Raw genomic sequence first — 283086 nt, 5'->3', positions numbered from 1 at the left:
GGCGTGTTTTGCCAATGTCAAATGTCAAGTATAATAAAACTATATTTTAATACAATTTACCGAGGCAGGTCACGATTTAGCGTTATGTAAGATGCGTAATTTATCAATACAGCGGTATAGCAACGATAAAGTGCTAATGTCCAATTTCATTGCCTAGTTAATTAATTGTACTTTCAGAATGATGAACCTCGACATCTGGCTTAAAATGGAGTCATTAACAGGTTTTCCTTTGTAGGTACAGTGACTTTGCTTTTGATTACACATGCTCCAAATATCAGAGTATTGAGGGGGATATAGTATGTTCTATTCCGATAATCGTACTTTTGTTTTATTTTGTAAGAGTTTGAATTGTAAAGTGGAACGGAGACTGGCATATATCATTCTTTGATATGTTAAATATCGTTTCGGCAACATCTTTCATATTTTTCTAACCAACAAAAATATGATTGCAAAAATTCATGGACAAACAAAAGAAGATTCAGATTGTTGAATGTCTTTATTATATAAGTACTACAAACAAGCTACACACTTATTCCAAATACAATCGTGTACAGACATAAAGAATTAAAGAAAATGGGATTTATGTGAGCCTAAAGTCCCCTGTTATCTGATGAAGGCCGAAAACAAACACTTGAAAATGAAGATAAATGCGATGTGCTGTTAAAAAGGCTGTCAGTGACGACAGGAGCTCAGAGCAACGGATGTTAATAGACCTAGTTTTTTATTCGATGAAGACTAAAGTTTGTTTCTGACTACAGCATAACAGTTTGATTGCGATTTTACATTGAAACAAACTATGTTTATTTCATATTATAAGCATAAAAAGGATTTTAAATGACAGTTTATTGTTTATTTTTTTAGAAAAAGGTCTCTTAATTGTATGCGAACGCAATGTCATTTCGGAAATGACGTCGGTCAATTAGTGTTCCAGGTCTGGTTCCTATTTTTCAAAATCTTAGGTCCCTTATAACACGATCAAGCGCAGCACTACCCAAATACTTAAATCAGTTACGCTTAAGCATTTATAAGAAGTGGCCTGTTTTCGCTGACGTTAGATTTGGAATTGAGGGCGGTTAGTTTGTAAAAGTAATATATCATGTTAATTTCACTGATAAATCTCCATAAACAACCGAAAAGCATAAAAATTATAATATTTTTTTTTTCAAAAACATGCTTTTGAATGGTGTCCTGTTTCACCGTACAAACCAGATACCACAACTGAATTACTTCCTAATTTTATTAGACATACATTGTGTATAATTAGTTGTTATGCTTGTTTTATTAGTTTGTGTCATATTTAAAAGGCCAGGTCGTTCACCTTATTGAAACAGTTCTGAATGCAATAGGAGTACAATACAGGGTCGACCTAAACTATTGTACTGCAAGGGTCGTCTAAGGTTTCGAACGATTTAAAGTAGTGTTGTGTCTGGTATAATTTGAAACATGCCGGTTTTAATTAGTACACATCTAGTTAACTCCGTTGGCAATGAAATATGTGCACATTGCAATGCTAAACCATTCACATGTTATAAAATCTGCTTAATGAAGTGAATCGCTGTTCTATAAATTTTAGGGGAATTTTATTTTGTTAAGTTTTCGCCAATTTTATGAATCACAAGCCATAAGGCTGTCATTGTTCAAGGTTCAAATATCAAACAAATCCAACAGTGAGGTGATTTTATTAGTCAGTTTAACTTATTAATGAGTTCATTTATATATTTTCAAACTTATAGATTTGTGTAAAATAATACGAAGTTGGAAAGTAAAAGAAAGCGACTATTTAAGAAGAATTAAAAGTTCACGCAGTCTAAAATAACGCAAAGTATAAACGTGTTAGTTAATTTGCATGAGCACGACGCTGGTGGCATTTATTATCAAAATCACCAAAAATCATTTTTTTTACTGAAAAACACCCTTAACTGAACCATTGAGTATGTATTTTTTTAAGTTAATTCTAATATAACAACGACGTTTGAATTATTATCGTGATATCGAATGCCGATTTTATAAAATATTTTGTATTATGATGAGTAATTGACGTTTTTGTCAACTTGAAAATCGTATTAAAATGCCTTAATACTCGTCATGACTTTTTTAATGCTTGTCATGTTTCAGTTATTTTTATGTAGCCCCACACTGTGTTAACGCATGCGGCTCGTGGATAGGAAAGGTCGTAGTTATGTATTTATTTTGTATTGACAAAATTCTGAGAAAAAAAGAATAACAAGAATTTTACCATTGATCGTCGCTGGTCGAAAGGAAGATACTAGTAGTTTGGAGGGCTCTTGTCTTAAAAAATGAAGTTTAAAGAGGGTAAAGTGGAGCCACTTATTAATTATGTAAATGCAAAATTAGCTGTGTGTCAAATGTTTGTAAATAACTCATCAAGTTACATCAAAAACAAGTTATTGTTAGGTTTCTTTTAATGAATCTGAATTCATACAGATAAATTGCACGCGGCGGGAAACTTGATGAAAATGAACAAATATTATAAATCGTATCTGGCACTATTTATATGTAGGCAAAGATGCTTTGAAGTACTGGTCACACGGTGCGTGGCTTTATTCTCCAATTTCCAAGGCATATGGCAATCTACTCTGGTGGTTTTCAAAGTTTGTATCTTCTGTATGAAGAATAATGTTTTGCTACACATATTAACATTATATTATATGATGTTACCGTAATTTATGCGAAATACACCCTGAATGCTATACGGACTCACCTTTTTCACTTGCTTTGTGTTGAACAAGCTTTTAAAGCATATTTCGACACCTTTAGCAACTATTGCATAAGAATACACAATGTTTAATTTCTTTGAATGGTTAACTACTCGGTTGATTTGCAATAATGAAAATATTATATATGTCAATGTGCAGCATTTTGCGTATTTGCGGGCTGTGTACATGCTTACAATGTCGTCTGCTAAATTTGCTGATAGATTCTGGCACGAGCTGCCACGTGCTGCATGCAGTCTGCTGTTTGTCAGATGGAATGTCTAGGACTATTGTCAAATATTGCAACGTTTTTCCCCTTTATCAACGTTGTATGTCTCCACGATGCCTGACTTCATAACCTCGGTTGACACAATAATCAACATTAAAACAAAAACACCCTACATTCATTTCTGTTATAAATCTTGAATATTTTCGCAAAGGCGTTATTTTCATTTTATGACAGCTGGATATAAAATGTGAAACTGAAGCACACATCCACTTAAAGCATTTTTATGTTAATTTCAATTAAGCAAAATACATGTCAAATGTATCGCTTTGATAGTAGAAACCAAGCAACAGAGGGGATGGTGGAGGGAGTATTCTTGTTTTGTTCTGTATATCCTGTTACAACGGAGCATATATTGATGCAAACAGGGATCTATAGGTAGGATAGGGTGCGTTAGTTAACAAAACTTGAGTTCCCTTCAGAAGTGAATGGTTACTATGACTGTAACGTCGAATGTTACAAAATAAATACAGTAGCGTATTATCTTGAACAGCTTGGATAAAACCTTTTTTAAATCAATTCACGTCTTTGGCAGAGAAAAAATGCAAACTGACATGCTGAAACCTTCACTTCTAAATGAAGTTGTCCGTTATATTATACTTTTATTTTGCAGTTTCCGTCATTTTTATGAATCAAATTGCATTTGTCATGGTCAACAAATCAAACAAAAAACGTGATTTTAACAGTCAGTTTTATATCAGTTAATTTATTGCTGTTCAATCTATTAGATGTGTGTGTGCGTGTGTGATGTCAAACATAATGGGAAAGTAAAAGCAACGACTTTTTTTGTGAATTACGTTCACACAGTCTTGATTGACGAAATGTGAGAAAAACCTGCGCGAAAAAGACGTTGTTGTCAGTTACTTTAAAAACCATAACTATTCTTTTCACCTAAAAAAAAATCAACAACTGCACAAGTTATACAGTTTGCTAAACAAAGAGATAATTCATTGCATAAAACATGGTCAACAAAACGTTGATATGAATCATTAGATTAAATCATCAACATCCTTATGTAGTGTACCTATCAGAGTATACCATACAAGTTTAACGCTGAATGACTACTTTAAACAAGGTGTATTTACTGAAATGAGCACACGGTCATATCTATACATTCTATAAACATCAATAATTATTATTCATTGTTAGTTATGCATGATTCATTTCAATTATCATATTACAACGACACGGGAATGGATAAACGCAGGGGGGATGTCTTCATTCTCGCGATATTGAATGCCTTTACTGCTGAATTTGTAAGACTTATTGTATTTTAACGAATTCCTTGCAAGCTTGCACTCTTCAAAGCATCTTCCGTCAACATCATTCTGATTGCTTTTAGGTGTACCTTTCCAATACTTACGACAATATTTCAGAAAGAAATTCTTCGTTTAAGTCCTACTAAACACTTTCTTTTGATAAGCTGGGTAATATTCCGCCAACTTGAACTAAATAGAATGCAACACTTTGATGACAAATCGTAGTAAAATAACTTCGCTGGCAGTAATGGATCTGAAGCCGTTGATTGCGGACCGCTCATACGAATGCTCAATTCCTTATATTGCGGTTACTCATTCATATAAGTTTGTCTTTTAACAGTGTCATTGAATTAAAGAATTAATTTTAAAGCGTAACCATTTGTTAGAAATATATGATATGTTTAAATTGTCTGTATATAAATAGTCGTAGCATTTAGGCCATGAAACTTATGCGTTAATTAATCATTTTGAGAGAAATGAGGAGCAGTATTGTCGGATGTTATATGTTAAAACAATTATTGTATAAACTCTTGGGGTTAAAATATAGAAATAAGACACATATAATGCGGTTTCAATAAAATGAAATTACGAATTATTTTTTTACGAAATTAATGAGGCGGGACTGAAAAACTGAACATTTTGATTTTATTTTGGCCTAACTTCCGTGAATCAGATAATATTACTTGGCGTATTATGTTAACTTGTAAATCGTAATAAAAATTCTCTAATATTTGTCATGTCTTTTATTGCTTGTTTTTATACCGCCACACAGCATGCTTCGGCATGTGGCTTTTGGAGTATAAGGGTCGGAATTACGTACTTGTGTTATTTATATTGACATAATTTCGGTATCAAAGATTTTAAGTATTTTACCATTGTTCCGCGCTGGTCGGATGGAAGAGAGTGCTGATGGCTCTTGTCGTAACAATGAAGATAAAAGATCGCCAAGAGGAGCCAATTTTTGATTATGCATTTCGCACTGAATTGTGAATACATCGTTGACTGTGTCAAATGTTTGTAAACTATACTACTCAAAATTTGATAGGGATCATATTTTTTAATATAAAGTACATACGTATTTCAAGAAAACGATATATCAACACTTAATGTTATCAAATGGCATTGTTTCAGGTTTCAAATGTCATAAGATATCAGTACCAAACCAATTCCGTTCAAGCGTAACGGACTCCTAAACATGATAGGGGTCAAAAGCAGGCGTATATCAGGTTGTCAACAAATTTGGAAAGTCAACAGAATACCTTTGAACTTTTCTTAAACCAATGTTAGTAGCGTGTGTGATGTCCACGAGTGTCAATAACAGCTTGACATCGCCTCCGCATGTTGCTAATAAGCCTGCGGAGCTGTTGCTGAGGGAGTCTGGCCCATTCCTCCTGGAGCGCTGTTCTGAGCTGATGAACCGTTGTTGGCTGGACCGGACGAGCAGAAACAGCTTTCTGAAGCATGTTCCAGGCATGCTCGATCGGGTTCATGTCGGGGGAACGAGCTGGCCAGTCCTTTCTCTCGATGGTAGCATTTTTCAGAAATTGGTTTGTGATGTTTGCTCTGTGTGGGCGCGCATTATTATCCATGAGAATGAAATCAGGACCGATTGCACCTGCATACGGTCGAACATAAACGTCCAGGATCTCGTTACAATAACGAACAGCCGTCAACGTACCGTTTTCAATTACGTGTAAGACTGTTTTCCATGCATGCTGATTCCGGCCCATACCATGACTGAGCCCTTGCCATAACGTCATGTTCGGCGACACAAACAGGAGCAAAACGTTCATTACGTCCCCTCATCACTCTGGAACGTCGATCTGTAAAGTCAATACAAAACTTTGACTCGTCTGTAAAAAGCACTGTGGTCCATTTGTTTAACGTCCATCAAACGTGTTGACGTGCCCAGTCCAAACGCTCCTGGATGTGGTATCGGGTCAATGGGATGCGAATTGCCGGTCGTCGTGCCATCAAGCCAGCACTATGCAAACGATTTCTGATGGTTTGCGTTGAAACTCTTACGTTTGTGGCGTTCTGGAAGTCATTACGTAACGAAGTGGCGTTACGAAAGCGGTTACGTCTGGCTAAAACTGTAATGTAACGATCCTGAACGTCAGATGTAGCCTTTGCAGGACCACCACCATGTCGATGTTGAGCATTTCCATTCGTTTGATAACGATTCCACATCATGCAAACTACACTTTGTGACACATTCAGGTTTTCTGCCACAGTCCTCTGAGACAACCCTGCCTCCAGCATTCCAATGCCAACATGCATTTCATCAGGAGTTAAACGTCTTCTGTTTGGCATTTTGAACACAATGTAGTAGATGATCCGAGTAAAAATCGAATACACGAAGCGAAAAACAAGAAATGACCACATGTTTAAGTTGTTACATGTATGCCAAAAAGCCTTATTTCGTGGGTATGCAGTTTTCCGTGCCGCCCGTGCACGCGCTGGTAGCAATACAATCAAAATCATCGAACATTCTAGAGGCCTACGAAGAGATAAAACTAATGCTTTGAAATTAAATAAGCATGCTTATTTGGTTAAGTTTTTACAAATGACTAATCAAGTGATCCTTATCAAATTTTGAGTAGTATAAGATTACGATTCACAATCATAAACCTAAAATAATACATACATTGGCGAATTGTTTTGTACTATTAACAGAAATTTCATATTTTACGTATTCCCTGTTTCGCCTGCTTTATGTTAAACACGCCATGGAAGCATATTCCGTTGCCTTTAGTAACATAAGAACACAACAGGTATTACCAAGTGAACTACTCTGTTGATTGGCAGTTATAAAGAAGTTATATAAATCAAAATGACGCAAATATGTCATATCTACCGACTGTGTGCATGCTTACAATGTCTTCTGCGTAGTTGGCCGCATAACCCTGGTCAGATATACGACGTGCTGCGTGTCTGCAATTTCTCGTTCGGAATGTCTTGAAATATTGTCAGATATTGTTCCATTATCCCATTAATATCAACACAATATGGCCAAATTATGTGTTACTTCATTAGCGCGGTTGTTTGCGTTTTTTTTAAAAAAAAAAGGTTACGTTCGTTACTGTTACATACTTTGAACATTGCCGCAAAGGTAATATTTTTCATTTCATGACAGCTTGATATCAACTAATTATGAAACTCAATCTCACATCCACTAATTGCATGTTTATTGTTTACTCAAGTTCATAAACGGCATGTCAAAGTATAGCTTCGAGCAAAATAGGAGAGGGGGGAAAACGTTTTAGACATCTTTTGTCAGTCTGTACGATAGCTGATCAAGAGGGGGGGGGGGGGCGGAGGGTGAGCAAATAATATTCTTACGCTTTCCAAGTGGAGATTAAATTCAATGCTTTTATATATGCTGTTGGTTACCTCTGAGCACAGTCGCAGTGGAGCAGAGAGTGGAAATGGTAGTTGAAGAGGATTGACCGTGAAGAAAAGGCCGGAATCACGTAGGGGCAGCAGTTGTGGTCCCTGTCCAATTCCATGTCCGGGCCCAGGTCATCATAGCAGGGCGCCAGGTTACCCTTTCCGCACCACTTCGTACCCGGGAATATCAGCATGATGTTCACGTCGAACTTGCCCCACTTGGAACGGTGTTTGAGGTATTGTGGTGTCGTCGACCGCCTCACTACAGAATGCGTTCGGGGGAAAGTCCCACTCGGAGGCAAGCTATTCACTGTTTCTGAATTTTCATTTTTTTTAACTCAGTGTGGTTTACCTTTTTAATGTTTCACGATTGATTACTTGGAGTACTTCATCGTAAATCTCTATAAATTAACCAGATTTGGCTTCTTAGTTTGAAAAACCCGACATTTCCTTCGAAGGGATTTCATATCTGTAATATCTGCTAGTTCTTTTAATAGCAATATACTGTTAAACGACATATACGCTAGTGATGTATTCTTTGCTGTGATAATTGTTAATGATGCCGCCGAGAAAACATCTCAAAATCGCTAGACTCTGGCGCCATATTAACAAAGTTTGATTCAAAATCCAACATAATATTTGAATCTATTGTAAATTCACACTCCTTAAAAAAATTCCCTAAAATGGCTTAACTAATCCGGCATCCGTCCGTTACCTGCAGGAAAGCCGTTTCAAACTCTATCGAGTAACCGCTGGGCAGAAACGTCTCAAGAACAAGCATCTTTTCGTACGATAAACGGATCTCCCAGCGAACGATAACTACGACATTTGACAAACTGTACGGGTACAGAATGCGTGTACGGGTGCGTATCTACACGTCAACTATGTTCCGGAGCCAGCGTGTGCTACTGAAACCCTTTACAGTAAAAGGTAAAATAGACACACGTGTGTATCACTGCGTTAATTTTTCGAAAGTGAATTAAGTTCACATTTTAAAATCACGTAGAAATGGCTCACTGTCTACGTTTCAGATCATATTTCTTTTTTTTAATACACTTTTTTTTATTTTAGTATTTTTTCAATAAATAATTACATTTCAAGGAAACGTCATAGTGTTGTTTGTTTTTGCTGCATTCACAGTTTTTAAAGCAACACTGAACTAGTCGGGCACGAAGACAAACCTCCCCTCCTCTCAGATATTTAAGCACATAGACAGATAAACTGCATCTCACGTACTAGGCTCAATGTACTATACAGGAGAAATTGAATCAATACAGTTTGCTATAACGGAGTTTTAGTGAAGGAGAAAGAAACTGGAAAAAAAACATAATAAAAATTATCTACATATTACTGAGTTCCAGAGAGTATGCGAATATAATTTTGTTATATCGGCCAATTTGTTCAGTAGGCATATCACCATTGGTCATTTTCATCAAGAATGCTATGACAGATTGCGTACCGTTTGAAGTTTATTTTGGAAGTCGCACTGCACTGTTTGTAAACACTCATAGGCTCATAGAGTCAGAATCGCTCCTGTGTACCTTGATGGAATGGCTCGAGACGTATAAGCAGTGTGCCCCGGATTTGACCCTGGCCTTTTGCCATTACCTTTCCTGATCCGTTGACAGAATCAAAATACAACAAACGATGGAGTGAACTTGATTTACCAATCACTTATTATAACAAAATTTGCCCCATGGACAAATTGCTTCCGGGGACAAAATATATACGACAAAATTACCCACGGGTATACTTATGTCCATAACGATGTTTCGCATTTTTAATTAGCATCATAGGTAATGAAATCCTTTAGCAATTGCACGATTCAAGAGGTCAGTGTCATCCCGCCAAATAGTGAAGACATGCATATAAAGCAATGGAAAGATTAAACCTCACCCTGCAAAGCTACTGTGGATAAATACAACGAAATATATATGGAATACACAACTAAACTGTCATAAGTGCACGTTTTTAACATTCTAATAATTATCTTTATCAATTTGGGATTTTCAATTACTGACAAAGTTGGCATATTTAACAACCTCTTTTCATAACAGCTAAGATGATTGCAATGTCATTTTTGTTATAATATAATGATGTATCCTAAACATAAAATTATCCGTAATTAGTTTGACATATTTTCTAAACTTGAAAATAATCTGGATTTCATGTACCAATTATAACAGAAAAGAATATGTGTCAGGAGGCGCTGGTATGTCCCACAGATCAGTGCTAAATTATACAAATGCAAATTTGCCATTTCATTAAATGATATTTTATATATAGGGGAAACAGTATTGTTGTCCTTAGTTCATGCAATTTATATATTCATGAGCGAGTTAAGTAAGCGTAATGTCATTCAGTATTTATGTCAAAATCAATTCAGGTTCAATTGAGGAAGTTATCAAAATATTATAAAAATCTAAAAATGATTAAAAAAGTGGAAGAAGGTTAAAGAATATTTATTAAAGAACATTAGGAGCAGTATATTATTTCCTTTCAAACCCCGTCGGCAGCAGGATTCTATCCTAGGTCATCTGGGTCAGCAGTCATATAAACATTTACTGCGCCGTTATGACAGCTACATGGCAATGTGTAAATTTTAACACAATTAAATATGCACAACATATTCTTAAATAGAAAGCAATGAACCAGGGTGTCGTATGGGGAGGATTTAAAAAGAGCAATACAATTGTTAAAAAACTTTCAATGGTACAAAATAGATCCTGGGATTCTTGACGAAGTGACTTCCTGAACAAGCCCGAGAGTATCCCTTTAACTAATTTCATTACTATAACCAAATGTATAATACATAACGGTTAATTATTTACCGTATCATTTCTAATGAGTAATCTGCCCGTGTCAACCCTCGTAGAAATACTAATCAATAGTTCTTCATTCAGTATAACGGCACAGTTACAAATGAAATGGAAACTACATGGACTAGAGATAACTGGTATGAGCTGAGCCAAATCAACGGTCTACGCCCAGGTACGCTGATTTCAAATGACTGAAGTTTGCCAACTCATTTGCTTTGACTTCAAACATATCTGTGCGATGTTAAGGCATGCATTTTGAAAACCAGAAAAATTGAATTATTGCATAACATCTGTGTTTTCAATGATAAGCAAAAGGTACGTAATCAGTTTGATTGAAAAAGAAAATTCCGAATTATTTATAGACAGTACCATGTGAAGATGTTTATGTGCATTTGAGTATGAATGAGTGACACAATTGTGATAGCATTAATACACTTTGCATTGAGGATTTTAGTGTTATATTTGCCCCAAAGATATACCAGAATGCATGATAATGGTGATGATTCAGTACCTTCACTTAAATGCTACCAAATATAGTAATTACTGTACAATGCCTATAAATGACTTACATACAATAAGTTGGTTGACCCAGAGGGCACGCGGGATAGGTCACAGAGTACCCAGTCAATGAGAACTTCCGATAATGATGGGGTTTCGACTTTCTTGTGCAATTGATTTTTCATTCATGAATAATAGAAAGAGGCATTGTCAGTGATGGGCTTTTAATGAGGTTGGCACGTACAAAGTTTGAAGGATGTTTCGATATGCACATTCTATAATGGTTAATTTATCATCCATTGTGTCTGTCCTAACCAGTACAATGGTAAAACAACACTTCGCGGTATATTATTAGTGATTTGGAATTTTGAGTTCAACATCGACAACAATGAAGTATAATTTATTTAAAGACTGCTTCATTTATCAAATTACATCACACCAAATTACTATTTAAAATATAACCTATGCTATTTCGCTTGTATTTTAAAGTATGTTGTTGTTATACAATCTGCATGTTAATGTTTTAGTGCTTCTTTTTAAAAGTACTGGACAGTGTTTTGAGAAGGTTTGGAATAATATTCGCATACAGATCATATGGTAAAAACGATTTCACATTCGTATTTTCGTCTTTAACTTCAACGTCAGTCCGATAAGACAAATGCTTCAGCTAGTATTTGGCGTACATGTTATAGTCTATACCAAGCTAACTCGTCATATTTGATCACATTTAAATTTTAAAAATAATACTTCAGCTACTGGTAGTATATTTTGAGAAGTCATTTAAACCGCAATGGTCAGATCATCCGCTGAATGAATGTAGGGGCATCGCCATCATCTGACCTTAGATTTCAACAAGATTAACTTCATCGCCAACCGGGCATTGTCAAAAAATGGAAGTTGTCATCTGAACACAATTCGGACAATTTCAAAAGATAAGCACTTTTAGGATTAGAAAAGTTTTAAAGTATTCTTAACATTTTTTTTCTAGATTCGAGATGTTCTAAGCCAAATGAAGACTATCATGGATCACAAGTTTTCATTTCTTCAACCTGCCGCTATTGTTGCTTCATCGAAGTGTATTAATCTCTCGTGCAGTGTTTGTGTTGTGGTGGGATTTTACTGCTCTTTTCAAAATACATCATGAATACAAATGAGTTGAAATAAAAAGGAAATAATATGATACTTAGTGCATTCACAGTAAAAATGAGTAGTGAAAACCCCTGATTTGTTGTAGTCATAAGTAACTTATTGAAAAGGGTAGATTTTATAATGATAGAATGGGTCACTTTTGCTCTTAACAAGCCTTAGGTGATGAATTTCGTAGCATGTTTGAACGTTAAAATAAAATGATGATACAAATAAATACAGTATACATTCCCTATGAAGACGTTTCCTAAGCAGTATTCGAAAAAAAACTACATGTAATATGTAAAATGCAACTGCTAATTTCGCTGATATTTGTTAACATTTGCAGATATCGACGATAGTTTTTACGTTTGCTGGTTTTAAAAACAGTGGTTGTTAAATTACTGTTTGTTTAAGAGTTGATAAGATTGCTTATATCGCTGAACTGGCCATTTATTGATGATTTTGAAGAGATTTGTTACAGTTACGATTGGTAAATTCGTTGTTGTTCGTTTCAGTTGCCAAATGTTCTATAGTTTAGGAACAGTTAGTGAGTGTGGTGCTATTAGCCAAATATTCGGTCGCCTCAAAATATTTTGACATCGTTCAAATGAGCACTCAATGATCATGAGGTCGCGTTTGAATTAAATTTTGAACGCCCATTGAACAAAATATAATTTCAAAGTGATTTTCACGTAGACCATATCCATTTCAAGTAAAGCTCCAATATGATTACATTGGTTTCATGAACAACAATGACATGACATGTAAAACACACTCACAAAATGGAACATCTGTGAGTTCACATGGGTGGAATAGATTATCACTGCATTAATAAGTAAATCGGCAAGATAGACACGCTCTGCTTAGTGGCCGCGCACGCTCGTTAATAAACGCAGATAATTCATCTATAACTGCCTTTCGTCATAAATTAAAACAAACAACGCGTAATACAGACGCATTGAATAGCAGGACTGTGATTTTCAATCGGTGGAATAGTTAACCCCGCTTAAACATGGATAACGGCAAGCTCTGCAGTGCAGCTGCATTTATTACCCATGCACGCCCGTCAATCAATGCTAATAATTCATCTATTACTCTGTCTTTCGTTATGTTTTAGTACTTACCAATGCCATACCAGTTTTGAAAAGTCACTTTAAACCGAGTGGCTTTGCCAAAATAGGTCTGAATCTATCTAGTATTGTAAATGTCCTTTCTAAAGGTGCAGTTGTATTCGTGTGATAGATGTGCACACATTCATTATAGAAGTACAGTTGTATTGTATCACACACTAAAGAAAGAGGTACAATTGACTTTATTACCTCTAGTGATGCCATGAATCAAAATGCTACGCCATATAAGGGCAAGATAAATAATACATTGCCCTCTTCTCGTTATTATAGCGTATTAAATAAATAATGATTTGTCATCGTCTCTGCATCAAACCGTTGTATATTGGATTAGAAGATTGCACATAAAGGTAACCCAGTGTATTATATTACATCAAATTGTAGTTAAATACTTTTTTTAAAGTTCATTGGCTTATATAAAATGGTGTATCATGTTTTATTGGAACATGCAAGTAATAAAGTTGCATTAAAAGTCAGATATTATATCAACTTGTCTTAAATCCAGTTAAAAAAGCTGATATAAGCGAATATCGTAAGGTGAACTTTGTATGACCGAACGCCTGCTTTCACTGGTAAAATACGTTATAAAATTCTTGCAGTGGGCCAACTCTTCATCTGGATAGCTATTAATTGTAATACAATTGATCGAACTATTTTGTCTAGCCTGTTCACATGTTCATGTTTTGAGTTAATACAGAGAATTAAATGATTTAATTCCATTACTAAATCAATGTGTCAATCATGTCAATTGTTTTCTTTTTAACTACGGTGGTCATGTAAAAAAGATGTTAATATTAATAACGCTTTTAGCGGGATACGGTGTGGTGGCTGCAGTGATTGATTGCCCTTGCTATTGAAGGACGCCACAATTCCCTTCTGTCAGATGGGTGACGTTTGGAGTTCATCTTCATAGTCGTCGTAGTCATGACACAATTTTGACTACAGTGAACAGTATGTTTTTATTTTAACAATGCAAATTCTATAAAAAAAAATACCAAACAAGTTTTACGCGTTCAAGAAAGGTTTATGAAACAGCAACACAGACCGTGCTACTACAGCAATATATTACACCACTGACCGTGCTAATACAGCAATATATTACACCACTGACCGTGCTACTACAGCAATATATTACACCACTGACCGTGCTACTACAGCAATATATTCCAACACACACCGTGCTACTACAGCAATATATTACACCACTGACCGTGCTACTACAGCAATATATTACACCACAGACCGTGCTACTACAGCAATATATTCCACCACAGACCGTGCTACTGCAGCAATATATTACAACACTGACCGTGCTACTATAGCAATAAATTACAACACAGACCGTGCTATTGCAGGAAAAAATGTCAACACTGACCGTGCTAATACAGCAATATATTACACCACAGACCGAGCTAATACAACAATATATTACACCACAGACCGTGCTAATACAGCAATATATTACAACACAGGCCGTGCTAATACAACAATGTATTACACCACAGACCGTGCTAATACAACAATATATAACACCACACACCGTGCTAATGCAGCAATATATTACAATACAGACCGTGCTAATACAACAATATATTACACCACAGACCGTGCTAATACAGCAATATATTACACCACAGACCGTGCTACTACAGCAATATATTACACCACAGACCGTGCTAATACAGCAATATATTACACCACAGACCGTGCTAATACAGCAATATATGTCAACATTGACCGTGCTAAAACAGCAATATATTACAACACAGACCGTGCTAATACAGCAATATATTACAACACAGACCGTGCTACTACAGCAATATGTTACAACACAGACCGTGCTAATAAAACAATATATCACACCACAGACCGTGCTACTACAGCAATATATTACAACACAGACCGTGCTACTACAGCAATATATTACAACACAGACCGTGCTACTACAGCAATATATTACAACACTGACCGTGCTACTACCGCAATATATTACAACACAGACCGTGCTAATAAAACAATATATCACACCACAGACCGTGCTACTACAGCAATATATCACACCACAGACCGTGCTACTACAGCAATATATTACAACACAGACCGTGCTACTACAGCAACATATTACACCACAGACCGTGCTAATACAACAATATATTACACCACAGACCGTGCTACTACAGCAATATATTACAACACTGACCGTGCTACTACAGCAATATATTACACCACTGACCGTGCTACTACAGCAATATATTCCACCACAGACCGTGCTACTACAGCAATATATTACACCACTGACCGTGCTACTATAGCAATAAATTACAACACAGACCGTGCTATTGCAGGAATATATGTCAACACTGACCGTGCTAATACAGCAATATATTACACCACTGACCGTGCTAATACAGCAAGATATTACACCACAGACCGTGCTAATACAGCAATATATTACAACACTGACCGTGCTACTACAGCAATATATTACAACACTGACCGTGTTACTACAGCAATATATTACAACACAGACCGTGCTACTACAGCAATATATGTCAACATTGACCGTGCTAAAACAGCAATATATTACAACACAGACTGTGCTTATACAGCAATTTATTACAACACAGACCGTGCTACTACAGCAATATATTACAACACTGACCGTGCTACTACAGCAATATATTACACCACTGACAGTGCTACTACAGCAATATATTACAACACTGACCGTGCTACTACAGCAATATATTACAACACAGACCGTGCTACTACAGCAATATATTACAACACTGACCGTGCTACTACAGCAATATATTACAACACAGACCGTGCTAATACAGCAATATATTACACCACAGACCGTGCTACTACAGCAATATATTACAACACTGACCGTGCTACTACAGCAATATATTACACCACTGACCGTGCTACTACAGCAATATATTACACCACTGACCGTGCTACTACAGCAATATATTCCACCACAGACTGTGTTACTACAGCAATATATTACACCAATGACCGTGCTACTACAGCAATAAATTACGACACAGACCGTGCTATTGCAGGAATATATGTCAACACTGACCGTGCTAATACAGCAATATATTACACCACAGACCGTGCTAATACAGCAATATATTACAACACTGACCGTGCTACTACAGCAATATATTATAACACTGACCGTGTTACTACAGCAATATATTACAACACAGACCGTGCTACTACAGCAATATATTACACCACAGACCGTGCTACTACAGCAATAGATTACAACACTGACCGTGCTAATACAGCAATATATTACACTGACCGTGCTACTACAGCAATATATTACACCACTGACCGTGCTACTACAGCAATATATTACAACACTGACCGTGCTACTACAGGAATATATTACAACACTGACCGTGCTACTACAGCAATATATTACAACACAGACCGTGCTAATAAAACAATATATCACACCACAGACCGTGCTACTACAGCAATATATCGCACCACAGACCGTGCTACTACAGCAATATATTACAACCCAGACCGTGCTACTACAGCAACATATTACACCACAGACCGTGCTAATACAACAATATATTACACCACAGACCGTGCTAATACAGCAATATATTACACCACAGACCGTGCTACTACAGCAATATATTACACCACAGACCGTGCTAATACAGCAATATATTACACCACAGACCGTGCTAATACAGCAATATGTTACAACACAGACCGTGCTAATAAATCAATATATAACACAGACCGTGCTACTACAGCAATATATTACAACACAGACCGTGCTACTACAGCAACATATTACAACACAGACCGTGCTACTACCGCAATATATTACAACACTGACCGTGCTACTACAGCAATATATTACAACACAGACCGTGCTAATACAGCAATATATTGCACCACAGACCGTGCTACTACAGCAATATATTACAACACTGACCGTGCTACTACAGCAATATATTACACCACTGACCGTGCTACTACAGCAATATATTACAACACTGACCGTGCTACTACAGCAATATATTCCACCACAGACCGTGCTACTACAGCAATATATTACACCACTGACCGTGCTACTACAGCAATATATTACAACACTGACCGTGCTACTACAGCAATATATTACACCACAGACCGTGCTACTACAGCAATATATTACACCACAGACCGTGCTAATACAGCAATATATTACAACACTGACTGTGCTCCTACAGCAATATATTACAACACTGACCGTGTTACTACAGCAATATATTACAACACAGACCGTGCTACTACAGCAATATATTACACCACAGACCGTGCTACTACAGCAATAGATTACAACACTGACCGTGCTACTACAGCAATATATTACACCACTGACCGTGCTAATACAGCAATATATTACAACACAGACCGTGCTACTACAGCAATATATTACACCACTGACCGTGCTACTACAGCAATATATTACACCACTGACCTTGTTACTACAGCAATATAGTACAAGACTGATAAGCGTTTCTTGGCAATTGTCAATAAGAAGATGAATCAAAAATACTGTTTTTGTTGAACGAGTAATAACTTATAACAGTTAACTGATGTCATTTATATTGTTCACGTCGAACTATTGAACTTATGAAGGTGATTCAGAAATCATTATTGTTCAAAATTAATGGAAAATTAAATAATGACAGCTACAAATTACCATCAGCATTTACATTGACAAATTGAAAATCTTTTACGTTCTATTTGCAAACAAACTTGTATTTAAATAATTATAATACATCAAAAGTTAAATTTAATGTTGTCAAAAGGGATAATCTATTAACACGTCTTTTTCATTGATTGCTTTACAGTGATAACAACCGCCATTCTTTCAGATTCACTCAGCACACATGTTAAAAAAGAAATTAAAACTAAAGCGAAAGTGTATTTACACTATGCAGTTACTTAGAACTTTAAAATACGAATACTTTAAAAACTTTACCGGTAATTAAATAATTTAAGTACACAAATACGTTGTATCACAACCAATATAAACTATATTATACAAGTGAATTTGATATTTCTTTTCAAGAACAGAACTATGATTTGCATTTTGTCTCCGATATCTTTAATTGTAGAAAAGGCTTAAATGTTAGGCAAAAAAATACCTGTGTTTCCGGTAAACCGACCGACCCTATTTTTCCTCGCAGACCCTAGTCTGTTTTTAGGCATAAAAGTAAAAAAACAATAGTTAAATATATCGTCGTTATTTTTGTTGTTTGTCTGTCTCTGTTCCCGGAGAATAAACTTTCATTCCTGGTTATGTATTACCGAGACGCTTTGTTTACAGGGAAACAAAATGGAGGAGTTCGGCGATCCCTGTCCGATATCTTCAAACTGGCAAACGCATGTTTATGGTCCAAACACGTGGTTGATCGCAGGAGACGCATTTTGCTGCCTCTATAATGAACATATTTAGGATATTGTTCGCGGTGTTATTTATCCATGTCCAAAATATAACTTATTTTTTACATAAGGCTTTGCGTATATTATGTAGACTTCTTACGATTACGCTTTGCGAATTCATGCAGGCTTAATTGCGAGGTTCACATTAATCGTTACAATAATTAATCCGCGGATATCAATGGTTGTTCATCTCGCCTAATTTATGAGCTGAAATCCAAACCAAAACCTGGGAAAGTTATAACAACACATTGGAATGTGTCGGCTGCAGATAAAACGGTACAATTTGTGACGTCAGAGCAAGATCATAGGCGCGTGGCTATGGTTTGTATTTAAATCGGTCGGTCGGATACCGTATCATACCATTTAAAATCCAGGATTTCGTCTAGGCTGGTAAGAAAATACCATACAATTGAACATATATAATAATCAATAATCGTCGTCTGGGAATATTAAAACAATGACCAAAATGTCTGAATTCACTACGAAAACGAATGAGACTTTGAATGTTACGAGAATAATAATAAATTATAAATAATAAAATAAGATACGTAAAATAAATCCATATCCGCGTTTACTTGTTCTATTATTAACCTAACTCCACATAAGAGAGCTCACAGTTGACAAGAAAATCGGCGATATTCCTCAAGCAAATTAACAAATTTAGTTGATAAATAACTGTTTCGCTAGAACATCATCATGTATTTGTAGAAATTGCAGTGCTGGATTTCTTCTAAAAACCGATCGCGTCTTATAAAGGAGTATTGTATACAAAAAAACACCAAATTTCAGACATTAAACAATGCTGTTTTTTCTGACTTTTTGTAAATTATGGAAAGCTTAGTTAAAATATAATTGATTTGATGCAACAGAATTTTGCATGAAATCGAAACGGTAAAAAAAAATCCCGACCGACCGACCCTATTTTTTCGCCATGTTACCGGAAACACAGGTATTTTTTTATTTGGACTTAGGACCCCAATGAAATGTCTTATGTTCATTGATAAGACAGGGTTAAAATTTACTTATTCTGAATTTATATAAGTTGAAAACGGGGTACTATAAGAAAGTAACTCATTCCAAGCATTACGTTTGTACTTTCAGCTTCAGTCTACTAGACGGATAAATAAAGCAACTGCATATAGTGTCTTGTTTGCCCTAATCGGCCAATTGTTACGATTTAGCAACAGTAGACCAGCTATCCATCACATAATTTTAAATATAGTTTCTTTCATAAGTGCTGGATTAGAATGTGTATATGTACGTCAGAGCACAGCCTGACCGACGCAATCTTAACATGCCTAACCCGACAGCAATGCAAGGACCTACTAGTATGATAAAGGGATCGCCTGACAACAAATGTGGGCTGTAAAGACCAACAAATTTGTTATAGAGCTTTTAAGTTGTATGCACTTAAATTATTTTGAGGTACAAGCACTGCGCAATCCGAACTTTACTATCACTGTGTCTATATTGTGGTGTCTTATAGAGTTGTCCACACAATATCTTTCTAAGAAGAACACTAAAATGTGGATGGCTATGCTTTACCTCATCCCAAGCTTAATGACACATCCAATATACTGCTCAAAGTAAACTGTCCACTAGTATCATATTCCATAACAACCAAGGCTATCGATGCACGCTCTTACGTCCCCTAATTGTGTCTTCATTAAGAAAAAGCAGATTGCCATACTAAAAGAGCGTAAGTACGAACACCAAATCATATACAACTGAAACCGTCATCGCATAAGTTCACGTGCTTGAGTTGTGGTTGTCCGCCTCCGCGCACCGGTCGTCCTTAAGAAAGGAAACCGGATTGACGAGCTCGGCGGGCGTCTGGTTTTCGTACCGCTGGCAGCGGCCCAACCAGGAGCGTTCCATGCACACTTTCGCCTCCGTGAGCTGGAAACACATGCTGCCAAGGATGTTGAAGTAAATCTTGCCGATCATGCTTGCCAATGTGGACACGGAACTCCGAAGACAACCACAGAACCTGTATGCAGAGAATGTCAAATATATACCATTTTCTACCCAGCTTTGAATTCATTCTTGTTTAGAATCTAGTAACTCAGTTCAAAGCAAAGTTCGTTGGGAAAGTGTATTTGCCAACGGACGAACCCAGGACCTCTCCGGCTTGCATACAATTAAATATAAAGAAGTATACAGATTATCTGCCATCTAGTTAACAAGTTTGTTTTCGTCAGTTAGACCGAAAAGAGTTTTTTAATATCACACGACATAGTCACAGTATTACCACGGCATTGCAGATCTTTGCGTGTTTATGTTTAGCCTCATATATAACTGGTACTATAAATCCGTTCAATTTATTGTCATAAGAACCCTTAAGAAAATGATTAAATGAAATAAAATTGTCGTATTCTAGCTATTATATGCCTTGTTTCCTGATACTCATGTTTCACATGTAGTTGTTGTTGTTTTTTTCAAAATGTTAAATCACCATGTCCCTAACATGATTGTGTAGCAGAAACTTTCATCCAACCCATACGATTACCTTTCAATTTCTGATAACCTAGTTCAAGCCCCAGTGGCACGCGAATAACTCATGCGTTTTTAGTTTGCCCTTTCGATAGAAATAATCAATTATCTTTTAATATCAAGATCGAACGCGGCAAACAGGGCGAATCGTTACGAACATTCCAGCACCAGTGTAACGGAAGCACAGAACAAGATTATGAAACATAAAAAAATGAGCTCGTAAACTCTCCGGAGCATTGCATGAATACACGTTAAGGCGAGAACTACTGGTTTTATTCTGAAATTCCGTTATCTTGTTTAACAACCGACTCGGAAACTTCAGTAATGCATTCACTTGAATAAAACAGGAAAGGCCAAACATTTTGGAGATGCACAACAATCGTTTTCCAGTGTTTGCCAAGAAAATTAAGTAATTTAGTAGCTGAAATTTTATGTTTGTTGTTGCCTTTTCTTCTCGTACTAATTATTGTGCAATAAGATATTGTTATTACATGAACTGCATGGGCACTTGATGCGTGTATTTTTTGCGTAGATGCAAAGAAAGAAAAGTAACATGTAGCAAAGGATTCCAAAATGTGTAGCATGATTGTATGCAAACGGATAATTTGACACTTCAATTCATATAATTGCCAATAATTTCCGCCAATGAACATTAAGTTACACATGACAAGCTCAACTCAAGGACTGAACATTTCAGCCCCATGCCAAATAATACCAAGCATATCAATGAATTTATTTGCAAATATTTTTAAAATGTAACCAGTTATAACTACGGCCGTGTTTTTGACTAGGTCAAACGTCAAGTATAATAAAATTATATGTTAATACCATATGTCGAGGCAGGTCACGATTTAGCGTTATGTAAGATGTGTAATTTATCAATACAACGGTATAGCAACGATAAAGCCTGTATGACCAATGTTATTACCTTGTTAATTAATTGTACTTTCAGAGTGATGTAACATCGCACCTCGACATCTGGCGTTAAATCGAGTTATTAACTTCGTATACAACTAATGTTTTTTTTGTAGACTAGAAACGCCGAAATGTTCTCTTTTATCTTTTTTATTTAACAGAACGGGTTTCCCATTAAAGGTACAGTGACCTTGACTTTGATTGCACATGCTCCAAATATCAGATTATTGAGCGGGATGTATGTTCTATTCCGATCATTAGGATCGTACTTTTGTTTAATTTTGTAAGAGTTTGAATGTAAAATGAAACAGAGTCTGCAATATATTATTGTTTGATATGTTAAATATTGTTTGGGAAACATTTTTATAAGAGCCTTATAGTCCCATGTTGTCTTAAATGACAGTTTTTTGTAGTTTTGTTGGTAAAGCGCTCTAAATTGTATGCGAACGCACCGTCATTACGGAAATATCGTCGATCAATTTGTGTCCCAGGTCTGGCCCCTATTTCTCAAAGCATGTTAAGACTCTTATAACAGGATCAAGCGCAGCACTTATACTCAAAAACTTAAGGGAGTTACGCTAAAAGACGTTTGAGAAGTGCCCTGTTCTCGCTGACGTTAGATTTGGAAGTGATAGCGGGCTAGTTGAAACAGCGATATATCAAGTTTGTTTCACTGATAAATCTCTATAAACCGGAAAGCATATAATAAAAGCTTTACCTAAACATGTGTTTGAAGCGTGTGTCCTGTTTCACTGTACAGATACCACAACTAAATTCTCTCAAAATATTTTATTAGACATACATTGTGCATAATTAGTTGTCAAGCGTAGTTTATTGGTTTGTGTCAGATTTAAGAGGCCAGGTCTTTCACCTTATTGAAACAGTTCTGAATGGAAATAGGAGTAGAATACAGGGTCGACCTAAACTATTGTACTGTAAGGGTCGTCCAGGTTTCGAGATATTTCAAGTAGTGTTGTGTCTGGTATAACTTGAAACCTGCTTTTTTAAAATCAGTTCACATCTAGTTAAGTCCTATAGAATAAGTGCACATTGGCATGCTGGATCGAACACACACCATGAAATATATATCTGCTGAATGAAGTAAACCGCTATTTAATAAATCATGGTAGAGTTTTATTTCATACGGCTGTCATTTTCATGATTCAAATTTCAAACAAAACCAACAGTGAAGTGATTTTATTTGTCAGTTTATCTCATTTAATGAGTTAATTTATTTATTTTCAAACTAATCGATGTGTGTAATGTAAAACATAGTGGGAAAGCAAAAGCGAATATTAAAGGAGAATTTAAAGTTCACGCAGTCTTAATTGATGAAAAAGTACAAAAATGTGAAATTAACCTGCACGCAAACGACTGTGGTGGCAGTTGTTTTGAAAACCACCAACAAATTTTCTTTTTTACCTAAGAGACAACCCAATTCAACAAGTTAAAAACAGCAAATATACATAACATCGCACATGTTTAATAAAAAACGTAAACACCAAATCATTACATCGATTTATTACATAATAAAAATATGATATTTTAACCTACTATATTAAAAAATAGAGCTAAATGATGAGTATTTTCTTAAAATAATCTTTACGTACTGAAATCATCTCCGCGTCGTATTTAAACAATTTATAAAACATCAATAATTATTCTTCACCGTTAATTGTGCATTTTTCATTTCACTTCTTATATAACATCGACGCCACAGTAATGTATGAATTATTATCATGATATTGAATGCCTTTATTGCCGACTTCATAAGACATGTTGTATTATAACGAATTCCATGCAAGTTTGCACTCCACAGCTTCCTCTAGAACCATTATGATTGTTTTAAGATGCACTTTACCAATAATTACGGCTATACGTCAGCCAAAAAGAGTGACTTTGGCTTCCTTAGTTGATGGCCTACTCAAGACTTTTATCTTATTAGCTAATTTCGCACACAACCTTGACATAGATAGTATACATCACTTTCATGACGAATCGTAATAAAATAGCTTAACTGCATAACTTGTTATTGCAGTAAATTGGTTCTGAAGCTGTTTGAGTGCGGTTCCGCCTACACTTATTCATATAAGTTTGTCTTTTTACTAATGTCGGTGTCATTTCATTTTACAATCAATTAAAATCTGCAAGGCAGATTTTTTTATATATTTTAAACACTTTCTTTATATAAAGAGCCGTAGCATTAAAGCCATAGACAATATGTCGTTCCTTTCTCATGCTATTTTTTAAAGAAACGGGGAGAGACTACCGGATTTTGTTGTATTTAAATAACTTTATTTGTTAAAAAATTAAAGCCATGCATACATTTATAAAACGGGAAAAATAGCAACAAGAAAATCATATTTTTCACATTATTTAACAGAACTGTAGAAGATTGATCTAAAACTCAATTCTTAAAAACTTTTATTCTAAAAGTATCCTATCCGGAACAAACCAAAATTAGTATTTTTTTTTTGGCAAAATGAAATGGAGCAGTGTCAACTTAATGCGATTGAAACTGAGAAACTAAACATGTTGTGTATGTTCTTGCAATACAACAGTAAATCAGAGGATTTATTTGACGAATTTCTGTTAGTTTGAAAATCGTTTTTAAATGCTGTAAGACTTATCATGTCTTTTTTATTGCTTGTCGGGTTTCGGTCCTTTTCATGCCACCCCATACAGAGCTACGGCATATGGCTTTTGTAAAGGTCGAAATTACATACTAAGTTTTTTATTGACATAATTTAGGGATAACAAAATTACAAGTATTTTACTATTGCTCCGCGATGGTCGGAGGAAGAGAATGTTAAGGGCTATTGTCGTAAAAATGAAGTTAACTCAGAGCTGAGTAGAGCCACTTTTCGATTATGAATTTCGCACTGAATTTAGACTACATAATTATCTGTATCAATTGTTTGTAAATAACTCATAAAGTTACATTAATAATAAGATTGTATATGGTTTCTATTAATGAAACTTAATTCATACAGGTAAATTGAAAGCGGCGGGAAACTGAATATAATTGAACAAATATTAAGATCGCATCTGGCACTATTAAGAAATAGGTGATGCTTTAGTTAAATGAACTGGTCACATGGCGCCTGGCTGTATTCTCCAATTTTCAAGGCATATGGCAATCCACTTTGGCCGTTTTGTCTTCTTATTATTCAGTTTCATGTAAGTTCAATTATGTTTTGGTACACCGCAAACCAACTTTAATGGTTTTCGCTTGCTTTGAGTTGAATAAGCTTGTAAACCATACTCCGGTGCCTTTAGCATCAGTAACTTAAGAACACAGAATGCTTTTCTTTGAATAGTTAACTTCTTGGATGATTGGCAGTTATGAAAATATTACATCAGTCAAAGGACCACATTTTGCGTATCTGCCGACTGTATGCATGCTTACAGTGTCGTCTGCTTAATAAGCTAAGAAAATCTGGCACGAGATGACACGAGCCGCATGCTGTCTGCCGTTTGTCAGGCGTAATGTTTCGGAATATTGTCAGTTATTGCAATATTTTCCAACTTATGTCATCGTTATATGTCTTCACGATGCCTTACTTCATTAGCGCGGTAGGTTCTCAAACACAATCATCATTAAAACAAAAACACCTTACTTTCGTTATAAATCTTGATGGTTTTTTTTTGCAAAGACGTTAATTTTCATTTTTTGACAGCTGGATATAAAATACGAAACTGAATCACACATCCACTTATTGCATTTTTATGTTAATTCAAATTAATCACAATACATCTCAAATATATCGCTGTGATAGTAGAAGCATAGCAACAGAGGAGATGGTGGAGGGGGTATTTTTGTTTTGTTGTATATACCTGTTACATAGTAGCCCAAAAAACTGTGAGCAGGGGACCAAATGTATGATGAGGTGCATAATCTAACAAAAAGGGGAGTTCCCTTCAGAAGCTAACGATGACTGTTTTCTTGAATAGCTTGGATACAACTTATTTTTAAATCAATTCACTTCTTAACGTCTTTGGAAGTGAAATAATTGCTCAAACATTAATTTGCTTACTAAGATTGTCCGTTAATCTATAAATGATATGAACATTTTATTTTGTAGTTCCCATTAACTTTAAAAAACATAACATATGGCTGGTATTGTTCATGGTTCAAAAATCAAACAAAACAAAAGGTTTAGCGATTTTAAAAGCCCGTTATATTTATTAGTCAGTTGATTTATTGCTTTTCAATCTAAAAGGTGTGTATGTGATGTTAAACAAAGTGGGAAAGTAAAACCAACTAATAAAGATTAAGTTTACAAAGTTTGACGAATGAACGTTCGAGATAAACCTGCGCAAAAAAAAGTCACTTGTGACAGTCATTTTTTGAACACCACAAACACATGGGTTTTTACCCTAAAAAAACTCAATAAAGTTAAACAGCTTGCTTCATACAAAGAGATTATTTATTGCATAAAACATGGCCAACAAAGTATTTGAGTCATTAGATTTTTGTATTACATTATCAAAATCCTAATGTAGTTTAACTTAATACAATATACAATACGAGCCCAACGATAAATGGCTACTTTAAACAAGGTGTATTTACTGAAATCAGCTCACGGCCATATCTAAACATTTTATAAAACATCAATAATTATTATTCATTGTTAATTGTGCATTTATAATTTTCAATTCTCATATAACAACGACACAGGAATGGAGAAATGCAGGGGGGAAATGTCTTCATTGTTGTGATATAAAATGCCTTTATTGCCGAATTTATAACACATTTTGTATTTTAACGAATTCCTTGCAAGTTTGCACTCAACATAGCATCTTCCGTCAGAACCATTTTGATTGTTTTTAGGTGTACTGTGCCTTACGACAATAATTCAGCAAGACATCCTTAATTTATGTCCTACTAAACACTTTTTTCTGATGAGCTGGGTTACACTCCGCACACAAACTTGAAATAAATAGAATGCACCACTTTGATGACAAATCGTAGTAAAATGGCTTAACTGGTAGTAAATGGGTCTGAAGCAGTTGAGTGCGGACCGCCCATATGAATGCTTAATTCCCTGTATTGCGTTTACTCATTCATTTAATTCATTTAATTATGTCTTTTAACAATGTCATTTTATTAAAGAATGAAGTTAAAAGCGTAACCATTAGTTAGAAATGTATGATATGTTTAAGTTTTCTGTATATAAATAGTCGTAGGATTTAGGCTATAAAACTTAAGCGTTCATCAATCATTTTGAGAGAAATGAGGAGCAGTATTGCCGGATTTAATATGTTTAAGCAATTATTGTATAAAAACTTAATCAATGTTTGGCTTAAAATATTGAAAAATGACACATATAAAGCTGTTTCAATAAAATAAAATGGATGGTGTTCACGAAATAAATAAGGCGGGACAGAAAAACATTTTGATTTTATTTTGGCCTTACTACTGTGAATCAGACAGTCTAATTTGACGTATTATGTTAACTTTTAAACCGTATTAAAAAGCTCTTATATTTATCATGTATTTTATTGCTTGTATTTATATCGCCACACAACATGCTTCGGCATGTGGCTTTTGGAGTATAAGGGTCGGAATTACGTACTTGTGTTTTTTTTTTATATTGACATACTTTTGGGATCAAAGCATTCAAGTATTTAACCATTGTTCCGCGCAGGTCGGAAGAAGAGAGTGTCGATGGCTCTTATCGTAAACATGTAGATACAACAGCACCAAGTGGAATCACTTTTTGATTATGCATTTCGCACTGAATTGTGAATACATCGTTGACTAAATCAAATGTTTGTAAATAAGTTATATTAATATCAAATTTGTGTATGGTTCTTTTTAATGTTAGTTTCTTGACTAAACGCGGTGGAAAAAATAATATAAAGGAAACAACTTAGAATCTCATCTTGCACTATTAAGGAAGAGGTAGTGTTTAAGTTCATAAACTGGACTGTAGGGACATGGTTTTAAGGCATATGGTAATCGACTCAAACCGAATTCAGCGTTTTTATTCTTATTATTATTCAAGTAAGACATTTAAGATAACAATACACAATGAAAGTAAACATAGACATATATTTGCGTATTTTATTTGTACTGCTGAACAGAAATTTAATACTGTATGGATTCTCTTTTTCGCCTTATTATGATAAACAAGCTATGAAAGCATATTATGTTGCCCATAGTAACATCAGAACACAACAGGTTTTACCAAGTGAGCTACTTGGTTGTTTGGCAGTTATGAAGATATTATATAAGTCAAAAATGCCACAAATATAGCATTTCCACCGACTGCGTGCATGCTTACAATGTCGTCTGCGTAATTAGCCGCATAATTCCAGCCAGGGATACCACGTGTTGCATGATGTCTGCCATTTCTCGTGCTGAATGTCTTGGAATATTGTCTGATATTATTATATTATCCCATCAATAACAACATTATATGTCCTCATTGTGTGTTACTTCATTTGCACGGTTGTTTTGAACAAATATATGTTACTTGCGTTACGCAAGGTGATATATTTCATTTCGTGACAGCTGGATATAAATTATGAAACTTAATCACACATCCAAATTTTGTTGTAACCTCAAATTCAGTGACGGCGTGGCAAATGTATCGCCTCGAGCAACAGAGGAGGGGAGTTTGGATTCAAAGACATCTATAATCAGTCTATACTCTTATTCTACCACCACATGTCGGATGATAGTTAAAGTTTCCTTACATTTAAAAAGATGGAAGTGCAATTTTACAACAATAATTAATATTGAGAAATACCAAATCTAATTGCTGTGTAAGGTCGTGTTGTGCTAGGAATGAGTTTCGTACAACTTGCATCAGCATCATCATCATCATCATCATCATCATCATCATCATCATCATCATCATCATCATCAATCATCATCATCATCATCATCATCATCATCATCATCATCATCATCATCATCATCATCATCATCATCTAAAATCATTCATTATCTAACATCATCATCGATCCATTGTGGTCAATTTGTGTTTCTGACTACCAACACCGATCGCTACCAGAACACAGTGACATAACGTTAAACATTGTTGTTGTTTCTGGTAACAAGACATATGCTGGCACTTTCTGAGTGGATATTGATATGCATGCTTTTATATATATATATGTTCTTGATTACCTCTGATCGCAGTCGCACAGGAGTAAAGAGTGGAAGCGGTAGTTTAAGAGGTTGGACCAGGAGGTAAAAGGCAGGATCACAGTTCAGTTCAGTGTCAGCTTTTCAAGCGACACTGAACTTGTCGGGCGCGAAGACCACCCCTAAGCTGCTACGGGCCAGAATGCAAGTTTTGCAGCTCTTAGACTAGGTTCAGTCTACTCTACGACAGAAATTGAATCAATACAATGTCCTACATAGGAGACGTATTAGTGAAGAAGTGAAAAACTGACATAAAACATAATAAATTAATGTACATATTACTGAGTTGCAAAGGTCAGAGAGTATGTGAATATAGTTTTGTAATATCGGGCCAATTAGTTCAGTTGGCATATCACCATTGGTCATTTTCATCAAGAATGCTATGACATAGTGCGTACCGTAGGAGATAATTTTGAAGTCGTATTGAAATGTTCATAAACACTCATAGAGTCAGATTCGCTCCAAGGTATCTTGATAAATCGGCACGAGACATGTAAGCAGTGTGCCCCGGGTTTGATGCCTAGGCTGACCATTGACTTTTGTGATCCATTGTCAGAACCAAATTAAAACGAACGATGGAACTTGATTTACCAATCACTATTTATAACAGAATCTGCCCCATGTACAAATTGCTTTCGGGGACAAAATATATGCGCATATAAACGAAAATACCCACGGGGATGTTTATGTCCATGGCTATGTTTCGCATCTTCAAAACATGCATCATAGGATATGAAATCATTTTGCCATTAGTCAAGAAATGCATCTGAAGCAATGGAAAGATTAAAACTCAACCCGTAAAGCTTATGTGGATAAATAAGACGAGAAATGAATTTATGAAAAACACATCTTACCTGCCATCAGTGCACGTTTTAAACAGAAAACCTTCCTGCTATCTTTATTTATTTACGATTTTCAATTTCTGACAGAGTAGACATTGTTCGACGTATTAAATAACCTCTTCTCATCAGAGTTAAGAGATAAGATTAATAGAATGTCATTTTCTTATAATATAATGATGCAACCTCAATATTAAATTATCCGTAAATAGTTTGACACATTTTCTACGCTTGAAAATAATCTGCATTCCAATTAAAAGAATATTGAGTGAGTAATGGTAGAGTGGTTTACAGCGTGCTATGTGTCAGGAGGCGCTGGTTTGAATCACAGTTCAGTGTTAAATAATATAAATGCAAATTTACCATTTCATTAAAAGATATTTGATATAGAGGATCAAGAGATAAACACATAAAAGTATGCATAATGTCATTTAGTATGTATGTCAAAGTTTATTCAGCTTCAATTGAGGAAGTGATCAAAACATTATAAAAGACTGAAAATGATGAAATAAGGGGAAGATAGTTAAAGAATATTTATTACAGAAAATTAAGAGCAGTGTATTATTTTCTTTCAAACTTCGTCGGCAGCAGGATCCGAGCCTAGGTCATCTGGGTCAACAGTCATGTAAACATTCACTACGTCGATATGACATCTACGTGGCGTTGTGTAAAAATGAACATAATTAAATATTTTAACATATTCTTAAATAGACAGAAATGAACCAGGGTGTCGTATGGGGCGGATTTAAAATAGTGCAATACAACTGTTAAAACACTTTCAATGATATAAAATTGATCCAGAGGTTCTTGACGAAGTGACTTCCTGAACAAGCCCGAGAGTATCCCTTTAACTTATTTCATTACTTTAACTAAATGTATATTACATAACGATTGATATTTACCGTATCATTTCTAATGATTAAGCTGCCTGTGTCAACCCACGTAGAAATACTAACCAAAAGTTATTTATTCAGTATAACGGAACGTTTACAAATGAAAAGGAAACTAAATGGACAAGAGCTAACTGGTATGAGCTGAGCTCAACGACCGGTCTACGCCCAGGTACGCTGATTGCAAATGACTGAAGTTTGCCAACTCACTTACCTTGACTTCAAACAAAACTGTGCGATGTTAAGGCATGCATTTTGAAAACCACATTATTTCAAAGATTTCATCACACCTGTGTTTACAATGATAAGCAAAAGGTAAGCAATCAGTTTGATAGAAAATACATTTTTTCCGAATTATTTAAATATAGTAGCATGTAAAGTTAGTTTATGTGCATTTGAGTATGAAGTAGTGACATAATTGTAATTGCATTATTACTTTGCGTTTAGAATTTCAGTGTTATATTTGCCCCAAAAGATTTACCAGAATGCATGAAAGTGGTGATGGTTTAGTAGTTATTCTTAAATGCCACGAAAAATATTAATTACTGTACAATGCCTTTAATTGGTTTACAGACAATAAGTTGGTTGACCAAGAGACACGCGGGATTCCGGGCGTGGGTTACATAGTACTCCGTCTATGAGAACGACAGATAATTATAGGGTTTCGACTTTCCTGTGCAATTGATTTTTTCTCATGAATAATAGAAAAAGACATTGTCAGTGATGGGCTTTTAATCAGGTTGTCACGTACAAAGTTTGAATGATGTTTCGATGTGCACTTTCTATAATGGTTAATTTATCATCCCTTGTGTCTGTTTTCCAGACCAGTACAATGGTAAAACAAGACTTCATGGTAAAATATAAGTGATTTTGAAATCATAATTGAATTGAATTTGTCGTTGATTCAGAAATAACAACATCGACAACAATGAAGTATATTTCATTTAAAAACTGCTTCATTTATAAAATTACAACCCACAGCTTACTATTTCAATTGTGACCTTTGCGATTTCGCTTGTATTTTAAAGCTTGTTGTTGATATACAATACTGGACAGTGTTTTGAGAAGGTTTGGAATAATAATCGCATACAGATAATATGGTAAAAACGATCTTACAAGCGTATTTTCGTCTTTAACTTCAACGTCAGTCCGTTGAGACTAAGGGTTCAGCTAGTATTTAGCGTACATGTTACATTTTATTCCAAGTTAACTCGTCATATTTGATCACATTTAAACTGGTATAATAATACTTCAGCTACTAGTAGTATATTTTTCGAAGTCATTTAAACCGCACTGGTCAGTTCATCCGCTGAATGAATGTAGGGGCATCACCATCATCTGACCTTAGATTTCAACAAGATTAACTTGACCGCCAACCGGGCATTGTGAAAAATGGAAGTTGTCATCCGTACACGATTCAGACATTCTCAAACGATAAGCACTTTTAGGATTAAAATAGTTTAAAGCGTTCTTTACATTTTATTCTATATTTGAGATGTGTTAAGCCAAATGAAGACTATCGTGGATCACAAGTTTTCATTTCTTAAACCCTGCTATCGTTGCTTCACCGAAGTGTATTTATTTTTCGTTCAGTGTTTGCGTTGTGGTGGGATTTAACTGCTCTTTTCAAAACAAAAATCTGAATACATTAGAGTTGAAGCAATAAGAAAATAATATGATACTTTGTGCATTGACAGTAAAAAGGTGTAGTGAACCCCCCTGATTTGTTCCATTGTTAACAAAATATTCCATAAATTTTCGACAAGAATGGTTCATAAAAGTGATACAAATTTCTTTCTAAATATTGTAAAAGGTAGAATACGGGATCGTCATATTCAAATATGGACCTGATCAGTAAATTATTTAGGTACGTGCATTAATCATAGATTTTTTTAAAACTGAAATCGACCAAAATATCTTATCCAGGATCTTTGCTCCGTTTATTGGTCGTTTTAAAAGTTGTAGTCTTAAGTTACCTTTTGAGAAGGGTAGATTTTATAATGATAGAATGGGTCACTTTTGCTCTTAACAAGCCTAAGGTGATGAATTTCGGAACATTTGTGAATGTACGAATTAAATAATGATATTAATAAATATAGTGTCCATTCCCTAAGAAGATGTTTTCTAAGCACCTTCCAAAAAGTAGATATATGTAAAATACAATTGCGAAAGTTTTTTACGTTTGCAAGGTTTAATAACAGATGTTGTTAAATTGCTGTTTATATGATAGAGCTGCACATCTATCTATTGTAGAGGTCCCTCTTTATACCTTAAGGTGCAGTAGTATTCATGAGATAGCATTGCACACCTTCATTATAGAGGTACAGTTGTATTGTACCACACACTAAAAAAAGATGTGCATTTGACATTATTACTTCTAGTGACGCTAGGAATCCAAATGTTACGCCATACAAGGCAAGAAAAATAATATATTGCCCTCTTCTCGTAATTACAGCGTATTAAATCCAAAAATATTTTATCCTCGTCTCTGCATCAAACCCTTGTAGGTTGGTTTACAAAATTGCACATAAAAGTTACCCAGTGTATCATTTTACATCGAATTGTAGTTAAATACATTTTTGTAAGTTCATTGGCATATAAAAATGATGTATCATGTTTTATGGGCAGATACGAGTAATTAAGTTGTATTAAAAGTAGAATATTATATTATATTGTCTTTAATCCAGTTGATTTAAAGCTGATATAAACAAATATCGTAAAGTGTACAATGTCTGACCGAACGCCTGCAGTCAAAGTCAATATGCATTATAGCGGCATCTATCAAATACATGTTTGGGGCATGGAAGAAATCGATTTGCATAGATCAATACAATTACATTGAACTGCCTTCAGCGGTCTGTCGGTCTGGGAGGTGAATATGAAGCCTGTTTATTAACGGAAATTGTAAGAAGAGTTGTTTTAAATTCAGTCCCAGTCATTATAAAGAATATGTGAATTGCAAGCTGGTTTTAGTGGTTTAAGGCGTGGACACAAGAAACAAAGAAATGTTCTAAAACTTGTTAGGAATATACACGGATAGGTTATGTTACAGAAAATGGAACTATGTTAGAATATTTTCCTTGCTGGTTTGGAGTCCGACAAGAAAAAAGTATAACCCCCCTTCCTTTTTTCTTTTACATTAACGAACTGCATCAACAACTTTCTAAATGACATGGTTATTGGTAAAGTTTAAAAAGCAAATATTGTAATCCAACCTACTACGGTTTGATGTAGAGACGAGAAATTATTCATGATTTAATACGCTATAATTACGAAAAGAGGGCAATACATGATCTATCTTGGCATTGTATGACGTAACTTTTGGATTCACACCATAACTAAAGGTAATTACGTCGAATTTACCTCTAAATTTAGAGAGGCACATCCTACTCATGAATTCACTTGCGCCTGAATATTTTGTGGAACACCTCTATCTAAGTAATTAGTGAAAATTATTATGATAAACTATTTAATATACATATCTCGTATATATATATTAGTTATGTGTACTACAGTATGCTGAGTGTATTTATTTTAGGAACGAAAGAAGACATTTTATTTATAAATTTTAGTAACGGCTTCCCCAGCCCTAGTTATTTAGGCTATATCGGCTAATAACACAAATGTCTGTACCATGTATTCAATGACAAAATTAAAAAATAGATGTCTTCGCGGAAACAAAGAAAATTCTCTAAATGGTTTACATTTTGAATACTGTAATCCTATAATGCTATAATGTTACCAATTATATTTGCTAATATTTCATTTTATAATTATTTATTTATATGTATAATATTCATTGCAAAGCTCATTTTGTCATATATGTATTAATGAATAAACATGACTTATCTTTCGCAGTGAACCAAATCTTCATCATCTGAGTAACTATTAATTGCAATACAAATTGATCGACTTTATTTGGTAAGCCTTTTCACATGTTTTCATGTTTTGTACACTTGGAGTTACACAGAGAATGTAACTAATTAATTCCAACACACGTATTAATGTGTCAATCATGTCAATTGAAGTAATTGATTTCTTTTTAACCACGGTGCTCATGTGAAAAAGATGCTGTTAATATTGATAACGCTTTCATCGGGGTACGGTTGGTTGGCTGTGGTGATTAATTACCCTCATTCCCTTCTGCTAGATGGGTGACATTTGGAGTAAATCTTCATAGTCGTTGTAGTCATGAAACAAGTTTGACTAAAGTAACAATATGTTTTATTTTAACAATTCAAATTTTATAAAAAAAAACGTACCAAAAAAGTTTTACCCGTTCAAGAAAGGTTTATGAAACAACAGCACTGACCGTGCTACTACAGCAATATATTACAAGATTGATAAGCGATTCTTTGCAATGTTCAATAAGAAGATGAATAACAAAATACTGGTTTTATTGCACGAATAATGATTTTAACATATAACTGAAGTCATTTAAATTGTTCACGCCAAACTATTAAACTTATTAAGGTGATTCAGAAATTATTAATGTTCAAATTTTATGGAAAATTAAATAATGACAACTATAAATTACCATCAGCATTTACATTGACAAATTGAAAATCTAAATGTACTGTTTGCCAACAAACTTGTAATTACATACTTATATTACATCGAAAGTTGAATTTAATGTTGTTAATATGATAAATCTATTAAAAAGTATATTTAAGTTATTGCTTTACAGTGATAACAATTGACATCCTTTCAGATGCGCGCAGCACGCATATTACAAAAGAAATAAATTAATAAAGTTAAAGCGTAAGTGCATTATCACTTTGCAGTGACTTAGAACTATTAGTTATAATAGGGAGCAAATTATGCGAATACTTTAAAAACTTTACCAGTATTTGATTAAATTAAGTTAACAAAAACAAATACGTAGTATCACAGCCAATATAAACTATAATATACATGTGAATTTGATGTTTCTTTCAAAGAACAGAACTATGATTTGCATTTTGTCTTTGATTTCTTGTGTTGTAAAAAAGGCTTAAATGTTAAGATCCGAATTATTTTTTTTATGCTCAGGGAGACATTATTTATAAGATAGGGTCAGAAGTTACTTTTACTGAATGTATAAAAGTTGAAAACGGTCACTTTAATGAATAAAACACATTCCAAGCTCTTTGTTTGTTTGAGAACTTACAGCTTAAGTTATCTGGACGGATAAATCAGGTTACTGCATAGCGTCTTGTTTGCCCTAATCGGTCAATTATTACGATTTAGTAACAGTAGACCAGCTATCCATCACATAATTTAAATTTAGTTTCTTTCATAATAGCTGTATTAGGATTTTTATATGTACATTAAAGCACAGCAGTGACCGACGCAATCTTCACATTCCTAACTCGACAGCAATGCAAGGACCTACCAGTAAAATAAAGGGATCGCCTTACAACAAAGGTGGGCTGTAAAGACCAACTAATGCACTATAGAACTTTTAAGTTGTTTGTATTTAAATTATTTCGAGGAACAAGCCTTGGGCAATCCGAACTTTACTATCATTCTGTACATATTGTGATGTCTTACAGAGTTCTATACACACTTTCTTTCTGAAAAGAATACTTACACTGTGGATGGCTATAGCATACCTCTTCCAAGGCTTTATGACGCATATAATATACTGCTCAAAGTGCTAAGTCCACTAGAAACATATTTCACAACAACCAAGGCATTCGTTGCACGCTCTTACGCCACCAATTGTGTCTTTATCAAAAAAAGGCAGATATCCTTACAAAAAGAGCGTAAGCACGAACACCAAATCATATACAACTAAAACCGTCATCGTGCAAGTTCACGTGCTTGAGCTGTGATTGTCCGCATTAACGCGCACCGGTCGTCCTCCAGGAAGTAGACCTGATTGACGAGCGCGGCGGTCGTCTGGTTCTCGTATCGCTGGCAGCGGCCCCACCAGGAGCGTTCAATGCACACTTCCGATTCCGTGAGCGGGAAACACATGCTGCCAAGGATGTTGAAGTAAATCTTGCCGATCATGTTGGCCATTGTGGACACGGAACTCCGAAGACAACCACGGAACCTGCAACCAGAGAATGTCAAATATATACCTTTTTTCTACCCAGCTTTGAATTATTTCTTGTTTAGAATCTAGTTACGCAATTAGCAAAGTTCGTTTGGAAAATGTCTTTGTCAACGATCAAACACATGACCTCTCCGGTAGGCATACATTGAAATATATAGTATATACAGATTACCTGCCATCTAGTTTGTTTTCGTCAGTAAGACCGAAAAGAGTTTTTAATATCACACGACATAGCCACAGTATTACCACGGCATTGCAGATGTTTGCATGTTTATGTTTAGCCTCATATATAACTGGTACTATAAATTTATCCGTTCAATTTATTGTCATAAAACCCATGAGAAAATGATAAAATGAGTCTAATATTGTCGTCTAGATATTATTGGCCTTGTTTCCTGATACTTATGTTTCTGATAACATGTTTCACATGTTGTTGTGGTTTTTTTCTTCAAAATGTTAAATCACCATATCCTTAACATGATTGCGTAGCAGACGCTTTTATCCAACCCTGAGGATTACCTTTCAATAACTGATAACCTAGTTCAAGCCCCAGTGGCACGCGAATAACTCATTCATTTTTAGTTTGCCCTTCCGATAGAAATAATCAATTATCTTGCAATATCAAGATCGAACGCGGCAAACCGGGTGAATTGTTACGAACATACCAGCACTAGTGTACCGGAATCACACAACAATTATTGAACATAAAAAGGATGAGCTCGATAAATATCCGGAGCATTGCATGAATACACGATAAGGCTAGAGCTACTGGCTTTATTCTTAGATAACACTTAGATTCCTTTATCTTGTTTAACAACTGAATCGGAAACTTCAGTAATTTATTCTCTTGAATAAAACATGAAAGGCCAAACATTTTGCAGATGCACAACCACCGTTTTCCTGTGATTGCCAAAATAATTCAGTAAATAAATAGTGGAAAATTGATGTTTGTTGTTGCCTTTTCTTCTCTTATTAATTATTGTGCAATAAGGTATTGTTATTACATGAACTGCATGGGCACAAGATGAGTGTCTTTTTTGCGTATATGCAAAGAGAGATATGTAACATGTATAGCAAAGGATTACATATGTGTAGCATTATTGTACATAAACAGATACTTTGACACTTCAATGTATACAATTTTCATTAATTTCCGCCAATGAACAATAAGGTACACATAGACAATCTCAACTCAATAACTGAACATTGCCTAATAATACCAAGTATATCAATGGATTTAGTTGCAATTATTTTTAAATGTAACCAGTTACAAGTTGTTGCGTGTTTTTTGTCAAGGTCAAACGTCAAGTACTATGTATTATAAAATTATATTTTAATACAATATGTCGAGTCAGGTCACGATTCAGCGTTATGTAAGATGTGTATTTTATCACTGTAACGATACAGCAACGATAAAGTGCTAATGTCCAATTTCATTGCCTTGTTAATTAATTGTACTTTCAGAATCACGAAACATCGCACCTCGACATCTGGCGTAAAATGGAGTCATTAACTTCTTATAAAACTATTGTTATTTTGTAGACTAGAATCGCCGAAATGTTCTCTTTTATCTTTCTTATTTAGCAGAACGGGTTTCCCACTGCAGGTACAGTGACATTGACTTTGATTGCACATGCTCCAAATATCAGATTATTACGCGGAAAATATGTTCTATTCCGATCATTAGGATCGGGTTTTTTTTGTGTATTTTTTTTAAGAGTTTGAAATGTAAAGTGAAACAGAGACTGGCAGATGTATATATACACAATTGGTTTTCAGAATTCAATAGTTCATCCAGAGTAAAAAAAAAGGTAACGGCTTCAAACTTACACTCGTGTGGTGTGAATATTATACAAATGAAATCCATTAACCGTAAGATAGGATCTGCATCACCTAGATTTACAACTAAAGCAGGTAGACGGCGTAAACCTGATACTATACTTGTTAATTAAGGGCAATGTCAAATATATCACGTTCTTGAAGATGAATGCTATTTTCTTGTAAGAGATTTCCTTATATAGTGGATTGAGGAAACAATAAGTACGTAAATACTTCATACAGAATAAACCAAATGTACCAAAGTATGTTAAACATTTGTGACCACTCTCTCATGACGCTAATATGTTTATATCATTTGTACATATGTATTTTATTAAAGCATGCTCACGCGCCGAAATGTTTTGTCTTTACTCAAGCTTTCTCCGTGAAAACAACTGACAATCCCTAATCATATAATTAGGATTTTGTGCTTGGAATAAACGTTCGCTTTGTTGCTATAGACAAACAATTTGTGTGGTTTCTTATATCTTTTTTTTATACGTGAAATATTGTTTTGGCAACACCTTTCATTTGTTCGCTAACCAACCAAAAAATTAAAACAAAATTATATGGACATCCAAAAGATTATTGAGACACTTCGCAATCGAATTTTAGGCGTTTTATTATATTTATATATGTATCAATGGTAAAAGATCTGATCAGAAATGATTTCATTCTATAAGTACTGCAAACAAGCTTATTCAAATTGCCATCTTGTAAAATATACAGACATACCGAAATAGAGGACAGGGATATGAGCCTAATATTCCCTTTTTGTCTGATGAAGGCTGATTAAAACAATTACAGGAAATTGAAGATGAGTACGATGCGCTGTTACAAAGGCTGTCGGATACGAAAGAAGCCCAGAGCGACCGATGTTCACCTATTTTATTTTATTTTTGTCTGACTGCAGCACATCAGTTTTACTGAACATATTGCGATCTTACACTGAAACAAACCAAGCTTTTTTTGTATAACATGCCTGAAATGGTTTTCAAATGAAAGTTTATTGCAGTTTTTTTAGAAAAACGCACCAAATTGTATGAGAACATAACCTCAATTTGGAAATGACGTCGATCATTTTGTGTCACAGGTTTGGCCCCAATTCATCGAAAATTCTTAAGTCCCTTGGAAACGAGATCGTGCTAGTTTAGAACAGCGATATTTTAAGTTTATTTCACCGATAAATCACTATTAACAACCGTAAAGCATATAATAAAAGCTTTTCATAAACATGTGTTTGAGGCGTGTGTCCTGCTTTAATTTTCAGACCAGATACAACTGAATTCCCTCATAATATTTTATTAGATAAACATTGTGTATAATTATTTGTTAAGCTGTGGTTTGTGTCAGATGTAAGAGGTCAGGTCATTCATCTTATTGAAGCTGTTCTGAATGGAAATAGGAGAACAATACAGGGTCGACCTAAACTATTGTACTGTAAGGGTCGTCTAAGGTTTTGAATGATTTCAGGTATAACTTGAAACCTGCTTTTTGAAATAAGTTTACACCTAGTTAACTCCTTTAAAATAAGTGCCCATTGACATGCTGAATCGAACACACACCATGAAATATAAATCTGCTTAATGAGTGAACCGTTTTCCTATATATTATATAATAATTTATTTTTGTAAAGTTTCCATCAATTTTCTAATTGTATACATTCAAGAGTCAAAAGCAGCGGTGAAGTGATTTTATTAGGCAGTTTAACAAGTGAATGAGTTCAGTAAAAAGTGGTAAGTGAAACAGACTATTTAAGGATGAATTAAAGTTCACGCAGTCTAAATTGATGAATAGGTATTTCAATTAATTAGTAAAATAAATCTGCGAGCAACCGAGCTGGTGGCAGTTATTTTAAAAACCCATAACAAACCTTCTATTTTCCTTAAAAACATCCCAAATTGAACAAGTTAAAAACAGTTCATTGCAGTGCAAATGTTTAATAAAACGTAAACACAAAATCATTACATCTACATAATAATATTATGATATATTAATCCAACTATAACATTGAAAACGAGCTAGATGATAAATTGCTTTTTAAAATATGCTGAACTAACAGAAATGAGCTCCGAGCTTGAACACCTAAGAATTATTACTCACCGCTCATTGTGCATTTTCCATTTGAATTATAATAAAACATCGACGCCGCAGTAATGTTATTAATAGCATCGTGATTTCGATGCCTTTACTGCCGTTTTCGTTAGACATGTTGTATCATAACGAATTATATGCAAGTTTGCACTAAGCAACTCCCTTTACATCCATTCTGATTGTTTTAAGATGTACCCTACCAATTATTACGGCAATACATCAGTGAAAAAGAATGGCTTTGGCTTCCTTAGTCGATGGCCTACTGGATGCTTTTGTCTGATTTGCTAGGGTTCTTTACGCACACAACCTTGACATTAATAGTATACATCACTTTGATGACGAATCGTAATAAAATAGCTTAACTGCATAACTTGAAATTGCAGTAAAATTGGATTAAAGCACTCGTTCATATTCTTTTGTCGTTTTACCAATGTCGGTATCATTTTATTTAACAGACAATAAAAATGCGAAAACTTTTAGCGATAACATGTAGAAATTTTTCATATTTAAAAACTTTCTGTATATAAAGAGCCGTAGCATTTAGGCCATGAACAACAATAAGTCGTTTGTTTTTCAGGCTTTTTTTAAGGAAATGGGGAATGAGTGCCCCATTTGTTTAATTTAATTTAAAAAAATGTTATAAAACTAAAGCCATGTATGCATTTATAAAATGGGAAAAATTCCAATATTAAGACTTTTAACCAAAAATCACTGACCAAAACAAATGATATTATTTTTTTCGGCACAATAAAATGGGCAGTTTCAACTTAATGCAATTGAAACTGAGAAACTAACATTTGTGTTTGTTCTGGTATTACAACAGTGAATTAGACGATTTTTTGGACGAATTTACGTTTACTCAAATCGTATTTAAATGCTGTAATACTTATGATGTATTTTTAATTGCTTGTCGAGTTTCGATTCTTTTCATGTCGACCCACACCGAGCTTCGGTGTGTGGCTTTTGGAGCGAAAATGTCGTAATTACATACTTGTTTTTTATTGACACAATTTTGGGATCAAGGAATTACAAATATTTTACTATTGTTCCTCGCTGGTCGAAAGAAAGTCAGTGTTGTCTTGTCGTAAAAATGTAGTTAAAATTGAGCCAAGCTAGATGAACCACTATTTAACTATGTATTTCGTACTGAACTGAAAATACAAAATAAGCTGTGTGTTAATTGTTTGTAAATAACTCATTAAGTTGCATCAATAACAGGTTCATGTAAGGTTTCTGTTAATGTATCATAATTCATACAGATAGATTGAACGCGGTGGAAAATTGGATATAAATGAACAGATATTAAAAATGCATCTGGTACTATTAAGAAATAGGTGATGCGTTTGTTAAATGAACTGACCACACGGTGCGTGACTCTATTCTCCAATTTGCACGGCATATGGTTATCCACGCTGGCAATTTTGAAAGTTTTTATATTCTTATATTTCAATATTTCACGTTTCAAGTAAGAAGAATAAGGTTTAGGTACACAATTAAACATCATATATGATACTTTCATGTTTTATTTGTCAAACGTAATACAACCGTAATGTTATACAGACTCTCATTTTTCGCTTGCTTTGTGTTGAACAAGCTTTTAAAGCATATTCCGTTGCCTTTACAAACTTAAGAACCCACAATGTTTTTCTTTATATAGTTAACTACTCGGATGATTGGCAGTAATGAAAATATTGAATAAGGCATTGTGCCACATTTTAAATATGTGCAGAGTGTGTGCATGCTTACAAAGTCGTCTCTTAATTGGCTGAGAAATGTTGGCAGTGTGCTGCATGCTGTCTCCAGTTTGTCAAGCGAAAGATCTCGAAATATTGTCAGATAGTGCAACGTTTCCCACTTATGTCATTGTTATATATCTTCACAATGCCTTACATCATTAGAGCGTTTGGTTTTCAAACCTAGTCATCAACATAAAAAGAACAACTATTCACGTTCGTTACTGTTATAAATCTTGATGTTGTTTTTTTTGCAATGACGTTATTTTTCATTTTTTGACAGCTGGATATAAAATACAAAACTGAATCACACATCCACTAATTGCATTTTTATGTTAATTCAAATTAATCACACTACATGTCAAATGTATCACTATGATAGTAGAATTCTAGCAGCAGAGGGGATGGAGGAGGGGGTATTCTTGTTTCGATTTGTATCCCTGTTACGGCGAAGCGCATTTATTGCAAGCAGGGAACCAAAGGTAGGACAGGGTGCATAACCTAACGAAAAGTGTGTGTACTTTCAGAGTCAATGGTTATGATGACTGTTGATATTAAAGTTACAATATAATGCAGTCGCGTATTATCTTGAATAGCTTAGTTAAAACCTAGTTTTATATTATCTTGAATAGCTTACTTAAAACCTAGTTTTAAATCAATCACGTCTTAACGTCTTTTGTAGGGAAAAATGCACATTGACACGCTGAAAATTCGCTCCTTGATGAAGTTGCCCGTTATTCTATATATTATAGGACACTAAATTCCATCAATATAATGAATCACTTCACATACGGCTGTTTTTAATGGTTCAAAAATCAAACAAAACAAACGGTTTAGTGATTTTAATAGTCAGTGTTTAATCAATTGATTTATTACTGTTCAATCTAATAGGAGTGTTTGCGATAAAAATCAAAGTACAAACGACTATTTGATAATTAAATTCACACAGTTTGAAAACGTGAGATTTATCTGCTGGAAAAAAGACGCTGGTGACAGTTGTTATTTTAAAAACAGCTATTTTTTTACCATAAAAAACCTCAACAACTGAACAATTTAAACAGCTTGCTGTACGAAGAGATTATTCATTGCAAAAACATGATCAACAAAACGTAGAAACTGAATCATTAGCGTTCTGTATTACATAATGAAAACCCTAATGTAGTTTAACCCACAATAATTTACAATACGAGACCAACGATGAATGGCTAGTTTAAACACGGTGTATTTACTGCAATCCGCTCCCGGCCATATCTGCACATTTAACAAAACATCCATAATTGTTATTTACTGTTAATTGTGCATGTTTCATTTCAATTTTCATACTACAACGACACAGGAATGGAGAAATGTTTTCATTCTCGCGATATCGAATGCCTTTGTTGCCGACTTTATTACACAATTTGTATTGTAACGAATTACATACAAGTTTGCACTCTACAAAGCACATTCATTGAGAACAATTCTGATTGTTTTAAGGTGTACTCTTCCAAAAATTACGACAATACTTTAGCAAGAAAGTTTTAGTATAGTACCTATTAAACACTTTCTTCTGATGAGCTGGGTAACATTCCGCACACAAACTTGAAATAAATACAACGCACCACTTTGATGACGAATTGTAGTAAAATGGCTTTACATGCAGTAAATGGGTCTGAAGCAGTTGAGTGCGGACCGCCCATACGAATACTCAAATTCGTATGTTGCTGTTACTCATTCATTTAATTTTGTCTATAACAGTGTCATTTTATCAAAGAATGAATTAAAAAGCGTAACCATTAGTTTGAAACGATCGATATTTAAAAAATGTCTCTATATAAATAGTCGTAGCATTTAGGCCATGAAACTTAAGGGTTTATTAATCATTTTGAGAGAAATGCGGAGCAAATGCCGGATTTTATTTATTTAAATACTTATTATATAAAAATTGAAGCCATGTATGGACTTTAAGTATGGGTAAATGACACATATAAAGCTGATACAATAAAATAAAATGGAGGTTTGTTTAATATCGAAATTAATGCGGCAGGGACTGAGAAACTTAAGATTATTACTTGTTTGTCCTTACTACTAAAAATCTGATAATCTTACTTGACGTATGATGTTACCTTAGAAATCGTAATAAAAATGCTTTAATATTTATCATGTCTTTTTTATGCCTGTCGGGCTTTCGTTTTTTATATCGCCCCACACCAAGCCTCGGCATTAGGCCTTTGGAGCGCAAAGGTCCTAATTACGTGCTTGTGTTTTTATTGGCATAATTCTGTGATCAAAGAATTACAAGTATTTTACCATTGTTCCTCGCTTGTCGGCAGGAAGAGAGTGTTGATGGCTCTTGTCGTAAAAATGTAGATAAAAGAGCACCATGTGGAGCCGCTTTTTGATTATTCATTTTGAACTGAATTGAAATACATCGTTGATTGTGTCATATGTTTGTAAATAAATCAAGTTATATTGATATCAACTGTTGTAAGGTTCTTGTTAATAAAACTTCATATATAAAGACACAGAGAAAATTTGATGATTGAACGCGGTGGAAAACTTAATTGAAATTTAGAAATGTTCGACTCGCATCTGGCACTGTAAGAGGTGGTGTTTGGTTTCATGAACTGGTCATACGGTACCTTAAGGCATATAGCAACCCATTCCGTCCGTATTCAACTTTGTATCTCAGTATTCAAGTGAGACGAATAAGGTTATGCCGTAAAATTCTGGCACGATATACCACGTGCTGCATGTTGTCTGCCATTTCTCGTGCTTAATGTATTAGAATATTGTCAGATATTGTTCATTATCCCATTAATATCAACATTATATGTCCTCATTGTGTCTTACTTCATTAGCACGGTTGTTTTTAAAGAGAAATGTTACGTCCGCTACACAAGGTGATATTATTCATTTCGTGACAGATGGATATAAATTACGTAACAACTAATTGCATTTTTGTGTTAAATCAAGTTCAGAAACGGTATGTAAAATGTATCGCTTCGAGCAACAGAGGAGGGTGGTATTCTAACACATGTATAAGTAGTCCATACCCTTATTCTACAACCACGTGTTTAATATTATTTTGGGTTTCCTTACATTTAAAAAGATAAAGACAAAATTTTACAACAATTTTATAAATTCGAGAAATATCAAACATAGTTGCAGTGTAACATCGTGGTCTGCTATGAACGAGTTCCGTACAACTTGCTAAAACTGGCACACTCTTTCATCATCATCATCATCGTCATCATCATCATCGTCATCATCATCATCATCATCATCATCATCATCGTCATCGTCATCGTCCACGTCATCGTCATCATCATCATTATCATCATCAGTGTAGTCAGGACACAAGTGTGACAAAAGTAAACGGTATGTTTTATTATAACAATTCCGAGTTTACAAAACATACCAAAACAAATTTGACCCGTTCAAGAAAAGTCTTTCAAACGAATGACACCACTGTCCATTCTACTTCAGCAATACATAACAAGAATTATGAGCGTTTCTTGGCAATTTTCAACAAGAAGCTGAATCAAAATTACTGTTTAATATTAAACGTATAATAACTTATAACATATAATTGAAGTCATTTCAAATGTTCACATCAAGCTATTTAACGTATCAAGGTTATCCAGAAATGATTTATGTTTGAAATTAGTGGGAATCTAAATTATGACAATTATTACCCTCAACATTAACGTTGATGAATTAAATATCTTAACGTATTTTTTTCAAACAAGAACATCCAATTACATCCTTGTATTACATCGAAAGTTAAATGTCATCTTGTTAAATTGATAAACTTTTATTTCAGTAATTGCTTTACAGTGATAACAATCACCATCCATTCGGATGCGCGCAGCACAGGTGTTACAAACGGAATAGATATAGAACTAAAACGAAAGTACATTAACACTTTGCATTGACTTAAAAGCCATAAGCTATAATAGCGAGCAATTGAGAAAATACTTAAAACTATTTGACCATTCACGTGTATAATTACGTTGTATCACAACCAATGTAAACTAAGTTATACATATGAATTCGATGTTTCTTTCCACGATCAAAAAAACTGAAATTTGGTATTCGAAACTATTCTGAGATGAAGTTTAAAACGTTTAAATATATAAATACGTGTAAACATGTTCCAGGTCTGTACTGTTTTGTTTACCAAAGAAAGGTTCAAATCAGTTTAAATTTTAATGAACAGTTCTATGATTTGCATTCTGTCTTTGACTTCTTTTCATTTAGAGAAGCCTAAAATGTTAAGATCCGAATGCATTTCCTTATGTACTTAATAAAACAGGGTTAACATTTACTTTTTCTGATATTATAAAAGTTGTACACGGGATACTTTAGGAAAAGACACATTGAAAATCCTACGTATGTTTGAGTACTTACACCAAGTCTACCAGACAGATAATTCTAGTAACTGCATAGTGTCTTGTTTGCTCGAGTCGGCCAATTATTACAATATAGCAATATTCTACAAACAATCCATCAGGTAATTTTCCAAAACAATTTTTAAACTTTGGTGCTGATTTAGGATTTTTGTATTTACGTAAAAGCACAGCTTGACCTACGAAATCTTCAAATTCCTAACCCGACAACAATTCAAGTACTTACTAGTATGATTAAGAAATTACCCCACTGTAAATGCCAATCAATAATTATCCAACACGTAATTTGTTTGCACTTACATTATTTTGAGGTACAAGCCTCGGACAAACGAAATATAACTATCACATAGTAAATGTACTGGTGGCTACGATACTTCTACACACTTTACTTCTGAGAAGAACTATTCAAGTGTGGATGGCTATAACAATATGCTGCTCAAAGTGCACAGTCCACTAGTAACATATTCTGCAACAACCAAGGCATTCGTTGAATGCTCTTACGTTCCCCAATTGTGTATTTATTAAGAAAGGCAGATATCTTCACACAAATTACGAACACCAAATCATATACAACTGAAACCGTCATCGTTGAAGTTCACGCGCTTAAGTTGAGGTTGTCCGCATCCGCACGCAGGTCGTCCTCCAGGAAGGAGACTTGATTGACGAGCGCGGCGGTCGTCTGGTTCTCGTATCGCTGGCAGCGACCCCACCAGGAGCGTTCCATGCATACTTCCGATTCCGAGAGCCGGAAACACTTGCTTCCAAGGATGTTGAAGTAAATCTTGCCGATCATACTGGCCATTGTGGACACGGAACTCCGAAGACAACCACGAAACCTGCAAGCAGAAAATGTCAAATATATACCAAGCTTTGAATGCATTCTTGTTTAGAATCTAGTAACGCAGTTCTAAGCAAAGTTCGTTGGGAAAGCGTCTTTACCAACGATCGAGCCCAGGACCTCTCCGAAAGGCATACATTTAAATGTATAGTAGTATACAGATTATATGCCATCTAATAAACAAGTTTGTGATCGTCAGTTAGACCGAAAAGAGTTTGTAATATCACACGACATAGTCACAGTATTACCACGGAATTGCAGATCTTTGCGAGACGTCGTGGTTTATGTTTAGCCATATAAATTATATAGCTGGTACTATAAATCCGTAAAATTTATTGTCATAAAATCCTTAAGAAAATGATTAAATGAGACGGTCTCAAATTGTCGTATTCTAGCTACTATCCGCCTTGTTTCCGATACTCATGTTTCCGATAACTTGTTTCACATGTTGTTGTTTTTTCAAAATGTAGAAAAAACATGTCCCTAATATGATTGCGTAGCAGACGCTTTTACCCAACCCAACGATTACCTTTCAATTACTGATAACCTAGTTCAAGCCCCAGTGGCACGCGAATAACTCATTCGCATTTAGTTTGCCCTTCCGATAGAAATAATCAATTATCTTGTAATATCAATAATAATGTAAATCGAACGCGGCAAACAGGGCGAATCGTTATGAACATTCCAGCACCAGTGTACCGGAAGCACTCAACGTTGATTGTGAAACATAAAAAAGACGAGCTCGTAAACTCTCCGCAGCATCAAATGAATACACGTTAAGGCTAAAGTTACTGGCTTTATTCTTAGATAACTCTTAGATTCCTTTATCTTGCTTTAACATTAACTGACTCGGAATCTTCGGTATTGCGTTCACTTGAATCAAACAGAACAGGTCATGAAATTTGCAGATGCACAATAACCGTTTTCCTGTGTTCGCCAAGATAAATTAGTAAATAATTAACTGAAATTTTGATATTCATTGTTGCCTTGTCTTTTCGTATTTATTATTGTGTAAACACATGATTTGCGTGGGCACTTGATGTGTGTCTTTTTTCACGTTGAGGTGAAATGAGAAGTCACATGTAACAAAGGACTCCAGATTTGTACATGATCATACATCAATGGACAATTTGACACTGCAATTTATACAATTTCCGCCAATAAACATGAAGCTACACATAGACATGCTCAAGTAACGGATTAAACATTTTAGCCCCATTCCTGGGGCCTAAAAAAAATACATTTGGTTCGGGTTACCCGACCCTACCTACGGAATAGGCGCCGACCCTAACGTTTTTATAGTCAGTTTGAAAAAAAAAAATGAAAAACTAAAAAAAAAAAAAAAATCTTTTTTTTTTTCTTTTCAATATGTAGTTTAAAACCTTAATTGCTTATATAGAAGATAACTTTAACACCATTCTCCAATGATGAAAATGACATTCTTATATAAAGCCTAATAAAAAAAAAAAAAAAAAAATAAAAAAAAAAGCCTACCTACCCTACCTATTTTTGAAAAGGATGTAACCCTAACCAAACAATTTTTTTTTTAGGCCTGGTAGTTCCAAGTATATAAATGTAATTATTTGCATTTTGGAAGTATAACCAGGTACAAATTTTTACCATTTTTTGGCAAAGGTCAAACGTCAAATACTATAAAACTATATTGTGTTACAATATGGCAAAGCAGGTCGCGATTCAACGTTGTGTAAGATGTGTAATTTATCACTGCAAGGATAAAGTGCTAATATCCAATTCCATTACTTTGTTAATTAATCATACTTTCAGAATGAGAAAACATCGCACCTCGACATCTGGCGTAAAGTTGATTCATTAACTCCGTATAAAATGATTTTTGTAGACTAGAAACACCGGAATGGTCTCTTTTATCTTTTTTTTTTTGAGCAGAACGACTTTTCCATTTTAGGTACAGTGACTTTGACCTTGATTGCAAATGCTCCAAATATCAGATTATTGAGCGGGAAGTATGTTCTATTCCGATTGTTCGGATCGTATTTCTGTTCTGTTTTATACAGAGTTTGAGATGTGAATAGAAACAGAGACTGGCAGATGTACATGTTCACAATTTGTTTGAATAATTTAATAGTTCATCCAGACCTTAAACATATATACCGGCTTCAAACTAACACTCATATGGTGTTAATATTGTACAAATAAAAAATCCATTAACCGAAAGCTAAGATCTGCATCACATAGATTTACAAATAAAGCAAGTAGACGGTGTAAACCTGATTCTATACCTATTGATAAAAGACAATGTCAAATAAATCACGTTCTTAAAGATGAATGCTAATTTCTTGCTGGAGATTTCCTTATATAGTGGTCCCAATTACCATCGTGGAAAATATACATACACCCCGAATTAAAGGAAGGGGAATTTATATGAGTCAATAGTCCACTGTTGTTTGATGAAGGTTGATGAAAACAATTACTGGAAAATGAAGATAAATACGATGTGCCATTACGATGGCTGTCGGTAACGACAGGAGCACAGAGCGACCGATGTTCACCTATTTTTGTATCTCTGTTTCTGACTGCAGCACAACAGATCTACTGTACATGTTGCGATCTTATACTGAAATAAACTATGTTTCATTTGTATTTATGCCTTAAATGGATTTCAAATGACAGTTAATTGCAGTTTTATTCAGAAAAGCGCGCCAAATTGTATGCGAACGATGATGTTGATAAATTTGTGTCACAGGTCTCGCCTCAATTTCTCGAACCATATTAAGTCCCTTATAAAAGGATCAAGCACACCACTTACAAAAACTTAAGTGAGTTACGCTTAGGAATATTTGAGAAGTTTGGGGTCTGTGCTCGCTGGCGTTAGATTTGGAATTGAGATCAAGCTAGTATATCAAGTTTATTTAACTGATAAATCTCTATAAACAACCGGAAATAATATATAATAAAAGCTTTTCAACAACATGTGCTGAAGCGTGTGTCCTGTTTCATCGTTCAGGCCAGATACCACAACTGAATTCTCTCATAATATATTATTATACATACATTGTGTATAATAAGTTGTTAAGCGTGGTTTATTAGTTTGTATCAGATTTAATAGGTCAGGTCGTTCACCTTATTGAAACAGTTCTGAATGGAAATAGGAGTACAATACATGGTCGACCTGAACTATCGTACTGCAAGGGTCGTGCAATTTTGTAACAGAATATGTTTAAGGTCTGAACCCTTTAGAATAGTATATTATGCTTGATTAATGCAGTTGTATTGACGCATATTGCAGGGGTTTTCAGCGACAACCGGTGCTTGTACTTCAAGAAATCACGAATGCCAGAAGTAAGGTTTTCATTGTAAGACTTCAAAGCTATTAAACATGTGATGTTGCACTCATCTCGGACAGTGGAAATGATGTAAACATATAAATCCGGTTTTACTTAATTCAGTATGGTCAATGACGTAGTTTGATGTGCCCAATTTTGCTCGAAGTTAGGTTTTATGGCTTAGTTCGGTTTACCAGCGTTCGGTCGCTCACGTTAAAGCTAAAGTTAGCAATCTGTTTGTTTTTGTAGCTCTGTTGTATCGCAGATCACACACCGCAAGCGCGGAACCAAATCACAAACGTTGGTAAGTAGGCGCTTACATTAACGAAAAAAGAGAAGTGAGTTTCCTTCAGAGGTCATTGCTTACAGTGAATACCGCGATGAATGATACAAAGACGCAGTAGTGTTGTGTCTGCTATAACCTGAAACCGGTTTTTCTTTAAATCAGTTCACATCTAGTAAACTCCTTTGGAATGAGTGCACATTGACATGCTGAATCGTTCACATGCTATGAAATATAAATATGCTTTATGAAGTGAACCGTTTTTCTATAAATTATAGGAGAGTTTAACTTTGTAAAGCTTTCATCAATTTTATTTAAGGAAAAAATAAATTTCACGCAGTCTATATTGACGAAAACGATTAAAATAAATTAATGAACTCAATCTGCGCGAAAATGACGCTGGTGGCAGTTATTTTGAAAACAACTGACAAATTTAATTTTTCTACTTAAAGACAACCCCAACTGAACAAGTTAAAAACAACAATTATTTATTGCATCGCACATGTTTAAAAAAAGCGAAAACACCAAATCATTACATCGATTTATATCATAGTAAAGTAAAAGTAATGATATATTTAACGTACTATAACTTACAAAACAGGCTAAATCATGAATTTCTTATTAAAATATGCTGTACTAACAATTGAACACCTAACAAAACATTAAGAATTATTACTCACCGTTCATTACAACATGCATTTTTCATTTTAGTTCTAATATAACATCGACGCCGCATTAATGTTTGAATTATTATCGTGACATTGAATGCCCTTATTGTCGCCTTCATAAGAAATGTTATATAATAACGATTTCCATGCAATCTGCACTCCATGCACTAAGCACCTTCCTTTAGAACCATTCTAATTGTTTTAAGATGCACTCCACAAATAATTACGGCAACCCATCAGTTAAAAAGAAGAAGTTTTCGTCCTACTTAACACTTTTTTCTGATAAGCTAGGGTTCTTTTCGCACATAACCTTGACATAAATAGTATACACCACTTTGATGACGAATCGTTATGTATAAAATGGCTTAACTGCATAACTTGTAATTGCCGTAAAATGGGACTGAAGCAGTTGGAGTGCGGTACCGCCTATACTCATTCATATAATTTTGTCTTTTTACCCAGGTCAGTGCCATTTTATTTAACAAAAATTATATTGCGATAACTATAGCATGTATATGATATAATAAGGTAAAAAGGTTTGATATCTAAAAACTTTCTGCATGTTAGCCGTAGCAGTTACGCCATGAACAATGCGTCGTTTGTTGTTCATGCTAGTTTTTAAAGACTTGGGAGAGTGCCATATTTTGTTTAATTTAAATAGCTTTCTTGTATAAAAACTAAAACCATGTATGCACTTAAAAGTGGGGAAATGACCCATATAAAGCTATTTAATTAACAAAAACATAGTTTTTACACTATCAAACAGAAATATTGGTCGCAAAATAATTTCTTGAAAACATTTCTTTCAGAAAATTAACCCTTTTTTTTGGACAGAAAATAATTGTATTAATTTTGTGGAAAATGGAGCAATGTTAAGAAAATAAATGCTTAGATTGGTTTTACATTCATAGTATCTCAATTATTATTCGTAAATAACATAACTGCATTCTTATAGCATGCTTGTAAATTGGTATTATGTAATGTCATACTATGTTAATGTAAAATGCATATTGTTGAATAAATCCAAATTTAAAAAAAAAAAAAAAAAAAAAAAAAGAAAGCAAATGAATGCGGCAGAAACTGAGACACTTAACATGTTTAGTTTGTTCTTGCAGGGAATCAGTAGATCTTATATGACATATTCACGTTAACCTGAAAATCGCCTTTAAATGCTCTAATACTTATCATGTCTTTTTTATTGCTTGTCGAGTGTAGGTTCTTTTCATGTCGCCCCATACCGAGCTACGGCGTGTGGCTTTTGGAGCGAAAATGTCGTAATTACATACTTGTTTTTTATTGACGAAATATTGGGATCAAAGAATTACAAGTATTTTACTATTGTTCCTCGCTGGTCAAAAGGAAGTAAGTGTTGAGGGCTCTTGTCGTAAAAATATTGTTAAAAGTGAGCCAAGAAAAAACACTTTTTATTATGTATTTCGTACTGAACTGAAATTACAAACTTAGCTGCGTGTCAAATGTTTGTAAATAACTCATCAAATTACATCAATAACAAGTTCTTGTAAGATTTCTGTTTATGTATCCTTATCCATACAGATAGATTGAACGCGGTGGAAAATTGGATATAAATGAACAGATATTAAAACCGCATATGGTACTATTGAGAAAAAGGTGATGCTCTTATGAACATGTAGCTTTGTTCTCAAATTTTCAAAAGCGTATGGCAATCCACTTAGGCCGTTTTTACAGTTTTTTATCTTCTTATTATTCAATAAGAGTAATAAGAATTTGATACACAATTATATAGCATATATAAGTTTTGCATGTTTATTGGTATATTGTATTACAACTTTGATGCTCTTTTTTCGCTTGCTTTGTGTTAACAAGCCTGTAAAGCATATTCCGGTGCCTTTAGCAACTGTTACATAAGAAAACACAATGCTTTTTTCTTTGATTAATCAACTACTCGGACAATTGGCAGTAGAGAAAATATTATATAAGTCAGAGTGCCACATTTTGCGTAATGCCGACTGTGTGCATACTTACAGTGTCGTATACTGAGATATTCTGGCACGAGATGCCACGTGCTGCATGTTGTCTGCTGTTTTTCAGGCGGAATGTCTCGGAATATTGTCAGATATTCCCACTTATGTCAACTTTATTTGTCTTCACAATGCCTTACTTCATTAGCGCGGTTGCTTTTCAAACACAATCATCAACGTTAAGACAAAAAAACTTACGTTCGTTACTGTTACAAATCTTAAAAGCTTGCACAAAGGCGTTGTTTTTTTCATTTTTGACAGCTGGATATAAAATACGAAACTGAATCACACATCCACTAATTGCGTTTTTATGTTAATTCCAGTTAAGAAAAATTCATGTCAAATGTATCACTATGATAGTAAAAAACCTAGCAACAGAGGGGGGGGGGGGTCATTCTTGTTTCGTTTTGTATACCTGTTACAACGTAGTGCAAATACTGCAAGCAGGAAACCAAAGACAGGATTAAAGGATGCATAAATTGACAAAAAAGTGAGTTCCCTTAAGAGTCAATGTTTAAGATGACTGTTGCGATTAATGTTCAAAACATAAGCGTATTATCTTGAATAGCTTGAATAAAACTTATTTTTAAATCAATTTATGTCTTAACGTCTTTGGCTGTGAAGTAATTGCACATTGACATGCTGAAACTTTCACATATATATATATATGAGGTTAAGCGTTATTCTATAAATTATAAGAAACTTTTATTCTGTGGTTTCAATCAAAAGTATGAATCACTTTACATACGGATGTTTTTGTTCATGGTTCAAAAATCAAACAAAACAAACGGTTAAGGGATTTTAATATTCAGTATTTAATTCGTTGATTTATTACTTTTCAATCTAATAGGAGTGTATTTGATGTAAAACAAAGTTGGAAAGTAAAAACAACTATTTGGTAATTAAATTCACACAGTCTGAATTGACAAAATGTATGAAAATGTGAGATAAATCTGCGCGAAAAAGACGTTGGCGACAGTTATTTTTAAAACAAACAACTGTTCTTTTTACCCTAAAAAACGTCAACAACTTAACAAGATAAACAGCTTGCTGTACAAAGATATTATTCATTGCATAAAACATAGTCACCAAAACGTAGAAACTCAATCATTAGGGTCACCAAAACGTAGAAACTCAATCATTAGGTTGCTGTATTACATAATCAAAATCCTAAAGAAGTTTATCCTACAAGACATTACAATACGAGTCCAACGATAATTGGTTACTTTAAACAAGGTGTATTTACTGAAATCAGCTCCCGGCCATATCTAAACATTCAATAAAACATCAATAAATATTATTCCTTGTTAATTGTGCATTTATTATTTTGATTTTCACACTTCAACGACACAGGAATGAAAAAAACTCAGATGTAAAGATGTCTTCATTCTCGCGATATCGAATGCCTTCATTGCCGACATTTGTATTGCAACGAATTACATGCAAGTTTGCACTCTACAAGGCACCGTCATTCATAAACATTCTGATTGTTTTAAGGTATACCCTTCCAATACTTACGACACTATTTTAGCAAAAAATTATTCGTTTATGTCCTATTAAACACGTTTTTTTTCTGATGAGCTGGGTAACATTCCGCTCACAAATTGGAAATAAATAGTACTAACCACTTTGATGAATAATCTTAGTATAATGACTTTACTTCGTGTTGCCTTTAGCAACTTATGAACCCACAAAATGTTTTTAATAGTTAACTACTCGGATAATTGACAGTAAGTAAAGTATTATATAAGTCAATGTTCCGCAATTTGCGGATTTGCCGACTGTGTGCATGCTTAGAATGTTATTTGCTTAATTGGCTGAGAAATATATGGCACCAAAACGTAGAAACTGATTCATTAGATTTCTGTTTTACATAATCAAAATCCTAAAGAAGTTTATCCTACAAGACATTACAATACGAGTCCAACGATAATTGGCTACTTTAAACATGGTGTATTTACTGCAATCAGCCCCGGCCATATCTAAACATTCAATAAAACATCAATAAATATTATTCATTGTTAATTGTGCGTTTATAATTTTGATTCTCACACTATAACGACACAGGAATGGAAAAAACGCAGATGTAAGGATGCCTTCATTCTCGCTATATCGAATGCCTTCATTGCCGACATTTGTATTGCAACGAATTACATGCAAATTTGCACTCTACAAAGTACCGTCATTCATAAACATTCTGATTGTTACGTCAATACTTCAGCAGGAATATAACAGTTTAAGGTCTACTAAACGCTTTTTGATGAGTTGGGTAACATTCCGCCAACAAACTTGAAATAAATAGAACGCACCACTTTGATAAAGAATTGTAGTAAAATGGCCTTACTGGCAGTAAATGTGTCTGAAGCAGTTGAGTGCGGACCGCCCATACGAATGCTCAATTCTCTATATTGCGGTAACTCATTTATATAATTTTGTCTCTTAACAGTGTCATTTGATTAAATAATTAATTTAAAAGCGTAACCATAAGTTAGAAACGTTCGATATTATAAAACTTTCTGTATATCAATAGTCGTGGCATTTAGGTCACGAAACTGAAGCGTAAATTAATCATTTTGAGAGAAATGCGGGGCGAATGCCGGATTTTATTTGTTTACACGATTATTTTATAAAAACTTAAACAATGTATGGCCTTAAAATATGACACATATAACGCTGTATCAATAAAATTAAATGGAGGGTTGTTAACGAATTGAATGCGGCGGGACTGAAAAACTAAACATTTGAATGTTCTTATGGCCTTACTACTCAGTCTACTGTGAATCAGATAATCTTACTTGACGTATTATGTTAACCTGAAAATCGTAATAAAAATTCTCTAATATTTATCATTTTCTTTTTATATCGCCCCACACCAAGCCTCGGCGTGTGGCTTTTGGAACGAAAGGGTCGTAATTACGTAATGTTTTTGTATTGACATAATTCTAGATCAAAGATTTACAAGTATACAAGTATTTTACTATTGTGTCGCGCTGGTCTGAAGGAATACAGTGTTGATGGCTCTTGTCGTAAAGATGAAGTTAAAAGTGCGCTCAGTGGAGCCAGTTTTTGATTATGTATTTCGCATTGAGAATACAAAATTAGCTGTGTGTCAAATGTTTGTAAATAACTCGTCAAGTTGCTTCAATAACAAGTTACTGTCAGGTTTTTGTAATTGAAACTTAATTCATACAGATAGATCGAAAGCGGCGGGAATCTTGATAAAAATGAACAAATATTAAAATCGCATCTGGCACTGTTAAGAAAAAGGTTATGCTTTGATTAAATGAACTGGTCACACGGTGCGTGGTTTCATTTTCCAATTTTCCAGGCATATGGTAATCCATTCTGGCCGTTTTGAAAGTTTTATATTCTTATATTTCATTTTCAAGTAAGAAGAATAAAGTTTTAATACAAAAGTAAACATCATATATGATATTTGAAAGTTCTATTTATACAGTGTAATACAACTTTGATGTTGCACTGACTCTCATTGTTCGCTGAACAAGCTTTTAAAGTATATTCCGTTGCCTTTAGCAACTTATGTTTTTTATAGTTAACTACTCGGATAATTGACAGTAATGAAAGTATTATATAAGTCAATGTTCCGCAATTTGCGTATTTGCCGACTGTGTGCATGCTTAGAATGTTAATTCCTTAATTGGCTGAGAAATATCTGGCACGAGATACAACATGCTGCATACTGTCTGCCGTTTGTCAAGCGGAATATTTAGGAATATTGTCAGATATTGCAATATATTCCCACTTATGTCAACGTATATAAATGTCTTCACGATGCCTTACTTCATTAGCACGGTTGTTTTTTAAACACAATCATCAACATTAAAACAAAAAAAACATCTTACGTTCGTTACTGTTACAAATTTTGAAAATTTTCGCAAAGGCATTATTTTTCACTTTTTGACAGCTGGACGTTTTTGGACAGAAATAACTTTTATCAGTGTCATTTTATTAAAAAATGAATGACAAAAGGGTAACAATCAGTAAAAAAACGTTTAATATTTTAATACTTTCGGCCATTCGTAGAATTTAGGCCATGAAATATTATTTGTTAATTAATGATTTTGAAAGAAAATGGGGATCGATTGCCGGATTTTATTTATGCAAACAATTATCGTATAAAAAGCAATGTATGGCCTTGGAACTATGGAAAAATAGCACATATAATGCGGATTCAAGAAAACTAAATGGAGGGTTGTTATCAAAATGAATGTGGCGGCACTGAAAAACTAAACATTTTTGTTTTATTTTTGGCATTAATACAGTAATTCAGAAGATCTTACTTGACGTATTATGTTAACTTGAAAATCGTAATAAAAATGCTCTAATATTTATCATGTCTTTTTTATTGCTTGTCGAGCTTCAATTCGTTTTATATCGCCCCACACCAAGCCTCGGCATGTGGCTTATGGAGCGAAAAGGTCGTAATTACGTACTTGTGTTTTTTATATTGACATAATTCTGGGATCAAAGAATTACAAGTATTCTACCATTGTTCCGCGCTGGTCGACAGGAAGAGAGTGTTGATGGCTCTTGTCGTAAAAATGTAGATAAAAGAACGCCAAGTGGAGCCACTTTTTGATTATTCATTTCGCACTGAATTGTGAATACATCGTTAAATGTGTCAAATGTTTGTAAATAAATTATCAAGTTACATTAACATCAAGTTTTTGTAAGGTCCTTATTATTGAAACTTTATTTATAAAGATACAGAGAAAGTTTGATGATTGAACGCGGTGAGAAACTTTATTTAAATTGGAAAAATATTCGACTCTCATTTGACACTATTAAGGAAGACGTGGTGTTTAATTTAATGTACTGGCCCCGATTTCTCGAAACTTCTTAAGTCCCTTATAACAGGATTAAGCTAAGCTCACTATTTTTGGTTTTCAATTAATTGCATTATGTTAACTTCTATAAAAGATTTTATACTTAATATAGGATTTATCTTCATGATAATCAGAATAAACCAGTTTTCATTTATCAAAATTTAATATAAGTATGTAATTTGGCTTATTGAAATAAGCTACTAAAGCCTGTTAAGCTTAAGAAGTTTCGAGAAATTGGAGCCTGGTCTCCCGGTACTTTAGGGCATATAGCAAACCATTCCAAACGTATTCAGCGTTTATTTCCTTAGTATTCAAGTAAGACAAATAAGGTTATGACCATTAAATTTGATTTGCTGAACAGAAATTTAATATAGAAAGGATTCTCGTTTTTGCCTGCTTCATGTTGAACAAGCCCCTTGCCATTAGTAACATAAGAACACAACATGTTTTTTCGTTGTTTTTTTTGTGTAAAGTGAATTGGCATTAATGAAGATGTTGTATAAATCAAAGTGACGCAAATGTAGCATATCTGCCGACTGTGTGCATGCTTACAATGTCGTCTGCCTAATTATCCGCATAATTCTGGCACGAGATACCAAGTGCTGCATGTTGTCTGCCATTTCCCGTGCGGAATGCCTTGGAATATTGTCAGATATTGTTTCATTATCCAATACATTATATGTCCTCATTGTGTCGTACTTCATTAGAGCGGTTGATTTAAAAAAAAGAATATGTTACGTACGCTACACAAGGTGATATTTTTCATTTCGTGACAGCTGGATATAAATTATGTAACAACTAATTGCATTCTGGTGTTAAACTCCAGTTCAGAAATGGCATGTAAAATGTATCGCTTCCAGCAACAGAGGAGGGGGAGTATTCTTACACATCTATAGTCTGTCAATACCCTTATTCTACTACCACGATTGTAATGTTGAAAAGATAAAGATGAAATTGTACAACAATAATAAAATCGAGAAATATCAACTATTGTTGCAGTGTAACGTCGCATCATCATCATCATCATCATCATCATCATCATCATCATCATCATCATCATCATCATCATCATCAGGTCAAAATGTGTCTGTGACTACCAGCACCGATCGCTACCAAAACACGGTGTCATAAGGCTAAACTTTGATTTGATCATGTTCTGACGAATTCTGAGTAGATATCAATTTTAATGTTTTTATATATATATATGATGTTGGTTACCTCTGATCACAGTCGCAGTGGAGCAGAGAGTGGAAGCGGTAGTTGAAGAGGTTGAACCGGGAGGTAAAGGGCGGGATCACGTAGGGGCAACAGTCGTGGTCCCTGCAGCACATATCCAACTCCATGTCCGGGCCCAGGTCATCATAGCAGCGGGCCAGGTCGCCCTTTCCGCACCACTTTGTACCCGGGAAAATTAGCACGCTGCTCATGTCGAACGTGCCCCGCTTGGAACGTCCTTTAAGTTCTAGAGGCGCCGTCGATCGCTTGGCTATGTTATGCTCACGGGGAAGAGTCCCACTCTGAGATGAGCTATTCACTGTTTCTGAGTTTTCAAAATTGTCTAACTGAGTAAGAAGTGTGTCGTTACCTTTCAAATTTTCACGATCTATTACTTGGAGTATTTCTTCATAAATATCTGTAAAATTCCCAAATTTTGCTTCTTTTTCTGCAGTTGCAGTAGCAATGTTTAAAAACCTGCGACATTGCTGTCGAAGGGATTTCATATCTGTAAGATCTGCTAGTTCTTTTAATTGCCACATACTGTTAAACGTCATATACGCTAATGGTGTGTTCTTTGCTGTGATATTTGTTAAGGATGCCGCGGAGAAGACATCTCCAAAATCGCTGGACTCCGGCGCCATATTTACAAAGTTTGATACAAAATCCAGCATAATGTTTGAATCTGAAGTAAAATCACACTCTTTAAGAATATCTCCCTGAAATACGGCCTGCAAAATCCGGTGTCCGTCCGTCACCTGTCGGAAGGCCATGTCAAACTTTGGCGAGTAACCGCTAGGCAGAAACGTGTCGAGAACAAGCACCTTCTCGTGCGAGATTCGGATCTCCCGTTCCCCATGCACGTTAACTCGGACGCTCACGAAACTGGACGGGTACAGGAGGCGCGTACGGATGTGGATCCACTCGTCGCTTGTGTCCTGGAGCCATCGTGCGCTAATGACACCCGTTCCCAGCAAAAGAGAAAATAAACACACAAACACTTTCACTTGGTTCATTTCTTGAACTTTAATTCATGAAGTTCACATTTTAAAACCACAAAGAAACGCTCACAGTGTGAATCGTTTGAGATTCTATTCCGTTTAAAAGTATAAAGTTTTATTTTAAATTATTTTTTTGCATAAAATAGTAAAATTCCAATGTAACATCACACCTCGCTCACATTCTTTTAAGCGACACTTCACCCGTCAGGCCCGAAGACCAACCGAGCAAGTCTCTCCTCTCCGATACTCGCTCAGATTGGGTTAACCTGCTGGCGGCCAACAGGCAAGTTCAGAAGCTCCAGGCTGTGGCGCGATCTACCATACGGGGAAAAATCGAATCAATGAATTGCCTGAATAATTTGCAAAAAAGAGCTTTCAAACGTGAACTAATGAGAACTATTGAGAACTTGTATTGAATGATATAATGTTCATATAACGTACTGACTCAAACGAGTCACGTAATTTGTGAATCATGTTCAATGCAGCGGTGGGCACTGTCTTATACAACAGTGACAATTTTATCGCAATTTCCACAATTGTGTTTTTTTAGATAATATTTCAAACACTATTTGGAGAATATTGTGATCGATATGGAATTTAATTCGAAACTTTATTGCACATTATTTCTATAGTTGTTTTGTTATTTTTTTTAAATTATCAATAATGTTCACGCCTTGGTTCTTAATTAAGTTTATTCAATTAGCTAATCTTTGAACACACTTTATATCTTTTTCCCATTTACATTTTAAATTGCACTTATGGGCTGCGGCGGGGTATCGAACCTGCAACCCCTGGATTGACAGTCAAAAGAGTTACCACTAGACCACGGATCCGCCACTCATTGTTGTTTGTTTATTTGTGTTTATCAAGGTAAGGTGTGCCCGCGCCCATTGGCTGCATTAATATGTTTTGGCTTGAGCCCGCGGTGACGCTTTCACGACTGAACATTGTGTTAAAATGCCATAAGTGACATGAGATAGAAGTGACAGCAATTCGCAGTCGATCCCAGTCATTGGAAGACTTGAAAAAAACAGAGTGAGACAGAAGACATCCGAGCCGTTGTGGTACCCTAGCTAGCTCTTTGCGAAGAGACCTCTTGTAACTTTAACGTGTTCGGTGTAAAGCACTGATACACGGGGTACAGCTTTCCTGGGTTGAACAAGTAATGAGTACACCATTTTCCCAGTACTACTATTAAAAGCGGCCGAGTGCTATGCAAGGGAACTACTGGTATCATACTTTAACGTCTTTCGGTTTGAACCACTGGGGTTTGAACCCCCGACCTACCGAACCCGAAGCGAACGCTCTACCACTGAGCTATCGGGGCGGTCACTCAATACCTGTAAGAACCTTTAGTTACTAGTACCGCACAGTTCAAAATATCTTCAAGGTATGACTGAATGTACTTCTCTTTTAAAATTAAATTGACACAGACTTGCACGCAGGGTTCAACCTGGGGTTGATCCCCGGACTGGCCGCATACATTTGCTGGCTCGGCAAATAAAACAACCGATATATGTATATATGTGCATACGAACGAAATACCTACTGGGTTAAACACTAGGTTAAACAACATGTTCCCGAATAACGCCATGTTAAGCCCCCGACTTAACTCCAAGTAAGCACCTGACTCAACTCCAAGTAAGCCCCTGACTTAACTCCAAGTAAGCCCCTGACTTATTAAAAAAAACAAATGCTAGATACAGAGTTCCGCCACTGCCCATTTTGAAATGCTTTTTAAACAAAGTATGTGCAATTGATTGTTCTTTAAAATAAGACCGAGATGGATTAAATCTGTTTAAATACAAGCATAAGGGCTGTATTTTCCATATTCCCCTACAAAGACTGTACTAGGGCCGGACTTTACACTATTCTATGGAAGTAAAATCCCGGTCGATTCGGATCCCGAGTGCCGTGAAATAGCAAATTAACAAACGGTGTATTGATAATTTTCACCAACGAAGGATGATCTCATGAAAACATTAACAACTTGACAGTAATAAATATTTACTTTTGAACATTTAAACACTCATTTTAAACTATCACCTTGTTTTAATACTATGTTGAATTGTTCTTCATCAACTTGAACTAATTTTTAATTAGTTCATTGCAGTTGTTTATGTTTAATACAGTGATATGATGATTGATGAATCATTGGATGATCATTTTAATGCATACATGTAATATCTTCCTAGTCCCTTTGTAAAATCACATTTTTCAGTGATATGTAATATTTAGATTATATGATACTATAGAAAATGATAAATATCATTTGAAAATATGAAACCTCTCTGTTCGCCACGCAGTATTGAGCTTTTAAACGAGTACTCTTGATACAAATGCCTGAATGACGCTGAACGAGTTGTACAGTACCAGTATGTCACTTCACACTAACAAAGTGTGCAGACCAGTCATCAAAATTAGACTTTTGGATGAACAAGCTCGAATTCTTATACTATTGCTTGGCATCAAATTTTTTTAACAAGCCCTGCTATATAGAATTCAGACTTTGAACAAGCCCGAAAGACATTTTACCAAGGCAGGGCTTGCGAGCTTGTTCTAATTTTGACCACAGCCAGACTTGCGAAATATTGCATTATTCAGAATGCAGACACTGGTTTAATAAAAATGTTACTAATATGCCTAACACGATTTTGGTAGATAATGAAGGAGTATTCGTTACACAATGCTGAATTAGGGAAGTTACACTCTCATTTTAAGTACCAATTTAATATTATAAACCCGATTTAGTTCTGTGAACTAATTTTGTTGATAGTTGTCTTTCTCAGATGAGCAAACCTTTTGTGATTTTCTTTTAGAATCTAATTGATGACTTATGTTTAGTTTGAACTGACAAGAACGGACAAGTAAAAAAAAACGTTACGTCACAAACTGTTACATTGTAATTGTAATGCACCAGTCAATTTAAACCACGCCCCCCCCCCCCGGTCCGGGGAATAGCGAGGACTTTGACTATCGGTTCTGCCAATCCAAGGTCAAATCCCCACCAAATTCAGCCGCACCCGGGGAAATCCTAGGTTAGGCCCGTTCCCTGCTATTTTCGGCACGAATACAAAACCACCACTTTCACTCGGCACTTTGGGGCCACCTGGAAGCTAAAAACACGGCCCATTCCCCCCCCCCCCCCTTTCCCCGGTATACCCAAGGACCTGTTGGGGCCATGGTTACAATTGACTGGTGCATAAACAGATTGATCATGCCATGTATTGAACTCTTTTACAAACAGGAAATGTTTGGACGAGTTGATGACCATCAGAGGTCAGAGTTCCTAGAGCAAACGAAAGCTCAGCGGGAAGAAAGGGCTCAGGAAAAGATGCGGGAAAAGTCTGCTCTAACAATACAGGTAGGTTATAGATTATATGCAGTATTGTGACTTCATATCCAACTTCAAATTTTAGTTCTGGTCTGTCTTTCTACATTGAGGGAATTGGCCCGGGTCCTGAGAAAGGGGAATTTACTAAAAAGAGGAATTTTGCAAGTTAAAAGAAACAAAACAAAAAACATTTTAATGCAAATTGGTGTAATATACATGTATCGAAACACAATACACAATGAAGTGTCAACAATTAATGAATATTTTTTTATTAACTTTAACTTGCATTCATATTTTAGAATAGATTATGGTGCAAACGTTAAACCAAAGTTTTGGGAAAAAACTATATTTTTTGGCTTGGGGAATGGGGCCTTCTATCAGCTCCAAAATGACAGCCCTGTAGTCATTATGATTTCTAAGAATTTTTTGTGCAGACTTTATTTGTCTAACTACACAAATATTCTTTATGCATATTGTTGGGATCGAACCCACTGCCCCTGGCTCTGCACGGGGACACTCCTGCATCACTATAGCATGGGCACTGCTTACGTCATTTTAAGAATTTTTTTTTTTAAATCATGGTCTCCGTAAATTCGCCAAATTTGAAAAGTTGTCTCCTTTGTGATTTTGTCGCAAATGGCGATCACCAGCAGGAACCCTGATTATATTCAATAACAGGATAGACAAACCTATAATTTTTAATCTTTAGTCAATTTGGTTTATCTCGAGGCTTATCGTACTTAGTGTGTTATTTACAATGAGGGCCAAATGTTACAAACTACACAGATACAGTGTGTGTTTACCACGTGATAAATTGCATCATAAATGCTACCTCACAAGGCAATATTTTGCCTCGAATGAAGACTTTAAACAAAGATAACTTTCCTATTTCTTCACCATTTTAAAGGAAACATAGCACAGCCTACGCCGCTTACAGAGACCCACCTTCGGTCTTTTACCAGAGTTTGATTGAGAGTGTTCTTAAAACACTTCGACAAACCTTTTCTCAATACTGCCGTCTGACGGAGCACTGTCAAAACATTATTTTGGAAAAAGATTTGTCAAAATGTTTGATGAAACTAATCACCTTCTCAAATTCCGGTAATGAAATGAAGGCATGGTTCTTTAAGCGGCTTAGACTGGACTTTGTTTTATTTAAAATGGTGTACTTAAAGAAAAGTTATCTTTGATTTAAGTCTTCATTTTACGCAAAATGTTGCCTTCTGACGTAGCATATTTGACGTTATTTATCACTGGTGGGGAATTGAAACCATGCCCTTTTCCTTACAAACGACACACAACTGTGTCGCTATAAAGATAGCACAGTATAATTTGCCGCTATATATTCAATGCCCAGTTACATTTACTGACAGCCTTCTTTTGATTTATTCTTTACAGTGTGTGTATAGAGGCTACAAGGCTAGAAGGAAGCTAGGGGATGCCATCAGGTAACCAACTTAACATTATATCCAGTACCGTATTTTGATGCACATGCCCTTATACCCCCAAGAGGGGTCTTTACTTGGGCATTTTTACTGATTCAATTATATCATGATTCATAACATTAAAATTTGAGCTTACTTCTTTGTAAAATGTTCAGTTGGTTGCTATTTTGTTATAGTGCACCTACCCAGGCTTCATTTAGTCATAAACCTCTTATGAGAAAAATAGGGCAATAACGGTATTCAGCTTTGTACATTGCACGCTACCACTACAATTTCCTATACATGTCTGTGTGAAAATAAACATTTTATCCAAAATTTAAGATATTTTTAATGCAAATAATGACAATGATACGTATTCTTAATATACAACATCTTAACTCCCTTTTCTACTGATAATAAACTGATCATGTGATTCCAAAAAAAATCTCCCCACTTGAAAAAGAAACTAAAATAAAAACAGCCTTGAAAATCTATGGAAATGACCTCAACTTTGCCAGCAGTAAATGTTTTCATCTCCACCGGTTCAAAGATAACTGTAGCAACTTAGCAAGGATGGCATTAACATTGTTTATTATAATAATTATGACAGTTTTATCTGGACTGCTTTTTCAGAAAAAAAATATTATGTAAACCTTGCTGTCATCATCTGTGTCCTGTAAACACTCTAATTTTGCCCATAACTCAAAAATATTTCAATGAAACTTGGTGCACATGTTGCCAGTGATAATACACACTTGTAAAGCAAGTCCTATAATTCTGAATTAGGAATATTTCAACAACAAAAAACAGATAGGCATTTGGTGTTCACTCACTCTTTTGTTTAGTTCACCGTAAATTTTCATGCACTACATCAACATTTGACATTAACATTGTTTTTATAAATAGAGATTTTTGAACATGATGGGAAAAGTATGACAAATGCAGACGTCATTCTTTTACTAATTTTAATTTAATTTTGATAAGTTTTTTCTCTGGTTATAATTTTTTCACTGACAGTCATTTTATTACAGTAATATATGTCTATAGAAGTATATCTATGTGTTCATGAAAATTATTATTCTCCAGGTTAGAGATTGACCAACTGATGACAAAACCAGAGACTGAAAATGGAGAATACCGTCCAAATTTCAGACCAGGTATTACATGTACATTAATTTGGTTTTTAATATTTAATTGTTCAAGTATTTTGATTAAGTCTGTATCAAAAGACCTCATTAAAATAATGTTTTATGTTCTTGATGGTATCTCAATTAAATGCCATATAGTTGAACACAAGCTGTATTTTTCTACAACATCCGCAAACAAAGTAATGTCAATGGTCAAGTCAGAATTGCAAAGAATTTGATTGTGCATTGCACTCACTATGCTGTAATAACCATAGTTTTAATCAGTGTAAAATTGGAACAAAATATGTACATCTATGTTATATGTATGTTTCAGGCAGTATAGTGTATTATGTGTGTTTCAGGCAGTATAGTTTATTATGTGTGTTTCAAGCAGTATAGTGTACTATAGGTGTTTCAAGCAGTATCTATTGTACTATATGTGTTTTGGGCAGTATAGTTTACTATGTGTGTTTCAGGCAGCATAGTTAACTATTTGTATTTCAGGCAGTAGAGTGTTCTATGTGTGTTTCAGGCAGTAAAGTGTTCTATGTGTTTTTCAGGCAGTAGAGTGTTCTATGTGTGTTTCAGGCAGTAGAGTGTTCTACATGTATGTGTGTTCCAGGCAGGACGTTCTTTGTTCTATGTGTGTTTCAGGCAGTAGAGTGTTCTATATGTGTGTTTCAGGCAGGACGTTTATTGTTCTATGTGTGTTTCAGGCAGTAGAGTGTTCTATATGTGTTTCAGACAGGACGTTTAATGTTCTATGTGTGTTTCAGGCAGTAGAGTGTCCTATGTGTGTTTTAGGCAGTAGAGTGTTCTATTTGTGTTTCAGGCAGGACGTTCATTGTTCTTTGTGTGTTTCAGGCAAGACGTTTAATGTTCTATGTATGTTTCAGGCAGTAGAGTGTTATATGTTTTTCAGACAGGATGTTTAATGGTCTATATGTGTTTCAGGCAGTAGAGTGTTCTATGTGTGTTTCAGGCAGTAGAGTGTTCTATGTGTGTTTCAGACAGAATGTTTAATGTTCTACATGTATGTATGTTTCAGGCAGTAGTGTGTTCTATGTGTGTTTGAGGCAGTAGTGTGTTCTATGTGTGTTTCAGACAGGATGTTTAATGTTCTATGTGTGTTACAAGCATTATAGTGTACTATAGGTTGTATGATTCAGGTAGTATAGTGCTCTAAGCCGTTTCAAGCAGTATAGTTAAGCCTGTTTTAAGGCAATTTAGTGTTTTAAAGCAGTAATGTGTTCTGTGTGTGTTTCAGGCGTGGAAGTGTACAAGCTCCTGCGGGGCTATCTCTTCCTGTCCCCACACCAACCAGAAATTCAGGTCGGTCTTTTCCCATCATGCCAACACTAATTCATGATTGCAAACTGTTTGTTTGGAAGCATGAAAAAAATAAGTGTCGTAGGTTTTTTTTGCCAGCATTATAGTTAGAATGCAAAATCTTAAAAGCCCATTTGCATACCAAGATTTTGTTATAAATGAAGTCCACATCTTATGAAAATAGTTATTTTATATTATATTATAGGAAAAAATAAGAACTGGAAAAAATAAAGATTTACATAGCAAGAAAATAAAGAAATCAAGAAAGAAGAGTTTGACATACAGATTTTGCATACATGTGTTTGTTTTATGTTTTGTATTTTCAAAATGTATAAATAAATTCCTTTTTATTATTTCAGAGTTTTGAGATTGTTTGCAGATATCTTCTTGCCTCTATGGATTCTGATGATATAAAGGTAGGTATTTTTCAAGTTGACTGTTTGCATTGTGGGATACGAACAACTGACCCATTCAGTTAACTCCATTTCATCAGCCGCTATGAAAAGAGAGTAATGAGATTGGTCAGTCGTGGGTATCCAACAATGAATTAATTTTTGATATTGTTAAAAAACACCAAAGTTGAGCAATTATATACTTCCATCTGGATGTATCATTATTATGTCATCACCGAAACTGGCAAGCAAGCAGCTAGGCAGGCAGATGGCTTGTTGCGTCTGGACTTCAGGACAGCTAGCATTGAACTTGACATAGTTTCTGCAATGGAGATCAAGTATATTATGCTAGTGCCTTCGTCCGTTTGACATGCATATGCTGATTTAGAAAAACAACAACTTTGCACAAAAGTTAATGAGAAGTCTACATGTCGAATGCAACACAGACTTTTGTAGGTCAAAGGTCAAGGTTGTGTCTAAGGGTCATTGGTAAAATTTCCTTATAATTTGGATTGTCCATGCTGTTATATGGCCATGCATTTTGGGATTTAAAAAATATCTTGGCACAAATCTTCACCAGGTGAAAAGTCATGGCCATATTCAATATTCCTTGATTTTTGGCCTGTTCAAGCTGTAACCTGGACATGCATAAGGGGGACTTAAAATGAGTTGCCACAAATGTTTAAGATGATGAGTCTGCATGAACACTTTTGATATGGGTAGCCACCCGTAGACATTGTTGATTTTAAAATATACATGTAATTGATGTTTCAGGTCAGTTATGTTTCTGTGTCTCTGCTGAAAGAATTTGTGTTGCCATGGATACAGCAGGTCAAGGACATTTTATGGAGATGTGTGCTGGTCCTCAAACAGCTAAAGGTGTGTATGCTGCTTTATTCAATACTCAGCTTAATTGCTGCAACTACCCCTATTACTATTGATGCATTTTTTGCCAAATTACAAATAACACTCACTATTGTTACTTGCATTCTGAAAATGCAGTTTTGCTGATATAGTAATGTTTAGCATGATTATATTTACATTTCAGCCGGAGAGTTATGTTGATGTGCGCTTGATGATGGTCCACCTACGCATGCTTGTCACATTCTCTCACACCTCCACTTGGAGAATACTCAGGGGCAAAGGTAAGATAACCCAACAATATACCTCAAAAACCACCTCCAGTTAAAGAGTATGGGCATATTAGTTTATTGTCCTGTCCAAAAGTAGGTCACAAGTTCAAATGTTTTAGAACACCTGAAGGTTGGCACTCTAGAGGTTATCTTTCTTGTTAAATTGACTGGAATGTTGAAAAAAAGTCAATGTCAAGTTTGATCATAGTTATGTCTGGTTAAAAAGTAGGTTATTAGGTCAGACTCAGACCTATTATGGGCCATATTGTTCCATAGGCAAAACTTGCCTCTGCTTCAAAATAAAAATGTTTCTTTAATGACTCTTTACATTTGAACAGGAGAGCATCTGACAGCTGGGATGACTCAGCTGTGTCACAACATCATGGGACACCTTAACAACAAGGGGCTGTATCCAGTACTAAAGGTGAGAAATCAGGGCTCTATCCAGTACTTGGGGTGAAAAATCAAGGCTCTATCTGGTACTCAAGTTAAGAAATCAAAGTCCTATCCAGTACTAAAGGTGAGAAATCAAGGCTGAATCAAGTACTCACAGTGAGATATCAAGGCTCTATCCAATACTCACAGTGAGATATCAAGTCTTTGTCTAAAACTCACAGTGAGATATCAAGGCTCCATCCAGTACTCACAGTGAGATATCAAGGGTCTCTCCAGTACTCACAGTGAGATATCAAGGCTCTATCCAGTACTCACAGTGAGATAAAGGCTCTCTCCAGTATTCACTGTGAGATCAAGACTCTATCCAGTACTCGCAGTGAGATATCGAGGCTCTATCCAATACTCACAGTGAGATATCAAGTCTTTGTCTTAAACTCACAGTGAGATATCAAGGCCCTATCCAATACTCAGAGTGAGATATCACGTCTTTGTCTAAAACTCACAGTGAGATATCAAGGCTCCATCCAGTACTCACAGTGAGATATCAAGGGTCTCTCCAGTACTCACAGTGAGATATCAAGCCTCTATCCAGTACTCACAGTGAGATAAAGGCTCTCTCCAGTATTCACTGTGAGATCAAGACTCTATCCAGTACTCGCAGTGAGATATCGAGGCTCTATCCAATACTCACAGTGAGATATCAAGTCTTTGTCTTAAACTCACAGTGAGATATCAAGGCCCTATCCAATACTCAGAGTGAGATATCACGTCTTTGTCTAAAACGCGCAGTGAGATATCAAGGCTCCATCCAGTACTCACAGTGAGATATCAAGGGTCTATCCAGTACTCACTGTGAGATCAAGGCTCTATCCAGTACTCACTGTTAGACTGAGGCTCTATCCAGTACTCACAGTGAGATCAAGGCTCTATCCAGTACTCACAGTGAGATATCAAGGCTCTATCCAGTACTCACAGTGAGATGTCAAGGCTCTATCCAGTACTCACTGTGAGATCAAGGCTCTATCCAGTACTCACTGTGAGATAAAGGCTCTATCCAGTACTCAGTGAGATATCAAGGCTCTATCCAGTACTCACTGTGAGATCAAGGCTCTATCCAGTACTCACAGTGAGATATCAAGGCTCTATCCAGTACTCACAGTGAGATAAAGGCTCTCTCCAGTATTCACTGTGAGATATCAAGACTCTATCCAGTACTCACAGTGAGATAAAGGCTCTCTCCAGTATTCACTGTGAGATATCAAGACTCTATCCAGTACTCGCAGTGAGATATCAAGGCTCTATCTAGTACTCACAGTGAGATATCAAGTCTTTGTCTAAAACTCACAGTGAGAAATCAAGGCTCTATTTAGTACTTACAGTGAGATATCAAGGCTCTATCCAGTACTCACAGTGAGATATCAAGGCTCTATCCAATACTCACAGTGAGAAACAAGGCTCCCTCCAGTTATCACGGAGAGAAATTAAGGCATTATGCAGTACTCACAGTGAGAAATCAAGGCTCAATCTTGTATTTAAGAAAAGAACTTAACACTAAGGCATTCTGATATTATAAGGTATGAATTTCGAAATACATATTTCAAAGATATGATCTTGAGTTCAGGCCTGAAATGCTAGAGACGTTGAGTATTGTTGCAGGGTTTGCTGTTCCGAGGTCTGGCGCGGAGCAAGCCGGCGTTTACAAAGACCTCCCTCACTGCCATCCTCACCATCTCACTCAGGTAAGCATATATATATATAATATTCAGTTCATGAAATGTTTTCTGCACAAGGCATGAATAGAAGCGATACTTTTAAATGATACACTAGATCACAATGCTCAAAGTTGTTCTTCTCTTTTCTGCTCTCCTGAACACATTGGGTAACAAATAATATCTGTAATAAAAAAATAATGGGCAAGTTTTTCCCCAAAATATTCTTTGAAAGGCATAATGTTGGAGTATGTAGATTTTTATAATTTTGTGATAACTAATATAGGTATAGTTTCATTTTTGGAAATTTTTGGGATCCATTCAAGATACTTATTTAAAACCTAGCAAGATATCAAATATCTGTTGCTTTCGGATTAGTTAATTATGGCGTCATAAAATTGCCCAAAACCAAACAATCACTTGATTTTGATAATTACATGGAAGCAATCTCCAGTCAAGAGTTGTTTCTACTGTTGTGTTTCAGGCCTGTGATGGCAGCCAAATTCTCAGACAATCTGCTGTCACTGTTTGTGCTAAACATCCTTGCTGTTCCAGCCATCGTCCATCACATTGCTACTCTTGCTCCAGATGTACGTATCATATGCTCCAAAATTGATGTTTTATGCCTTTTTCTTAAACCGTTAGTTACAGTTTAAGCCATAAAACATTAAATTTGGAATGGAATATTAAAACCTGCGATCTGATCTTTTGTCAGCAGTCTTTCATCATTGGTTTGCAGATATTTACGCAAAAATTTGCTAATTCCAAGACAAAAAAAAAAAAAGTTGGAAAAACGGTAAATCTGCGAGAGTGCAGCTTGAAATCATTGTGTCCAATATTAGAGTATGTTTGCATTGTTTTTATAAAGCATTAATTTTTATATCAGAACAGTTTCCAATAGACAGCAAGTTACCATACAATAAGTAGCTTGTGGATAAATTGCAATGCCATTTCAATATACAGTCGAAACCCGTTAGCTCAATATCCCTTGGCTAAATTTCTTCAATGGCTCAAACTTTTTACTCTTTGTAAGCATTCCCTCTTGGCATGATGTTCGCGAGGCTTGAAGTAATATGGCTGGTCCCTGGGATATCGAACCAATGGGTTTCAATATATATATATTTATGAATCCTACTTATTGCACGGTAAGCTTAACAATATTGTACAAAATAAACTGAGAAGCCCAATTCTAGTGATCAAAATTATAAATAACTTGTGGTTTGAATAATTTTAAAAAGGTCAGGTACTGGATGCAGTAACTATTACAGTTACATAAGTTAATAGACAATGATTTATATGCTAAAATCAGGGATGATTACGTCAAAACTTAATGCTGAAATCAGGATTGAGAGACTATCTTACAGTTATAAAGATATTTATTTTCTGGAAATTGTATTTTAAATAGAAATACCTTGAAATACATATAAATGCCTTAGATAAAAGGGGTCTAAACCCCTTAACCCTTCTTTGGGCCTTTTTAGAATTGGAATTGTTGGTAAGTATGATTTATACTACATGGGTCTAAACGTATATGATGTATATAATTGTCTTCGATTCAGTTCTGAAAGCTGATGACCATCATTGATAACATCGTCTTAATATTTTGTTTCAGTGCCTGACCCTACTGATAACAAACCGAGTATTCAAGAGGTCTCTGGATTTGTTGACCAATGAGCAGAGTACTCGTATTATCTTCAACTCCCTCGAAGGAAACTATGCCTTATGTTTGCTGGGTACTTACTTATAGTTTATTCTAATTTATTTTTTCTCAATTGTACAGAAGGCTTGTTATGAATCAGAGTCTGTTTCCTGGGTAGTAAAGTTATGGTGTCCATTTTAAGGAGCCATGAGAAGGTACCCCTAGGGGGATCAAACCCAGTCCTCTTGGGTGCTAGGCTGACACATATACCACTAGAGCACTCTCACCTTGGTGGGAATCAAACCCGCAACAGCTTGGGTGAAAGTTGGACACCTATACCACTAGACCACTCTTACACTGGGTGGGATCTAACTAACTTAGAATTCAGCCTCATTAGCTGATACATTGTCAACGCAAAATCAAACGCGTTGAGTGCGTATCAAGTGAGTGGCAGTAGGCGGACCTTTAAACACCGGCGAAAGTTGAAATTCTTAATGATTAAGCCTAGTTCTTAATGACTGCCTATCTGCAATTTCATTGGCTGAAAATGTAGGTTGTATTCTAAATTATTCTTCTACTGTTGATAAAAAGGTGTTTCAATTCCAGCGAACATGATTCATCTTGGTTACTCCGAACTCGAAGGACTTGTAGAAAATACAACCAGTTTTATGGTGAGTTCAATAGTTTGGTTTTAAAGAAAAATAAGTAATTTCACCCTAAGGCTTAACTGATATTACCAGTTGATTCTGTCATACTTGATAGTGATATAATTGTGGATTTGAACAGTGTTTTTAAGCTTTGTTTTAAATATTGACCATAATCCACAATATTTTGCATTACCGGAGTAATCACTTTATTTACAAAGAAGGTAACAAACCAGTTTTGTGGGTGCATCTTTTTTAGCTATGCTTATGAAATAAATACATCAAACAGTGTTTACTATGTTTACATTGTTTTTGTTAGATGGCATGAAAACTATTCTCATAGGAAATTGTCAATCAAGGCAGCTTTGCAGGGGATGAGATAGAAGTTTTAATGACATGTGTGCTTGAGTTTGGGTAACGATCAATGAATCCCCTTAAAGCTTTCTACAGCTTTTAACTTTGTCATTTGAAAAGCAAATTCAGTGTGATTGTTTGGGTGTTCTGTTTGCAGACAGTGACGATGCGTTTGCTGGACAAATGTAAGCACTATGTCCAGAACAAGAGGTCCAACCTAACCCACTGGCATCCGGTACTTGGATGGTTCTCCCAAAATACCGACCATGGGTGAGTTCTGGCCCTTATTACTTAAAACATCTTAAGTCCCTTATATAAAATCTTATATCCATGGCAGCTTTATACAAGGTACCAACCATTCAACCTACTTAAAAACCAAGTTAGATAACTGTAATTTACAAATAATGGCCCTTTACTATTTGGCTAAGAAATTCTTGTTACGGTTTTGCATGTCACCACATTTAAGTCAATATATAAGCAAATACATCATGTATTTCATTGAAACTTTATTGACAGACTCCCTACCATTCAACCTTCTTAATAAATCAAGTTGGATAACTTTATCTTTTTATATTTTATAAATTTTACCCCTTTATTCTTCAACTTAGCAATTCTGATTAAAGTTTTGCATGTAAGCACATGTAAGTCAATAACTCAGCTTCTACTTGTTGTTTTTTTGCATTGAAACTTTTAACAATCAAGGAGGATAACTCTGTCTTGCATTGAATGCAAATTTTGCCCCTTTATTATTTCACTTTAAAATTCTGGTTAAGGTTTTGCATGTAATTATGTCTCCCCCTCTCTGGGGGAGACATATTGTTTTTGCCCTGTCCGGTAGTCCGTCAGTCCGTCCGTACGTCACACTTCGTTTCCGATCGATAACTGGAAAACCGCATGACCTAGGATCACCAAACTTGGTAGGGAGGTTGGTCGTGAGGTGTAGAGGATCCCTATTGTTTTTGGGGTCACTAGGTCAAAGGTCAAGGTTGCGGCGACCCCCAATATAAAAAACATTTCTGCTCAAAATCTTGAGAACGGTTTGACCTAGGTTCACCAAACTTGGTAGGGAGGTTGGTCATGAGGTGTAGAAGATCCCTATTGTTTTTGGGGTCACTAGGTCAAAGGTCAAGGTCGCGGCGACCCCCAATGTAAAAAACATTTCCGCTCAATATCTTGAGAACGGTTTGACCTAGGTTCACCAAACTTGGTAGGGAGGTTGGTCATGAGGTGTAGAAGATCCCTATTGTTTTTGGGGTCACTAGGTCAAAGGTCAAGGTCGCGGCGACCCCCAATGTAAAAAACATTTCCGCTCAATATCTTGAGAATGGTTTGACCTAGGTTCACCAAACTTGGTAGGGAGGTTGATCATGAGGTTTAGAAAACTCCTATATTTTGGGGGGTCACAAGGTCAAAGGTCAACGTCGCTGTGACCTCTAATGTAAAAAAATATTTCCGTGCAATATCAGGAGAATGCTTTGATCTAGTTACATTTTATACCAGTTTGATTGATTGGAAGAACTGATAAGATGTCATAGTATAGCCATGGACAGGATTCTGTGTTTATAAAAAAAAGTCTCCTTAAAGCTTCAACTGAATTTATTATGTCTCCCCAATTAATGGGGAGACATATTGTTTTTGCCCTGTCCGTCAGTACATCCGTCACACTTCGTTTCTGCTCAATAACTAAAGAACGCTTGCACTCAGGAACTTTATACTTGGTATGCTAGTTGGTCATGACTAGTAGATGACCCCTATTGATTTTGAGATCAATAGGTCAAAGGTCAAGGTCGCAGTAGATATTCACTATTTAATACAGGTGAATAAACCAAACTTCACTGTTGGTTTGTCTCCTTTCCATAATTACAAATTTCATGTCCATCTTTTTTTTTCTCAGATACGACCACACAATAGGGGAGACAAGCGCTTTTTCAAAAAAGTAATCTCTAGTTTAATTTTACTGTGATCCATGCATGTTTCACAAAAACTTTGCAATCCTTAAACTTAAAATCAGTGGAGTAGTTGAGCATGCTTTCTCTGTGACAGCTTTTGTTATAGAGTATATAATTATAGGAATACAAATTTGTGCATCTTTGGGTCAGATATTATTTTACCACACAGCCGGATTCATTGGAAATACCAGTCAGGTGTTCAAAAATCCTCTGTTTTGTAGGTTACATGAAGCAATGCCATTCGTTGTAAAGCAGCTGCAGATCCTGTGGTGTAACAAGATGATCCGGCTCCTCTTTCTCGAGCTGATTGAGTATGTGGACCATGCTCGATCAGTAGAACTTGCCAGGAACACTGGTAAAGAGAAAGGTATGAAATAGATTGAGATGAAACCATTTAATATCTATTTAATAATGATTCATGAATGGCATTGCCAATCAATTGAGATCATTTATCAGATTTTCAAGAACAAAGATATAAGTGGATGATGAAGTTCAGAATTAGTCCTGACCTCAGGATTGAGAGCTTTCAATTTCAGACAGTTGCAAAGTTTGTACTTCACTTGACATTTGCATTCATAATACTAGTATGAAGTACCTTGAAATTGATGTAAATGGCTTTGGAAAAAAAATCAACAGAGGTCTAAGCCTCATTAAGGAACTAGACACCAGATGGTCCCAAATTCGGCAAATACAGTATTTCTTTAAAACAAGCCTAGAATTGTCAAAATTATGAGCAAGTTTGAGGCCGATTATATGCCACTTAAAATAATTAAAAGAATATTTTGTCCCTGTCTCAGCTGATTTTACTCGAATAAATATAGCGCATAATGGTTTCCCAGTTTAAAGTGTGTTTATTCATATCAATTTTTTATTATCTATAATTCAAAAAGGTTTTGACAATTTCCTTTTTTCTTGAAATAATATCGTCTGGTGTCGAGTCCCTTTAATCCTACTTTGAGTCTGAATCCCTTATACTTCATCTAGATTTTCAGGAGTGGGTTTTTGGTCCATCAGTAACCATAAAATTACAATGGGCTTTATGGACTTGGGTAAAATAAACATTGAAATATTGAATAAAGTGTGTGATTTTTCATAGATAACTCAATGTACAATTGAAATCTGAAACAAACATGTTTTCTTTTGTTCTATCCCTTAATAGGATATAAAATGTTATTTAATTGTAGTTTATCTGAAATGCATGCCAAATTTTTATTTTGGAATTAACATTGTTGAAAATTTCATGCAGTCCTGTGCAGTCTCAAATTTCAATCAACTTATATTTTACTGATAAATATCTTAAAACATCCGGAAAAGATATAGAACTGTAGTAATATACATGTAAGCACTGTTATACTCTTGACAGAAGGAAAGTAAATATTCTTTCAAATATTTAACCCAAAATATAATGATTCTCTCAGGGATTATAAAGAAAGCCCTGGACAAGGCGTCCTCGAGGAATGCTGTGTCCAAGGTGCGTGTGGACAGCGGGATCTGTGTAGCGACGTGCCTGCCATGTGTTCTCTACCAGTCTGCTATAACAACCCTCTCACAACTCAGGCTCGACATCATCAGTGGTAAGCAATTAATAATTATTATGTAATAGATGGCACAAATTGCTATGTACATCTAGCTGGGAAACAAACTCACAACCTCTTGCTCTAAAGGCAGACACTCCATTATATAGCTATAAAAGAAGTATAAGTCTAGCTATATACATCTTGAGTACCTTGTTATACTGTCCTCCACCATTTGGAAATTTTTTGGTCGGGTTTTGGAGACTTAAGTCAATTAGAGGCTTATTGTGCAAAGCTTAATATGTTTGGCTTTTAATAAGTTTTTTTAAAACATTACGGTACCATGCTAACCACCCAGGTTCTATCAAGGCTGTCAATGGCTATATAAAATGGGTCACTAATTTCATTACTACTACTACTACAGCATTTGCCCATGTGTGTACTTAGACAATGTTGCAGGTCTGAGCTACCATGAGATCCTGCTGCGGTACTTGTGGCGGTTCCTGAGTGACCTTGGCCCTGTGTGTGGCCTCAAAGTGTTCCTCGACCTCCTCACTTCCGCCCCAGACTCTACCATACACCCTGTATTCTCCATGCTAACACTTTTCTGTGAGACTGCAGCCAACTACATATGGTGAGTAGATTATAAGTATCTTCCATGGCCGAGAGTGTAAGATATGTTCATCCCAACCCAAGCGTTGGGTGTTTTGCCAAAACGAGCTTTACCGAGTATCCGGAGAACACCCTGCGTGAGTAAAAATAAATGCGGATAGATTGTGATAATTCGTGGATGTAATAAAAATGCGCGCAGTGATTCAGATTATGTTAATAGTCAAATTCTTCTTGAAATAGTTCTGAGTAGAGTGCAGTATTATTTCTTAAATGGAGCGTGAAAACTTTTTTATGGTGCCATTTGAAGCGAGAAATAATTAATTAGGATTCTAAATATTGCCACAAGACAATGTTTCCATGATGCTACAGACGCCGGTCTTCAACAATGGAGGTAATGGTGTGATGACAATAAAGGAGTTCCATACGGGTACTTGTTTTATGTTTGCCCATGGGCGTGATAAGAATTTCTAGCATGGTCAAATTTTTGGATCTACTTATTTGAGGTGGAAGAAATGTTATTTTCACTTGTCTGTTTTGAAGAAAAAGTTGTGTTTTTGTGAGAGCCTTTGTTGCATCTTTGTGTTTGGCGATGTGCAAACTTTTACCATGGCCATACTTTATAAATCTTTCAAGATATCCATATGAAATTTTGTATACATGTTGACATTTACAACACACTACTATTAATATATATATATATATATATAAATATTAACAAGGCCTGTAACTGTCAATTTAATAATCATTCAGTTATGCCCCCAGTAGACTGATCAAAATAATAAACGAGCATTGACATTTTTTTCAAATCCTCTTGCTGATATATTTTTATTCTTGCTTGCAGCACATTGGACCAGATAGAGATGTTTGAGCAGCAGAAGATGTTTACAGTGGATGATTACATCCGCATGTCAGAGTTCCTTAATCTGTTTGTCTTCAGGACCATATGGGGTGGTCTTATCTGTAAGTAGTTCTAGGGTGTTGGGCAGAGGAAGTAGGGTGGATACTACATCCGCATGTCAGAGTTCCTTAATCTGTTTGTCTTCAGGACCATATGGGGTGGTCTTATCTGTAAGTAGTTCCAGGGTGTGGGGTAGAGGTAGTAGGGTGGATACTACATCCGCATGTCAGAGCTCCTTAATCTGTTTGTCTTCAGGACCATATGGGGTGACCTTATCTGTAAGTAGTTCTAGGGTGTTGGGCAGAGGAAGTAGGGTGGATACTACATCCGCATGTCAGAGTTCCTTAATCTGTTTGTCTTCAGGACCATATGGGGTGGTCTTATCTGTAAGTAGTTCAAGGGTCTGGGCAAGAGAGAATAGGGAGGGGGTGGATGTAAACTGGAATATTACATCCGCATGTCAGAGCTCCTTAATCTGTTTGTCTTCAGAACCATATGGGGTGACCTTATCTGTAAGTAGTTCCAGGGTGTGGGGTAGAGGTAGTAGGGTGGATACTACATCCACATGTCAGAGCTCCTTAATCTGTTTGTCTTCAGGACCATATGGGGTGACCTTATCTGTAAGTAGTTCCAGGGTGTGGGGTAGAGGTAGTAGGGTGGATACTACATCCACATGTCAGAGCTCCTTAATCTGTTTGTCTTCAGGACCATATGGGGTGGTCTTATCTGTAAGTGGTTCAAGGGTCTGGGCAAGAGAGAATAGGGAGGGGGTGGATGTAAACTGGAATATTACATCCGCATGTCAGAGCTCCTTAATCTGTTTGCCTTCAGGACCATATGGGGTGATCTTATCTGTAAGTGGTTCCAGGGTTTGTGTTTATGTAAGTCTAGGCTCAGACTTAAACAACATTTTTTTATTGATATTTGTTACAAAATGTTTGTCAATGATGTTGAAATAAATATTGTATTAGGGTTTTTAACCATCAACATTCTAAAGGTGAATTTTACAATGAAATTCAACTGGATGGACATTCAGTATTCCATATTCAGTTTTGAGTCTTGAATCATGAAAACAAAGCTACTACCTTTCAGCGTTAAGCAGTGCGGTGACGAGCGAGTTGTTCATCAGTGCGCAAGCTCTCCTTATGATTCTTTACGAGAGGGATAGTCGCCACAGATTTACCCAACCCAACCACTGGCTTATTAAGTATGTGCTTTCAAACTGAATTTTATGCCTTGTACTATAATGTTATTAATTAGGTGATTTCATATTGCCCTAGTTATTTGTCCGAGGTTAGCTGTATTTGCCTGAGCCCGAAAGGGCAAGGGCAAATACAGCTGACCGAGGACAAATAACTGGGCAAATATGTAATCACCTAATTAATAAGTATTTTATTAATTAATTATTACCGTTTTGGTTAAAACATTCTTATAACTTACTTTTAGTTCACATTGAAGCCGTTTTTATCCTTTATTCATTCATGGTGTCTGCTTTTCTAGACTTGACTTTGCTGATTTTGACATGCATCCTTATAATGACATTGCACATACTTATGAATAAAGCACTGTACATTGTAAGGAAGCATGTCTTTTCGTCTTATTTTGTAAATCGTTTGCCAAAACGTCAAATGTTTTCCCTCGTTGTCCATTTTGTATGCCATTTTTTCGGCATACAAAATCATAATAGTCATAAAATCCACTAACGGGTTAAATACAACTGTTATATCAAACCGTACAAAGTGGTTCAATCATTCAATAGGTTCAAGTATTCCAAATAAAGTTATACGAAGCAATTTTTTTTTAAAACAGTCGGAAAACAGAAAACAAAATGGCTACCTTTAAAAAGTAATTTCCAGCATATTTTTCATATTAGGCGAGTTTTGACAGTCAATGAAAATGGCCCATTTCTCAAATCCTATATTAGGCGAGTTTTGTATCCAATCAAAACAGAGGAAACTCATATTAGGTGAGTTTTGTTGATATTGGCCGAGTTTGGTCGATATTAAGCGAATTCTGGCATATATCGTCTTCAATTGTCTGGTATTGATACCGCAATTGTTTCTGTATCGCGTCAAATAAGTAATAGTTGATTAATATTTGTTATTATTTCTGCCTAATAAACTATTAAGTCTGCAAATTATAAACCCCACAATTTCTAAGTGTTTGTGCAGTTGTCTCTTTTCTAGCCTTTGGGCATGCTCAAACCGCTAAATAATGTTGTTCAACATAAATTCTTACATGTAATACATGGAGTTTATTTCAGCTGTACTTATTTTAAAACCAAAAAAGTCGGCAAAATAAATACCAACCTCCTTAGTGTTTGTACGAATGCCTCTTTTGTACCTTTGCTCATGAGCAAACCACTTAAACTCTGCTTTCAAACTTTATTTCATACTTTTTAATAGTTGGACATTATTTTTGCTTTAAGTCACTAAACCATTTAGTATGCAAAATAAGTTTCTTAGTGTTTGCACCTCTCTGTAGCTATGCTCATGTGCGACCTGCATAAACATACATGTACATGTACTTTAAAACTAATTATTATTGACTCAATTTAACTTAGGCCTTTGTCTTGGGATTTCCTAATTATTGAATTGGCCTCTCTCTGGTGATCTCATTGGCAGAGACATAAGCGTTAACACTAAAGTATCATTTTAGTAGAAAGATGATTGATTTCACTAGTCATATATATTCGGTTTAATATGAAAACAGCTTAAAACTTAAGCTTGTGAATGAATCACATGAAAGTAATTTTTGCAGCTTTTATTCAGCTTAGTTAACTAATTGCTGTATTGTACATGGTAACTCCATGTATATGAGCATTGGTTGTAATAGTGGGTAAAATTTTGTGATTTCTGTGGCGCAATAGAGTTTTCATCTTACTTTCAGGGACATTAAGCCAAGCAGTTTTCTCGCTGAACTGGAAAGGGGAAAGAAGACCGCGCAGTATATAATGCAGAAAATCCCCCATATTATACCATTTTCAGAGGTAAATATGAATAAATATTAAAATATTATTAATCCTCTAGTAAAATAAATAAAATAAGAATCAAAACATCTTGTCAGAAACCATCCATCAAATCTCTTCAAATACTTGATGTGAGGTAGCACTGTTGCATTCTTGTGAGTTATCTTATGGGTTATCAGTGGTCGAAATTAACACAAGCCCTCAAGCCCTGCACTGGTAAAATGACACCAGCTTGTCAAAATACTGAATTTTATATAGCAGGGCTAATTAAAAAAATTGATGCCAAGCAATAGAATAAGAATTCGGCTTTGTTCATCCAAAAGTCTAATTTCGATGACTTGGTTATCTTGGCCCTATTGCTTAATATTAGGTTATTTTCTTTCCATCTTGTTACGATATTCTAGGGGGTGAGGGTTATCTTGGCCCTATTGCTTAATATTAAGTTATTTTCTTTCCGTCTTGTTACGATATTCTAGGGGGTGAGGGTTATCTTGGCCCTATTGCTTAATATTAAGTTATTTTCTTTCCATCTTGTTACGATATTCTAGGGGGTGAGGGTTATCTTGGCCCTATTGCTTAATATTAAGTTATTTTCTTTCCGTCTTGTTACGATATTCTAGGGGGTGAGGGTTATCTTGGCCCTATTGCTTAATATTAAGTTATTTTCTTTCCATCTTGTTAGGATATTCTAGGGGGTGAATTGTGTACATCCACAGCCATCACCAAACTAAGGTTTTAGTCAGGTCATAAAATGATCAAGCAATAGCATTGCGATGACTGGGTTATGTTGGCCCTATTGCTTTTTTTCTTTCCATTTTGTTAAGATATTCTAGGGGGTGAATTGTGTACATCCACAGCCATCACCAAGCTAAGGTTTTAATCCGGTCTTAAAATGGTCAGGGTGCTGTAGAAGAGAGACAGGGTGCTAAGTTCGAAAAAGGCAGTGTTTATTAGGCAGAATTTTTTTAACATTATGAATTTGTCAGAAAATGATCAGAATTGTGTTTCATATTAGGTTCATATTGTGAAATATTAAATGTTTTTATGTATTTACGATCTAATTATTAGTTTTAATCATAAGAGAAGAAATATTTGACTACATTCAGCATTCATTTCTATGAAGGCAGAAGGGTGCTCATGCTGGTCTCTATGAGGGCCAAAGTGTGCTACGAAAAATGGCAGGGTGTAGCACCCTTCTAAAACTCTCCCTTAAACCTTACAAGCTTATCAGACACTAGATCAGAGTGTTTCATTTTCAGTTCTTGCTTGATGATAGGTACTGGTTTTAACCAAGGAATTGTAAATGGTTCTTTATCACATGTATATTCACAGGTTTTAAAGCTGCACTCTCACACATTTACTGTTTTGACATTTTTTTGTCTCAGAATCAGCTGATTTTGGCATCAATGCTTTCAATTCAGTCATATAAGATAACTCACAATAGAACAGATCTCACTTGTTTGTAAAACGGCCAAAAATTTCAATGTTCAACCATAAATATGAAAAACTGTGATCTAATCTTTAGTCAGCCTTATATTATATCACTTAATTTTCTAGACATTTACGCCAAAATTGGCCCATTCAAAGACAAAAAAATAAAAAGAAGTTGTCAAAACAGTCAATCGGAGAAAGTGCATCTATACATGTCTTTAGAGCTTATGGCAGATTTCACAAAAAAGGCAATTATTTGGCCCATTTGCTTTCATTTATTGTTATTGCATGTCAACGTCATATATACAGCAATTGCCTTTCCCAACCCAATAAGAACACCTAATAGAAGTGATTTGTATTAAAATAAAGAAAATATTGTGTTAAATAAGGTAAAAAATGTAAAAATATGCCGATATTTAGGACAAAAAAGACAGAAAATCTTCCCGGTACCAATATACCACTTTTTTGAGGATGCTTTTCAGTAACATCTGGTAAGTATTTTATTCTTGTCTGTTGAATAATGTTTGCAAGAAATGTTAATTAAAACAATAATATATCTAAAATGATTGCATTTCGTTTGTAATATACTTAAATTTTCGGTAATTGCGCATGGTGATAACGTTACGGTAATCTGTCCTCGAATTGTTGTGTAACATTAGCAGACATGATCCACTGCTAACTGTTTTAAGCCTAAACACACCTTTATTAAATCACTGAAAACAAAGACTACGTGTCGGATAAAAACAGTATTGCATGTAACAAGAAATTGGTCATTCCAGATCATAAAGTTTTTTAGGTCTAAAAATGTGTTAATGTTACTCAAAATCGATTCTGTCCCATTAATGACGATAGCACCTTTTCTATTCGTGAATAATTTACACCGACTGAGGGTTAACATCCGGGTAGCGATTACTTTTATATTGGACTGGTTCACAGTTGACATTGAAATGATAAAAATAGTGGTGAATACCGTTGATAAAAACTTAATCCAAGTTTGGCTCATTCTGTCCTTCGATGTAACGTTAACATTATGTCACGCTAGCATTAAGACAAGCGCTTAATAAAGCAAGAAAATCGTTGAAATTTGATGACTTTCCCAGAGTCAATTATTCGAACATAACAATGTCGTCTGTAAACTATCGTTTGTAAGTATTCATTCATTAGGTACGTAGTTTATATTGAATTCATACCGCTTTTGTGTTTGATATCGTTATTTATTGGACAGAATTAAGAATTTTTGTGATTATCAATTGACCGTGTTTATCAATCATTTATATAGTTTGTTTTATACTGTATCAAGCTCAAACAGTCTGTGGTAGGTCTGTATTTTAATTTGTTGTGAAACATTCTGTCCAACTGCTAATGTGACATACTGCTAATGTTACTCATTCTGTTTTGTGGTAACACTAGCACATACTCGCAATTAGCAATTTATAATATATATGTTTAATATCAAAGGTAATGATAATTGCACCATACTAGAGACATTTATATTACCACAACAAAACATTTATGTTTATAGCTTATCTGATCTGATATAAAAAGAAAACCTATGTTTGCAGAAAACATTTTCTGTCTTGTTGTCCAATTAGGGTTTGTTTCAATAAATTTATTTGAGAAAAACGAAACAATCTTTATTTTTTGTCTGTACAATCTGTTTTATAGATAAATGAACCATTTAGTGCAAGACAAAATACTTCTTTGGATCAAAATATTAAAAAAAACAAGTTTTTACCGGCAATATTGTAACACTAGCACAAATGGTATGGTGATACAAAATTCTTTTTTTTATAAAAATGCATGAATAAATCATTGCAAATGTTCTAAAATATGATAGATAAGAAATTGCTGTAAAAGATTATGTTGAAATCACAAATCTGCAATAAATTTTAAAAATCAATATTCGCCGGGAACTTTTTGGTCACCAAAACGTGAAATCTGCCTTATGTTACCTGTTTATCCTTGTGACATGAAGTAAATATTTTCTTAACCTTTGTATATTTGTTAGCGTGTGAAGATATTCCGGAGGTATGTTCAGAAGGAGAGGGAGACACTAGGCCTGTGCGAGTCCGCTAGCGCCACGCCCCAGTCAACGCTCATCACAGTACACCGGAGCAGGATCGTAGAGGTATGGAAGTATCTATAGTTTTAACATGTCTGTTTTTCAAAGAAAAAAAATATAATGGTACATGTGCTGTGTTGCCGCCGTGTCTTTGTCAATGTTTGGTCATCATCGTGCAAAAACTTTGACCTTGACCATTATCAAAAACCAGTCATTATATTAAGATGAAATTTGGTATACATGTTGCTAGAATCATACTCAAATGTGTAGCAAGACTCTTAATTCTGGCATGAGTAATTGTCAAGTTTTGCCCCATGTTGACCTAAAAAATCAACAAAAGACAAGCATTTGTGTTTACTCAGCAACCTACAATTATTAATAACAAAAATCTGTCCTGAAGACATTGCAGAGTATTTTTCGTTTTGTTAAATGGCATTAAGATACAAAAAACAAGATACGTTGCTTTTGGAATAATGAAAGAGATAATGATTAAAACATAGATCTGATCTGACTGATGTATGAAGTTTGGATAAATGTATTCAACTTTTTTCAGGATGGTTATCGGCAGTTGGCCCAGCAGCCAGCACGAAGTATGAAGGGCCTGATTCGTGTCAGGTTCATAAATGAACAAGGTCTCGATGAGGCTGGGATTGACCAGGATGGGGTATTTAAGGAATTTCTCGAGGAAACTATCAACAGGGTTTTTGACCCCTCACTCAACCTTTTCAAAGTATGCTGTAATTTTACGTCATTTTAGTTTCAACTTATTTTACAACGAAAGTGACAAAGGTTATATTTACTTATAGTAAGTTACTTTTGTTGGCACGATGTTGCACGAGAGATCTTGTGTTGTGGGGGAAACCAGAGAACTTGGAGAAAACCCACTTGTCCAGCTTTGTGATCACTAACCAAACTCACATGCGCCATGGCTGGGAATCAAATCCAGGTTGCCATGGTGAGAGAGAAGCTTGTGTGCTAACCACTGCACTCACTGAACAATTTTACATCCCATTATAAAGTGAAAGTGATCGTATTTAACACAAGTTTTTACTAGTTTTAAAACAAATGTTGATGAAACAAAGTCAATCAGTCATTGAGAGAGAAACATTTGATTTTTTTTGTACTAAACTTGCTGCTATAATAACGGACAATTTCGTCAGAAAGCAGGTGATCCCATTGGTTGAATAATGCATACAAACATTAATTAGATATTTTATTTTTGGCCTAAACTTGTTGCTATAAAAATGGATGTGAATGTATTGCAGGTTACCAGCGAGCAGAAGCTGTTCCCCTCCTCGACCTCCTACATCCAGGAGAACCACCTCCACCTCTTCGAATTTGTTGGCAAGATGCTTGCAAAGGCTGTATATGAGGTACATAAAGACTAGACCATCCTATTATTTGGCGAACCCATTGATTATAGATTAATGATGCATGATGATAATGCACCCTAAAAATGCTTACGAACATAATAACCTCAATAACTGCATAAATATTTCTTGTTATAAGTAATATTTAGTTGAATTTTATTTTTGTTTTGATTAGTGTTGGCGTGAACTCTTTACTAGCCATTGGGCATTCACAAACTTTTGAATAACCCTCTTGATAAAATGAAGTAATAGTTAGAAATCTTAATGATTAAGAATGGGCAGAGTGAACCTATCTTGAGCCCAGCTGGAGTTAAGCTGTACATAATGATTGCCTCTGCAATTTAATTGGCTGTAAATGTAGGTTGTATTCTGATTAATGACAAAACATCAGTCTGGCAGACAATTTTGTCAGAAGCCAGGCAATCCCATTGGTTGAATAATGGGCAAAAACTCTTAAGAAAAGATATACAGTAGGGAATTTCAATAGTTGCGATATCATGTTCCTTCAGGGGATAATAGTGGAGGTTCCGTTTGCACCGTTCTTCTTGACCCAGATCCTTGGGCATGGCACGAGCTCCACGTACAGCAGCCTTGATGAGCTACCCTCTCTCGACCCTGACTTGGCAAAGAACTTGTCCTACACAAAGGTACAAACACCTCACCACACAGCTTAGTTCCATGAAGCCATATAAGTCACGAACGGAGGAGAAACTAATGTCAAAACCTATAACAAGTATGGGCGGATTGTCCAAAACTTTGTTAAAGTTAACAACATTATTAAAGTCATTGTTGTCAACTTTTAAAATGTTACTACTCTTATAAGTTAAATGGATACACGTGTGATTAGCTGTATTCTAACAATATTTGAGACATCTGTTTCAGTTGATATTTAAAATATGTGTGTACATCTTCAAAAATTTCACATTTAAATGTTCACAACGATGTTGTTAATCAAGTTGTTAACTTAAACAAAGTTCTAAACAATTGTCCACTGGTCACCTGGCTTGTTCCAATGACAAAGGCAATTTTTTGTGTTATTCTATAAGAAGAGCTATTTATTAAGTTTTGTTTTTGCTAGATATTGTCATACACCACGTTGATGGGTGAGAATATTCTCATACTCTTTAAATTTCTTTGGGGAAAGCCAACATTTTTATTTTTAGCTTGTCTTTTTTAAAAAGAATCATTGGCATAGCTGTGATGTCGTTGTCATGCAAACGTTAAACTTAGCCATAAATCAAAAATTGTTCAAGATATTCAAATAGAACTTACAACACATGTTGGCAGAAACAATGCTCATGTATGTAGCAAGGACCATAGCAAAAGCTAAGGCTCTAATAATTATTGATGTATGCCTCTCTTTATCTGGAAAAACAACAAAATAGCAGCGTTTGCTTTAGCTTGTGATGTGTCACGGTACAGATCCAATGTTTATGGTAGAAATCTTCTGTGATTAGAATATTTATTAAAAGATAAACAAGCACAAATATTACAGAAAGAAAACAAGAGAAAATATTATCTATCAATAGGTAGGACATTGCTGTCCTTTGACAGTTCTTGTTGAAAAGCTCATCAATGGTAAACATGACACATAATAAATGTTTGTCAGGGTTTTCTTCTGTGCTGTTAATATTTGCACTTCTTTGCAGCACTATGATGGTGATATCAGTGACCTTGACCTGACTTTTTGCTATGATGAGGACATCATGGGCCGCGTGGAAACGCATGAACTTGTACCTGGGGGCAAGGCCATCCCTGTTACCAATGACAACAAGTATTACTGCTTCACAACTAGTTTTGCTCTTCAGTTTTATTGGGACCATAATAAAATGTTGTTTGTTTCACGTTGCTTGCCCGAGCCACAAAAATTGCCTCGACTCAAAAATTGTTTTGGCAAAATTAATAATACAAAATTATAATAAAGGACGATCCTTTTATGTCAGAATTTTTTATTTATAAATAGAAATATATTTTTATTTACTCACATTTTTCATGGAGAGCAGGAGGGGAAACAAACATTGACTCTTATTCCGGTTGTCGAGCAGCCAAATGGAATCTTAAAGTAAAATCAGGTTTCTATTCAGACAAAGTCAATACAGGAAATTGAATAACTTTAGGAAAACATAATTTCCATGATTTTTAAAAATTTAATCATAAATGATGTTCTTAAATGTAACATTATGATAACTACTAAGTTAAAAAGATGCCAATTGCTTTGTACACCATTAAATTTCAGGTGTGAAAGTCAAAGCTTAAGTATTTATTGTGTTTTCTTGTGGTAAATACAATAACTAAGATCTTTTTGTAAAAATGTTCGATGTATTTTCCAGGATTCGCTATGTTCATCTGATGGCGCACTTTCGAATGTACCGGCAGATCCGTGAACAGACCCTGGCCTTCATACGAGGCTTCAAGTCCCTTGTGAATGCCGAGTGGCTTAATATGTTTTCTTCCCCAGAACTCCAGAAACTCATGTCTGGGGATACAGCGGACATGGACATATCTGACCTCAGGTAAAATACATTAAAGATAATCAAATCAATTTTAAGTTATAAAACATTGGATGGAAATAATTAAAAAACAACTGTCGAACCATGTTGCCTTGAACTCTAAGGGATCGTCGAATATACCTTGAGCCGCGGGAAGTTCGAGCCAAGCGGAAATCAGTGTGTGTATACCACGTGATAAATTACGTCATATATGCTACGTCGGACGGCAAAAATTTGCTTAAAATGAAGACTTAAATCAAAGATAACTTTTCATTTTCAACACCACTTTAAATAAAACAAAGGGCAGTCTATGCCGCTTAAAGAGTACCGCATTTGTTTTATTTCCGAAATTTGATGAGGTCCTTAGTTTCATCAAACACTTCGACAAACCCGTTTCCAAAATAATGTTTTGACAGTGCTCCGTCAGACGGCAGTATTGTATAAAGGTTTGTTGAAGTGTTTTAAGAAACTAAACTCGCAATCAAACTCTGGTAAAAAAAAACGAAGGTGGGGCTCTGTAAGCCGCGTAGACTGCGCTTTGTTTCATTTAAAATGGTGAAGAAATAGTGAAGTTATCTTTGTTTAAAGTCTTTTTTCAAATCAAAATATTGCCTTCCGACGTAGCATTTATGACGCAATTTATCACGTGGTATACACACACTGGAAATGCTTACCTTCAGTAGATAGAAATTGGTCCTTTACATTCAGTAAGAGTCAACAAGGAAATTGAGCCAAGCCAGTTTGAGCCAACAGGGTTTGACTATATGACATTTTTATTTGTAAAATCTAGTTTAAGCAAAACAGTTTGGCTATGAAATAGAATAAGATACTTTCACTTAAGAAATTACACTCTGGAACAATCTTAGAATCCTTGTTGAATATTGTATGAATTTAAGTTCTTGCTCACTTCCAAAAGCGAAGAAGGCCTCTGTTTGGCAGGCTGAAAGGCACATCCAGTGTTACCTGTGTATGTAAAATATTTGCCATGTGATTTCAGAAAGCACACCCAGTACTATGGAGGCTACCACAATAATCACAAGGTGATTAACTGGCTCTGGGATGTATTGGAAAAAGATTTTAATCCCAAAGACCGAGCGGCCTTTTTAAAGGTGAGTTATACATGCCCCTGAGGCACAAGGAAAGCATCTGTATTGATGGCGTTTTCAAGTACATGTACTCTATCTTCCTTTCCATCAAAAACCTGCAAGACTCTAAGTGTGATTTTTGATAGTCCTTTGTTAGCCAGGTTTTCAATGAAATTATCCTGTGTACTTTCCTTGTGATCACCATTAAACACTTTGCAGTGCAATTAGGGACAGATAGATTGCTCATGTAAATACAAAGCTTTAAATGTAAATGGGTATATGTATTTTAGGGTTACTACATAGACATCTTGTTGTTACTATTTGTTTAGTTTGGATTTGTGGTGTTTGCATTTATTTCAGTTTGTTACTAGCTGCTCAAAGTCACCTCTGCTAGGGTTCATGATATGCGGTGCTTGACAAATTTTGCATATATGTGTTATTGTAATTTGTAACTAGCTGCTCTAAGCCTTCTCTACTGGTGACTGTGATCTATGGTGCTTGATTGTGTTTTCATTGATTTCAGTTTGTGACAAGCTGCCCAAAGCCGCCTCTTCTTGTTGTGCTTGATGAAGTTTCCATTCATTTCAGTTGGTAACTAGTTCCTCTAAGCTGCTTCTCCTTCGGTTGGTGAACTTTGGTGCTTGATCAAGTTTCTATTCATTTCAGTTGGTCACTAGTTGCTCCAAGTTGCCTCTCCTGGGGTTGGTGAATTGTGGTGCTTGATCAAGTTTTCCAATCATTTCAGTTGATCACTAGTTGCTCCAAGCCTATGCTTGGGTTGGTGAATTGTGGTGCTTGATCAAGTTTCTTTTAATTTCAGTTTGTAACTAGCTGCTCCAAGTCACCTCTGCTGGGGTTTGCCCACCTAGAGCCCCCATTTTCCATCCGCTGTGTGGAAGTCAGTGACGATCAGGTGAGACTAACTTTACCTAGATGTCAATATCAAGCTATCCAATGTACAGTAATGTGTATATTGAAGGCCTTGTGACCCCATATTATTTTGGTAGGTTCTGATGTCGTATAGGAGATAAATGATGGAGAAAAGTATCAAATAAGTATTATAAACATGCTTTTTTTGCTAATTACATGTAGGCCATTTCATGTCAGATTTTAGAAATAGGCCCACTTAATAATGTTAGACTAATCTTAGCAATCTAATCCTAATGTACTAGGAGCGTGGTTCAAGTACTTACTTCTGAGTGACAAAAACTGTATTATAAGTAAGGTGTAAAAAAGGGATTGTTTCCGTACTCCCGACTGACAAAATATTTTGCACCTGACCTTGATTTATTTATCGACAACAGACAATATTTTCCCTTTTGGGGAAACTTTTTTGGTAGTTCATTACAATTAAATATAAATATGCCACAAGACAAAAGACACAACAAAATTAGAAATCCCGACCTACCTACCCTTTTTAGTTGGGCAGGGAAATTGGTAAAAAATACTAAAATGTTCTGGCCTAAATATTTAGATAGTTCCTTTGTTTTAGGTTCTTTAAACCAAATATATTGCCATTCTGAAGAAATTTAATGGGGAGAAAATGTTATTTTCTTTAAAACTAGTTTGTTAAGTTCGACTTTTTTTATCTGAGCAATTAATATTAACAATAATAAAACAAACATTCTTGTTATTTCCAGGACACCGGGGACACAGTGGGAAGTGTTCTGAAGGGTTTTTTTAACATACGGAAACGTGAGCCGGTGGGTCGGCTCCCGACCTCCTCCACCTGCTTTAACCTTCTTAAATTACCCAACTACCAGAAGAAAGCTACACTGAGAGAGAAACTCAAGTATGCGATCCACTCAAACACAGGATTTGAACTCTCATGAAAATACATTTTGTATTCACTTTAGCTACGAATTCAAACTCCCGGATTCAAACTCCTGGATTCAAACTCCCGGATTCACACTTCTGGACAAACTCTCATGAATACATGTTCGTATGTCATTCGATTCAATTATGGATTCACACTATAGATTCACACTATAGGATTTGAACTCTCATGAATACATGAAACCGCGTAACCTGATTCTGAATTGACATTACGGATTTGAGCTGTCATTGCTATAAGTGTGCTGTGAATTTTATAACAGATTTTGAGCTCTGACATTTACATTGCCTTATGTAGTGTTTTTAAATAGGGCAGGTTGCTGCAGAAGAGGGAGAAGGGAAGAAAGGGCACGATATGAGGATGTGATCAACTTGAACATTATACATTTGTCAGAATATTTAAGGAATTGTGGTAAATTGCAGTCCTATTAGGTTTTAACTGCCATATATGTAAAGTCTGAACGTATTTATAATCATATTACAAATTTAAAGCATAAATATTTGACAGACTGAAGTATTTAATTTTTTGAAGGCAGAAGGGTGCCTATCCTGGTTTCCATAAGGACAGAAAGGTGCCTATCCTGGTCTCTATTAGGACAGAAGGGAGCCTATCCTTGTCTCCATTAGGACAGAAGGGTGCCATCAAAAATGAGAGGGTGCAGCACCCATCCACAAGTATTTAGCCCAAGCCCTACCTTTATACTTTTAGAAGGATATAAACATCATTCATTTTGCTTTACAACAGCAATTACAAATAACCAGTGTTATAATAGCTAATTCTAGTCAGCATATGGAATTATTCTTGTCTGTTCATCACAGTATTCGAATGTCTGGAAACCTTGTATGTTTAAAGCTCCTCTTACGCCATAAGAAAGGTTTCTTTGATCCAGATTCACGTGCCGATGTCCTCTAAAGGAAGGATTTTGTGCTGCGCCTATTTTGACCAGATTTATGGCCCTTTTTATTTTTCTCTCTAAAACTATAAAATGAAGGATGTATTTTGCGCTGCGTCCATTTCGACCAGATTTATGGCCCTTTTTTATTTTTTCTCTTAAACTATAGAATGAAGTGATAATTTTTTTATTAACTTCTCATTCACCATTCGAAGGATTTCCTTCAAACTTTATATGATCAAACATGTGAAAATGACAGTATGAATCATCGACCCAAATTATGATCCTTTGTTACTTGTGAAGATTATAGTGTTCACAAAATGTTTGTTTTATTTATAAAAATTATGTATTGTTTTGTATCGTCATTAAAGCTAATTTTATTAATAATAAAACAATGAAATATTTGATCCTCTTGATCTGACCTTATTCTGCTCCTTAAATTGTCTGAAGAGAATTTTGTTCATAGAAGGGAATAATTATAATTATGCTCATATGCGTATTCCAAAAACAATGGAGCTGATTAAGTTCCAATCAATTTAAGAAACTGCCAATGACACAATTTTATTGTACGTACTTAATGCGGAAAATATAAAATGCTTCATCTTGAATAATCTAACAACATTATGGAATGTAATGGTTAAAGTGCAAAAACCAAATTCAGTTTTGAAATTTAATTATTAAATGACATGTAAAATTGGCTTATTGAGCGGTGAAAGCTAACAATAATTGCAGCATCCATTTTGTTTATACCTCAAAAAAGAAAGTTCGAAGATGAGTATATTTGAATCGAGAACTATTTCAACTTTCGACTACAATTTTCAACTGATAATTCTAAACATTGGTACACAATATTACCCTGACATATTCTGACATGTCGTTCAAGTTTTATTGGTCCTTTATTCTTTTGTGTTAACTTAATATGGAAGTTTGTGGACTAAACTACCTGTTCCCGGTTGATGAGAATGGAAACTGCCCTGTTTCCACTTGATGAGAATGGAAAATACCCTGTCCCCACATGATTAGAATGAAAACTGCCCTGTTCCCGGTTGATGAGAATGGTAACTGCCCTGTTCCAATTTGATGAGAATGGAAAATACCCTGTTCCCACTTGATGAGAATGGAAACTGCTCTGCCTTGTTCCCACTTGATGAGAATGGAAACTGCACTGCCCTGTTCCCACTTGATAAGAAAGAAACTGCCCTGCCCTGTTCCCACTTGATAAAAAAGATGGGAATGGAAACTGCCCTGTTCCCACTTGATGTGAATGAAAAATGCCTTGTTTAAAATTGATGAAAACGGTAACTGCCTTACCCCCACGTATAGAGAATGAATTTCATTATTCCAACTTGATGTGAATGGAAACTGCCCTGCTCTGTTCCACTTGATGAGAATGGAAACTGCCCTGCCCTGTTGCACTTGATGAAAATGGAAACTGCCCTGCCCTATTCCATTTGAAAAGAATGGACACTGCCCTGCCCTATTTTTGTTTGATGAGAATGGAAACTGCCCTGCCTGGTTCCAGTTCGATGAGAATGGACAATGCCCTGCTCCACTTGATGAGAATGGAAACTGCCCTGTTTCCACTTGATGAGAATAGAAACTGCCCTGTTCCACTTGATGAGACTGGAAATTGCACTGACCTGTTCCCGTTTGATGAAAATGGACACTGCCCAGTTATCTCTAGATGAGAATGGAAACTGCCCTGCCCGTTCAAATTTGATGAGAATGGAAACTTTAAAAACAGTAAATATAATTTAACATTTTAAGGTATCGGGAATGAATATGTTGGGACGAGTCTGAGGTGTTCTCAGCTTAACTCTTCTAAATATATTATTTTTGAAGTCATTAAAGTAAAGGAAACGCGAATACAGATGATGGAAGTATATAAGTGAACGATACTGTAACCACTTTGATTAAAAGGTTGGCGTTTTCTAACATTCATAATCCCAATGACAAAACAAGAGAAACAAAGCAGAAGGCTTTAATTTGTACACTGTATTTAAGTTTGGACATTTCGAATACGAGGAATTCGACAATTTAAGAGCAGAAAGATTATCCGCTAGCTACATGTACAAGTTCATATTGACTCATTCAAATTTTGAAATTCAATCCATTGAAAAAGTGATTTAATACTTCGTTCAAACGAAATTCGATAGGACTTCTTGAGTGTTCAAACTTACAGTAAAAGTGTAACTTTAAGCAAAAAAGATCAGAAAATCGGCAACACAATATTATTATATTAGTTCATAATGTTTAGATGATTCAATATCATCTTTATTTTCAACTTGACATTTGTTAATTTCGACCGTCGTTGTGAGGGTGTCGCATCTAGCCCAGGGAATATCATTAAGTTCTTGGATCGAATTACCAATTAATTTTTAACTGGAATCCAGATAACCATTTAGTTTAAGTATTGAATAAAAATACCTATACTGCATGCTTTTCGTATAGGTTATTTTATCTTGGGTTCAGGGCCCATTTTCTCGAAACTTCTTAAATCTCTTATAACAGGATTAAGCTAAACCCACTATTTTTGTCTTTCAATATTTTGCGTTTTATATACTCCTTTAAAAAGTGTTAATACTTAAGATAGGAATTTTCATTATGATTATTACAATAAACCATTTTTCATTTATGAAAACTCACTATAAGTATGTATTTTGGCTGATTGAAATAAGCAACTTAAGTCAGTTAAGCTTAAGAAGTTTCGAGAAATTGAGGCCTGTTGTTATTTCTTACAATAATCCGTTATAACACACGCGTAGCTAGACTAACATCAACATGTAGGCTCGTTATGGTGGAGGTCCATGAATATCATTTAAGGATTAAAGAGCTTTTTATGGAAAGCCTAATATAGATTGAAACACATTTCCTGGTAAGAAACACCTGCCCCCAACCCTAATTCTGGGCAAGCAGAATTAAGTATCATAATGTATTTTAATTAAATTGTTGAAGCCTTGACTATATGTGGAATTCCGCATTCAAAATCAAAATCATCGTGAAGTTCAGTAGTCAAAATCTGAAACATAAACCGTGTTGAATTGCACATGGCAAAGGTAAAAAACACAGAACAACAACATAAACATTAATGACCCAAAAACACGGAACAACAAGATAAACATCCACGGGCCAAAAACACGGAACAACAAGATAAACATCCACGAGCCAAAAACACGGAATAACAACATAAACATCCACAGGCCAAAAACACGGAACAACAACATAAACATCCACGAGCCAAAAAAACGGAACAACAACATAAACATCCACGAGCCAAAAAAACGGAATAACAACATAAACATCCACAGGCCAAAAACACGGAACAACAACATAAACATCCACGAGCCAAAAACACGGAATAACAACATAAACATCCACGGGCCAAAAACACGGAATAACAACATAAACATCAACGGGCCAAAACCACGGAACAACAACATAAACATCCACGAGCCAAAAACACAGAACAACAACATAAACATCCACGAGCCAAAAAAACGGAACAACAACATAAACATCCACGAGCCAAAAAAACGGAATAACAACATAAACATCCACAGGCCAAAAACACGGAACAACAACATAAACATCCACGAGCCAAAAACACGGAATAACAACATAAACATCCACGAGCCAAAAACACGGAATAACAACATAAACATCCACGGGCCAAAAACACGGAACAACAACATAAACATCCACGAGCCAAAAACACGGAATAACAACATAAACATCCACGAGCCAAAAACACGGAATAACAACATAAACATCCACGAGCCAAAAACACGGAACAACAACATAAACATCCACGAGCCAAAAACACGGAATAACAACATAAACATCCACGGGCCAAAAACACGGAACAACAACATAAACATCCACGAGCCAAAAACACGGAATAACAACATAAACATCCACAGGCCAAAAACACGGAACAACAACATAAACATCCACGAGCCAAAAAAACGGAACAACAACATAAACATCCACGAGCCAAAAAAACGGAATAACAACATAAACATCCACAGGCCAAAAACACGGAATAACAACATAAACATCCACGGGCCAAAAACACGGAACAACAACATAAACATCCACGAGCCAAAAACACGGAATAACAACATAAACATCCACGAGCCAAAAACACGGAATAACAACATAAACATCCACGAGCCAAAAACACGGAACAACAACATAAACATCCACGGGCCAAAAACACGGAACAACAACATAAACATCCACGAGCCAAAAACACGGAATAACAACATAAACATCCACGAGCCAAAAACACGGAACAACAAGATAAACATCCACGAGCCAAAAACACGGAACAACAACATAAACATCCACGAGCCAAAAACACGGAATAACAACATAAACATCCACAGGCCAAAAACACGGAATAACAACATAAACATCCACGGGCCAAAAACACGGAATAACAACATAAACATCCACGAGCCAAAAACACGGAATAACAACATAAACATCCACGAGCCAAAAACACGGAACAACAACATAAACATCCACGAGCCAAAAACACGGAATAACAACATAAACATCCACAGGCCAAAAACACGGAACAACAACATAAACATCCACGAGCCAAAAACACGGAATAACAACATAAACATCCACGGGCCAAAAACACGGAACAACAACATAAACATCCACGAGCCAAAAACACGGAATAACAACATAAACATCCACAGGCCAAAAACACGGAACAACAACATAAACATCCACGAGCCAAAAACACGGAACAACAACATAAACATCCACGAGCCAAAAACACGGAATAACAACATAAACATCCACAGGCCAAAAACACGGAACAACAACATAAACATCCACGAGCCAAAAACACGGAATAACAACATTAACATCCACAGGCCAAAAACACGGAATAACAACATAAACATCCACGGGCCAAAGACACGGAACAACAACATAAACATCCACGGGCCAAAACCAAGGAATAACAACATAAACATCCACGAGCCAAAAAAACGGAATAACAACATAAACATCCACGAGCCAAAAACACGGAATAACAACATAAACATCCACGAGCCAAAAACACGGAACAACAACATAAACATCCACAGGCCAAAAACACGGAACAACAACATAAACATCCACGAGCCAAAAACACGGAATAACAACATAAACATCCACGAGCCAAAAACACGGAATAACAACATAAACATCCACGAGTCAAAAACACGGAATAACAACATAAACATCCACGAGCCAAAAACACGGAATAACAACATAAACATCCACGAGCTAAAAACACGGAACAACAACATAAACATCCACGAGCCAAAAACACGGAATAACAACATAAACATCCACGAGCCAAAAACACGGAATAACAACATAAACATCCACGAGCTAAAAACACGGAATAACAACATAAACATCCACGAGCCAAAAACACGGAATAACAACATAAACATCCACGGGCCAAAAACACGGAACAACAACATAAACATCCACGAGCCAAAAACACGGAATAACAACATAAACATCCACGAGCTAAAAACACGGAATAACAACATAAACATCCACGAGCCAAAAACACGGAATAACAACATAAACATCCACGAGCCAAAAACACGGAATAACAACATAAACATCCACGAGCTAAAAACACGGAACAACAACATAAACATCCACGAGCCAAAAAAACGGAATAACAACATAAACATCCACGAGCCAAAAACACGGAATAACAACATAAACATCCACGAGTCAAAAACACGGAATAACAACATAAACATCCACGAGCCAAAAAAACGGAATAACAACATAAACATCCACAGGCCAAAAACACAGAACAACAACATAAACATCCACGAGCCAAAAAAACGGAATAACAACATAAACATCCACGAGCTCAAAACACGGAATAACAACATAAACATCCACGGGCCAAAAACACGGAACAACAACATAAACATCCACGAGCCAAAAAAACGGAATAACAACATAAACATCCACGGGCCAAAAACACGGAATAACAACATAAACATCCACGAGCCAAAGAAACGGAATAACAACATAAACATCCACGAGCCAAAAACACGGAATAACAACATAAACATCCACGGGCCAAAAACACGGAACAACAACATAAACATCCACGAGCCAAAAACACGGAATAACAACATAAACATCCACAGGCCAAAAACACGGAACAACAACATAAACATCCACGAGCCAAAAACACGGAATAACAACATAAACATTAACGAGCCAAAAAAACGGAATAACAACATAAACATCCACGAGCCAAAAACACGGAACAACAACATAAACATCCACGAGCCAAAAACACGGAATAACAACATAAACATCCACAGGCCAAAAACACGGAATAACAACATAAACATCCACGGGCCAAAAACACGGAACAACAACATAAACATCCACGAGCCAAAAAAACGGAATAACAACATAAACATCCACGAGCCAAAGAAACGGAATAACAACATAAACATCCACGAGCCAAAGAAACGGAATAACAACATAAACATCTACGAGCCAAAAAACGGAATAACAACACAAACATCCACAGGCCAAAAACACAGAACAACAACATAAACATCCACGAGCCAAAAAAACGGAATAACAACATAAACATCCACGAGCCAAAGAAACGGAATAACAACATAAACATCCACGAGCCAAAAACACGGAATAACAACACAAACATCCACAGGCCAAAAACACGGAATAACAACATAAACATCCACGAGCCAAAAAAACGGAATAACAACATAAACATCCACGAGCCAAAGAAACGGAATAACAACATAAACATCCACAGGTCAAAAACACGGAATAACAACATAAACATCCACGGGCCAAAAACACGGAACAACAACATAAACATCCACGAGCCAAAAACACGGAATAACAACATAAACATCCACAGGCCAAAAACACGGAACAACAACATAAACATCCACGGGCCAAAAACACGGAACAACAACATAAACATCCACGAGCCAAAAACACGGAATAACAACATAAACATCCACAGGCCAAAAACACGGAATAACAACATAAACATCCACAGGCCAAAAACACGGAATAACAACATAAACATCCACGGGCCAAAAACACGGAATAACAACATAAACATCCACAGGCCAAAAACACGGAACAACAACATAAACATCCACGGGCCAAACACACGGAATAACAACATAAACATCCACGGGCCAAAAACACGGAATAACAACATAAACATCCACAGGCCAAAAACACGGAACAACAACATAAACATCCACAGGCCAAAAACACGGAACAACAACATAAACATCCACGAGCCAAAAACACGGAACAACAACATAAACATCCACAGGCCAAAAACACGGAATAACAACATAAACATCCACGAGCCAAAAACACGGAATAACAACATAAACATCCACGAGCCAAAAACACGGAATAACAACACAAACATCCACAGGCCAAAAACACGGAATAACAACATAAACATCCACGAGCCAAAAAAACGGAATAACAACATAAACATCCACGAGCCAAAGAAACGGAATAACAACATAAACATCCACAGGTCAAAAACACGGAATAACAACATAAACATCCACGAGCCAAAAAAACGGAACAACAACATAAACATCCACGAGCCAAAAACACGGAATAACAACATAAACATCCACGGGCCAAAAACACGGAACAACAACATAAACATCCACGAGCCAAAAACACGGAATAACAACATAAACATCCACAGGCCAAAAACACAGACCAACAACATAAACATCCACGAGCCAAAAAAAACGGAATAACAACATAAACATCCACGAGCCAAAGAAACGGAATAACAACATAAACATCCACGAGCCAAAGAAACGGAATAACAACATAAACATTCACGAGCCAAAAAACGGAATAACAACACAAACATCCACAGGCCAAAAACACAGAACAACAACATAAACATCCACGAGCCAAAAAAACGGAATAACAACATAAACATCCACGAGCCAAAGAAACGGAATAACAACATAAACATCCACGAGCCAAAAACACGGAATAACAACACAAACATCCACAGGCCAAAAACACGGAATAACAACATAAACATCCACGAGCCAAAAAAACGGAATAACAACATAAACATCCACGAGCCAAAGAAACGGAATAACAACATAAACATCCACAGGCCAAAAACACGGAATAACAACATAAACATCCACGAGCCAAAAAAACGGAATAACAACATAAACATCCACGAGCCAAAAACACGGAATAACAACATAAACATCCACGGGCCAAAAACACGGAATAACAACATAAACATCAACGAGCCAAAAAAACGGAATAACAACATAAACATCCACAGGCCAAAAACACGGAATAACAACATAAACATCCACGGGCCAAAAACACGGAATAACAACATAAACATCCACGAGCCAAAAACACGGAATAACAACATAAACATCCACGAGCCAAAGAAACGGAATAACAACATAAACATCCACGAGCCAAAGAAACGGAATAAAAACATAAACATCCACGAGCCAAAGAAACGGAATAACAACATAAACATCCACGAGCCAAAAAACGGAATAACAACACAAACATCCACAGGCCAAAAACACAGAACAACAACATAAACATCCACGAGCCAAAAAAACGGAATAACAACATAAACATCCACGAGCCAAAGAAACGGAATAACAACATAAACATCCACGAGCCAAAAACACGGAATAACAACACAAACATCCACAGGCCAAAAACACGGAATAACAACATAAACATCCACGAGCCAAAAAAACGGAATAACAACATAAACATCCACGAGCCAAAGAAACGGAATAACAACATAAACATCCACAGGCCAAAAACACGGAATAACAACATAAACATCCACGAGCCAAAAAAACGGAATAACAACATAAACATCCACGAGCCAAAAACACGGAATAACAACATAAACATCCACAGGCCAAAAACACGGAATAACAACATAAACATCAACGAGCCAAACAAACGGAATAACAACATAAACATCCACAGGCCAAAAACACGGAATAACAACATAAACATCCACGGGCCAAAAACACGGAATAACAACATAAACATCCACGAGCCAAAAACACGGAATAACAACATAAACATCCACGAGCCAAAGAAACGGAATAACAACATAAACATCCACGAGCCAAAAAAACGGAATAACAACATAAACATCCACAGGCCAAAAACACGGAATAACAACATAAACATCCACGAGCCAAAAAAAACGGAATAACAACATAAACATCCACGAGCCAAAAAAACGGAATAACAACATAAACATCTACAAACAACTTGGAATTTTCGAGTGATGAAATGCGGTTCTTGATAAATAGCAAAATAAAAATGATCTTTTATTTTTTTATAGTTGCAATTTTAAGTATTGAACATTATATATTTTTCTGCATTTCATTGATGTATGAAGTGTCGGTGTTTATGAAAATTAGGTTTAATTTTTCCGTCACTTTATACATCAATGAAACGCAGAAAAATAATGTTCAATTCTTAAATATAATGTATTTATATCATAATATTTATTAAAAGTCACTATGTTTTCGCTGGCGCGCACGTTCCATAAAAAGTATTATTAAAAACCGTTTTATATACCGTACTATATCATGCATAGGACGCACTTTTTACCCCCAATTCTCGTCTTAAAAATTGCCTGCGTCCTTTCTATGCTATTAGAATTTCATCTGTTTTTCTCCCAAGTCCATTTCAGGTCGAAAATATCGGACCGGGGAAGAACGCGGTAATAGCAAGTATCTGTACTGCGTCACCGAAGAAAACAACTGACACAAGTTAACACAAGCAGAAATATATTGAATGTTTACTTTGAAATGATTTATTGAGGAATAAATTAAAAACAAACACGAGTGTTTACTTTTTTACAAAAGGGACGCTATATACGGTAATATAATTTATTTGCTATTTTAACCATGAATCTAGCGATGTTATTTCTGTAGTACAACTCGATTTTGTTATTGTTCTGGTAATGGCAATCTAAGCGAGATAACTCACAAAAGTCACCCTACTTGCTCAATACAGTTGCTTTACAAGAAAGACCATTGATGCAAAGCATCAAAGGGTGCCGTTTAATAGTTTATGCATTTGTTATGTGTTGAAAAACAAGGAATGTTAAGGCCAACAAGCATATTATGTCGCATCGAACCGCATCCATGAAATTCTCAAAATATTTGTATTATTCTGCTTAACAACATAGGTTAAAGCATTGAAATTGAAGAGTTTCAAGTTGAACATTTCATTAGGGGTGTGGAACATTAATGAACACGACAGAATTAGCGTGCTTGTGCACTGTACATTTTGTCATTGCCACCTATCCATATACCAAGTTTTATTTCAATACCATAAGTTATGCTCTGGTCAAGAAAAAGCGACAATTTTTAAGGGCAATAATTCTGTAATTAGCTGAAATACAGCTATAGTCATTGTGCACTGCATTCCTCTCGTGCTTTACCATTGAATGATTTTAATGAAATTCCAAAAAGTACGATGAAATAACAATTTAACAATTTTTGTAGTACTTTAATAAACATTATCATTTCGTCTGAAAGTTGCAAACATAAATAGAACATAATTATTGAACTGTTATATAAAAAGTGAACATTGTTTACTAGATGAAATGCATTTATAACATAACATGCCTTGTTTTTTGCTGTTTAATAATACTAAAATGTATGAAATTGGACAAATTGCATACAAATCTGGTCAATGGAGTTATAATGTTAACTTCTTCATTTACATGGTAAAGAAGAGTTGAAAATGGATGTTTTTAGTTGATAATGATATTAACACAAAAATAGCATGTGTCTTATTGGACAATGGCAACATAGTTATTATCATGGTACACTCTGGGACTTTTATCCAAATTTTGAAGATTTTTTTACCATGAATTAAAAAAGTTATTTAAGTTTCATTACACCCACCCCCAAACTTCAAGGGCTACGAAGAGCGACAAGTAAATATTTTGTCTTTATTTGATTTTTTTCACATTATCAGAGATTATGAAATAAACACAACAGTTTCTGGTAAAATAAACTTCAGTTAACAGAAAACTTAAGTTCAACCGAACACATTATTAATACACATGGAAAAAAATCATTTTGATTGATCTTGTGAGTCTTCGGAACAGAGCAGTAGTTCGATGTTTAAAAACATATAGCCGTTTTATAAATTCATAAAAAATAATTAATTATAAGACAACCTGCTGAAATCATTTTAAATATTTTCTATGATGTCTAATGAACAATTTAAAAGACAATTTATGATAGTTTACAGTTCAGTTTTGAAGAAAATATACATACTGTTATGTAACTATACATTTTTATAGCTAATAAAATGCTTAAAAATCAACCCTTTTTGTAAAAATTGATAAAGCTTAATTGGACTTATTCATAAAATGTAATCATTCAAATAATTGAATTTTACTTATGATACTAACTCATAATTCAGATTAAAAAAACAATGAATGTACTTTTAAATTAAAATATCTAAAGAAACAAGAATACTAAGTAGGTGGTAATGCCCCTCCAAAAAGTCGGAGTGAAAGTTCTCAACTAATGTCTTTTTAATATTATAACATTATCACCACCACCACCACCACCGCCACCGCCACCACTTGATTATTGAATACAGTGAGTTTATAAAACAACAAACACCAACTCAAATATGTTTTATATGAAATACTCACACCATCTCTATCAGATGTGACTGCCTTGTGGATAGACATGGATGTAAAATCTGTCTCAATGATCCAACATAGTATTTAATGCAGGCTGGAATTCTTCATAACCCCGATTTGTTGACTTAGTAATATTCAGTCATTTTCCTGCCTGAAAGAAATTAGACTTCTGATTATCAACCAGCAGAAACTACAACCGTAAAATACAAATGCACATGTATTAATTATACATTCTGCACCAATATCCGTTTTAGCCAAGAGTAAGGGTTGGTAGGCACAAAAGTGTAGTTGTTGTGCAAATGGTTGATTCACAACAGTATGGGGTTTTACCGAGACCTACACCAAGCAAATGAATGTCGCTAGTGTCCAAGCTGTCGTGGCTTCCAGCCCGAAACCATGTAAATCTTTTCTTACAGGTTTATTTTGAAAATTTGCAGTTTGTAAACAAATAATGGGTATGTTTATGTATTATGGTATGTTAGAAATAGGTCACATACCAAAACACATCATTTTTAAACAGAATATTAAGTCGTATATTTTTCTAAGATAAAACAATCAAATAAAAGATTACAAACTCTTATCATATACATAGATAATGTTCATAAGTACATTTAAAAATATGTAACATGTATATAATGCACCAGTCAATTGTTACCACGGCCACCAGGTCCGGGGTTATGCCGGTGATAGTCGGGGAAATGGGCTGAGTTTTTACCTTTCAGGTGGCCCCGAAGTGCCGGGTGAATGCGGTGGTTTTGTCTTCGAGCAAAATATAGCGGGAAATATGCCTTACCTAGGCTCCCTGGGGTCGGGGCATATGGCGGGGATTTGAACATCAGTTCGCCCCCGCAGGACGAGGATTTTACCCGGGGTTGGCTGGACCGAAAGTCAAAGTCCCGGCTATTCCCCAGATCTGGTGGGGCTGTGGTTATAATTGACTAGTGCATAAGTAGATGTAACGTATGTAACATGCATATTTATAGTACATTTAAAAATATTAACACGCTGTCTTAACTTTTAGGAAATAAAAATTATTTAAGAATTCCAAAGATAAATTAAAAAAACAAACATTTTTGGACACATCAACGTACAAAACTACTCAAGGATACTTGCATTCATAGCCCTTTGATACGAATATCCCAGTTTTTGTTGACATTCGTTTTTACGACAGAAAATCTTCTCTTACGCGTATAATTCACTGATAATCCATGTTTTACTGTTATGACTCAAATTGTTAGATGTATCGTAATCAAATGTCAGTGTGCACTTTTAGTGTGTACTTGTTTTAAACGTATATTCATGAGAAATACATCACCGAGTTTCCAACTACGATATAGAAATTTCATTATTGACCTATGAAAAGCGGGGAAATACCTTCTGGTTCTAAAAATAGCAACATCCGGTATGTGTAGTGTTCTAAAAATAAACCAACTCGGGGGCAATTGTAATAAAATTTTACTAATGTCACCTTTAACACATTAACAAATAAAGTAAGGTGAACATTTAATTCCAATATCGATTAAATTAAAGAAAACATCTTACCTCATGGTTTATCAATGCAGTGAACATAACAAAACAACATAAAACATACTTATTACCATTCACATAATTACCGGTCCACACATTTTACATTTCCGGCACATGATATTACAGGTAACCAATCGGAAAACGGAAACGAATCGGGAATAGTTATTAAACTTATTTGTCGTTCTTCCGAAATAATGTTTTGAAGATAAATTGAAGACAATGTATTCAACCATCAATAGCATTTTAACACCCATGCAATCGCCATCCATTTGCATTTTTTAATCATAATAAAATAACAGTAAAACTCAACTGTCAACCAACTTAAAAACCGCTCCTACCACTAACTAAAATAAATTCCCATTCCATAATAGGCGCGCACTTCAGTGCGGCGCCAATAACTTCAATACGTATGTACATGTACGCTCTGTTAATACTGTAGGCCTTTATCAATTTTATCAAAATTGAACGTTAGAAAAATACTTATAAATGTTTAATTTATACAAGGCCAGATAAGTTATATGCTTGCTGAGTAATATGCAGGCCGCTAGGCCTGCAGACTTTTATAACCGTATCTCGGAAATCGCATCGGCAGATCGACATAACATTTTTAACTTTTAACGAATTAATGCGCACACGGGCGTATCAACCCTAGCGCGGTTAGAACTGCGATGGTCAACGACCTAATTTACATTAACATTTACATCGAAAATACCTAGTAAGCAATCTGCTTTAATTGCTACGGACTGCGTTCTGCATATTAATCAGCTTGCTAAAAGTACGCAATGAGTCTTCAGTCTATGTTATGCGGTTAATATGGTTTGGAAACGCTGCGTTTTTCGTAATATAACGCAATTGTTAAATATTTTGATATCGGCGAGTTACAGAACGCAATATAGAAAAGCAGAATCCGCAAATAGTTGCAAAATGAACGCGTACTGAATCCAATAAATACATGTATTGTATACCTGTGTTTAGATTTTGCTTCGGCCAGGGACCGATAATATCTACATGTACAATGTAGTTAAGAATAGAATGTGGGTCATCGCATTCAGACAGGTTTATTCTACGGAAATAAACTATGAGAAGTCGTTAAAAGACGGAAAAATATGGATCGTATTATGATGCTATAAAATGCTAATTAGGCGTAAGATATCAAACCATAATGTTTTAAATTAAATTATGATACTTCATTTTATCCTACAATCAGTTTTTTCATAAGTATATTTTTTTTTCGTTTTAAATTGCCTAAATTGGCTATTACTTGACATTTTTTATTGAGATTGTTAGTTTTTAATTGTGTTTGTAAAATGTTTGTCGCATAAAACCATTCTCTTGTGTAAGTACATACTAACAACCTTATAACCATTTACTAAATGAATAGTATACACTTTTTCAATTCAAATCAAACCGCGGCGTAAAGCGTTGACAGGCTATCAACCTGCTACAATTTTTTGTCATTGTCATGTAATGCCGAATGAAACGGAAAGTATGTGAATATTTCTAAGTTTGTCTCAGCTATTTCAGTCCAATATCTTGAGCATGTAGCAGAATACATATGCATATTTAAAAACAAAACTGATATAAATCTGTTCATTTTGTCCACGAGTGACATATGTTGAGGGCATTATTAAGATACATGTACATAAAACATACAGGGAAGAAATAGTATGTGAGTGATTAGACCCAGAGGTATTAGGCGTTGTAGAAAGAAGTCTTAAACATAATTCTAATTAATATGTCCAATGATTTTTGTTGGGATGCATTTGGTTAAGCCTGCATACCCTGTTAGTAAATTAAATACGCCTCAAGTAAAGTTTGAAGTGTAGAGTAGATTTGACTAAATATTCCTTAATGCTTTATCCGTGTCAATGCATTGTTTCATAACAAAACTGATATAAATCTGTTCATTTTGTCCACGAGTGACATATGTTGAGGGCATTATTAAGATACATGTACATAAAACATACAGGGAAGAAATAGTATGTGAGTGATTAGACCCAGAGGTATTAGGCGTTGTAGAAAGAAGTCTTAAACACAATTCTAATTAATATGTCCAATGATTTTTGTTGGGATGCATTTGGTTAAGCCTGCATACCCTGTTAGTAAATTAAATACGCCTCAAGTAAAGTTTGAAGTGTAGAGTAGATTTGACTAAATATTCCTTAATGCTTTATCCGTGTCAGTGCATTGTTTATGAAACAAAAGCTCCAGATAAGGTTTTATATGATTTTGAGTATTACTCCATACCTTATAAGTAACTATTTTGCGTATTCCACATTTCAAGTGACTTATTCTTCATGATCTTATTGAGAATCAACATTAAACATATTAGTTTTTGCGATGGAAATTATGAGCGAGCATATACTATCTTTAAATGTTTATGTTAATACCTATTGTTTACAATTACATGACTATACTCACAAAATGTTACAGGCCGAAAGCCATTCAACGCTTTAAGCGCTTTGATTAAATGTATCCTTTCAAGCAGAACGCCATTGATAGCGCCACCTATCTCACGTGACCCATTACACATTTCCGCCCAGCCTTCCATCCGAGCTGTGATGGCGTTGTGAGATATTACATTATGATGTTTATAAAGAAGCAAGGCTATTGAAATAAGACGTGAAATGTAAGTTTGCTTGTTTGTTAAAAAATGTCACAGTTAGTTTTGTATCTATTACTAGTATTAGTTTTAAAGGTCTGGGTGATGTGTTTATGCACCAGTCAATTGTAACCACGCCCCCCCCCCCAGGTCCGGGGGTATACCGGGGATAGCCGGGGAAATGGGCCGTGTTTTTACCTTCCACGTGGCCCCGCAGTGCCGGGTGAATGCGGTGGTTTTGTCTTTCAGCCAAATATAGCGGGGAATGGACCTTACCTAGAGTCCTTTGGGTGCGGGGGCATTTGGCGGTGGTTTCACGAGCAGTTCGTCTCCGCAGGGCGGGGACTTTGCCCGGGCTTGGCTGGACCGAAAGTCAAAGTCCCCGCTAACCACGGACCTTGGGGGGGGGGCGTGGTTACAATTGACTGGTGCATTATATCAGGTAAAAGTCTTTGTACACAAAAACAAAAACTAACAGATATTTTCGTACGAATCGAACCTACAGTGAGTGATACGCTACGTGGTAGATACATAAGATATATAATCAATTGCAGACGTTGCACATTTTAGCTCTAATGTCAACATGTTTATACACATTTCTAAAAGGAGGAAGTCTAAATCGAAAAGTAGATTTCGAAGATTTTTTAACGTTTGTATTTAAACCGATTGTATCTAAACAGAAGTACTTAAAATTCATTTCTCCCAGTTTGTTTAAACATACCCAACATACCATGTATTGTGTGTTTTAATCTGTTTTCAAACCAGCAATATATTGAAACTAGCAAATTATACTTGTCGCCTGATTATATTCCTTTTACTCTAGTCTTTGTTGATATAATAAAAACCATGCCAAGAAATTCAATCCAATTTTCGATTAAGAAGGAAACCCCTGTATGCCAGCATATACCTGGATTTTAGCAGTATATGCATTATGTTCCAGTCAGTAGTTTTGTTCTAAGGGTTAAAGCCTAACGGGCTGACTTGGTTCTCCATGTAATTTTTATCAGTTATCTGCTGTAACAGCTAATTCATTTCATTTAATGGCTATTACGACCAGCATGAACTTCAGGGGAGCAATGATTTTGGTCATTTTTCGGAAAATTCTTTCTATTGTGCATGTTTCTTAGGTTTAACGCTTCATCTCATTTTGTTTATTACGACACTTGTCAAAAATAAAACAAAAAAAACAATTATAGTTTATCATTAAGTATTGACATGATTTTCTTAACTATAAAAAGTATAATTATTAATTAACTAAGCTAAACATTTCATCTTTGATATTGTTTATAAACAATCTCCTTCATAACAATATTTAACTATCTAAACCACACTCTTGAATTATGTTTAAAGATTGAAAACATCAAGTACAAATGTACTAACTATATTTCTTAGTTTCCGTACAGCTAAATATTTTCCTCACGCCGGCCAAATCCTAATAGCCTCTTATAGAAAAATACTGTAATCAAGTCGTTTAATTTAACAACTTGATTACGGTATTGTTCTATAAGAGGCTATAAGGATTTGGCCGGCGTGAGGATGGATTTTGACCCAAATAGAATCACGAACCCCAGTCAAACTTTTCGACTACCGGCTCAAAATGTTATGACTCATGTATATTTAATAAAATGATACCAGGGAGTCGTTTATCTGTGGATGTCGAAAATCTGCTTAAAGGGGCTGTACTCCGTATGATAAAATAGCGCAAAAAAGAGAAAATTGTCGAAAACTGACATAAACTTGTCATCGATGTGTACAATGCATTGCAACTTACTAACTGAAGTACCACATAGTTAACACTTTATTTAAGTTTAGTAGTTATTTCGTATTTTTCCATTAAAAAGATTACTGGGTATGTCTACCAGGTAGAATTCATTCCTTATGCCTGATTGTCTAGTCGGTGTTATCACGTGACATTACCTAGGTACGTGTATAGCTTAATTATGTAATTAATAGAGTAAGCCATCGTAGCTCAATGGATACGGCCCAGGGGTGCGTTTCAGATAGATTTTACGATCTGCCATTATCGTAAATTTACGATCATAATAACGACCAACTTAACGATAATCATAAAGGCGTTTCAGAAACGTCTCGTAAACTCTCCGGTCGTACGTAAAAAATAACGATAAAGCACAGCGTTAAAGCGAGTGACCCAGTCTGAAGTGAAATGACGTTACGTCATATTAACCTGATGAGCACCTGTCTTTTTTAATAATAATAATAATAATAATAATAATAATAATAATAATAATAATAATACTGATAATCTCTTGAAGGGAATCAATTAATGTAACTCTCCTTTTTATAATGATTGACACAAATGATACAAACTCGTGGTCTCTATTCTGATTAACCATCTGCTATTTATGTTACAATTGTATCTTAAGTACATCATCATCCGTGATTTTTTGTGATGGAGGCAGTGGCGGGTTCAGATCGACGTTCCCTTTAAAATTTGTCTAATTATAATGAAAATTGGACAACAACAAAATACGTTTTTTTTCAGGCTGGTGATTTTACTTTGATAAGTATAATATTATAGTATGCGTATTATGAATGTTCTGTAAAGTAAATGCAAACGTGCAGCATGGTGCTGATGATGATAGTCACCAAGATGCGACGACAACGGCAATGATGATTTAATAATAATAATGCGACAACGACACTATAATCATAATAATGGTGATGCGATGACGACGATAGTGATAATGCGGCGACGACGAAGACGAATATTATGATTATTATAATGATAATGCGACGACGACGACTAAGATGATGATGATAATAATAATGATGATGCGACGACGGCAATGATACTAATTATGATGTGACGATGACGACAATGACCATGACGAGATGATGATGCGTAGATGTTGCTGATGATTGATTTGGATGATGATGAAGGTGGTTAAGTTGGTGGTGGTGGTGGTTGTGTATGTGTGGTGGATGATGATGATGATGATGATGATGATGATGATGATGATGATTCCAATCATTAACAACCGGCCTTAGTTCAGATAACGAGTAAAGTTCATACGTTTATGCACCAAAACAGTGACTGAGACTTATCGTATTGGGAAACAGTTCGAAAATATAATTTTGACTGGTTGGATTTTTTGTATGAAGACAATTCATAAATCTATCTTTATTGTGTCAATCGTTGTAATAACAGTTAAATAAACAGTATTTCAGATCCATTCAAAATACATGATAAAATCTACATTTGCAGACATGCTTCAAATACACAAAATTACTAAAAGAAATACAGTTTTTTTACAAGCTCGTCTCATCAAAACACATTATTCAACAAAAAGTATCTTAACTGGTGCATATTGCCATAGCGGTTAAGTGTTCAGAGTTTCATGCAAATATTATCTATTATCTATTTCAATCATGTTATGATATACACTGGAGTAAACTGAGATCAATAAATACAACTCTTAAACACTACATTTAATTAATGCTTTTATTAAAAAAATACGGACTACTTCAACAGATGTACCGGCATACATCCGAGGTTGTTTTTGAAAAAATGGCCGAGCAGCTCCGAATGACCAATTAAAATGAACCATATATTCAGCCATTACCAGCGCTGTTAAAAGCCGGTATTCGGTACAGTGTGAAAATGGTATTAGATCCTTAATGATTTATAAGTTCCGTTCTGTTTTGAATACATTGCTAATTGAAAAAGTAAGACAATTGATGGTATACCAATGATTTTAAATGTCTTTAATGAAAACTATATCTCTCTATTAAAGGCTTTAAATTCACAGCGAGGCGGTCTGTTCATGTGCATTATTAATGTTTCAATGGTCTTTTAATTAAAATTATTTTTTCTATGGTCTTTTTTCTATGGTCTATTATTAATGTTTCTATGATCGACAAAAATACGCCAGCTCGTTAACGTTTTCTGACAATGATCTTCAGAATTGGGTGCCTAAATGTCTTACGATATAGTATCGGCAATGTGATGCGTAAGTGCTAATATTGTTCTATGTTACAAATATTCGTTCTGCATGTTCTGTTGCAATAAGGAAAATAACACAAACCATACAACGAACTGATTATAATGGAACATAAGACAGTGTTCGCATAACACAACTAACCTCTCGATTCTTTTATCCCTCATTTTTGTAAGAGTTTTTTTTTCTTTTTTAAAGGCACTCACTCATATATTGTTTTACTGTTGAAATTTAGTCGTATTACTAACTTTTATGTACAACCACCAAACAGCAACTCGCAGATACCCGTTTGAGCAAAATATTCTAAATTCAAACATAAGACAATTCAATTTTAATAGGTTTAATAAGTTTAAAATAAATATATTTTCAGAGGTTATTAACATATTTCGGTCCAACATAACTTTTTTCTGTAACGTGATTCAATTAGTATTTACAGCAGAGCACTGTTTATCACTTTTGATGCATTCGGAGCACCTCGGCCAATTTTCATCGAAAACAACCTCGGATGTATTTGGACGGTTTACGATGTCAAAAACCTTTACATTTTACTACGCTGCAAGTAGATCGCGTAGTAATTTTAATTTAGCAATTCAACTTTGTGACTTTACTCTTAGGAATCTCAATTATGTATGCAACAATACACATCACTGGCAAGTATTTCAAACTAGGATTTAAACTACTATAAATGATTAATACTATTATCTAAAAAAATACTAACTACTTCTACTGATGTACCGGCATGTAACCTAGGTTGTTTTCGATGGAAAATGACCGGGGTGTTCCGAATAATGTGTTATCATTGTAACAAACGTTTTATTTACATTTTAACAAAATAATTTGTTTCGATGCCTGACTCGACGAACATAAACGAGTTCCTTTAAACCAAAAGCTTGTCTGTCAGAACAAACAAGAAATAATGCTATTAAAATATTGGTTTATATTATATTACACAAAGCCAAACTAATGTGCATTTTATCAAACGAAATCTTTTTCGTCCATTGTTTTCACGTTATCACTCCTAGTCTTTTCAAGTGCTCACAAGGACAAGCAATACTGCCCTGAATTTGGATAGATTGAGGAAAAATGGAAAACCAGCACAGTGTAAGTGTTAAGTAAACAAACAAATTAGGTAATTAAATAAGGAAAGGAGGAACGGGCGAGGCGAGCTAGTCGTACTAAGTTTCAAGATTTTACCCAACATGTTTAAAATATCTTATAGCTAAAAGGCGCGTAGCTGCCTATACGCGAGTGCGCGGCTGAATACACATGATTCTGACAAAAAAAACAGCCAAAATTGCAGTATGCGTACTTGACTACATGATTCTAAAACCGTCCATTTTCTAGTCCTAAGTAAAGCAACTCAGAACGCCCAGAATGCACAAGACTGCACCATGGTTTTCAAAATAATCCGAGGGGGCATGTCCCTGGACCCCCCCCCCCTTGCATAATTATATGAATCCACATGAATAAAGGGCTAGCTACGCCCCTGGTGTATAACCTGTTTCGCTTTCTCCGCCCAGCTTGATCTTTGAGATTGTATCTTATATGTTGTAAATGTCTTAGACCCAATTTGAGAAGGCGGGGAACCAAATTAAATGTCATTTCTGTAAAATTGTTAAACTACAAATCTTAATAACGACTAGTCTTGGTACTAATCAAAGACTGAAAATGTAGGTTGTAATTCAACAATAATCTCTGCTGCCTACCAAATGTACGCATTTTAAATGATTGTAAATGTTCATGTTCATTGTACATGTATAGATTATGTTTGTATATTTTCTATATGTTCGAGAGGACCTAAATGCATTGTTAGAATAATCGGTAGTTGAGGTATGGCCACTTAAATAATTTATAATTAAAAACAATATGCAACCACAGATATGGCACTTGAGTTGCTTTTGCCAACCGAGGGAGACAAGAACTAGTCTCACCCCGCCCCCCAATTTGAATTATTACCCGTCTTTGGGAAACTTCCCCCAGGCAAATCTACCACCAATAATGACCCTCATTGCCCTCCCTCTAAGAGTGCGGACTCTGCAGACCCCACCGGCGGTGTGACTACATCATCCTCTGAATTAGGCACCTTAACCTTCATATTTGCCCCATTTTCAGTTAGAGATACCATGACAACGAATGGTTGAACCTGTACCAGGCGTGGATCAGACACAGAAACAGCCTGTTTGGCCAAACGTTACCTGGGAGAATTCTCTGAACTTTATTTTGGGCCCGGAGACTGTTCAGCCTCGGCAAAAATGAAATCTCTACTCTTGTACGACAGATAAAGCACCCATCCCTTTTCCAAAAGGACGGACCCCCGAACGTGCCCCACCCCTCTCGAAGTTACTACCAGAGGAAGCATTTCTACCTCTCTGAGCTAACCATTTGACCGACAAATTGGCATTATTTGCACAAACAAACCTAGCTACCCGCCTCTCAGACTTCAAATACTTTCCAATTAGAGGACCATCAAACTTTACCCCCACGGTTTATCTAACTTGGGCCTTCCTAACTTTCGCCCCCGGGGCTGCATGATTCAGGTTCAACCATCTTGTCATTATGAACCACGTCAAATCTCCCCCTTCGTGCGTACTCTTACGAATTCCTATTAGGGCTTGGCCACCTCCAATTCCCTTGGTCGGCCTCCTGGTGTTACCAGAAAATCCGATAAGTTCAAGTTCAACCCAGCCGGTAGAGTCGTAGGAATATAAGTAATCCCCTAACATGTGTCTTAACCACTACCTACAGGTGTGAAACTCAGATATCTCCTCTCAGATTATATAAACCCATAGAACCATGCAATCACCCACAGGGGTCATATTCCCCCGCGTATTCCGCCCCATAGCTCGCGGTCCATTGTCGGAGTCAAGGTAAAAACCCTAAGTTAACACCCGATCCTGGACGTGGCGAACCAATAGCAACATTTTAATGCCCAATTCTCTGCACTGCTGACCCGATTCCCCTGATGCGGTACATGACACATTGCCCTAACCGGTACTTGGGATCTGTATGACTGAGATAGATCCCGAGGATAATTCAGGTATTCACAAAATGACTAAAAGAAATACAACTATTTTACAAGCTCGCCTCATCAAAACACATTATTCAACAAAAAGTATCTTAACTGGTGCATATTGCCATAGTGGTTAAGTGTTCAGAGTTTCATGCAAATATTATCTATTATCTATTTCAATCATGTTATGATATACACTGGAGTATACACTTTATATAGCATTCTGTGTTTAAACATGAGCCAGTAAAAGTAAAAATAAATGTATTTAGAAATATCAAAAGATTCACATAATTTCTATAAAAGATAGTATGAAGGTTTACATGATCAACAATGGTAGTGTGTGTTTTATATTTTATATTTAAGTTTGAATAAATGTATCATTTCAATTTTCTTATATAATTCAAAAGTGTTTTAATCCTTAGAGGAAACATGTACAACTGGATATACATCACAGTTGAAACTGTATAAAAATACATATATTTTTGAAAAATCTAATGCTAATGGCTTTTAAATGCAAAATCAAACTTAAAAAAAGGAAAAAGAAATTTCAAATATTAAATGAAGATTACACACAAATGCCTCACTGCCTATTTAACCGTTTAAAGTATTATGTTGTATTGGGATATGCAATTAATTTCAGGTTCTGTTTAAATATATCTGTAGTTATCTGTTGGGTCTGGTATCTCCAGTGTATGTAGGTATAATGTACTGTTCTGACAAAGTCTCCTAAATCACACTGGAACCTTTAAGGTGAGTATCTTGAAGACTGACTCTGGGCATATTCTAGATGTTTGAAACATTGTGATTTCTCAGTGTCCTGAAAAAGACAAAAAGTTATAAAATATTGTTTAATACAGCACAATATAATACATTTATGAAAACGCCTTTTAATGGTTAAACTACAAGTAACACATAATTTACATTCCCATTTTTTCAACTGAAATAGTATGCATATTTTATGATAATTATTGTCTTTTGAAAAAAGAAATAAGTGGGGTATTTAAGAAAACATGTAAACACCATTCTGGTCACATTTTATTTCTTGTTTAATGTTCATATAAGTTAAATAACAATTATGTTATACCAGTTAACTGCTCAAAGTAAGATGCCCAACATCATCTTATTGTATTATTCATAAAATTTGTTTATATCCTATTGCATTTTATCATTTCCTACCTACTTTTACACTGCCCTCCATTGCCATCTTGAAGCATTCCTGGTAGTTTTTTTTTATCATAAGCCTGAACTAATTAACTAAAACAAATATTTAACAAGCAAAAAAACTAAATAAATGAAAACATATTATATCAATAAGCATTTGCACATAGCCTGTACATTAACTGCAGATATATAATATGGTTTTGCAGTTCAGTTTCTACATTAGTCCTTATGTGTTCATATGTTGAATATACCTCTTATATTATTCATAAAACCAACATTAGAATTTAATTCCCTTTTCCATACCATTATTAAACAGAGGTCAATGAAGAGCACAGCATTTTCCACCAAGACCATGACACTTCTGCTGTCAATTTTCATTTCAGTTTTTATTGTACACTTGGCATCAAATGGTATGACTGAAAAAGACAAGATTTAACCTTTGTCAGTTGAAAACTCACATATGTACTATACTACAGAGTTCTACATAAACCATAGGATACCTTACTAAAACAAGTTTCAATTACAAGTAAAGGTGAACTAAAATGATTACGTTGTCACCTAAAAGTGTTCATGGTATTAAAGTAGTCAATAATTAACTTATTTGTTGTGACAGTGTTGTTTACATTACTGTACAGTATATTTATATATATTTAGCATCAGTTTTAGATTAGTTCTGGCTTCCATAACTTTAATGTTGATATTTATTTTTTTGATGTTTACAACACATTAAAGTTATGGCGTAACCCCCATAGTAAAGTCAACCAGAATCAATTGAGTGTGATGATGCAATGCAGTCACATGACCATGATGACGTCGATGGATTCTATTTATAGCATCAGATTCACATTGTTCATTTAGTCGAATCCAATTGCAGTAAGGCTGAAAATACCTTTTGATAAGTAAAAACAATTTATTTATTCCAAATTTGTTATAAGTTATTTACTTATTATTCGAAATAGAAAAAATAACAGCAAAATAAACACTACATTTGTGAGGTCAAATGTAGGTCACATGGGTATTTTCTGAAAATCTTGGTGTCACGTGATTAAATTTGAACACAACTATGACCTAGATTTAAGGAATGCTTGTAATAGGATTTATTAAAATGCTAAATCAACTATCTTTAAAGCGTTTTTTGGTTTTGAAAATGTGTTTGTGAACTACATTTTACTTCATTTACCTGAGGATACAGTTATTTTGTGTGTACAATGCATACAAGTGAAATAACAGCGTGACATAAAAATGTCACGAATTCTGGTAGGGTTTGGATACGGCGTTCTGAAGTTCTTTAGCTAGTTTAAGATGTGCAAAAATAAGAAAAATAATAATGTTATATCATGACATGATAAAATTGTAACACTGTTTAATAATTCACTGACTACATGCCACAAAGACCGGTAATATTACAACAAAATATGTACAGACATTTATTTATCCGAATTAAAAACCATCCGAAATAGAAGAATTTCAAGAAAATGTTTTACATAACATATAAAACAGCAATGGAACCAAATCAAATTCTACATCATATTCAATGTTTTAGATGTACACAATATCAGCACATTTACTAAATATAACAAAAAGCTTACATCTTCTACAGTTAAAATCCTTTTTTTTTGACAGAACGGCGAAAATAGAACATTGTCGTACTGTTTTCAGCTATTTTTAGACATAGTTTATAAATTCCACACCAGCGAATATGCTACACGCAATATTAAACTCTCAAATGTTGGTAAAAAGTAAAAGTATACTTTGATATGGCGAAAATCTTCATCCGCCATCTTGATCGTTAAGTTAACGAGTGCCTCTTACTGGTCGTAGGTTTACGAGCAAAATTAACGAAAAAGCAGGTGCACGTTGCGTCTCTGAAACGGTGCCGATCGGTAATTTTGGTCGTACTACCAAAATCAGCTAACGATCGCCTTAACGATCGTCTCTGAAACGCGCCCCTGGTGATCAATACCGAGATTCACTGTTATATACACCATGCGCTCCATACCGAGATCCACTGTTACATACACCATGTGATCAATACCGAGATTAACTGTTATATACACCATGCGATACATACCGAGATTCACTGTTACATTCATCATGCGTTTAATACCGAGATTCACTGTTATATACACCATGCGTTCAATACCGAGATCTATGTTACATAAACCATGCGATCAATACCGAGATAAACAGTTACTTACACCATGCGATCCATACCGAGATTCACTGTTACATACATCATGCGATCTATACCGAGATTCACTGTTATATACACCATTTGATCCATACCGAGATTCACTGTTATATACATCATGCAATCAATACCGAGATTCATTGTTATATACACCATGTGGTCCATACCGAGATTCACTGCTATATACACCATGTGATCCCTACCGTGATTCACTGTTATATACACCATGTGATCCATACCAAGATTCACTGTTATATACATCATGTGATCCATACCGAGATTCACTGTTACATACACCATGTGATCAATACCGAGATTCACTGTTATATACACCATGTGATCAATACCGAGATTCACTGTTATATACACCATGTGATCAATACCGAGATTCACTGTTATATACACCATGTGATCAATACCGAGATTCACTGTTATATACACCATGTTATCCATACCAAGATTCACTGTTATATACATCATGTGATCCATACCGAGATTCACTGTTACATACACCATGTGATCAATACCGAGATTCACTGTTATATACGCCATGTTATCCAAACCGAGTTCTACTGTTACATACACCATGCGATACATACCGACATCTACTGTTGTATACACAATTTTATCCAAACCGAGATCTACTGTTACATACACCATGCGATTCATACCGAGATTCACTGTTATATAAACATTGTTGTCCAAACCGAGATCCACTGTTACATACACCATGCGATCCATACCGAGATCCACTGTTACATACAACATGCGATTCATACCGAGATTCACTGTTATATACACCATGCGATCAATACCGAGATTCACTGTTATATACACCATGTTATCTATACCGAGATTCACTGTTACATACACCATGTTATCTATACCGAGATTCACTGTTATATACACTATGTGATCAATACCGAGATTCACTGTTATATACACCATGTGATCAATACCGCGATTCACTGTTATATTCACCATGCGATCAATACCGAGATTCAATGTTATATACACCATGTTATCTATACCGAGATTCACTGTTACATACACCATGTTATCTATACCGAGATTCACTGTTATATACACCATTTGATCAATACCGAGATTTACTGTTATATACACCATGTGATCAATACCGAGATTCACTGTTATATATACCATGCGATCCATACCGAGATTCACTGTTACATACACCATGCGATTCATACCGAGATTCACTGTTACATACAACATGCGATCCATACCGAGATTCACTGTTATATACACCATGCGATCCATACCGAGATTCACTGTTACATACAACTTGCGATTCATACCGAGATTCACTGTTATATACACCATGCGATCCATACCGAGATTCACTGTTACATACAGCATGCGATCCATACAGAGATTCACTGTTATATACACCATGCGATCCATACCGAGATTCACTGTTACATACAACATGCGATTCATACCGAGATTCACTGTTACATACAACATGCGATTCATACCGAGATTCACTGTTATATACACCATGTGATCCATACCGAGATTCACTGTTATATACAACATAACAACAACGTCTTATGCTACCAGAATGTCTTTAGTTGGCGATAACTCTAGATCCAAGCCAAATCCAATGCAAATAGGTTATAATCACAGGTCATGTTGCAAAACGTGTATCAGATCTTTTACCTTTGGCTAATTGGAAAACCCTCATATACGGGTTCATTTGTTTTCATATTGTTAATAGACGTGAATTAAAAAAATATTTTTCTGGAATAATTAAATAAGAGATCAAGCCGATGGTGATTACTTTTTTGTAACTCTCAATAATTCAAGGCTTATGGCCTTCCACTGAGCTAAAGTGGGTGGGGAGGGCCAACACGTTTCAACAGTTCATGTCTAATAAAGTAAGAAGGACAAAATATTTTTCAGAATGTTTTGGGGTATTAAGGAGTTGAAAAAACTTTACGAAAGAAAATATCAGAATTGGAATATATAGACAAAAATGCATATTTTGTATGTTTGCATTAAACTTGCTAAATATCGAACATAAAACAAACAAAAAATGTTGTTTTTTTAAACATGTTATGTTTTGGTCCTTTAAACGGCATTTGCACTGTGGAAGGCCGTGAATAAGAGACGTCACGAAAAAGTGAATACGCTTTCTTTGTCGGGACTTTTTTTAGATAATACTGCTACTTTGCTATGTCATTATGATGTGATTGTATGTCATAATGAAATGTTTAAATGCAAAACTATAACCATCTATTGTATATCATATGAAAACCATTCAATGATTAAGCTGTTAGGCAATCCTGTTATATGGATTACATTTATTTAACTGCAATCAAATTTCCGAATATATTAAGTCTATGTTTCAAATAAAATTCACAACCTTTTTTTATATCATATTAATTTCTGAAATTCTGCCACTTGATCTGTTCGTGCTTCGTTAGAGTTATCTTTTCCAAATGATATTAATTTCAAATTAATTGTTTGTCAATACGAACATTTAATATTCTGTATTTTTACAAATCATAAGTTAAAAGGAAAAGGCCGAAATGTATTAGTCGATGCTACATGTAAGTAAATGAAATTTCTAATACAACGAGCAGTCTTCATAATAAATCTAATTAATTTATGACTTACTTAAAACTCGACCTACACTGGTTAATGCTGTGTACAAAATTAAGGTTAAACTTCCAAATTTCTTGGAGTAATATTTTATATAAATTTCTTTGAAAAACAATGAAGGTCGTGGTCTTGTTGTTAAAGCTGCACTCTCACAGATTGAACCTTTTTTTAGTTTATGTCTTGGAATGATCCAATTTGTGCGGAAATGCATGGAAACCAGTGAAAAAGACTGTTGATAAAAATCAGATCGAAGATCTTCATAATTAAGTTCAAATACTTATGTTTTAAACATTTTTCTTAAAACGTAAAGAGGGCTTTTAGCCATAAAACATTATTTTTCGAATGTCAATATGAAAATATGCGGTCTGATCTTTTGTCAGCAGTCTTATATCATTAGTTTGCAGATAATTGCGCAAAAATTGGCTCATTCCAAGACAAAAAAAAAATTAAAAAAAAAGTTGTCAAAACGGCAAATTTGTGAGAGTGCAGCCTTAAATTCGTTTTACAGTTCGTGTAATATTGCACCTCGTGGTATTAATGCATTACGATATCTAGCATGTGAACGGCTCACTATGTCTGACCTAAATATTCTCACTATGACATGATAGAAGGCGGTGATATATTTGTTAACGACGGTTGTCTTTTACGGGTGTATTTGACTTTATATTAAACATATTGAAAAAAGGCTATGTTAATGTATTCAATTTTTTATTATAAGTCCAATAAAATATTGGTTTTAAACAGGATATAAGAAAGCGTAGAAAGCGCTGGGATGAAAACACTTACGCATTGCAAACAAAAATGGGGATTTCTTTTTTTTAAATTTAATACAGCATATTATATCAGTTTGATCGAAGGGAGCATCGAACGCATGCATGAATGTTAACTTTATATTTTCAATAAGGACCGTTGTATTTATTATAACAAAACGTGTTTTATCGGTGTCAAGAACATTTGGTTTTCTTCAATCAGACAAGGAAAACTATCTTGTTTCTTAAGAGGATGTAAACATCTTGTGGATCGTTTTACGAAATGTGATGATTGTTCAACGAGCCTTGCAAACTACATTTATATTCAACATTAAACTTTGCTTTAAATGCGGAAGAGCAAGAAATCAAGACATAGTATTACCCGCTTTTGTAAAGATTTAGCAATGCGCTATAGATTGTGATGAACCACTCGTTCTAGTATTACTTTGTTGAGAACATTATGATGCTACTCTTGTTTTCACTTCTGACTACCCATTTTATGGTTGGCGTTTTTTTTTGATGGTCTGAAAGATTTACACTAGACGACACTTCATACAGTGACTTCATAAACATTGAAAGGAGAAATTGAATATACCCTTGTTGAGGGCTGCACGTCCAAATGAACCCCCATCTAATTCGAATTTTGGACACGCCCCTGATTTTACCATCGTACCCGTTTTATCGCCTCACAATTAACGACTCTCTGAATCCATTATAGATACTGTAGTAATTTTAAATTCAGAAGATATTTCAAGAGTACAGAAAACATTTCATCAGTTAACACAGTAAAATGCAGTTTTTCTTATCATTCTATATTTCTATCTCTGTTACGGTACCATATGTTAGTATTTAACATGTGTAAAACGCTGCACCATTTGCAATAAAAACTAATTAATTTGTCAAATATTTTTATATCTTTATCGGCACAGCAGCAGCGTCGTCATCATCATCATCATCATCATCATCACCATCATCATCATCATCATGATGTTTAAGTTTGTTTTAGGAAAGTTGATAAAAACTCCAAAATAAAAGTTTTCTACTATAAATGTAGAAACAAATGGTTATTACTTAAACATTTTGATTTATGAATTTAGGGAACACACGACCTTCACTGTTTTTAAACTTTGACCAAAAAAAGTGTATACATTATTCGGTTAATGGAGTAATATCTGATAAAATATCCTTGCAATGCATTCACTGTTTGTATTCCAGTTTATAAGACGTTTATATTAGATATTGTGGTATTTATGCAATGCGATACCTAACATGTGAAACTGCCACTGTCGACCGGCTCACTATTATTTATAAAAACAATATTAATATGTCATGGTTGTAGATGGCGATATATATGTTTACCACTAGCGGATGCAGGGGCGGAACGGGTGGCGGCGCACGCTCAAATTTTCCAAGTTTACTTTTAATTTCAATTAGGCGAAAAAAGTAATTTAATTAGCCCAAAATGTGCAATTTTGGACAAGAAATTGTTAACATTGTCTTCGTCGAGAACCCAAAACCCCCGCCAGGACTTTAAACCAAATAAATTGCGGTTTTGAGGGAGGGGCACAGGTCAAAGTGTTACACTCCATAGTTACGCCCCTTCTCAAGCGCAATCCTTGATTCGCCCATATTTACCCCTGTTATCTGACCTTCAGTGGTGTGTTATATGTCCTTGATATTACGTAGTCTCTTTTTTGTAAAACATGGTATTAGAAATAAGTCTAAATCATTACAATAATTTACGGAGTTAAATAGCAAACTGGGATGTTCAGCTTTTCTTCATTCTTAAAAACACGTAAAACACTCCCTTGTTCAGCAAAACTGATTTGAATTACATTATTAAATACAACTCGATCTGCAGTTATATATTTTACCTAGTTACCATAAACATTAAAGGTTTAAACAAGTAACCAAGCCTTTCCTTTGATTATTGCCCTCAACTATTAAGTTATTGGTCTGGGATGATACAATGCATTCATCTAAAAATAATATAGTTGCAACTTATTCTATTTGAACATGTTAGATGAACGTTAAAATGATGAATTGGAAGGGCTTAAACTAATGTTGTTATAATGTGCTAGTCAAATCCGTTAGTTCTCTTTGTGTGAGTTCTTTGTATGTGTTTGTATTTGTTTGTCCTGGTGTTTACAAATCACATATGTTATTAGATTAGATAAAACTTGAAAATTCATTGCACCCGATATCCTGGAAAAAAAAACATTAAAATAACTATGTCGAAAGAACGCCTAGGAAAAAATAACGATCAAACATAAACTTGTTTAAGATTTCCTAAAACGAACATTTTAAGTTAAGTACCATCGAAGTGAGAATTTAAAGAATGTAATACGATATTCCGTCCAGCAATCTTCCCTTTTTATTGAGATGTTAGCGGACAAAGAAATATCGTATACCCAATGTTTTTGTTGTATTGCTGTATTAAAGTGAACCTTTAGATTGTTCAGTCTGGGACGTTATCTCCATCATAACAAAACGTGATTTACATCTGTGTCAAGGACATTTGGTTTTCTAAAATAAAACAAGGAAAACTATCTAGTTTCTCAGGATGATGTAAACATGCTGTAGATCGTCTTACAAACCGAGACATTTATATTCAACATGAAACGTACTTTAAAATGCGAGAATAAGAGATACAAAACAATTTTAGATTTTGAGTTTGAAACGGGTTTTTTATTATTACAATGAAGCGTGAATGTTACCTGTGTCAATGGTAAAAGTTGTAAACGTTGTTTATTTTCACTCTTGTCGATCTTAGGAAGAAAAATAATTTAATTTAATCAGTCAAGGGAAACTATCTGTTTTTTTAAGATGATGTACCGAACCATGCAAACTACTTTTATAGCCTACATGTGCATGAATAGTAGCTTAAATTGCGAAACTTAGTTTCCGCGGTTGCCAAAGTTCAAGTTTAGCATTTAACCAAAGATGGTCTTGAAAAACAATAGGACACTCTTTAATCTATTGTAAAATACTGACTTAACATTTCGACGTACCTTATACCGAAAAAAGGATAAACATCGATGCATTTATTACAGCTGATGTATCATAAAGTAAGAGTTAGATAAACTAATTGGCGGTTCAAAGAGTTGGGTGTGACGCGTGACCCAAGTGAAGGTGCGTTCATGTCAGTATGATAACAAAAACACCAATCGTGCATTAGTTTAGCCTTAAACCGAATGAAATATCTCGAAGGAGATACCAAAATCATAATTGCAGTATATTTATTTGGGTTCCTGGGGTAGGGGGCATATGCAAAATGCGCACCCTCTATATTCAAATCCTAGACTCGCCGCTAATTACCAGTTACCATTGCACCATACCACGCAAATAACATCACGTGACTCATTTGGAATGTGCTGCATGCTCTATTTATATTTTATAAAGTTACAGCGCAGCAAATCAGCATAAACGTTAAGGTATACAGTTGATGAAATTGTTTAGATAAAATGAACACGCGATTTAAATGGTTTTGTTTTCAAACACAATTTTAATTTATATACTTATTTTAAGTATATACTAAAATGCAATATTTTCCACTCAATTCAAATTATAATTTAACATTCATCAACAGCATCATCATCATCATCATCATAAGCAGCAGCAGCAGCAGCAGCATAGCAGCATAGAAAGTGTAAATACTCTATGCGGATCATAATGTCATGCTATAGTATGCATCCACCTAATGAACAGTTCCGTCGGTGTCTCAAGTTTGAAAGTTAAGTCGGTGTCTGGATATTCTGTCATTGATTCAGCCGCTCATTCGTCTTTTCAATCTCCCGCTTATTCTGCCATTGACTTAGTTTCTCATTCATCCTTTCACTTTCCTGCTCATTTTGTCATTTAATCAGCCGCTCATTTATCCTTTCACTCTCCTGCTCGTTGAGTTATTGACTCAGCCGTTCACAAATCCTTTCACTCTCCCGCTCACTCTATCATATATTAAGCCGCCCATTAATCCTTTCACTCCCTTGCATATTCTGTCATTGACACAGCCGCTCATTTATTTTTTCACTCTCCAACTCATTATGCCATTGACTCGGCTGCTCATTCATCCTTTAACTATCCCGCTTTTCTGCCATTGACTCAGCCGCTCATTCATCCTTTGACTCTCCCGCTTTTTATGCCATTGACTCGGCCGCTCATTCATCCTTTAACTATCCCGCTTTTTCTGCCATTGACTCGGCCGCTCATTCATCCTTTGACTATCCCGCTTTTTCTGCCATTGACTCGGCCGCTCATTCATCCTTTAACTATCCCGCTTTTTCTGCCATTGACTCGGCCGCTCATTTATCTTTTAACTATCCCGCTTTTTCTGCCATTGACTCAGCCGCTCATTCATCCTTTCAATCTCCCTCTTATTCTGCTATTGACTCAGCCGCTCATTCATCCTTTCAATCTACCTCTTATTCTGCCATTGACTCAGCCGCCCATTAATCCTTGTCACTCTCCCAAATATTATGTCCTTGAATCAGCCACCATTCATTCTTTAACTCTCCTGCTCATTATGTTATTGACTCAGCCGCTCATTCACCATTTCACTCTCCTGCTCATTTTGTCATTTGGCGTATATTTTATCCTTTCACTCTCCTGATCAATAAAGTCTTTGACTCAGCCGCTATTTCATCCTTTCACTCTCCTGATTAGTAAAGCCTTTGACTCAGCCGCTATTTCATCCTTTCACTCTTCTGCTTATTCTGTCATTGTCTCAGTCACTCTATCAACCATTCACTCTCCTGCTTATTATGTCATTGACTTAGCCACTGTTTCATCCCTTCACTCTTCTGCTTATTATGTCATTGTCTCAGCCACTCTTTCAACCATTCACTCTCCTGCTCATTATGTCATTGACTTAGCCACTGTTTCATCCTTTCACTCTCCCGCTCAATCTGCCATTGAATCAGCCGCTCATTCAGCCTTTCAAACTCCCTCTTTATTCTGTCATTGACTCAGCCATTCTTTTATCCGTCACTATCCTTTACATTCTGACATTGACTCGGCCGCTCATTTATCCTTTCACACTCCTGCTATATCTGCTATTGACTCAGTCGCTCATTTATCCTTTCACTCACCTGCTTATTATGTCATTGACTCATCCGTTCATTCATCCTTTCACTCTTCTGCTTATTCTGTCATTGTCTCAGTCACTCTATCAACCATTCACTCTCCTGCTTATTATGTCATTGACTTAGCCACTGTTTCATCCCTTCACTCTTCTGCTTATTATGTCATTGTCTCAGCCACTCTTTCAACCATTCACTCTCCTGCTCATTATGTCATTGACTTAGCCACTGTTTCATCCTTTCACTCTCCCGCTCAATCTGCCATTGAATCAGCCGCTCATTCAGCCTTTCAAACTCCCTCTTTATTCTGTCATTGACTCAGCCATTCTTTTATCCGTCACTATCCTTTACATTCTGACATTGACTCGGCCGCTCATTTATCCTTTCACACTCCTGCTATATCTGCTATTGACTCAGTCGCTCATTTATCCTTTCACTCACCTGCTTATTATGTCATTGACTCAGCCGTTCATTCATCCTTTCACTCTTCTGCTTATTCTGTCATTGTCTCAGTCACTCTATCAACCATTCACTCTCCTGCTTATTATGTCATTGACTTAGCCACTGTTTCATCCCTTCACTCTTCTGCTTATTATGTCATTGTCTCAGCCACTCTTTCAACCATTCACTCTCCTGCTCATTATGTCATTGACTTAGCCACTGTTTCATCCTTTCACTCTCCCGCTCAATCTGCCATTGAATCAGCCGCTCATTCAGCCTTTCAAACTCCCTCTTTATTCTGTCATTGACTCAGCCATTCTTTTATCCGTCACTATCCTTTACATTCTGACATTGACTCGGCCGCTCATTTATCCTTTCACACTCCTGCTATATCTGCTATTGACTCAGTCGCTCATTTATCCTTTCACTCACCTGCATATTATGTCATTGACTCAGCCGTTCATTCATCCTTTCACTCATCTGCTCATTATGTCATTATCTCAGTCGCATATTCATCCTTTCACTCTCCTGCATACTCTGACATTGACACAGCCGCTCCTCCATCTTTTCACTTTTCTGCATACTCTGTCATTGACTAAGCCGCTTATTCATCCATTTACTCTCCCGCTCATTATGCCATTGAATCGGCCGCTTATTCCCCCTAAACTCAGCCTCTCGTTCCCCATTTACTCAGCCGCTCATTCTTCTATTTATTTAGTCGCTCATTCTGTAATTGACTCCGCCGCTCAATCATCCTTGCACTTTCCCGCTTAATCAGTGTGTCACACACCTCTCTTAATCGTTTACTTAACGACTGTTATCTGGTGTTAGTATTCTATACATGTAATAAGAAACAATCTACCATGCATAACCTACATAGCAAATAACGTTTCTCGTAATCTATTATTTTAAGAAAACTACCAAGCGTGTCCTTCTCTTCTGTTTAATAATATAAAATATGCCATGCTTTACCAAATGCGCCAATGCAGTAGCACCTATTATGTCATGATATGCAATCTGTCATGCTCTTACTAAATCGCAAATAATGCACAACCTATTACGAGCGTATATCTGGGTATACAATCTGTCATACACTTACTACACTTCCAAATTCCGAAATGAGTCGTCATTATCGTCATTTAATATTTCTTAACAATATTAAATGACAATAATGACGACTCATTTCGGAATTTGGCATTTGGTAAAAAATAAAGCATCTGACAAAACATGAAATCGAGGAAATGAAACAATAAGATATTGTCGTGCAGTCAGCAACGTCCAAAAGAAAGAGCTCAGTTCAATACAAAGTCTTCTCGCGTCCTCTGGCTTTTCTTCCGCGAAAGTTCTCATTGCTAAACACGTTACCTCACCCACCGCCACTTTCCTTTCATCTAATGTTAACTTCAAAAGAAGTGACAATGTACTTGCTGATTTGTCCAACACCGTATTCCAACATGTTTCATACACCAACTAATCCTTCAACATTGCGCTTAACAAGTAAATTGACTGGAATTTCTCTCCAATTTGAAAACTCGTACCTAACAAACGCTAGTATCGCGTAATATTGCGAGATATAATGAGAACTTTTTAGGTGGCGATATTTTTTTATGTTTTCTGATTATTCCTAATTTTTCATAATTCCAGTTGTTGTTTTTTCTAGCGGTAATACAGTTATAATACGTTGTTAAAATATACTTTCCTTGAAAATATTGAAATTAAACCCATAAATAAGAAACTATGTTTTCCGCGCATTCATTGTTTTATAGATTTAGGTTACTGTAGCTGTTCGAATTTACCCACCGTTAAGAACAAAGAGAGGAAGAAAAAAAAGAAAATGCTCTTGAATAATCTATTTATTTTAGCCAAAATGTTCATTTAAATAAATGTAAATATAAGTACAGTATTAAAATTCGACTTTTTGCATTTCATTGGGTTATTGTATGCAATGGCGCAGTTCAAAATGCTGGTGGAGTCCTTCGGATTCCATCCATTTTGAACCATTGCATTTCATACCCCAATAAAATGCAAAACGTCGAGTTTAAATCCTTAAATAATGGTTTATAATCTGTCATGCATTTACTACACTGCAAATAATGTACCACCTATTATACCATGGTGTATAATATGCCATGCACTTATTACACCTCAAATGATGCACCACCTATTACATCCTGATTTACAATCTGCTGTCATGTATTAAATCATAATATACAATCTGGCATGTACTTACTACACCGCAAATGATACACCATCTATTAAATCATAATATACAATCTGTCATGCACTTACTATACCTCAAATGATGCACCACCTATCAAATCATAATATACAATCTGTCATGTATTAACTACACCGCAAATGATGTTCCACCTTTTTAATCATGATACACAATCTGGCATGTATTTATTACACCGCAAATGATGTACCACCTATTTTATCATGATACACAATCTGTCATGTACTTACTACACCGCAAATGATGCAACACCTATTTTATCATGATATACAATCTGTCATGTATTTACTACACCGCAAATGATGCAACACCTATTTTATCATGATATACAATCTGGCATGTACTTACTACACCGCAAATGATGTACCACCTATTTTATCATGATACACAATCTGTCATGTACTTACTACACCGCAAATGATGCAACACCTATTTTATCATGATATACAAACTGTCATGTATTTATTACACCGCAAATGATGTACCACCTATTTTATCATGATACACAATCTGTCATGTACTTACTACACCGCAAATGATGCAACACCTATTTTATCATGATACACAATCTGGCATGTATTTATTACACCGCAAATGATGTACCACCTATTTTATCATGATACACAATCTGGCATGTATTTATTACACCGCAAATGATGCAACACCTATTTTATCATGATATACAAACTGTCATGTACTTACTACACCGCAAATGATGCAACACCTATTTTATCATGATATACAAACTGTCATGTATTTATTACACCGCAAATGATGTACCACCTATTTTATCATGATACACAATCTGGCATGTATTTATTACACCGCAAATGATGCAACACCTATTTTATCATGATATACAAACTGTCATGTACTTACTACACCGCAAATGATGCAACACCTATTTTATCATGATATACAAACTGTCATGTATTTATTACACCGCAAATGATGTACCACCTATTTTATCATGATACACAATCTGGCATGTATTTATTACACCGCAAATGATGTATCACCTATTTTATCATGATACACAAACTGTCATGTACTTACTACACCGCAAATGATACAACACCTATTTTATCATGATACACAATCTGTCATGTACTTACTACACCGCAAATGATGCAACACCTATTTTATCATGATACACAATCTGGCATGTATTTATTACACCGCAAATGATGCAACACCTCTTTATCATGATACACAATCTGGCATGTATTTATTACACCGCAAATGATGCAACACCTATTTTATCATGATACACAATCTGGCATGTATTTATTACACCGCAAATGATGCAACACCTCTTTATCATGATACACAATCTGGCATGTATTTATTACACCGCAAATGATGTATCACCTATTTTATCATGATACACAAACTGTCATGTACTTACTACACCGCAAATGATGCAACACCTATATTATCATGATACACAATCTGGCATGTATTTACTACACCGCAAATGATACAACACCTATTTTATCATGATACACAATCTGGCATGTATTTATTACACCGCAAATGATGCAACACCTTTTAAATCATGATATACAATCTGGCATGTACTTACTACACCGCAAATGATGCAACACCTTTTAAATCATGATATACAATCTGGCATGTATTTACTACACCGCAAATGATGTTCCACCTTTTTAATCATGATATACAATCTGGCATGTATTTACTACACCGCAAATGATGTACCACCTTTTTAATCATGATATACAATCTGGCATGTACTTACTACACCGCAAATGATGTACCACCTTTTTAATCATGATATACAATCTGGCATGTACTTACTACACCGCAAATGATGTTCCACCTTTTTAATCATGATATACAATCTGGCATGTATTTACTACACCGCAAATGATGTACCACCTTTTTAATCATGATATACAATCTGGCATGTACTTACTACACCGCAAATGATGCACCACCTGATACATCCTGATATACAATTTGGCGTGATCTTACAACTCCGCGAATAATATACCAGCTATTACATCATGATATACAATCTATCATTCACTTACTACACCGCAAATGATGCACCACTTATTACATCATGATATACAATCTGTCATGTACTAACTACTCCACAAATTATATACAACTTATTATAACACACTCTAAATGTGTATATAAAAGTGATATATCACTGAAAACGTTAACACTATTATTTGTTAAGTATTCGCATGTGTTAATCTTTTTTAAAGGTTCACAATGGCCGAGAGTATCGAGGCAAGACGGGAAAACTGGCTGAGAGTTGTCTGGGGACTCCTGTACGTGAGAGAAGGACTGCAGGGATACGTGGATACAAAAAGCGAACAGCAATATCAAGCGTTTAAGAAAAACGTCATTGGAAAGTGCAATAACCAAACATGTGATAAATGTCAGTTTAACAGTAAATGCCCAAACGGCATGACTAAAAAGACTGGTAAATCACCATTTAGACCGGGCCATTTCTGTGACGAAATGAACAAAGAGGTACAAAATAACCATGTAAAATACACTCCATTCTTGGTAAATACAGACTCTACAAAATGGCTGGATCCACAACTGGGTCATTGGGAGGTGACAAAGTGCTATCTTAGTACATCCGGCTATATGGATAAGACGGGACCAAATCACGTAGACGCTTCTGGACTTCTGAGCATCTGCATTAACAGTTCGTTTATCAAACAACACATATCAAACATTCAACAATTTGAAGAGGTAAGCTGTTTGGACATCTAATTAAAAGCCTAAGCCTAAGTGTTAACATGTATTTATAGATGATACTCTAGTGCATCTAAGAGCATTTCATGTTTATATACGTTCATTATTGTTAAACATATATTTTGCAATAAGTTATTTATATAAACATGTATTTGACGAGCCGTTTTTAAGAAACCCACGCTTTCATATTGACATAGCTTGTCAGCTTGATTAGCAGGAGTTCATTAATCTGCTTGAGCAAATAGATAATACAAGATGTTGCCAACGCTTATTTCACGGGCAATTGGAACCCTACGAGCATTGTGATCTTTGTGGAAATGTACTTCTAGCGACGGTGTAGCAAGTGCTTGTCCACGAGGCATCGAGATTCGATTTCGCTCTTAACATTGAGGTATCTCTATTGAAAGCTTAGTTATAGAGGCACCGAGACGTTCCAGACATTTTCATCGACAGAACGATCAGCGGCTGAATTTGGAACACAGACTGAAGACGGTAGCTGTGTGTTGAGACATGTTGCAGTCGATCAGGGGTTACTGAAATGTAAATAAAGATACTTGAAACGGCTAGATGTTTATGGCTCTTGTGTATATTGCTGTAAAATTAAAGACACCTTTTAGCCGATCCGTTTTAAAAAGGGGAAGTTCCCGTCAGCTTTACCACATGGTCCTAGCCACAACCTCCTGGCAAACTGCATTTTTATAGGAACGAACTATAAGAAAAAGACCCAGCATAACGCGCACTACAAGGTGTTGAGAATTGCCCGGATAAGGTCATTGCTGTGCGAGATGAACTAAATATATGGTATATATTACAGGTACGAAATATAAGGAACAAGACCCTGCATGACGCCAACTACGAGTTTGACAGACAAACAGCAGAAGATTGTCTGGACAAGATGATTGCCGTGTTGCTGGACCCACAGGAACTCGTATATAATACGTCTGCTAAAGATGCTGCAGATCACATAAGAACCGTTAGTGCGATTTTACATAGGTTTAGATATTTTGAAAGGGAAATAAGAGCTACTCTACATAACGATAAACAAAGCAGTTGATCGTCATCATTACTAAGTCTTGATCGCTTTTTAAGTCATTGGTAGTTAATTTTCTGTTTATGACTTAGATAATAAGATAAAGTTGGTGACAAATATACATACCATCTGTCAAATTGTATTTGTGAAATACTACATATCTGAAGAAGAGTTGCTTACTTGTAAGCCATCCAATTGTTCGCTCACTTTTTTGTATCAGTGTCTAAATTGAAATTCGTTAAACTTCGATAGGATACAGAAAATGACAGAAAATGTGTGAAGCTAATAAATAGTAGTTTAATAGGCATTTAGTATCTAAAAAACCGTTCCATAAAGATACCCTTTTGGAACCCATCTACAATGTTCTCAATAAACAAAGAAATTTTCAGATCAAGGAGACGTCTTCAAAGATACCTGAGTTTATTAGTAAAGCGCTAGGAAAATCGTTACAGACAAACTTTGAAGTAGAAAGCGCACTTAAACAAATAGAAGAGCAAATGTGTGTGCGATTACGAAAGGAACTGAAGGAGGAACTCACACACTACATTAATGCAGGTATGGTATATTAGACCAACTAACGTTAGGGAGCTTTGATACACTACATTGAAGATGGTAGATTATAAAGAGAGTATTAAGATTTGGGTCTTTGTCACACTACACTAATTATTGGTGAATACAATTATACAGGATATCAATTTCGAAAATGGATGTTTAATGGCTAAAGACATTATTACCGCTTTAAGAAAAAAAATGAGTTTATCGACATAAAACATCAATTTTTGAACGCTTAAATGAAAAACTGCGACATTATTTTTTCTGCAGTCTTATATCACTGGTATTTGTATCAATTTAAAAATTGACACTTTGACACACTTCATTAATGACGGTAGTGTTACAAAGCATATTATGATTTTGCTCTATGATACTCTATTTTGATAGACGTATGGTAAAACATTATTTGACAAAAACACATACAAATTGAGTTTAAATGTTTCTAAAACCCTGCTAAATACATATAATGATAGAATGTGATTAAATATATCATTGATTAATTATACTTCTGCAGAAATGAAACACAAACTAGCAGACGCTAACGAGGAAGGACGCAGATATTTTGATCGAGTCGAGGATCAGGAAGCCAAGCTGAGAGGTAACATTCCGAATAAATAAAAAAAGACATTAAAAGGAACACTCTATGCTCTGCTAAGTATAGTAACAGGTTGTCATAAGCATTTTAACGCATCTTATTACCTGACTACTTGATAGCGAATATTCTCGACAAAATTATTTTGATCTGAAGGATGTTTACATGATAGTTACCAGAAAAGTGAAATTTGCTTGTTTTCATCACAATTAGATATATTACACAGTCAAATGGTATACACAAATTTAATTTATAATTATATTTACTTGACGTTTTGATTTTAAAATACTATGCAATTGCACAAGCTTTGATATAATTACCCATTCATTATGATATACAATTGTCGTAATTTAAATATTTCTTATCAGCTTTACAGAAAGCAAACATCCAGTTTATTCTGGCAAACTACGGAACGATTCCGCTGAATCCCATCGTACAGCATCAACATTCAAAGCTAGTAGATTTCTACGAACCTCCAAAAATGACGAAAACAGTCTTAGAGACGGACAAAAATAGTGCATCCTGCAGTGTGCAAAAGACTATCAACAAAATTGAGGACATATTTATTTCGAATCGATCCAAAGATGACAAAGACCCATTATACCCAAACAGAGTTTACATTTCAGGTGAAGCAGGAATGGGTAAGACCTCTTTTAGTCAGTATTTGGCTTTAGCTTGGTGTGCTGTGCATGGCGATAGTGAGGAGTGTGTGAGAATGAGAGAAAAAATAAAAACGTTTAAACATTTCAACGACATTGATTACCTGAAACAAACACAGTTGCTATTTCTACTTCATTTGCGAGAGTTTGAGAACGAATCTGAATGCAAGACAATGTTGAGCTCATACTTGCACTTAAAGTTGGGGTTCTCTGTGAGAGATGCTAGTGAACTGATTGCCGTTATAAATAACCCAAATGCAATCGTTCTCATTGATGGTCTTGATGAATGGAAGTGCTCTACAAAAGAAATGCCAGAATTTAATTGCCTGTACCGGACGAATATTCTATGCACTTCCAGACCTTGGAAGATCGATTATTGTGTTACAGCACCAACGCAAACTTACAACAAAATAACAATCAGTGGTATTGGGTTTGACTTTGTAAAACGCCTTGTCATCAATGTAACTGATTGTTTACGCAAAGAAAGTATTGATGTCCGCGACAATGTCACTGAGTTTATTAAAACGCTTCGCAGTACAGAACTAAGAACTATTATTTCCCTGAACGCATCGAAATCAGATGAGCTGCTAATGATACCTGTGGTCATTATACAACTCCTGTGTCTCTGGCATGATGAGAAAGATTTTGGTAGTACACGAACACAGATTTATATAAATATGGCTGAGACGCTGTTACGTCGTATGAAGAATCAGAGCGAACCATACAAAGCAAAAACTTGCAAAGTTCAGATGTTTAAAACCATGAAAGCAAAATGTTGCATCGAACAAAGCGAAAATATCGCAAAGCTATCAAAATTAGCGTTTTATTTGCTGTTCACTGGACCTGCAGAACACTCCCTTCAGTTTTCGAAAAAGGACCTTAGTAGTTTAAATATGTCTGATGGAAAGAACCAAGAAATTAAAAAGATGTTTAAGGAAATTAAGCAGTTTTGTTTGAACTCTGGATTTATTCACGGAACCGCCAGAAAATCCAGTTCAAGTCAGGATAAATTATATAGATTTATCCACAAATCGTATCAGGAGTTTTTTGCAGCCTTACATATCGTTGCACAAAATTGTGATAAAAACACGTGTCAGGAAATATCGGCGAATATCCAAACGCTACAAAATGTAGTTGAATTGGCGAACGTCTTCGACTTTGTCTGCAGTTCTGACTCAACCTGCGTAGAACCAATGGTCTCATTGATAGATGATCTAACATCTAAGCATGGACAGCAAGCTGATAATGTCATGAGAATCAACGTTATAAAGACGATCCAGGATATGATTTTTGACAGTTGTTCTAAGTATGTCAACCAAGGTAATATGCCAATCAAACTTTCGAACCTTATTGTACAGGGTTTAGATTTAAGAACGGTTTTAATTTGTGACAGACTTATAAAAATCCAAAAGAACAATGAAAACAAAATTCAAACACGTGATATGGAAATTATACTGAACAAAAAAGTTGGTGTTCTTTTTATAGCTAACTTTTCCCTTTTGAGTAATATTGACCTTTCTCCGTTCGATATGGAAGAGCTTATACTGTTGGAAGTAGGGACAAGTTTCGTAAGTTTAAGAAAGATTCAACGCCTAAAATGGCTTCAACTTTGCTTAAATGAACCATCAACTGTCTCTATACCATTTCAAGATGCAGAAAACCTAACATATCTCGAAATGAAGAACTGCTCCCTGTCAGGCCCACTTGACCTATCTCAATGTCCACTGCTAACGCTGAAGCTTTATAACGTTAAGACAAAGAAGTTAGTACTAGGTTTTGTGGAGACATGTCAGGTAGAGTGTATGGATTGTTCATTTGAATTTATGAATGCAAAACAACTTACCAATCTCAGTATGATTTCGTGTTCCCTATCTAGTACACTGGACCTATCTCAGTGTCCATTGAATGGGCTGAAGCTTTTTAAGGTTCAGACAAAGAAGGTGGTTGCAAAATGTGTGAAGACATGTACGGTAGAGAATATGGACTGTTCATTTAAATTTACGAATGCAATTAAACTTACCAAACTCAGAATGAAGGAATGTTCCCTTCCAGGCAGTCTGGATCTGTCTCAGTGCCAACTAGAGGAGCTAACGCTCTATAAGGTTCAGACAAAGAAGGTGACAATAGGTTTTGTGAAAACATGTATGGTAGAGCATATTAATTGTTCAATGGTATTTACAAATGCAACACAACTTACTTATCTCAGTATGATTTCGTGTGATCTCCCTAGCCCGCTGGACCTATCTCAGTGTCCATTGTTGAACCTAAGGCTTTATAATGTACAGACAATAAAGGTGGTTATTGGTTGTGTTGAGACATGTGAGATAGAGTTAATGGATTGTTCATTTGAATTTAAGAATGCAATACAAATGACCAATCTCAGTATGATGTCGTGTTCCCTTCCAGTCCAACTGGACTTGTCTCATTGTCCACTGGAGACGCTGATGATGCGCAATTGTTCTCTGTCAGGCCCACTAGACCTATCTAAAACTCCACTGGTGAAGCTGAAGCTTTATAATGTTCAGACAAAGAAGGTAGTTACATGTGATGTGAAGATATGTATGGTAAACCAAATGGATTGTTCATTTGAATTTACGAATGCAATCAAACTTACCAATCTCAGTATGACTTTGTGTTCCCTTCCTGGCCAACTGGACCTATCTCAGTGTCCACTGAAAGAGCTAAAGCTTTCAAAGGTTCAGGCAAAGAATGTGATTATAGGTTGTTGTGAGACATGTGTCGTAGAAAATATGGATTGTTCCTTTGATTTTACGCGTGCAATAAAACTATGCACTCTTAAAATGATGGACTGTTCCCTTCAAGGCCAACTGGACTTATCGCATTGTCCACTTGAGGAACTTAAGCTGAATAATATTCAGACAAGGAAGGGTGATACAGGATGTGTGGAAACAGGTATCGATGAGCAAAGGGATTGTTCACTTGAATTTACGAAAGCAATCAAACTAAAAAATCTAAGTTTAATGTCGTGCTCCCTTCCTGGCCAACTTGACCTATCTCGATATCCATTGAAAGTTCTGAAGCTTTATAAGGTCCAGACAATTAAAGTGGATATAGGTTGTGTAGAGACATGTATGGTTGAGCATATGGATTGTTCATTTGATTTTTTGAATGCAATCAAACTTACCAATCTCAGTGTAATGTCTTGTTCCATTCCAAGCCAACTGGACCTGTCCAAGTGTCCACTGGAGAAGCTGGAACTGTATGCGGTTAACACAAAGAAGGTTGTTATGGGTCGTGTGGAGACATGTACGATACAGCATATGAATTGTTTATTTGACTTTACGAATGCTATGAATCTAACTAACCTTAGAATGATATCGTGTTCCCTTCCTGGCCCTGTTGACCTATCCCATTGTCCACTGAAAGAGTTGATACTTGATCATATCACTACAATAAAGGCCGTTGCAGCTTGTGTTGAGAAACTTTCGATGCAGGACATAAATATGACATTTGAATTGACGAATTCAATCAAACTAAGCAATCTCAGTATGATATCATGTTCCTTTCCTGGCACTCTGGACCTATCTCAGTGTCCACTGAAGGAGTTGAAACTTGATAAGGTCAAGACAAAGAAGCTTATTATAGGTTGTATGGAGACATGCACGTTAGAGAAAATAGATTGCTTATATGAATATACGAATGCATTTAAACTTACCACTCTCAGAATAATGTCATGTTCCCTACCTGGCCCACTGGACTTGTCTCAATGTCGACTGGTGGAGCTAAAACTTTCTAATGTTCTGACAAAGAAGGTGGTCATAGGTTGTGTGGAGACATGTATGGTTGAACGTATGAAGTGTTCATTTGAATTCACGAATGCAACCAAACTTTCAAATCTAAGTATGATTTCGTGTTCCCTTTCTGGTCCGCTGGACCTATCCAAGTGTCCACTGGAGGTGCTGAAACTTTATAATGTTCAGACAAACAAGTTGGTTACATGTTGTGTGAAGAGATGTACGGTAAAGAATATGGAGTGTTCAGTTGAATTTACGAATGCAACCAATCTCACCAATCTCCGTATGATGTCGTGTTCCTTTTCTGGTCCTCTGGATCTATCTCGCTGTCCATTGAAAAATCTGAAGCTTAATTTGATTAAAACCGACAAGGTGGTTGCAGGTTGTATCGAAAAATGTACGCTTCAGCATATGGAATTTTCATTTCAATTTACGAATGAAATAAAAGTAACTAATCTCAGAATAATGGACTGTGTTCTTCTATGTCCACTGGACCTATCCCAGTGTCAACTGGAGGAGCTGAAGCTTGATAAGGTTAAGACGGAGAAGGTGATTATAGGTTGTATGGAGACATGTTCCATAGAGAATATGCATTGTTCGTTTGAATTTGCGAATGCAATTAAAATTAACAATCTGAGTATGATATCGTGTTCCCTTCCCGGACCACTGGACCTATCTCAGTGTCAACTGGTGGGGCTGAATCTCGATAAGGTTAAGACGACGAAGGTGATTACAGGTTTTGTAGAGACATGTAACGTAGAGAATATGGACTGTTCGTTTGAATTAACGAATGCATTACATCTTACTAATCTTAGCATGATTTCATGTTCCCTTCCAGGCCCGCTTGACCTGTCTCCTTTTCCATTGGAGAAGCTGAAGCTTTATAATGTTAAGACAAAGCTATTGGTTACATGCTGTGTGGAGACATGCACGTTAGAGCATATGGATTGTTCATTTGATTTGACGAATGCAATCAAACTTACCAATCTCAGTATGACGTCGTGTTCCCTTCGAAGCCCGCTGAATCTGTCCAAGTGTCCACTGGAGAAGCTGAGGCTTGACAATGTTCAGACAAAAAAAATGGTTTCAGGTGTTATGATGAAATGTATAGCAATGCAACTGAATAGCTCATTTGAATTTACAAATGCGATTCAACTCACTTATCTTTTCATTACTTCGTGTTCGCTTCCTGGCCCTCTAGACCTGTCTCAATGCCCACTGGTTGAGCTAAAGCTTACTCACGTTCAGACAAAGAAGGTGGTGACAGGTTGTTTGGAGATATGTATTGTAGAGCATGTGGATTGCTCATTTGAATTCATGGATGCAACAAAACTTACCAATCTCCGTATGCTTTCGTGCTCCCTTCCTGGCCCACTGGACTTATCTAAGTTTCCACTGGAGGTATTGAAGCTTTCTAAAATTCAAACAAAGAAGGTAGTGATAGGTTCTTTGGAGACATGTATGTTAGACCATATGGAGTGTTCACTTGAATTTACGAATGCAAAAAACCTTACCAATCTCCTTATGATTTCTTGTTCCCTTTTTGGCCCGCTGGACCTATCTATGTGTCCACTGGAGGTGCTGAAGCTTTTTAAGGTTCACACAAAAAAGTTAGTTGTAGGTTGTGTAGAGACATGTACGGTAGAGTATATGGATTGTTTAATTGAATTTACGAATGCAGTCAATCTTGCCAAACTGTGTATGACGTCGTGTAACCTTCCAGGCTCTCTGGATCTATCTAAATGTCCACTCGAGGAACTTAAACTTGATAAGGTTCAAACAAAGAAGGTTGTTACATGTTGTGTGGATACATGTACGATAAAGAATATGGATTGTTCATTTGAATTTAAGAATGCAACCAAACTAACAGAACTCAAAATGATGGATTGTTGCCATTCTGGACCTCTGGACCTATCTCAGTGTCCACTGAAGAAGCTGGATATGAAGACATGCTCGCTGTCTGGCCAACTGGACCTTTCTCAGTGTCCACTGAACTTACTGATGCTGAATGGTGTGAGGACAGTGAATGTGGTTATTGGTTGCGTGGAACAACTTGTGGTTTTAGATTTAAATTTTCCATTCAGAACACGTATATGCATATCATTTTTAAATGCAAACAATCTAACTCGCCTCAGTATGACAAACTGTATCATCCAAGGCCCACTTAACTTGTCGAAGTGTCCACTGAAGAATCTTTCCTTGAAGGTGGTGGACACAGACATGGTAATTGTTGGTTGGGTGGAGAAATGTGCATTTAAAAACATGTCCTGTTCTTTTCAGTTAACAAATCAAAACACACTCATCGATCTCAGTTTTATTGACTGTTTTCCGACTCAACCAGTGAACCTCTCAAATTGTCCATTTCAATTTCTTGAACTTGTAAAAGTTGATTTAAGCCAGTTCAAATTAGGATCACTAGAGACATTAAAAAGGCTGCGCATATCAGACGGTCGACTCCTTTCCGAACTTCCTTCAAGCGCTTCAAACCTTGTGCATGTGATTTTAGAGCATAACGAAATACAGAATTGTATTGATTATCAGCCATTGACAACATTAGAAATAAAAGAAACTTGTGGCAAAATGGCATGTATTGAACTGTCAAAAACAGCTATAGAATGTTTAATACTGCATGATCCAAAAATGTCCCCGCTCTTGTTTGAGCAGCAGATGGAGCAACTCTATAGCCTGCCCCGCAAGGTAACGTGTTCGGTGAGGGGATCGTCAAGGTACTGGAATAAGCGTGACGTGGGAAAGAAATTGATAAAAGCAATTCAAAAGATGAAGAATGAGGGTCGATTTTCTGTGAAAGAAACGCAAGATCCTATGACTTTCACTATAATTACTAGAAAATAAAAAAAAATCAGTTTGTCCAGGTCACAAGTACCGTGTAGGAAGATAGGCTGTACCGAGAGAGGAAGTATCGACATAGGATATGAAGCCATAAACCTTTTTGTAGTAAACAATTCCATAAACTTAAACGATGGAATGGCTATATATCGAAAAGGTTCATCGCACACTGACATTTATGTCGGTAGCAGAAATAAACAATATATCATATTAAAAACAGTATCAAAAAGTATAGCGGCACAGAATAAGTCTTGTACACACTTGTCTATAATAATAGTACGTTCTAAGGAAATGAAATCAAAATAGATATGTATTATGAATAATACAGTAAAACATGAACCATGAAGAAGTTAATCAAATTCTTATGCAATAAATCGAGAGATTACAAGAATGCCAGCATAACAATGAAATTCGCTAAACAATTCTTATTTTCTAGTGCAATGACTTTCATTTTAACTATGCTAATAGAAACAAGTCCAGTAAAACGTTTTTTTTACATTTTATAGAATAATGTTTACCTGATAATCTTTACTTCCTGATAATCTTTACTGCAACCTTTATACATTGACAAGTACATATCTGTCTTTATAAAATGCAAAACACATTGAATTGTTAAACAACAGTGTGAGTGAAGAAGTTTCACTGACTGATCAAGTTACACGAATAAAGAGAAATACTCTGTGACTGGTATACAAAATGTCTAAAATGAACTGGTTAAACAACATGGTAAAGTAAATGGATCACATTGGTTAGTTAAACGAAATGAATAAAATGATGTAGTCAGGACTATGAATGACATTGACTGGTAGAACAAAATAAAATGAAATTGTTAGAAATTTGAATCCCAAATGAGATGAATGTGCTGTTACATACACATTCAAGTTAAAGCATGAAGGAAAACTGGTTGTTCAACAATAGTGTATGTTTGTGTGGGGGTGCGTGCGTGAGGGCGTGTGTACGTGTGTGTGAGGAAACGTGTGCGCCCGTGATTGTATAATATTGCAAACAGCCTGTGCAAAAGCCTTGTATATTTCTTCTTCTTCACATTATTCTGATCCAATTCTAGCTTCTCATTTGCTGAACGTATATATATATATATATATATATATATATATATATATATATATATATATATATATATATATATATATATATATATATATATATATATATATATATACGTATAGTTCAACTTAAATGTAACTAGTAACATAAAACAGTGGACGTGTACACATTATTTATATTACAGTGCTTTGCTCATATTTTTTTAATTAAGTTGTTTTATTATACATCTTTATTGTTACGTTTTTGTATCTGTGCCTGCTATAAAACGACTATTCATTTATAAACAAGTCAATCGTTATACGGTTTTACCAGAGTCACATTGCGTTTGATGCAGCTGTGCATGGAGAAAGTTTATTTAGATGTTAGTTTTTTTAAACCTTAAAATAATTAAAAATGTCAAATCTATTTATTTATTCTTGAAAAAGTACGTTTGCTTTATATTCGATTGTAAATTACAATGAATATTTTCTTGTTAAACTTTAATAACAACTGGGAATTTAAAAATTCTGATTTAATGGGATAAATTTCCAATTCAGCTTTTGTATGAACAAATAAATCCAGATGACCTTTGAATGCTCTTTAATATGTCATGTTTATTTTCACCATTTTGTCATTTGAAAAAGCGAAAGTTACAAAAAAATGTTAAAAAACATAGCCTTGTGCTAACAGTAAGTATGTGTGAGTTGATGTTTGGTTATTCTAAATTTTTAATAATTATGAATAATTTAAGACGACTTTTAGATATTATTGTTTTGTATTATATGATTCAAACTTGCCTCTAGATAATCTGTTTGTGTGAAAGCGATGCATACTCTTTCCAGAATAAATGTAGAAAAACATGACTTAATGTAGAAATAGGGATCATTTGTGGTATATATATAAATAAAAACACAAACAGATGTAGCTATTTAAACCTTGTGTGTGTATAATAATAAAACTTTAATTGTTATATTTCTGTTATATTTCTATATTGTGTAAATATTGAAACATTTTTCTTCATTTTACAAAAAGCAGCCTTCATAATTTCAATTTAATTAAATGTAATTTTTAAAAGCGGAAAGGGTCTGTCTGCTTCTTTTTTTCATGTCACTAACTTCAGTTAGACGTTCACTCCCATAAATATTGTTTTGGTTGGGGTCTTAAAATGTGCGAAGAAGTTCAATATGAATTAATGTTTCCTGAAACGCATTATTCATAATCCTGTATATATTAATATTTTATTCATTATTTTACTTAACGCCATAAGTTAAATCGGCATCATGTTATAACTTATCATATATTATTGATTTTAACAAGTGTTATATCGTTTAATGTTTTTGTTGTTATACAGTTTTTAAACATTTTTGTAAATATTTGGTGGAAACACGACAAGTCAATTATGGAACTTGAAACTTGTGTAGTATACAACATGATGTAATTTTGCGTGATTTAATAATATGCATGTAACATTTAATCCTACAATCATAAGTATGTTATTTTAGTTCATTAAACGAATGTATTATACCACTTGATGTATTCTTGTTTGAACAAGGAGTGAGCATGTAATGTTAAATCTTAGTTACAAAATTTTGTAAGTTTGACTTAATGAAACTTGTTTATACTACATGATGTATCTTTGTATAAACAAGAAGAGGCCATGTAATATGTAATCATTAACATAAAATATGGTCAGTTCCACTTCATGAAACTTATGTTTTATACCACATGATGTATCTTTGTTTTATCAAAGAGGTGGCATGTAAATTTTAACCTTAACACAAATTTATGCTATTGCCTTTTTATTAATCTTGTGTATGAAACCACATTATTTATGTTTGTGTTAACAAAGAGTGGGTATGTAATATTTAATAATAAAAACACATTTATGCTAATTTTACTCAATTAAACCTGTTTATTATACAACATGATGTATCTTTGTGTAAATAAAGATGGGGCATATAAGTTAAGATTTTAATAATGTTAGTTTCACTTTATGAAACTTGTTTATATTACCGCGTGATGTATCTTTATATAAACAAAGAATGGGTATGTAATCTAAAATCATAAAAATAAATTTATGTCAGTTTTCCTTCATGACAAAAGTTTATTATACTAGATGATGCATCTTTGTATAAACAAAGAGTGGGCATGTAACCTATAATTATTGACGTATTATTAAGTGGGTTTCACTTCAAGAAGCTTGTTTACTTTACCACATGATGTATCTTTGTATAAACAAAGAGTGGGCATGTTTATTTATATTACACAACATACACTTATGCAAGTTTAACTGAATGAAACTTGTTTATTAAACCACATGATGTATCTTTGTATAAACAAAGAGTGGGCATGTAATATTTAATAATAAAAACACATTTATGCTAATTTTACTTCATGACACTTGTGAATTATACCACATGATGTATCTTTGTGTAAACAAAGAGTGGGCATGTAAGTTATGATTTTAATTACGTTAGTTTCACTTCATGAAACTTTTTTAGTTTACCGCGTGATGTATCTTTGTATAAACAAAGAGTTGGCATGTAATCTAATATCATAAAAATAAAATTACGTCATTACTTTCAAGACAATTGATGATTATACCAAATAATGAATCTTTGTATAAACAAAGAGTGGGCATGTTTATTTATATTACGCAACATACACCTATGCAAGTTTAAATAAATGAAACTTGTTTATTAAACCATATGATATATCTTTGTTTAAACAAAGAGTGGGCATGTCTATTTATATTACGCAACATACACTTATGCAAGTTTAACTTAATGAAACTTGTTTATTTAACCACATGATTGATCTTTGTATAAACAAAGAGTGGGCATGTAATATTTAATAATAAAAACACATTTATGCTAATTTACTTCATGACACCAGTGAATTATACCACATGATGTATCTTTGTGTAAACAAAGAGTGGGCATGTAATTATTATTTTAAATTATGTCAATTTTACTTAATGAGACTTGTCTTTTTTACCGCATGATGAATCTTTGTATAAACAAAGAGTGGGCATGTAATATATACTCATTAAAATTAAATTTACGTCAGTTTGCCTTCATGACAATTGTTTATTATACCACATGATGTAACTTTGTATAACCAAAGAGTGGGCATGTAATCTATAATTATTGACGTATAATTAAGTGAGTTTCACTTCAAGAAACTTGTTTATTTTACCACTAGATGTATCTTTGTATAAACAAAGAGTGGGCATGTTTATTTATTTTACGCAACATACACTTATGCAAGTGTAACTTTATAAAAATGTATATATAACAATGAGTGTGCATGTTATTTAATAGTATATGTGATCCTTAATATATACGTTTGTCAGTTTCACTTCATGATTTTTTTTATTTTGATGAATCTTTGTATAAACAAAGAGTGGGTATGTAAAATACAATGCTAAAAACACAATCAACTGTGTATATGATCATAAAATGTGTGTTTTATTCAACATAATGTATATTTATATAATCAAAGAGTGAGCATGTTATACATGATCCTTAACATATTGTAATGTTAATTTCAATTCATGAATTTCTTTTAATATACTACTTGATGTATCTTTTGGTTAGCAGATAGTGGGCATGCAAATTTATTTTCCCAAGAGCAGGGTTGTTCAGGTTTTACTTCATAAAACGTGTGTTTGATACAATATTATGAATTTTCATGTAAAAACTAGGTATGAGATTTGAAATTATTTTATTTTCAGTTCATAAAACAAGTGTATTATACAACGTGATGTATCTGTGTATAAACAAAGAGTGGCCTTGTATTTTAAAATCCTAATAACACAATTATATTACTTTAGCTTCATTAAATTGTATATTTACCACATGACGTCTTTTGCTTAGACAAAGAGTGGACATGTTATTTATAATCCTTATTACACAACAATTCTAGTTTAACTCCATGAAATATGTTTATTATAGCACATGACTTTTTTGTATAGAGGGCGGAACTTCCTACGTAAATCATAATTGAGTGTTGTTGTTTTTTTTTGTTATAATCGAAATGTACGAATATTTTAGTTAACTCGTTTAACTAATGCGTTTGATTAATCAAACTAATGAGACTTTGTTCGAAACAGAATTGACTGAACGCAAAAACTTCATGATTTTATTAATGGTGTTTTTTTTTACTTAAAATCAATTGAATTATATAGTTGATCCACGTGATACCAAGTAATAAATGGTGTTTACTGACTTAAATTATATTTAATTATGTGGTCAAACCACATCACATAAAGTTATAAATGGTGTTTGAATAAATTGGCTCAAGGAAAAAAAAATAAATATAAAATATTACAAATATGATATATATATTAATTTAAATGCTAAAATATTTATTTCGTGTATCCCTGAAAAATACAAAAAAAAAACAGTTATAATAAGTGTTTATGTTTTTTTAGACATGCAATCTAAAATGTAATGGTAATATATCAAATGTGTATGTTTTGGCGATATGCAATGTTAAATGGAATGGTAATAAATCAAATGTATGAGTTTTAGTGATATGTAATCTAAAATGGAATGGTACTTTATCAAATGTGTATGTTTAAGTGAAATACAATGTAGAATGGAAAAAATATCAAGTGTGTATGTTTTTATGATATGCAATGTGAAATTGAATTGTAATCTATCCATTATTCATATTATTTTTGCTCAGAATTTTTCAAAACAGGTTATATAGTTGCCATGCAGTTGTAACGCTTTTTTATAGTGAATGTTAACAAATAAGAACTTAAACATAATTATTAAACACATGTACGTCATACAGTCTTATCCATGTTGCTTGTAAATATTGCTTATAAATATTCGCACTCATAGAATCCTGTTTTTATTGTTTAGATTTACCGAGCGGCACGGAGTACTTAGGTCATTAAATTAGAACATAAAGGACCAATCCCGAGCTCAACTGTAAACGTAGGTCACTGAATTATAACAAATAGAAAGAAACCCAAGCTCAACTGTGTACGTAGGTCACTGAACTAGAACATAAAGGACCAATACGGAGCTCAGCTGTGTAAGTAGGTCACTGAACTAGAACATAAAGGACCAATACCAAGCTCAGCTGTGTAAGTAGGTCACTGAACTAGAACATAGAGGACCAATACCGAGCTCAGTTGTGTAAGTAGGTCACTGAACTAGAACATATAGGACCAATACCGAGCTCAACTGTGTACGTAGGTCACTGAACTAGAACATATAGGACCAATACCGAGCTAATCTGTGTACGTACGTCACATAAATAGATCATAGAGGACCATTACCGAGCAAAACAGTGTACGTAGGTCACTGAGCTAGAACATATAGGACCAATACCGAGCTGAACTGTGTACGTAGGTCACTGAGCTAGAACATATAGGATCAATACCGAGCTCAACTGTGTACGTAGGTCACTGAACTAGAACATATAGGACAGATACCGAGCTCAACTGTGTACGTAGGTCACTGAACTAGAACATATAGGACTGAAACCGAGCTAAACTGTGTACGTAGGTCACTGAACTAGAACATATAGAATCAATACCGAGCTCAACTGTGTAGGTAGGTCACTAAACTAGAACATATAGGACAGATACCGAGCTGAACTGTGTACGTAGGTCACTGAACTAGAACATATCGGACTGATACCGAGCTCAACTGTGTACGTACGTCACTGAACTAGAACATATAGAATCAATACCGAGCTCAAATGTGTACGTAGGTCACTGAACTAGAACATATAGGACCGATACCGAGCTCAACTGTGTACGCAGGTCACTGAACTAGAACATATAGGACAGATACCGAGCTGAACTGTGTACGTAGGTCACTGGACTAGAATATAAAGGACCGATACCGAGCTGAACTGTGAACGTAGGTCACTGAACTAGAACATATAGTACCAATACCGAGCTGAACTGTGTACGTAGGTCACTGGACTAGAACATATAGGACCGATACCGAGCTCAACTGTGTACGTAGGTCACTGAACTAGAACATATAGGACCAATACCGAGCTCAGCTGTGTACGTAGGTCAGTGGACTAGAACATAAAGGACCGATACCGAGCTGAACTGTGTACGTAGGTCACCGAATTAGAACATAAAGGACCAATACCGAGCTCACAGTGTACGTAGGTCACTGATTTAGAACATAGAGGACAGATACATTGCTCAACTGTACCGATACCGAGCTTAACTGTGTACGTATGTCACTGAACTAGAACATATAGGACCGATACCGAGCTGAACTGTGTACGTAGGTCACTGAACTAGAACATATAGGACCAATACCGAGCTCAACTGTGTACGTAGGTCACTGGACTAGAACATAAAGGACAAATACCGAGCTCAACTGTGTACGTAACTCACTTAATTAGAACATAAAGGACCGATACCGACCTCAACTGTGTACGTAGGTCATTTAATTAGAACATAAAGGACCAATACAGAGCTCAACTGTGGACGTAGGTCACCTTTATTAGAACATATATGACCAATACCGAGCTCAACTGTTTACGTAAGTCACTTAATTAGAACATAAAGGACCAATACCGACCTCAACTGTGTACGTAGGTCACTCAACTAGAACATAAAGGACCGATATCGAGCTCATCTGTGTACGTAGGTCACTGAACTAGAACATAAAGGACCGATATCGAGCTCATCTGTGTACGTAGGTCACTGAACTAGAACATATAGGACAGATACCGAGCTCAACTGTGTACGTAGGTCATTGAACTAGAACATACGGGACCAATACCGAGCTGAATTGTGTACATAGGTCACTGAACTAGAACATATAGGACCATTACCGAGCTCAACTGTGTACGTAAGTCACTTAATTAGAACATAAAGGACCAATACCGAGCTCAACTGTGGACGTAGGTCACTGAACTAGAACATAAAGGACCAATACCGAGCTCATCTGTGTACGTAGGTCATTTAATTAGAACATAAAGGACCGATACCGTGCTCAACTGTGTACGTAGGTCATTTAATTAGAACATAAAGGACCGATACCGAGCTCAACTGTGTACGTAGGTCATTTAATTAGAACATAAAGGACCAATACCGAGCTCAACTGTGTACGTAGGTCACTGAACTAGAACATATAGGACTAATACCGAGCTGAACTGTGTACGTAGGTCACTTAATTAGAACATAAAGGACCAATACCGACCTCAACTGTGTACGTAGGTCACTGAGTTAGAACATAAAGGACCAATACCGAGCTCAACTGTGTACATATTCAATGAATTAGAACATAAAGGACCAATACCGAGCTCATTTGTGTACATAGTTCACTCAATTAAACATAAAAAAACATTATCTGGCTCAAATGTGTACATCAATCAATTCATTAGATCATAAAGGATCATAAACAAATACATAGGTACCTTTATTAGAACAAAAAGGGCGACAATGGAGCTCAACCGTTAACACAGGCCATTAAATAAGAACATAAAGGAACTAACTGAGCTCAACTGTGAACACACTTCACGGGTCACTAGATTAGAACATTATGGCCTATAACCGAGCTCATTCGTGTACACATGTAACTAAATTAGAACATGAAGGACTATAACCGAACTCATTCGTGTACAAGGGTCACTGATTTAGAACAATAATGACTATAACAGTAGACATGTCTGGCCAGTTCTGGCTCATTTGTCCATATTATGGTTAAAAAACACGTTTGTCCATATTATGATTAAAAAAACAGGTTTGTCCATATTATGGTTAAAAAAACAGGTTTGTCCATATTATGGTTAAAAAAACACGTTTGTCCATATTATGGTTAAAAAAAACACGTTTGTCCATATTATGGTTAAAAAACACATTTGACCATATTATGGTTAAAAAACACATTTGACCATTTTATGGATAAAAAAACACATTTGACCATATTATGGTATGTTATGATGTGTACCGAACGCAAAGCCCCGGGCACGTTGTGCCAGTACCTGGCGAGACTTATGACGTGTACCGAACGCAAAGCGCCGGGCACGTTGTGCCAGTACCTGGCGAGACTTACGACGTGTACCGAACGCAAAGCGCCGGGCACGTTGTGCCAGTACCTGGCGAGACTTACGACGTGTACCGAACGCAAAACGCCGGGCACGTTGTGCCAGTACCTGGCGAGACTTATGACGTGTACCGGAAGCAAAGCGCCGGGCACGTTGTGCCAGTACCTGGCGAGACTTATGACGTGTATCGGACGCAAAGCGCCGGGCACGCTGTGCCAGTACCTGGCGAGACTTATGACGTGTATCGGACGCAAAGCGCCGGGCACGCTGTGCCAGTACCTGGCGAGACTTATGACGTGTATCGGACGCAAAGCGCCGGGCACGCTGTGCCAGTACCTGGCGAGACTTATGACGTGTATCGGACGCAAAGCGCCGGGCACGCTGTGCCAGTACCTGGCGAGACATATGATGTGTACCGGACGCAAAGCGCCGGGCACGCTGTGCCGGTACCTGGCGAGACTTATGATGTGTACCGGACGCAAAGCGCCGGCCACGCTGTGCCAGTACCTGGCGAGACTTATGATGTGTACCGAACGCAAAGCGCCGGGCACGCTGTGCCAGTACCTGGCGAGACTTATGATGTGTACCGAACGCAAAGCGCCGGCCACGTTGTGCCAGTACCTGGCGAGACTTATGATGTGTACCGGACGCAGAGACTTATGATGTGTACCGAACGCAAAGCGCCGGCCACGTTGTGCCAGTACCTGGCGAGACTTATGATGTGTACCGGACGCAGAGACTTATGATGTGTACCGGACGCAAAGCGCCGGCCACGCTGTGCCAGTACCTGGCGAGACTTATGATGTGTACCGGACGCAAAGCGCCGGCCACGCTGTGCCAGTACCTGGCGAGACTTATGATGTGTACCGGACGCAAAGCGCCGGGCACGCTGTGCCAGTACCTGGCGAGACTTATGATGTGTACCGGACGCAAAGCGCCGGGCACGCTGTGCCAGTACCTGGCGAGACTTATGATGTGTACCGAACGCAAAGCGCCGGGCACGCTGTGCCAGTACCTGGCGAGACTTATGATGTGTACCGAACGCAAAGCGCCGGGCACGCTGTGCCAGTACCTGGCGAGACTTATGATGTGTACCGGACGCAAAGCGCCGGGCACGCTGTGCCAGTACCTGGCGAGACTTATGACGTGTACCGAACGCAAAGCTCCGGGCACGCTGTGCCAGTACCTGGCGAGACTTATGATGTGTACCGAACGCAAAGCGTCGGGCACGCTGTGCCAGTACCTGGCGAGACTTATGATGTGTACCGAACGCAAAGCGCCTGGCACGCTGTGCCAGTACCTGGCGAGACTTATGATGTGTACCGAACGCAAAGTGCCCGAGGCTTAAGGGCTCGTCCCTCGCTAGGAGGTAGCAGAGCTCCCTTACAAAAGCATTCCTAAGATCGGGATACTTTAAAAGGGTCTGTTATTACCAAACAATAACCCTCGCCCATCTTAAGTCTCACCCTCTAACGTACAAGCCGTCCCCTACCGATTGAAAACCAGAACCGCTTGCTTGTCCTAAATATAACCCCTCACCATCCGTCTCAATCTGACAAACACATCCACCCTTTTTAAAGTATAGTCCATTACCCATTAACTATGACACACCCGTACTTGCCAGTCCTGACATCGCGCCAACACCTAAAGCTGAAAGAACTGTTTTCAATAAAATGGGTGCTACTGTAGCTGCTAATCCTGCAAGCATAGGAAGAAAATCCCCCTCCACTTTAAGATTATGTCTGATTGTTACCTCTTTTCCATTTTGATATGCTTTTGTCCGTCCGAAATTGAAACTTTTACGTTCGTATAATTCATTTTTAATACAACATTATTTTTTTAAGCCTCTCGAATATGAAATCGTAAAGTCAACTGTCCTCAAAGATTAAGCTGTTTTCCGTCTTGATCAGTTAACACTGTTTCCATACTATTGATTGTGTCCATCGTAGTATGAAGATAGACTAGGTATTTTGGGTTTTGAATGATTTTATATCCGGGTGAGACGTTGGGAAAAAAGCTATATATTATAGGTGATGACGATCCATTTAAAATCGAGCCTGCAGTTATATTTGTGTTGACTAATGCTGTTGAGAGATAAGATGTTGACCACATTTTCAGGCTCGTTGTAGACATCAGTGTAAATTTTACTTTCAAACCCTAAAACAGTTCTGAGAGAATTTTATACTGTAAAATCAACCTGGTAGTTGTTTTTTTTACATAAAATTCTAAACTGATCCTTTGTCATATCACTGCTGACATGATCGTTGTAGATGTGGCTAATATTTTTGAGATCTTGAGAAAACAAACAGATAAAGTTTGCATTTTCGCGGATAGTCTGTCTAGGGAGTTTAAAGTAGTTTTGTGATAGGTAGAAGCAGTCCACGTTTGAGTGTCTTCCACGAATGTAATAGGACTCACATTTGTTCTGCTTTTCAAGCAACAGGTCATCAAAGATCATGAGGTTCTTGTTGTCTGTGCTAAGTTCCCGCGGATCTGGTACATCCTTCGACGTCTCGTAAAAACTGCAATCGATGTCAGACTTGTATCTGTTGCTTTTACCCATTTCCTCAACTACGGCTACTAGAGAACAGTTCATTTTCATGATCTCCTCTTGCTTATTGAATAGCCTAATTATAGCCTATTTCGGAAGTTTTTCTTCAAACGCTTTTTTAAGAATCTTGTATTCTGGTTGGAAAAGACTCTTTCCAAAAACGAATAGTTTATTATAGTCCAACCACCCCGGGCGTAGAAGAAGATTTAAGAGGAGGGTCATCTTGCCACAACCTGACTTACCTATAATAAATCCACGTATTGGCTTGGGGAGTAGTTCATTATTAAACCTTTTTGAATTCATTTCATTCCATGAGAGATCACTAACTTCCATTTTTTTAATATGTAATATATTAAAAATGTACTGCGTAAAATGTAAACGAGCTACTGATACTAAGGATATAGTAGATGTTGTTACTAAAAATAACAGAAATATGAAGCGTGGAAATTGTGTGGAATGTGGGTTAACAAAGACACAATTTGTCAAGGGTGCGGCTGATCCCTACAAGGGTGGGGCTGCGCCCCACAAGGGCTCACACCGCGGAAGTGGGGTCATGAACAACCTAATTAACAAGCTTCCATTCGAAATGCATCTACCGGGGCATTATTTCACGGGGCCCTGGCACAAATCTAAACAAAAGGTTGAATAAAGACATGACTCCTAAGCCTTGGGCGTTCCAATAAATCGTGTTGATAATGCCGCGTATCATCATGATGTGTGCTACGCTAAAAATAAAGATACCGGTACGCGAAATCGTGTGTGTGATAAAAATATGATAGAAGAGATGGATGTGATTTACAACCCATCTTTACGTGAAAGGTTAGACCGAAGCATCGTCCAAAACATAATTGGAACTAAGATGAACGTTGGGATGGCTGTTAAACAACCTAAAAAAAGCCCAAGTAGTTTGGACTAACCAATTAGCTAACGAACTATACAAGCCAGTCAATACAACGTTTCAAAAGAGAATAGTCTACGTTAAGGGTATAGATGAATTTTGGGCCGCTGATTTAGTAGACATGCAGAGCTTTTCCAGTGACAACAAAAACGTCAAGTACCTACTGACTGTAATTGACGTCTTCTCAAAGTATGCTTTGATGATACCGCTAAAAGATAAGACTGGGAAGTCTGTTGCAGATGCATTGAAACAGATCTTAAAGGAGCGAAAACCGAAGAAAATGTGGGTGGACCAGGGTAAAGAGTTCTATAACAAGGATGTACAAAACCTTGTTGAGATCTACAGTACGGAAAATGAAGAGAAGTCATCTGTGGTTGAAAGATGGAACAGAACAATGAAGGAGAAAATGTGGAAGTACTTTAGCGCTTATTCTACCAACAAGTACATTGATATATTGAATGATCTTGTAGATCAATATAACGACACAAATCATTCTTCGATAAAGATGACTCCTGTAGAAGCTAGTATGAAAAAGAATGAGAATCGTGTGTATAAAAATTTGTATGCCGAACCCTTGAGGCTTACCGAGCCCCTGGCGAGGCTTATCGAGCCCCTGGTGAGGCTTATGAGATCGCAGAGCTCAAAACCAAAATTTGCTGTTGGTGATAGGGTTAGGATTACCAAGAAAAAGAAAACGTTTGTAAAGGGCTACACACCGAGATGGACTGAGGGGGTGTTTACAGTATCAGAGATTCAGTATCAACCCTGTAACATACAAAATTAAAGACTACAACAAAGAAGAAATTCAAGGTACATTTTACGAGCAGGAGCTTCAAAAGACTGACCAAGAGATTTTTAGAATTGAGAGGGTGATACAAAAGAAGGGTAAAAAGGCTCTTGTAAAGTGGCTCGGTTATCTAGAGTCGTTTAATTCATGGGTAGAACGAAGTGACCTTTCTGACATAAAAACAAAAATCTATTTTTTTTATAAAATGAACATATCAGTTGACAAGGTAGTCTTACCAAACAAACCATTAAGCAATATAGAATTGATAGATGCTGTGGAGTTATTAAAAATACCAAATTTTAAAGGGGTCTTTATGCGCAATGGGTTGGATGGTCGTCAGGGGCTCGGACAAAAAAAGGAGTGTGGTATACTCAACCTAGATGACAATGACAACCTAAATGATCAATATGGAACTAGGACTGGTGGTGGTTTACATTGGGTTGCGTGGTGGAAAGATGAAAATCAAGCTCTATTTTGATAGCTATGGTTTACAACCACCTACTGAGTTGATAAACTATTTGATGCAAAGCACCCGAATGTCAATTACATACAACACTCATCAAGTTCAAAAGGCTGGAACAGTTATATGTGGGCATCTATGCTTGTATGTTTTGAAACTATTGTCAGATGGAGACAGCTTGCAAAACATTATCAACAATCTGATTTAAAAAAAAATACATTATAAAAATGCCTGTTGATAAATTTGGTAGTTGTAGTAGGGAAAGGCCTACAGAAGTCTCTGTGGTTTCAGTTACTTACATAAACAATATTTTTTTAAGAAGGGATGGGACAAGTACGGCAACCGGTCCTATTAATATGAGCACAAATAGAATTATGAATTTAGTTAACCCGACTGCTGATCAAGATGCATCCACTAAACAATATGTAGATCATAGTCTTAGTGTTCTCGATGATTCTATTGGTAAAAAAATAATTCAACTTCAAAGTATCCTTACTGGAGCAGATACCGCCTATGAAAAATATACGGATGATGCTGATCTTGTCGTCATTCGAGGTGCTTAAAAAATATGCGAATAACCGTGATGAAAAGGTTAAAAGGTATGTAGATACTAAACTTGAAGACGTTATAAACTATTATGAGGCTGCGGATTTAGCTGCTACACATGCTGCTAACAAGTATACGGATGCTCTGGATACAGATTCATATACTGCGCTCAGACGGTATATGGAGGAGTTAAAAAATAGGGTCTCCGTCTTGGAGGGCAAGGGTGCGGCTGCGCCCCACACACGATGATGGTAAAGGCTCGTCCCTCGCAAGGGTGCGGCTGCGCCCCACAAGCGGGTTAAAAAATATATTCATACTAAAAATATGGAAATATAGCAAAAAAAAACAACGATAAAGGACATGGACATAAATAACAGTCTGGAAAACAAAGATAGAGTTTAAAACCAATTCACTATGGACTCTTCTCTTCAATTTAAATATAAATATTTTGATAAATTTAGCCATTCTACCGATTAGTTTCAGTGATACACATACGTTTCTGATTTTTTTACGTGTCTTGATACTAGAAACATTAATGGACAGTGTTGTTCACGTAATGGAGATGATATTAATGATCTTTAAGCTTAATTTATTTTGGATATTTTAATGGACTCATTAAATGACGTGTTGTGTTGTGTCGTGTTCTTATTTAGTATTGTATTACATATAACAGATATTAAGAAAAGTTCAACAGAAGGGAGGTAACCGCTATAAGGAGTTTTATTTAGCCTCAGATAATAGTGATACGTGGCCACAGACTGGTTTTAACATCTGAACAAGCAGGCGTTTATTAAATTAAAACAAAAGAAACGTCTGAATAACTACGATCTAACAATGAATACAGTCAACACAAAACAATTCTCGACTTTCCAATAGACCATAATCCTTTGCGGCATGGTGACTTCCGGTTTATTTCCGGGTTATGACGAAGTACAATAACAGCGATAAATACGGACAAATTATCATTCCAGGTTTGTTATAATTTATTTATTTTTATTAGATTTGTTATTTTAATGAGTTTATATTACATTATTGTGATATTATTTGAATGTCATGAGCTATAAATCGCTTGACTGTTTACTTGGACAGTTACTGACTTAGTTCTGGTGGGTGGGGTAGATGGTTCAGAAAAGACTGCAGTTTCTATTCTTATTGGAGTATTATAAACAACAAATTCTCATCTATTCTAAAACATTTGTTTTCAAAATTAACACAAATAATACATTAGTCTGTTTTACTATCTGACAGTCATAATCTAATGAGGAATCTGTATGTACATTACCAGGTATAACTAATAGTCTTATGAATGAACATAAATAAATCATCATCAATATAAATTATGATATTTATACTGCTGTGTGTATTTTATTACTATGTAATAAACATTTTACTTAGAGTAATTATGTCATGCTGTCACCTGTGTAGTCTTCTGAATTATTTGTTATTTTCAAATATTATGATGGCCACCGGACTAGTCGCATACCCCCAGGCCTGGAATTAAATCTGGTTCCAGATTGTCTTAAAACCCATTCATAAATAAGTATGAGAATAACTTACTTTTTTATAAAAATATGCTTTTTATGTTCCATTCCTTTCTTTACAGATATGCTGCAAATATGCTGATGTTACCTTCTGAGATCATTACTTTCAATGAAGAACATCACTACAATTGGTTGGGCTGCTAGATTGGTAGCAACGTGATGGACAGCTAGTACCTGACATGCTATTGTTGGTTTGGCATCTATTGCTTGCTGGGTCGCTATATTGGATGGACCATACGTGTTGGTTGAACAATTATAAATGGTTGGACTGGAAGTGTTGGTTGGACCACCAGTGTTGTTTGGACTGCTTGTTGGACAGAATGTGTGATAGACAACTATTGTTATTTGAATCACTGTTGGGTCATATTGGTTTGATTCCCATTGCTAGTACTTGTTGGACTTGTTGGATCTCTATTGTTGGTTGAACTTTTGTTTTTTTTACTGTTATTATTGATATTCATACATGTATAATATTTAACTGCTTAGTATTCATCACTTATTATTGTTATCATAAGAAATATTATTATTCAAAAATCATATAAATATATAAAATTAAATATTTTTTTATGTCCTTGTACTTTATGTTTTACATTTACAATGTGCATCATAATGTTTTATTATATGAACAACTCTTTTTATAGATATTTAAATAAACATTGATTCTGTACAACCATTTTTTGTTTCTTTTGCTACAATTTGTATGATAGTGTCAGACATTTTCTACAGAAATGATAAATTTGTCATAAAAAAGCACAGCAAAAAAATCAGAGCTCATGGTAACTTCTTTAAATGCTGATTCTCATCAAAATGAATAAATTGAATTGCATCATTGTATGATTCTTCATTAAATTTGATGAGATCTCCTGCCAATTGACCTTTAGGGACATGCACCTTTAAAACTGCAATCTTACAGATTAACTGATTTTGATATCACTGCCTTCAATTCAGTCGTCATATAAGATGATTCACAAAATAACAGATCTCAGTTGTTTGAAACACTGTCAAAAGACTCCATTTTCTTAAAGCGTTAGTAACGCTTCTAACCATAAATATATCCATTTTCAAACAAAGATACGTACAAATGTTATCTGATCTTCTATCAGCAATCCTTTATCACTGGTTTTCAGACATTTTTTGTCAAAACAGTCAAGATAATTCTGTAAAAATGTTTTCTGATCTTCCATCAGCAATCTTATATCACTCGTTTTCAGACATTTTTTGTCAAAATGGTCAGCCTGAGAATGCAGCTTTAAACTTGAGCACTGTATTTACAATGATGAATAATTTTAGGTATGAAAATTAAAATACATAGGAGCAGATGTATTGAATCATTCAAGTCTTGAAATATTATGTATGATCTTGCTGGACATGAGCCTATTGTTTCTGGAAATTTGCATGCGTACCAAGTTTCATTTAAATCTCAAGGCAGTTTGAATTTGGGCCAAGAAAATATCCGGCCTACAGTACTGCGCTAACGACACCTAGGGTTATTGACTATAACAATACTAAAGTAACATGATAGGAAAAAGCTCGAACCAAGGGCTGCCGGAAAAAGCACGGTGCTCCTACAAATTAAGTTAACCGTGTGGCTAGTTATTGCCCACAAACGTTAACTCGATTTTATGTCTTTTTAATATTAACCATGGGAGTTTACACAGTCATTGGAATACAAAGATCATAGACAATCATATTAATAACAACGGTATTTTTTACAATTTAATAATAACATTAAACATGATATAATTCAATAACAATAAATTGTCCTTGGTATGCAATAATCCCTTTAAAGGTTCATTTGCCAAGGGTTAAAAAAAACACATCTTGCTTCTTTTTGAAAAATCTCTTGTTCGACTGTTATCGGCTATAAAGTGTTGTTTCACATCCTGTGTCATAATTTTAAGTTCTAAATGTCTACTTTTTGTACCAAACATTTAAATTTATGTCACTTGTGTGCATTTCTTTAATCCTTGCAGTCAAGGAAAGTTTTCATTCATATTGACACACTTCATTTATTTTATCTCTGTTCTTGAACCGATTCTGTCTCTTGTGTTTTGCACAAAAATATCTTGTAAAACCACTGATATAGCAGGTGCTATCAGATCAATGGTATCAACTGCCTACTCCTGTTGAACATCAACTTGGCGGAATGAAACATCCAGAATGGACATCTCTGAAATAAATAAATAGTTTTATCATCGTCCAAAAGAGGCAATTTCTGCGTAAATATCTGCAAACCAGTGATATAAGCCTGCTGACAAAAAAAATCAGATCACCGATTTTCATATCTCCATTTAAAAATTATTATTTTATGGCTAATTTTAAAAGCGTTTCTAAGGTTTAAGAAAAATGCATTAAAAATTATTTTATTTACTTAAAAATGAAAATCTGCGATTCAATGTTTTGTCAGCAGTCTTATATCACTGGTTTTCTTGCACATTTGCATAAATTGGCAGTCGAAGACAAAAAAAAGAACAGTTGTCAAAATGTTTAATCTGTGAGAGTGCAGCTTTAAAATCAGTCAGATATTTAAATAGTTACAATTTACTAGTACAATATTAATAAGCTGTTATTTTAAGACCTGCATATTTGTTTACATACAGCACAGCAGTCAGTATTTAAATGCCCTTCAAACAAAGTAGAAAGGTATCTTTTATCTTAGATTTCCTGTACGAACAGTTTGCGAATTGTTACTTTAAATTTCATTGTTTTTAGGTTGCACTTACTGCGATTATCTTGCACCATGTTAAAACTGTATCATTATGATAATGAATGAAAGTAATACACTGACTAAAGTAAATGCTTTGTGCATCCGTCAAAACAATAAACTCTGATAAAATAAAACCTGTGTGAAAAAGTACGCCTGCTCGAAGTAGGACTCGGGCCCACGACCGCTGGAACACTTGCATGACACACTTTACCTAACAAAGCTATCAGGTCATCTGGTTTACACACTCTACTCTCCACCCCATTACGTTTTAGGCATATCCAGCCACTCTAGTCCAAATGATTGTACGTTGACAGATTTTTTTATGATTTTTGGTATGGCAATTTCTTTACCTACAAATTGTTTTGTACCAAAATTGTGTAGTTATTCCAATTGGCAATTCGGTTTAAAGCATATTCAGTTGTCGAAATTAGCACAAGCCTGGAAGCCCTGCGCTGGTAATGCACCAGTCAATTGTAACCACGGCCCCCCAGGTCCCGGGAATAGCCTGGACTTTGACATTAGGTCAAGCCAACCCCGGTAAAATCCCCGACCTGCGGGGACGAACTGATGGCTAAACCCCGGCCAAATGCCCCCGCACCCCAGAGACTCTATATAAGGCACAATCTCCGCTAAATTTGGCGCTATGACAAAACCACCACGGTCACCCGGCCCTGTGGGGGCACCTGGAAAGTAAAAACACGGCCCTTTTCCCCGGCTATCCCCGGTATACCCCCGGACCTGGGGGGACTTTGGTTACAATTGACTGGTGCATAAAATGTCTTTTGGGCTTGCTCAAATTTCAAAATTTATATAGCGGGGCTTGTTCAAAAAATTGATGCCAAGCAATAGTATTAGAATTCGGGCTTGTTCATCCAAAAGTCTAATTTCGATGACTGCATATTGCGTCTATAAAATATCATAAAAACAAGAAATATTACCAGATAATGTTATTTTATATTATTATTTCCATACACAAAAAAATAATATCCAACAAATTATTATGAGTTTGATGTGTTTTCTTCATTTCATACTGTCAAAACAAAACAATATATACATGAAAGGCACCTGCAAGGCTGCGGTTCACAGTTATACAATGATCAGAACACTTCGGCCATGGCCAAGTTGTTACCATTGTATTCATGAGGTCTATCTCGAAGCTTGCCGGAGATGGCTGAGTTGTTAAGAAAATTGAAAAATATTTTAAAGTCAACTGACTGTCACGACAATCAAAATTGAATGAAAAAACCGCACAACGTTTTCCCCTTAGCAATTTCATTAGCACGATTGAACAGCCAATCAAAATTTTGACCAATGAAACTTAATGACAAAATTAACTGCAAAAAAAACGGGATGAGACAAAGTGAAAGTAGATATGTAAATCCGAATGAACCAATGAGAATATAAATGTCAAAGTATAATTAATTATTTTATATTTAAAATATGCCAATATATATATATTTTTCAAAACCCCCCTGTTTTTGCACAAACCTGTTTAGACATTAGGGATTGGAAGAATCCCGTATAACACGTCTATTATTTAAGACTACCAGCCACTCTTGCCTTTTTGCTTCTGATACAGTAAAGGAAACTTTGGTACAAAAAGTGTACCCATTGCAGGGTTCAAATCCACGATCACCGGAACACTAGTCCAGCAAACTCTACCCAACTTAGCTTGACAGGCAACTGGGTCTGGCCCACACAACCCCCCTTTTAACCTTTGAGGCAGATCCAAGCATTCTTACTGATTCCAGTAAAGTATACACTGCAGCAGAAAACATTTGTACTGATGAGTAATTATCCGGAAGTCGGTAATTGGTGTCAATGTAAACATTGACCCGACAATGATTTTAACCAACAAGCCCGTTAATTTCATCGCCAGTCAGGATGCACTTTCACAGATATACCATTTTTACAACTTTTTTATTTTTTGTCTTGGAAAGAGCAAATTTTTTGGTATATACGATGTATCTGCAAACCAATGATATATGATTGCTGACAAAAAATCAGATCGTAGATTTTCATATTTCTGTTCGAAAATTAATGTTTTATGGCTTAAACGGTTCTGTTACTAACATTTACTTTACTTCATGTAAGCCATTTCAGGCTGCCAGTGTATGGCTTATCAGTTCATATCAGTACCCCTACTTCATAGGAGATTATTGATATTATTGGAATTTTAACCCTCATGTATTACAAACCTATTTTCTTAGTATTTCTTTTGGTTTAATCAATAAGTCATCAATGTAAAGTTTATAGAGAATTAAATTTCCAATCCAGTCATATAAATTTTATTTTGTTATCTAACAAGGGTTAAGAAAATGCATAAAACATCAGTTTTTGAACTTAGGCCACAACAAATTGATCATTTGTTCTACGGATTTTGCCAAAAAAAAGTAGGAGCGAGCGAGCGAAAAAAAATTACTTTTTTTTAATTTGTGGCAAATCAGAGGCGAGCGAAGAGCGAAAAATTAAAAAAAAAAATTAAAAAGTTTATTTCTTACCAAATTTATCATACAATTATGTTAAGAAATGCTTTTTAATTACAAACAAAGGTTCTCAGTTGTAAATGAAAAGGTTTTGATTGTAACACATGAAAATCTGTCTCAATATTTAACAAATGGCAATGAGATCCAGTGCTTTACTATTAACTTAAATTTAAACATGGATATATTGTAAAGACAACATTCCTCATAGTAATGTGCAATTATTCGAGGACCAAAAAGAAAACTATTGTATTCATTCTGTAACTTACTATCACAAAAAAACATTTTAGCTTAGTAAGAGTAATTCATCATTTGAGCATTTCCAAATATTGGGTCAGGTCTAAATTTGAACCTCTTGAAGCACATGATAAAATTGTAGTGACTTTGACATTGCAGAAGATTGAAAAAGTAAATAACACAGAGAACATTTCTAAAAAAGAAACACTGTGGATTGAATTGCGGGACAACATACTTGAAGCAGTATCAAACAATTCTGCAAATGTGGCACTGGTCATTATATTAGAGCAAGTGGTGGAATAAAGATGTTTCCCTTTCAAGACCTCGCCTTGACCACGAACCTATGGTGTATAGGTCCGTGCCTTAAAAAAGAATAACATGATGGCCTCCATAGCTTCTATGACCGTAAGAAACAGGCCACTTTAATAACAGGGCACTTTAATACATCTCGGTCAAAGAAAACAGTGGATTAGCACAAAGAATTGAGAAAATTAAAACATTCATTTTACTTATAAAAGGTTTCATTTTCTGATTTAACTGATGTTATTTTCAAACTGTATGTGTTATGCACTAGTCAATTGTAACCCCCCCCCCCCCCACCAGGTCCGGGGAATAGCGGGGACTTTCGGTCCTGCCAACCCCGGGTAAATCCACCGCATTCACCCGGCACTGTGGGGCCACCTGGAAGGTTAAAACACGGTTCATTTACCCGGCTATCCCCGGACCTGAGGGGGTTGGAGGGGGGCGTGGTTACAATTGACTGGTGCATAAATACAGAATGTTTCTAAAACATTTACAAGTCCTACTATTTTTATCTGTTTAAAACAATTATGAGTATATAAAAACTGAAAAATGCATTTAAGAATTTAAAAAAATAACTCACGAAAACATGTTCAATGGTTGTACCGTAAGTTGTCTGTCCGTGTATTTTAATCTAAATTTTGAGTACAAAACAATAAATTACTTAAAACACACATAAATAATTATTGCCTTCGACGCTGTGAAACTGTTGTTGTTTACTGAAGACTATAATCCATTGACTATGACACTGATTTTCACTTAAAACGTGTATTTTACATTACAAATACAGAAAGTAACCTGAAAATTAATACCGGAAATGAATAACAACGGTGCGTCCTGCAAAATATTCCCAACAAAAAAAAGACTGTCAACAAATATCGGCTATTTTGCGGTTACCCGGACCTTATTTTGTCCTGACACGAGGAAATTTTGCTCATGAAGAATGTAAAGCATGGAATTACCTTCAAAAAGGCGAAGTCGACGTTGCAGGTTTAAATTCTAAGTAAAAAAAAATCAGAAAATAGAAATTCAGAAGTCAACAAAAAAAAAAAATAATATGCGCGGCCAAATAGTATATGCGGGCGCAAAAAAAAAGTTTTTTAATTTTTTTTTCGTTTTTCGAATTTTAGGTGCGGCAAATCCGACGAACAAATGATCAATTTGTTGTGGCCTTATATATAAAAATCTGCCATATAATATTTTGTCAGCAGTCTTTTATAACTATAACTGATGTTTCAGAGTACTATTTACACTGCTTTTATTTTGACATTTTATTACATTGCGTTTGCATTTAATGTTTGAAAAAGTCCTCTGAATATTTTCCCCCAAAATTGAAAACACACACACTTTTTTCACCACCAAAGGGCTACATTAAGTGTGTCTTCCCCATAACTTGTAATTAACTTGTAACATAAACTATTAAAGCCCACAAAAAAAGTTAAAAAGAGAATTTGAGTTTATTATATACTAGTACCTATTATAAATCAATACAATCAATGCAATACATATCGCATAATAATGTGGATTACGGAGTGTGTTCCACTTTGCAGACGCCACATCATAACCAGTTTCACTGCGAGATGTTATAATGACATCATAAAAAACCTATATAATGATTTAGTGTGCCTTACAACTGAATGAAAACCAGGCTTATGTTAAAGGTAGTTTTGAAGTAATTACACCCCTAGAAATGAGCGAAAACTTCCTACTGGGTAAATTTTGTCCTAGGAAGTACAAAAACTTTTATCATTTTTGGGGAAATTTCCGAATGTGAAGCCTTGGAAGCTTCAGATATCGAAAACCTGGTGTCGATGTTCCTTTAGGGTCACATTTTTAATCTGGCTTGTGGCAAAATTAATTATTTGAATATAAAATTATGAAATTGGCAAGTTATAGCTGCATTTTTTTTAGTTTTAACACAATTATAGTTTTAAAAACAGTGGGAAAGATGTTGTGTTCAAGAGACTTAAACCTCCACAATCCAATGAAAATATTCCATAGTTGATGGAAAGGAAGCTCATAGGGTACAACTAATTCCAAATTCTTAATGGAAGCCATGAACAAAAGGATTATTAGTACCAGTATTGTGTCAAGATATTTTTTCAGATCTTGATTTCACTAGGTTTATGCCTTGTGAAATCTGGATCTGAAATATTTTAATTTAGATGAAAACAGCCTCCCAGATCAAAACACAGTACAAATAAAAATTTGATATTCCACCTCCATAATCAGTGTCTATACTAAGATGCACAATTTCAGGATTCACCCTACTGATCAAATATCGCTCATATATTTGAAACATGTGTAACGGTCTGCTGTAGCCGGCGGATGTGTGTTCATAATAACATTCCGTTATAAACGGAAGTACGTTCTTAGTACGTATGTTAACTTGGTTGGTAATATGCAAATTAGCTGTGTGAATAGAGAATTTAGTGTATATAAAGACCAGTGGACCCCTTCAGAGTCGAGCATTGCTTTTTTCTGAAGGGATCTGTTGGTGTTTGTTGGTCTCACACGTTACACATGTGTGTGAAAATACTGAAGACAAACTTAAAACCGGTAAATTTCTATATAATTTTGTTTACATTCATTTACTTATTGATATATAAAACTCTGATTGTTCGGAACTTTGTTTTCGCTAACGCTTGGAGTTAACCCATAATGCATATGGTATTTTCCACAATGCTTTTGGATGCATCAGGTATTCCAGGACAGTAAGAAAAAAGTGTATCAATATATCGCTTAATTTCAGTGATTTTCAGAACAATCAGTTCAATATTTTAGCTTATATGAGTTTCTTTATTTTATATTCCAGATTTTGATGATGGATTACACTTAGAGAAACATTTTCGACAGAAATGGCTGCCAACCTGCTGACTGTTGCTAAGGATGATGAGTGTCCATGGCAACCAGAGATAGTTGACTCCAAGACTGATGTGGTATTTGTCTTCTGCTAATCTTATGTCCTGAACTTAAACTAATCTACATGCTCAGTCTGTCTTATCAATGGAATCATACAATTACATATACAGCAAAATATCATCATACCGCATTCACTTCTCAACTAGGGGTTTAGAGTTTAATTTCCGTCATGGGAACGTGTGAGTTTGGATGATGGGTGCCAAGCCAGCCAAGTGGGTTTTCTCAGGTTTCCTCCACAACTCTAGACCACCCTCTCGCGCAACATCGTGCCAACAAAAGTGACTTTACAGTGCTCTAGCTAGGCCTAAATAGCAAGGTGGGACACCGGCTGCCCTTTTCCAGCACCGTGCTGCCTCTTTACTACACTCTGCTGTGCCCTTTTGTTTGACCGAATCAATTTTCAGAAATAAGTAAAAATATTAAATATACATGATTAGGTGACTAAAGTTAAAATCACAGCTAAGGTATTCATAACAAACTATTATTATTGGAAAGAAGTTACAACACATACACAAAAGAAATTGAACATTGACCCATGCAAGTGCCCCATTAAAGCCCGTGTAATGAACATCACAAGTGCCCTTTTTGACCTAGCAAACCCTTGCCTTGAGCACTGCTAATATAACTTTCTTCAGTCATTGTAAAATAAGTATAACTAAAACTAAAATATCAAGTATTTGGGTTTTGTAAGGTATTATCAAAAATGGCATTGAATTCTTACCCTTATGAAAAAATACATAATATAGGGATTTTGAGTCAAAATGGTGCTTGTACTATATGATTTGTAAGAGGTTCCCATAGTGTATAACATCCATATAAATAATGATGTTGTTGATGTTTTCAAAACATAAACCATTGAGTATTAAGAAATAATACGATGAAATAGGAAACTTCATTTAAATGTGAACTTATGCATCAAAGCTAAGAAAATGTTTAACAAGTAATGATAAAATACTGGTACGGCATTTTCAAAAATAATTATATACTCATTTTTTTTACAATTTTCCAAGCATTTATACATTGTCCAAAACTTGTTTGGTGAAAAATAGCATTGGATTTCAATATCTTCAAGTTAAGTTAACAGGTATATATGTAAAAACAGCATTTCCGTTGATAAAATGGCTCTTGGGACAAAAAAAGAAGAAACAAATACTCTTTTACTCTCAAATGCTTGCTTTTGGTAGTTAGTATTGACACTCCAGTTTGCTTCAAATTTGAAGTCTGGAGAGCCTTCAAAAGCCTGTTTTGCTTCTGCAGCAGTGTACTTCACCCTTTTTGATGCCCATTGAGGGCCGTCCCCAAAACCCCGTCAGCGAAATGGTTTCAGCCCTTCAGCTGCCCGGGCAATCACATCACTGTTATCTATATATACATGTATACATAGATATATATGTATGTTGTTGCAGCCCTTCTTATCAGATATCAAAACCAAATAACAGTAGGTTTTTGTTTTGTTCTTTAAGACATTGGAACCTATGGACAGCATTCTGGAAGAGTCCAGTAGTGTGTTACCAGGGGCTGTTGCCACGGTGATGTCCGATGGCGGGGTTAGTCCTGGAACATCAGGACCTCAAATACTGGAGGCTTGTGCAGAGGCGATGATACAACACTCCATAGAAGGTAAACATGAGAATGGAGGAATGGATCATAGTTTTGGTGTTTCCTTGTAGTATGATCACTCACGCATTATTCTGCAAATCATTTGCTAAGGTGCTTCTTGGGAAATTTGCAAAATCATGAGAGACGTTCTTACTGCATGAATACACATATTCTTGTATTCACATCTTACTCCACATGTTTGAATTGTTTTTAGTATCATATATAAACTTATTTCAAGTAAAATTTAGGAGTGAAGTCTGTAATTGCCATCTTTCTTATGTGAAAAGAAATGGCAGATATTCAAAATGTCACTTATCATTGGTCAAATGATGTCACACTTGTCCTATCAGAGCGCAACAATGAATTGAAAAATGACTTTCTTAATAACACTGACAAATTTCGTGCAAACTGAGTGTCAATTTTTATAGAAAAGTCTAGGGCAATGTTATTATGAATGTTGATTAAGACAACAGATTAGCCAAAAATTTTAGAAGGTGATATTTTCAAATATAATATAATAATATCAAATCAAGGTACGGTATATTTCACTCAATCTGATTTTAAAGTGACATACCTGAAAATTTAGGATGCTTTTTTCAGTATTAGAAAGTGACATAAATTATGTTGGTATTTGGAAATTTTTCTTGAGTAGGATTTGAAAATGACTACCTTGATAATATTTTGCTCATATATTTTTATTAATTCCATTTTAAATATTTGAGAGTGGCATACCTTGATTTGCATAACATATTCTGTCTAATTTTAGAAATGGAAAGTGACATAACTCCTCCTCTGTGGGCTGCTACAGAATCTTCCCAGATTGTCATGGAAACCGGCAGCCAATCAGATTCACATGCAGGTGCTTGATTTCAGTATATTTGCTAAATAGATAAATTAGGATGACATTATATTTATAAACTAATTTGCAGCCATTTTTTGTTTTAGGGGGAGAGGGGACAAGCTGTTTTATGGCTGATATAAGTTACATACCCCATGCCAGAAAGTATATGTTATCCAAATTTAAATGTAAACTTTCAAAATAAATTTTATCAAAAATGACAACGTAAGAGACTTTTCTCAAAAAAAGCAATAGTGGATTAATTAATTGCTAATATTTATATGTGAAAATCCCAAAATCTTCATGAACGCTGAATTGGTTGAAATCAAATTAATGTCAAGGTAGTAAGTTTCTCAAAGTAGGAAGAAGTATGATTATGTGGGTTATACATTGTAAGGTCTATCCCAAGGTTAAACATACCTGTGAATAGTAGATTGTAGATTTTCCAAGCACTTTTAGAGATACTTCAGACAAGATTTCAGTTTACAAGTTTGCATGCAGAATTGTTGATGCTTAAGTCTTAAGTTTGGGAACTGTAAAATTACATTGAAGTAACAAATAAATTATACTTAATCTTATTAACAATCATTATTTATTTCTGCACTCTGTGATGTGTCAAAGAGATGATGTTTTCTCTCTTTTTCCAGGCTTTGTCAGACCAGGTTCCCACAATAGTCCCCAGGTTTCTGCGATTTTAACCCAAAATATTGCGTATTGTGATGACACGATTACAAGAGAAATATCGCCTGTGGTTCCCATCTCCAGCAATTTAACACCGATTGCCACAGATATCACTCACAATCCTCTATTTTGTGACATCCCCGCCTCTGCCCTGTCACCGATTGCTGGCAATATTCCAAATGCTGTCACTTACTGTGATGATGTTGTTCCGTCAGATATGGCTGCCAATTTTCGTAACTATATGACACATTTGTCACAACTGTCGCCTGAAAATGATAACAGCCGAACCCCTCTGCTGGATCCTCAATCTGGAGTTACCCGACTTCTTCCTGGGAACACTGCAAACTGGGCCGAGGAATCAGTGGATATGTGTTCCTCAGACAGTGAATCAGAACCGGATTGCGGACTTGCATGTGAATTTGGTCAGAGCAGGACACATGGTCGACAACCTGCTAGATCTCATCGTACTAGACATTCAGAGGATACCAGTTATGATTCTGTTGGGCCGAGTTTGGGACATTCGCGTCGTAACCCACATTTTCCATATGAATCGTGTTGCCTGGAGCGATACACCACGAGAAGCATGGCACGACCGATCCGAAGATCCAATGTATGATTCACTTAATCCTTATGCTCTTTTCAATCTGCCAAAATCAAGCCAAAGAGGGAAACGCAAGCAGAAAATGCACTCGTGTACGTGCCGTTTAAGGGGATCAGATCGTAGAAGTAATGATAGTGAATTGATTGGCAGGGCTAATTCTGCAAGAAACACAGGCGCATGTGGCATTCAACAGCAGGAGAATGTTGGTGGTTTTTATGGTCGGGAGAGCCCAGTTATTCAGAACTCAGGACTTACTGAAGGATTCTTGGCAAATGACCGATATGCACAAGCAGGCAATACGAGTCCACAGCCTTCTACTAGTGGGTTGGTAGGGAATCGGTTAAGTCATTCTAGAAATAATGGACACTCCAATTCCTTGCCCATTTTTTCTACCCATGAAAGTATGGATACTAATAGCGACTCTGGTGAATCGACCGATACTGACGTGAATATCATGTCTATAGATCACCAACATAAAGATCGCTCTGCAATGAATTATGATTTCAACACTAGTTGCTCAAATTGTGGACGGTCAGACTGCAAGAAACATGGTCACCATGTGGATAACCAAAGTTCCTATATTTGCAATAGTTGTCGTGAAAATTCACTTACTCATGAACATGTCGGAGTCATACGCCCTAAAGCAATAAAACTGGAATCGGGTCAAAAATACCACAAGTGTGAACCGACCCATTCCGAGTCCCGCCAAAGCAGGAGCAGACCTTTAGGGGCTGAAAACAGACATAGTTGCACATATCATGCAGAAAATCGGAGGGAATCGGTGTGTTCTCATCAAAATGACACATTTCCAACCTCGGAGAATCAAGTTCTCGAACTTCCTATGCCAAATGATTCCTTAAATCATGCACACCCTCAGGCAAGTGTGAATTCAGACAATCACTCCAATAGTCTTCGTGAAAGCGATGTGTTACCATCAAAATCAAAATCTCTTAAGGAGATTCAAAATAGTGTGATTAAGGAACATATAGGTATTGGGAAAACAAAGAAAACACAGACTGCTGAAAATGCTGGAACAATTCAGTCAAGAATTGATTTGACAGGAGCGGAAAATGAACACAGTAGAATCAAAAGTGATCAAATGAGTTTACAGCATGGTTTTGACAATCGTGGAACGAGGTCGGAATCCCCGATAGTTCCAGAAGTAAGCCTGCCATAAGCCTCTGATGATAGTGACATTGAAGTTGTGCGCATTGAGACTAACAGGTTGGTTGTATTGTTTTGAAATTTGTGTTTAGAATACCTGGAAAGACTTGAGGTATTGTCATAGCCTTGGTGTTGTTGTTGGCGTTGTCCATTCCTTTTAAGGTTTTAGATTTTACCACATATAATAACAATATAAACACAGCTTTTAAGAATAATTGAAAGTCCTATGAATTTCTTACATTTGGTAATAGCTATAATAGCTGGATTAAGCCTCAGAAATTGTTTGAACAAGTTTAACTTAACAATTGCAGACCTCCAAGAAGACGGCAGGACCTCTCTAGTCGAGCAACTGTCGTTGTTGATCTCACTGAGGGTGATTGTGATGACCCGAGTATCCTAGCAACCGCAGGTGCTCCCAATAGCCTCACTCCAACATTTGACCTTGACCTTCACCCCGACAACCGTGACCTTGACCAGCAGCTGGAGGAGAGCAGTCGCAGGTCATTGGTGTCAATGGTCAAAGATCACCCAAGGTCAATTAATAGTTGTGCAGAGGTGCGAAATTCTGAAGGAAGTTCAAGGTTACACCCTTTGGAACAAGAGTATCAGTCGTCATGGCTTACACCTTCGGGGTCCTCAAGGTCATCATCAATGAATACAGAGGAAGGTCACCCAAGGTCAAGGTCAGGAAGTATGGAGTCATGTCGTGACCTTTGTCAAGGTCACCAACACTTGCCTGCTCAGGACTTTGTGTGTCCACGGGTAAGATAAAAAAAATTGTATATTATATATTAGTCGATGAATGAAATATAAAAAAAAAAATCAGTACTACACAACTAACAATGACTTAGGCTTTGTGGTGATTGCAGCTATTATACGAAAGATATTTGCATTTTAGTAACCAAGAAATAAATTTATTTTATATTGTCAGCAGACTCTTTCGAAAAAAATCCAAAATGTTTTCGGTCCAAAATCTTATAAAATCTTCTTTCCTACAATGTATGTTTTACTCCCTTAAATATCAAACCTCAAAACATAATAAAAAAAGATAAAACAAAAATTGTGTAATGATAGCTCTTTTTTAACAGGTCATTAAATCATAATGATTTTTAAAACAAACTCGTTAATTACGCAACAACAGAGCTGTTGAGCTAAATCTTAAAATTGTTTGCTAATAAGTGACATACTAATTAAAGGATGTCATTGTTAATCCATGAAAGCAATGAAATTCCGCAATAATTAGCAAGGTGTTGACTGGGCCGTGACTGCTTGCCCTAATCATCGGATTTGTTGTCGCACCAGCAGATGCGCTTGATTTATGACAGTGACAGAATCGATTATCATGCAGGCTGCATGGGCAGTGCTTACGTCATTTTAAGAAAATATTTTCAAGAAAAAAATCGTCTCCATAAATTCGCCACTTTTGCGATTTTGTCGCAACTGGCGACAGTGGCGAGTGCCAGCAGGAACCCTGTCATTCCATAAAAGTTCTGATCTGATTACTTTGCTAAATGATCATCTAATCCAATATAAAGCAGAGACAACAGGGACAAGCCCAATTTTAATCTAACTGTTAAACATATATATGGCCTCATGTCAAATACTTACAATTCTTGGATTAAATCTAAACACCTGTTTCTGTACATTTTACTTAGAATAAAATTACTAATTCAAAAATTCCAGCATGGTCCTCCATGCAACCGGTTGAGTTGTACCCAACAACCCCTTTGTTCCCATGGCAACCAGATGAGGTCACCTGACGTCATGTGTCACCCTCTGTCACACGTCCACAGTATTGGGCATATCGAAGGTAAGATTGGAAATCTTCTACTTGAAATTGTATCTGTGCTGTACATGAATTTTGGTTACATTCTACTAAGTTGGTAAATTTGGTCTCAACCAGCACAGTAAAGGTTTATTCTCTAATTGTTTTTTAATTGACAAAAACTGACCAAAAAAGTTTTTAAAAACTCCAAATTATACGAAAGCCTGACCCACCCAATGATTTAAAAGGCTACAAAGGTATTAGATTTTTTTTTTAGTCTAATTTATTATAACCAAATAAAATAAGCTCTACGCGCCATTTTCAGGCATTTTGCTTCATTGAAACTTAAGTGACCTATTTTCAACATTATCATTAAATGCGCAACTTGTCAAGTTATGGGAATAGAGCTCCATCATCACTTGTTTCGCTTCAGGGTCAAGAGGTCATGCAGGACATAATATTGGTCACCATGACAACCATGTACATAGAACTGTATCATGTAAGTGCCGAATTGTTTTCAAATAAAAAAGGGGGCAATACTTACTAAAAGAAAAAATATCCGAAGAAATAAAAAAGCGCAAGGTATTTCTGATTTACTAAAACCACATATGCAGGGGCGTAGTTGCTTATGCCAGTAATCTAACCTGGGTGACTGACTTCCCTATACTCAGTTCTGCATTGAAACGGTTAAGCTCCTTCAAGGTTTATTTGTTTACAAATTCTGTATAAAAAGGTCATGAATTTAAAACCAAGCAAAGTATTAATTAACCAACTAACCTATGTTTACCAATGAATAATTACCAGTTGATTGAAACTAACATTACACAAATTGACTCACTTAATAAGAAGTGACTACAGCATATCTGGATTATTGCTTGAAGCTAAAACTTATCTTCTGTCAGAGTAAATTATTACTGTAATTTCATTCCTATTTTTGCAGGCACCTGCCAGAGAGGGAGCAGTGGAAGATCAGCCTCCCATGCACACAGCCGCTTGACAGCACCAGTCCCCTCATCACAGCCAAAAGAGGGCCAAGCAGTCACCTCAGCACACTCCAATATGCCAAAATCACAAAACACTACCCCCCTATCTCAGCAGTCTTCCCGGTCTGGTCATTCTATGGAGCCCGAAAGTGGTCAAGCCCCAAGCAATGCACATAAACAGCCTGCCAGTAACTCTAGCTCAAACTCGCAAGCTCCAAACAACCCCCTCCCCCCTAGCTCAGTGCCCCACCCATATCACCAATGTTTTGGTAATGTCCACTCCCACCACCCTCATCACTCAACACGGGCATGGATTGTCAACAAGCGCGCCCCACCCGGCAGTTCCACAAAGCATGCCAGGTTTTAGTGGCCCCTCAGGGCATGGCGGGGCGTCTTCTGTGCAAGCCCCTAACCCCAACATCCACCTTACCAATCATGGCTCTCATCCAACCCACCCCCATACCAATCATCCAAACCACCCTCCCCATCCAGCTCATCAAGGGCACCACCCCCACTAAACTCACCCCCACTCACATACCCAAGGCAGCCCCGCTCCCACCCCACGGCAGAGAGCCCATATACACCACCACCATTACCACCCAGCTCCCTTCCACATTCCCCCAAGTCCATTCCCCACATTTCACAACCAGGGTAGACACCATATCGTCAGGCCCATACATCAGGTAAAATTGTCTCTAGTTATTGTTTTATATTTTTTTAAAGTTAACTGGTTTCTTTTGATTGTAACTTTTGTTGTTTTTTATATTGACACTCAAGTTTTCTTCAAATTTGAAGTCAAGAGAGCTTCTCAAAAGCCAGTTTTGCTTCGGCAACAGGGTGCTTCATCCCCTTTGGGTGCCTAAAGCACAGCCAAACCCTATTGCAAAAAATAGTTTGAGCCAATCAGCTGTCAGGTCAATCACATCCCTGTTTAGGTTGTCTGCCTTTAACAGTAGTGGATTGAAATATTTCAGAATGCTTTCATGGTTGTCAGAATGCAAAAACTTGAATTCATCTGCTATTGTGCGTTTTTAGCTGGTCTGTTTTTCGAAGAATTATAATTGAGGTATTTTCATAGCTTTTGTATTGTAATCATTGGTTTCTGTGCTGTCTAGAGAAACAATAATGTTTACTATAATAAAAAAAATCTGCAAAGAAAGTGGGCGTAATTATGACTTAATCTGATACTACTGGCTAAAATATGTGTTCAGTAATACCCCTCTGACCAACTTGAACCAGTGCTTCAATTATGTATACAACCTACCATGTGTTCTATCAGGTGCCAGCTCCTCATCCCCACCAGCATCAACAGTTACCTCCTCACCAGGACAACCTTAGAATGCTAGACCTGCTCAGAGCTCAATTTCAGCATGCACAACTTGTGCAGGGCTCAAACCTTCTGCAGGTAATATAAAAGTTGTGTGAAGCCTTACTTTAAGTCACCAATGTGTTGTGTAGCCTTCCCAACCAGGGCAAGCTTAGAATGCTTATCCTCCTGAGCTCAATTTCAACATACAGAAATTATGCAGGGCTCTAACCTTCTACAGATAATCTTAAAGTGGTGTGTAGCATTACTATAAGTCAATGATAAGTGGTTTGTAGCCTTCCCCACCAGGACAACCTACGAATGATAGACCTGCTCAGAACTCAATTAGAACATGCACAACTTGTGCATGGCTCAAACCATCTGCAGGTAATCTTTTAGTGGTATGTAGCCTTGTTGTTTTACACTGTTTTTCTAGTTATCAACTACAATACTGTAGCTTTAGGTCATCAATCAGTGTAGTGTAACCCTACTTATAAGGACATATCTATGATATTGGTTTAATGGTGTGATACCTTGCCTTCATGTGAAGTTTAGTGTTGTCTTACTGCAATCACAAAAATAGTGTGATATTGCCATGTGGCACACAATTGGCAACTGTTGCACTGCATTGTCTTCTCCAGATTCCACCACACTCGCTTGTTGAGACACAGCCGCCAATGGCCCACAGCCAGACAAGCTGTAGCCTGGACAGCGCCCCCAGACCTCCAGCCAACAATCAGCACCCCCAGAGGTAGATATCATGGGACTTACGGTCACTTACCATTAAATCATTTGTTTGAGGGAAGGATTCACATGGACACATAGACTTGAAAAGTACTTGAATTTTAGGCTGCTGGATGAAATCCTTATATTTGCAAACAACTCCTTTTAACAACTTTACTTTTACTTTTGCCTTGAGAACTGCTTGAAAAGTGCTTGTATTTTTGGAAATAGTCCTTTCTTTGTTCTGCTCCAATAGAAGGGTCTGAAGTAAAAATGGTTCATAAGTACAAACTCTTTTGATGTAAGTGGACGCTAAGCTAGTAACTAGTATTTTCATTAATTGCTATTATTGATAGTTTTTGAAAATATGAGTTATTTTTATATTTTCTTTTTTAAAATAGTCCTTGGAAATCAAAAAAGGCCCTTCAAAACTCGACTTGTTTGCCAGTCTTGCTCTATGAACCCTGAATTTTAAATCATCAGAACTGGTAATTTCCAATAATGTCATGGTTTCCAGTATTTCCCTCATGCCACACGTCCAAGTATTTTTCCAGTCATGACACACATATCCTAGTATTTCCCGTCATACCAAATGTCCCAGGTTTCCCATCATGCAACATGTTCCAGTAGTTCCCATCATGTCACATGTTCCAGTATTTCCCATCATGCCACATCATCCAGTATTTCCTGTCATGCCATCTTTACTTGTTTTGTGAAACATGCCACATGTTCCATTAATTTCCTCATGTTTCAGTATTTTCCATCAAACCTTTTGTTGTAATATTTCCAACCATTCTACATTTTTGTGTGTTTTGAAAGATGCCACAATTTTCAAAAGGCAATATGTCCGTGTATTCCTGTCATGCCATATTTTCATGTGTTTTCAAAGAGTGTGTTTTCCAATTTTTCAACATGTTCCAGTTCTTACCATAATGCCACCATTTCATGGGTTTTCAAGTATGCCACATTATCCAGTATTTCCCATCTTTTGAGATGTTCAAGTAATTCCCATTAAACCATGTGTTCAAGTATTTCCCATCTGTATTGCAGCACGCCACAGGGGCAACACCAGCACCTCCATCACCACCTGCACCACTACCACCATGCCGGCGTGCCCAGGCTCCGCCACTTTGCTGCAGTCCCTGGAGTGCACCACGGGGTACCAGTTATTGTGAGCAGTTTTATCTTTCTGTCAAATTACTGTTCATTTTCATGGATTTGTTTTATAGAAACTGAAGGACAAATTAATGATTTTTTTATTTAAACAAAATATCAGATCAAGCTTAGCAGTTTTAATTACTGCTCGGGTACTTGGCAGTACGGGGGTAATCAAAATAATTCACTATTTTAAAACTGTAATCTTTTATTTGCCTTTGATTTCTTCGTCAGAAATCAACATTTTAATCATTGATCAGGCAAATTTTGATCTATATTTAGCCAGTAACTCATGTTTCTTATAATAGGGACGATCCCCAAAGTGTTCTATATATAGCTTTTTACACAATTTTCTATTTATAGCAATCATTCCCAGAGTGCCGGATTACAGTTTTTAAACAAAATGTTGATCCGTATTCAGCCGATTGAATTTGTTTCTATTTATAGCGACCATTCCCAGAGTTCCCTGCTGTGCCTGATTTCCAAACATTCCCTCCAGTTCCTCCTTCATTTGGCATGTTGCCAAGAAATGTCCAGATGCGGCTACAGCTTGGAAGAATGATGTTTAACCCACACAGGCCTCCAACTTATGAGGTACTTGTTATTAAACTTTCTCATTAAAGGTACACTCATTATTAGTAGGGTGAGACATGATAATGAATTTGTGCGAAATGCGATCACAACATTTGTTTTTTGATAGAACATCATCAGAAGTTTAAGTAAGAGATGTATTGTTAACAATTAATTAAAAAAAAATATGACAGGACATGCCCTTGTTTTCCAAAGGGCAGTAGTAATGCTGTTGAAATTAATGATTTTAGGCTAGGATTTACTAAAATAAATGTTAATGTCTATGTCTTGTTAAATTGCCACTGCTAGTTAATGTTGCTATGTTACTGTTATGTTGATGTCAATGCTGTGTTAACATTATTGAACATTATGTTACAGGAATTGCTTCATCTGGAGGAGAGACTGGGCAATGTTAATAGAGGAGCCAGTCAGGATGTCATAGAACAGTACACACTGCCACACAAATATAAGAAAGTACGAGTATTAATTGTTTAATATTTACAATTGTCTGGTGTATTTTTAGCTTGCCTTTGTTGTTGTTTTCATTGAAATAACCAAGGTTTTGTTATAGCTGTTTTGTCATTTTCAGCAGTTGCATTTTCATGGTGCAAAAACTTTACTAATTGGCCATACCTCAAATGCAGTTATAGTTATCAGTATGAAACTTGGTACACACAACCATTTTGGTAGACTTTCTCAAATATTTGTTGAATTTTGCTCCAGGATGTTATCAGATATTGGGCCAATTGTTCAGAACTTTTTTAACTTTCAAATCTTTATTGCTCTGGAAGTTTAATGGATACATTTGTGATCAGCAGTATTTTAAAGCAAAATTTGACACAGGGTTTCAGATGTACTAAATGTTTTATTTTTTTAAACACTGAGGACAACATCAAATAAATCAAGGGTTAAAACTTTACAACAATCTTCCTAACCACGTTGTTAACATTAACAATATTCTGAACATTCTGCCAATGAAGTTGTGTGTTGGTATCTGCTTCATATGTTCAAGTTTAATAAGAGAAAATAAATGTTTATTTTGAATGAACTGGAAAGTCTATGATGTTCTTAAAACACATAAGAATTTATTCAGTTCCTTACTCATTGGTCAATTTTAGATTTAGATGAATCCTTATTGGTCCATTTGAATATGGGCTGAATGCTGATTGGTTGATTATAAATACAAATTCATTTGTTCATTGAGTCAATCTTTACATGCACCTTGTGTTGTAGGTCATTAATTTAATATTTTTTTCAAGTGGATAGTTTCAATTTTAACAATTAACACCTGAACCAATATATTCTAGCACCCAAATATATTAGCAATAAATTACAAGTTAATACTTGTAAAATTAATGATTCTCAACCTCTTTAACAATAAATATTATTTTTATTTGCAACCTGTTATCATGTACTTCTACAAATAGTGTTTTGTAACGACTGTATCATAAAATTATAATATTGATTTTTTCATACATGTAAAATAAGTGTTTCGTAACCTCTTACTCACTAAATCACTTTTTCAGGTGAAGATTATCAATGAAGATGAGGAAGATGACTCCAACCATATGGAGAAATGCACGATCTGTCTTAGTGAGTTTGAAAATGACGAGGATGTCAGGTCAGTCATTTTTGTCTGTTTTTGTTCATTAGCTTTTCTTGGGGGAGGGGTTTCAAAGGAAAACAGTTGAGGTATTGCCGAGGCATTGGCACTGGTGTTGATGGTGCAAAAAGTTTGAAAATATCCTTGGCCTATTGTCAGCAGGGGTTTGCATTCATTCAAAATAAATCCAGGTATTATAACAGCTTTGGTGTTTGCGGAGTCTGTGTTTAAAATTCTGCCATTTTTATTTTAACCAATATTTATGAAAAAAACTTAACAGGACACTTTAACAATGATTTATTTTCTAATTTTACACAATCACAACATTAAAAAAACAACACTTTTTTATCATATTCCTCTATAACCATTTGTCACCTACTGAAAAAGATGTAACACAATATAAAGATCAGTTCTGTTCTATAAAGATAGGGTTAAGGACTGGGGGTTTTCTTGGACATTTGTTCATTTGGTAAATTTTAACATGAATTAATGGCTAAAAGTGGTCTTGTGGTAAATCTTCCTATCACCCACAAGGTTTTGGGCTCGATCTCCACCAGGGGAACATTATCTTGGCCTTTCAAAAAGGACTTGGAACAGTTTTAATTTGTATAATCATTCAAATAATAACATTTTTCAGGAGACTGCCATTTATGCACCTTTTCCACATTGTGTGTGTGGATCAATGGCTGGGAATGAACAAGAAATGTCCGATATGTCGGGTAGACATTGAAGTGGGCTCCAAGGACCATACAGGAGCTACTGGGGGTTCTTCTGAGTGCTGATTGGTGGATTTAAACTGGAGCTGAACTCTGATTAATGGATTTAAACTGGAGTTAAATGCTGATTGGTGGATTTGAACTGGAGCCTAGTGCTGATAGGAGCTGAATGCTGACTAGTAGATTTGAACCTGGGCTGAATGTTAATGAGTTGAATTTAAATTGAGCAGAGCTCTAATTGGCAAATTCGAATATGACCAGTATGTAGTTTATTGATGTGAAATTAAGCTGATTGTTAATTGGCTGATTTTGCATTTAACAAATGATTTGTTGATTGCAAATTTATTTGAATAATGATTGGTTGTTTTGAAGTTTGGTTGTTGGTTTACTGATTGGTTGATTTTAACTTGCAGATGTGAGACTCAACACGATTAGAATATATGAATGTTGCTTATCTCCTAATAGATGATTATTGCATTAGTATTTTATGGAATTTTTCTTAGAGAAAAATACAATAAACTGTAAAAAACAAAACAAAAAACAATATGGCATTGTTTGCTTTTCAATGTAAATTCTGTATTCTCAAAGTTATTTGTTAGAAAGGAATTATTGTGTTAGTGCTTTAATATCTTGCTCTGGGAGAGGTGGTGTAAACATAAGCTGAACGCTGATTGGTTGGTTCTATATTGAATTGCTTGCTTATTGGTTGGTTTGAACTCGGAATGTTTTCTGATTGGTCCATTTAAATTGGTTTTGTTAGAAAATTTAAAAAGTTTTGGGGGCATTTTTTCAATATAAGAGGGGTTGCGAAACACTTTTTGTACGGGTATGTGTAAGTGTGGGTTTGTGCATTACGCCATCCAGGTATGTGTACATTGTTCACATTTAAAATTTGCTAATTCCAAGACAAAAAATAAAAAAGTTGGAAAAACGGTAAATCTGTGAGAGTGCAGCTTGGAAATCATTGTGTCCAATATTAGAGTATGTTTGCATTGTTTTTATAAAGCATTAATTTTTAGATCAGAACAGTTTCCAATAGACAGAGCAAGTTACCATACAATAAGTAGCTTGTGGATAAATTGCAATACCATTTCAATATACAGTCGAAACCTGTTAGCTCAATATCCCTTGGCTAAATTTCTTCAATGGCTCAAACTTTTTACTCTTTGTAAGCATTCCCTCTTGGCATGATATTCGCGAGGCTTGAAGTAATATGGCTGGTCCCTGGGATATCGAACCAATGGGTTGCAATATTATATATTTATGAATCCTACTTATTGCACGGTAAGCTTAACAATATTGTACAAAATAAACTGAGAAGCCCAATTCTAGTGATCAAAATTATAAATAACTTGTGGTTTGAATACTTTTAAAAAGGTCAGGTACTGGATGCAGTAACTATTACAGTTACATAAGTTAATAGACAATGATTTATATGCTAAAAGCAGGGATGATTACGTCAAAACTTAATGCTGAAAGTAGGATTGAGAGACTATTGTACAGTTATAAAGATATTTATTTTCTGGAAATTGTATTTCAAATAGAAATACCTTGAAATACATATAAATGCCTTAGATAAAAGGGTTCTAAACCCCTTAACCCTTCTTTGGGCCTTTTTAGAATTGGAATTGTTGGTAAGTATGATTTATACTACTGGGTCTAAACGTATATGATGTATATAATTGTCTTCGATTCAGTTTTGAAAGCTGATGACCATCATTGATAACATCGTCTTAATATTTTGTTTCAGTGCCTGACCCTACTGATAACAAACCGAGTATTCAAGAGGTCTCTGGATTTGTTGACCAATGAGCAGAGTACTCGTATTATCTTCAACTCCCTCGAAGGAAACTATGACTTATGTTTGCTGGGTACTTACTTATAGTTTATTCTAATTTATTTTTTCTCAATTGTACAGAAGGCTTGTTATGAATCAGAGTCTGTTTCCTGGGTAGTAAAGTTATGGTGTCCATTTTAAGGAGCCATGAGAAGGTACCCCTAGGGGGATCAAACCCAGTCCTCTTGGGTGCTAGGCTGACACATATACCACTAGAGCACTCTCACCTTGGTGGGAATCAAACCCGCAACAGCTTGGGTGAAAGTTGGACACCTATACCACTAGACCACTCTTACACTGGGTGGGATCTAACTAACTTAGAATTCAGCTTCATTAGCTGATACATTGTCAACGCAAAATCAAACTCGTTGAGTGTGTATCGAGTGAGTGGCAGTAGGCGGACCTTTAAACACCCGTGAAAGTTGAAATTCTTAATGATTAAGCCTAGCACTTAATGATTGCCTATCTGCAATTTCATTGGCTGAAAATGTAGGTTGTATTCTAAATTATTCTAATAATGTTGATGAAATGGTTTCAATTCCAGCGAACATGATTCATCTTGGTTACTCCGAACTCGAAGGACTTGTAGAAAATACAACCAGTTTTATGGTGAGTTCAATAGTTTGGTTTTAAAGAAAAATAAGTAATTTCACCCTAAGGCTTAACTGATATTACTAGTTGATTCTGTCATACTTGATAGTGATATAATTGTGGATTTGAACAGTGTTTTTAAGCTTTGTTTTAAATATTGACCACAATCCACAATATTTTGCATTACCGGGGTAATCACTTTATATACAAAGAAGGTAACAAACCAGTTTTGTGGGTGCCTCACAACATCTTTTTTTAGCTATGCTTATGAAAGAAATACATCAAACAGTGTTTACACTATGTTTACATTGTTTTTGTTAGATGGCATGAAAACTATTCTCATAGGAAATTGTCAATCAAGGCAGCTTTGCAGGGGATGAGATAGAAGTTTTAATGACATGTGTGCTTGAGTTTGGGTAATGATCAATGAATCCCCTTAAAGCTTTCTACAGCTTTTAACTTTGTCATTTGAAAAGCAAATTCAGTGTGATTGTTTGGGTGTTTTGTTTTCAGACAGTGCCGATGCGTTTGCTGGACAAATGTAAGCACTATGTCCAGAACAAGAGGTCCAACCTAACCCACTGGCATCCGGTACTTGGATGGTTCTCCCAAAATACCGACCATGGGTGAGTTCTGGCCCTTATTACTTGAAACATCTTAAGTCCCTTATATAGAATCTTATATCCATGGCAGCTTTATACAAGGTACCAACCATTCAACCTACTTAAAAACCAAGTAAGATAACTGTAATTTACAAATTAGGGCCCTTTACTATTTGGCTAAGAAATTCATGTTACGGTTTTGCATGTCACCACATTTAAGTCAATATTTAGCAAATACATCATGTATTTCATTGAAACTTTATTGACAGACTCCCTACCATTCAACCTTCTTAATAAATCAAGTTTGATAACTTTATTTTTTTATATTTTATAAATTTTACCCCTTTATTATTCAACTTAGCAATTCTGATTAAAGTTTTGCATGTAAGCACATGTAAGTCAATAACTCAGCATCTACTTATTGTTTTTTTGCATTGAAACTTTTAACAATCAAGGAGGATAACTCTGTCTTGCATTAAATTCAAATTTTGCCCCTTTATTATTTCACTTTAAAATTCTGGTTAAGGTTTTGCATGTAATTTAATTTTACTGTGATCCATGCATGTTTCATAAAAACTTTGCAATCCTTAAACTTAAAAGCAGCGGAGTAGTTGAGCATGCTTTCTCTGTGACAGCTTTTGTTATAGAGTATATAATAATAGGAATACAAATTTGTGCATCGTTGGGTCAGATATTATTTTACCACACAGCCGGATTCATTGAAAATGCCAGTCAGGTGTTCAAAAATCCTCTGTTTTGTAGGTTACATGAAGCAATGCCATTCGTTGTAAAGCAGCTGCAGATCCTGTGGTGTAACAAGATGATCCGGCTCCTCTTTCTCGAGCTGATTGAGTATGTGGACCATGCTCGATCAGTAGAACTTGCCAGGAACACTGGTAAAGAGAAAGGTATGAAATAGATTGAGATGAAACCATTTAATATATATTTAATAATGATTCATGAATGGCGTTGCCAATCAATTGAGATCATTTATCAGATATTGAAGAACAAAGATATAAGTGGATGATGAAGTTCAGAATTAGTCCTGACCTCAGGATTGAGAGCTTTCAATTTCAGACAGTTGCAAAGTTTGTACTTCACTTGACATTTGCATTCATAATAGTATGAAGTACCTTGAAATTGATGTAAATGGCTTTGGAAAAAAAATCAACAGAGGTCTAAGCCTCATTAAGGGACTAGACACCAGATGGTCCCAAATTCGGCAAATACAGTATTTCTTTAAAACAAGCCTAGAATTGTCAAAATTATGAGCAAGTTTGAGGCCGATTATATGCCACTTAAATAATTAAAAGAATATTTTGTCCCTGTCTCAGCTGAGTTTACTCGAATAAATATAGCGCATAATGGTTTCCCAGTTTAAAGTGTGTTTATTCATATCAATTTTTTATTATCTATAATTCAAAAAGGTTTTGACAATTTCCTTTTTTTCTTGAAATAATATCATCTGGTGTCGAGTCCCTTTAATCCTACTTTGAGCCTGAATCCCTTATACTTCATCTAGATTTTCAGGAGTGGGTTTTTGGTCCATCACTAACCATAAAATTACAATGGGCTTTATGGACTTGCGTAAAATAAACATTGAAATATTGAATAAAGTGTGTGATTTTTCATAGATAACTCAATGTAAGATTGAAATTTGAAACAAACATGTTTTCTTTTGTTCTATCCCTTAATAGGATATAAAATGTTATTTAATTGTAGTTTATCTGAAATGCATGCCAAATTTTTATTTTGGAATTAACATTGTTGAAAATTTCATGCAGTCCTGTGCAGTCTCAAATTTCAATCAACTTATATTTTACTGATAAATATCTTAAAACATCCGGAAAAGATATAGAACTGTAGTAATATACATGTAAGCACTGTTATACTCTTGACAGAAGGAAAGTAAATATTCTTTTAAATATTTAACCCAAAATATAATGATTCTCTCAGGGATTATAAAGAAAGCCCTGGACAAGGCATCCTCGAGGAATGCTGTGTCCAAGGTGCGTGTGGACAGCGGGATCTGTGTAGCGACGTGCCTGCCATGTGTTCTCTACCAGTCTGCTATAACAACTCTCTCACAACTCAGGCTCGACATCATCAGTGGTAAGCAATTATGTAATAGATGGCACAAATTGCTATGTACATCTAGCTGGGAAACAAACTCGCAACCTCTTGCTCTAAAGGCAGACACTCCATTATATAGCTATAAAAGAAGTATAAGTCTAGCTCTATATAGGTCTATACATCTTGAGTACCTTGTTACACTGTCCTCCACCGTTTGGAAATTTTTTGGTCAGGTTTTGGAGACTTAAGTCAATTAGAGGCTTATTGTGCAAAGCTTAATATGTTTGGCTTTTAATAAGTTTTTTTTACACATTACTATGTGAACCACCCAGGTTCTATCAAGGCTGTCAATGGCTATATAAAATGGGTCACTAATTTCATTACTACTACTACTACAGTATTTGCCCCTGTGTGTACTTAGACAATATTGCAGGTCTGAGCTACCATGAGATCCTGCTGCGGTACTTGTGGCGGTTCCTGAGTGACCTTGGCCCTGTGTGTGGCCTCAAGGTGTTCCTCGACCTCCTCACTTCCGCCCCAGACTCTACCATACACCCTGTATTCTCCATGCTAACACTCTTCTGTGAGACTGCAGCCAACTACATATGGTGAGTAGATTATAAGTATCTTCCATGGCCGAGAGTGTAAGATATGTTCATCCCAACCGAAGCGTAGGGTGTTTTGCCAAAACGAGCTTTACCGATGTATCCGGAGAACACCCTGCGTGAGTGAAAATAAATGCGTATAGATTGTGATAATTCGTGGATGTAATAAAAATGCGCGCAGTGATTCAGATTATGTTAATAGTCAAATCCTTCTTGAAATAGTTCTGAGTAGAGTGCAGCATTATTTCTTAAATGGAGCGTGAATTTTTTTTTATGGTGCCATTTGAAGCGAGAAATAATTAATTAGGATTCTAAATATTGCCACAAGACAAGGTTTCCATAATACTACAGACGACAGTCTTCAACAATGGAGGTAATGGTGTGATGACAATAAAGGAGTTCCATAAGGGTACCCATATTAAATCCATTGCTCTTTACATTCATAAACTCATGTTAGCTATAGATAACACTTAACTTGTTAACCAAGAGACACAACTCTTATTTAGTTACATATATGCATTTTGTTATATTTGATTTGCATTGTAACATGTATTATGGGCTGGAGGCCTTTCATTGAATAAACTTTCGTTCGTTCGTTCGTTCGTTCACTTGTTTTATGTTTGCCCATGGGCGTGATAAGAATTTCTAGCATGGTCAAATTCTTCTTATTTGAGGTGGAAGAAATGTTATTTTCACTTTTCTGTTTTGAAGAAAAAAATTGTGTTTTTGTGAGAGCCTTTGTTGCATCTTTGTGGTTGGCGATGTGCAAACTTTTACCATGGCCATACTTTATAAATCTTTCAAGATATCCATATGAAATTTTGTATACATGTTGACATTTACAATATGCACTAATATTAATATATATATATATATATATATATATATATATATATATATATATATATATACATATATATATATGTATATAAATATTAACAAGGCCTGTAACTGTCAATTTAATAATCATTCAGTTATGCCCCCAGTAGACTGATCAAAATTATAAACGAGCATTGACATTTTTTTCAAATCCTCTTGCTGATATATTTTTTATTCTTGCTTGCAGCACATTGGACCAGATAGAGATGTTTGAGCAGCAGAAGATGTTTACAGTGGATGATTACATCCGCATGTCAGAGTTCCTTAATCTGTTTGTCTTCAGGACCATATGGGGTGGTCTTATCTGTAAGTAGTTCTAGGGTGTTGGGCAGAGGAAGTAGGGTGGATACTACATCGGCATGTCAGAGCTCCTTAATCTGTTTGTCTTCAGAACCATATGGGGTGACCTTATCTGTAAGTAGTTCCAGGGTGTGGGGTAGAGGTAGTAGGGTAGATACTACATCCGCATGTCAGAGCTCCTTAATCTGTTTTCCTTCAGAACCATATGGGGTGACCTTATCTGTAAGTAGTTCTAGGGTGTGGGGTAGAGGAAGTAGGGTAGATACTACATCCGCATGTCAGAGCTCCTTAATCTGTTTTCCTTCAGAACCATATGGGGTGACCTTATCTGTAAGTAGTTCTAGGGTGTGGGGTAGAGGTAGTAGGGTGGATACTACATCCGCATGTCAGAGTTCCTTAATCTGTTTTCCTTCAGAACCATATGGGGTGACCTTATCTGTAAGTAGTTCTAGGGTGTTGGGCAGAGGAAGTAGGGTGGATACTACATCCGCATGTCAGAGTTCCTTAATCTGTTTTCCTTCAGAACCATATGGGGTGGTCTTATCTGTAAGTAGTTCAAGGGTCTGGGCAAGAGAGAATAGGGAGGGGGTGGATGTAAACTGGAATATTACATCCGCATGTCAGAGCTCCTTAATCTGTTTTCCTTCAGAACCATATGGGGTGACCTTATCTGTAAGTAGTTCTAGGGTGTTGGGCAGAGGAAGTAGGGTGGATACTACATCCGCATGTCAGAGTTCCTTAATCTGTTTGTCTTCAGAACCATATGGGGTGGTCTTATCTGTAAGTAGTTCAAGGGTCTGGGCAAGAGAGAATAGGGAGGGGGTGGATGTAAACTGGAATATTACATCCGCATGTCAGAGCTCCTTAATCTGTTTGCTTTCAGGACCATATGGGGTGGTCTTATCTGTAAGTGGTTCCAGGGTTTGTGTTTATGTAAGTCTAGGCGCAGACTTAAACAACATTTTTTTATTGATATTTGTTACAAAATGTTTGTCAATGATGTTGAAATAAATATTGTATTAGGGTTTTTAACCATCAACATTCTAAAGGTGAATTTTACAATGAAATTCAACTGGATGGACATTCAGTATTCCATATTCAGTTTTGAGTCTTGAATCATGAAAACAAAGCTACTACCTTTCAGCGTTAAGCAGTGCGGTGACGAGCGAGTTGTTCATCAGTGCGCAAGCTCTCCTTATGATTCTTTACGAGAGGGATAGTCGCCACAGATTTACCCAACCCAACCACTGGCTTATTAAGTATGTGCTTTCAAACTGAATTTTATGCCTTGTACTATAATGTTATTAATTAGGTGATTTCATATTGGCCTAGTTATTTGTCCGAGGTTAGCTGTATTTGCCTGAGCCCGAAAGGGCGAAGGCAAATACAGCTGACCGAGGACAAATAACTGGGCAAATATGTAATCACCTAATTAATAAGTATTTTATTAATTAATTATTACCGTTTTGGTTAAAAACATTCTTATAACTTACTTTTAGTTCACATTGAAGCCGTTTTTATCCTTTATTCATTCATGGTGTCTGCTTTTCTAGACTTGACTTTGCTGATTTTGACATGCATCCTTATAATGACATTGCACATACTTATGAATAAAGCACTGTACATTGTAAGGAAGCATGTCTTTTCATCTTATTTTGTAAATCGTTTGCCAAAACGTCAAATGTTTTACCTCCGTTGTCCATTTTGTATGCCATTTTGTCGGCATACAAAATCATAATAGTCGTAAAATCCACTAACGGGTTAAATACAACTGTTATATCAAACCGTACAAAGTGGTTCAATCATTCAATAGGTTAAAGTATTCCAAATAAAGTTATACGAAGCAAATTTTTTTTTTAAACAGTCGGAAAACAGAAAACAAAATGGCTACCTTTAAAAAGTAATTTCCAGCATATTTTTCATATTAGGCGAGTTTTGACAGTCAATGAAAATGGCCCATTTCCCAAACCTTATATTAGGCGAGTTTTGTATCCAATCAAAACAGAGGAAACTCATATTAGGTGAGTTTTGTTGATATTGGCCGAGTTTGGTCGATATTAAGCGAATTCTGGCATATATTGTCTTCAATTGTCTGGTATTGATACCGCAATTGTCTCTGTATCTCGTCAAATAGGTAATAGTTGATTAATATTTGTTATTATTTCTGCCTAATAAACTATTAAGTCTGCAAATTATAAACCTCACAATTTCATTTCACAAGTGTTTGTGCAGTTGTCTCTTTTCTAGCCTTTGGGCATGCTCAAACCGCTAAATAATTTTGTTCAACATAAATTCTTACATGTAATACATGGAGTTTATTTCAACTGTACTTATTTTAAAACCAAAAAAGTCGGCAAAATAAATACCAACCTCCTTAGTGTTTGTACGAATGCCTCTTTTGTACCTTTGCTCATGAGCAAACCACTTAAACTCTGCTTTCAAACTTAATTTCATACTTTTTAATAGTTGGACATTATTTTTGCTTTAAGTCACTAAACCAATTAGTATGCAAAATAAGTCACAAATTTCTTAGTGTTTGCACCTCTCTGTAGCTATGCTCATGTGCGACCTGCATAAACATACATGTACTTTAAAACTAATTATTATTGACTCAATTTAACTTAGGCCTTTGTCTTGGGATTTCCTAATTATTGAATTGGCCTCTCTCTGGTGATCTCATTGGCAGAGACATAAGCGTTAACACTAAAGTATCATTTTAGTAGAAAGATGATTGATTTCACTAGTCATATATATTCGGTTTAATATGAAAACAGCTTAAAACTTGAGCTTGTGAATGAATCACATGAAAGTAATATTTGCTGCTTTTATTCAGCTTAGTTAACTTATTGCTGTATTGTACATGGTAACTCCATGTATATGAGCATCGGTTGTAATAGTGGGTAAAATTTTGTGATTTCTGTGGCGCAATAGAGTTTTCATCTTACTTTCAGGGACATTAAGCCAAGCAGTTTTCTCGCTGAACTGGAAAGGGGAAAGAAGACCGCGCAGTATATAATGCAGAAAATCCCCCATATTATACCATTTTCAGAGGTAAATATGAATAAATATTAAAATATTATTAATCCTCTAGTAAAATAAATAAAATAAGAATCAAAACATCTTGTCAGAAACCATCCATCAAATCTCTTCAAATACTTGATGTGAGGTAGCACTGTTGCATTCTTGTGAGTTATCTTATGGGTTATCAGTGGTCGAAATTAACACAAGCCCGCAAGCCCTGCACTGGTAAAATGACACCAGTCAAAATACTGAATTTTAAATAGCAGGGCTAGTTAAAAAAATTGATGCCGAGCAATAGTATAAGAATTTGGCTTTGTTCATCCAAAAGTATAATTTCGATGACTGGATTATGTTGGCCCTATTGCTTATTAAGTTATTTTCTTTCCATCTTGTTAGGATATTCTAGGGGGTGAATTGTGTACATCCACAGCCATCACCAAACTAAGGTTTTAGTCAGGTCATAAAATGATCAAGCAATAGCATTGCGATGACTGGGTTATGTTGGCCCTATTGCTTTTTTCTTTCCATTTTGTTAAGATATTCTAGGGGGTGAATTGTGTACATCCACAGCCATCACCAAGCTAAGGTTTTAATCCGGTCTTAAAATGGTCAGGGTGCTGTAGAAGAGAGACAGGGTGCTAAGTTCGAAAAAGGCAGTGTTCATTAGGCAGAATTTTTTTAACATTATGAATTTGTCAGAAAATGATCAGAATTGTGTTTCATATTAGGTTCATATTGTGAAATATTAATTTTTTTTATGTATTTACGATCTAATTATTAGTTTTAATCATAACAGAAGAAATATTTGACTACATTCAGCATTCATTTCTATGAAGGCAGAAGGGTGCTCATGTCTGTCTCTATGAGGGCCAAAGGGTGCTACAAAAAATGGCAGGGTACAGCACCCTTCTGAAACTCTTTAGCTTAAACCTTACAAGTATATTATACTCCTGATCAGAGGGTCTCAGTTTCAAACCTTGCTTGATGAATTGAGAGGTACTGGTTTTAACCAAGGAATGGTAAATGGTTCTTTATCACGTTAATTCGCAGGTTTTAAAATGTTTTGTTAAAATGTTACCTGTTTATCCTTGTGATATGAAGTAAATATTTCCTTAACCTTTGTGTAATTGTTAGCGTGTGAAGATATTCCGGAGGTATGTTCAGAAGGAGAGGGAGACACTTGGCCTGTGTGAGTCCGCTAGTGCCACGCCCCAGTCGACGCTCATCACAGTACACCGGAGCAGGATCGTAGAGGTATGGAAGTATCTATAGTTTTAACTTGTCTGTTTTTTCAAAGAAAAGAAAATATCATGGTACATGTATTGTGTTTCCACCATGTCTTTGTCAATGTTTGGTCATCATGGTGCAAAACTTTAACATTGGCCATATTCTAAAAACATTCAAGATATTTAGATGAAATTTGGTATTGGCAAACTCATAAACCATTTAAGATATTAAGATGAAATTTGGTTTATATGTTGCCAGAGCCATACTCAAATGTGTAGCAAGACTCTTAACTCTGGCTTGAGTAATTATCAAGTTACGCCCCTTGTTGACCTAAAACTTCAACAATAGATGAGCGTTCACGTTTACTCAGCAACCTACCATTATTGAAAACAAATTCCATTTTAAAACAGTACGGAGTATTTTTTGTTTTAAAATGGTAATTAGAAAAGAAATGACATTTAAATACAATTTTAAGATGTGTTGCTTTTTGAAAAAGAAAGCGATAATAATTAAAACATAGATTTAATCTGACTCATGTATGAAGTTCAGATAAGTGTATTTTATTTTTAACATCAACATTTTTCAGGATGGTTATCGGCAGTTGGCCCAGCAGCCAGCACGAAGTATGAAAGGCCTGATTCGTGTCAGGTTCATTAACGAACAAGGTCTCGATGAGGCCGGGATTGACCAGGATGGGGTTTTTAAGGAATTTCTCGAGGAAACCATCAACAGAGTATTTGACCCCTCACTCAACCTTTTCAAAGTATGCTGTAAATTTTACGTCTTTTAAGTTTAAACTTATTCTAAAACGATTGTGAAGAAGGTTATATTTACTTAATTATACTAAGTCACTCTCGTTGGCACGATGTTGCACAAGAGATCTTGTGTTGTTGGGGAAACCAGAGAACCTGGAGAAAACCCACTTGTCCAGCTTGGTGACCACTTACCAAACACATGCCCCGAGGTCGCATTGGTGAGAGAGAAGCCAGTGCAACCAGACAAATTTACATCTTATTATATATTGGTAGTGATTGTATTTAACACAATATTTTTCCTGTTTTCAAACAAATGTTGATGAAACAAAGCATTTTATTTTTAAGCTGTATTGAAAAGAATAAAAATATAATTAGACTTATAACAACATGTTTATTGAGGTCTGGTCGATATTCTGTTAGGTCATGGAAAGGGAAACATTTTATATATGATTTTGGGCAATCCCATTGATTGAATAATGCACACAAACATTAATAAGATGTTTCATTTTTGGCCTAAACTTGCTGCTATAATAATAGATGTGAATGTGCTACAGGTCACGAGCGAGCAGAAGCTGTTCCCCTCCTCGACTTCCTACATCCAGGAGAACCACCTCCACCTCTTTGAATTTGTTGGCAAAATGCTTGCAAAGGCTGTTTACGAGGTACATAAAGGCTAGAACATGCAATTATTTGGTGCACTGATAGGTTATAGATGATGTATGTTGAAAATGCACCCTTGCTTATGAACATTATAACCTCAATAACAGCATATACATATTTCATGCAACAGATAATAGATGATACGTGTTAATAAGTGTTAGTGTGAATATTTCTTTACTAGCCATTGAGAATTCGTGAACTGCTAAGTAACCCACTTTATATGTAAATTAATTACAAAACATTAGTTTGGCTGACATTTTGTTGGAAGCCAGGCGATCCCATTGGTTGAATAATGCACATGAACACTAATTAGGATTTACAGTAAATGTTTCAATAACAAAATTATCATTGTTGCGATATCATGTTCATTCAGGGGATCATAGTGTAGGTTCCGTTTGCGCCGTTCTTCTTGACCCAGATCCTTGGGCATGGCACGAGCTCCACGTACAGCAGCCTGGATGAGCTGCCCTCTCTCGACCCTGACCTGGCTAAGAACTTGTCCTACACAAAGGTACAAACAATTCACCACACAGATTAGTTCCACAAAGCCATTACAATCAACGTTGTTAACATCATTGTTGTCAACTTTCAAATCGTTACTTACTCGATAAGTTAATAGGATTAACTTGTAATTTGCTGTATTTCTAACAATATTTGAGACAACTGTTTCAGTTGAACTTGTTTATATTTAAATATGCAAGCACATCATCAAATATTTCACATTTAAAAGTTAACAACGATGTCGTTTATCAAGTTGTTAACTTTAACAAAGTTCTGAACAATCGGCCCATGGTCACCTAAGAGCCGACTTATCTGGCTTGTTGCAATGACAAAGGCAAATTATTCTACAAGAGAGGCAAACTATTATTTTATAAGTTTTCTTTATGCTTGATGTGATCATAAACTATGAATGTTGGTGAAGAAAGCCTCATACACTTAGAGAATTCTGTGGGGAATTCCAACATTTTCATTTTTAGGTTGTTTGTTTTACGAAGAGAAAAAGTCAAGATGATGTCAAAGCCTTAATGTCATTGTCATGCAATGAATTAACCTTGGTTATGAATCAAAAACTGTTCAAGATATTGAAATCAAACTGATTACTCATGTTGCCAGAGACAATACACATTTTGTAGGAAGGCCCATAACTCAGGCTCTAATCGTTACTGAATTATGACACTTTTTAACTGGAAAAACAACAAGGTAGGAGCGTTTGCATCTGCTTTGTGGTGTGTTTATATATTATCGTTAATCAAACAGCAAAAGTCACCACTATTCTTGACAAAGCTGATTATTCTATGAATAATATAATTGTGTAATATATTATTGTGTTATGCTTATGGGTTTTCATCAATACCAAATCTTTATTGTGAATACATTCTGAGGTCGAATATTAATGGAAAGAAAACTCTATAAATAGCGCATTGCTGTCCTTTGAGAGAACTAGTTGATAAGTGCTTTGATGGTAAACGTGTAACATAATAAATGTTTGTTAGGGTTTTCGTCTGTGCTGTTACTATTTGCATTTCTTTGCAGCATTATGATGGCGATATCAGTGACCTTGACCTGACTTTTTGTTATGATGAGGACATTATGGGCCGCGTGGAAACGCATGAACTTGTACCTGGAGGCAAGGCTATCCCTGTTACCAATGACAACAAGTATTACTGCCTCACTACTAGTTTTGCTTTTCAGTTTTATTGGGACTATAATAAAATAGTTTGTTTCACGTTGCATTGCCCGAGACACCAAAATTGTTTCGACTCAAAAATAAAATTGGCAAAATTTATAATACGAAATTATAATAAAAAACAATCAATTTGTGTCAGATTTTTTTATTTATAAATATATCTTTTTTTTTATTTACTCACATTTTTCATTGATAGCAGGAGGGGAAACAAACAATTTGTTATTACTGACCCAGGTATTGGTTCTTATTCTGGTTGTCGGGCAGCCAAATTGGTATCTTAAAGTAAAATAAGGTTTCTATTCAGACAAATTTTTTAAAGTCAATACAGGATATTGTATAAGTTTAGGTAAATGTAACTTCCATGACTATAACAAAAATGCTCCAATGATGTTCTAAAATGTAACATTATGAAAACTACTAAGTTAGAAAGATGTCAATTACTTTCTACTCGGTGACCAATCAATTTCAGGGGTGATAGTTAAAGCAACAACATTTATTGTGCTTTCTTTTTTGTCGATCACCAAGATCTATTTGTTAATATGTTAGACGTTTTTCAGGATTCGTTATGTACATCTGATGGCGCACTTTCGAATGTACCGGCAGATCCGAGAGCAGACCCTGGCCTTCATACGAGGCTTCAAGTCCCTCGTGAATGCCGAATGGCTTAACATGTTCTCTTCACCAGAACTCCAGAAACTCATGTCTGGGGATACAGCAGACATGGACATATCAGACCTCAGGTGATATACATTTAAGAGAATCAAATCAATTTAGTTATGAAATTTTTAAAGAAAATTATTAAAAACTACAGTCTAACCATGTTGGCTCAAACTCTCAGTGACCAGCGAAAATACATTGAGCCTCGGGAAATTTGAGCTAAGCTGAAATGCTCACTTCAGTAGAAAGAAATCGGTCCTTTACATCCAGTTTGAGATAATATGGAAATTGAGCCAAGCGAGTTCGAGCCAACGGGGTTTGACTGTATGACATTTTTATTTGTAAAATCTAGTTTAAGCAAGTGCAATTTGGCTATAAAATAATATAAGATACTTACACTTAAATACACTCAATCTGTCTGATGATGGGCCATTGAAATGTTTACAGTTAATACTGTGTATGATCTGGAATATCTTTCAATATTGCTACTAATAGCTACACAGTTTTAATACTTGATATCATTGAAGTTACAACTGTGTGGTTTTTATTGCTCAACTTTTAAAAGGAACACAAGGAGGTTAGAAGCCCCCACGCAACAAGTACAAGTGGCTGACAAAAGAATATTGACATAAGTTAACAGTTTTGGTGAAACTCCAAACTCTTATTTGCAGTCCGGTGCACAACTGTTCGATATATTCTGGATTAGACAAATCAATATTGAACGGGTTTCATAAATCTATATAGCTTGAAACAAATTTAGAATCCTGATTGAATATTGGATACATTTTAATTCTCGCTCACTTTCAATTAAGCGAAATAACGCCTCTGTTTGGCAGACTGAAAGGTCTTCTGAAGATTACCTTCTATGTTTTGACTTCAGATCCAAGGTGCATTGGCGATGTAATTTTAATCAACTTGGAAAGACACTTGGCAGTTAGTGACTGTGAAACGGTCATACTGTACTATATGTGTGTAAAATGTTGCCTTGTGATTTCAGAAAACACACCCAGTACTATGGAGGCTACCACAATAACCACAAGGTGATTAACTGGCTCTGGGATGTATTGGAAAAAGATTTTAATCCCAAAGACCGAGCGGCCTTCTTAAAGGTGAGTAATTCATGCCCCTGAGACAGTAAGAAAGCACCTATAGTGATGACCATCTAAACTCTAAGCCTTCTCTACTGGTGATTGTGATCTATGGTGCTTGATCGTGTTCTCATTGATTTCAGTTTGTGACAAGCTAATCAAAGCAGCCTCTCCTTGGGTTGGTGAATTGTGGTGCTTGATCAAGTTTCCATTCATTTCAGTTGGTCACTAGCTGCTCAAAGCCGCCTATCCTGGGGTTGTTGAAATGTGGTGCTTGATCAAGTTTCTATTCATTGCAGTTGGTAACTAGTTGCTCCAAGCCGCCTCTCCTTGGGTTGGTGAATTGTGGTTCATGATCAGGTTTCCTCTAATTTCAGTTGGTAACTAGTTGCTCAAAGCCGCATCTCCTTGGGTTGGTGAATTGTGGTGCTTGATCAAGTTTCCATTCATTTCAGTTTGTAACTAGCTGCTCCAAGCCACCTCTCCTTGGGTGGGTGAATTTTGGTGCTTGATCAGGTTTCCTCTAATTTCATTTTGTAACTAGCTGCTCCAAAGCACCTCTGCTGGGGTTGGTGAATTGTCGTGCTTGATCGGGTTTCCATTCATTTCAGTTTGTAACTAGCTGCTCCAAGTCACCTCTGCTGGGGTTTGCCCATCTAGAGCCCCCATTTTCCATCCGCTGTGTGGAAGTCAGTGATGATCAGGTTAGACTAACTTTACCAAGTTGTTTAATATTATGGTAATCAATGTACAATTATGTGAATATTGGATGCTTTGTAGCCCCATATTATTTCAGTATTATTTAAAAGTTTCTATTTTGACAAAATAATGCAAAAAAATGTATGGAAAAAAGTATTTCAAACATGTTTCTTATTTGCTAATACCCACTTAACAATGTTAGACTAAACTTACACCTTAATATACTAGGAGTCTGGTTCAAGTATACTTCTATTTAAAAAACAACAACAAAAAAACTGTATTATAAGATGTAACAAAAAAGAGTGTTTCCAGTTTCCCGACTGACCCATTTTTTGGCACCAGACTCTAATTGTTTATTACCTGAAGATAATGTTTTCCCTTTTGGGTTAATATTTTGCTAGATCTTTGCAAGGGAAAGATGCATAATTATAGGCATATAGAATGGAGATAGTTTTCAGTATTAACCCAATATTCAGACACAAAATTACAAAATTAGTAAGCCTGAACTACATACCCTATAAAGTTTGGCAGTGAAATTGGTAAAAAATACTAAAATGTTCTGGCCTAAATATTTAGATAGTTCTTTTGTTTTTGGTTCTTTTAACTAAATATATTGCCATTGTGAAGAAATTTAATGGGGAGAAAATGTTTATTTTCTTTAAAAATAGTTTGTTAAGTTCAACCTTTTTTATCTGAGCAATTAACATTAACAATAATAAAACAAACATTCTTGTTATTTCCAGGACACCGGGGACACAGTGGGAAGTGTTCTGAAGGGGTTTTTCAACATACGGAAACGTGAGCCGGTGGGTCGGCTCCCGACCTCCTCAACCTGCTTTAACCTTCTTAAATTACCCAACTACCAGAAAAAAGCTACCTTGAGGGAGAAACTCAAGTATGCAATCCACTCAAACACAGGATTTGAACTCTCGTGAAAATACATTTTGTATCCACTTAAGCTACGGATTCAAACTCCCAGATTCAAACTCCCGGATTCACACTTCTCGATTCAAACTCTCTTGAATACATGTTAGTATGTCATTCGATTCAACTATGGATTCACACTATAGGATTCGAATCTCATGAACACATGTTAGTATGTCATTTGATTCAACTATGGATTCACACTATAGGATCCAAACTCTCATGAACACATGTTAGTATGTCATTCGATTCAACTACGGATTCAATCTCTTATGAATACATGTTGGGATGCCTTTCGCTTCAACAGATTCATGCTGTCAAATTCGAACTCTAATGAACACGTATACATGTAAGTGTGTAATCCCCTCTAACACCAGGTTCATTCGCCCAGGTTCAAACTCCCATGAATACCTATAAGTAAGAAATTCACTCAAACACAGGTTTTGAAGTTCCTGGATAAAAACTCTAGTGAATATCTACACACAAAAAACAGATGAACCGCCTTACCTGATGTGGGCTTGACAATATGGATTTGAGCTCTCATTGATATTAAGTGTGCTGTGAAGTTCATAACTGGCTTTAAGCTCTGATATTTACATTGCCTTATGCAGTGTTTTTAAATAGGGCAGGTTGCTGCAGAAGAGAGAGAAGGGAAGAAAGGGCATGATATCGGGCTGTGACAAACTTATTATGAAATTTACAGAATCTTTTAGGAATTGTGTTCAATTGAAGAAGTATTAGTTTTCAACTGAGCTCAAAGCTTTGAGCTTTGACTTTAACATTGCCTTATGCAGTGTTTTTTTTTAAAAAGAGCAGGTTGCTGCAGAAGAGAGGAGAAGGGAAAAAAGGGCATGATATCTAGCTGTGATCAACTTGAACATTATGAAATTGACAGATTAAGAATTGTGTTAAATTGAAGTAATATTAGGTTTCAACTGAGCTCAGAACTTAGAGCTCTGACATTTACATTGCCTTAAGCAGTGTTTTTAAATAGGGCAGGTTGCTGCAGAAGAGAGAAGAAGGGAAAAAAGGGCACAATATCAGGCTGTGATGAACTTGAACATTATGAAATGGACAGAATCTTTTAGAAATTGTGTTAAATTGAAGTCATATTAGGTTTTAACTGCCATGATATACAATTGAGTGTAAAGTCTGTATGTATTTATAATCATATTACAAGTTTCAATCAAGAAATATTTGACAGACTAAAGTATATAATTTTTTGAAGGCAGAGGGATGTCTATCCTGGTCTCCATTAGGGCAGAAGGGTGCTATAAAAAATGACAGGGAGCAGCACCCATCCCCAAATATTTAGCCTTTATACTTTTAGAAGGACATAAGCATTATTCATTTTGTGATACAACAGCAATTACAAATAACCAGTATTATAATAGCTATTTTTAGTCAGCATATGGAATTGTTCTTGTCTGTTCATCACAGTATTCAAATGTCTGGAAATCTTGTAAGTTTAAAGCTCCTTATGTACCATAAGAAAGGTTCCTTTGATCCAAATTCACGTGCCGATGTCCTCTAAAGGATGGATTTTGTGCTGCGCCCATTTCGACCAGATTTATGGCCCTTTTTATTTTTCTCTCTAAAACTATAGAATGAAGGATGGATTTTGTGCTGTGTCCATTTCAACCAGATTTATGGCCCTTTTTACTTTTCTCTCTCTAAAACTATAGAATGAAGTGATTAATTTTATTTATTAACTTCTCGTTCACCATTTGAAGGATTTCCTTCAAACTTGTATGATATGATCAAACATGTGCAAATGTCAGTATCAATCATTGACCCAAATTATGACCCTCTGTTACTTGTGAAGATAATAGTGTTCACAAAATGATTGTTTTATTTATAAAAATTATGTATTGTTTTGTATCGTCATTAAAGCTAATTTTATTAATTATAAAACAATGAAATATTTGGTCCTTTTGATCTGACCTCATTCTGCTCCTAATATTGTCTGAAGAGAATTTTGTTCTTAGAAGGGAATAATGAATAATGATCATATGCGTATTCCGAAAACAAAGGAGCTGATTTAGTTTCAATCAACTAAAGAAACTGTCAATGACACAATTTTTATTGAATGTTCTAATGCGGAAAATATAAAATGCTTCATTTGGAATAAAACAATATTGTGGAAAGCACTGGTTATGGTGCCAAAACCAAAATCATTTTGAAATTTAATTATTAAATGACATTTAAAATTGGCTTATTGAGCGGTGAAAGCTAACAATAAATTGCAGCATCCATATTGTTTATAACTCGACAAAGAAAGTTCGAAGATGAGTATATTGGAATCGAGAACTACTTCAACTTTCGACTACAATTTTCAACTGATAATTCTAAACATTGGTACACAATATTACCCTGAAATATTCTGACATGACGTTCAAGTTTTATTGGTCCTTAACTCTTGTGTTAACTTAATATGGAAGTTTGTGGACTTGTTCCCGGTTGATGAGAATGGAAAATACCCTGTTTCCACTTGATGAGAATAGAAACTACCCTGTTTCCACTTGATGAGAATTGAAAATACCCTGTTCCCACTTGATGAGAATGGAAACTACCCTGCCCTGTTCCCATTTGATGAGAATGGAAACTGCCCTGCCCTGTTCCCACTTGATGAGAATGGAAACTGCCCTGCCCTGTTCCCACTTGATAAGAAAGAAACTGCCCTGCCCTGTTCCCACTTGATGAGAATGGAAACTACCCTGCCCTGTTCCCATTTGATGAGAATGGAAACTGCCCTGCCCTGTTCCCACTTGATGAGAATGGAAACTACCCTGCCCTGTTCCCATTTGATGAGAATGGAAACTACCCTGCCCTGTTCCCACTTGATGAGAATGGAAACTGCCCTGCCCTGTTCCCACTTGATAAGAAAGAAACTGCCCTGCCCTGTTCCCACTTGATAAGAAAAGATGGGAATGGAAACTGCCCTGTTCCCACTTGATGAGAATGAAAACTGTCTTGTTCCAAATTGATAAAAACGGTAACTGCCTTACCCCCACGTATAGAAAATGCATTTGATTATTCCCACTTGATGTGAATGGAAACTGCCCTGCCCTGTTCCACTTGATGAGAATGGAAACTGCCCTTCCCTGTTCTACTTGGTGCGAATGGAAACTACCCTGCCCTATTCCACTTGATGAGAATGGAAACTGCCCTGCCCTATTCCCATTTGATGAGAATGGAAACTGCCCTGTTCCACTTAATGGGAATGGAAACTGCCATGTTCCACTTAATGAGAATGGAAACTGCCCTGTTCCACTTGATGGGAATGGAAACTGCCCTGTTTCCACTTGATGAGAATAGAAACTGCCCTGCCCTGTTCCCGTTTGATGAGATAGAGGATATTTGTTTATTTCAGTGTAAGATCGTATTTTATTTTACGAGTGCCATAGAAAAACATATTTAAAAATTTAGTTTTTCTATGAACACGAGATCACGAGAATACCAATTAATTTTTAACTGGAATCTAGATAACCATTTAGTTTAAGTATTAAATAAGAATACCTATACTGCATGCTTTTCGTATAGGTTATAGGACGAACATCAACATGTAGGCTCGTTATGGTAGAGGTCCATGAATATCATTTAAGGATGCATTAAGAGCTTTTTATGGAAAGCCTGATATAGATTGAAACACATTTCCTGGTAAGAAACACCTGCCCCCAACCCTAATTCTGGGCAAGCAGAAGTAAGTATCATAATGTATTTTAATGTTTTAATTAAATTGTTGAAGCGTTGACTATATGTGGAATTCAGCATTCAAAATGCGTCAAGTGAAGTTCAGTAGTCAAAATCTGAAACATAAACCGCGTTGAATTGCACATTGCAAAGGTCAAAAACACGGAATAACAACATAAACATCCATGGGCCAAAAACACAGAACAACGACATAAACATCCATGGGCCAAAAACACAGAACAACGACATAAACATCCATGGGCCAAAACACAGAACAACGACATAAACATCCATGGGCCAAACACACAGAACAACGACATAAACATCCATGGGCCAAACACACAGAACAACGACATAAACATCCATGGGCTAAACACACAGAACAACGACATAAACATCCACGGGCCAAAAACACGGAATAACGACATAAACATCCACGGGCCAAAAACAAAGAACAACAACATAAACAAACAACTTGGAATTTTCGAGTGATGAAACGCGGTTCTTGGTAAATAGCAAAATAAAAATGATCTTTTATGTTTTTATAGTTGCAATTAAAAGTATTGAACATTATATGCTTTTCTGCGTTTCATTGATGTATGAAGTGTCGGTCCTATTTCCGTTTGATGAGAATGGAAACTGACTGCCCTGTTCCCGTTTGATGAGCATGGACACTGCCCTGTTCCACTTGATGAGAATGGAAACTGCCTGTTTCCACTGGATGACAATAGAACCTGCCCTGTACCACTTGATGAGAAAGGAAAATGCCCTGCCCTGTTACCGTCTGGTGAAAATGGACACCGCCTTGTTCTCTCTTGATGAGAATGGAAACTGCCCTGCCCTGTTACCGTTTGATGAGAATGGAAACTGGCCTGCCCTGTTCCCGTTTGATGAGAATGGAAACTGCCCTGCCCGTTCACACTTGATGAGAATGAAATCTGCCCTGTAAATTAAAAACAGTATAATTACATAATTTAGCATTTTAAGGTATCAGGAATGAATGTGTTGGGATGAGTCAGAGGTGTTCTCAGCTTAAGTCTTCTAAATATATTACTTTTGAAGTCATTTAAGTGAAGGAAACGCGAATACAATTGATGAAAATATATAAGTGAACGATACTGTAACCACTTTGATTGAAAGGTTGGCGTTTTGTAACATTCATTATCCCAATGACAAAACAAGAGACACAAAGCAGTAGGTTTTAATTTGTACACTGTATTTAAGTTTGGGCATTACGAATACGAGGAATTCGACTATTTACGAGCAGAAAGATTATCCCCTAGCTACAAGTTCATATTGACTAATTCAAATTTTGAAATTAATCTATTGAAAAAGTGATTTAATACTTCGTACAAACGAAATTCGATAGGACTTCTTGAGTGTTTAAACTTACAGTAAAAGTGTAACTTTAAGCAAAAAAGATCAGAAAATCGGCAACACAATATTATTAGTTCATAAATTTTTCGATTATGATTCACTATCATCTTTATTTTCAACTTGACATTTGTTAATTTCGACCGTCGTTGTGAGGGTGTCGCATCTACCCCAGGGAATACCATTTAGTTCTTGGATCAGATTACCAATTAATTTTTAACTGGAATCCAGATACTCATTTATTTTAAGTATTGAATAAAAATACCTATACTGCATGCTTTTCGTATAGGTTATTTTATCTTGGGTTCTGTTGTTATTTCTTACAATAATCCGTTATAACACACGCGTAGCTAGACTAACATCAACATGTAGGCTCGTTATGGTGGAGGTCCATGAATATCATTTAAGGATTAAAGAGCTTTTTATGGAAAGCCTAATATAGATTGAAACACATTTCCTGGTAAGAAACACCTGCCCCCAACCCTAATTCTGGGCAAGCAGAATTAAGTATCATAATGTATTTTAATGTTTTAATTAAATTGTTGAAGCCTTGACTATATGTGGAATTCAGCATTCAAAATCACCAGTGAAGTTCAGTAGTTAAAATCTGAAACATAAACCGCGTTGAATTGCACATGGCAAAGGTAAAAAACACAGAACAACAACATAAACATTAATGACCCAAAAACACGGAACAACAAGATAAACATCCACGGGCCAAAAACACGGAATAACAACATAAACAACCACGAGCCAAAAACACAGATTAACAACATAAACATCCACGAGCCAATGAAACGGAATAACAACATAAACATCCACAGGCCAAAAACACGGAATAACAACATAAACATCCACGAGCCAAAAACACGGAATAACAACATAAACATCCACGAGCCAAAAACACTGAATAACAACATACACATCCAGGGGCCAAAAACACGGAATAACAACATAAACATCCAGGGGCCAAAAACACGGAATAACAACATAAACATCCACGAGCCAATGACATGGAATAACAACATAAACATCCAGGGGCCAAAAACACAAAATAACAACATAAACATCCAGAGGCCAAAAACACGGAATAACAACATAAACATCCAGGGGCCAAAAACACGGAATAACAACATAAACATCCAGGGGCCAAAAACACGGAATAACAACATAAACATCCAGGGGCCAAAAACACGGAATAACAACATAAACATCCACGAGCCAATGACATGGAATAACAACATAAACATCCACGAGCCAAAGACATGGAATAACAACATAAACATCCAGGGGCCAAAAACACGGAATAACAACATAAACATCCACGAGCCAAAAACACGGAATAACAACATAAACATCCACGAGCCAAAAACATGGAATAACAACATAAACATCCACGAGCCAAAGAAACGGAATAACAACATAAACATCCACATCCACATAAACATCCACGGGCCAAAAACACAGAACAACAGAAACATCCACGAGCCAAAAACACGGAATAACAACATAAACATCTACAAACAGCTTGGAATTTTCGAGTGATGAAATGCGGTTCTTGGTAAATAGCAAAATAAAAATGATCTTTTATTTTTATATAGTTGCAATTTAAAGTATTGAACATTATATATTTTTCTGCATTGCATTGATGTATGAAGTGTCGGTGTTTATGCAAATTAGGTGTATTTTTTCCGTCACTTTATACATCAATGAAACGCAGAAAGTGCACGTTCCATAAAAACCGTTTTATATAATATAATTTATTTGCTATTTTAACCATGAATCTAGCGATGTTATTTCTGTAGTACAACGCGATTTTATTATTGTTCTGGTAGTGGCAATCTAAGCGAGATAACTCACAGAAGTCACCCTACTTGCTCAATACAGTTGTTTTATACTTCAATACGTATGTACATGTACGTTCTGTTAATACTGTATAGGCCTTTATCAATTTTATCAAAATTGAACGTTAGAAAAAATACTTATAAATGTTTAATTTATACAAGGCCACATAAGTTATATGCTTGCTGAGTAATTATTATATCAAGCAGTTATTTAATGTGACCATCGTTATTATTTCAGTTAAAACTCAGTTTTATTACTCTATCGAACGTAACGTGGTTCTGCTCTGAACAAAGGCTTGACTCAGACTGACTGCCATTGAATATCGTGGCGCTTTATGCTACCCCAAAACGTTGGCAGTGCCAAGAAAAAGGATGGCAGTGACAACAAATTGATTGGCAGCCATGTGACCGCCACAAAAAAGAACGTTTATATAAATTAATTGCACAAAAATAATGCAACTGACACGAAGAAAAACTCTGAACATAGCTTTAAGTTTTGGAATGAAAACATAAACCAATCAAAAGGATGAGTCACTTTATACATGACTGAACCTGACCTTAAAACAGCGGAAGTTGCGCAGAATAACAAAATGGCTGACATGTGCGTACAGAAACTAACGATAGTATTAAATCCATATCTATTTGACGTAAACATTATTTGTTTTAGATCAATAACATCACAGCATATCATCTATTATCAATTTAAAATCCTGCGGGACTAAAAAAATCAATTCAAATCAAGGAAAACAATGTTAACGAAAATGCTAATAGTTTGAAATATTGATCCAGTGATATGCATGTGCTTCAATTTCCTTCATGTGTAGTCACCTGGTTTTAAATGTATCTTTTCAAGCAGAACGCCATTGATAGCGCCACCTATCTCACGTTACACATTACGCATTTCCGCCCAGCCCTTCATCCGAGCTGTGATGGCGTTGTGAGATATTACATTATGATATTTATAAGGAAGCAAGGCTATTGAAATTAGACGTGAAATGTAAGTTTGATTGTTTGTTAAAAAAATGTTACAGTTAATTTAATCTATTACTGGTATTAGTTTTAAAGGTCTGGATGGTGTGTTTATATCAGGTAAAAATCTTTGTACACAAAAACACAAAAACAAAAACTAACAGATATTTTCGTACGAATCGAACCTACAGTGGTAGATACATGTTTATACACATTTCTAAAAGGAGGAAGTTTAAATCGAAAAGTCGAAATGGAAGATTATTTAACATTTGTATCAAAACCGATTGTATCTAAACAGAAGTATTTAAAATTTGTTTAAACTACCCAACATACCATGTATTGTGTGTTTTAATCTGTTTTCAAACAGTAATATTTTGAAACGAGCAAATTATACTTGTCTTCTGGTTATATGCCTCTCGCGCTAGTCTTTGTAAATATAATAAAAACAAATGGTTTTGGTTCTTTTAGCCCTAACATTATTTTTCTCTTTTTTTATAAAACGATTATACATGGATTTAAATAAAACATATATTAGTTCCCAATAAAAATCCTTAAATTTCTAAATATAAATCGATATAAGCAATCAGAATTTGTGCGATACAACTGCAAACGATAATAACCCCAGACATGCCAACGTTGTGTGTATCAAAACGTGCTGGTGGGTCCTAAAAAAATCCGCCCCTCTTTATGTGAAAGAATGATAAAAACCTAAATACAAATGTAAATAAAATACCTTTAACGATTGTGTTGCCCCAGCGGGTGTGGCTGACATATAGAGGACTCAAGACAATGGGGTGGTGCCCGACAGGCGAACTTGGTGAGACCTGGTGAAAGCCACCCGGGAAATATATTTACTCTTGGGTTTTTCGACCTGAGTCCGTATTTCAGAAGCATCTTAAGGTTTAGTTTCAGACTAAGGTTTAGAAAACTGCATTATTTAATGTTTCGAGATATCCGTGATTGCAGAACAGGGTATTTGGTATACATATTTTTTACCATCTCTGCATGTAGAATAGGATTTAAACAATAACATACGACGTTCATTTTCTGAGTCTGAGACGTAAATGTAGAGCCAAGACATTATTTAATAAAAAGCCCAAGGAATATACAAATTTTGCTGCTCAGCCCGTAGGATATTGACAACGAAGTTTGCAAGTCGTTGAATCCGCTTGTTGTACATGCCTCACCGCCCCTGATTGGGCAAAACATTGATAGGTTCATGACACAAGAGATCTTGGATTGTTGCAATCGCCGTCTTTGTATCAAATTTTATAATAAATAAAGAAAAGAAAAAAAGGCAACTGTTGAACATGAGTAGAGATGTGCGATACTCCAAGTGCAAAACCACGATAACATAAAACTAACGAGTATACTAACAATTTACTTTTTCAGATACATTTTACTCCATGAAATGGCGAGCTACAAAACGCTGTTTCAAGAGAAGAAAAACCAGAACTGGCTAAAGGCGTCAGTTGCTGTGGACATAACCAGAAAGGGGCTTATACCTTTTGTTACAACAGTTGTTACAGTTCTGCACCAAGCTATTCGTGCAAACGTTGAACAAACCAACTGTTTACCGCCTGGTGCAACATGCAACTCCTGTTCAACGCCAAACGTCTTACCATGTAGAACAAGAGGTGTTTGTGGGGTGTTAAAAAATCTACCATGCAGGTTTCATCAACATGCACATTTTAGAAATTGCTCTGCAAAGATTTGTAATGAGTTTATGCTGGGTATCGAAGGCCATCACAGATTCAAGGGTCCGTCTTGGAAAAACACCAATGCAAATGATTGGTGCTCAAACCCATGGAGAGTTGCAAAGTGCTTTCTTCCACCAGATGGCTACTTGAATGTCCAGACAGCAGATGATACAGATATCAATGGCATCATTAGCCTCATCATTAATTGCACATTATTTGACAATTACTTCACAGACGATCTTTCTCAGCTACACAATATCTGCACGAAGGTAAATAATCAGTTACATGAATAAAACAAAAGATGAAGAAAATGCACTGTAACGTTTTCTAAAAAAATACATGTTTATATCCATTCGGAACACCTCGGTCATTTCCCATCGAAAGCAACCTCGGATGTATGCCGGTACATCAGTAGAAGAATTTGTAAAATTTTAAATAATAGTAATAATTGATTTTAATGTTTTTACATGTTTTTAGTTTAAATTGGTTGCCAGTTAAGTGTATAATTGCATAAATAATTCAGATTCTCAAGAGTTAAGTCATTAAGTTTAACTGCTCTATTGAAATTACTACGCGATGTATTTGCAGCGTAGTTAAACTGTAAAGCTTTCTGACATTGCAAATCGTCCATATACATCCGAGGTTATTTTCGATGGAAAATGACCCGAGGTATTCCGAATGGTTATGTCTTGTATGGCTTTTAAATAGTAAGCATATATTGATCACAGCTGCCTTCCCATAAAATATAGATGTACATGTTATAAGGGTAAGCCAAATCTCAAGCATTTTGACAGGTCCGAGATGTTGGGAGGAAACTTCGTCATTCTCCAAAGATAATGGTGTCCGATGCTGACTTATCAAACTGTATAGATGCGTTAAAGACCCTTCTGCAAGACAGCAAGTCTTTGGCGTCAAACACGTCAGCAAAGGATGCACTCGCAAACCTTACACTGGTAATTTGGCTTTAAAAACTTACTCTTTGGTGCTACCTATTATTGTCTTCACATGTCATTCTGCCAATGCAAAAGTGCAAACAATGTATAAATAACTATGAATCTAGATTTATGTTCTACTTCATTGCATTGACTCCTATGGGGCGTATATATTCAATATTTCACTTAATTAAATATAATTCGGGAAAGTTTCAGGTAGGGCAAACCGGTTTAAACCCGAATTAATTTAGTATCAAAGAACTATGCCGAGGCGCTAACTTCCATATGTACAACTACTTAAGTTTTATATTTTGTTATATTTATTTATCTTGTAGCGGTGTGTCGTGTATTTGGTGTTTGTTTGACATTGATCCTCATGTTGTTAAACAGGACCACTTTTCAAATCACATTCAATTGTCGGACTATTTCGATAAAGGGTCATATATTAAATAAATGTGATGTAGCATACTGTAATAAATACTTCTTCTTCAGTAAAATTGTATGTAATCCAGAGAAATAAAAGATCTACCTCAGATTTTGGTATTCTCGACGTTTTTGTATTTTTGTGATACTGTTTTCAGTTGGAAAATGACCAGTTAAATGTATCAACAGATGACCTTGCTAATGTGATTAGCAATGCAATATCCACGACAAGTGAACTGCTGAAGTCGAAAAAAACATCTACAAGATAAAATGGATGAGCTTAGAGTTTTAGAGCAGCATATTCAAACCTTAGGCGATGAAGTGGTTCAGAAGATCGAAAACGCTAGAAAAGAGGACAACCTGGAAAGTTACGGATCAAAATCTACAGGTTCATTAAATATATATATAATTAAATTTTATCATGCAATGTTATTGTGTTAATGACCTTTATGTTTTTTTATAACGCTGGGCTATTATAGTATTTATATATCGTGATATCCTTTTGTTTCAGCTTTAAAACAAAATCTGCAAAAATATTATTTGGAAACTTGTTCTGCTCTCGACCTTGGACCGATGTTTGACATTGATAGTCCGAACTTGGTTGAAGTATATATGCCTCCTAAACTGAGCAAGTCAACAGTAATCAAAGGTTCTTCGAGTATTGGTTTTAAAAGTAAAATAGATCGATCTGATATAAAAGAGTTTGACGAAGTGTTTCGAAATACGGGAGAGCAGGCAAAACACATCTACATCACCGCTAAAGCTGGGGTAGGAAAATCAACCTTCTGCAAATTCATTGTGCGCCTATGGTGCGCGTTTCAAACAAATAATACAGAAGATATAGAAAGTCTGAAGTCAAGAGGAGCGGGAACGTACTTGAATATTTGCAAGGAGCTCAAAAACGTGCAGTATGTTTTTTATGCGTGTCTAATTCAATCTAGATCAAGACTGTGTGAAATGGACGATATTGTTTTTCATCAGGTTATCAGACGATTATCGAAGTCTGAGGATTATGATATGAAGTTTCTCCAGGAAATTCTAGATAAGGAACGATGTTTGATGATATTTGATGGGCTTGATGAATGGAGTCACCCGGATGTGGAGAAATATCCATGCTTTGAAGAAGATACAGAGTCACCACATGCAAGAAGTAGGGAGAACTGCACCGTTATGGTTACATCGAGACATTGGAAGCTCGGGTTGCAAAAAATGCATTCTAAAAAATCAAATATTTGTGTGGAAATAATGGAAATGAATGACACAAACATACAGTCACTTGTTAAACAAGCCTTTACTCTTCTAGTGGGCGATTCGGAGCCTTTGAAAGAAATCGAAGAGTTCTTTCGATTTATTGAACGAAAGGGTTTACAGAATTTAATTCACAATACCCTTGTTGCTTTGCAGTTGCTCTCGTTGTGGTATGAAGGCCATTCGCTCGGCAATACGAAATGCCAGGTTTATTGTAATGTATTAGAAATGATGTTTGCCAACGTCTTGCAAAGAAATCCACATATACAATATTATGTTGCTGAAGATCATCAACGGTCTGCTACAATAAGGTGCTTGCAGACACGACGTCATTGTTTGAAATTCCAAGAGTACATACGAAACCTGGGCAAAATGGCGTTTTATTCGTTATTTGATGTTGAAACATTAGAGGCACAAATAGCTAGTAATCCTTCTAAAAGTCTTGACATACACAACACAGAGGAACTTGGACTGCTTACAGGACTCATTTCGAAAACACAGTTACACTCTTCTTCAGTTGTTCCAAGGTATGAGTACAGTTTCCTCCACAAAACGTACCAAGAAATCTTAGCTTGCGTCTACATTGCATCAATTCCTTATAAAAGCGAGGAGCATGAACGCTTAGCAGAGACCATAAAGTCTTCAAGCCAAACATTATCGTACGACATGATGCTGTTTCTGATTGGAATGCATGGAGCATGTGCACAAGATATGTTTGAAATTGAGATTTGCAAACAAATATGCTTTGTCAAAGTCCAATAATTGAACATTCAGATTTAAAACGGTTTCATGAAAACTGTCTGAGTATCATTGACGAAATGAAAGCAAACAATATTGCAGCTGAAACTGCTATGAAAATGCGTAGTTTGCTACTAGATGGAACATATAAGTACAGCAGCAATATGGTCACTGTAGATAATGATGAGATATCGTTTTTGGCATTGAAAATGAATGATCTCGAAAATATAGATCAGTTTTACAGAGTTCAAGCAATCTTGAAGGATTGTGAAACGAAATTGAAGTTAATACGTATTGAAAAAGATCGCGGCATGGATTACACTATACCGTGTCCAATTACACATGAAAACATTCACTCGTGGATTAACTTGCACACACTTGCCCTTAATAACTTATCTTTAAATGGAAATCTAGATCTTACGGGTTGCAGCAGTTTGTCAGCTCTAGAGTTTTCACAAGCACTTAAAAGGGGTCCAGTCAGATTGATTATATCACCAAAACGGTTAAAAATGTGTTACGTTAACATGAAGCAACTTATTAAAAGTTCCGTTGTCAGCATCAAGTGCACGTGCCCGTTCAATTCCGAATTACTCGATGAGCTTGTTCTTTTTAATGTCAATCTTGAGGACAATTTACGCCTTTTAGACTTTAAACAGTTGCAGATCTTGTGTTTAGTAAACGTGAAAACAAAAGCTACATGCATCGAATACAGCCAAATAAAAAGGTGTATGCTTGGCGGCTTTATTAATCCAGCGTATATGAAGGGTGCACTGCAATCGCTACAGTATTCAAAATATTTAATCTCGTTTGCAATATGGGGTCTTAACGATATATTAATTGCACGCCTTAACAAAACGCTGTTAACGTTAGAGAACATTAAAGATATTGCTTTCTTTTTTTCTGATTGCCCACTTATTGATATACACATACCAATGAGTGTCAGGAATTTAATATTCTATGATATAATTATATCAGCAGAATGTTTGATAAAATTGATAAACAACTATAAGACCACACATGGAGGAGTACGTTTTGATTTAGATGACTGTTACGTTCCTCCTAGTGACAACGTTACGATTGAAACTATTGTTGGGGAAATAAAACAATGCAATCATTGTATTTTAGATAATGAGTCGATATTGCGCGAAGACGAGATGAAGGAGCATGATTGTTTTGATTTCAAAATAAACGTGGCAAAACTGGATTTTAAAATCACGAGTGACAGATAAATGATATTGAATTTTAGTACAATGAATCAGTAGCTTTACACACTACAAACAAAGGAAAGTTATCATCGCGGTAATGTAGAGCTAATGAATTTACTAACATGTTGATATATATATACACACACAAGACCATACTCTCACGCAACATTGTGCAAACGAAAGTAACTTAGCATAAGTAAGTATATTATGCAAAATTTATATGAAACAATTAAGGTTTAAATTAAGTTTTACTTTGAATAATGTCACAAATAGTTTGCAAATATTGTTTTTTTTTTTACCATAAATATACATTTGTTTAGCCATAGATATACATTTTAATATATATGCTACAGGTTGCATGCGATGTCTTTCTGGACCTTACTGATGTGCTACTAAAATCGCACACTCAAAGTATAATTCGCTCAATCTATCGAACGCCTAAATGGTACGCTCAAGTAGTGCACACTTGGATGTTATACGCGATATAAACAAATGTAATGAAGTAAACTGTTTGCATTCTTCTGCTTCATTGCACCATAACTTACAGACACTTCTCGTATGTATAATTGTAAATGTTACAATGTTTTCGAAGTCATACATAAATAAAGTGATACTGAATAGTTTTGTGTTTATATTTTCCTGATGTAAAACTCGCTTTGGTTGTGCTCTTTAGTCTGATGTAAATAAGTGGATATCATCCTTTAAGACAAGGCCATACACCATTATCTCACTGAGATGTAGTGTTGGCAAAAGACATGATAGCATTATTTTCCTATCATGTTTTATATAATGACACCCATTTAATAGTCTTTTAGACATGTAATAAATAGAAAACAGTTCATTTCAATGTAATAACGCAATAACGTTCACCTTTTGAACACCAAAAGTAGATAAGTCATGGTCCTCACTCGTTGAAATTTATTACGATATGACACTGAAACAAACACTAATCCTGTAAATAATAGTTCAAGAACATATCGCGTAAAGTTTTAAAGCAACTGTGCACCAATTTGATGATCAATTTGCTAGAATAAAGAAAATTGTCGAAAACTGACATCAATTTGGTATTTATGTTTACAATGCATTGAAACTTTATAATGGAAGTACCACATAGTTTACAATTTATTTAAGTTTAGCAGTTATTTCGTATTTTTCCATTAAAAAGATTTCTGGGTCTACCTAGTAGAATTCATTCCTAATGCGTGATTGGCTAGTCGATTTTATCACGTGATATGTCCAACATAGGTATATAGCCTAAATTTACCACTCGTTTGGAGTAAGCCTTCGTAGCACAGTGGATACCACACTAGACTGCAATTTTGGCGACACGGGTTCGAACCGACACATTTTTTATTTTACGTTTTGGTACTTTTTTACAATTATGATATCAAAGCATAACACATTCTATTAAATAATTGTCCTGAGATTCGTTACAAAGAAAACCTTTTTTGGTGCCAATCTGGTGTACAATCCCTGTAATAGTTACGAAGTGCGAATAAAGCGTTGCTAGCAAGCCCTTCTTAGTCATAAAGAGTTTACATAAAAGTTTTAATATACTATGATCGAAGTTTGTTTTCTGAAGGCAAGAAACAAACTTATGTGAGTTCAAATAATGAAATTTGTAAACTATGGTGGCATAAACCTGCCGTAAGATAACCTGCCGCTATTAGGTTATCTTACGGCAGTAATATGCCACCATAGTAAACGTTTAAGCCTGGTTCAATATGCAAGATGTGTGCATCAAGGAAGTTCGGGTGCGGTACCCTAGCATTTTTTCGAAGACACCCCTTGGTTCTTTTACGTGCTCGGTGTAAAGCACCGATACTCGGGGTACAATCTCTGGGTTAAACCAGTACTGAGTACATCACGTTTCCAAGCACTACCCCCTAAATGCCGAGCGCCAGGCAAGGGAGCTACTTGTACCAGCTTTTAACGTGTTTTGGTACGACGCGGCCAGGGATGAAATCCACAACCTCCAACAACAACAGTGTAAACCGTCTTTATTCAAAACTTAAATAATAACAGTTGTAAGTTTAATGAAAGTAACAATATATCTTAATAAAATAATAATATGTACAAGTTTACAATTCAATGATGGCACATCAATGTATATTTGCTCCGGAGTTACAAAATTTACGACCAACACATCAATTTAGAACCCTTTTATAAAATTTTGACCAAGTTAAACATAACACGTTGTTAGCTTAATGAGCTTATTTCTTTGTAGGTACTTTAATCACAACTGGATCTTATGAGAAAGTGGGCCATGATGATGGTATATTTATCCGGATTTAAACAACAAAACTGCAACTTGTCCAAGATAAAAGTAAATGAAATGCTTCGTTTCATGGGTCACATAGCTGCCAAAGTTGCGGCCAACAATTGCGTGCCATGTGGGGTTGTACTTTTTGTCAAATTCCTTCTTGACGAAGGCGGCAATGTCCTTTTCAATGTTGTACTTCTCGAGAGCTTGTGCCGCGCAGTCTATGGCATCCTGCTGCATTTCCTCTGACATATCAGCATTTTTGACGACGGCTTTCCTTTCAGTCATGATTGCTGCAAGGGAATTTGAGGCACTTGATAATTGCATCATTCAATAATACAAGGAAAACTACAGGGACGAGCCCATTAGTCAACAATTTAATTATAAACCCTGTTTGGGGACACATGGTCAGTGTCTAACCAACACTACCTCGCATTTTTAATGAGGGTATTTCCATTCAAGACACATCCATTCACAAGGACTTGTAAACTTTTAAACAATATCTGTCCTTATGTTCACACAAAATCCTACCTGGAACACCGTTAATTAACTGATATTTGTCTATTTAAGTAGGGATTATTTTGCAGGATTCACTGTACATTGTACGTTACAATTCGAGGGGTGAAAGCGAAAAGGTTTTATCTGCTTCTTTATTTAATGCCACTTAGAACCTTTTCGCATTCACCCCTCGAATTGTTCTCTTTCTGGTATAAATCATGTTTAGAGATACAAGGTCAGGGTCTAACCAACACTGATCGAGAGATTCAAACGTACAATCACTACAAACAGACCAGAGACGCTTCACAATATCTTTATCAAGAGTGATGGTATTACCGCATAGCATAGGTCAGTGAAACACGAGTTCACTGAAACATAATAATACTGGAGGTTCAAACAAGTTTATTTGCAGTACCTTACATTTTCACCAAAATTTGTCAATAATTACAACCTAGAACAATTATCATCATCAGGGACAGCATTGATTTGAAGATTTAAGTAAACAAAACACATAAACTGATTAAGTATTTTCAAGTACTCAACGACCGGATACAGACATCACTTGAAAAGGAATGAAAACAACCGGAGTTTGGCTCATTCTTAAAAGGTACGAAACAAACATCTGAACACAAAACTTAACAAACCATGAACATATTTAGTCATTTTTGGTCAATTATGTCAGCAAGATTGAAAGAAACTAGATTTTTAAACATTGAAAAAAGCTAACGTCGGTTATATAAAACTTTAATTATGGGTGTCTTATCAAGCCCTAAGAAAACAAGTTGGTTGCTTAGAAAACAGAGATTTGAACTGTTTGTTTATACACATGTACATGTATATCAACAATTACACTGCAGCATTCATTCAACCATGGATTAATGATATTGCTAAAAGTGACGAACTACTATAGCTGATTTAAAACCATTAAAATAAGATAAAGTTAAAGAACTTACCAGATTTATTCCAGATATCTATAAAGCCAAATTATCAAATCCGTTTGTTAAATCGTTATGAGGATGAGCTTTACGTTGGTAGGTAATATCCAATACCACCATCCAATCTGTCATTGGGCTGTTAAAGCTTCTTTATAGTAGTATCTAAAAGCGCGCCATTTACTACGGACTGTTAGATACTTTCATGTATTGATAAACTCATGAAAGTATGTTAGCAGGCAATTGAAAAGGTTTAAATTTGCATTATAAATAATTTGTGTATATAAGATATATAACGACGCGGCTGAATAGGTTTTATTAAAGATGCACTCTTACTCCCGAATAAGATTTACCACAACTAATACAATTGTTTAATATACCGAAAAGGATAAATAAATGTCGAAAACAATCGTTTTTATGAAGGATACCGAGTTTAATGTTTCAAAGTTTCAAAGCTTATTCATACACTCAATGCAAATAGAGTTTACAAACATGAGGATATTATAAGTGCTAAGTATAACGAGGCTTTATGCAGGCACATAGTAATGTGAAGGTGCAGAAACATGGTATTTCTACCTTATGATACGATAGTGGATCGCACTAAAGCTTTTAGAGCTCAACAATCATTTCATTATTTGCGTTTTCAGTATCAAATACATGGTTACAATCTTGTTATCAGTAATTAATATTTGCCATAAGTGCATATTTAGTAAGAAGTTAAAGGTTTATCACTCAAAATTATGTTTGTTATACATGTGTATGTATTGATTTGAATCAAAGTGTTACATTAAATAGTAATATACATATTGGCATATACATATGTTTTGCTAAGTTCCACGCACGAGTTGAATAACTTAGGTAAAGCAGTTGTAAATTTAAATTTTTACATAGAAGCCATGACCTTTATATTGATACGAATGAATGGGATAACATCTGGCTTTTAAAATTAGCTTTACAAATAAATTTCAAATAAGTAATGCTAAAATTTAAATACCTAGAATAAAGAATTATGCCCAAACTCCGAAAGGTAACACCATATCTCCAATGAACCTGGTACTTTTAATGTCCACAGAATGAAATCCGTATGCAATACGAACGCACTATATGAGCAATATTTTTATCAAACAACAACAACCACATAAAACTGATATATTGATGTCACATTATTATTTAACAATACCTCAAGAACTAGTGAAACTTTTCAACTCTTCTTCTTAGATCAAAAAAAGTTTGCCGTTATATAAAAATAGGAATGTTCCAGAATAATGTTCCAAAAATCCTTACGATCTTTCGCTCATATTTTTAAACAATCTTGTTTATTCTAAAACTTCTATACAAGGAATATATATAATTTTCTAGAAGATTTGAAGTATTTATTCTAATAAATGCTTTTTTTTAAAATAGGGGAAAGCGTAGCTTCCTTCAATGAATATAGGTCTGTACCACTGATTAGTATTTTTTTTTATAAAAGCATTTGCACTTGAGTCACTTTAAAGCGTCTAGACACAAGATGATACAATTGCAAAAAAAAAAAAAATTGTCAAAACCTTTACCTTTATTTATATTTCATTATTCTTTGCATTTAACATGTAAATAACTTTATATGTATAATCACTGAAAAGTGGAAATAAAAAGTATATATATGAGGCTACTAAGTACAACTTACAGAATGTTGAAGGAAGTTTTGGATTCAGTTTCAATCAATTAAAATGATTCTTGCTAATTATTGCATTAATTAAAGAGTTTGTCCTAATATGAGGCACACTGACAATTACTGAAATGTGTCATGCTAAATCAATTTTCCTTTATTCAATCGTTCCAATTAATGCATGGACAAATGCGGTAATATTAAATGAAAATATATCAATTATGATGACAATTACTTAAAGTTGTCCACCGCTTTACTCAAAACACGTGTAAATTAAGGATGTCCACGTGAAGTGATAATTACAATCTCGTGACAAATGAAACCTCTCCAACCATCAGACATAAGCTCTTAAGCATTAATATCGCAAAAACAAAGAGTTGACTCTTTAATACTTTACATTTTGAAAGAACGGAGAAAACCTATTTATTGAATATGGCTGATATGCGGGATTCCCCACGGGACGTTGCTTCGTATCTGAGAAAGGTTGGTTTTTAGTGCCTTTTTCCTTTTATATCTTATTGAATGTTACGATTATTTTTTTGTCTTTTTTAATTACATGAATAGAACAGAATAATATATTTTCATTTATATCATATGTGTTAATTTAAGATGCCACAACTTTTTTCAAGTATTTTCAAAGTTTATCCGAATAGGGGATCTCTCATAGCTAAGTTTTTAAAGTAATCTAAATGACTAAAAATAAATAAAGTTTTAATAGGTAATATAAAGGCAAGTGTAAATTTCGTCAACACAAAAAAAGTGAATGATAAAATGAAATAAAAATATTCGTCAACTTTTTCAAGTTCACTCGCTCTTGGTAAGAGTGAAGAAAATGAATCAACGCGAGAAATACCACATCTAATTTCTTACATAAAATACATTTTAAGCTCGTCGTGCGAATGCATGTGAGAATGAACATATTATGTATTCCATTGTATTATATATTCGAACCATGTTTGATCGAACTCGCAGTGACTCGAGCCTCGGAAGATTCGAGCCAAAAGGGATGGCTTACCTTCCGTTTATACCTGTCCTTTACATCCAGTTCGAGCCAACAATGAATTTGAGCCATGCGAGTTCGAGCAAACGGGGTATGACTGTATACCATGTATTAATCATCTAATATTGTGAACCTTGTAGGTACACAAGCCCCTAGTTGAGCATCAACGACGTGAGAGGATGAACGCAAGCATTGACCGCCTCAAGCTCCTTATCGCGGACACCATTAAACAACAGGTACGCCCTCACAGCGTATTTTCAAATGTGATTCTATCAAATTGATCTTATGTTGCTCAGTTTCTATTCCAGAAACACATGATTTTATTATTTTATACCGTTCCAAACTTACATCAGCTTGCCATTTCACTTTCTATTCAGTTACTAATAGGCAAAAACATTGTATGCACCCATTTTATTTGCATTGCTAATGAGCCTAACTTAGGATTTAAATGAGGATAGTGGAACAAGATGGCATTTCATCAAACATCATCATGCAAATTCAAGATCTTTTCCATAATGTAGCTTTAAAGAAATCTACAAATCGTATGCTATTTTTAGGTGCCACCAATGACGCGTGTGGACAAGGCGGACATCCTGGAGCTCACCGTGTTCCATCTGACACGGCTTCAGCATCAGCAGAGGGCCGTTCGCGTAGCAACCGAAGCCAAAGACGCCGCCTCATGCATTGCATCATACCAGACCGGTTTCCGGGATTGCGCACGGGAGGCGGTCACATACATATATGTAAACGTAGCGTGTTATCCGGATGTTAAAACCAATATAAGCAGACATTTGAGGAGCGCCTGTGCGCAGAAGCAGAATAACAGTCAGGCTGCTGGAGGCCGGATTGAGAATGATGATTATCGGATTCCGCAAATAGAAAATCAAAAGCCCCTTACATATTGTTATCAAGGCCATAACCCACGGGCCGTTTTGATGTCAACGCTGAGAAGATCGGACGAACGGTTGAATGGATTGACGAATCAAATCACAATATCCTCTATGAGAACTCAAGATTGCTCGCCGATCTCACAGATGACAAAAAGCCACGATGACCTCATCATTCATAATTCCAGCACTTCCGGTTTGAGTTTCGACAGCAATGATTCTGGATTTTCCAACCTCGATGTGTCTGCTGACAGTCAGTCACCAAACCAAGGTGAATCTTTGGGGTCAGATGGTTGTTTTTCATTTGACCGAAGTAACGATGATGCAGTCGTGCAAGTGACCAGAGACAATGTTTGGCGCCCGTGGTAGATTGCTAATCTGTTTATGGATAATGCATGCATACATACAACATGTTATTGTGCTCTGTTTAAGAATTGTTATTGCAGTAAAAATGAATTATGAACATAACGAGCATGGCTTCTACATTATAAGCTTTACTTGATACATTCATGTCATTGTTTGGCAGATAAAAAATAAAGGAAACTTGCCAACTAGATTTGCTTCTTATTTCTAGTTACCTTCTGTATGTTACTGCAACAAAATGTATTATCTAGCAGCTTTACAAATAATTTTCAAATAAATAATGCTACGAACATAAATACCTAGAATAAAGAATTATGTCCAAGGTCCAAAATATCACACACTATCTTCACTGATCCTAGTATGTTTAATGTTTATAGAATGAAATCTGATTTCCGAATGCAATATCGAACGCATTAGCTATATGAGCAATATTTGTGTTATACAACAACACCACCCACAAAAGATTTAAAAGTGTTTTTGTTTTTGTTTTTATTTAGATCAGGGAAAGTGTGTCATTATTTAAAAATAAGGATGTTCAAGAACACTTTACAAAATTCCCTTAAATATTTTCCCCCTATATTCTTCAATAATATTGTTTATTTTTAAAACTTCTAAACATTGAATACATATAAATTTTTAGAACATTTAAAGCATATATCCTGATAAATGCATTCGTAAAATAGGCGAAAACATGAATGAACAATTAATGTTTCTCGGTCACTCTACAATGGAACTATACAATTCAACACTTCAATTAAATTCAATCCGAAGTACCCAAGAAAAAGAGAGTTGAATGTAATCGAACTTTCTTTTAAAATATATATATTATACAAATATTTGAATGAGTATATATAACGCATGTATTAAACAATGACATTATATTATATGGCATGATATTTCTACATTATATATAATTAACAATTGTTTAAACGAACTGCAAACAGTTCATCTTGAACTATATTACATTTGTATATCTTTCCTTCAAATGCTTAATTTCAAGAATATGTTCCTGCACCAACAAACCCAACAGAGATATTTTTTTTGCTTATCAATGTGTGGTTCTTAAGCACATTTACTAGAGGTTCTGCAATTATTAAACGTTATTAAAGCTTCTCCGATATACCTAGCCATACGAGGAAACCGCACCAGTTTAAGAATATATGGTCAATATTCAACGGATATAATACATTGGAGCAAAGTTGTACTTATTTTTATATATGCAAAACTTTCTCTGATCTAAGAATAATAATAAAAACAATTCATAAGTACAAGAACATTTTTTAATTATTCTGTTAGGTTATATCAATATTTTGGGTGTGTTGTTGTTTGATGTAAATATTGCTCATAAAATGCGTTCAATATTGAAAAATATCAGGTTCAGAAACGTAATTGTGTGCCCTTTTGGACATTGGACACAATTCTTTTTTATGCTAGGTATATGTATTAAAATTTCAGCATTACTTATTTGAAATTTATTTTGTGAAGCTGCTTGCGAAAAACTTTAATCTGAAAAGTTGAAAGAGCAGTATATAGTTTCGATAGTAACTCTCATTAATGTTCCGGTTTGACTGAGACGTCGCTGGCTTCTATAGAAAGGATAAACCTGATAACAACCATCAGCCGAATAGACTAATTGAAAAAAAAATAATTGCGTAACGTCCAGTGACACCAAAGACCACCAAATGATGTTTTATCTGCCTCCCACTAGCTCGCATATATGGCCTTGGACCACAGTTATTTTCACTATATTTTCATTAGAGACACTAACCTGAATATTCACTTTAAAACAGAATCAATTGAAAAACATGTTTTGCAATACAGTGTCAAAGGTTATGTTAAGCTCTTTGCAAAAATACCAACTGTTTCTTCTCTTTCATTTAACTTTTACATTAATCAAATATTGATACTTGAACACAAGTACTCTTTTTACTGTATAAACATCCGGTCAACGGGGGGCGAGGGCAGATAACTGTGGTCTTGAGACCCATGCTTGTTTGAGGATAAACTATTTGCAGGTCTTTGGACCATCTGGTGTCTTCATGGTCTTAGCCACTTTAAGGGTTTATATCAAAATGCATTTTCCTGCTAGCCTGAAGTTGCATCATACATTAATCAAACAAATCTAACTAAAAGACAAATATGGCATTTTATTTTATCAAAAATAACTTACAATTAAGACATTATAAAAATAATAAAATGTGATCGACCTAACTACATTTTTTTTTATCAAAACCAGGTCTGAAATAGTTTATTTGCACTTTTTCGATTTATTTTCTTCATTATGAAATACAATAATACAAATCCTCTCAGAAATGTCCGGCAGCTATATCACGTTGTTGTATCGACATAAAAGGAATTTGGTGTTTTTTTACGGAATGCCATAAGGGCCATCGCCGATGAATGTTTTGATCTGAAACGCTATACTCGAAAGTACGATGATGAAAACGCGAAATCAAGAAACTACGATGGTGAAAATGCGACAGTAAGCTGATGAACACGCGACAGTACGATAACGAAAACGCGATAATACGACAGTACGATGATGATAATGTGATAAAATATCGTGTTTTCACACCATCATACTTTCGCGTTTTCACCATCGTAATATCGTGATTTCGCGTTTTCTTCATCGTACTATCGTACTGTCGCGTTTTCATCATTGTACTATCGCATTTTTATCATCGTACTATCGCGTTTTCATCATCGTACTGTCGTGTTTTCTTCATCGTACTATTGCGTTTTTATCATCGTACTGTCGTGTTTTCATCATCGAACTATCGCCTTCCGATGCGCATGCGCATAGAATAATTTACCCTCGATGTGTCGGTTTCAGGGGTGCTTGTATTAAGTCATTGAAACATGTCTTTAACTAAAGCTTTCATTATTCATTTTGAATTGATTTGAAATACATTTGTACTGTTAATTAAAAGTTTAAACAACGATTGACACAATAAAGATTAAATTATGAATTGTCTTTATTTATAATAATACAATAAAACCAACTAGTCAAAAGAGTATCTTCGAACACTTTTCCAAATGCAATACCTCTGAGGTCACATCATCAAAATCATCATCAGCAGCAGCAGCACGCTGCGCTATCGATAGTTTTTTTTTTCTAAACGACTGGAGAGTTATCGAGACGTTTCTTAAACGCCTTCGTAATTGTCATTAAGTTGATTGTTATTATGATCGTGCATTTACGATTATGGCAGATCGTAAATATGCTCTGAAATGCACTCCTGCATTCGACATTTTGTCACATGGAGTGCAAATTCTTCTCTGCGCATGCGCTGCGGAAGGCGATAGTACGATAATGAAAACACGTCGTGATTTCGCGTTTTCATCATCGTACTTTCGAGTATCGTGCTTTAGATCAACAAACTCACAGGCGATGGCCCTTACGGTATTCCGTATTTTTGGTTATTTGGGTCGTTTGTTATACAGAATGACCACATGCGAATTTATTTCACGCCAAACCACCAACTCCTCGCAGTGCAATTTGTTTTTTCCTCGTTCTTCGCACCAACGCATCTGATCTTAATATTGGGATGTTTTTGTCGATATTCGATTATTAAATGTTACTAGAAGGCCCTACACGAAATTTCATGCAGAAATTTTAATTAATAAAAAAGAAATGAAAATCTGCTTAATTATCAGCTTTGCTAAGAGTATATAAATTCTTTTATACGAACTTTGTAATATTTTAACATCTTATATTTTCTATAATTCATTTAAGCCTCGACATCGAGGTTTTTATTACATAACTCAATATTTTCATGGTGTACATTAATTAGAAAAGATAAGCGTGTTGAGTTAACTTGACTTGTTCTTAACAATTTAATTCGTTCAAGTCCTTGAAATATGTAACTATATTAATATTTTGAAAATTATGATAAATATTGATCAAACTGCGTTTTGAACTTATAGACCAATTGACGAAGGCAAAATAACCATGGCAAAAACTTGGCGCAAAGTCACAATCATCTTGGTTCTTTGTGATACTAAATCTTTCATGTGCTAATTTCTTCAGCAGTTTACGCTAAAACGACCGTTACAAAATTGCAATTTTGAGTCTAAAGTCTAAATTCAGGTCCATGATTACAGACAGACTCAAGTACATAGACTCGGCCTCAGAATACCACATATATACTAAATTTTATAGTAATAAGTATTATTATTTTGTTATTTGTTTTATAAAAATAAAGCTGAACAATTGTACAATTTCGAATAGTAATAAAAGTCAGCCAATTGTATCATCAAAACTCAACTAGAAAGAATGTAAAATGCAATAAAGAGTTACTGTTTTGCCACTTGAGTCTGAACTTAGACTGTTCGTAATGATACATGCCATATTTCTGGGAGGCTTCCCAGGGTATTTTGGTCTAAATTCCAGGGGATTTTGATATTAAACCAGGTAATTTTAACGCGACGAAAATTTGCGCAATATCTGCCAATATAATATAAGAAAAAATACAGAAATACACTCAAAATACAATAATTTTTGGACTCAGTCATCATGGTCCTTCATACTATTTCACACTCATAATATTATTGATGCTTTACACTGTCAACCTTAAGCAAGTTTTGAAAAAAATAATATATATATTTTTTTTATTCCAGGGGATATGGATCCCCCGGCGGGGGACCAGGGGATTGGTCGAAATTCCGGGGGATTTTTTCCCCCGCCGGGGGATATGGCATGCACTAATCATCCCCCAAGAGGGTTTTGAAAGCTATGATTTATAACAATGGTTTGTTTCTAAAATAAATCCTAACGCGATTATTAAATGACCAACGAACGGACGGAACGAGACTACTAAGTAAATCATTAAGTGTGTTAAAGGAAGTTTTGGATTATTTTAATTCAGTTCCAATCATTTAAAACTATACTTGCTAATTAATTGCACTAATTAAAGAGTTTGTACCAATTTAAGTCACACTGACAATTAATTAAAGGTTTCAAGTGAAGTGAATTTTCCTTTATTAACTCATTCCAATTAACGCATGGACAAATGAGATAATATCAAATTAACATATCACAATAATGATGACAATTACTTAAAGTTGTCCACCGCTTTACTCAAAACACGTGCCAATTAAGGATGTCCACGTGAAGTGATAATTACAATCTCGTGACAAATGACACGTGTATCCCATGCTATATATAACCGCAAAACTCCCCAACCACCAGACAAAAGCTCTTAAACATTAATATCACAAATAAAAGGAGTTGACTCTTTAAAACCTTACATTTTGCGGAGAAACGGAGAAAACCTATTTATTCAATATGGCTGACATGCGGGATTCCCCACGGGACGTTGCTTCGTATCTGAGAAAGGTTAGTTTTTAGTGTGTGTTTTTTTTCTTTTATTCTATCTTTATTAAATGATATGATTAAATATTTGCCTTTTTATTTACAAGAATAAAATACATTAGCGCAATTCATTCAAGTCATATGTATTTATTTCTTTACTAATTTAAGCGTGTTCTCTAAATTAAAAAAAGTAATCTAAATAACTAAATAATTAAGTCTTAATAAGTTACATTGAGACATGGGTAATTTGCATTCACACAAATAAAAATAGTTAATAAAACGAGGGAAAACTATTAATAAATTATTAAGCTTTTTATAAGAGTGAAGAAAATAAATCACCGCGAGCAATGTCACATCTAATTTCTTACATATAAAACATTTTAGACGTACGAAACCAATATTTCGAGCGACAACGCCGTGTGTGAATGAACATATTATGTGTTCTATTATATAAGACATGTATTTATCGTCTAATAAATCGTTTATATTGTGAACCTTGTAGGTACGCAAGCCCCTAGTTGAGCGTCAACGACGTGAGAGGATGAATGCAAGTATTGACCGTCTCAAGCTCCTTATCGCGGACACCATCCGACAACAGGTACACCAACAATCTTATGTTGCACAGTTTTTTTTCCAGATGCACATGGTTTTATAGGTTTCCAAATTTACATCAGCTAGCCATTTCACTTTCAATTCAGTTAGGCAAAATACATTGTATGCGTCCTATTTATTTGCATTGATAATGAGGATTACCTAAGCATTAAAATAGGGACATGAAACAAGATGGCATATAATCAAACATCATCATCCAAATTAAAGATATTTTCTATAATGAAGCTTCATTAAAATTGATTGTAAATATGGGGACTCTTAAAATCTAGAAATCGTACGCTATTTTAAGGTGTCGCCAATGACGCGTGTGGACAAAGCGGACATCCTGGAGCTCACCGTGTTCCATCTGACACGGCTACAGCATCAGCAGAGGGCCGTTCACGTAGCAACCGAAGCCAAGGACGCCAACTCATACAAAGCCTTCTATCAGACCGGTTTCCGGGATTGCGCACGGGAGGCGGTCACATGCGTTGCTGTAAACGGCGCTTGTGATCCGGTAGTAACGACCAATGAGAGCCGAAATTTGAGGAGCGTCTATGCACAGAAGCGGAATAGCATCCAGGCTGCTGGAGGAGGGATTGAGGAAGATGAGAATCGGATTCCACAGATAGAAAACCAAGAGCCCTGTACATATAGTCACCAAGGCCATAACCCACGGGCCGTTTTCATGTCAACGCCGAGAAGATCGGACGAACGGTTGAACCGATTGACGGGTCAAATCACAATACCCTCTATGGGAACTCAGGATTGCTCGCCGATCTCGCAGATGACAAAAGTCCACGATAACGTCATCATACATAATTCCAGCACTTCCGGTTTGAGTTTCGACAGCAATGATTCTGGATTATCCAACCTCGACGAGTCTGCTGACAGTCAATCACAAAACCGAGGTGTATCTTTGGGGTCAGATGGTTGTTTTTCATTTGACCGAAGTAACGATGATGCAGTCGTGCAAGTGACCAGATACGATGTTTGGCGCCCGTGGTAGATTGTTAATCTGTTGATGGATAATGTATGCATACATACAACATGTTATTGGGCTCTGTTTAAGAATTGTTATTGTAGTAAAAATTAAGTATGAACATAAGGAGCATGGCTTCTACATTATAGGCATTACTTGACACATTCATGTCATTGTTTGGCAGATAAAAAATAAATGAAACTTGCCAACTAGATTTGCTTCTTATTTCTAGTTCCCTTCTGTATGTTACTACAACAAAATGTATTATCTAGCAGCTTTACAAATAATTTTCAAATAAATAATGCTACGAACATAAATACCTAGAATAAAGAATTATGTCCAAGGTCCAAAATATCACACACTATCTTCACTGAACCTAGTATTTTTAATGTTTATAGAATGAAATCTAATTTCCGAATGCAATATCGAACGCATTAGCTATATGAGCAATATTTATATTATACAACAACACCACCCACAAAAGATTTAAAATATTTTTTTTTTTATTTAGATCAGGGAAATTGTGTCATTATTTAAAAATAAGGATGTTCAAGAACACTTTACAAAATTCCCTTAAATGTTTCCCTCATATTCTTCAATAATATTGTTTATTTTTAAAACTTCTAAACATTGAATACATATCAATTTTTAGGACATTTAAAGCATATATCCTGATAAATGCATTCGTAAAATAGGCGAAAACATGAATGAACAATTAATGTTTCTCGGTCACTCTACAATGGAACTATACAATTCAACACTTCAATTCAATTCAATCCGAAGTACCCAAGAAAAAAGAGAGTTGAATGTAATCGAACTTTCTTTTAAAATATATATTATACAAATATTTGAATGAGTATATATAACACATGTATTAAACAATGACATTATATTATATGGCATGATATTTCTACATTATATATAATTAACAATTGTTTAAACGAACTGCAAACAGTTCATCTTGAACTATATTACATTTGTATATCTTTCCTTCAAATGCTTAATTTTAAGAATATGTTCCTGCACCAACAAACCCAACAGAAATATTTCTTTTGCTTATCAATGTGTGGTTCTTAAGCACATTTACTAGAGGTTCTGCAATTATTGAAACGTTATTAAATCTTCTCCGATATACCTAGCCATACGAGGAAACCGCACCAGTTTAAGAATATATGGTCAATATTCAACGGAAATAATACATTAGAGCAAAGTTGTACTTATTTTTATATATGCAAAACTTTCTCTGATCTAAGAATAATAATAAAAACAATTCATAAGTACAAGAACATTTTTAAATTATTCTGTTAGGTTATATCAATATTTTGGGTGTGTTGTTGTTTGATGTAAATATTGCTCATAAAATGCGTTCAATATTGAAAATGAATTTCATCCTGCCGACGTTAAAAATATCAAGTTCAGAAACGTAATTGTGTGCCCTTTTGGACATTGGACACAATTCTTTTTTATGCTAGGTACATGTATTAAAATTTCAGCATTACTTATTTGAATTGTTTATGTGAGCTGCTAGCAAAAACTTTAATCTAAAAAGTTGAAGGAGCAGTATATAGTTTCGATAGTAACTCTCATTAATGCTCCGGTTTGAGTGAGACGTCGTTAGCTTCTATAGAAAGGATAAAGCTGACAACGCCCATCAGCCGAATGGACTAAGTGAAAAAATACAATAATTGCGTAACTTCCAGTGACACCAAAGACCCGGCAAAAAGTATGGGTAAATACAGTGTGGATGTTTACGCCTCTGAAATGAGTTTTTGGCTAGCCTAATTAAAATATCAACGTGATAAAAACAGTTTAACACACAGTGTATAAAACAGCACAGTCTGTTTGATCGAGACTGGTCATTGACCCCAATGGTAAGTGCAGTACTGACCACGCCCGCTAGTGTATAAAACAGCACTCTCTGTTTGATTTAGAATGGTCATTGACCACAATGATAAGTGCAGTACTGGCCACGCCCGCTAGTGTATGAAATAGCAGTCTCTGTTTGATCGAGACTGGTCATTGACCTCAATGGTAAGTGCAGTACTGACCACGCCCGCTAGTGTTTAAAATAGCAGTCTCTGTTTGATAGAGACTGGTTATTGACCCCAATGGTAAGTGTAGTACTGGCCACGCCCGCTAGTGTATAAAACAGCAGCCTCTGTTTGATAGAGACTGGTCATTGACCCCAACGGTAAGTGCAGTACTGGCCACGCCCGCTAGTTTATAAAACAGCAGCTTCTGTTTGATAGAGACTGGTCATTGACCACAATGGTAAGTGCAGTTCTGACCACGCCCGCTAGTGTATTAAACAGAAGCCTCTGTTTGATCGAGACTGTTCATTGACAGTAATCGTAAGTGCAGTACTGACCACGCCCGCTAGTGTATAAAACAGCAGCCTCTGTTTAATAGAGACTGTTCATTGACCGCAATGGTAAGTGCAGTACTGACCACGCCCGCTAGTGTATAAAACAGCAGTCTCTGTTTGATTTAGACTGGTCATTGATCACAATGGTAAGTGCAGTACTGTCCACGCCCTCTAGTGTATAAAATAACAGTCTCTGTTTGATATAGACTGGTCATTGACCACAATGGTAAGTGCAGTACTGGCCATGCCCACTAGTGTATAAAATAGCAGTCTCTGTTTGATCGAGACTGGTCATTGACCACAATGGTAAGTGCAGTACTGGCCACGCCCGCTAGTGTATAAAACTGCAGTCTCTGTTTGATAGAGACTGTTCATTGACACCAATGGTAAGTGCAGTACTGACCACGCCCGCTAGTGTATAAAACAGCAGCCTCTGTTTGATAGAGACTGTTCATTGACCACAATGGTAAGTGCAGTACTGACCACGCCCTCTAGTGTATAAAATAGCAGTCTCTGTTTGATCGAGACTGGTCATTGACACCAATGGTAAGTGCAGTACTGACCACGCCCGCTAGTGTATAAAACAGCAGCCTCTGTTTGATAGAGACTGGTCATTGACCCCAATGGTAAGTGCAGTACTGGCCACGCCCGCTAGTGTATAAAACAGCAGCCTCTGTGTGGTAGAGACTGGTCATTGACCACAATGGTAAGTGCAGTACTGGCCACGCCCGCTTGTGTAGAAAACATCAGCCTCTGTTTGATCGAGACTGTTCATTGACCACAAAGGTAAGTGCAGTACTGGCCACGCCCGCTTGTGTATAAAACAGCAGCCTCTATCAGCAGTGATTCTGGATTTTCCAATTTCGACGTGCCTGCTGAATGTTGTTTTTCATTTGACCGGAGTAACGATGATTTAGTCGATCAAGTGTACAAAAACAATGTATGGCGCCCGTGGTATTTGTTAATCTGTATATGGATAATACATGTATATGCATACATACAACATGTTATTGTCCTTTGCTTAAGAATTGTTATTGTAGTAAAAATAATTTATGAACATAAAGACCATGGCTTCTACATTATAGGCATTACTTGATACATTGATGTATATGATTGGCAGATAAAAAAATGAAGGATATTTGCCAACTAGATTTCCTTCTTATTTTTAGTTCCCTTCTGCATGTTACTACAACAAAATGTAATTACTAGCAGATTGACAAATCAATTTCAAATCAGTAATTTCTACAATTTAAAAACATAGAATAAAGAATTAAGTCCAAGGTCCAAAATATCACACAATATCTTCACCGAACCTGGTATTTTTAATGTCCGCGAATGATATCAGTATGCAATATTAAACGCACTATACGAGGAAGACTCGGCCTCATAAAAAGCACATATACTAAATTTCAAAAAATAATTTTTTGCTATTCGTTTTAAATAAAGAAAACTGAACAATTGTACACTTTCGAATCAGCCAATATCTTTAAAACTCAACTAGAAAGAATTTACAATGCAATGCATAGTTGCTGTTTTGCTCAACTCAACTCAACTCAATATTTTTTTATTATATCACAGTTTACATTTAAGCAAAATCATGTGAAAAATCAATAATTATATATATATATGTATATATATGTATATATATATATATATATATATATATATATATATATATATATATATATATATATATATATATATATATATTGAACACTTTATCAGATTCGTTTAAAGTGATTAACTAAGACTTTAATAAAAAATATTGTTTTTCTTAAGGTATCAGGGTTCTTACAATTTAAGACTTCGCTAAAACTCAAGACATAAAAAACACATTCATTGTCTGCAAAGAGTACATTGTCGTCAGCATACAAGGGAATAAGTAACTGAAGGCACACAGTTGTCACATCTGCATCTATTTCTATAGAATCACTAAAACATGTTCTTTTAAGGAATTCCTCTAAATCGTTAAGGTAAATAGAAAATAAAATCAAAGAAAGGTTTTCTCTCTGACGGACTCCGCATAAGCTTTGGAATATAGGAGACAGTTGCCCATTGATAGAAACGCATGATTTAATATCATTATACATGTTTTTTATGACTGTGAGAATTTTACCATGTAAGCCAGATTGAATTAGCATATGCCACAAACCAGCTCGCCAGACAGATTGAAATGCGGCCGAAAAATAAATAAATGAGCAAAACAGTTTCTTTTTCTGGGCTCTAAGTTTACCTACAAGGAAATGCAAGGTAAGAATATGGTCGCAGGTTGAATAATTTGCACGAAATCCGGCTTGGTTCTCGTTTAATAAGTTATTATCATAGAGGAATGTGTTGATGTGTTCACTAAGAATAGACGTGAATAATTTGCCTAAACAACTAAGAATGGTAATCGGTCTATAATTTTTGGGGTCGGGAGGAGAATCCTTGCTTTTAAAAATTGGCTTTATTTTCCCGATTAGCTATACATCCGGGAGTATACCAGTGTCAAGGAGACTGTTCGTTATCATGGCCCAGCAAGGTCTTGAAAGCTGTGATTGACCACAATGGTTAGTTTCTAAAATAAATCCTTAACCGATTATTAAATGACCAAGTACAAATTTAAGTATGTTTAAGGAAGTTTTGGATTATTTGAAATCAGTTCCAATCATTTAAATTGATACTTGTTAATTAATTGCACTAATTAAAGAGTTTGAACTAATTTGAGGCACATAGTCAATTACTTAAAGTTTCATGTTAAGTCATTTTCCTTTATCAACTCATTACAACTAACGCATGGACAAATGAGGAAATATCAAATATTCATTTAACAATTAGGATGACAATCATTTAAATTTATACTTGTTTATTAATTGCACTAATTAAAGAGTTTGAGCTAATTTGAGGCACATCGACAATTACTTAAATGTATCATTTTAATTCAATTTTCATTGACTAACTCATTCCAATTAACAAATGCGGTAATAACAAATACAAACATTACAATTATGATAACAATTTCTTAAAGTTGTCAACCGCTTTACTCAAAACACGTGCCAATTAAGGATGTCCACGTGAAGTGATAATTACACGCACGTGACAAATGACACGTGTATCCCAAGTCAAAGTCAAGTCAAACAAGTCAAACACCGTTTATTCGCTCATACCATACACATGGCAAATGAGGTCATATACAAAACATATATATATACATACATGGCGGCAGATTCATTGCAAATTATTAACTACAATTTATATGATACTCAATACGAGTATCGGAGAGTCATTCACATGAGGTCAGAAAACATTTTAGACAATTCTCAATGAATAAGGTTGTATCAGTAGTAGAAATATTACCTTTGAATCACTAGTAAATAAGAAAAAGATTATCTTACAAGTGTGTGATATATTTAATCGAATTTGGCGAGCGAAATACTGTAAAAGAAGAGAAAGTCATACGAAAACCCCTTAATATATGAGAAAACCTATCCAAAACAAAATGATAGGAAGTCAAACGGTTTTTTAATTCAATATTTTGTTTTTCTGACATGAGACATGTTAATAATACATCACAGCTTGTTTCTAACTAACATCGTATTACGCCAATATGACAATATTAATGTTTTACATAATTATAATAATTTAAACTACAGCAAATGTCATACATTTATGTTTGTGAAAAATCTGCAAATCGACAATGATTAACATATAACTACAGTACATATATAAGCCCCTAGTTGAGCGTCAACGACGTGAGAGGATGAATGCGAGCATTGACCGTCTCAAACTCCTTATCGCGGACACCATCCTACAACAGGTACGCCCTGACAGCACATATTCAAATGTGATTCTACTTTATTGATTGAACAATCTTATGTTGCAAGGTTTCTATTACAAATACACATGATTTTATTTTTATAGCTGTCAAAATTAACATTAGCTAGCCATTCCATTTTCAGTTCAGTTTGGCAAAATGCATTGTATGCGCCCTTTTTGTTTGCATTGTTAATGAGGATAACCTTAGCATTAAAATAAGAAGAGTGGACCAGATGGCATATATTAAAACCACATTATGGAAAATAAAGATCTTTTCCATAATGTAGCTTTATTGAAATTGATTGTAAATATGGTGTTTCTTAAAATCTACAAATCGTATGCTATATTCAGGTGTCACGAATGACGCATGTGGACAAGGCGAACATCCTGGAGCTCAACGTGTTCCATCTGACACGGCTTCAGCATCAGTAGAGGGCCGTTCGCGTAGCAACCGAAGTCAAGGATGACGTCTCATGCACAACTCCCTATCAGACCAGTTTCCGGGATTGCGTACGGGATGCGGTCACATACATAGCTGTAAGCGGCGCGTTTGATCTGGTAGTTACGACTAGTGTGAGCGGACATTTGAGGAGCGCCTGTGCGCAGAAGCAGAATAGCATTCAGGCTGCTGGAGGAGGGATTGAAGAAGATGAGAATCGGATTCCACAGATAGAAAATCAAGATCCTTATACATTTAGTCATCAAGGCCATAACCCACAGGCCGTTTTCATGTCAACGCCGAGAAGATCGGACGAACGGTTCAGTGGAATGACGAATCAAATCACAATACCTTCTATGGGAACTCAAGATTGCTTGCCGATCTCGCAGATGACAAAACCCCACGATGACGTCATCATACAAAATTCCAGCTCTTCCGGTCTGAGTTTCGACAGCAGTGATTCTGGATCTTTCAACCTCGACGTGTCCACTGACAGTCAATCACTAAACCGATGTGAATCTTTGGGGTCAGGTGGTTGTTTTTCATTTGACCGAAGTTACGATGATGCAGTCGGTCAAGTGCCCAGAGACAATGTATGGCGCCCGTGGTAGAATGTTGATCTGTATATAGTTAATATATGCATACATAAAACATGTTATTGGATGTTGTTGAAGACTTGTTATAGTAGTAAAATAAAGTATGAACATTAGGAGCATGGCTTGTACATTATAAGCATTATTTGATACATTCATGTTCATGATTGGCAGATAAAAACAAATATAGGAGACTTGCTAAGTAGATTTGCTTCTTATTTCTAGTTTCCTTCTGTATTTAACTTAAACAAACTGTATTTACTAGCAGTATTACAAATAAATTTCAAATAAATAATGCTACAATTAAATACCTTGAATAAGGAATTATGTCCAAGGTCCAAAATATCACACAATATCTTCATTTCTATACATTGAATATATAGACATTTCTAGAAGATTTGAAGTATATATTGTAATAAATGCATTTTATGCAAAATAGTGGAAAGCGTAGTTTACTTTAATAATTATAGGTCTGTACCACTAATTTGTATTTTAAAAGTTTTATAGCAGCATTTGCACTTGAGTTTTTAAAGGGGCTAGAAACAATATGATACAATTGCAAGAAAAAAAGGAAAATTGTAAAACCTTACATAATCAAAGCACTGAAAGGGACGGTACTGCTTTGCGCTGGCAGCAGTAATGTTACAATTGGTAGTGTAAATGTAAGTGCTAGAATGACAGTGATCTGAACCATACAACATTACCAGTCTCTTTGTTTTGTAGAAATAATCAGACTTGTATGGCAACGTTAAAAATAATGGAACGACAACTTATGCACAAAGACTAAAACAACAACTTAAATATTTGTCTTTGATAAGAATAAAACAATAAAAACATAAAAGGCAGTAGTGCATACCCAATAAATTTATTGGAAAAAATTGTAATTTTTTTCCAGTAAAATGCAACTGACAAAGTAAAATCTGACTACATAACAGGCAAACACATAGACCACTTTGATAGACCTATGCCTGAGCAACCACAGACCAGTTCAATTTGTAAAACAACATTTTCAAATTACTACATATAGAACACTGTGATTGACCCATCAACAACCACAGACATTTTTTTTTAAATAACATTGACAAATTAACACAACGCATATATATATATATATATATATATATATATATATATATATATATATATATATATATATATATATATATATATATATATATTCATGGACTGAATTGACAGCTAATTTGTCTCTAAGGCAGTTTTAGATAATGACCATTCAAAGTGTGAGGATCGTTGGTACATTTTTTTTTATCATGTTCAGATGATGACTGATATTTGCAGATAAACATGTTATCCTCTTTGCAGCAGGGAATACGTGAATGTTACGCAATTTTAATTACCATTAGGAGTTGTGACCTTTACCTTTAGTTTAAACATATTTATTTTACAACGATTGTGAAACAAGTTATTACAACATTATATTAATCACTCTCGTTGGCACGATTTTACGCGAGCGTGTGGTCTTGTGTTGTGGGGGGAAACCGGAGAACCCGGAGGAAACCCACTTGTCCGGCTTGGTGACCACAAACCAAACTCACATGCGCCCAAGCCGGGAATCGAGCCCGGGTCGCCTAGGTGAGAAGCGAATGCGCTAACCACTGCGCTAACCGGACAACCAAAATTCCTTTACCTTTAATTCCATTGGGGTTATCTACTGAACAACCAAACCTCAATGTCAAGTGTGAAGACCATGGGTGCAGGCATTGTTGAATTATCACACAGACATGCTTTTCTGTGTTCAGTGTCGACGTGATCTTGACCTTTAACCCGATGTCCAAATAATCCCAATCAGGGATCATCTACTGGTCATGCTTAACCCCAACTCATGTTTGAGGGCCAGGGGTGCAGTCATTGTAGAGTTACAGCCTCCTTGTAAGGTTTGAAGACCATAGATCCAGGCATTGCTGAGTTTACACTAGTTGTTTGCACTTGAATAGTCAGAGGTGCCTTTAAGACAAGGTAGAGCTAGGGTCATGATGGATGCAATAGGAAAGCTATATCACAGGATTTTTTTAAGATTGCAATTGATTACCATTGCAATTGAGCAGTCTCTAATGCAAAATGTATAAAACAAATTAAACTATTTTCACAAAAGCCCAATGAACTGACCATTAGATTCATTAATATTAATGCATATTCTGACAGCAACCAAATAAAACCATGATAAATATTATTACAAATGAGGCAAAGTATGAGTCGGTGGCTTGTAAAGAAATTTATATATATATATAGTCCTGAATGAAAAGATGCAGCTGACAATTATCACATAAAATGAAAAACTGGAGAGTATGTCCATCATCTTTTAGTTAACATTTGTATTGGACAAAAGAAATTAAACATGAAATGAGATCAGCACTAAATCATAGGTGTATTAATTATGTGCAAACAATTAAATAGACATGATACACATGAACGTACAACATTATTCTAGGAGGATGTACATGCATTTAGTGAAAATGTGAAACAATTACAATAATCTATTTATATCCCAACAATGCATACCAGCAGTGAAACTGTAGCTGAACAAGAGGGTATATTTACAGCGTTTGTAAACAAACAAATTCCAAAACCAACATAATAATATAGAATATTTCCAGCTCATAGAAATAATGTAATTGAAGTTATGCTTCATTTATTTCTTAAGGTAAAGAAATGCTCTTTGTTGGAGAAAATCCCATTTATATCTTTTAGTTTTGGACTGTAAACTGTTGGGAGTAGCTGTGATTCAAATTGATTATTTACTTAAAAAAAGATTTCAAGGCATACATGGAGGAGACACGTTTTTCAGACTTTATTCTTTAAAAAAGTCCATGAAGTATATGCACACATTTGAAAGTTCAAAATGTCAACAGGCTTACTTCAATAATGTTAAGAACTAAATTGTTCATTACTAAATGTCCACATTGCATATGTGTTAATAAAGAAAGTTGGTCTCATCCCAAGCTGTTCAGTTCTATTTTGACAAAGCTGCTGATATCAGAACCTCTTTTGTTTAAGATGAAAATGTACACTCATTTCTGTTGTCAGTTGATCAACATTTGTCAAGGTAGGATAACCTCCATGCTCTCTCAATCTCTTGCTAGGGGTGATCAGATTTTCTGCAAATGTTCACACACATTATTATTACATGTTAACTCAGAACCGTCTATGTAGGTCTATTCTAGTTAAACATATAACCCACCGGGGAAGGCAATTATTTTAACAGTAAATGGATGGGTGTCTTTTTACAATGATTTGGACACCAAAAGGGTAAAACTGCTTCTGTAGGGGGCGGGGGGGGATATAATTAAAAAGTGCCTTCCCCCCGGGGGTTATATGGAATAGCCCTAAGTTGAAATGTATTTTGTTTTGTTAATTCAATACTGTGCAATTTTAGTGATATTTCATTTAAGCATTCATATATTTTATTTAAACATATATATATTTTAAGTTGAATGGGGATTATTGAATAGTTATTAAAACTGCAATGATGGTTAATGTTAAAGGTATGACCAGACAGGGACAAACTGATGGATATAGGAGATAAATAGTGTAGCTCTGTCAATGTTGAGGGACATTGGAATTAGAAGATTATGAGCTGGCTATACTTAACTTTTATTTACCTGTATATTGTTTTAGAAGTTGATGTGAATGTTTTGTGGGTGCAAAACATTAGTAAGTCTATCGCCCTCACATTTCTCTATCTACCGCATGAAGCCTAATGGTCACATCCACATTTGCATACCTTTTCATTATGAGCTGAGCTTCATCCTGCATAGACATGAAGGAAATTCAAAATAACCTGTGGAAATTACATCTATTGTTCAGAAACACAATAAAGTGTATATATGCAAAACTTAGAGAAGTTATGTACATAAAACCATGTACTGTATGCTGTTTGAAAGGAATACAGTTACTCGTTTTCCAGTAAGCGTACTAGCTTCAAACCAAGGCAACATATGTTCGATTCCAAGTCTTGGCCCATCTGAGTTTTGATGGTGGTCACGGTCACCTAGCCTGACAAGAGTGCTTTCTTCGGGTTCTCTGGTTTCCCATACAATATAAGACCACACTCTCGAGCAAAAGTGTGGCTATAAGTGTGATTATGTTAAAGTTCATATAACTTTCTTTACAATTGTTATAAAATAAATAAAGTTAAAGTTAAAGGCACTAAGTACTCTGATATGGATAAGTTGGTAAATAGATATAAAAACATATTTTTATTGGTTTACCGTAATTCAAACCTTTTGAGAACTGATGAAAGATTCCATACATAAAAGAGTATGCCTGGACTGACACCTTTGTTTTCTGTGGTGACTGGAGAGCCATCTATGGGAGACACTTGCAGACCCTCGAGGTGTATAGCTTCTTGCTCAAGGAGCCTTTGTAATTCAAGCCCACTCAAAAAATGTTACCATAGTCTGTTGATTGTACAGAACATCCAACTTTAGACTTGCTGAATTTGATCTCACCATAGCCCTTTGGCAAGATGATATTATTGCTATCACTAAATGCCATCCGGGCTCCTGTGGTATACCGCATTCCCACAGGCAAAATCTTTTAACTCGGGTATAGCCCACGTGATTTTTTTTCAAATACTTCTTTGATGAAGGATATCTGCAAAAAAGTAGCTTACATTTTAATAATATAATATGGTTTAGTATATTACTACAATTTAACAGCACAGTGAATTCTTTATATGAAAAGTGAAGGATCAAATGTTCCTTATTAGTGCAACAATACTGAGCCAAGAGGCATGTCTAGACTAACTAATGGGATGGGTAGGGGAGGGGTGTCCCCTCCTAGCATCGAGATTTTTGTAGTGCAAACAATGATGACAATTACTTAAAGTTGTCCACCGCTTTACTCAAAACACGTGTCAATTAAGGATGTCCACGTGAAGTGATAATTACAATCTCGTGACAAACCACACGTCTTTCCCATGCTATATATACGCGCAAATCTCTCGAACCATCAGCCAAAAGTACAAGGAGTTGACCCATTAAAACTTTACATTTTGCAAGAACATAGGAAACAAATATATTGAATATGGCTGAAATGCGGTATACTCCACGGAACGTTGCTTCGTATCTGAGAAAGGTTAGATTTTGGTGTCGTTTTCCTTTTATTCTACCTTAATCAAATGTTATAATGAAAAACCTATATTTTTGAATTACATAAATAAAACAGAATAGCATACTAAAATTAAGTTTTAAAGCATGTATTTCTTCGCATATTTGCTGCAGTCTGTTGTAAGTTAATCCAAATAAGAGACCGCTCATAACTAACGTTAGAAATAATCTAAATAACTAAATAAGTATGTTTTAGTAGGTTACATTGAAACTTGTGTAAGTTTCATCATCACAAATAAAAGTAAATGATAAGATGAAATAAAAATATTCATCAACTATTTCAAGTTCATTCGCTGTTTATGAGAGTCAAGAAAATAAATCACCGAGAGCAATGTCACATTTCTTACATATGATACATTTTAAGCTCGTCGTACGAAAGCAACAAGTCGAGCGACAACGCCATGAAAGAATAAACGTATCATGTCCTCCATTATATTATACAGTCGGACCCGGTTGGCTCGAACTCGCAAGGACCGGTGAATATACCTCGAGCCTCGGAAGATTCGACTCAAAAATTGCTAACCTTCCGTTTATAGAAATCGGTCCTTTTGTTTTGGTCCTTTTCTATCCTAAAAGTTAGCTATGAGCGGTGTTTTATTTGGATTTCTTTTCATCCAGCTGGAGCCGACAAGAACTTCGAGTCATTCGAAATCGAGCAAACGGGGATTAACTGTATACCTACATGTATTTTTCATCAAATATTGTGAACCTTGTAGATACGCAAGCCCCATAGTTGAGCGTCAACGACGTGAGAGAATGAACGCAAGCATTGACCGTCTCAAGCTCCTTATCGCGGACACCATCCGACAACAGGTACGCCCTGCATGACATTTTCAAATGTGATTCTAACAAATTCATCGAAAAATCTTGTCTTTCACAGTTTCATTTACAATTATTTTTTGTAGCTTGCAGAATTTACATCAGTAAGCAATTTCGGTTTCAATTCAGTTAGACAAAAGGCATTGCATGCGTCCTATTTATTTGCATTGATAATACAGATAACCTAAACATAAAGATTTAGAAAGTGGAACAAGATGACATATATTATAGCTTCATCATGGAAGTTAAAGATCTTTTCTATAAGTGTTCGATCTGAGACGGCTTCAGCATCAGCAGAGGGCCGTTCGCGTAGCAACCGAAGCCAAAGACGCCGCCTCATGCATAGCCTCCTACCAGACCGGTTTCCGGGACTGCGCACGGGAGGTGGTCACATACATAGCTGTGAACGGCGCGTGTGATCCGGTAGTTACGACCAATGTGAGCGGAAATTTGAGGAGCGTATATGCGCAGAAGCAGAATAGCATTCGGATTCCACAGATAGAAAATAAACAGCCCTGTACATATAGTCATAAAGGCCATAACCCACAGGCCGTTTTCATGTCAACGCCGAGAAGATCGGACGAACGGTTCAGTGGATTGACGAATCAAATCACAATACCCTCTATGGGAACTCAAGATTGCTCACCGATCTCGCAGATGACAAAAGGCCGCGATGCCGCCATCATGCATAATTCCAGCACTTCCGGTTTGAGTTTGGACAGCAGTGATTCTGGATTTTCCAACCTCGACGTATCCACTGACAGTCAATCATTTATTCGATGTGAATCTTTGGGGTCAGATGGTTGTTTTTCATTTGACCAAAGTAACGATGATGCAGTCGGTCAAGTGTCCAAAGACAATGTATGACGCCCGTGGTAGAATGATGATCTTTATATGATTAACGTATGCAAACGCATGTTATTGGATTTTGTTAAAGAATTGTTAAACTATTTAAAATAAAATATGAATTTAAGGAGCATGACTTCTACATTATAGGCATTAGTTGATACATTCATGTATATGATTGGTAGATAAAAAACAAATAAAGGAGACTTGCCAACGTGATTTGCTCCTTATTTCGAGTTCCATTCTGTATGTTACTACAACAAAATGTAATTACTAGCAGCTTAACAAATAAATTTCAAATAAATAATGCTACAACTTAAATACCTAGAACAAAGAATTATGTCCGAGGTCCAAAAGGTCAGTCAGACTTCTTCACTGAACCTGGTATTTTTAATGTCCACAGAATGTAATCTGTATGCAATATTGACCGCATTATTTGAGCCATACTTATAGCAAACAACAACAACAACAACAACATCAACAAAAGATTGATAAGTTTTTACTTTTTTTCTTAGATGAGGTAAAGCTTGTCATGATATAAAAATAAGAATGTTCCAGAACATATTACAAAAATCTTTAATGTTTTCCCCTCATATTCTAAAAGAATATTCTTCATTCTACAACTTCTAAAAATTAAATATATAGAAATTTCTAGAACGCTTTAATCATATATTCTGATAAATGCATTAGTAAAATAGGCGAACACATGAATGAACAATTAGTGAATCTAGGTTACTCAACAATGAAACTAGACAAGTCAACATAGAAGTACCCAAATCAAAATAATTATACGAGTAACTCTTGCCCTCTTCTTGAAAAATAGAGTTGAATGTAATATAACTTTCTTTTAAAATACATATTATAGAAATAATTATGGAAAATGGGTATCACGCATGCATTAAACAGTGATACTATATTATATGGCACGATATTTCTACATGAAATATAATTTACGATTGATTAAACGAACTGCAAACGAGACAGTGTATCTGGAATTATATTATACATTCCCTTCAAATGTTTAATTTCAAGATTATGTTCCTGCAACAACAAACTCCACGTCAGAAATATTTATTTTTTGCTTATCATTGTATAGTTCTTAAGCAAATTTACTAGAGGTTTTGTAATCATTGAAACGTTATTGCAGATATTCCGATATTATCCAGCCATTCCAAGAAAACGCATCAGCTGTAGAACATATGGTCAATATTCAATGAAAAAATATATTAGAGCAAAGTTGTTCAATGCAATTGATTGTTTTTAAGTTATTAAAAACTTATGAAATAACAACTGTGAATTATAGTTTCAGGGCGTGGTTAGTACCACACTTATCATTGCGGTTAATGGACAGACTCGATCAAACAAGGGCTGCTGTTTTATACACTAGCGGGCGTGGTTAGTACTGCAATTACAATTGCAGTTAATGGACAGATTCGATCAAACAGGGGCTGCTGTTGTATACACTAGCGGGCGTGGTCAGTACTGCAATTACAATTACGGTTAATGGACAGACTCGATCAAACAGGGGCTGCTGTTTTATACAATAGCGGGCATGGTCAGTACTGTACTTACCATAACGGCCAATGGACAGTATCGATCAAACAAACAGAAGCTGCTGTTTTATACATTAGCGTATGTGGTCAGTAGTGCACTTACGATCACTGTCAATGAACAGTCTCGATCAAACAAAGGCTGCTGTTTTATACACTAGCGTGAGTGGTCAGTACTATACTTCCCATTGGTGTCAATAAACAGTCTCGATCAAACAGAAGCTGCTGTTTTATACACTAGCGGGCGTGGTCAGTATTGCACTTACTATTGCGGGCAATGGACAGTTTTGATCAAACAGAGGCTGTTGTTTTATACACTAGTAGGCGTGGTCAGTACTGCATTTACCATTGCGGTCAATGAACATTCTAAATAAAACAGAGGCTGTTGTTTTATACACTCTGTGTAAAACTGTTTTTATCACGTTGATATTTTAGTAAATCAAGCCAGGTTCAGTGAAGTTAACGTTTGATATTTTGGTCCTTGGACATAATTCTTTATTGTAGGTATTCAAAGTGTAGTATTACGTATTTGAAATTAATTTGTTAAGCTGCTAGTAAATAAATTGTGTTTTAATTACGTACAGAAGGGAAATAGAAATAAGAAACAAATCTAGTCGGCAGGTCTCCTTTATTTGGTTTTATCTGCAAATCATATATACATGAATGTATCAAGTAATGCCTATAATGTAGAAGCCATGCTCCTTATGAGCATACTTTATTTTTACTTCAATAACAATTCTTTAACAAAATCCAATAACATGTTTTATTTATGCTTACATTGATCAAACAAACATCTTCATACTACCACGGGCGCCATACATTGGCTTTGGACACTTGGCCGACTGCATCATCGTTACTTCGGTCAAATGAAAAACAACCATCTGACCCCAAAGATTCACATCGGTTCGGTGATTTACTGTCAGCAGAAACGTAGAAACTGGAAAATCTAGATTCACTGCTGTCGAAACTAAAACCGGAAGTGCTAGAGTTATGTGTAATGACGTCATCGTGGCCTTTTGTCATCTGCGAGATTGGCGAACATTCCTGAGTTCCCATAGGGAATATTATGACTTGACCTGTCAATCCACTCAACCTTTCGTTTGATCTTCTCGGCGTTGACATGTAAACGGTCTGTTGGATATGGCATTGCTGACTATATGTACAGGGTTCATGATTCTCTATCTGTGGAATCTCATCTTCCTCAGCCCATCCTCCACCAGCCTGACTGCTATTCTGCTTCTGCCCATAGACGCTCCTCAAATGTCCGCTCACACTGGTCGTAACAACCGGATAACAAGCGCCGTTTACAGTTCTGTATGTGATCGCCTTCCGTGTGCAATCCCGGAAACCTGTCGTGTATAAGGCTTTGCATGAGGTGGCGTCTTTGGCTTCGGTTGCTACGTAAACGGCCCTCTCCTGATGCTTGAGCCGTGTCAGATGGAACACGGTGAGCTCCAGGATGTCCGCCTTGTCCACACGCGTCATTGGTGGCACCTAAAATGAGCATACGATTTGTAGATTTAAAGAAACCTTACATTAAAAAGCAATTTTAATAACGCTACATTATAGAAAAAAAGATCTTTAATTTCCAAGATGATAATATATGCAATCTTATTCCACTACCCTTTTTTAATATTCGGTTATCTGAATAATGCAAATAGATAGGACACATACAATGTCTTTTGCCTAACTGAATTGAAAGAGAAATGACTTGTTGTTGTTAATTTTGAAATCTACAAAACATAAAAATCACGTGTATCTGTAATTAAAACTGTGCAACATAAGATTGTTTCATCAATTTGTTAGAACCACATGTCAGGACGTACCTGTTGTCGGATGGTGTCCGCGATAAGGAGCTTGAGACGGTCAATGCTTGCGTTCATTCTCTCACGTCGTTGACGCTCAACTAGGGGCTTGCGTACCTACAAGGTTCACAATATTAGATGATATATACATGTAGGTATATTATTATATATGATGTAAGACATAATATGTTCCTTTTCAGAAGGCATTGTCACTCGACTTGTTGCTTTCGTTCGACGAGCTTTAAAATGTAGAATATGCTTTTACATTAAATTTTAACTGTAATATAATAAAAGAATATTGAGTTGAGATGAGTTGTAAGAAATTAGATTGTACATTGCTAACTGTGATTTATTTTCATCACTCTTATAAACTGCTAATAAACTTGAAATTTTAAATTTCTAGTTTTGTAGATAAATTTTACATATGTTTCAAAGTAAATTATTAATACTTAATTATGTTTAGATTAAATTTAGATTTCTTTTAAAAGTTAGCTATGAGCGGTCTCATATTGAGATTTAATTAGAAGAGACTTAAGCAAATATGGAAGAAGGTTGCGGCATCTTAAATTTATAAAGACAAAAACACATCTGATAAAAATGAAAATATGCTATTTTGTTTTAGTCATGTAATTATAAAGACAATTAAATTATAACCTTTTAATGTAGAATAAAAGGAAAATTACACTAAAAACTACCTTTCTCAGATACGAAGCAACGTTCCGTGGGGAATCCCGCATGTCAGCCATACTCAATAAGTATGTTTTCTTCGTTGTTGCAAAATGTAAGGTATTAAAGAGTCAACTCCTTGTTTTGTGATATTAATACTTAAGCGCTTATGTCTGATGGTTGGAGAGTTTTGCGCGTATATATAGCCTGGGATACCCGCGTCATTGTCACGAGATTGTAATTATCACTTCACGTGGACATCCTTAATTGGCACGTGTTTTGAGTAAAGCGTTGGACAACTTTAAGTAATTGTCATCATAATTGTTATATATGTAATTGATATTACCTCATTTGTCCAATCGTTAATTAGAATGAGTAAGTTAATGAAAATTGAATTAACATGATACATTTAAGTTATGTGCCTCAAATTAGCTCAAACCCATTAATTATAGCAAATTATTAGCAAGTATAATTTTAAATGATTGGAACTGAATTCAAATAATCCAAAACTTCCTTCAACATACTTAATGATTTACTTAGTAGTCTCGTTCCCGTCCGTTCGTTGGTCATTTAATAATCGTTTTAGGATTTATCTTAGAAACAAACCGTTATGATCATTCATACTTTACAAGACTTCTTCGGCCATGATTATGAACGGTATTAAGTCTAAGTTCAGACCCAAATGACAGAACTCTTTATTTCATTGTAACTTTCCTTCTAGTTCAGTATTGATGATAAAATTGGCTGAATTTTATTGCTATTCAACATTGTAAAATTGTTCAGTTTTATTTTTGTTAAACAAATACAAAAATGATGCTTTGTAATTTAGTTAAAGTGCTTTTCCGAGGCCGAGTCTATACCTGTAGTTAAGTCTGTCCATACTTATGGACAGGAATTTAGACGTTAGACTCAAAATTTCAACTTTGTAACTTTCTCTTTAACGTTAACGGCTGAAGTTATTAGCAAAAGAAATATATCAGTATCATATAAGCTAATGCCAATGGTGACTATGGGCCAAGTTAATGACATGGTTATTTTGCCTTCTTCAATTGGTCTTAAAATTCAAAACGAAGTCTGATCAACATTCATCACATTTTCTAAATTTGAATATAGTTATTTATTTCAAAGACTTTTAAATGAATTATAGAAAATATAAGATGGTAGAATATTACACAGTTTGTATAAAAGATACATACAACTGGCAAAACTGATAGCTAATCAGATCTTGATATTGATTTACGTTTTTATTAATCAATATTTCTGCATGAAATGTTCTTTATCGCCAACTAGTGTCATTTTAAAATAGAATATCGACACAAACCTGTCCAAACCTGTTTCTTTTAAAGTATTGATTTTTTTCTATTTTTACCGGTTTTAAATACTTTCGGGTACTACATAGAACTTAGAGTTTTCTCTCCTTTGTGTAATCCTTGGTTCGGTGTGCCTGTCATGGCTACTTATATTATCATGCATGTATTATGTTGTTGTTGATTTTTTAAATATACACGATAGATATTTCTTAGTAAAATAAATCTACATTCCTGCAATTCATGTGGCACAGGAAATGATATTGTTCTGTGGTATTTAGCTCATTACTAGAACTGGTGGTCGTTTTTGCTATTGTTTACTTGGAAAACATGTGATTAAAAAATCTGACACTCATCATCACATTATACACCCAAAACAAATCGTCCAGGTTATACGTTAAAAAGCTCTTGACAGGCTCGCGCAATTATATATTTCGTGAACTCATTGAACAGCCTTTTTTGTAGGTTAATACAGAAATATCACGGAACTCAAATCCCTTTGTATGCCCGATAAAGCATGTGTATAACTGCAAATTTATTAATACTGTGTTTTATTATCATATGTAGAACAGAAAATTAGTGTTGCTGACCACTGGTTGTTTTTTTACGGACACTGGGAAGACCTTCTCTGGATTCTGCAATAAATATATGAGTAATTAGTGACTATTTCGTTCCGTTCTGTAATGTTTAACAAAACAAAAATGTATCTTTAGGAAAATAAGCTGCACTGTTGACGCTGCAAATTCTCACACTCATTAACACAACATGTGTACGACAACGACAGGTTTGTTTCCCAAACTTTAGGAAAATAATATTTATCCCACTCAATGTGCATGTAAACAGTAATCTCTCACGATCTAGATGAACGTACTCGGAGTATACATGATCATATTGTGTCTTTTTGTGCGTATTATGATCCTTAAAAACTTGTAACAAGGAAGGTTGTTATTAAAAGTTTATAAATATCAGCTCAGTGAGAGACTAGGTTTAAATAAAAACATGTGACTTACACATGACATGTCAACGGACAAAAGAGAGTCATCCCAGAGAGGGTGCTGTCCACAATGCTCACGCAGGCTTCCTCACATGTCATCTCCCCACGGTCCATAACACTCTTGATCTGCTCAAGAATGCCGCTTGCGCATAAATTATGGATTACATCGAACCCTGAAGCCGTTGGCAAAAGATTTAGAAATATCCAAATCGTGAAGGCAAGATTATAAAATGGAAATGTGTTGTACATTATTTATGGTTCCGACACATTTACACGTGTCATATTTAACTAGTCCATAAAAACTTTATAATTGAAAAGAAGACATATCACTTTCTTTCAACTACTCTAATTAAATTGGATTTTACTTCGACCTATGAAACATGTTTGGATTTTTACTTTGCTAACTCGAGTGTCTAATCATTTTCGGTGTTTTCAATGCCATGATGGGCTGTTTTTCATACTATTGAAGCCTATGAATGCCATATGGTACTGGGTTGAATGTGTTAACAGGACCTTTACCTTCATGCATAAAGCTTCCTTCAACGTAGAGGCAGCAGGACGAGAAAGCACAGCGTGAAGTTCATGGTGACTGCAAGAGAATTGATAGTCATGCAGTGTGAGCAGAAATGATGTTCGAAGAAAAACTAAGAACACATATGAGAAATAAAAGCATATTAATTAAAAAATAAATGATAATACTTGTATAATGATATTGAACGCCTTCGAAAAGCATAGAAAAAAATAAACGTAAAAATAGAGTAATAGATATACATCTAATGGACTATCTAAGTTTATTTCAAATATTCATTGTTAAATCTATCCAATGCTTGTTTGGAGCCTCAATTCTTATTTCATCTCCTTATTAAGTTCCGATATTAGTAAATTTATTAAGTTACGCCAAACCCAATAAATGATTAATTCGTATTATTTTTTTTATTGAAGGGTTTCTTTTATAATATAATTTCACTGTAATTATTCCTTAGGAAATATAAGTGAACAGCTCCTTTATTTTACTCCATTTTACCTAAATATTTTATTTAAATATTTAACTTAACTCTTTATTTATAGTTAATTAAAGGAGTATTATTATGTAATTGTTCACTTACATGATACTGGTCGGTCGCAATTGTATTGTCCAATTGATAACGTTAAGGTCTTTTATAGCGATTGTATGTTACGAAAGTGCTATTTAAAGTAGGTCAGTAGGGACACGGTCTGAAGATATATTTAGAAATAAGACCATTTTCATGAACTTATAAAGACTTATAGGTTATTAAAGATGCACTCTTACTCCCATATACGAATTGCCACAATTAATATAATTGTTTTAATATACTAAAAAGGATGAATAAATGTCGAAATCAATGGTTCTTATGAAGGATACCGTGTTTAATTTGAAAGAAAGGTGCAGAAAACACGGTATTTCTACCTTATGGGACCATAGTAGATCACAGTAAATCTTTTAGCACTCACCAATTATTTATTTGTTGTGCATTTTTTGCTATTAAATACACGCTTACAATTTTGTTATCAGTAATTAATAGTTTCCAAAAATGCATTATTTAGTTAGTAGTAAAGGTTTATCGCATAAAATGTATGTTTGTTTTACATGCGTATGTATTGATTTTGAATAAGAGTGTCACTTTAAACATTGATTTCCCAAGTTGGTACGACTTCATATATATATGATAAACGTTCTTTGTATAAAACAAAAATATGATTGTGATAGTCATTTATTATCCTTGCACATAACTTCTTATATAATAATCTTAAAAAGGGAGAATCCTTTGTTAATTCAAATACAGTAAATATAATTTAACATTTTAAGGTATCAGGAATATATATGTTGGGACAAGTCTGAGGTGTTCTCAGCTTACCTCTTCTAAATATATTATTTTTGAAGTCATTCAAGTGAAACAAACGCGAATACAATTGATAAAAGTATATAAGTGAACGATACTGTAACCACTTTGATTGAAAGGTTTGCTTTTTTCTATCATTCATAATTCCAATGACAAAACAAGAGAAACAAAGCAGTAGTTTTTTTATTTGTACACTGCGTTTAAGTTTTGATATGACGAATACGAGAAATTTGACTATTTAAAGTGGAACGCGACCCTGAGCGAATATTGGAGTTAATGTCTGAAAATTGGTATGCGAATAGAACACTATATGCCCAGTTAGGGATTCTTTTTACTTTTTCAATATTCGAAACAATTTTGAAACTTCGAGTCTTCAAAATATATCACTGACGTCAATATTGAGACGTCACTCATTGTTTTCCGTTCCAGCTACAATAACCGATTTTTTCATCAATTCTTCGTTTACAGCTATGACATTTCTAATTCAAGTGCTTCTTTTGAATACATTTACGGACATATATTTTTCAGCTCATGTTTTACGTATTTTATACGTATTATTTATTACATCAGTGCTGCACTTACCATTGCGGTCAATGAACAGTCTCGATCAAACAGAGGCTGTTGTTTTATTCAGTAGAGGGCGTGGTCAGTACTGCACTTACCATTACCGTCGATGAACAGTATTCATCAAATAGAGGCTGCTGTTTTATACAACAGAGGGCGTGGTCAGTAATGCACTTACCATTACGGTCAATGAACAATATTCATCAAATAGACGCTGCTGTTTTATACACTAGAGGGCGTGGTCAGTACTGCACTTACCATTGTGGGCAATGAACAGTATCGATCAAATGGAGGCTCCTGTTTTATACACTAGCGGGCGTGGTCAGTACTGCACTTAACATTGCTGCCAACAAACAGTTTATATCAAACAGAGCTTGCTGTTTTATACACTAGCGGGCGTGGTCAGTACTGCACTTACCATTGCGGTCAATGAACAGTCTCGATCAAACAGAAGTTGCTGTTTTATACACTAGCGGGCGTGGTCAGTACTGCACTTACCATTGCGGTCAATGAACAGTTTCGATCAAACAGAGGTTCCTGTGTTGATACACTAGCGGGCGTGGTAAATACTGCACTTACCATTGCGGTCAATGAACAGTCTCGATCAAATAAATGCTGCTCTTTTATACACTAGAGGGCGTGGTCAGTACTGCACTTACCTTTGCGGTCAATGGATAGTCTCGATCAAACAGAGCTTGCTGTTTTATACACTAGCAGGCGTGGTCAGTACTGCACTTACCATTGCGGTCAATGAACAGTCTCGATCAATTAGAGCTTCCTGTTTTATACAATAGCGGGCGTGGTCAGTACTGCACTTACCTTTGCGGTCAATGGACAGTATCGATCAAACAGAGCTTGCTGTTTTATACACTAGCGGGCGTGGTCAGTACTGCACTTACCTTTGCGGTCAATGGACAGTCTCGATCAAGAAGAGCTTGCTGTTTTATAAACTAGCGGGCGTGGTCAGTACTGCACTTACCTTTGTGGGCAATGGACAGTCTCGATCAAACAGAGCTTGCTGTTTTATACACTAGCGGGCGTGGTCAGAGCTGCACTTACCGTTGCGGTCAATGGACAGTCTCGATCAAACAGAGCTTGCTGTTTTATACACTAGCGGGCGTGGTCAGAGCTGCACTTACCGTTGCGGTCAATGGACAGTCTCGATCAAACAGAGCTTGCTGTTTTATACACTAGTAGGCGTGGTCAGTACCGCACTTACCTTTGCGGTCAATGAACAATCTCGATCAAACAGAAGTTGCCGTTGTATACACTGTATGTAAAGCTGTTTTTATCACGTTGATTTTTTAGTAAATCTAGCTAGGTTCAGTGAAGTTATCGTTTGATATTTTGGACCTTGGACATAATTCTTTGTTTTAGGTATTCAAATTGTAGTATTACGTATTTGAAATTTGTTAAGCTGCTAGTAAATAAATTGTGTTTTAATTACATACAGAATGGAACTAGAAATAAGAAACAAATCTAGTCGGCAGGTCTCCTTTATTTGGTTTTATCTGCAAATCATATATACATGAATGTATCAAGTAATGCCTATAATGTAGAAGCCATCCTCCTTGTGATCATACTTTATTTTTACTTCAATAACAATTCTTTAACAAAATCCAATAACATGTTTTATGTATGCATACATTAATCAAACAAAGATCTTCATACTACCACGGGCGCCATACAATGGCTTTGGACACTTGACCGACTGCATCATCGTTACTTCGGTCAAATAAAAAACAACCATCTGACCCCAAAGATTCACATCGGTTTGGTGATTTATTGTCAACAGAAACGTCGAAACTGGAAAATCCAGATTCACTGCTGTCGAAACTAAAACCGGAAGTGCTAGAGTTATGTATGATGACGTCATCGTGGCATTTTGTTATCTGCGAGATCGGCGAACATTCCTGAGTTCCCATAGGGGATATTATGACTTGACCTGTCAATCCACTCAACCGTTCGTCCGATCTTCTCGGCGTTGACATGTAAACGGTCTGTTGTATATGGCCTTGGTGACTATATGTACAGGGCTCTTGATTCTCTATCTCTGGAATCTCATCTTCCTCAGCCCATCCTCCACCAGCCTGACTGCTATTCTGCTTCTGCGCATTGACGCTCCTCAAATGTCCGCTTTCACTGGTCGTAACAACCGGATCACACGCGCCGTTTACAGCTCTGTATGTGATCGCCTTCCATGTGCAATCCCGGAAACCGGTCTCGTATAAGGCTTTGAATGAGGTGGCGTCTTTGGCTTCGGTTGCTACGTGAACGGCCCTTTGCTGATGCTGGAGCCGTGTCAGATGGAACACGGTGAGCTCCAGGATGTCCGCCTTGTCCACACGCGTCATTGGTGACACCTAAATATAGCATACGATTTGTAGATTGAAAGAAAACTTACTTTAAAAAGCATTTTGATAAAGCTACATTATAGAAAAGATCTTTATTTTCCAAGATGATAATATATGCAATCTTATTCCACTATCCCTTTTTAATGTTTGGGTACTAAATAATGCAAATAAATAGGACACAAACAATTTATTTTGCCTAACTGAATTGAAAGTAAATCGGCTAATTGATGTTGATTCTGAAAGCTACAAAAAATAAAATCATGTGTATCTGTAATAAAAACTGTGCAACATAAGATTGTTTAATCAATTTGTTAGAACCACATGTCAGGACGTACCTGTTGTCGGATGGTGTCCGCGATAAGGAGCTTGAGACGGTCAATGCTTGCGTTCATCCTCTCACGTCGTTGACGCTCAACTAGGGGCTTGCGTACCTACAAGGGTCACAATATAAAATGATAAAAACATGTAGTTATATAATGTTATATAAGGTAAGACATAATATGTTCTTCAATCTTATAAACTGCGAATTAACTTGAAATATTGAAGAATATTTTTCTTTCATTATATAATTTTCTTTTCTTTGTGTTGATAAAACTTACACATGTTTCAATTTAACTTATTAAAACTTAATAATGTTATTTAGATTACTTTTAGAAGCTATGAACAATCTAATATTCGGATTTCGGATTAATTTAGAAGAAAATTAAGCAAATATACGAAGAAGTTAGCGGCATCTTAAAGACATTCTTAAATAAATAAAGAAAATTAACACATATGATATAAATGAAATTGTGCTTTTCTGTTTCATTCATGTTATAAAAAAAGAGAAGTTCTAATATTTAATGCAGAAAGAATAAAAAAGTAAAAGGACACTAAAAACTAACTTTTCTTAGATACGACGCAACGTCACGTGGGGAATCCCGCATGTCAGCCATATTCAATAAATAGGTTTTCTCCGTTCTGGCCAACTGTATGGTATTAAGGAGTCAATTCCTTGTATTTTTGATATAAATGCTTAAGAGCTTATGTCTGACGGTTAGGGAGTTTTGCGCGTATATATAGCATGGAAACAAGTGTTATTTGTCACGAGATTGTAATTATCACTTCACGTGGACATCCTTAATTGGCACGTGTTTTGAGTAAAGCGGTGGACAACTTTAAGTAATTGTCATCATAATTGTTAAATTATCATTTGGTATTACCTCATTTGTCCAATCGTTAATTGGAATGAGTTAGTTAATGAAAATTGAATTAACATGATACATTTAAGTAATGTGCCTCAAATTAGCTCGAACTCTTTAATTAGAGCAAATAATTAGCAAGTTTAATTTAAAATGATTGGAACTGAATTCAAATAAACCAAAACTTCCTTCAATAGACTTAATGATTTACTTAGAAGTCTCGTTCCCGTCTATTCGTTGGTCATTTAATAATCGTTTTAGAATTTATCTTAGAAACAAACCGTTATGATCATTCATACTTTTCAAGACTTCTCGGCCATGATTATGAACGGTATTAAGTCTAAGTTCATCCCAAATGGCAGAACGCATTATTTCATTGTAACTTTTCTTCTAGTTCAGTATTGATGGTGAAATTGGCTGAATTTTATTGATATTCGACATTGTACAATTGTTTATTTTTATTTTTGTTAAACAAATACAAAAGAGATACTTTGAAATTTTAAATTAGTAAAAGTGCTTTTTCAAGGCCGAGTCTAGACCTGCAGTTATGTCTGTCCATACTCATGGACCGGAATTTAGACTAAAGACTCAAAATTGCAACTTTGTAACTTTCTCTATAGCGTTAACGGCTGAAGTTATTAGCACAAGGAAGATATCAGTATCATATAAGCCAATGAAAATGGTGACTATGGGCCAAGTTTTTGCCATGGTTATTTTGCCTTCTTCAATTGGTCTTAAAATTCAAAACGAAGTCTGATCAATATTCATCACATTTTCTAAATTTTAATATAATTATATATTTCAAAGACTTTTAAAAATGAGGTAAATTATTAAGAGCAATTCAAGTCTACTCAACACGTCTATCTTTTTCAAATTGATGTACACCATGAACATATTGAGATACATAATAAAGACCTCAATGTAGAGGCTTAAATGAATTATAGAAAATATAAGATGGTAGAATATTACACAGTTTGTATAAAAGATACATACAATTGGCAAAACTGATAGCTAATAAGATGTTGATATCGAATTGAGTTTTTATTAATCAATATTTCTGCATGGAATGTTCTTTATTGCCAACTAGTGTCATTTTAAAATAGAATATCGACACCAACCTCTCCATAATTAAGATCAGGCCCTAATACAGGCCATGATATTGGGGCCAGATGCGTTGGTACGTGGGACGAGAAAAACATCAAACATCAATTTTAAGAAATTATATTTCTTTTAAAGTATTGTGTTTTGTTCTATTTTTACCGGTTTTAAATAATTCCGGGTACTACATCGAAATAAGAGTTTTCTCTTTTGTGTGCAATCCTTGGTTCGGTGTGCCTGTCATGGCTATTTATATTATTATGCATGTATTATGTTTTATTTACTATACATGTTGTTTAGTATTTTTTAAATGTCGATGATAGGTATTTGTTATTAAAATAAATCTACATTCCTGCAATTCATGTGGCACAGGAAATGACATTATTCTGTGGTATTTAGCTCATTACTAGAACTGGTGGTCGTTTTTGCTACCTTTTTTGTAGGTTAATGCAGAAACATTACGGACCTCAAATCCCTTTGTTTGCCCGATTTAGCATGTATGTCTATAACTAAAAAAATATTAATACTTTGTTTTATTATCATATGTAGAACAGAAAATTAGTGTGGCTGACAACTGGTTGTTTTTTTACGAACACTGGGGAGACCCACCCTGGATTCTGCAATAAGTATATGAGTCATTAGTGACTATTTCGTTCCGTTCTGTAATGTATAACACAACAAGTTATCTTTAGGAATAGAAGCTGCACTGTTGACGTTGCAAATTCTCACACTCATTAACACAACATGTGTACGACAACGACAGGTCTGTTTCCAAAACTTTAGGAAACAATATTTATCCCACTCAATGTGCATGTAAACAGTAATCTCACCACACGATCTAGATGCACAAACTCGGAGTATACATGATCGTATTGTTTTTATTTTGTGCGTATCATGATCCTTAAAAAACTTGTAACAAGGAAGGTTGTTATTAAAAGTTTATAAATATCAGCTCAGTGAGAGACCAGGTTTAAATAAAAACATGTGACTTACTCATGACATGCCCAAGGACATATGAAAGTCATCCCAGGGAGGTAGCTGGTATTAATGCTCGCGCATGCCTCCTCACATGTCATCTTCCCACGGTCCTGAATACTCTTGATCTGCTGAAGAATTCCGCTTGTTCATAAATGATGGACTATATCGGCCCCTGAAGCCGTTGGCAAAATATTTGGAAATATACAAATCGTGAAGGCAAGATTATAACAGCAAAATGTTTTTACATACTATATGATTCTCACACAGTTTTACATCAGCTCCTTTCTACGACTTTAAATAAAATGGACTTTATCTATACTCGTGCCCTATGAAGCATGTTGTTTTTTTTAACTTAAATAACTTGCAAGTCTAAACATTTTCGACGTTTTCAGTGCCATGATTGGCTGTTTTGTTATTCTATAGAAGCTTATGAATGCCATATCGTACTGAGTTGTATATGCCAGGACGTTTACCTTCATTCATAAAGCTTCCTTCAACGTAGAAGGCCAGACACAACAGGACGAGAAGGCACAGCACGAACTTCATGGTGACTGCAAAAAAGTTATTGTTTTTTTCAGTGTGAGCAGAAAAGATGTTCGTGAGCAGAAAAGATGTTCGAAGGAAAATCAAGAGCACAAATGAGAAATAAATGGATATTAAGTTTATTTCAAATAATCATTGCAAAATCTATCCAATTCTTGTCTTAATTCTTATAGCATTTCCCTATTTTTATTTTTATATTAGTTAGTTTATCAATTTTTGCGAAGCCCTATAAATAATTGGTTGTTTTTTTCATTGAAGGGTTTCTATTGGTTTACTATTGAATGATATGAATGTGTCAGCGGCATATTTATGTCTTAAACTAAATTTTGGTTGGAAATTTGTCCTATTTTAATGGTTAATTAAACTTCATGAACGTTATTTTGTTTTTACCATTTTACGATTTCCTTTTTCCAAAACTGTGATCAACAGTCATCCATAGTTTCTAATTTGTATGTTATTTTTGTATAAAAAAACATTCATTTGTCAACAGTTAAGTTATATTTTTGCTAAATGTTTGGTACAAGCGCATAATTGAATTCCTATAAAAACCCTAAAAAGCTGTAAAGCACAAATCATCATATAAACATAATGAAATACAAATAATTGAAAAACTTTTAACGTGACAACAACAAAAACCATTTTCAAAAGTTTAAATCCATATGAAATTACCAGTTCCTGTTGTAGGGTGGAAATACTACATCAACTGTATGCACTAGTACCAAATATATCTAAAAATAGATAAATTCGATTTAAGCCAGAAAAGGAAAACCTCCATATATTTACTTGTTATATGGTTGAAATGTGGCCGAATTGGAATTTGATGTTTATATTTTGTTCATACTATATAAATCCCTTCGTATCCGTATATTTTTTAACATTTTTTATAACTAACGTGTATGCGTTTAAATTATAAAAGATGCAACTGTTATCTTTTTATCTTCTTATTATTATTATCAAAATATTATTTCCCTGGAGTTATTCAACAAAGAATATACTTGAACAACTCCTTTTTCTAACTTCTCTTAACTAAAATCCTTTATTTAAATATTTTATTTAACTCTTCATTTGTGGGAAACAAAGGAGGAATATTTTTTATCTTACATGATCTGGGTCGGTCGCAGTTGATTGACCCTCTTGAGAACAATGATGCCTCTAACAGCGACTGTACGTTGTGATAATGCTATTAAAAGTAGGTCAGTATGGACACGATCTGTAGATATCTTCAGTCAAGAAATGAGACCATATTCATGAACTTATATATCTTGATAAGAATTTACACGTTAAGTTTCCCAGGTTTGTACGAGTTAACATATAAGATATACACACTTTGTATAAAACAAAAATAGGTGTGTTAATCATGCATGATCATTGCACAGATATAATAATCATACTAAAATCGTCCTTTGAAATTTATGAAAACATTTAAGTTTCAGTGACACTTAAATTAAATAATTAAAGAAAGAAGTATATGTGAGTATATAACTATGCTATAGTCTCATTTACTTCTCCAGGTCCATACGATGCTTAAGTAAAAAAGAAATGTATGGGAAATATCAATGAAATTTCAAACTGGATAACTTACTCTCTATATGTTAATGTGGTAGATGAGTGGACGGAGCGCTTTGCAATAAGAACCTGATTAGTTGCCGGAATAGAAGTGGGAAATGACTTCACCAATACTGAACATTTTCTAATTTTCTTTATTTTCAACTTGAAGGTCCATTCCGACATTTGTTCATTTCGTCTTTTTGAGAGTATCTTCCCTACCCAAGGAATACCGTTAAATATTTGAACCGGATTGCGGAAAACCGATTAGTTTTGAACTGGAGCTATCGTGGTTTCTCTAGTCATTTCTTAAAATTAACAGTTATAACACACAGGTGCCAGACTAACATTATTGTATAGGCCCGTAATAGCAGAGGTGATGCATGAAGGGGTGCATTTAGAGCTTTTTATGGAAAATTAATGCAAGAAGAAACATATTTTCTGGTATTGTACGCCAACGTCAAACAATAATTCTGCCCAAGCAAAATTTAGTATTAAAATATTTTACTTGTTAATATTAAAAACGTGCATTGACTGTATGTGGTATTACGCCTTCAAAAGACGTCTGTGAAATCAAGTTGCCGAAAGCTTAAACATATACCTCGTTGGGCGTGTGTTTTTATTGTAAAATTGTTGCTGAGGATGAATATCATTTTGTTATCAATTTTTTTTCTATGAATAGTTATAAAAATAAAGAAGTTTTGGAAAAAGAGTGTACGAGTGTTTTCATTATGCAGACAAAATTAAAAAACATTTTATCAATAGTTGATTGATATTTATGATGCCAAAATAACAACTCATATTTTGTGTTTTCTATGCTTGGTCAACTCCACGTTGTCTATATGATTTTATGTGTTTATATACGTATATGGGCCGGAGGCCTTCATACAATAAATATTTAAACTTAAATTTGATTGGGGAAAATACTGTATTTTTATCTAATATTTGGGATTCCAATTGTGCCAAGACATGTACAAGGATGCCATAAAAATAGGCAGAAAGAATAAACTAATGCGTTAGAATTTGTTTAAGTTAAGGTGTCCAATTGTTTTATTAATAGATATAACATTATGTTTTTGAAAACATAAAATTGGGAAATTTATTTTCATATTTAGGCTAAGTACATGTTTTAAGATGTGAATGAAGCCAAAGTTTAGCACAAAATAAGTAAAAAAGAAACACACTGTAATTTCTGAAGAAAATGAATTGGTTTCACATTAACAGGAAAATTAGTTTGTGGCTTTAAGCTACGCGCATAAGAACGTAAGGTGATAAAGGAAGCTATTTGTAGTGCCAAAAACAATTTGTTCGAGGTACAAACTGACCGTCTCGTTGATGAATAATGACAATGCGAACGAGCTTTGATTTACTGCTTAAAGCGCATATTTGCTAGGTTTGTTTGCAAACAGTAGTACATTTAAAAGTAAGAATCAGCTTAGCGCCTACTAAATGTGTTCATAGCCTTTTGTTGGTCGGAATAAATTGTCCTATTTTGGGGCTTATTCACACGATTTGAATTGAGGCCTAGCTCCGTCTGGGCCTTTGTTGGAGGTTGTTTGTCAGAGCTGGTCGAAGTAATTCAGTTGATTACACTTATTGACCAAATAGTGTACATTCTTTATTCAAGTTAGCAAAACAATATGGTTTATTACATCAAAACAGCAGCTTATTGTCCTAAAAAAAAATTCATGCGTGAATTCTTCTGCTTGTAGCGCGCCATATACGTATGATCATTCAAACAATATATCACGTTTCATATATTCATTGGTCTAAATTTTGTCCAATGAGATGGCAGCATTTTTCAAAACATTTATTTCGGTAAACCAGGAGTCAGTTGTCATTGAGTAAATCAGGCGAAACGGTACTGAGTCAGTAAAGCAATAAATTATCGCTCACCGAGCTAGTACAAGGGCGATTGTTAATATGCACTTACCAAAATAATCAACATGCTACTACCATTACATGATTTTTTACTTTATTTTAATTATACATGCCCAAATGCTTCTCGACAGTTTTATTTTCGGTATCCTAAATGTTGTAACTTTACTCTTGGACTAAATTTTGCTACAATCTGTATGAAATAAAGCTATGCTCTGACTTGATAGCATTTATTATATTTCCATGTTAATTTTCTGTCTTCTCTTTTTTATACTTAGTTGACCCTGTCATGTTACATGTATTTAACTAACACACTTGTTTTAGAACTTTATTTGTTATTATGTTATGCAAAACAGAACGAGATATAATGGATATCGACTGATCGCTATTACGGACGATGGTGAGACCCACTGATCGCTATTACGGACAATGGTGAGACCCACTCTGGATTCTGAAATGAACGTGAAAGTTATTAGTGGCAATTCCATTTATCTATTTAAAACACGTTTAAAATCAATAGTAGGAAAAAGGAAAAAACAAAACCGCTCGATGAATTACCCCCCCCCCCCCCACACACACACACACCAAAAAACTGTAGTTTTGACGTACGACTATCACATGTCTGTTTAAAACAGTTAAAATTGCAATATACTTTTCCAACCTATGAAATCGCATATCAGCCTTCAAAGAATATCACGCTTCATTGAAGTTTAACATATTAATAGGCTTGACGTCATACTCTGGTTCCCTGCCTGATAAAATGTCATAATTACTTAATTAACTATAACTTAGAAACATTTTCATTTTTCTACCATTTCCTAAATTATGTTTTAATGTGTAATACCAATTGCACATATTAATCTTTCCTCCACTATGTCGTCGTTTCCAAAACCATTTGAGATTTTTTTTTACACTGTTTATGGAAAGAATGATCCACGAACATTAAAGTAAAACAAGACAGCATAGAATGGAAAGTAAGCTTCTGACGATAGTATTCTTTCATCTGTATTGTATTTTGATACTATTTGCTATAATTAAGTGTAAGATTACCCTTTTAAAATGCATATTGTAACTCTCATATCAAATTACCGGGTAATGCTGGTTGCATGGTGTTTTAATTTATTTATTTGTATAAGTTTTACAACCGTGATGAACATACAAACTTGTAACAATAGAATGTTGATATTGAACGATTAAATGTTTGAGCTCACAAAATATCACGTGACTTACTCTCTACATGCCAAAGGACATACGATAGGAGCCACAGTGATGCTGGCCACGGCCTTATTGCAGACTTCCTCACAGGTCAGACTCCCACTGGCCTGTTCACTCCTGATCAACTGAAGAAGTCCGCTTGAGCACAGCATCTCGATAGGGTCGTACACTGAAACCGTGCGCGAAGGACACATTATCAGTATAATATGTGGTGTACATCAAAGCTGATTCAGACACAGTTGTGCACAATATGCATATACATGTAAACAAACCGTTTTACAAAATGAAGCAGACATTTTAACTCCTTTAGATTTAAATTTAACAAACCTTTTTCTACCTTTTATATTAAACTGGACTTTACTTTGACGTAACCTCGTGACTTATAACAGAATATTTCCTTTAACTGTGCTATCGTTGAGCCATTTCGGGCGTTTCGAGTTTCATAATTGATCTGTATTTGATTCTATGGAAGACTACAATTGCTATAATGTACGAGGTTGAATGCATCGAGAAGACGCGTACCTTCATGCATAAAGCTTCCTTCCACACAGAATGCCAGGGGCAACAGAACGAGGAGGTACAGCACGAACTTCATGGTGACTACAAGAAAGTGAAATCAATGCAGTTAATGACAGATATACCAGTAGAAGGTAAAAAAGGACACAAATTAAAAATAAATGGATATTTATTTTAAAAAAAGAAATCATATTTATTGTAAAAAAAAGAAAAGCTAGACTGAGAAATAGATGGACAACTTTTATTTATTCTTTAAATTCAGTGTTTATATGTAATCTACAATTGTGAGATATGATAATTAAAATCCTCGAAAATGAGGCCGTAGCTATGAATGTGCCTTTTTTATATCAGCGTCATGTTCATATTGCCAGTGCCGTTAAGCATTCTATGCCTGCACTGTAACTGTTAAATATGTATTTGCTTGGTATTTTCTAATGTCTTAGTCGAACTACGTATGCTATAAACGCTTAAGGATGGAAAGTAATGTGAAGGCATGTGTGTCTGCTTAGGCTTGACACCACTGGCAATATATCAAAAACACATGACACTCATAATACATACCACATATGTAGACATGATTTAAGCATGCTTTTCAGCACTTCATGTTCAATTAAGCGTGGTCCAATGGCTAACGAGGACTATTCAAATATTCAGTTCATTAATTTTACGTATTTTGATTCTGACGAATTATTAAACTTCGAGAATGTTTTTGGGCTGTGTGTGTTGATAACAAATTTTTAATCGAATTCTTTGTGGTTAAGTCATTCATATTCACTTTGTCTTAAATGTTATGCTATTTTGTTTAAATAGTTTGCATTTTGAACTTTATTGTTATACATCTGTGTTGATTTTATGGTATAAGCTTATGCTACCACACAAGTACATTCTAATATAACACACGCTCAAATGCTTCTATTAAACCACAAATTGGTGATACACTTCTTATACTGTAATATGCTAATACACTCAGTGCTAATGTTCAAAGGATATAGTGAAATACAGAGGCAAAAATGAAACACATATTTTTTTTATTTAGAAGTTATATTCTATATAAAATGCCCTTTTTCATATTAAGGATTGTTTAAATGAATATATCAAAAATATTTAATTTTGAACTAAGCCAGACAAGAAAATAAAAAACCATCTTCACTTGTTATATTGTTGAAATTTGTCTGATTTTGAATTTCATAATTATTATTATTATTTGTATTATTAAAATGTATATACTTTCTTTTTTCCCTCTTTCATTATAATTAAAATTATGTAATAGTTTACTCACATGATCTTGAGCGGTCGCAGTTGTACTGTCCGATTAAATACATTCAGGTCTTTTATAGCCGATTGTAACGATAGTGGTCTTACAATGAGGTCAGCATTATTACCATCGGTAGAGATATCTTTGGTCTTCAAATGAGACTAAAATTTGTTTAGTCGGAGGCCAAGATTTGACCTAATTCACAATGTTTAAAGATATCATTATCTTTCACATGTATGTGGAACGGATGGAAAACGTCTACCTGCATCTGGACATGTTTCATACATCTAAATTTAATTGTTATATCTGTCAATATGCTTAACAGTAGTTTTATATCCGGTATATTTACTGTTATAACTCTACACGTGGATTAAAGGCGCACAATATTGGATGATGAAAACAAAATACTTTTAATTTTAATGCAATATTATGTATAACTCATTTGGCTTTCATGATCAAAACAAACGAAATTCATATTATTTGGCTTTAATGATCTTAAAAAAGCATATAGTTTGTGTACAAATGAGATATAATAGAGATATAGTATCGCTTTTTAATTGGGTGTATGTTTGGCCATCTAGCCCTTAATGAATATAAACCATTTTTAAAGGTCAATATATTTTATATGAGCACAAAACATATGCTTTGATAAAAATCGACTTTTTTCTTTATACATACATTCAGCACATATGCAAAAACGACGAAATCCCTCCCTCCTTAAGCTGAAAACAAACTATGAGAGTAACAGTGTGTGTATACCACGTCATAAATTACGTCATATATGCTACGTAGGAAGGCGACATTGTGCTTAAAATGAACATTTAAAGCAAAGATAACTTTTCCTTTACTACACCATTTCAAAATTTAAAAACAAAAGACAGTCTATGCCGCTTTAGGAGCCCCACCTTCGTTTTATTACCGGGGTTTGATATGGTGATTAGTTTTATCAAACACTCCGAAAAGCCTGTTTCAAAAACAATGTTTTGACAGTGCTCCGTCAGATGGTCGTATTGAGAAAAGGTTTATCGAAGTATTTTAAGAAACTAAACTCCAAATCAAACTCTGGTAAAGGACCGAAGGCGACTCATTTAAAAGGTGAAGAAATAGTGAAGTTATCATTGTTAAAAATCTTCATTAGAAACATTTACCATTTATGACGCAATTTATCACGTGGTATACACACACTGAGTAAGCCATGTCGAAAAACAAAAACAAAACAAATAACAGTTCCTTACAATTTCGCGTAAATAGCACTGTTACTGTAAGCATGAACACATGACAAGATCTATCCAAATATCCTCAGTTCAAATTACTGGTAGGGATACTCTTTTTTCTTGTATGTATTTTCACAACATCATCGAGATGTTATGTTTGTTATACAGTTTGTATTGATTTTGAATAAGAGTGTCACTTGAAGAAACTTCAAAGAAATGCCGCTTGTTTGTTTTGTTTGTTAACGTTTGAAAAAGGCCGCACTATTTGTCAACGAGGTTATCGATCACCATAATATTTCCCCTTAATTTGTTCGCGCTACTTCTCTTTAGTGTTTTTGGGTTGTACAGTAAGCGCACTGGTAAGCGCATGTGCTTCTTCTTATTCATCTATGCGACCTGGGTTTGATTCCCGGCCTGGGGGCATGAGTCTTTGGTTTGTGCACACGAAGTCGGACAAGTTGTTTTCCTCCCGGTACTCCGGTTTCCCCAACAATACATGACCACATTTACGCGTTATATCCTGACAACGAGAGTGATTGATGTTATGTTTGAATGGCTTCTTTCACTATCGTTCTTAAATAAATAAAATTAAACTAAACTAAACTAACGGTTCTAAAAAATAAGAAAAGAACCTAGTTGACATTTTAATGTACAATGCGGGATATATATAACTTTGTACGGACCTGTAAATTTCAATGTTTAAAATTTTATCAGTATTTGTCTATGAAGTTATCTACAGATCGTGTTCTAATTGACCTAATTTTAAAACCACTATCTTTATGTACAGTCGCTATTAAAGCTGCACTCTCACAGATTTACCATTTTTACAACTTCTTTATTTTTTATTTTGGAAAGGGAAATTTTTTGCGTAAATATCTGCAAACCAATGATATAAGATTGATGACAAGAAATCAGATCATAAAAATCTGCGATCTAATTTTTTGTCAGCAGTCTTGTATAACTGGTTTCCATGGATTTTGGCAATATTTGGCTCGTTCCAAGACAAAAAATAAAAAAAAGTTGTCAAAACCTTCAATCTGTGAGAGTGCAGCTTTAAAGACCTCAATGTTGTCAATCGGACTATTCAACTGCGACCGTCCAAGATCATGTAAGTGAACCTAATTATTTAGTTAAAAGAATAATTATGATAATGATAAAAAATTAATATGGTTAATAACTTAAAACATGTAACAGATTACTATGCACCATTAATGTATCAATAAACAGAATACAACCATCAAGTTCAAAGGCGGTCAAATTCCAACCATATTACAAGTAAAAAAATGTTGTTCATCCAAGCTGGGATATCAATGTAGGTTTAAATACCAAGCTAATTTATTTTTTAAGACAATGCGAACTGTACTCAGTTTTGTTCGAAGTTTTGTTAATAATGTATATGAAGAAAATATGGACGTAAATTCTGTTTACTTTGGTGAGAAGCGAATGCTCTAACCACTAAGCTAACCGGACAGTCCGCTGAACACTCTTTCGAATGTACTTCCACCACACAATTATACAGGCACACAAAACTGTACGAAAATATATACAAGCTACTGGACAAAAAACATGGCGTCTTAATTCATGTACATAAACTAGGTGTTCTTAGTATGTTCCCATGTTCTACGTTATGTCTTAGGTGAAATACCTCCGGAGACCATTCATTGGTTAATGCTGTCACTATGTGTATAGCCATTTTTGAAACAATGCCACAGATACTGAGTTTACATGTGTTTTCGTAAGAATTACATTTATCCAATCGTTTTTGAGCCATTCGATTTTTTTTGTAAAATATTATGCTTAAAAGACATAATTAACACAAAGTATATTATATACCCACACCATTGCGTTATTTCAAAACTGTTCGACAAACTAATAGAACAATAAAACGTTGATGACATTAATTGAACATTTTCATTTAACGATTCCATAGTTAATATATATTGGAAACATGAGTTCGAGGAAATTAATTATCATATAACACATTTGTAAATAAATATAAACCAATGACTAAAACAAATGAGTACCTATCCTGTATTGAGTTTTGCATAAACGAATAAACGTACATATATAAGAGAACTGAATAAGGAAATTGTACAGGAATTAAGACTCAATACAAACATTAGACAGATTGAACAATGATTATATGGAATAAACGTAGATACGCCATAAGTAGTCCCTTTTTTGTTTAGTTTTGTTCTTTGATTTCCGAAGGTCTCCATTATTTTAAACAATAATCATGACTTTTTTTAAATCTTCATTTATTTCTTAGTTGTGTTCATGTATTTCCTTGAACATAACTTCTGCTATTTACCGCATGCCTACTTACAAAATATTGTTTGCAGTCACCATGAAGTTCATGCTGTGCCTTCTCGTCCTGTTGCCCCTGGTAATTTTTGTAGAAGGAAGCTTTTTGCATGAAGGTACACGTTCTGTAGATGTAGAACATTTAAACTCGTTCATAGGGTCCAATATAGTGCACTCATGGAACATAAAACGCACCAAAACAGCTGGACTTTAGCAAAGTTCATTTTCAACAATCAGTTTATACGTCACGAGCTCAAGCCGTGGTAAAATGAAGAAAGACACTTTTTAAATTTAAAATGTAGAAAGGAGCTTGAATTTCTGCTACATTATGTAATGGGTTTTGTTTATATGCATCTAGGGCGCAACTGTGGCTGAAACATTCGCATTTACAACAAATATTATACTGATCATCTGGCATTTACACGTTTTAATCGTTCGGCTTTAGTGGACGCCAATCACGAGAAGCTGTGCGCAATAGTTCAGGCGATCAATAGTTTGCAGGCCAGCGGAACGGTGACCTGTGAAGAAGCCTGCAACACCGCCGTGGCCACCATCTTGCCTGGGTTTTCATTCATATGTCCTGCGATATGTAAAGAGTAAGCCACTAGATATTTTGTCAATGAGAGCTTCTACTCTTCATCTTTCTACAAAGACTTACTATTTAATAGGTTTGTAAGTGCATATCCGTTAAGCTGGAGAATTGCTATATTCATTTAGAAACAACTAAACCCGTATGATCTGGCAAATTCAGATATGTCCACTAAATCACACAGCGTTAAAATGTGTATTTTGAAAGGACACTGATCATGACAATTTAACACGTTAATTATAGCAAACAGTATCCAAAATAGATAGAGAGGAGAGGTTCCTACGGAAAGAATCTGACTTGCAATTCTATATGTATGTTATTTGCTTGTTATCAAAGCTCGTGTAATCATTCTCTCCATATAAAATGCCGTATGTCTTCCCGAATGAGTTGGGAAAAGGCGGCGTTGTTGAGGAAACAAAATTCATTTATTGAATCAAAAATAATAAGAGGTATTCGTGCTCATATTTTGTGAACGGATCAATTTTAAGATAACCCTAATGAGATTGCTTACCTCTGGCCCCAATATTACGAAACTCTCAAATCTAAATCTCAGTCTCAACTCTTTTTATTAAATTGAAGTATCATATGATTCAAAATTGTAAATGTTTTACCTTTCTAAAATCGCATTCTCTCTGGCATTATGTTAATAAAAAAATGGTAAATATTGTAAAAAAAAAAGTTTGAGAGGAAAATATGTACTTGAGTCTATTTTATTAATTTTGAGTTTTACTCAAGTACGTTTATTGTTGTAGAAATATTTTTTTTAGAATATTGAGCAATCATGTTAATAACATAATGCAATTGAGAATGTGCTTTTAAAAATATTAAACATAAGTTATATTTATTACTGTGATAGTGTAAGGTAGAAAAATGAGTTGAGATTGAGACTGAGCTTTGACTTAAATATTTGCATGATATTGGGGCCAGGGGCCGTGATTACGAACAGTCTGAAGTCCAAGTCTAGACTCAGACTCAGAAAAGCATTTTCATAAAGGAAGAAAAAAATCATATTTATTTCATCTCTTTTACAAAATGTAGGTATATATTAGTACAATTATCAAATAGCAATATGTTTCAGCACGTTTTACCATGAATGCTCTGATAGAAAGAATATTACAATGAAATGAAGTTTTGCAATAATGAGTCTTGAGTCTGAACTCAGACTTGAGACTGTTCGTAATCACTGCCCCAGGTCTTGTTAACCTCTACATATTGGCGTTATTCCACCAGTATCGAACGTTACTTTCACAACGTCAATTGACCGTTTCACATCGTAACAATTGCACACGGGTTGATACTGCGCACAAACCAAAAAACCTATACAAGAAAATGTTTGAGCCTAGTATGTGTATCATAACATGACCTCTGAAGTGAGGTTAAGACGCGTGTTAAGTCGGATAAAATAAAACATAATTTAGGAGATGGTAACGGGAAAATGTTTCTACATAGTATACAAGTCAGGACATATAAGTAGTATAAAAGTCAGGACATATAAGTAGTATAAAAGTCAGGACATATAACTAGTATAAAAGTCAGGACATATAAGTAGTATAAAAGTCAGGACATATAAGTAGTATAAAAGTCAGCACATATAAGTAGTATAAAAGTCAGGACATATAAGTAGTATAAAAATCAGGACATATAAGTAGTATAAAAATCAGGACATATAAGTAGTATACAAGTCAGGACATATAAGTAGTATAAAAGTCAGGACATATAAGGTAAAGTCTTAATGATTCTTTATCATTGAGAGATGACATTGTACGTTCCAACTGACATAAATTTTGACAGTATATCAGGAAGGGAACCAAAATATGACCTCATAGCTGTTAAGTTGTTAAGCTGCAATTTTAAACGATAATGGCGTGATGCCTTTTGCGATTGATATTCGATTTTACTGGCTCGAAAAGTTTGTTTTAATTTAAACATTTTTAAACTGACATGTCGTGAAAGTACACATGTTATGTATAAGTGTAATAATTCGCAACGTCAAAACCACAGTTATAGGGGTGGGGTTTATTTACCTTCGCCATAGGGTTCGGTCAGTTCGGCTACATTTCCTTACTATTAGTTTAGAACGTGTCAAGTTTTGAATTTCTGATTACTTTATGCTCTTATTGTTTTTTTCAGACTCCAGAGTGGGTCTCCCCATTGTCCTTAAAGCGATCAGTGGTTTTCATGATAGCATGTTCTGTTGTGGATAACATAATAAAATTCTTAGTATTTGTGTGTATTTGTTTATACATGTTACCATGTAAACCATGTTAAAATACAAAAATTAAGTATATGAATTTGTTTAAGTAGTATACTCGACCGCAATACATGTGGTATAATTCACATATTTCCAAACCGGTCAGGTTATGTAGAAATAAAACATACTGACTCGACTAGAGAATATAGAAAATGAAGGACAAAATACACTAATTGCAATCAAGTCAGAGCATAGTGTTACTTTTTGTGGCAAAGCTTAGTCCAAGAGTAGAGGTACAATAGTTAGGATACCGAATATAAAAATATCGGTTGCATATTGGCATGCTTAATCAAAATACAATTACATTCATGTCATGGTTGATGCTTGTCGCACAACCGTTTATCTTTTAAATGCATATGATAATAACATTTTAACCAGCTTGGTAGTCATGTCAACAATTTTGATAGTGGCATGGAAAAACATTCAAACAGAACGTGTAAGGATTAGCTGACGCAACAAGAGCACCGCAAGCGAATGTTAATGTTTGTCCGCTTCATTGGGCACCCGAAAAAACAATTGACACGGCTGCGAAACAGTGGCTCCAGCTCTTTTAGGAGCTGTGTATAAAAAAAGAGCCAATGACACTTCCGAGCTAGAGCAAACGAACGGAGGCACCCGAAAAAACAATTGAGCTAAGGTTCTAGTTCAAACTACACATACTACACGTAAGTTCTATTTGATATCTTATGAATACTGGTTTTAAATTAAAGAAAGATGTTTATGTCTGAACTCTGCCGCCGACGACAATGCACCCACAAATTTGTAAATGTGGCAGCGAAATATTACTGTCTAAAGCTGAATTATGGGTGGAGCGTTGCCATATTTAATGGTTGTGAATAAACAATATCATGTCCCAATCCTATATTAAAATCCCTATGCCTTTACTTGTTATATTTAACTAGCGGATCCGCCCCCACTTCCCCCAAATTTTCTTTTCGCTTTTATTTTGGATAAAATATAATAAAATACGTCCACAATGCACCATTTACGACTAAAATTATTTAAAAAAAAATATCTGGGGGAGTGCCTTTCCTTCATTTATACCAAACCAAATACATTTGAAAAGGGGCGCCAGTCAAAAGGTTACGCCCCTGAGTTAACCCCCCTTTTAACGTCAAATCTTGCACCCGTATCTGTAGATAGTACATGTGTTTTGAATGAACGTGTTCCCCTTTTAATTATAAATGATAATATAATTATCATTAATCTCATTATTGTCATAGTTTACATATTTTAAAATGAGCGTGAAATTAAAAATTGCAATCGTAAACTGATAATCCTAATAACGGAAACGATAGCTTATGTTTAATCTACAGCGCTTGTCAATTTTGATTTTTACTCGATACCTTTCCAGTTATTTCGGTCATTATCTTTGGTTCGAAATAAGGCGGGTAAATAGTACAAACACGGGGAAAAATACAAGATATGTGTACGCACAAATTAAGTTTCCTATAAATTCTATAGTCAATGACTGTTTTGCACCCGAAAATAGACATTATACAACGATAGAAAAACAGTTACGTTTCTTAGAAGAAAAATAGAACTGGTTAAACGTAATAGCTACTTATTCGATTAAGTGACAAACGCATCATGTAATATAGAGTTTATTTGTTGATTTCAGTCACGGAACCTATAGATCCGTGTTGAAGTGTAAGATAATATTTTATTTCTCCACTGCAATATTAAACATATTTCTATGATCACGATCACTTTAAATATGATCTTACACTGAAATCAACATTGTTTTCTGTCCCGTTTATGCTTAGTTTATGGATTGTTTTGCTATTATTTTTTTAAAGATCAAAATACATCTTTTTTGAAAAGAGTATTAAATTTTGTTACGCCGCTACACATGGGATGCTCCCTCAATTTTCAATCACCACTTACTGTCAAAATATGATTTTATTGAATATGTGTCATTTTCTAGATAAAAAGTGATAACTACGCATGGTTGTTGATAGTATTATAGGCGGTGAGGTAAAATCAATTCACATATTTATTTATTTTGGGAGAATTTTCCTGTTCGTACTACAAAGTCATACAGTTAACAAATATATTTGGTAGATAATATAGCAACAAATTTATGTTCGAACAATTGTTTTCGTCTGTAATTTGCTTTGATCAAAAAGTTAATGTTCGAACGTTCCACTTAAAGTACAAGAAAACGTTTGAAAAACAAGATAACTCCTTTTCTGATAGATGTTAAGTTGAGTTTACTTACAAATATATTTGTATCTAAACATAGGCAAAGTTTATCAATATCAAATAATTGTTTTTGACAACATTTACTGGTTTAAAAGTGATAAGTTTAGGTTTTATCAAGGGGAAGTAACAAGAGAATCTACATCACTGCAGTCATTTCGTTTGGCGATAAATAAAAATGCTCGTGAAGTATATGCTCACTATAACCAAGGGTCTAGGGTTAACAACATCTTCCATGCTCGCCCTCGAATGCATTGCAGCAATCCTAATAAACATATTTTTTCCAAAGAATATCGTACACAAAGTCCCCTCTGTACTCTATACATGTGGAGCAATAGAAGAAGACACTTACAACTTTTTCACATGTCCATTTATATATGCTAACCAAAGAATGGTCTTTTCTCAGTACCCTTACCACTATAATTTACTATACACTTTATATTGTTTGGAGACAAATCTTACACCTCAAGTATCAACAAGCATATCTTCCACCTACTACAAACATTTATCGCTAAAACCAAACGTTTTACAAACTAATTTCAAAATCGAACATACAGTGTCAGACTCGGATATGTAACCTCTCATTCCCGTCAATCTCTCTTTCCATTCTACTCCTTCACTACTGTTCTTTCTTCTGCACTACACAATGTCAAACATTTCTTTGCATATAGAAATACATAAATATTGACTTATTTTTGCGCGATAACACCATCCACTGTCACAATTATCAATGTATGTTTATTCTTTTTAATGTACAATTGTGAATTATAAATCAAATATGACAAAATGTCAACTTTGGCTTTTCGCACCACGTGTCAATGCTTCTACTGCTATACAGAAGAGAGACTTACAAACATCTTTTATACTTACTTCTCAATTCTGTAAATGTGTAATTTAATTGCTAGTACGTACAACTAATTCTTAATATCTCATACTTGCAATTATTGACTATCATGATTACTTTGTGGTAATCTGTCTACTTGCTATCATGTGTGTTTTTTAACTTATTATATTATCAAAAAATAAACACTGGTAAAACCAATTACATATAAATGGCAGTTTATGTAAAACTCCAGATATAAGGCTGAAAACAAAACAATTCAGCATATTAATATGCTTTTATCCTTAGTGCTGTCGTTTAGATATAAGTTGCTGAACGGCTCCCAGAAGCCCTCATATAAGTGTTGTATGCGGATTTCAACAATTTAGCCTATCAAATGTTATATCTCATCTTATAATTTATCCTGCTTCACATGTATATGGTCTTCCCTTACAATAAATTTGCCATCCTGAGTAAAATTATTATTAACAATTTAATATCAATTTCTGTAGGATTACTGCATATCCTCTCTACACATTACATCTTTTTAAGTATCTGTGATAGTTCGGCTTTGGCAGGCCGAGGTATCCCGCTCACTGTTCTGTAGATAGTTGGACTCTAACATTGTTGGTGTTTGTGGGTGCATTCGTCAGAATCGATCTACGCAAACATAATGAAAAGAAAATTCGAAGAAAAACTCGATTGTCATTGGACAACACAAGAATGCTAACACCAAATATATGCTATCTTTTACTAGTATTAACAAGAAAGCCTTGGAAGAAATGGAGACTGACTAAAATATTCTCAATGAAACTATTTTCGGCGCATACGTCAGAATCAATCTACGTTAAATTAATGAACAGAATACTTCAAATCGTCGGTTGTCATTCGCCCATACAAACATGAAAATACCAATTATATGTGAATACTACTTATTTAAACACGGCTATATTTCCGTCAGTCTGTCACAATGTTCTTTTTTATTGCAAACACCCATTAAACAACGTAGCCAAATAAAACAAATATTCATGAAGTTTAAAAGATCTAAACACTTTATTTACAAATCGCAGTCGGGATGCATCGGCCATTAAAAATTGTCGATCTTACTCCAGAAGTAAACATTTTAGACCACATTCAACCATAACTCATGATGGATGTTATGTGGTTTCGTCATAGAAATACGAAGGGTAGACGATGAGATATAAACGTTACACCATTCGTAGCTAATTGTGTTAGGGATATGTGTTCATTCTCGAGCTTATCTTTTGCATGGTATGAAACAACTGAAACAACTGAGGGTGTACATCCCATATGCCTTCATCTACTAACAGTGTTACTAATATTATGTCGTGGTTTAAATACTCAATATTATAACATTTTATATACAATCTAACCTGGATGCTTTAAAAGGCATCGGAAAAGTCTTTTCGGACCACTTCAAATTTCCCCTGTACATTTTCACTGTAAAAAGAACGTGCCTTAAGCTGCCAACTGTCGTCATAAGTTTTGTACCTTCTTTTTCAGCTCGATTGTGGCGAAATTTGATAGCTTTCTGAATCATGGTCGTATCAGTTTACATATTACTGGTATCATATTTACCAAGCATATTCATGTATATATTCTTTCCGCAATATTCGTCAAGTTCGTCAACTGTTTGTTTCCATTAAATGAAAGAGTTTTACCATACGTTTTAGAAATATATCAAATCAAAACATCTAAAAATAATAAAAGGGTTTCAAAGGAAACGTTATGAAATTCAGTATTACAACAATATGTCGAAAAATTAAAAAAAAAATCATAAAAAAGTTCTTGGTTAATACGGCACAAGGTGTCCATATATGTTGGAAAGCCAAGAGAACGCTAGGCTGGTGAGTTTCGTAAGAGTTGATGATGGCTATTAATATGTTTTCTGCATTAGAATACGTTTAAGGAAAGTTAAAATTTAGTTTGTCACAGCCTTGTAAGATTTGTTATTTCGCCTGACATCAAATATGTAAATACTATATATTTAGATCAGATCAGATCATATGTCATATGTTTATGTTACATTTCTCTCACTCGATGTCATTCAGTATGCACAGTCACACTCGTTTAACAAGTAAGCCTTTTGGGGAAAAGAGACTGACTGAAATATACTTAATGAAAATATTTTTGTTTGGTGCATTCGTCAATCTACGTTAAATAAATAAGCAGAAAACTTGAAAACTCGTCGATTGTCGTGACTCCACTTTCCATAACTCAAATTGGAAATTGATACTGGAAACCGGGCAATACCGGGGACCGGATGCCGGGTTTTAGCACTACCCCTCAAAAAGGCTTTGGCAATAAAACATTGTTTTATACGTTAAGAAAATAAATCATGGCCATCAAAGTATAACCCTTATGAAGAATGTCACGAGCCAGGAAAACAAAAACGATAATAGGTTTTATTATTTTATATGAAACATAACATGATTATGAATGTCAACTGGATGCTTTTACGCACACGAGTGAGATCCACTCTGGATTCTGAAATAAAATTCCACATATATGGGTAATTGATGACTTCCATTCCATTATTTAATACACGATAAGTTTAATAAAAGTAAAAAGTAACTGAGGTTATAACATCCGGTAAAGGGCGTAAATGACACGCTTTCTAATAAAAATATTTTAATTAATATTATTTCCCCAGCTTTAAGCTGGGCTCCCACTGCCGATCAGATCAACTCGATCAAGCCCGATCAAGCGATCGGGTACTTGTCTGGGTAGGTCGGCATGATTGATCGGGAGTGGTCGGGGAGGTCTACCTTGGTCGGCATCGCTCGGGCTTTCTACCCGAATTTTTTTGACATGTCAAAAAAATTCGTGTAGCGATCGTGTAGCCAAGCGGTCGAGAAGAGCTCGGGAAGCGATCGTGTATTGATCGAGTTGAAGATCGAGTTAATCGAGAAACAATCGTGTAGCGATCTTGTTTGGTCGGATTGACATCTTTTACCCGATCTGTAACCGATCTTCTCGACTTCTACTCGAGTAATATACGATCGCATCCCGATTAAGTAGATCTCTGTTCGATCTCTTGTCCAGATTATCAAGACTGCTACCCGACTACTCCACGACCACACACGACCGCACACGATCAAACCCCGATCACTGTTCGACCATACACGAGCTCACGTGACTAAAGCAAGAAAAGCGTGCTGACCAGTGTCTCATAAGTTGTTTGGACGCTGAAGATATAACATCTTTAGCAAACCAATATCTGTTAAAACATCTTCAGCCAAGCCATTTCTACTACAAACTAAAGATGCCGAGAAAAGGCAAAAGGCCGATAGGCAGTACAATTGCGAGTAAATGTGCAGTTGCTGCGCCTCAGCCTGAAATCGTGGAACCCACCCAGGAAGAGAGTAATGAGTCGCCTATACCCCCTACTGACTCTTCTGCCGAGCAAACCAGAAAAGAGCAAGTAGAAGAACGTCCGACTTCTCCTGAGATAGAGGTACTAAGCTTTTGATTTTGCTTTCCCTTCGAATACGAACAAACAACTGTCATTAGACTTATATTTTGTGTGTCAAGTGTTTATAAGGATATAATGCATAATTTGTTTATTTTATCATAACACACTGCTATGTTTGTCATGTATTTTTACAATTAGTACTCTACATGTATATGTTTTTTTCGGCAATATTTTAGGCGCAAAATAACAAACATAATTGGAAGTTTCCTTGTTATTCATAAGTATACTTTTAATGTTTACAGACTGATATCAGGCCCCGGAAGACACTACATCGTACACTCACGCAAGATGAAGAAGATGACCTTGTAGCGTGGTTAAGAGAGAACTCGTTCCTCTTCGACAAATCATCCGCAGGATTCAAGTATAAGGAGAAGAAGAACAGTACATGGGCCGCGAAAGAGGCAGAGTTGGGCCTCAAACCTGGAGACCTGTCGTCAATCTGGTACACGAATATGAGAACACAGTATTCGAAACTAATTAAGCTTACCAACAAATCTGGATCTGGTGCTGGAGAGCGCACAGCAAGGCAACAGTGGATTTTGGACAACTTTGAATTCCTGCGCCCTTATCTGGTACAGCTGCGAACTCAGAGGGGATCCAAAGTAAGTACATGTAGTAATAAAAATCCTGTATAAATCATGTGTATTCACTTAAAAGAAATATACGTAATCAAGCATTAAATTATTTCTAAATTTTAATGGTATAAAAGGGAGTTCAGTTTTTTTGCCTAAGTTTGACTCGGATTTAACGACAGCTAAGGCCATATCTCTATTATACAAGGCCATATGTGGACCTATGTTTTAAGTCTTGTGCAAGAGAAATACCATACAACATTTCTGAAAAGTTCATTTCAGAGCCGGGATTCAAACTCAAGCCAACACATGACACAGGATTCGCAGTCCAAGGCGTTAACCTCTCTGCCATCGGGGCACCTTCTTAAAAGTCTGTATTTATTCTGTGTACTTTCTATATTTGCAGTTTGCGGAGAAGAGAAAGGAACTTGTCTTGGAGGAGACAGAGGATGATGACGCCGCCTCCGATTCGTCAGCACCCTCTACATCAGCAGTATCTGGTTGCCGTCCCAAAGCAGCGCGTGTACTGTCCTCATTGACGTCCGAGTTGGAGTCCGTGCGTGGTGCCATCACAGTTGCGCAAGATCCAGCAGCACACACTGGCCAGTTTTTGGTGTATTTGATGCGCCAAATGGACCAGCAGAGAATGAATGTGTTTGTCACACGTGCAACAAGGCTGGCTCTGGACCTTGCGGAGGAAAGCCAAGAGGAGAAGAGACGACTAGCCACCCAAGAGGCAGCAGGGCATGTAGGTCAACAGATAGCAGATCCAGTTTTTGCCATGCCTGTCCCTCCCGCTCCTACATCATCTATATACAGAAGACAGGCTCCCATATCAGCGGCGTTCGGCTCAGCATGGCAGCAGAATCAGTTTCAGCAACAGGATCACATGCAGCAGGATTTTCAGCTAGCTACCAATATAGCTGCATCTGCACCACCAGCCCATCTTACACCACTGCTGAAAAGTTTTACTCACCTGCAACCACCAAATGTGCAGGCAATCTTGCAACAGCCTACATGTGCTTACAGGTCCATTACACCCGCCATAGAAACCCCAACCACGACTGCATCTATCATCCGCCAGGCTATGGATATGGTCTCGACACCAAATAGTTCCCCCATCCTAACCCAGGAGATGCATGACGCACCCAAGGACTGAACAAAGTAACTGGAAAATGGTTGAACCAGCCAAGTGATTTGATGATGTGATTTTACTCAAGTTTATGTGCATTGTGAATTTAGTTTTTCGACGTTTTGGTTTTTACTTTGAATAAAGGTTAAATAGCCTCATTCTTGATAAATATTACTGTTGACTGTTGAGTCTTCTTAAGTAAATCAATGTAAACTGTTCGTAAAATTTGTTTGGATAGCAATTTATCTTACTTAGAAACTTAATTAGCTTACTTTTGGCATAAGGCAAAATAACCCTGTTATTATGTAGGTTTCTGTCAGTATTAAAAGTTAAACTTAAATGTGTATTGTTATAACAAAACAAGGCTGGTCATGCTGGTAGCAATTACTTAAGAATACATGTATTCTAAAATTTAATATTTTTCTTCAGCCCCTAAACAATTAATCAATCAATTAAAAGTGAGCGTTGTGTTCTGGTAGTTAAAACGTTCGACCTTATGAAGAGATGTCTGCTACCGCAACTTGTCCTATACGTGTAGGTTATAGTTCATATAATGGAAAAATAACCAAATTTAATACAAGCGAGCGAAGCGAAGCGCCGTATTAAGTTTGTTTATTTTTCCATTATATGAACTATGACCGACTTATAGTTAACCCCGCCCACTATCATTCCTGTGCCTTCAATTAAAGTCATGTGATCGGGGGAAAATCACGCCATCCGTATACAGCGCGCCAATTGGTTGAACGGTAACTTGGATAAGTCGTTATCGATTCAAAATGACGTAACTACCGCTTGATAAAGCAGAAGTGACGTCATTTTGAATCGACACTTCTGTCGTTCCAGACAGTAGGCTGGGCTTGCTATTTGGCGCGCGCCATGTCTGCTGACCTAGTTATAATACGAACTTATTTGTGCAGAAGTGTTCTTATATGGAACATATTCGAGCAGAAATTTGAAAAATCTCTGGACGGTGATTGGCTCAGAAACTAGGGTGAACTATAAATGAAAGTTGTAAATTACTGGTATGTGGCTATTTCTTGTTGCCGACTTAGGTCATGTTCTAAGTTAACTCACCACCGTGATATGATTGAAATACTTCGAAAAAGGGCATAAAATCAAGAAACAAACAATCAACTCTATTGTATATACATGTATACTTGAAGCTTATTTCCTCCATTAACAAACATATCATGGAAACTATCATATCCAAATAGAAGATGACTTACTATAATATACTTAAACATATCGGAAATCACTTTAATAACTACATAACTTGTGCATACTCGCATCATATAGGTTATACACTTCATCAAAATATCTTTCCAAAGTAACTAACACACTAAATCATATTCTGTTGCCACTCAACTGAACCAGCTCGGGAGTTGAAGTAGTGTTTAATGTAGTTCCTCTGACTGACCCCAGCGGATGTCACCACATTTCTTCCATGGGTCCGATCACCATCAGCCAACTGTCTTCCTTGGCGCCATTCACCAGGTACTAATTGGTTATGCTCGTCCTCTTGGTCGACGGCCAGTCTTGCAATGGCAGGGTACCGTATGCTGATAAGGTTATGCAGTGTGACACATGCAAGAATAATCAAGTCAACGGTTTCGGGCATCTGGTTCAAGCAGCCAAGTAGGCACTGAAACCGCATAGCGAGAAGACCGAAGGCGTTTTCTACCACTCGTCTAGCCCTGGACAACCTAAAATGAAAGGATGGTGATGGTTTATAAGAACAAATTTCTGATTAAATGCATAGCTATTTTGCCAATAGTAATTCAAAAGATTGTCTAACCTGTAATTGAATATGCGCTCCTCGTTGGTCAAGTTGCGTCTGGAGTATGGCTTCATCATCCAAGTTCTCAACGGGAAGGCGTCATCTCCAATGAGGAAGTATGGGGTGTTCATGTCATCGCCAGGCAGTGGATCAGGGTCAGGCAAACCAAGGTTGTTTTCTTCTAGCATGGTTCTGAGTTCAGTGTTATTGAATAGCTGGGCATCGGATGCACTGCCATTAGCACCAACGCTTACCCAGATGAATTTGTAGTTTGCGTCTACGAGTGCGAGTAGTATTATGGAAAAGAAGCCTTTATAGTTATAGAACAGAGATCCAGAGTTCTTCGGGTTCTTTATCCTCACGTGCTTACCATCAAGAGCCCCGCAGACATGAGGAAAATTCCACTTGGTTCGGAAGTCATCTGCAATCTGCTGCCATTGTTCAGCAGTGACGACGTCTGGCAAAACCTCTTCAGAGTACTCCTGTATTATAGCATCCAAAACTTCAGGGACGAATTTACTTATTGTGTTACTTCCCACTCGGAATGAGTACATCAAGTCTGAATACGAGGCTCCAGTTGCGAGATGACGAAGAGTGACCGCCAACTTCAATCCAGGCTCCAGGGCTTCCCTGAAATAGAGATTGAACAATGATAAGTAATAACTAGCCTGCTATTATACAACGTATTAAAATTTCTTAAATATTAGTGACAATTGCACAGAGCTGTTGATGTCAATTGGTTGGAAAAGTAAATAGATGACTAATTATTTCAGAAATACGTGAAAATGATGGGGATCAAACCCATGATTTACCTGAAGTTGGTGTTCTTTTTCTGAATTCTGGGTGATATGCGATCAACAAGCTCCCCAAACATATCAGCGTCTACCCTTAGGAAATTTTTGTATCCTTTTGGGTCTTCCCTGTTTAGCTCCTGTAGCAGTTGCTCATAATGCCCATACAGGGGTCGTCGTGCAAGCCACTGCTTCATCCATATTTTCCTGCGCATTTGTCGCCTACGTCTATGCCTACGACCCTCAGCCTCTTCCTCTTGTTCCAACTCTAGCACTGCAATGGCCCTGTCTCTCTGGAGCTCTAACCATCTGGCCCACATCTGCAACTGCTCAATCTCCATAAATATGTATACTATGCTGGACACAACATATACCATGAAGTTTCAGGATGAAGTGATAATGATCAACACTGTTTGAAGTTTTTATTCTAAAAGTTTTGGTACACGACTGTTCACGACCTTCTACGACTCGAGTACGACTATGACGATCGGGTCGGGGAAAGATCTGACACCGATCGAGCAGAGATCCAGTAGGTCGAGTTGAGATCGTGTAGGGATCGTGTAAAGGTCGGGATGATCGAGCGGAAATCGGAAAGGTGGTCGGGTTGACGTCGTGAAGGAGTCGTGAATAATCGTGTGGAAATCGTGTGTGATCGACAAGAGGTCGAGAAGAAGTCGTGTATTCGCCTTTAGTCGAGCATGGTCGGGCCTGATCGGGGAATTTGGGTGATCGGGATGATCGAGTTGATCTGATCGGCAGTGGGAACCCACCTTAACCCTGAATAACCCTAACTCAAGTGGCATATATGATTGGCCCCGTCACCGTCCGCTACTGGGTGTTATTTAGACTTTACGGTTGAGAAGACTCATATTTTATCTTGAATGAAAATTGATTGTTTAAAACAAACAATAATGCGTACGACAACAATTCAACTGAGTTAGACAGATAAAAGTCATCCAGCAATAAGACCCATCTAAGCATTATTACTGCGCATCAATAACGTCAAACGTGTAAAATATTTTACACTGATTAAAGATCAAGTTACGTACAGATGGCATGCTGCGGGACACAGAAGGCTAGCCCCGGGGATAGCGCTAGCCACGGTGCTGCAGGCCACCTCGCATGTCTGCTCCCCACCGTCAGACGCCATTACCCCACATATCTTGTGGGCAAGGTCGGAAGCTGAAAGAAAGGGAAGTGGGGTTAAAATTATGTCAGCCATTTACTTAGAGTGAACTATTTGTGGAGTTGATTATTATCTTCCTAAATTAATTGTCATGCAGGACTTGAGAAAATGAACATTTAGTGAAAATCAAAGTATTAAGTCCAGTTTATTTGATTCTGTTTTTTAAATATTGAGACGGCCCATATTGTTAAATATTGTGACGGCCCATATTGTTAAATATTAAGACGGCCCATATTGTTAAATATTGAGACGGCCCATATTGTTAAATATTGAGACGGCCCATATTGTTAAATATTGAGACGGCCCATATTGTTAAATATTGAGACGGCCCATATTGTTAAATATTGAGACGGCCCATATTGTTAAATATTGAGACGGCCCATATTGTTAAATATTGAGACGGCCCATACTGTTAAATATTGAGACGGCCCATATTGTTAAATATTGAGACGGCCCATATTGTTAAATATTGAGACGGCCCATATTGTTAAGCAAAGAGTGATAGAAAGGTAACCATAAAACAACACTTTGCACACATGAATTTATCTTTTGACTATGATTTCAATTAAACGTGTTTTACTACGACTCATAACCGACGAAAGAAAATGTTGTTATTACTAGGCGCCCTTTCTTATCCGAACCGAATATAGAACAAAATTTCCCATTGGCATTAAGCCGATACCGCTTTTGACTAGGTGGGAAAAGGTCCCACTTCGTTTTAGCACAGTCGTTTAAACATCCCACATCATTTTGAAAGGCTGGACAAAACATCCCAATGTTAACTTACAATTCGAAAAGCGTATAATTAGCAAAAGAGAACACAGTTTGCTGGATGAGCGAAAGCCGCAATTTTAATGTGTAATTAATTGGAAAATCTAGTATTGGATGTTCTATCGACGTTGTCAAAATAATTTGGGATGTTAAGTCAATCCTGCGAAAAATAATAATTTGGTGTCTTCTGTCGAATGTGTAGTTTATTGTGAGATGAATATTTGTCCAGATTCATATATCCATGTTGCATGGCTGCGAAACAGTGGCTCCAGCTCTTTAAGGAGCTGTGTATAAAAAAGAGCCAATGACACTTCCGAGCTAGAGCACACGGACGGATATCAACGGAAAACGTAAGTATGACTCGTTATTTTATCTAATATCACAATTATAAGGGCTAATTTGAGAAATCTGGGAATGCAGTGATATATAAATATGTTTAATCTTCACACTTATTTCGGTTATTTTGTAAACATATTGTTTATGGAGTTATAAAACCGATTCTCCCATCAAACAAATGCATGTTTACAAACGAAAGTAGAACATTTTCACCAATTTTCAGCTGAATTTCACTCTAGAAGCTTACATTTAAGATAAAACCAGTATTATCGAGTGCTTTTATTTTGTCGGGAATAAAAATGAACGCCTGTTTACCAGAATAAGCATGTTTATACTCTTGTTCTGGGTTGAGGTGGAGCCAAAAGCCTGGGAGCTGGAACCAAAGCGTAGAGGCTGAACCAATACGCTGTATAATACTGCAATCAACTCGGCATATTTGGAATAGTTGAAGTTCTGTATTTATAACTAGTATTAAGATATTGTTGTACTTTTTAAAATGTTTAATTATTTATGAATATTTAATGCAATTCATCTGATAATGGGCGTTGTAATCTCAGAAATGTCGATTGAGCTAAATAATCCT

At 35.5% G+C, this 283086-nt stretch overlaps 13 protein-coding genes and 1 long non-coding RNA gene across 16 annotated transcripts in view; 9 read left to right on the top strand and 5 right to left on the bottom strand.

Annotated features, from left to right (window-relative positions):
- LOC128230061 (acidic phospholipase A2 PA4-like) overlaps positions 1-9254 on the bottom strand; it is a 35259-nt gene extending 26005 nt beyond the window's left edge. The window contains exons 1-2 of the mRNA XM_052942058.1: positions 9191-9254; positions 7653-7965 (exon numbers count right to left, since the gene is read on the bottom strand). Coding sequence (XP_052798018.1) covers positions 7653-7965; positions 9191-9254 — 377 coding nt within the window. The remainder of the gene's footprint in view (positions 1-7652; positions 7966-9190) is intronic.
- A 36780-nt stretch (positions 9255-46034) lies between these two features.
- On the bottom strand, positions 46035-61469 carry LOC128230104 (uncharacterized). Its single transcript, XM_052942118.1, has 2 exons — positions 60228-61469; positions 46035-47907 (listed from the first exon to the last, which is right to left on the bottom strand). The coding sequence occupies exons 1-2, from the start codon at positions 61238-61240 to the stop codon at positions 47667-47669; spliced, it is 1254 nt and encodes a 417-aa protein (XP_052798078.1). The 5' UTR covers positions 61241-61469; the 3' UTR covers positions 46035-47666.
- A 1672-nt stretch (positions 61470-63141) lies between these two features.
- LOC128230098 (ubiquitin-protein ligase E3B-like) lies at positions 63142-94215 on the top strand. Its single transcript, XM_052942110.1, has 29 exons — positions 63142-63221; positions 64473-64589; positions 65958-66007; positions 67070-67140; positions 68378-68442; positions 68799-68855; positions 69606-69710; positions 69880-69976; positions 70303-70388; positions 72017-72099; positions 72554-72659; positions 73682-73802; positions 74315-74379; positions 74864-74976; positions 76877-77022; positions 78074-78229; positions 78629-78803; positions 79623-79741; positions 80772-80886; positions 82569-82668; positions 86087-86206; positions 86694-86870; positions 87406-87513; positions 88020-88157; positions 89160-89284; positions 89841-90023; positions 90997-91108; positions 91905-91997; positions 92725-94215. The coding sequence occupies exons 2-29, from the start codon at positions 64476-64478 to the stop codon at positions 92914-92916; spliced, it is 3192 nt and encodes a 1063-aa protein (XP_052798070.1). The 5' UTR covers positions 63142-63221; positions 64473-64475; the 3' UTR covers positions 92917-94215.
- Positions 94216-109637: 15422 nt separating this feature from the next.
- LOC128230097 (uncharacterized) lies at positions 109638-144415 on the top strand. 2 transcript variants are annotated; one of them, XM_052942108.1, is made up of 6 exons: positions 109638-109733; positions 133400-133898; positions 134716-134874; positions 135321-135486; positions 135998-136081; positions 136702-144415. In XM_052942108.1, coding segments are annotated over exons 1-6 (7551 nt in total). In that variant the 5' UTR covers positions 109638-109731; the 3' UTR covers positions 143343-144415. The 2 variants fall into 2 exon arrangements, with proteins under 2 accessions (XP_052798068.1, XP_052798067.1); XM_052942107.1 differs by having other exon boundaries at positions 136444-144415.
- LOC128230110 (uncharacterized) lies at positions 116814-119563 on the bottom strand. Of its 2 annotated transcripts, XR_008260174.1 has the most exons (4): positions 119426-119563; positions 118140-118252; positions 117856-117916; positions 116814-117492 (listed from the first exon to the last, which is right to left on the bottom strand). It is a non-coding gene; the product is annotated as an uncharacterized LOC128230110 (long non-coding RNA). The 2 variants fall into 2 exon arrangements; XR_008260173.1 differs by lacking the exon at positions 117856-117916.
- A 23329-nt stretch (positions 144416-167744) lies between the features above and the next one.
- LOC128230096 (uncharacterized) lies at positions 167745-171704 on the top strand. Its single transcript, XM_052942106.1, has 4 exons — positions 167745-167869; positions 169316-169472; positions 170218-170310; positions 170937-171704. Exons 1-4 carry the CDS (start codon positions 167789-167791, stop codon positions 171584-171586), a joined length of 981 nt encoding a protein of 326 aa, XP_052798066.1. The 5' UTR covers positions 167745-167788; the 3' UTR covers positions 171587-171704.
- On the top strand, positions 171654-182399 carry LOC128230049 (E3 ubiquitin-protein ligase Arkadia-like). The gene is made up of 15 exons (XM_052942035.1): positions 171654-171899; positions 172449-172560; positions 172750-172795; positions 173047-173497; positions 174419-174545; positions 174934-174999; positions 175441-175824; positions 176027-176166; positions 176763-176888; positions 177431-177540; positions 178563-178683; positions 179115-179261; positions 179616-179711; positions 180764-180858; positions 181478-182399. Exons 1-15 carry the CDS (start codon positions 171654-171656, stop codon positions 181620-181622), a joined length of 2412 nt encoding a protein of 803 aa, XP_052797995.1. The 3' UTR covers positions 181623-182399.
- Positions 182385-200013, top strand: LOC128230045 (ubiquitin-protein ligase E3B-like). Its single transcript, XM_052942030.1, is given in 19 exon segments — positions 182385-182420; positions 183307-183427; positions 183938-184002; positions 184498-184610; positions 185349-185494; positions 186543-186698; positions 187093-187267; positions 188331-188449; positions 189588-189702; positions 191395-191494; positions 192599-192718; positions 193278-193454; positions 194001-194108; positions 194480-194617; positions 195640-195764; positions 196351-196533; positions 197448-197559; positions 198150-198242; positions 198981-200013. Coding segments are annotated over 19 exon segments (2394 nt in total). The 3' UTR covers positions 199173-200013.
- Positions 200014-206957: 6944 nt separating this feature from the next.
- On the top strand, positions 206958-213907 carry LOC128231988 (uncharacterized). Its single transcript, XM_052945304.1, has 5 exons — positions 206958-207069; positions 208434-209010; positions 209536-209694; positions 210255-210484; positions 210608-213907. Exons 4-5 carry the CDS (start codon positions 210367-210369, stop codon positions 212104-212106), a joined length of 1617 nt encoding a protein of 538 aa, XP_052801264.1. The 5' UTR covers positions 206958-207069; positions 208434-209010; positions 209536-209694; positions 210255-210366; the 3' UTR covers positions 212107-213907.
- A 5153-nt stretch (positions 213908-219060) lies between these two features.
- Positions 219061-220884, top strand: LOC128230035 (uncharacterized). The gene is made up of 3 exons (XM_052942017.1): positions 219061-219111; positions 219769-219864; positions 220186-220884. The coding sequence occupies exons 1-3, from the start codon at positions 219061-219063 to the stop codon at positions 220882-220884; spliced, it is 846 nt and encodes a 281-aa protein (XP_052797977.1).
- A 5281-nt stretch (positions 220885-226165) lies between these two features.
- On the top strand, positions 226166-227792 carry LOC128230033 (uncharacterized). The gene is made up of 3 exons (XM_052942013.1): positions 226166-226216; positions 226695-226790; positions 227094-227792. Exons 1-3 carry the CDS (start codon positions 226166-226168, stop codon positions 227790-227792), a joined length of 846 nt encoding a protein of 281 aa, XP_052797973.1.
- A 32598-nt stretch (positions 227793-260390) lies between these two features.
- LOC128230301 (uncharacterized) lies at positions 260391-263163 on the bottom strand. The gene is made up of 4 exons (XM_052942461.1): positions 263087-263163; positions 261814-261891; positions 261307-261460; positions 260391-260527 (listed from the first exon to the last, which is right to left on the bottom strand). The coding sequence occupies exons 1-4, from the start codon at positions 263127-263129 to the stop codon at positions 260497-260499; spliced, it is 306 nt and encodes a 101-aa protein (XP_052798421.1). The 5' UTR covers positions 263130-263163; the 3' UTR covers positions 260391-260496.
- An 11966-nt stretch (positions 263164-275129) lies between these two features.
- On the top strand, positions 275130-277952 carry LOC128232498 (uncharacterized). Its single transcript, XM_052946070.1, has 3 exons — positions 275130-275920; positions 276181-276540; positions 276917-277952. The coding sequence occupies exons 1-3, from the start codon at positions 275729-275731 to the stop codon at positions 277667-277669; spliced, it is 1305 nt and encodes a 434-aa protein (XP_052802030.1). The 5' UTR covers positions 275130-275728; the 3' UTR covers positions 277670-277952.
- A 297-nt stretch (positions 277953-278249) lies between these two features.
- LOC128232161 (putative nuclease HARBI1) lies at positions 278250-280967 on the bottom strand. Its single transcript, XM_052945563.1, has 3 exons — positions 280232-280967; positions 279438-280049; positions 278250-279345 (listed from the first exon to the last, which is right to left on the bottom strand). Exons 1-3 carry the CDS (start codon positions 280585-280587, stop codon positions 278982-278984), a joined length of 1332 nt encoding a protein of 443 aa, XP_052801523.1. The 5' UTR covers positions 280588-280967; the 3' UTR covers positions 278250-278981.
- Positions 280968-283086: the final 2119 nt, after the last annotated feature.

Source organism: Mya arenaria, chromosome 4 (genome assembly GCF_026914265.1).
Source record: "Mya arenaria isolate MELC-2E11 chromosome 4, ASM2691426v1".
In the NCBI taxonomy this organism is placed as follows: Eukaryota; Metazoa; Mollusca; class Bivalvia; order Myida; family Myidae; genus Mya; species Mya arenaria.
This window is presented reverse-complemented; position numbering and strand designations above follow the sequence as displayed.

What these genes read in the sequence shown, in the direction of transcription:
- LOC128230301 (XM_052942461.1), bottom strand. Translation starts at nt 263,129, where the DNA reads ATGTATTTAATCGGACAGTACAACTGCGACCGCTCAAGATCAT. An exon ending in CTGCGACCGCTCAAGATCAT is followed by an intron (nt 261,892 to 263,086) that starts GTGAGTAAACTA and finishes ACTTTCTTGTAG; the next exon opens with TCACCATGAAGTTCGTGCTG. An exon ending in AGGAAGCTTTATGCATGAAG is followed by an intron (nt 261,461 to 261,813) that starts GTACGCGTCTTC and finishes GCACGGTTTCAG; the next exon opens with TGTACGACCCTATCGAGATG.
- LOC128230098 (XM_052942110.1), top strand. Translation starts at nt 64,476, where the DNA reads ATGTTTGGACGAGTTGATGACCATCAGAGGTCAGAGTTCCTAGAGCAA. An exon ending in AGTCTGCTCTAACAATACAG is followed by an intron (nt 64,590 to 65,957) that starts GTAGGTTATAGA and finishes TATTCTTTACAG; the next exon opens with TGTGTGTATAGAGGCTACAA. An exon ending in AAAATACAACCAGTTTTATG is followed by an intron (nt 74,380 to 74,863) that starts GTGAGTTCAATA and finishes TTCTGTTTGCAG; the next exon opens with ACAGTGACGATGCGTTTGCT.
- LOC128230049 (XM_052942035.1), top strand. Translation starts at nt 171,654, where the DNA reads ATGCACTCGTGTACGTGCCGTTTAAGGGGATCAGATCGTAGAAGTAAT. An exon ending in GTGCGCATTGAGACTAACAG is followed by an intron (nt 172,796 to 173,046) that starts GTTGGTTGTATT and finishes TAACAATTGCAG; the next exon opens with ACCTCCAAGAAGACGGCAGG. An exon ending in TGTACATAGAACTGTATCAT is followed by an intron (nt 175,000 to 175,440) that starts GTAAGTGCCGAA and finishes CTATTTTTGCAG; the next exon opens with GCACCTGCCAGAGAGGGAGC.
- LOC128230033 (XM_052942013.1), top strand. Translation starts at nt 226,166, where the DNA reads ATGGCTGACATGCGGGATTCCCCACGGGACGTTGCTTCGTATCTGAGA. An exon ending in TTGCTTCGTATCTGAGAAAG is followed by an intron (nt 226,217 to 226,694) that starts GTTAGTTTTTAG and finishes TGAACCTTGTAG; the next exon opens with GTACGCAAGCCCCTAGTTGA. An exon ending in CGGACACCATCCGACAACAG is followed by an intron (nt 226,791 to 227,093) that starts GTACACCAACAA and finishes CGCTATTTTAAG; the next exon opens with GTGTCGCCAATGACGCGTGT.
- LOC128232498 (XM_052946070.1), top strand. Translation starts at nt 275,729, where the DNA reads ATGCCGAGAAAAGGCAAAAGGCCGATAGGCAGTACAATTGCGAGTAAA. An exon ending in CGACTTCTCCTGAGATAGAG is followed by an intron (nt 275,921 to 276,180) that starts GTACTAAGCTTT and finishes TAATGTTTACAG; the next exon opens with ACTGATATCAGGCCCCGGAA. An exon ending in GAACTCAGAGGGGATCCAAA is followed by an intron (nt 276,541 to 276,916) that starts GTAAGTACATGT and finishes CTATATTTGCAG; the next exon opens with TTTGCGGAGAAGAGAAAGGA.
- LOC128230096 (XM_052942106.1), top strand. Translation starts at nt 167,789, where the DNA reads ATGGCTGCCAACCTGCTGACTGTTGCTAAGGATGATGAGTGTCCATGG. An exon ending in TTGACTCCAAGACTGATGTG is followed by an intron (nt 167,870 to 169,315) that starts GTATTTGTCTTC and finishes TTGTTCTTTAAG; the next exon opens with ACATTGGAACCTATGGACAG. An exon ending in CCAATCAGATTCACATGCAG is followed by an intron (nt 170,311 to 170,936) that starts GTGCTTGATTTC and finishes CTCTTTTTCCAG; the next exon opens with GCTTTGTCAGACCAGGTTCC.
- LOC128232161 (XM_052945563.1), bottom strand. Translation starts at nt 280,587, where the DNA reads ATGGTATATGTTGTGTCCAGCATAGTATACATATTTATGGAGATTGAG. An exon ending in AAAAAGAACACCAACTTCAG is followed by an intron (nt 280,050 to 280,231) that starts GTAAATCATGGG and finishes TCTCTATTTCAG; the next exon opens with GGAAGCCCTGGAGCCTGGAT. An exon ending in GAGCGCATATTCAATTACAG is followed by an intron (nt 279,346 to 279,437) that starts GTTAGACAATCT and finishes CTTTCATTTTAG; the next exon opens with GTTGTCCAGGGCTAGACGAG.
- LOC128230104 (XM_052942118.1), bottom strand. Translation starts at nt 61,240, where the DNA reads ATGAACCAAGTGAAAGTGTTTGTGTGTTTATTTTCTCTTTTGCTGGGA. An exon ending in CACTGCGACTGTGATCAGAG is followed by an intron (nt 47,908 to 60,227) that starts GTAACCAACATC and finishes TTCTGCTTGCAG; the next exon opens with GTTTCGTGGTTGTCTTCGGA.
- LOC128230035 (XM_052942017.1), top strand. Translation starts at nt 219,061, where the DNA reads ATGGCTGATATGCGGGATTCCCCACGGGACGTTGCTTCGTATCTGAGA. An exon ending in TTGCTTCGTATCTGAGAAAG is followed by an intron (nt 219,112 to 219,768) that starts GTTGGTTTTTAG and finishes TGAACCTTGTAG; the next exon opens with GTACACAAGCCCCTAGTTGA. An exon ending in CGGACACCATTAAACAACAG is followed by an intron (nt 219,865 to 220,185) that starts GTACGCCCTCAC and finishes TGCTATTTTTAG; the next exon opens with GTGCCACCAATGACGCGTGT.
- LOC128230097 (XM_052942107.1), top strand. An exon ending in CTGCAGATCACATAAGAACC is followed by an intron (nt 134,875 to 135,320) that starts GTTAGTGCGATT and finishes AGAAATTTTCAG; the next exon opens with ATCAAGGAGACGTCTTCAAA. An exon ending in CACACACTACATTAATGCAG is followed by an intron (nt 135,487 to 135,997) that starts GTATGGTATATT and finishes ATACTTCTGCAG; the next exon opens with AAATGAAACACAAACTAGCA.
- LOC128231988 (XM_052945304.1), top strand. Translation starts at nt 210,367, where the DNA reads ATGGATGAGCTTAGAGTTTTAGAGCAGCATATTCAAACCTTAGGCGAT. An exon ending in TTACGGATCAAAATCTACAG is followed by an intron (nt 210,485 to 210,607) that starts GTTCATTAAATA and finishes CTTTTGTTTCAG; the next exon opens with CTTTAAAACAAAATCTGCAA.